Genomic DNA, 252,367 nt, shown 5'->3' on the forward strand with positions numbered 1-252,367 from the left:
ATCTGCTGGATCAGCTCCGGGGCTGAGTGGAGGGCAGGGAAGGCTCCCCAACCCTGGGCCCAGGAGGGGGCAGGAAGACAAGGCTGCAGAAGGTGCTGGGTTGGGGGGGTGGAATGTGGGTGGGGGAGCTGGAAGAAGGTGGCTCACCCCAGCCCCCGGTTGGCGTGAGGTAGGGGACTGGGGGTGGGGAGAGGCCAAAGGGCCTGGCAGGATCTAGAAACAGCACTGGGTCCAGGTCTGGGGTGGGCCGAGCCCGCAGGGTGGGAGGCCTGGCATCCTGCCCCTGGTGTCCCCCGCCCAGCCCCCTCTCCGCACCATGATGTGAGAATCCCCACAGACTGCACTGCTCCAGAAGGAAGCGCTGGCTAAGCAGATGTGGGGAGAGCAGGCAGCCCAGTTACAGGAGGCACTGACAGCCCAAAGGAAATAATCCCTAATGGCAGACTTCAGGCACTAAGGCACGACAAGGAGGGATAAACCAGCTTGTGTTGGGCCAGATGCACCAGCATTTGCAGGTGCAGGAAGGAGCCGGGAGGCGGTGTGGTACACGCGGGTGCACAGGTGGCCAGGAGCGCGCCCTGCCCTCCCCCAACCCCACGGGCCAAGTGCAGCCCACACTGCAAACCCCCGGAGAGGACCAGAGGCTGGCTGGAAACCAACATTTTATTGAGCTCTCCTCACCCCGCAGAAATCTATTCCAGCAGATTCTTTTTGCCAGGGGCATCACGGATACGGGGGTGTGGCCAGCACTACCCCCGCTGCGCACTATTTGACCAACCCCAGAGAGGGAGGCCCCTTCTCAGGACAGGCCACCACAGGGCGGGCCAGGGCCAGGAGAGCAGGTCATTAACCGGTAACGACCCCAGAGGTATAATAAATTCATTTCTCTTACAAAAAACAAGGGAAAAACTAGTATGAACCTCAGTGTCCCAGCACTCAGAGTTTAAATATAAAAAAGGGGCAACAGAAAACAGTTAAAAGCCAGTCAAACCGACAAGGCCACCTCCAGGGTGGTGGCGGAGTGGGCGGGGGGCCAGCCCCACCCGACACGGGCCAGCAGCGGGTCAGTGGAGGCGGCGCCCCCAGCTGAGCGTCACCACCAGCAGCAGGGACAGCGCCAGCTCGGGCCACGGGCTGGGGGACACCTGTGGGATGAAGGTGGGGATGAGTGAGGACCTCCAGCCTGCAACAGGCCTGCTCGCTCCACACCCACTGTGTGGCCGCAGCAGGGACCAGGCAGGCGAGGGCGGGGCAGGGCAGGGGAGCACTCCGCTCAGAACTGGGGGGCTCTGGGGGCGAGGTGACCAGAAAGCTGAGGGGCACAGGAGGGGTAGGAGAGGCCAGTGGCCCTGAGGACACGGCAGGAGCGGAGGCCAGCCCACCAGGGGCTGCCTGTCTGCCGGGAACTGGTGTGGGGGACGTTCTGCTGTGCTGGCGGGGAGGGAAGGGGAGCAGTCAGGAAAGCTGCTCAGGACAAGGAGCCACTGTGAGCAAGCAGTCTGCCGCGTGGAGGCGATTCCTGGCAGAGGGAGAAGCCCGGCACAGGTGTGGAAGCAGGCAAGGATTCGTGCATCTGGTCCACAAACCAGAGTCTCAAACCCAGAGGCCTTTGGGACCAGGCAGCAGTAGAAACGGGGGAAGCAGGCAGGACCGGGTAGTAGGGAGTGGTGGGGACTGTGGCATCCAGAGGGGGTATGCCCCGTGGAGCAGCTGCTCTACAGCTGGCACCACTTGCAGGAATGTAAGTCAAGGTCATGGAATCAAGGCTTACCCTGTCCCTGAGGGTCAGGAAGCTCCAGAGGCTTCTGTTCTCCCTGAGGTTAGTGAAAGCCACCATAAAACTTCTAAGAACGTCCCTCAGTCCTATGTGGCTGTGGGGAAAAACAAGCTGTAAGACAAAGGGGGGCAGGGCCATTACGCAGGAACAGGGGCAGAGATGGCCTTGACTGTAGGTGACAACTGTGGGGAGAAGCGGGCCTGTCCCCTCCCACCCACTGTCACCCTATCCCCCTTCCCTGGATGCCTCCACCAATGAGAGGCCTCTCTCCACGGGCTGTTTGTGGTCCCGTAGTCATCCTGCTAGGGGTCTGGACTTGCGTCCCGGAGCTGGACCCAGGGCAACGCCCCGCTGCCCACCGGCCCAGAGGCAGGTCCAGGGGAGGAGGAGCCATGTTCTGAGAGAGGCCCGGGCTCCACAGAGGAAGGCTGCCTCCCCGGAGACCAAGGGACCGTGTCAGCTTGCATCCCGGTCTTTTGTGGTAGGGTCTCTCCGTCCCCACCTGGGCAATTCTGTGAGGTTCCGGGAACCTGCAAGGAAGCCGGCAATTCCCGGAAGCTGAGTCCTCACGCAAGAGCCCGTCCCATGGAGGAGGCTCCGCCCACACGACTGGGCACGGAGCTCTGTCTCGGCTCACTCAGCAATTCCTGTCATTTTAGGTCAAGGCTCTGCTGGAAAGGGGCTGTCTCGGCTCGATGAGGGGAGGAGAGAAAGGCGCTGGGGTCTGTGGCCCAGGCCAGCTCCAGGAACTGGGGACCCAGCGGGGGGAGGGGGAGATGCGGGCTTCAGGGCTGCCCAGGAGTGGAGCCACCGGGGGCCAGCCCTGGTCTGTGGGGGTCCTGGGCCGGGCAGGGGCTCATCACCTGTACACGGTCATCCGGATGGGCTCGACGAACTGGGGCAGCAGCAGCCTCAGCTCCATCTCGTCGGCAATGGAGGCCAGCTGCATGGCCAAGTAGTGGGGGCCGTCACTGCAGGGAGGCCACAGGGAGCTAGGTGTGTTTGCGCTGGTGACCCACGGCCCCAGACCGACAGGTTCGTCGCGAGGTTCAGGGGCAGGGAACCTTCACACACCCCTCCTCTGGCTCCCACTTTGCTTCAGAAGAAGCCCGTGGGGTCCCCTCCCCTGGAGTGCAAGTCCTAGACCCCGGGGAGAGGGCTGCCCAGGAGAAGCCTGTGCCCGCCCCCCCTTGTGGGAGCGCAGGGAGACACTGCGAGCCTGTGACAGCAGTCAGCTTCCCTTTCCCCTCCCAGGATAACTGAGTGCCCCAGAGAACCCTGGGAGGGACCCTGGCACACGTCCCCTGGACCCCAATCCTGACATTACCTCTGATGGCACCACCCCTTCTCAGAAAGGGGGGGCTACCTGGCCCCTGTCTAGGCGCCCCATTCTCACTGAATGAGTCCCTGATGGAAACGGGGCCGTGCACACGCCCACCGGGCACCTGGGCCAGCTTCAGCTCTGCTCTCAGCGGGCTGCCCACATTCCATCCCGGTGACTTGGCTGGGAATACCCAGGACCCCGAGCCCCTCCCAGCCTAGCCTTGGCCACCTGCCCAGTCTGGGGTAGGGGTTTGCTAGGGAGGGCTGGCCGACAATCAGGTAGTGGGGTGGGTTGAAGTCAGGACAACACTGCCCCGGGCTCCATCTACAGATGCATCGTGGAAGGGAAGGTGGCAGATTTTCAGGTCCCTCCAGCCCTAAAGTCCCGACCAGTCCCAAACCCCAAGTCCAGGACCTAACGGCTAAGAGATTCCTGAGGCCTAAAGCAGGGGGAAGCATCCAGAACCCTGGTGCTGATGCTGGGACAATCTCTTCTTGGCTGCCCTGACAACTGGGATCAGGTCTGCATCTGAAGTGGCCTCCTTCTGATTTTCTAAAACTGAATCCATCTCTTAAGAGGCCTTGAGGTGACTGTGGTCCTGAGGGCCAGGAGGCACCCTGTCTTAAGGCCACAAGCTTGAGTCATTTCGATGGCCAGTGCCCTAGGGCCATCCTGGGACTATGAATATGCTGGGTGCTCTGAGGGGCCCCTCTGTGAGCTTCTGTCAGAGCACAGCTGCCTCGCCCAGGGCCTGCATGACCACGCCCGGGGAATTTCCACTCTGCAGCCCTGTCTGGAGAGCCCAGAAGGCTCTGCTAACCACCCGGCCACAGTCACTGACCAGGAATGGGGGTGGGCGGGGCCCAGAGGCAAGTGGGACCTACCTGTAGGGGGAGACAGGGTGGAACTCCAAGATACTGGTCACGCCGGGTAGCCCCTCCCCTTGGTCATCCAGGAAGCCAGGGCCATGGTTTTGCAGGAAGGTGTACAAAAAGAGGTTCCTAGAGAGGGGTCTTGCTTGATACATTTCTTCTCTGGAGAAAAAAGACGAAGACTGGATGCTCTGCGGGGTCACTCACTAGTCACCTTACCTCTACCCTAGCTCCCCCTGGCGTGAATCCTGCTGTGTATGCTGGCTGTGTGCCTCTGGGCAAGTCACCGTGCCTCTCTGTTCTGTCATACACCCCTCAGGGATTTGGAGAAGACTCATAAGCGCCCTTGCCTTTTTCTCTTTTTTTTTTTTTGTGAAAAGAGAATCAGGGAATTCCCTGGTGGTCCAGTGGTTAGGACTCGGTCGGGGAACTAAGATCCGGAAAGCTGTGGGGCACGGCCAAAAAAAAAAAAAAGAGAGAAAATCAGACTACAAACGTAAGGTTCTAATACTGGCCCCCAAGAGGCCTGTAGCCAAACTAAAAAACCCAAGTGTCTGGTGTCACGGTGGACTAAGGCTGGGCTCCAGCAGGAGAGCCAATTCCTTGGGTTCTGCCAGCTTCCAATTGCTACACCCCTCGAGCAGAAAAAGCAAATACAAGCTACACGAGGAAAAGTCATCCACAATCCCAACTCCCAGAGGGATATTACCAGTTTCTAAACACATGCACAGCACACACATTTTCAAAAATGGGATCATTCCTGGGGCAGGGAGCGGGGGGTGGGGGAACGAATTGGGAGATTGGGATTGACATACATACACTACTGTGTATAAAATAGATAACTAATGAGAACCTAAAAAAAAAATGGGATCACTCCTTACATAGTATTTTATAATAACCTCCTTTCTTCCCTTGACTGTCTCACCTCTCCACTCCCCTGGCACCTTGCTAACAGAACTATTTTCTTTGGGGTGGCCCTGATCTGGGTTCATCTAAGGCAGTCTGACACTCCTGTTCTCACTTGCCCGGCACGCCTCGAAGCTAGTGGTGGGCATTAAACCCAGTTCTAGTCAATGAGGTCTCAGAAGTCTGACATGGGGGCTGAAAGGGAGCAGACACGGCCTGGGCAGTTTACGTGTTCACATCATCGCTTGTGATAGCCAGTGAGGCCTGTGACCGTGTTCACCAGAATTTACCCCACACTGTATCAAACAGCCTTCAGTTCAGAATATAGTGAATGAAGAACCAAAGGGCCTGAGTTCAAATCCCAGCTCTTCCACTCAGCAGCTGTGTGATGTCACAGTTTCCTCATCTGTAAGGTATCAAGAGGCCCCCCCACTGGGCTGTTGGGGAATGAAGGAATCTCAACCTTAAGTACTTGGAGCAGAGCCTGGAACATGGTGGGGAACAGGCACTGTTATGACCCCTGTACTTCAGTCCATTATTCTTATAATAATAATAAATTGTAGGGAATTCCCTGGCAGTCCAGTGGTTAGGACTCCCAGCTTCCACTGCAGGGGGCACGGGTTCGATCCCTGGTCGGGGAACTAAGATCCCACATGCCGCAGGGCACGGCCAAAAAAAAAAATTAATTGTATTAATAACTAGTTGGCTTACACCCAAGCCTCCTGCTCCCCAGGCCAGAGTGAACCAGCGTTCATCCCTGAAGTGGACTGCAGGCAGGATGTGCATGGGCACAGAGACATGGAGCTAAACAAGCATGTGTGCGCTTACCACGTGCTTTCAGCATTAAAGGGTGATGGCTGGAAATGCAAAGAAAGACAGGGCAGGGGCTCGTGGGCACACAGGTAAGGTTCCTGGGTCCTCCAGGTGTCTCGGGGCAAGTCTAGACAAGTTATTCTCAACAATGCATCCAAACTGCATGCAGAGATGGACATGATGTCATCAAGGGCGCAGACAGGTACTTGGGGGTCTGGGGCACTCTGGCCTTTGAGAAAGAAAACCACATAAGGACAGCATTGTTCCAGAGAGAATAAATGCCCAGAATTTGTATCAAAGAGAGATGGCTGTTTCAGTTTCCTAAGAGGGAAACAGTTTTACATCTGTTCCAGATGAAAGCTCAGTGTGAAAGGCAGGTCCGCAGGAGCTGGGGCTGGAGAGATCAGACGTGTAAACACAGCCACAAAGGCCACAAAAGAGCCCTGGCCTGACATATGCCACCCGCACCTGTCAGGACAGCCCCTTCCCCTGTGGGCTGAAAGGAGCTGTCAGGTCAGATCTGGTGGGTGGAGGGAGGGTGGCCCCCGGCAGGGTGGGGGGAAAGGTGCTGCCACCTGCTGAGGGCACCTGCAGGCAAAGTGTTAAAAGCAGGCCTGACCCAGCGACTCCCCCAAACCAGCAGGCCAGCACACACATACAGGGAGGGTCACGGGGACTTTTCTAAGACCCCACACCCAGCAGAGGTACCACTCTGGGTGCCTAAATCTTCACACATCTGTTCTAGAGACTGCTGGGTATCGGTGCAAAGCCATGAGGTGAATCTAGATCCACCTGCCATGCTTGAGGAAAAAGTAGACGACAAAACTAGTATGGTTTGAAGCCACTTCTGTAGCCAGGGTTGACTTTCATCCCTTCCCCTTTTGATTAGGGGCGGCTGAACCAAGGTCACAAATCCTACTCCCAGGCCCCGGACCCCCGCGGGGTTGGGGCGATGCATGGACACCACTTTGGGGCGGGGTGGACTCAATTAAGTTAGGTTTACCTTAAGAAAATTGTAAATGAGTCTTAACAAGCTAGATCAACATACAAAAAACAGCATTCCTACAAGGCAACTAGAAAATATTATAGACAATAAATACATCTACAGAAATATAAGGTTTTTGATCAGGAATGAATTTAAGAAAGGATGCTTAAAATCTTTATGGACAAAAATTTTAAATTCCATTAAAGGGCTTAAAAGACCCAGATGAATGGAGACAGGTTTTAACATTGCATAGGTTGTAAGCCCTGTGAACTTGACCTTGTGTTAGGCTGGCATTTCAGGAATTGTGACCAGGAGCTCTTGCTGCTCCCAGGCCCCAGGCCCCAGGGTGTCTATGCAAATGGCTATTTTCCAGGGAAAGCTGCCCCAGCCGTCATTTGCATCAGTCTCCCTGATCCCTCACGCCTCCACCCCCTCCTCAGCCCCCTGGGCACGGGGCTCTTCTCTTCCCAGGGATGGCTTATGGTCCCGTGGACAAGCCCTTCCCAAGGGGTCACAAGGGGACTTCACTGGGCACATGGCCTGAACCTCACCTTGACCCACCGTCTCAATATCCCTCGTCCCCAGTAGACATGCCTAGAATCCTTGGGCACCAAATGGGATGAGGGGCCCTACCAGGCAGGTGCCTGACCAGGGACAGTGGCTACTGGCAGCTTGGCCAGGCTGGGGGTGAGGCCTGTGCTGTGTCTGACCAGCTCCATGGATGGCTGAGCAACAGAGTGGTGCCTCCCCAACCAGACTGAACTGTTTGGGGGCAGGACCCGCGTCTGCACCTTCATGTGGGTCCCCAGACCCCTCTGGACCTCTCTTGAGCTGGCCTGGGAAGAGAAGAAAGACACCAGACTCTCTTCTCCCCTTGCTCATCATCTGAGCCCTGCACAATGCTCCAAGACAGGTGGGGGAATCTTGGGTTAACGTCCTAACCCACCCACTCACTTGCAGTGAGATCTTGGGCAAGACCCTCAATTTCCTTATCTGTTAAATGGGGATAATGGTCCCAAGATAATAGGGTTCCTCTTCCAGGCAAGAACAAGCACTGTCTTATAATTCTGGCTCATGTTTGGGTATCTACTATTGTCAGGCAGTGATTTAAGCCCTCCCTGTATATGGATTAACTCTAAAATGCTCCCCACTTATCCTGTATCTAAATCAGAGAAGTGAAGATTGAATCCAAGTCCTCAGCCCTCTTGCCCCTAGCCAATGCAAAGATTCTGGCTGGTATTAATGGAGGAGAATCAGCAGCCAGGCCTAGGCTGTCCTTGGGCCTCTAGATCTGAGTGAGAGGACAGTGTGGCCAGAGGGCTGGGGGCAGGGTCCCTATAGCAGCCTGCCAGCTCTGGTCCCTCCCAGCTACCCCATCACCCCAGTGGAGGCCCAGGGCCGGTCCCTCCTGTCTGGCCCTGCTCCTGCTGGGGTCTCCAATCTGATCTCCACTCAGCAGCCTCAGATCTGACCCTGCCACCCCCTCTTAGCTCCCCAGTCCCCTCGGGAGACATGCTACACCATTACCAGGGCCCTCTTCTCCCCCTGGTCACCTTACCCCTGCCACCCCAATCCTGGACCCGGTTCCCACCACACTACAGAGCATGTGCCCAGACGTGCCAAGCCTCTAGTCTTTGCCTGGGCAGTGCCACTGGCCATCCTCAGTCTCCTTTTGACATCGCTGTTGGTCCCTGCTCGGTGTCCTTGGGTAAGTCAACCTCTGTGACAAGCTTACTCACTCCTCAATGAGGACGCTAGCAATAGCCATTTTACGGGGAACAAACAGAAGCTGGGCCTTCCCTGGCGGTCCAGTGGTTAGGACTCCCGAGCTTCCACTGCAGGGGGCCCGGGTTCGATCCCTGGTGGGGGAACTAAGATACCGCAAGCCACATGGTGTGGCCAAAAAAAAAAAAAAAACGTAAAAAGAAGCTGCCCTTACTGTTAATCTCTGCTTCCTGGTACACAACACAGAGCAGATAAATGCTTGTCGAATGACTAAACAAAGCCAAGTACTGAGGTCACTGCAGCTGCAGATCCAGGAGCCTGGACTGGTTTCAAGCATCTATTTTTTTCCCAGCATATTTGCAAATGAGTAGTTTAAAACCCTTCTTTGATGAAAGGAAGGCACACCCACCCAGGCTGCAGCCCACACATACCCTCCTGCACACTCAGTGGAAACCCATCTTCCTCCAGAGCTCGGGATGCAAACTGCTGTCCCCACAGCCATGAGGACGCCTGCAGGGCTTGGAAGGGAGGGCAGGCTCTGGACCAGCCAGCCTGCAGTGCCACTGGCTGTGTCTCTTCCACACACACACACTGAGATGGGAACAGCTGCCCCCTCTTTGGAGGGGGGACCCTCAGTTGCCCTAAGCTCAGCCTTCCCCCTGTCCCTACAGGCCTTGCAGCAAAGCAGGAACAGGTGATGACCCCTCTGGGACCACATCAGAGCCATCTGGTAAATGCAGTCCTGGGTGCCAGGCCAGTGGCTGCTGGGTAGATCCAGCTGGAAAGCCCTGGTCCCCAGTCTTTTCCTTTGGGGCTTCCCACCCCCTCTGTGAGCAGGGCAGTGCCCTGGCTTACAGAGCACCCAGTGCTCAAAGCATCAAGTGGAAAAGCCCTGACCTCAGCAAGGCAGACCCAGCTTCCAGTCCCAGCTCTGCCACGGCTGTGTGACCAGAACCAGAGAGGGCTCTCCAGCACAGAAGCGGCACAGCCTCCAGGACTGTTCAGAGGAATAAAAGATACCACTGTTGCCCATTTTCTGCCACCTAGCAGGGGCTCCACAGCTGGTTAAGAAATCAACAGACCCAGAAGGGAATGGGAAACAGCTAGCCCCTACTTCTCTGGGGGCCAATTTGACAGTCTCTACCCAAGTCACAAATGCACACAAACCCTTTGATTTCTGGAAATGTGTCCTCCGTGAGGCCGGCCTGTACCTGGCAGGATCTTGCTGCGCCAAGATCCTGAAGGCGCATGCACACAGCAGGGAGCACGGCTTAACTGTGCTGCCACAGGGGTAAGAAGAAAAGACAAACAGCTCCACCTGCGTGAGTGCTTCTCCTGAAGGAGAAAGATTAGTAAAGAGGGGAAGGGGACTCTCCAGGACAAAAGTATTAAGGAGACTGAATTTTTACTATAAATGTTTTCCTCTTCCTGAACATGTGCTGGTATCACTGATTCAAAAAATAAAGCAAAAGCAAATAAAGCAAAAGTCTGAGATGCTGATGTTTGTCTTAAAGGTCTGTTTCAGGAATCAGGCATCCAACCCCTCCCAGCCCCACTCCCCGCCCCTGCACCACCCGCTCCCTCCCCACCTGGCAGGAGAGGTCCAGACTTATGAACCTGCAGATGCCCCAAGCAGCTGGTCTGACGTGGGTGGGGCTCACTTCCCTTAAGTGAAGGAGAAATACCTGGGGGACAAGGAGAGAGGAAAGAAAGGAGGGAGAGGGAGAGGAAAGTAAGGAGAGGGAAAGGTATTTCAAGCAAAAGGTTGGAAATTCACCTGTGGGGTGGGCAGGAGTTAGAAAGCCGCAGCTTGGAAGGGACCCCCCTCCTCAAGTCCTACCACCGCAGCGGCACCGGAGCCCTCCCTCCACCTTGAACCCCAGCACAGGTGCTGGCCCGGGACCAGGTGCAAACACTGCCAGCCACTGAGCAAGAGATCCAGGATTGGCTTGGCTTGGCTTCCGGCTGGAGTGGCCTCGGTCAAAGGCTGCCCACTCTGGGCCTGGTGCTTATTGCTCAGTAACCCCACACCCTTTTTATTTGCATCTACTGAGTCCAGCCTCCATCACGACTGAGGGTTGGAACAGGGAAGGGCTTGTCACACACATACGCTGCGGAGGAGCTACATTAAATCTGGCCTCAACCCCAGGACACACCCTTGGCCGCAGTTTAAGGTCACAGTTTGGCTGGAGTTGCTCAGGGCTGACTGGGCTCCAGGTCCCCAGTGCCTGGCCCAATGAGCTCCGGAATGTCAGCAGAAAGAATGATGCAAGACCAGCGCCCCCTTCTCCTCCCCACCTGGGCAGGTTGGCCCCCGCAAAAATGGAAGGAGCTGGGGCCTCTGGGTAGTGTGGAAAGAAGTCACGGTTACTGTGAGTGACAAGAGCAAGCTAAGGACCTGCTGTTTATGCAAATGTTTACATCTCACTGCTTACACAGTAGTTATGAATGGAAACGCTGTACCGAAGAGGCCCTGGGCTGGGCGCACACCTGGGTTCTGCTCCAGCTTGGCTGTGCTACTCTGGACAAATTCCTTAGCCCCTCTGGACCCCTAATTCTTCACTTGTAAAACAAGCACTGGGGACAGATTCTTTTCTGTCCTTTCCTGCTCAAATATCCATTAAAAGAAGAAAACTGTAGAGAAAGTGTAAAAGATTAATAATTCTCTTGACAAGTAATTTTGAAATGGTTTTCAACCAGTTTGCTGAGGTCTGAAAATTTCTGTCCCGCCCCAAATTCCTCAGTTGAAAACCTAATGCCCAGTAATGGGAAAAGGAGGTGGGGCTGGGAGGCAAGTAGATCATGACGGCTCTGCTAGTGGGTTACGTCTCTTCTAAATGAGGCCCAGGAGAGCTCCCTTCCCCATCCTCCACTGAGGATACAGGAAGTCTGGGGCACCCTGACCTTGGACTTCCAGAATCCAGAACTGTGAGAAATAAATGTCTGTGGCTTATGAACTGTCCAGCTTGTGGTACTTTGTAAGAATACACACTTCAATGAATTGAACAGAAAAAGGCAGGGGAAACATGGTGAGGAGACCCTGGAAGGCCAGGTCGGAGGGGATCCCAGTCGACCAAGTCCTGTTGACACCCCTGTGCTTCTCCATCACCATTAGAAAGGAAAGGTGCCAAGATACCGCTTGGGTCTGCAGTTTAAGAAGCATGTATTTCAAACAATAAATGCCAAAGAGGGTGTGGAGAAAAGGGAACCCTCCTACACTGTTTTTGGGAATGTAAACTGATGCAGTCACTATGGAAAACAGTATGGAGTTTCCTTTAAAAACTAAAAATAGAGCTTCCATGGAATCCAGCAATCCCAATCCTAGGCATATATCTACAAAAGGTGAAAACTCAAATTCAAAAAGATACATGCACCCCCAATGTTCATAGCAGTGTTATTCACAATAGCCAAGACATGGAAACAACCCAAGTGCCCATCAACACATGATTGGTTTTAAGACGTGGTGTGTGTGCATGTGTGTATATACACAATGAAATATTACTCAGCCATAAAAAAGAATGAAATATTGCCATTTGCAGCAATATGCAATATGTATGGACCTAGAGATTATCATACTCAAACAGAGAGAAAGACAAATATTACATGATATCACTTATATGTGGAATCTAAAACAGTACAGATGAATTTATTTACAAAACAGACTCAGACACAGAAAACTTATGGTTACAAAAGGGGAAGGGGGGAATAAATTAGGAGTATCAGATCCACACTATCATATACTATTTTATCTCATATACTATCATATACTATCTACTTTTTTTTTTTTTGGCCGCGCCAGGCAGCATGCGGGATATCTTAGTTCCCCGACCAGGGATTGAACACGCTACCCCGCAGAGTCTTCACCACTGGACCACCAGGGAAGTCCCCACACCATCATATATAAAATAAACAAGGATTTACTGTATAGCCCAGGAAACTACATTCAGTGTCTTGTGATAATCTATAATGGAAAAGAATTTTTAAAAATATATATATTTTCTGAATCGCTTTGCTGTACACGTGAAACTAACACAATATTGTAAATCAACTATACTTCAATTAAAGTTCCTAAGAAGAATTTAAGTGAAGGACTACGCCCTGCTTTCTTCAGTTCTGGGTCTCCCTCCAGCGCTGTGGCGTCTCAACCACTCACCAGATCCTGTCACGGACCGCTCCAGTCAGCAGCCTTGGGGGCTCCCATTTCCTCCCTGGGACAGATCTCAGCTCCCCACTCCCACCTTTTCACACCCTCAACCCCACCTTTACACCCTCCCTCTGCCTTCCCCAGGTTGGCATCAGGGACCTGCTTCTTCCTCCAGGCCCAGCCCAGAACCCACCTCCTTCCAGGACAGAATTATCTGTTCCATACCAAGCATCCTGCGTAAACAGACCTGGATTAGGCACTTAGCCCATTACGGTCTCATTAAATGTTTACTTGTCTATCTGCCCCAGCTCAGAGCAGGAACCCAGTGAGCAGGGACAGCCCAGTGGGAACCAGACAGTACAAGGTGGGAACCAGACAGTACAATGTCCAATAGAAAGAGGGAACTGGGCTCACAGGACAGTCAGCTCCTGGCTGGGGCACCCTGGACTGGACAGCCTCACCTTTTGAGAGGAGGCAGAGGCTGCATGCATGGTATACAGTCAGCGCTCACTAATGGGAAGCTCTCGTCTGGTGAGCCTGGAGCTCAGGAGAGGCGCATGCCCACCCTGTGTCAGAGCTGGGATTTCCCGGATGCGTCATTGTCGGCACGTGGGAAATCCGGCCCATCTCCCTGCCGGGTCTCAGAGCCTCCTCTGAGCTCCAAGCCAGACACAAGTGACCCTCCCCAGGTAGCCACGTGGGGCTGCCAGCTCTGGCCCAGAGCTTGCATCTCCTTTCAGACTCTGGGTGACCCCGTGTCTTCTCCCACCTCCAGAAAAACAGGTTTACCAAGCAGTGCCTGACAAGGCCCAGCGGGTGTTTTGCGTTGTCACATCCTAATATTGACACTAGGATAATCAGCTGCCCTCCCCGAGCCCGCCCCAGTGCCCTGACCACCAGGCCTGGCCTCTCCTGCCTGCCTCAGGGCCAACGAGGGACTCGGACCGGGGACTTATTTGCTTACATCCAGGGCCCGGCCCCAACCAACCCGCGGCAGGACAAAGCCACGGCTGCACACGTCCACTCCAGACCCGCTGCAGGCTTCCTGGTGGCCGCCGACAACAAAATCCCGAGCGTGCCGGGAACTTCCTTGAAACCCCTTGGAATTGTTCTGAGCCAAGAAAAAAACAGCCGGACTCTCGTGGGATCCACTATGTCCACGGCAGGGGAAGCGAGAAGCCATTAATTGTCTACAAACTTAATGGGTTCACTAAAAACAGGATGCTTTCCAGGGAGAGGGGAAAACACCTCCGAGGTCAGGGTCAAGACCCACCGATGGATGGAGCCCTTCGCGGTGTACCCCCTTCCATTTACTAGAGGATTGGACATGAAAAAATGGACTAACACTGCTCTCTGCTTTCTTTGCAGCTCAGTTTTTATACCTACTAGACTTGATAGAATTTACAATAAACATACATACAATCCTCTAACCGGCTTCTTCCCAGAGTGCCCAGGCTGTGACGTGCACTGGAGATGCTCTAATGACTGTGACCTTTCTAAATTCCTCTTCTAATGGAACTACAGGCTAGTGTAAATCACACGAAGTGAGCACACATAATTTCCACACTGTCTTCAGTGTCCTGAAGACAGTAAAGTCAAGTCTTAGGCCAGCCCACACTCTGGAGTGTTTCTCCCAAGACTGTTCCTCACTTTCTGAGAGGGACCACATTCTGTCTATGGAATGTGTATCTCTCTAAATAAATCCACTTCTCACCTATCCAAAAAAAAGGCACTAGGCCAGAGGAACCGCTGGGAAGAGTGGGAGGGCTGTGGCTTTAGATCAGGTAGTCAGGGAAGACTTCTCAGAGAAGGAAGCAACTGAGTTGAGATGATGAGTCTGACATGCACAAAGACATCACTCCATTTGTTTTAGGCCTCACACCCTCCCATGCAAGGCCACACAGAATCCCTGATGCTTGGAGAAATATTCCTGCTGACATAGTTCCACCAAAAAAAGAAGAAAGACCACCTGGCAGCCATTTTAGAAGGTAGATTAAAAACGTTCCCCACCCTTGCAGTGGTTAAGAATCCGCCTGCCAATGCAGGGAACACGGGTTCCATCCCTGGTCTGGGAAAATTCCACATGCTGAGGAGCAACTAAGCCCGTGTGTCACAGCTACTGAGCCTGCATTCCACAACTACTGAAGCCCATGCACCTAGAGCCCACGCTCCGCAACAAGAGAAGCCACTGCAATGAGAAGCCTGCGCACCGCAACAAAGGGTAGCCCCCACTCGCCGCAACTAGAGAAAGCCGGCACGCAGCAACGCAACGAAGACCCAACACAGCCAAAAAGAAAAAAAAAAAAAGTTCCCCACCCTAAAGGACATTTTGAGGCACTCCCTGAAAGCCCACACTCTGGAAGCCACCCTCTCCAGACCCCTCAGGCATTTTAAACCAAACCCAAGCAAAAATAAACTTGTACAGTCTAATGTTGGCAAGGCTGGAGAAGCCACAGTGACCTTGAGGTTAAGATGGTGGGAAATCCCCAGATCCTGGAATGAGAAGGGAGGGGAGATTGGGGGGGCGGTGCACAGAAGAGCAGCACCAGCAGCCAGGTGCTAAGACTGGAATCCAGGCCATTTAGGGATCAGGTGCAAATCACCCAAAAAGTGCTGTTCCTAAGGACCCATTCCAAGGGCATGTCCAAAATAAGTAGAAATAAGATTAAAGTGTTAACTCCAGAGAAATCAGTAACAGCCACCAACACTTGGGGGTGGTGTTCCTCCGTCCCTGTTGGGAAACCTCATGGACCCATTTTACAGAATGAGCAAACTGAGGCTCAGAGGTGAGGTAGCCCGTCTAAGACAACACAGCTGGAAAGTGGCTGCGTGGAGAGTCTGGCCTGGCTTCTAGGAAACGGCTCATAATGCCTTCTGAACTATGTCTCAGTTTCTCCATCTGTAAAATGAGGCCTCCCATCCTTGGAGGCTGGCCAGCACAGAGCCCTCCCTAGCGTGGTAAGGATAAAGCCGATAACCCTCCCTTCCTCCCTTCCTGGGCAGCTGGAGCGAAGCCTGCGCAGAAAACCAAGCCACATGGGTGCTTGAAAAATGTTACAACAGCAGCGGCAGCAAGAGCAACAGCAACAACACCCGGCCCCCAGCGTGGCTCCTTCTGGCGAAAATTACAGTAACAATGAACGGTTTACAAAACGACTCACACTCAGGAGGTAACGAGCCCGGGGGGCACCCCACCCCCACCCCCAGGGCTGGTTGGGGCCGCGCGGGGCTGGCGGCCGGACCCCTCGTGGTCACCGGATAGAACGTGCCCGGCGGCCCCTCCAGCGTCGCGGCGCCCGGCGGTCCCCGGTTTACACAAGCGAGCCGGGCGCCTTCCCCGCGGGGCGCACCTGCACTGGGCGTGGGTAGGAGGAGGGCGCCGCGCCCGCTCGGCGCGCAGTTCCTGTTCCGGACTTCCCCGCGTCCCGAGTCCGGGCGGTCTCGAGCCCCTCGAAGGTGCGCGGCTCCGGGGCGCCCAGGGGTCGGCGGGGACCGGTACTCGACGCCATCTTCCGTTTTTTGGTGGCCGCGCGGCTGTACCGTCTCGGCCCTGGGCTGGCAGCCCCGCTCTCTGGCCCGGTCCCCCGAGGACGTGGGAGGCCGCGCAGGAGGGAGGAGCGGGGCGATGCGGCGCCGGGTTCCCGGGTCGCGGCGCAGAGGGACCGCCCCATTGCACAGATGCGGAGACTGAGGCCCGCAGAGGCCCCGGCTGCCACGATCGCCAACCGGGAACTGAAGCCCCCACCAGCGAGGAGGTGTTTCGGAGCCGGGGTCCCCAGACGTCGCCCGCGAGTAACACACCCGGAACAGGGAAACCTGGGTACGGGTCCCCCACCTTCCAGCCGGCGCCCAGGGCAGCCCCCGGGCGCTTACCTACCGGGCTCGGGCTGGGCAGAGGGGCGGACGCCAGCGGAGTTAGGGTCACAGCGTGGGGGGGGGGCAGGGCTCGGACTCACCTCGCGTCGGCGGTGGCAGTGGCGGTGATGGTGGCGGCGGCCGCAGCGCTCGAGCCGGGAGGCGTATTGTCTACGGCTAGGGGCCCGCGCGCGCGACCATATAAAACGCCGGGCCCCGCCCCGGCCCGCCCTCAGGGCCGCCTCCCCGGCCGATAGCACGGACTCCAGGACCCAGTCGGGTCCGAACGGCAACAGAGCTGCTACAAGTGTGATCTGTTTACTTGTTTACTGTCTTTCTGCCTCCTGCGGTCTGCAAGTTTGTTTTGTCGCGTGCGCTGGTTTGCTCCGGGGAATATTTGTGGATGAATCCCCTGGCTGCATTTGGGTGGGTATTCCAGGATCTTTATATCCTCAAATAACTCCTAGGGGATTGATGCTTTTTCCTTGCCCTGGAGGCTCAAAGAGGACTTAATGACCTGCTAAATAACAGCATGAATTCGGCGCTCAAATAGTGGCGCTCTTAGTGCTGGCAGCTTCAGGAGTTAGGTTTTGTTTGGGTTTTTTTTTTTTTTTCAATTTTTTAAACTGTGGTAAAATGCACGTAACAAAATTTGCCATCTTTACTATTTTTAAGTGTACTGTTCACTGGTATTAAATACATTCATAATGTTGTGCAACCATCACCACCACCCATCTCCATAACTTTCCATCTTTCAAAACAAACTGTATACCACTAAACAATAACTCCCCATTCCTCCCTCCCCCAGGTCCTGGCAACCATCAGGCTTTAGGTGTTTTTAAGCCTATTTCACAAATGTGAAAACTAAGACTCAAACTTCTGTAGAAGCAGCATCAGCAGCATCCTACCAAAGCCTGGAGTCTTCCTGCCCCACTCCTTCCCACCCCGCATCCTTCCAACTGCACCATCCATCACACCTCCATTCCCATCGCCATAGTGGGGGCAGCCCGCCCTGCTCTGGCGCTCCTGGGCCTAGGGGGAGATGAGTGGCAGAGAAGGGCCCCCAAAGCCTCGGGGGAGGGAGGAGAAATCAGAAAAGGTCCAGGCAGGGTGGTACCCAGCCCTGGGGTGGGCTAAGGAGGTGTAAGGTCTCAAGTCCTCAACCTGTTATTGCTGGGGTGTGTTGAGGTAGAGGAATGCAGAGCAGGGCACTGGGGTTACAAAGTAGCTGTTGTCCCAGGAACAAAACAAAGCTTGTTTACCTCAGTCCTGCTGCCTCTTGGAACAGAGAAACAGCAGGGTCCGGGGAGCTCCCCTCCCCTTAGTTTTTATTTTTTTATTTTCTTTTTTTGCCGTATGCGGGCCTCTCACTGCTGTGGCCTCTCCTGTTGCGGAGCACAGGCTCCGGATGCGCAGGCTCAGCGGCCATGGCTCACGGGCCCGGCCGCTCCGCGGCATGTGGGATCTTCCCGGACCAGGGCATGAACCGGTGTCCCCCTGCATCGGCAGGCGGACTCTCAACCACTGCGCCACCAGGGAAGCCCCCCTCCCCTTAGTTCTGCCATTTGCTACCTGTTGGAGATCCCCTCACCCCTTCTTCCCACCTCTGGAGTGATGACACTGATACGGATTTTTCCTTCATTGTTCTCATCTGTGAAATGGGATGATGGCATGCCCCCTCCCCCCCCCACCCTATAGGGTTATAGGGAGGATCAGAGGAGATAATCATCAAATGTTTAGTAAACTCCCAGCAGAGTTTAAGCTTCAAGGCCCCTCCCACCCTCTCTTCTGGCCTCTTCTGATTTTGTAATCCTTTCTTTGAGGGCCTCCCAAATCACATTGACTCCAAGCCCTACAAAGCCTGGATTGCCCTGGGCTGCTAATAGCCACAGGGTGCTTTACAGGCAGAGGGAGGAGCCCTCCAAGATAGGGCCCTCTCTCCAAAAGCACTCTTCAGATGACAGAAGAGAGACTCAGAGGGGAAGCAATGGCACTGTCTCATCTATGTGTGTAAGAATGCTTCCAGAGGGGTCCCAAGGCTGAAGCCATGGTGCCAGGTACAGAGTAGGTATTCAGTAAACATTAGCAGAACAGCTGGAGGAAGGAGGACAGTTTAGGGACAGATGGGGGATAGAAGTGCCCAAGGAGGGGGTGGGTGAAAATATTTGCCTTGCAAGGTCCCCAAATAATATGCAGATCAAATGGACAGGAGGAAGCAAAAACCTTTTGAATGGGAATTGGGCCTGTAGAAGGCCTTGCCTTCCTATCAGTCCAAAAAGGATTAGATGGCAAATGATAATAGCAATAACAATAACAATAGTAGCTGCCATGATCTCCTCACATCCCTCAACCCCAGGGCTAAGCACTTTCTATTATCACCTATAATTCTTTTTTTTGTTTTTGTTTTTGTTTTTGTTTTAGATGTTGGGGGTAGGAGTTTATTAATTTATTTATTTATTTTTGCTGTGTTGGGTCTTTGTTTCTGTGCAAGGGCTTCCCCTAGTTGTGGCAAGCGGGGACCACTCTTCATTGCGGTGCGCGGGCCTCTCACTATCGCGGCCTCTCGTGTTGCGGAGCACAGGCTCCAGACACGCAGGCTCAGTAGTTGTGGCTCACGGGCCTAGTTGCTCCGCGGCATGTGGGATCTTCCCAGACCGGGGCTCGAACCCGTGTCCCCTGCATTGGCAGGCAGATTCTCAACCACTGCGCCACCAGGGAAGCCCCTCACCTATAATTCTTAACACTGTCCCATGTTACAGACACCAGTGCACCCACAAAGGGTCCATGTACAGGCAAGAGAGACCTTGTGGACCCATTTTACAGATCAGGAAACCGAGGCTCTGAAAAAGGAGGCCAGCCACTTGCTAGAGACCACCCAGCCCTTAAGCAGCAGAAGCAGATTGAAGCCTGGGTCTCCCTACTCCTGCTGCAATGTCCTTTCCACCCTCCATGGCTGGCCTCCAAACCTCCTGGGCCTCACCTTCCCCTTCCCCATCAGGATTTGCTGGCCTGTCCCAGGGCCATCAGGCTGTGGATACTGCTGTCAGAAAGCACCATGATCCCGTGGGCAGTCCCTTCCTTCCCTGGGAGCCTCCTTCCTGAAGACCTGCCTGCTCTGGAGCCTCTGGATCCTCCCAGCCCCAGGCAAGCCCCTCCTGCTGAGGCCATGACCATGTCTCTCTGCAGTTTAGGGATCCATGACCCAGCAGACCCTCTGCTCCGACTTAGGGTTGAGTTTTGTCCTTACTGTGACTTTCTTTGATCATTCAATTAACAAATATTGATTGACACCTACCATATGCCAGGCAAGGGGGTAGGTGATGGGGATCTAGAGATGACACATTCATGGCATTAATACAGGGCCCACATCCAAGTGGGGGAAACAGTGGAGGAGAAACCAGTGACAGGAGAATAGAGCTCTGGGCAGCTGGGCACACAGCACACACTCAAGGAGGGAGAGTAAAGCCAGGCAGTGTGTGAAGAGTGGGGGCGGGATGGGTCTTTTAACCAGGGTGTCAAGGGAAGCCTCCGTGAGGATGCAACCTTCCTGCAGAGGCTTGAGAGAAGTGAGGACGCCTTGCAGAGAGATGAGAACATTCCTATGCCAAGGCCCAGGAGGGGAGGAGAGGGCAGGTGGGAGCCTCAGGGAGAGGGCTGGCCAAGCATGTTTGCCAAGTGCTGGCCTTGGTTGGCATCCAGGGCCCACCTGTGGAGCCAGACGCCAGAGCAGGTTTTAAATGGCTGTCTTTCCACGTGCCATCCCAGACTATTGTCCCAGCCTTGGGACACCTTACCTGGAAAATCCTCCAGCTTTGACAGGGACTTCGTAATATCAGGAGGGACCCAGCAAAGGGCTTCGAGGTTCTCTCCTGAGCTGGGCCTGAGCTTCTTGCCAGGAGCTAGAGCAACCTCACGGTGACATTCCACCCATGCCCACCTGGTGAACACCTTGTGGGGATACCTTCCCAGGACAAGAGGCTGTTGAGAGCCTGGTGGGCTGGGCGTGTTGCCTGGGTGAGTTCATGTACCCTACGTGGCCTCCTGGAGGGTAGATCTCCTCATTTCACAGATGAAGAAACTGAGCCTCAGAGATGGGTCCTAAGAGGACCATGACCACACAGCCAAGAGATTGCAGGGCTGGGGCTTGAACCCAGGTCTCTCTGACCTGTCTGATTTGGGGGTCTGTAGCTAGGCTTCAGGAAGTCTGTGAACCCCCTAAAGTGAAACAAAATGGCAATTGGGGTAAAAGCGTTTTCTGGGGAGGGAACCTGAAGCCTGGTGGGTGAGGGCTGGGACTTTGGGGCCACACAGCCCTGAGTTAGAATCCTGACTCTGCCACCTAAAACTTGCGTGGCCTCAGGTAAGTGCTTGGGCCTCTCTGAGCCTCAGTCCCATCCTCTGTGAAATTTCCCACCTCCCAGGGCTGCTGTGAGGATGAACACACAGGAAGTCCTCAGCGTGATGCCGGGTACACAGTGGGTGATGGGTAAACCCAGAGGCTGTTATTGCAGACAGGGATTAAAAGCTGCTGAAGAGTTTGAGGGAATTCCCTGTCAGTCCAATGGTTAGGACTCCGTGCTTTCACTTCCGAGGGTGCGGGTTCAGTCCCTGGTCAGGGAACTAAGATCCTGCAAGCCGCACGGTGCAGCCAAATTAAAAAAAAAAAAAAAAAAAAAAAACAGAGAACTGGTGAAGAGTTTGACATATTCACAAAAGAAACTGTATCTTGGAGCTGCGTCATTTATTAAATGAAATACACTTTACAGATCAGTGTGTCCAGTACAATCCCACATTAAAAAAAAAAATCCATATAGAAAAGTCCGGAAGGAAATACAGCCTTGCAAAATGGGAATAGTGATCATCTCCGGGCATAAGGGTGATAGGCGGTTTAGTGTTTGGCCTTGTGTTCTTCTGTATCTTCCCGATTTTCTATACAGAAGTATATTAACTTATGCTAGTATCAGAAATACATCACTTTTTATTCCAAGAAGAGGAAGAAAAGTATGTTTGGTCTCGTCCCAGGCCGGAGCTGAGCCAGAGACAGCAGCAAGTGCCTTTTGCTCCAAGTGAGACAGAACCAGGATAGAGTACACAATGGGTCTTAGGCAGGAAGTACAGGAGCTCAGGAGAGGGAAAACTAATAAGAGCTGGGATCCTAGAGAGGAGGCAAACATATCAGGAAAGGCTTCCTGGAGGAGGAGGTATTTGAGGGCACCCTGGAGAAGGGGCTGGATTCCAACTGGAACAGAAAAGTGGGTTCGGCCTTACTGTCCTGTGGGTACCTGGGAGCTATGGAAGGCCTCTGAGCAGAAGAGGGACTAGACCTTTGGGAATTGGAATCTGGCAGCCATGTGAGGAGGTATTAGAGGGGAAATGATGCCCCGGAGTCTCTGAGAATGCCCAGGGCTCCAGAACGGGGACACCCCAGCCTCCATCCAACTGATAACAGTGCCCAGGTTGCCCCTCCCCCAAAGCTCCACCTCTTTTATTTTGTGTTCCACACCCAGCCATACTCACTGTCCTCCAGTTAGTGAGGCCCTCTGTGGACAGAGTTGTTGTGAAGCCTCTGGGAAACTTATTACATCCCCATTTTACAGGTAAGAAGACTGAGGCTCAGAGAGGCCAGCTGAGCTGCAGGGTAGAGAGGTGTGGATGCTGAGGGATGAGAGATGAGATCTTCCCTTCCCTGGCCTAATGCACCAGAGCTCCACTTTCCCTCACTTTCTGGGGAACAGGGATGGTGACACCCCACTCATACATCATGACTGCTCCGGTCACCCAGTGCTTGGTGGGGCTACTGCTCCCCTTCTTCCCTCGCTTGCTTTATCTTCCTTCACAGCACCTTCTGCTCTTTGCATATGTATTTACCTGTTTACTTGTCTATTGCCTGACTCCCTGCCCCCTACTGAGACTAAGCCAGACTTGGCTTGTTCACAGCTCATGTAGTAGGTGCTCCGTAAATACCTGCCGAGCAAGTAAATGCATGAGGGTGAGCATTCTGGGGCCAACACGCTCGTCTATTTTTGGTCCGTTTCCTCCTTCTGTCCCTCCCTCATTTTTCAGACGTGCAGACAGTTCTCCCCCTTGAACGACATTTTTAAATTACTCACAGCTTCCTTTTCTCCTTTAGCAAGGCGTGTGAGGGGAGGGTGATGCTGCTCCTTGTAGGACCCCATGTAGGGGGTGAGGTTGCACATTTACACGGTTGTCCCTGGAGCTGTGAGGGAAGGTGGGGGGATTCACAAGAAGCCCATGGGGGTTGGTCCCTCTCGGAGTCTGGTGATGGCGGTCCTGGGCGGGGGAGTTGAACCTTGGCACGGCTCAGTTTCCCCGGGGCATTGGGTTCAGAGACCTGGATCAGGCCAGCCCTGCCTAGACTTGCTGCCAGGCAGGTGTAGGCTGACTCTACACAGGGCCAGGCAAGGCTGTGTGACCGGTGTAGCCACGAGGACCCCAGGCTTCAGGGTCCGGAGTCCAGGCTGTGTGACAGCTGAGGGCACTCGGCCTCTCTGAGAACTCGCAGGGACTGCGGGGGTGACCGAGGTCAAGGCCAAGGACTGGCGCCTGGTGTGTGGTGGGTCTCCGGCCAAGGGCCAGTGGAGATGGAGAGGAAGTCAGAGGTGGGGTGGGGTCCCTGGGTGCCACCTGGGGAGGCCCCTGGGGACAAGAGTCAGTGGCAGTAAGATGATTTTGGAAAGTCAAGGCTGGTTCTTGGCAGCTTGAATAACATCTTGGAAACCCAGAGAAGAGAGTTACCCCAGCCACCTTTTGGGGGGGGACTCAATTCCCCCACAAAGCTTTGGCAGGAGCCTCCTCACAGCCATGAATAGGCAGATGGATTTCTGCCCCTCTGGCCCCTTAAAATTTTCTGCTTGTTGCAAACCCCTTGTAATGAGCTGGCCCAAGGCCAGCAGCACAGCCCAAGCTCCAGGCAGCTGAACTCCTGGGCCCCTTCTAAGCCTCGGGCCAGCTCAGAGCGGGGGCACCTGATGCAAGAGAGCCTCCGGCCTTGGAGGGTGGCCACAGCCGGCCAGGAGCAGAGCGCCACCAGGAGGGGGACCAAGGGGCCTGGAAGCAGATGGCTAAGGCCCCCAGGAAAGCCAGTGGAGAACAGAAGTGGGCAACCAGTAGACTTCACAGAAGCTTCTCCATCCCCCCTCCTGATATGTAAGAGGCACTTCAGGCCAATGCAGCCAAATTAAACTCATCTCCCCCAAACTTACATCTCCCACGGTCTCCCCATCTCAGCTGATGGCAGCTCTGTTCTCCTTTAATGTGGGCCAGATCTGGGGACTCTTTTTTTTTTTTTTTTTGGCCATACCACATGGCTTGCAGGATCTTAGTTCCCCAACCAGGGATCGAACCCATGCCCCCTGCAGTGGAAGCGCAGAGTCTTAACTACCGGACCACCAGGGAATTCCCTGGGGACTCGTTTCTAATGAGTATAATGTGGAAGTCTGAGGTAGACCCACATGTACTAACATGAAAGACATCTGTACCTGTGCTGTGTTAAATGAGATAAAAAGGTTGTAGAATAAGTATAATGTGAATTGATATACGTAGAAGAATATTTTTCATTTGCCTTGAAAGCTCTGTAAGGAACACACTAGAAGGTCAAGGTTGGGTAACAGGTGTGGATATCACTCACTGGTCTTTTCTTTCTCTTGTACATTACTTGTAACTTTTACCATAAACATGTATTATGTTTCTGGTCATAAAACAGTAACTTTTTTTTTTTTTAATTTTTGGCCTTGCCGTGTGGCTTACGGTATCTTAGTTCCTCAACTAGGGATCGAACCTGTGCCCTCCGCAGTGAAACTGCCGAGTCCTAACCACTGGACCGCCAGGGAATTCCCAAAATAGTAACTTTTTTTTTTTTTTTTTTTTTGTGGTACGCAGGCCTCTCACTGTTGTGACCTCTCCCGTTGCAGAGCACAGGCTCTGGACGTGCAAGCTCAGCGGCCATGGCTCACGGGCCCAGCCGCTCCATGGCATGTGGGATCCTCCCGGACCAGGGCACGAACCCGTGTCCCCTGCATCGGCAGGCGCACTCTCAACCACTGCACCACCAGGGAAGCCCAAAACAGTAACTTTTTAACAGTGAAAGAAGCCAGACACAAGAGAGAACATACTGTAAGAATCCGTTTATATGAAGTTCAAGAACTGGCGAAACTAATCTACATGATGGAGGTGAGACTAGTGGCCACCTCTCGAGGTGGGATGGGTATTGACTGGAAAGGGGCATGAGGGAACTTTCTGGACTGATATGCATGGTGGTCGCAGGGGTACCTACACATATAAATATGCACTGAGGTGAATGCTTCAGATTTGTGCACTTTTGGGTATGTGAATGAAAACTTGATACTACAGACTAAAGTGTAATAAAACAAAGCACAATGATCAGACCTGAGACAGCCAAGAGCAAGGATTTTAATCAAGACCCAGTTTTACAGCTCTCAGGGGTGCTTGGCAGGCTGAGCCCACAGTGGAGCCAGAGGGGCCAGCTGTGCTGGTGACAAGGGGACTATCACAATTGAAAACAGAACCAGCACGTTTCAGAGCAGATTATGAGGCTTAACCAGCCAGGTCGCTCAGCTCAGAGCCACGACAATTTAATAGACACGCGCTAGGGCCAAAAGACTAAATGGCCCGTGTGACCAAAATAACCTAATCTCATGCAACCTGTCAGGGGGACAGAGAACAGCCTCCACTCGGTCAGACAATTCCAGGAATCCGGGGTCAGGGAGGGGGTGATATCTGCTCCTGAAGCATTGTAGAGGCCCTGGACAGCAGGCTGTGGACATCCTGCAGTGATGGCCACCACTGTCCTCTGCCAGGAGCAGGCTCAAGGCCCCAGGTTATCGCTCAAGTTGGGTCTGGCGGGAGGGACGAGGCCCACGTGGGTGCCGGCAGGAAGGAGCCCCAGTCCTGCAGAATCTCCTTTCACCCAGAAATAACATCCCTTCTGACAGCTGAGTTTATCAGCATGATAGCAGATTTTTTTTCAAAACAATAACAGCAGTCCTAGCAGCTCCCTCAGCCGGCACTCAACAGGGACGGCTGGCCATGGTGTCAGCGGCAGCTGCTGTCCACACCTCTGCTCTGGGGGAGGAAGCCCCTAGGAAGACCTGGTCTGTACCCGAGATGGGAGGCCGTGTACGTTTTCACCCCTCTGCACCCCACATGCTGGGCCCTCAGTAGCCATCTGTTTCACAGATGAGTGAATTTCCCCTTTGCCATCCCGTTTCATCTTCATAACAACCCTCCAGGCTAAGAACTGAAGGTCCCACTTTACAGAGGAGGAAACTGAGGCCAGGTAGGTGAAATGGTGCACCCGACTCAGGAGCCAGCTTCTCATTCCAGGCCCTGGGTTTCCCTGTCTCATGACTGTTAATTACCACTCTCTCAACTCCCCTTCTGCCTGGAAGAGCGAGGAGGACCTGGGAGACAGCATTTGGGGATGGTTTCTCTCACAGGAAATAATTTCTTTCTTTCTTTCTTTCTTTTCTTTTCTTTTCTTTTTTCTTTTTTCTTTTTTTTTTTTGGCCTCACTGTGCAGCTTGTGGGATTTTAGTTCCCCAACCAGGGATGGAACCTGGGTTCTTGGCAGTGAGAGTGTGGAGTCCTAACCACTGGACTGCTAAGGAATTTCCAGGAAACAATTTCCTTTTATTTAAAGTTCTTTAAGGGAATTCCCTGGCAGTCCAGTGATTAAGACTTTGTGCTTTCACTGCTGTGGATGCAGGTTCAATCCCTGGGCGGGGAGCTAAGATCTCGCAAGCCGTAATGTAGGCAAAAAAAAAAAAAAAATCTGAAGCCTTGTCCTTTTTTCTGAGGAAGTGTCTGTATTCCCATGTCCCCACTAATAACAAAGGAAGTGCAAATAAAGCAATAATGATACTGTCCAACATCTAAGCCTTTGATAACACACAGCACTGGCAAAGCTGTGGGGACCCTGTCTTCTTGGGCACTTCTTGGGAATACACTTGGATGCAGCCTCTTAGGAGGGCAGCTTGGTCAGCGTCTCAAAACATGCCAGATGCACGTGTTCTCTGACCCAGATATTTCACATAAGGACATTCTGGGCGGAAGGGATAGCGTGAGCAAAGGTGTGGAGATCGGAAACCTGAAGTGTGGGCGTTTGGCAGAAAAGGCTAGTCTGGCCCTTGGCCTCGGAAGGGAGGGAGCTGCTAGCCCAGCCAGGTGGCAGGACATACTCTTCCCCGCGAGGACTGGGCTGAGCCCTCAGTGAGTCGAATGCGTTTCAGGGGAAGGAGAATTCTGGAGAGGAGGCCCCGGCTTGGAACCTGGTCAAGGCTGGAAACAGATACTTAGCTGCCTGTGTTGGGCTGGTGTGCACAGCCTGTGAAGCCCTTGCAGCATTTATTTCTTTTTTCCATAATCTGGGGAAGCGTGTTTGTTATATGAGCCCAATTCCCAGACGAGCAAGCTGACAGGCTCAGCAACAGGCTGGGTCTACCATAAAACTCCAGTTTGAACTCAGGTGTGACTGACGTCCAGCTTCAAGGTCCCTCATTCGTTCATTCCCAACTGGAATCTTAGCATCTCCCCTGGGCAGCATGACTCTGGGGACAACAGAGGGTGTCCAAAGCCAGGGGACTCAGCGTCTAGAGGAGTGGTTGGAATTGGGGAAAACTATTCAGCCAATGGCGTAGAGGTCTGAGTCCTCTGACACCCAGTGCCTTTGAAGGGTGGGATTGTTGGATCTGAGGGAAGAAATGAAACCTAGTGCAGTTTCAGGACCAAATGTCTGCCTGGGCCAGAATGTCCCTGTGAATTTTCTGTGGGATGTGGCCCAGGTCCGTGTGGGCCCCAGGAGAACTGCGGGGCCTGGGCCAGCCTCCCTGCCTGCACGAGCCTCAGGTTCCGTCTGTGCTGAACAGGGATAACTAACGGTGTCAGCCTCCAAGGCCACAGAGGGACGATGCGGAGACCCTGGTGTGAACTGGGCTTCCGTTCTCATGTTCCCATGGGAGGCTGGGTAGCTTAATTCATTGGCAGGAACGTTTCTGTGACCTCCTTACCAACACCAGCCCTCCCTGTCCGCCACCTCCAGATGTTTTCTTCCCCACACCCTCAGTCTATAAACAGCGGCCAGTGGTACAGTTTCGGGGAGTGGGGGTAAAGCATGTGGTGCGCTGGGCCGGAGGGAGGGACGAGGGCCTATTGCATTCGGGTCCGGGGACTTCCCTGGTGGTCCAGTGGGTAAAGACTCTGCACTCCCAATGCAGGGGGCCCAGGTTCAATCCCTGATCAGGTAACTAGATCCTGCAGGCATGCTGCAACTAAGAAATCCGCATGCCGCAGCAGTGAAGATCCTGGGTGCCGCGACTAAGACCCAGTGCAGAGAGAGAGAGAGAGAGAGAGAAAGAAAGAGGAAAGAAAGGAGAAAGAAAGAAATATTTTTAAAAAAATAAATAAATAAAATAAATTCGAGTCCGTGCACCTTACACAGTTTGTTGAATTCCAGTGGCAGTGCTGCAAGGCCACGTGCACAGACACTACGGGATGTGAAACCGAGGCCCAGAAAGGAACGTGTAGGACCGAGCTCAGATCTGAAGAAAAGGATCAGAATTCAGGCCTTTTCTTCCCAGTCCTTACTGGTCACCTTCCATGGGGCACAGAGTTGAGCAAACACAGGCAGGCAGTGGAGGCAGACAGGGGACTGGTCCTGGTCGGCCCCATAAGATGGGCTCCCTGAGCCTCCCTTACCTGTATCCCCACTTCTCAGCCTCCATAGTTCACAGAACTGTCTGTCCACAGTCCCCCTGCGGCCAGCTACTATGGAAGAAAGAGCCCCAGATGCGGAGGCCCCCAGACCTGGGTTCAAATCCCTCTGGCACCTGCCAGCTCCCTCCATCCTTCAGTGGCCCTCACCTGGGCCATATGGAGGAGGCTGAGGCAAGAATGTCTGCAAGGGCTCGATTCCTGAGCCTGACTGGGCACTGAGCATGCGGGGCGTGCAGGACCCTGAGTCTTGGGAAGATCAGCCCGGTCTCCCTCGGGGGCTTCTGTGTCTGTGATGGGGGCCTTTTGCAGGGGTGGGGAGGGAGGGAAAGGCAGATTCCCCAGGAAGCTGAGATCTGTCTGGTAGAGAAGGTCTAGACTCTAGTCCCTTCCCTTCCAGACCCTCATCCCAACTCTCCAAACCTGGGTCCTGCTGTGGGTGAACACACACACACACACACACACACACACACACACACACACACACACACACACACGGCATGTGATCCTCAGCTGAGGGCTTCTTTTTCATTAATGATGGATAACAATAACAGCAACAGTAATGATAGAAACCGCCCTCTGTGCCTGGACTGTCCTCCGTATCCTCCCCTGCGTTAATCCTCACAGCGCCCATCCCCCTAAGCTGTTTCTGTTATCTACTAGTAACTCCATTTGAAAGAGGAGCGGGGCTTCCCTGGTGGCGCAGTGGTTGAGAGTCCGCCTGCCGCCTGCCGCCTGCCGATGCAGGGGACGCCCGTTCGTTTGTGCCCCGGTCTGGGAAGATACCACATGCCGCAGAGCGGCTGGGCCCGTGAGCCATGGCCGCTGAGCCTGCACGTCCGGAGCCTGTGCTCTGCAACGGGAGAGGCCACAGCAGTGAGAGGCCCGCGTACCGCAAAAAAAAAGAAAAAAAAAAGAAAGAGGAGGGACCCGCACTAGCACCCCAGGTTAGGCGTCCAAAGCCACAGCCTGTGGTGGGGCGGTTTCTTCCTCTATCACTGACTGAACACCTACTCAGCGCTACCTGGCAGAAGGCCTGAACACCTGACCCCGGCTGGGCGACAGTGGGGGGAGCCCAGCATGAAGACCAAGGGAGAGCTCCCGTGGGCACAGAAAGGATTAGAAGGGAGGGCACTGAGAGCTGGGCCCTGCAGAAGCGCCCCCCAGCCCAGGTGGCTGTTCTTTGGGGAGCTGCCCTCACTGGCCCACCGGCTCTGGGCATGGAAAGCTCTTTCCAGAAGCTGTCTGTGCATCCACTCTGTGCAGTGACAGGCATTCTGACCTCTGGACTCCCTCTCAGCCTCAAAGCCCTGGGGATTCTCTCCTCCCTCTGCTGGGTCCGTGAGCTGCCTGGGGCATGTAGCTGGGACACGGGTGAAGCCTGAAGCGGCCATGTGTCCCCTGGCACCTGCTTGCGGATTTACCCCTCTTTCAGCTTCCCTGTGCCAGCCCTGGCTTGGGGGCTGGATGGGGAGCCTGGGCCCTGGCCCCGCAGCCCGGGCTTCTGGACAGGACCACAGGGCATTCAGGGCCAGGCCTGGGACACGGGCACGAGATGGGAAACCAAGGTGCTCGGGGTTGTGTTTTCTGCCTGAGTGGGGAGCGGCGTGGCAGAGGATGAGGGGAAGGACAAGTCTACAAGGCACCTGGCCCAGAGTAGACTCACCACCGATTTTGAAAAAAAGGGAAGCGAGATGGGACTTCCCTGGTGGTCCAGTGGTTAAGACTCTGTGCTTCCACTGCAAGGGGCACGGGTTCGATCCCTGGTTGGGGAACTAAGATCCCGCAAGCCATGCTGGTGAGGCAAAAAAATAAAAGGGAGGAGAGAAAGAAGACAAAGGAGTGAAATGGAGGAAGCCGGAACAGGTTGCGGAGGTCAGAAATCACTGGCCCCATAGGGCCTGTGTGTATTTCTTGTCCACAAATAGTACATAAGTACTTATTCGCTTATGTGCTAATGGTCCCTCTCCCCAAGGGACCTGTGTTTGTCCCACTGAAGCCAAGCTTGGGGTACGGGCCGTAATTATATTTCAAATGATAATGACATGTTTGTTTTCTAATGCTGGTCCTGCCTTCTAAACAGATCTCACAACCCACTCTTGGGCAACCACAGTATCAAGAAAGATGCTGGTCCTGAGGGGTTTTCCCAAGAGGGTCTGCTCTCACCATTTTTTTTTTTTTTTTTTTTGGCCATGCTGTGCAAGTTATGGGATCTTAGTTCCCCGACCAGGCATTGAACCCAGGCCCTCGGCAGTGAGAGCATGGAGTCCTAACCACTGGACCACCAGGGAATTCCCTTTTCACCCATTTCTTTTTTTTTTTTTTTAATTTATTTCTTTTTATTTTTGGCTGTGTTGGGTCTTCGTTGCTGCACACGGGCTTTCTCTAGTTGCGGCGAGCAGGGGCTACTCTTTGTTGTGGTGCGTAGGCTTCTCATGTGGCTTCTCTTATTGCGGGCTCTAGGTGCGGGCTTCAGTAGTTGTGGCACACGGGTTCAGTAGTTGTGGCTCACAGGCTCTAGAGCACAGGCTCAGCAGTTGTGGCGCACAGGCTTAGTTGCTCCACGACATGTGGGATCTTCCCGAACCAGGGCTCAAACCCATGTCCCCTGCACTGGCAGGCAGAGTCTTAACCACTGCGCCACTGGGGAAGCCCCCTTTTCACCCATTTCTGAGCCCACAGGGACTCTACTCCTTTGGCCCCAGGTCAGGCAGCCCCCCTCCCCCCACCCTCACTCTGGAGCCAGAAATGGGTGTGACAAAACCAGAGCTGGGCTCCAGTGTCCAGTCCCTTCCTCAGTCCTTAGCAGTTGCTCGGTCTGGATCTTGGTTCTGGCCTTCTGGCCTCACGCAGCAAGGGCCCGGGGTGAGGGTACTAGGGACCCCAGTAAAGTGGGGGGAGCAGAGGTCTGTGTACCTGCAGGGCAGGGCCAGCCGGCTGGCTTGAGCCTAAGCAGGGTGGTGGGTTGGTGCTGGTTCTGTAGTAATGCTGGGCGCCACTGCAGGTTCGTCATGGCCTCAGGGAACTGGGCTGGGGCTCCATCAAAATCCTTGAATGGTTCTGGCTGGCACCTTGACAATGGCAAGCCGCCCTTGGAGGCTGCATGAGTCAGGCAGGTCATTCAGTGCCAGTCACAGCTGGATTGAAAATAGCAATGGGCGTCATGGCCTTGGGCAAGTTAATTAGTGCCTTCAAGCCTCAGATTCCATTTTTTTTTTCCAGATACCACACTAAAGAGTGGGGATATCACACCCATTAGGCTCCCTGCTATTTAAATAAATAAATAAACAAACCCAACAACAGGAAATAAGTATTGGTGAGGACTTGGAGAGATTGGAACCCTTGTGCCCTGTTGGCGGGGGGTATAAAATGCTGTAACCAGGGTGGTCGAGGCCTCTGGGCTGGGATGAACCTTGCTCCGGGTGGAGCCAGGGGAGCCACAGCCAGTACAGTGGTAGCAGTTGGACTGACCATTGCTGCTGCAGGGTTTGCAGGCTGTCTTACGCTTTGCAAGCCAGGAAACACATGGAGCCTCAAGTAAACAGGTTTTTCAAAGTCTACCAAAATGTGCCTTCTGTGGTGGCTATTACAGAGGTGGGTTTGAACCCAAAATGACAAAATGGGAAGCAGCATTAGCATGGTAATTAGTGTAAACCCTACTGCCAATAAAGGAAAAATAAGAAATGTTTATTAACGAGCTATGCTTTTAAATCACACGATAAGGGGGTATCTCCTTATATAGCAGCCCAAAATCAGTGATGCTAAAGATTTACTAGAAGGTCAAGCTGAAAAATGAAATAAATGTATGATGAATTTTACTTTTTTTTTTTTGGCCGAGCCACGCAGCTTGTGGGATCTTAGTTCCCCGACCAGAGATCGAACCCAGGTTCTCGTCAATGTAAGCATGGAGTCCTAACCACTGGACCACCAGGGAATCCCCGTATGATGAATTTTAAGTTCTTATTCATTTATGTACTTGAGTACCAGCTTTTTTTAAATAAAGTGCCTCAAAACTTAAAATGGTGTAGACACCCCTCAAAAAATGAAACACAGAATTATCATAGGATCCAGCAAGCCCACTTCTGAGAATATCTCCAAAAAAATTGAAAGCAGACTCTTGAACAGATATTTGAACACCCATGTTCAGAGTTATTCACAATGGCCAAAAGGTGGGAACAACTCAAATACATGTCCATTGACTGATGAATGAACGAACAAAATGATAAATACATACAATGGAGTATTATTCAGCCTTAAAGAGGAAAAAGCATTCTGACACATGCTACAACAGGGATGAAACTTGTGGACATTATGCTAAGTGAAATAAGCCAGTCACAAAAAGACAGATTCTGAATGTTTTCGCTTATGTGAGGCACCTGAAGTAGTCAGATTCATAGAGACAGAAAGTAGGTGGTGGTCAACAGGGCTGGGGGGAGGGGAATGGGGAGTTAGTGTTTAGTCGGAAAAGTTTCAGTTTTGAAAGATGATTGAGTTCTAAAAATTGGTTACACAGTGAATATACTTTATCACACTACTGAACTGTACACTTAAAAAATGGTTAATATAATAAGTGTTATATTGTGTGTATTTTACCACATTAAAAAAAAATATGAGATAACACTACTCACCATGCAGGGTCCTTGAGAGGGTGTAACGGGGGGATTTCTGGCTAAGATCTGAGGGTGGTGTCCTGCACGAAGTAGGGGCGGGCTTCATGGGCCTGCAACCTGGGCAGCCATACAGGGCCCCTGAGCTCAGATCAGTCCCTCACTTGGTTAATGCTGCTGTAGTTGTGTTGAAATTCCTAATAATTTTTGAACAAGGGTACCTGCATTTTCATTTTGCATGGCACCCTACAAATTATGTAGCTGGTTCTGCCCCTCAGGCAATGGGAGGCTGGTGGTTCTTAGTGAAAAAGACACCTGGACAGACCTTGCCATCACCCTCGTTCAGAAAGAGCTGGTGAAGGATGTGCTGTGTTGGGGGTGGAGAAGGGTATGGGGGCCACATGACAACAGCACCCCTCCCTGGGGGTTGAGGAGCAGTGGGGCCACCTGCCAAGGGAGGAGGGGGCCACAGACAGCAGAGGCTGGTAAGGGGCTGGGCCAGATCACCCCAAGATGGGGCTCCGACCATCCCCGAGTTGGTATTTCAAGTCTCCCCCGGCAGACGGTGGCCCCAAGGAATCAGCCTCAGAAACCAGCCATCGAAGGAACGTCTCATCCGGGACACAATGTTTATTGAACACCTACTATGAGCCAGCGGTAAACACACCATCTGTGATCCTCCCGTTCTCATTCACATTCTGGGTTTAAGGACTGAGGCCGGGAACCAAGGAGGGACCAGTGTCAGCAGTGGGGTGTGAACCCGGCCAGTCGGGCTCCAGAATAGCGCTGGCTCCACTAGATGGCGCTAAACGTAAATAATGATGGGCGCAAAGAGCTCCACGAGCCAGGGAGGGGTTGTGCGGAGGTTTCTGGAATGCCCTCAAGCAAAGCTCAGAGCATCACCCTGAAAGCGCAGCCGTCTCTCCAGAAGGCGACTGTTTGTTTTTCAGGGAGGCAGTAGTGTGAACGATCAGGTTTCCTAGGTTCAAATCCAGGCTCTGACACTTAAAAGTTCCACACATTTTCACAACTTTTTTTTTTTTTTTTTTTTTTTTCTGCGGTATGTGGGCCTCTCACTGTTGTGGCCTCTCCCGTTGCGGAGCACAGGCTCCGGACGCGCAGGCTCAGCGGCCATGGCTCACGGGCCCAGCCGCTCCGCGGCATATGGGATCCTCCCGGACCGGGGCACGAACCCGTATCCCCTGCATCGGCAGGCGGACTCCCAACCACTGCGCCACCAGGGAGGCCCTTTCACAACTTTTTAATTTTTATTTATTTATTTTTCTTGCTTAATATAAGTTTTGAAATTCTTGCTAGCTTTTCATTGCTTTTTAAAAAAATTCACAACTTTTTAACTGATGAAATAAAAATATAATAACAATTGAGTATAATTTTTTTTGTAATACAGGTCTACTAATGAGAAGAATGGATTTCTTTGGGGGGCAGGAAGGGAGATAATTTCACTTAATTGGGGTCCAAAGTTAGTGTGTTCCCTAACAACAAATCAGCTGCAAACGGTCACAAGTAAAAATCATTCTTAGCTTTCTGGAGCAGGTAGTGGGCTGGTTTTGACCAGTGGTTTGCTGACTCTTGATCTAGTATTTTAACTGTGTTAACTGTTTCCTTGGCATTCAGTTTTCCTTTTGCTGAATTTTGTGCCTTTCTTGAATGTTCTTCGTCTTTAATGTTTTTGGCTGAGTGTCTGAACTCTCTCTTTTATGAACTATTCTCAAGGTTCACGGACTGAACTGAATGTTTATGTCTCTCCTCAACCCCCACCCCCGACACCCACCCTCTCATTCCTGTGCTGAAATCCTAATCCCCAATGTGATGATATTAGGAGGTGGGGCTTAGGGAGGTGATTAGGTCATGAAGGTGGAGCCCTCATGAATGGGATTAGTGCCTGTATGAGCCGCCAGAGAGCTCTCTCACTCCTTCTGCCATGTGGGGACTCAGCAGGATGATTATCCATGAATCAGGAAGCAAGCCCTCACCAGACACCGAATCTTCTGGCGCCAGAACTGCGAGAAATATATGTGTTGTTTAGAAGCACCCAGTCGCTGGTGTTTTTATTCTAGCAGCCCAAACGGACTAAGATGCATGGCTTTATCCTAAATGTCAGAGGACTGTCTGCTCTCTAAGGAGACTGACCAGTGATTACCTTACTTAATTTTCTGGCCAGCTGTCCATGTCACTGCTTCTTATCTCAGGGTAATTTCAGAGTTTTGTTCAGAAAATTAATTTTGGGGGGAACTTCTCTCTTTTGCGTGGTGGGGAGCATTTGTCCTCATTTTTATTGGAGTTGCCCATTTATCTGTTCTTATCTCATCTTCCAGGAATTCCTCACTGTTTTGTCTATTGGGAGTATTTCTCCTAGTCTTCCAACTATGTCATGGATTTCTAGCAGATGATCACTTATGCAGAAAACCAAATCTAGAAAGTGGATTAAGACTATTTCTGTAGTTCAACTACCTTAACACCAAAAGGGAAACATGTCTTTGAAAAGAATTTAACAACCAACATATATTTGCACAATTGCAGTTCAGTACTTTATACAATGGTTATCCTTCAAAACGTATAAACTGGGATCTGCCATAACTTGTGCTGTGATACCCCCAGGTGACATCTCCCCTTGTGCCTGAGTCCTTCTCCCCATGTGAGGAAGATGGGACTGCCCCATATGAGCAATCCCTCTTGCCTGCCTGGTGGCGCTAAGAACACCAGTGATAACGCAGCATGGCAAACAAATCCTCAATAGCCACAAAGGCATGATTTAGGAACAGATGATTTTTTTTTTTTTGGCTGTGCCTCAGGGCCTGTGGGATCTTAGCTCCCCAACCAGGGATGGAAACTCGGCCCCAGCAGTGAAAGCACCGAGTCCTAACCACTGGACCACCAGGGAATTCCCAGAAGCAGATGATCTTAAAACAAAACCTTTTAGAGAAAGTCCTTTATTTGGATGTTTTTGGTATTCAGATTCCTGGATAGTTAATCTTCTATTGTATTTTTCTATTTCTTCTTCTGCCTTTTCAGTGAGATTTTGGGGTGTGAAAAGATGTTCAGTCCGCTGGTTCAAAATGGAAAAAGGTTTGTTTTTTATTTTATTTTTAAAATTTTAAAAAATATTTTATTTTTATTTTTATTATTTATTAATTTATTATTCATTTTTATCTTAGTTGAGGCAGGTGGGCTCTTCATTGAAACACAGGCTTCCCTCTAGTTGTGGTGCATGGGCTCCAGAGCATGTGGGCTCACTAGTTGTGGTGCACAGGCTTAGTTGCCCCTCAGCATGTAGGATCGTAGTTCCCCGACCAGGGATTGAACCTGCATCCCCTGCAGTGGAAGGCAGATTCTTAACCACTGACCACCATGGAAGTCCCAAAAGTTTGTTTTTTAACTTTATTTTATTGAAGATTTAAAAAATTAAAAAATAATACTTTTGTGCTACTAAAAAATTCAGACAGTAAAAAATATAGGGGCTTTCCTGGTGGCGCAGTGGTTGAGAGTCCGCCTGCCGATGCAGGGGACACGGGTTCGTGCCCCGGTCCGGGAAGATCCCACATGCCGCGGAGCGGCTGGGCCCGTGAGCCATGGCCGCTGAGCCTGCGCGTACGGAGCCTGTGCTCCGCAACGGGAGAGGCCACAACAGTGAGAGGCCCGCGTACCACAAAAAACAAATAAATTAATTAATTAATTAAAAAATATATAGGCTATAAGAAGAGAAAGTACTTTCTATTCCAACTCCTGAAGAGAATGACTCTTAACAGTAACTGCATATCTTTTTTCAGGCTTTTTTTTATGCCTCTTAAATTATATTTAATGCATATACATATTAATGATTTTTAAAATCATACTATACAAAGTTGTATAATTTGCACTTTTCATTTAATATATTATGTATATGTTTCCAGGTCAGCACACGTAGATCCACTTTATACCTTTAATAGGTAAATACTATTTCATTAAATTGATGAACTTTAATTTAGCCAATAAGACTTCTGCTAAAAAACATTTATATTTTTTCCAATTTTTAATTATTAGAAATAATACTGCTTTAAATGCTATTGTACACATCTTTGTTTACCTGTGAGAGAATTTCTATAGAATAATCTCCTAAAACGGGAATTTATAGGTTAAAGAGTATATAATTAAACATGTATTAAAAGTCTCATGAATATTGCCAAATTGCCAGCCTTCTAAAAGCTATGCTAATATTCACTTCTATTAGTAGTGGATGTGAGTGCTTTTTTCCCATATCCTTTCTAACATTCGTTGTAACTATATCTTAAATTTTTGCCAATTTTGTCAGTAAAAAATACCTCATTAAACATTTTAATATCCTTAATTTTTAGTGACTTGGGCATATTTTCATATTTTTACTTACCATCTTTCTTTATCCTTCTGCTCTGGAATTTGTGGTTCCATCTCTTCTGCCAATTTTTGTATTTTTTCTTATTGATTTGTGCAAACTCTTTGTATATTGTGGATATTAACTAATGCTTTGTCAGATGATGGACACATTTTCAGTTTATCATTTAACTTAGTTGATTGTATTTTTGGCCTCTTATAAGTTATGTTTTTACGACTTGTGAAGATGGATCTTTCTAGGCCCAACAGGAAACTGAGATACTATACAGGAAAAAGGTTAACAGATTTTAACTACATTAAAACTAATAACATATTAAGGAGTCTGGATGTTACCTTGATGGCAATGGAAAGTCCTTAAAGACTTTTTAACTAGATTTACATGATTAGATTAGCATTGAGATTCTTAGTTTCCTGTCTTTCTCCTGGGACTAGCTAGCTCCCAGTTAATTCTTCACATTGGCTAGAACTTTTCCTACTATTTGCTCTTGTGCTGTTGGTCTCCTCCCACTGCCTGCACCTAAGCCTTCTGGTATTTTGGCTGCTGGTGACGCTGTTTGGAGTGGCATGTACTCTGCACAGGGGCAGGACATGGTAAGACATGTTAAACATCTTCCTAGGTGCTATTCACCTAGGAATTTAAACACTTTTGCACCCTTGAGAGATGGAGATCATTATTCCCATTTCTCCATGAAAAAAATGTAATTAAGAGGCTGGAGGCTTCCCTGGTGGCACAGTGGTTAGGAATCCGCCTGCCAATGCATGGGACGTGGATTCGAGCCCCAGTCCAGAGGATCCCACATGCCGTGGAGTAGCTGGGCCTCTGCGCCACAACTACTGAGCCCATGTGCCACAACTACTGAGGCCCACGCGCCTGGAGCCCGTGCTCCGCAACAACAGGGGAAGCCACCGCAGTGATAAGCCCGTGCACTGCAGTGAAGAGGGCCCCCGCTCGCTGCAACTGGAGAAGGCCCACGCACAGTAACAAAGACCAAATGCAGCCATAAATAAATAAATAAATAAATAAATAAATTTATTTATTAAAAAAAAAAAAAAAGGCTGGGATTTTCCCGTGCCCAGACACCTAGAATGTAACAGAGCAGGGATGTAAATTCTGTTTCTCTTCTTTTATGCTGCCTTCAAGTACACTTTCATGGCTGACAGATGTCTGGGGTACGTGCTCTTTTATTTTGTATTAATTCAACAAGTATTTGAGCAATTAGTATTTGTGCCATTTTTTTTTTAATAATCTTCCCAACAACCCTTCAATATAGGTGCTGTTGTTCCATTTACAGACAAGAAACTGAGGCAAGAGAAGTGACAGTGACCTGCCAAAAGCCACAAAGGTAGTAGATTTTGAAGCGAGGATTCAATCTAGGCCTGGCTTGTTTTTCTGGTTTTTTTGGCCACGCGCGTGCAGCTTGTGGCATCTTAATTCCCCAAGCAGTGACTGAACCCCGCGCCCTCGGCAGTGAAACCGTGGAGTCCTAACCACTGGACCGCCAGGGAATTCCCCTGGCTTCAGTTTTAAATTTCTCACTAGGCTAGGCTGCCTCTTCCTAACAGAAGGCGTTTTAAAAATCTAGTTTGAGGAACTAAACCTGTCCCACGCTCAGGGAACACTTCACCAATGAGGTTACCTTTGAGTAGGCCATTTATTGATTACTAGTTGCTGAGCACAACTTGTTATCCTTACAACAAACCCTACGAGGGAGGTGCTATGAACAGTCCTAGTTTTACAGATACTGAAGCTGAGCAGCAGAGGGGATAAAGAGCCGACTGGACCCAGGGCCCCAGGCATCATACCGCTCTACCTCCCACTATCAGGCTCGATCCCGACCCCTCGCAACCTCATTTCTGGGCCCTGAAGGTTGCAAAGCTCCCGGGGGTGGACGGCTGACTCCTCGTAGGATCTCAGCGCCAGGCGTAGCGGGCCACCGGGATAGGGGTGTAGAGACCGGCAGGGAAAGTCTCACCCCGGAAGCAGTCGTGGCTCTGGCAAGGCCGCGTCTTCGGTTGCCAGGGCGCCGCCCCGGAAGTAGATCCGGTCCGCGCCAGGTAGCGGTCCGCGTCCTCCTCTGAGAGCCGAGTGGGGTTGGAGGCGGGGCAGCCGTGCTCCGCGCTTTTGGGCGCTCCTCCGCGCTGTGCGCCTACAGGTGAGGCCCCGCCGCTGAGGCCGCCGCCTCCGGGGACCGAGGGTGTGGCCGTGCTGAGTGGGCGAGTGCGCATGCGCGAACGATTGTGGGCGCTGGTCTACGGGGCCGCGAAGGTGCGGTTTAGACGCTGCTCGCTGGACTCGCGTTCCCCGGGAAGCCTGCGCTGACCACTGTGCCCCTCTTCCTCCTCCGCGTTCCTATGATTTAACTTGTGCCGCTCGATCCTTGTAATTGCATTCTTCTTCTTCTTGGTTATCGCAGAATTTCATTGTTCCTAGGCTTTTTCATTCATTTGCAATCTGTATTGTTCCTATTGGCATCTTGCAGGGCGCGGTGTACCTGTGGCTAGAGCTCTGGACAGGAGACAGGAAATGTGTTCCCCGCCCTGCTCACCTGTCTGTGGGGGACTGTTTTCCCATCATTAGAGGGGGTGGGGTGGTGGTAGTCCTACACCCCTAGAGTAGCTGTGGCATTACAGGGGATTCATTCTAGACCTAAAAGTATCTGGTCGTTGTAAGCCATTTGGAGGTTTGTTTGCAAAGCGGTTCTTTGTTCAGGAAATATTTAATGAATACATTTGGGTGCTGGGTTGTGGCAGTATAAAAAGATTGGCCCTGCTCTGCACTCAGGGAGTTACAGGCACTGGTAAACAGGTACGTGGAGCATGGGGGTGAGGAGACGGACAGGGCAACACAGCTGCGACCGAATGCTGCACGGCACTGATGTGAAGTCGTCATTTATATTTTTACTTTATTTAAAGATGATTCTTTTTGCCTTTTCAAAAAAGACTTAACTAGCTGGGAAAGAATGCAAGTGTCCTAGGATCCTGGCCTAGCTGGGACTTTATTGAAACTGATAGTGATCAAAGTGTCTGGGGTAGGGGGATGAGGGCAGAGACTGCTCCCATTTTCTGATGGCTGGACCCAGAAGAGTGAAGTGACTCCCATGAGGGTGAGCCCCCTGCCCCCCGCTGTTTCTCCTCAGAGGTTGTTCTGACTTTTGTCTGGGAGTAGTCGTAACTCCAGGAGGTAAAAGGCCTCTTGGCAGAGTTCTGTCCTCCTGGGGTTGTAGGCACAGAGATTTCCCAAGATGTTCCCTCGCTCAACGGAAATCAGCTAAACTCCTGGCCTCCTATTTCTCACCAGGGTAAAGCTGTGGAGGTGTTTATGGGTGATTGTTTCCTGGGTCTCCCCCTTGGGACTTACAGCCCCTGTAGGGCTGGGCTGCGCCTACTTCACTGCTTGGCACAAACAGTGCTTGTTTGATTGTGTGTGTGGAGGGAATTCACGTCTTTATTTTTGTTGATTCATCACATATTGGTTGAGAGCCTGCTATTGCTAGACACTGTTCTGGGTGCTGGGGATTCAGCAGGATATAAAGTGGAGCAGCACTGCTGCTCACAATGTGACATATCTGTGTCAGACAGATAGTCACCAAGGAACCAAATACATGAACTAGACCAGGTCTTTTTTTTTTTTTTTTTTTTAATTTATTTTTGGCTGCGTTGGGTCTTTGTTACTGCGTGCAAGCTTTCTCTAGTTGCGGTGAGTGGGGGCTACTCTTCACTGAGGTGCGCGGGCATCTCATCGCGGTGGCTTCTCTTGTTGCAGAGCACAGGCTCTAGGCATGCAGGCTTCAGTAGCTGTGGTGCATGGGCCCCATAGTTGTGGCTCGTGGGCTCTAGAGCACAGGCTCAGTAGTTGTGGCGCACGGACTTAGTTGCTCCATGGCATGTGGGATCTTCCTGGACGAGGGCTCGAACCCATGTCCCTTGCATTGGCAGGCAGATTCTTAACCACTGCGCCGCCAGGGAAGTCCCTTTTTTAAAAAGTTAAATTAAATTAAATTAAATTATTATTTATTTATTTTTGGCTGCACCAGGTCTTCGTTGCATGCAGCACACAGGATCTTTGTTGCAGCACACGGGATCTTTGTTGCAGCATACGGACTTCTTAGTTGCGGCAGGCATGCGGGATCTAGTTCTCTGACCAGGGATCGAACCCGGGCCCCCTGCATTGGGAGCATGGAGTCGTACCCACTGGACCACCAGGGAAGTCTCACAGACCAGGTCTTTTCAAACTTGCGCTTGCATAAGAATCGCCTGAGAGCTTGTTAAGACACAGATTCCTGGGCCCTGCTCGCAAAGAGTCTGAATGTGTACACTCTTGTGTGTGCATGGGGGGAGCTGGAAGATTTGTATTTCTAATGAGCTCCAGGTTGTGATGCGGATGCTGCTGGTCCGCGGACCATGCTTTGAGTTGGCACCGACTAAACAACTGTGTAGAACGTGAGCACCACGGAGAAGTAAAGTGACAGCTCTGTAAAGGGGGAGGATTGAGATTGGGAAGGCCAGTCTGAGGAGCTGACCTTGGAGAAAGTGCCAGATGTGGGGGAAGAGCAAAGCCTTAAGACTGGATGCCGCTTGGCGGGTGTGGGGACCTGAAAGAGGCTGGGGCCTGGAGAGGGAAGACAGGTGGGAAGGGCGCTGGGAGACAAGGCCCGAGTGGCATGGGGGTCCCGGGTCACGCTGGGCCAGCCTTGCAGGCCATGGGTGGACTGCTAGGTTTATTCTCAGTGCAGTGGGAAGCCGCTGCAGGCTTATGAGAGGAGTGACAAGATTTGCTTTGTGTCTGAAAAGATTGGTCTGCTGCTGGGTGGGGAATGTGTTGCAGCGGGGTGAGAATGGGACCAAGGAAACCAGTTGTGGCCTGGATTGTGGGGATGCTGGGGAGAGACACAGATGGATCTGGAATTTTCTGGGGGTGGAGCGGGCATGATTTGCTGCTGGACTGGACTGATGGTTACTTCCTCCCCAGGACTGAGGTTGGATTTTGTTAGGTTGTTAAAGCACTTTGCCGCCGGGGCTGCCGCTGGTTGAACGCGTCTCTTGCCTTCCCTGGATCAGGACTGTCCAGGAGCACTTGGTCCCCGGTGTCTTTCCATCTCCCATCACCCGCCTGGCACGGAGTGGCTGTCGGTGCCCAGTGAATGGATGAGAAACTACACTATCGGTGGCCCGGACGCCCAGGGATGTCCCGGTGGAAACCTGTTCTCAAGCTTGTGAAGATCCTGCCCACTTGCCCCAGGAGTGGGACCCATGGTGTTCTGGAAATAACCAGCAACTGTCTGGCTTTAGGATGGCTTTCCGAGGCTGACATACCTCAGGTAGTGACAGCCCACTCTGACTTCAAGCTGTGAGCAGCATGAGGACCAGCACATCACTCTCTGCTTTTCCTGATTAGGTTTTTACGATGCTTAGTTTTTTGGTTTTTTTTTTGCGGTACGCGGGCCTCTCACTGTTGTGGCCTCTCCCGTTGCGGAGCACAGGCTCCGGACGCGCAGGCTCAGCGGCCATGGCTCACGGGCCCAGCCGCTCCGCGGCATGTGGGATCCTCCCGGACTGGGGCACGAACCCGCGTCCCCTGCATCGGCAGGCGGACTCTCAACCACTGCGCCACCAGGGAAGCCCCTCGATGCTCAGTTTTGAAAGCAGCTGACCCTGTGGCTTAAAATTCTGAGGCGTCAGTTCATATGAACCAATAGAGAGGTAACGTGTGAAGTTCATCACATAATACCGCTAATTCCAGTTTTTTCTTTTTTCTTTTAGGAGGAAGCCACAGGAAAACAATCTGACATCAGGTATTTATCTATTTACCTGATAAATAGATAAGGCTTAGTATTTCCTAGGGTTGGGAAGACGTCAGCCCTGGCTTCCGTAATGTGGGGATTAGCCAGCTGGTTCCTTAGTCTGTTCTACAGATGATACCTGAGCCCCCTCATTGTGCCTGGCCCTGGCTGGGTGCTGGGGGACCCACCCCCTGCCCTGTGGGGTCGATGACGCCTGACAAGGGGGATGCATGTAATGACAGTTGACACCCCGTGTGGGAGGGAGACTGTGCAGGTTGCCACGGCAGCAGTCTCTGCTCTGCCTCTTGCTCTCCAAGCCCCACATTCCTATCTGTAAGTGGGGAGAGTACCTGCCTGCCAGCCTCAGGTGAGCCGTAACCATGTACCCAGTAGAGAAGGATCTACACACACCGCCCAGCCCGGGGCCTGATGTGTCCTGGTGTTCGGGAAGTGGTAGCTGTTGTTTCAGCGATGATAGAAATATGTACTCACTTACTGTGTGAGGGCGGGGCCCAGCAAGCCCGCCAGGAGGAGGAGCTGGAAAGGGGGCGCGTGTGGAGCCGAATCAGGGGAAGCTTCAGGGTGAAGCTCTTTCTGCCTGATGCACTCGTTTCACACTCAGTTGACTGTTCAGAGAACCTGCTGTGTGCCAGGTCCACGCCCACCTGACCTTTTGGTAATCCCAGCAGCACCGCCCAGGAGCTGTCACTTTCTTTCTTTTTTTTTTTTTTTAACATTTTTATTGGAGTATAATTGCTTTACAATGGTGTGGTAGTTTCTGCTTTGTAACAGAGTGAATTAGTTCTTTCCCATTTATTTCACTGGGGAGGCTGAGGCCTGGAGAGGACATGCCAGGATCCGCAGCGGCTCCATGGCTCAGACGCGTCTCTAAGCAAACTGGATCTCTAAGCCTCGGGTGTGGAGGGAACTGCCGTCCCTCCTTTGGCTCTTCCCAAGGCTGCCTTTTCATCTGCTCTCAGTGGTGGTTTCCACATTGATTTGGTGCATTTCTGAAAAGAGGTTCTTTTAAAGGAGAGGCGGCCTTACTTCATTTTTTCCTTTTTTAACCATAAATGACTCTCTTGTCTTCTTGCTCAGCACTTTACTGTGCTCTGTTCCCCAAATATATATATGTAAACCTCCTTATGGGTGTAAATTTCTTATTCTTCGTTTTTCCCTAGTGTTTAGGATGGTTGTCTCTTGTATTAGTTTCCTAGGTCTGCGGTATCAAAGTGCCCCAAACTGGGTGGCGCAGTGAGGCCAGAAGCCTGAAATCAAGGTGTTGGCAGAGCCGTGCTCTCTCTGAAGATTCTAAGGGAGGGTTCCTTGTGGCTTCCAGTTTCTGGGAGCCCCAGGCATTTCTTGGCTTGTTGCAGCATTACCTCCGATCTCTGCCTCCGTCTGCACATGGCTGCCTTCCCTCTGTCTGTCTGTCCATCCTTGTGTCTTCACAAGGCGTTCCCTGCCTGTGTGTCTGTGTCCAGCTTTCTATCTCATAAGAGTACCTGTCATTGGATTAAGGCTGACCCGAATGACCTCATCTTAACTGCAAAGGCCCTACTTTGACCAAATAAGGTCATGTTTACAGGTACCCGGGTTAGGAGTTCAATGTATCTTTTCAGGGGCACAGTTCAACCCATAACATTCCCAGGGAAGCGATGAGTCAGGTTCCAAGGACCCAGCCTTGGGGACTTGTCCATCAGTCACTCACATAACAAGGAGTCATTGTTTGCATCTCATGTGCTGAAGGGCTGGAGATAATGGGGTCGGGCAGATGGACTGTAGGGTTCGCTGCAAATGCTCCCCTTTAAATCTAGAATCAGTGGGTTGAGAGGGAAACCGGTGACTACGAGAGTCCCTCGCCTCACACGTTTATGGAAGGAACGTACATAAAGAACTGAAATGCAAGTTGGGAAGTTCTGAGTGCTGGCAAGGATGGCAAGAAGGGTCTGCAGGGGGTCCCGAGGAGGGAAACACTAATTCCAGTGAAGGTGATGAGAATGGCCCCCTGGGGGAAGTGGCCTTTGAACTGTGCCCCGCGTGGTTGGTGGAGCTGGATAAAGAGTGGTGGAGAGAGGCGTTCGGATGGAGGGACAGCGTGGGCACAGGTTCGCGGGTGAGCACGGAGCACCACAGGGGGGGTGCGTTCAGCCAGAGCAAGGGCTGTGTGAAGTGAAGGGGTGGCCTGGCAGCTTGGGAAGGTCAGCGGGAGCCAATAAGTAACTAATTCAGAAGTACTTATCACGACAAGAGAGGAACCCAAGGCATCCTCCGTTGGGCACTTAAACAGAAGACGCCATCCACTGAATATTCTGGTTAGTTACCATTTGGCTACATTCATAAACTGTTAGAACACCTCTTGATCTTGTGCTGTGTACATTTCGTCTGTGTATTAATGTTTTTTCTAATTTTTAATTTTTTGGCTGTGCTGCACGGCATGTGGGATCTTAGTTCTCCAACCAGGGGTCAAACCTGTGCCCCCTGCATTGGAAGCATGGAGTCTTAACCACTGGACTGCCAGGGAAGTCCCTAATTTTTTTTTTCTTTTTAATTTATTTTTGGCTGCATTGGGTCTTAGTTGTAGCATGTGGGCTCTTCTTTGCGGCGCATGGGCTCTGTAGTTTGCGGCACACGGCCTCTCTAGTTGAGGCGCACAAGCTCAGTAGTTGCAGCACGCAGGCTTAGTAGTTGCAGCACGCGGGCTTAGTTGCCCCGCGGCATGTGGATCTTAGTTCCCCGACCAGGGATCGAACCTGCATCCCCTGCCTTGGAAGGTGGATTCTTAACCACTGGACCACCAGGGAAGTTCCCCTAATTTTTAAAAAATTTTACTGAAGTATAGTTGATTTACGATGTTGTGTTAAATTCTCCTGTACAGCAGTGTTTCAGTTATACATGCATATATTCTTTTTCATATTTATTTCTAGTATGGTTTATCACAGGATACTGAATATATTTAGTTCCCTGTGCTATACAGTAGGACCTTGTTGTTTATCCATTCTATATATAGTAGTTAGCATCTGCTAATCCCAAACTCCCAATCCTTCCCTACCCTACCCCCTCTCCCTTGGCATCCACAAGTCTGTTCTCTATGTCTGTGAGTCTGTTTCTGTTTCGTAGATATGTTCATTTGTGTCATATTTTAGATTCCACATATAAGTGATATTGTATGATATCTGTCTTTCTCTTTCTGACTTACTTCGCTTAGTATAATAATCTCTAGGTCCATCCATGCTGCTGCAAATGGCATTATTTCATTCTTTTTTTATGGCTGAGTAATATTCCATTGTATATACGTACCACATCTTCCTTATCCATTTATCTGTTGATACATATTTAAGTTGTTTCCATGTCTTGGCTATTGTAAATAGTGCTGCTATGAACATTGGGGTGCATGTGTCTTTTCAAATTATATTAGTTTTCTCCAGATATATGCCCAGGAGTAGGATTGCAGGACCATATGGCAACTCTGTTTTTAGTTTTTTGAGGAACCGCCATACTGTTTTCCATAGTGGCTGCACCAATTTACATTCCCACCAACAGTGTAGGAGGGTTCCCTTTTCTCCACACCCTCTCCAGCATTTGTTATTTGTAGACTTTTTGATGATGGCCATTCTGACTGGTGTGAGGTGTTACCTCATTGTAGTTTTTTTTTTTTTTTTTTTTTTTTTTTTTTGCGGTACGCGGGCCTCTCACTGCTGTGGCCTCCCCCGCTGCAGAGCACAGGCTCCGGACGCGCAGGCCCAACAGCCATGGCTCACGGGCCCAGCAGCTCCGCGGCATGTGGGATCCTCCCAGACCGGGGCACGAACCCGTATCCCCTGCATCGGCAGGCGGACTCCCAACCACTGCGCCACCAGGGAGGCCCTACCTCATTGTAGTTTTGATTTGCATTTCTCTAGTAATTAGCAATGATGAGCATCTTTTCTTGTGCCTGTTGGCCATCTGTATGTCTTCTTTGGGGAAATGTCTATTTAGGTCTTCTGCCCATTTTTTGGTTTGTTTGTTTCTTTGTTTTTTTTGCGGTACGTGGGCCTCTCACTGTTGTGGCCTCTCCCGTTGTAGAGCACAGGCTCCGGACGCGCAGGCCCAGCAGCCATAGCTCATGGGACCAGCTGCTCCGCAGCATGTGGGATCTTCCCGGACCGGGGCACGAACCCGTGTCCGCTGCATCGGCAGGCGGACTCTCAACCACTGTGCCACCAGTGAAGCCCTTCTGCCCATTTTTTGACTGGGTTGGTTTTTTGTTGTTGTTGTTATTGACTTGTATGAGCTCTTTGTATATTTTGGAAATTAAGCATTTGTCAGTTGCATCATATGCAAACATTTTCTCCCAGTCCATAGGTTGTCTTTTCATTTTGTTTATGGTTTCCTCTGCTGTGTAAAAGCTTATGTTTGATTAGGTCCCATTTGTTTATTCTTGCTTTTATTTCTATTGCCTTGGGAGACTGACCTAAGAAAACTGGTACAATTTATGTCATAGAATGTTTTGCCTATGTTCTTTTCTAGGAGTTTTTTGGTGTCATGTCTCATATTTAAGTCTTTAAGCCATTTTGAGTTTATTTTTGTGTATGGTGTGAGGGTGTGTTCTAACTTCAGTGATTTTCATGAGGCTGTCCAGCTTTCTCAACACCACTTGCTGAAGAGACTGTCTTCTCCATTGTATATCCTTGCCTCCTTTGTCAAAGATTAATTGACCATAGGTATGTGGGTTTATTTCTGGGCTCTCTAATCTTTTTATTTTAAATACATTTATTTTTTTATTTTTGGCTGCGTTGGGTCTTCGTTGTCGCGCATGGGCTTTTCTCTAGTTGCGGCGAGCGGGGGCTACTCTTCATTGCAGTGTGCAGGCTTCTCACTGTGGTGGCTTCTCTTGTTGCGGAGCATGGGCTCTAGGCACACGGGCTTCAGTAGTTGTTGCTCGCGGGCTCTAGGGCGCAGGCTCAGTAGTCGTGGCGCACAGGCTTAGTTGCTCTGCGGCATGTGGGCTCTTCCCGGATCAGGGCTCGAACCCGTGTCCCCTGCACTGTCAGGCGGATTCTTAACCACTGCGCCACCAGGGAGGTCCCTGGGCTCTCTATTCTATTCCATTGATCCATATGTCTGTTTTTGTGCCAATCATTTGTGTATTTTATTTTAGGTAAGAATCCGAGTCAAAATTTGGTGAAACTGAAGAGAAATTGGACGTTCCCGTTGGCTCCATAAGTACCTATGGTAGGTCCAGGCTGAGATGTTTTCCTTGGTGACCACTTGTCCACACAGCAGGTGGAGGGTGCAGGGGGCCGAGAGGAAACCTACCCTTCTCGGAGGCTCCATTTCCTGCTCAGTAAAGTGAAGGTGAGAACATTTGCCCCATCGGCCTTATTGGGTTTAGGATTGTACCCTTGGAAGCATTTTCACGCTATTTTATGACTGAAGCGCAGCACACGTATAAAGTACGGCCTTTATCGTTATTCTGTGTTGTTGCTCTTCTGAGTCATCTCCAGAAGTTGTGGAGTTGTGGGAGTTGTGGCAGGAGTGAGATCGCCCAGTGAGACTGGCCTTTGAAGTGCAGGGTGTGGGTTGTGGTGTAGGCGCTGCCTGGCTTGGGGGTGATTCTCACCGAAATCCTGTGTCTGCAGTTGGACTCTAGGGGGCAGAGTACGAGCAGGATTGGTCAGGGATGCAGGGCTGTTCAGACTGAAATCAAGTACAGGCCGACCTCAGAGATAACTGCAGATTCCAGTCCAGACCACCGCAGTGAAGCGAATTATCGCAAGAAGGCAAGTCACATGAGTTTTTTGGTTTCCCACTGGATTTAAAAGTTATCTTTACACTGTACTGCAGACTGTATTGGGCGTTAGCAACTTGTCTAAAAGAGGTACATGCCTTAACTAAATACTTTATTGCTAAAAAATGGTAACCATAAAATAAATTAATTACTTAATTAAAATGGTAACCATCACCTGCACCTTCAGTGAGTTATAGTAGTAACACCAAAGATCACTAGATCACTGTAGCACATATATAATAATGAAAAAGTGTGAAATCTTACAAGAATATTGTGACACAGAGACACGAAGTGAGCAAATACTGTTGGAAAAATGGTGCCAACAGACTTGCTCAATGCAGGGTTGCCACAAACCTTCAATTTGTAACAAACGCAGTATGTGCAAATCACCCGTGGTGAAAAAGTAAACTCCCCTCAGCAGTCGGCCTGGACAGTGCAAGGGGGTGTGAGGCGTGCAGGGTTTGCTCCAGTACAGACATGAGTTACCAGCACAAGGGGACTCGGCTTCTGTGGTGCTTCTGCCATCATCTCCGTGTGGTGGCTGCTGACCTGCATGTGGGTCATGACCGATCAGTTAGCAACCTGATGTGGCTGTCATGTGGCACGTGGAGTTTGCAGAGAGCGGTTCCATTTATTCCTCGCTTTGGCCCTGTGGATGTTGCCATCATCCTGATGAAGGCCACGTTCACAGAGGGAAAGGATGGGCTGTGTGGAAAGAGGTTTAGAGTAGGGTCACCCTAGGTTTGGCTCAAGCCACCCTCAGTCCCTTTGGTCTGTTCTTACCCAGGCTCTTAACGTTTGAGCCTCAGCTTCCTCATCTGAAAACCGGGGATGATGACAATCGTATGAGATGCTCCCTGAGTGCTTCCTTACGTGCCAGGCACCATTCTCGGTGCTTTACATGTGTTCACGCATTTACTTCTCACTCCAACCTATGACATGGGTAGATACTGTTGTTATCCCCATTTTACAGAGGGGGAAACAAGTTCAGAGAGGTTAAGTAACTTGCCCAAAGTCACGCAGCTAGTGAGTGCTGGAGCTGGGCCTCAAACCCAAGCTCCGGGGCCTATGCTTGACCACAGTCCCGCCTCGAGGACACTACCCGCCTTGCTGGGCAGCGTGAGGAGGGGGTGGGCTGACACTGGGTGGAAGCACCCCGAGCTCAGCCTGGTGGATTCTATCCTGAGAGTGTCTTCTCTTTTCCTCTCCCAGACAACACATACCTGGGTCCCCATCTCTACGTCCCATGCCTTTTCTGCCCTGTTACGTTGCCCCAAATGTGAAGCTATTACAAGTCCATGGGGGAGGTGCCTCCTTTCATAAAAGGCCCTCGAGGCTAATCAGGTCCCCTGGCTTTCAAGCCCAGTTTTTCACAGAAGCCCTTCTTCCTGAAAGCCCTTCACCTTCTGTGAAGAGGTACACAGAAGTGTGACAAATGCAGCCTTCTCTGGTCGGAGCTGGGCTGGGAGCCTGGAATCCTGGGCTGCCCCAGCAGTTTGAAAACCAGAATTCAAAGGAGGAAACAAGTCCAGAAACTTTCTCAAAGTCACATGGTGGTACTGACAGGCCTGTGACCAGAGTCACTCATTCTCTCTGAAGTGATCATTTGCTGCATGCCAGGCACGGTGCCAGGCCCTGGGCGCAAAGCAGTGACAAAGAAAGCCAGCTCCTGCCCTCTAGCAAGGACAGAACTGCAGGGTGCCAAGGGGCCGCGTAGCTGGTCTGGAGAGTCAGAGAGGCTTTGTGGAGGAAGTGACATTCACTTATGCTGGCAGACGAGTGGGCGGTAGCTTGGCCAGGCAGAGCAGGGCGGAGTGCTGCAGGCGAGCATGTGCCAAGGCCCTGAGGTAGAAGAGGAGGTGGGCAGAGAAGTCTAGTGTGGCAGGAACAGCGGGTGAGGGAGAAGGTGGCATAAGATGTACCTGGAAAAGCAGGTGAGGGCCAGGGGGCTGCGTATTTTAAGTACAGTGAGAGCCACATTGCTTGTTCACCGGGATTGATGTGGTCAGACAAACACTTAATATCCCCCACAGTTAGGGACTTCCCTGGTGGAAGTCTGGTGGGTAAGACTCCGTGCTCCCAATGCAGGGGGCCCGGGTTCGATCCCTGGTCGGGGAACTAGATCCCGCATACATGCCGCAACTAAAAAGATCCCGCGTGCTGCAGCTGAGACCCGGCGCAGCCAAAATAAATAAACAAATAGATAAATATTAAAAGAAAAAAAAGATCACCCACAGTTAAAGAGAGCGAATTGGTGTAGCGAATCGGGAAGCAGCAGGGAGATAGGCAGAACTTGAGGGGACGGGGGGTGCCCAGACGGGGTGAGTACTCCCACCCACCCGTCAGAAGTCAGCTCCAGGGTCCCCGCTCAGGGCCGCCTTCCCAGCTGCCTCCGCTCTCACAGCGGTGCCTGTCCTCGTGCCTCTCCTTGTGGCTCCAGTCACAGCTGCCATTCAGCGTGTGTTGCCTTTATTTCCCACTTAACTAGGATTCTCAGTCTCAGCACAACTGGCCTTCGGGGCTGGATGCTTTGTTGGCGGGGGCTGGGGTGGGACATCCTGTACGTCGGAGGGTGTTGAGCAGCATCCCTGGCCTCTGCTCACAAGATGCCAGAAGCATCCCTCACCCCCAGTCCTGACAAGCAAATGCCTCCAGGCGTTGCCAGATGTCCCCCAGGGGGTGACCTGCCCTGGCTGAGAGCCACTGTGGGGAGGACTGAGCTGGGGGTGGGGAACGTCTGCTCACCTTGCGTAGAGGACTCCTTTGGGCGGAGGGATGTGAGTTGTTAAGTATCATGGCTCCGATAAGGTGCTCTCTTCCAGGATTATGGCAGGAAAAGTGAAATGGGTCACTGATATCGAGAAGTCGGTGCTGATAAATAACTTTGAAAAGAGAGGATGGGTCCAAGTGACAGAAAACGAGGACTGGAATTTTTACTGGTAAGTGTAAACCGGGGTTTGGTTGTCTTCCAGAGCCCGTTTATCAGCGTGGTTAATCCCATGCCGGCGCACGGACTGTCCTGTGCAGGCGCCTCCGCGCCATCGTGCCGCCTCCCCTTACACTTTTCTCGTCCCGGGCCCTTCGTGCGTGCGGGGAGGAGGCCCTGGGTTAGTATACGTGGTGGAGTGTCCACGCTCCTGGTTATCAGGAAGTCCCGGGATGTCTCAGCACGGCTGAGTGTGGTTACACGGCAGTGGGAATTTGGGTGAGAAACCAGAGCCCCACCCGCCTCCAGTTCATGCTGGTCACAGTGGTGCCCGGTTGCCTGGCACCTCGGGGTGCGCTAGGGAGGTCAGCATCCTGTGGGGTGGGGTGGGGAGGGCTGTGGGGAGGGCTCAGTGCTTCCTTTCACCTCCCTCTCGTTAGGCCAAGAGGGTGCCGGCTGGACTGACTGAGAAACCACAGAAAGGCGAGTTAGGCTAGAAAAGCAGTGTGTGGGCCCTGAGTCCCGGGTGGTACCCACCCAGCCAGGAGCTTGGAGTCTTCCTAGACTCCTCTCCCCGCCTCTCACTTTCTCAGGGTGAGGTCCTGTGTCCTCCTTGGTCCAGGCCTGGTCTGCTCCCTCCCTCGGGGCGGCCTCCACATCCCTGCTGGGTTCCTCAGCCAAATACTTCGCTGACCCTGTGCAGCTCCTGGGTCCAGAGCACTGCAGTGAAACTTTGAGGGGACGGGGGTGAGTGGGGGCACACGTCGGGGTCGGCAGGGGCTTTGTCACCCTGTACATCCCCCCGCCCCAGACTCACTCCCCCTGCCGCCACCTTGAGAGATGTTACTCGGCTTCTCTCAGCCACTTCTCTTCCCCGCTACACCCCTAGTCCCCGCCAGTGCAGCAGGCTGCACGTTTTCCCCTGTTGACCCACTGCTGAAACTGTCTTTCTTTTCCATCTGTGTACGTGCTATGCTTTCTATGCCTCCTCAGCCCCCCATTTGGAGACGCAGTGCATCCAGGGGTTAGATGTCCAGATCCTGGAGCCAGAGCCATGCGTGGCTTCAGCCCTGGCTCCTCCACTGCCGTCTGTGTGTCTGTTAGCAGAGGACTTGGCCTCTCTCTGCAAATACCGTTGTTTGAGGTTTCAAGGAAGCAGTGAAGCACAGAACTCGGGGCAGTGCCTGGCGCATGGTGGGCGCCGCATCAGCACGTGCTGTCACTGTCCTTTGTGCACCAGCACAGCTGCCCTGGAAGCCACCTCTGCCTCTCGCGCCCTCCCAGGCTGCTCTATCAGGTGCCATGGCAGCACATGCTGAGTGCCGTGATTTGTGATTTCCCAGCCTGTCCCCTCTTCCAGTGTCACTGTGAACCCCTGGAGAATGAGGACCTGGCCTGGCTTATCTCAGCATCCCCGGAGCCTGGCTGGGCCTCGGCACAGAGTAGGCAGCACGCAGCCTCCAGCTCCAGCGGTGGATGGAGAGGTGACCCTAGCTTTGCTCCTGGCAGCAGTGAAGTCACCTGCCCTTTAAACTGCAACCTGGGAACTCCCTGGCGGTCCAGTGGTTAGGACTCCGCGCGTTCACTGCCGAGGGCCTGGGCTCAATCCCCGGTTGGGAAACTAAGATCCCACAAGCCAGGCAGCATGGCCAATAAACAAACAAACAAACAAACTGCAACCTAATTTCCCTTCAGGAGTGTGGACTGCAGAGAGGGAGGGTGTTTATGGAGTAGTTCAGTGCCTGTGTATGGTTAAGTGTCAAGTTTACATTCTTTCTTCTCAGAGGTAAAGTGAAATCCTTTATCCAGAGCCCTGTTTCATGGGAGCTCTGAAAAGAAGGCTGAACAGGACAGTATTTTATACTTGCTGTTTGGTGTCCCACTGCCCAGTGCTGTGGGGCCCAGCAGAACTCAGCGCGTTCTTTCGGCTTCTCTGGGCAGCTGGTCACATGCCAGGGATGGGGGCGGGGGGGATTTGAGTGCTTGCTTCTTCATGCCGAGAAGCATTTTGGAGCTCTTTTTAACCAACAAGAGAATGACAGAGAGAAGAAAAGAGCTAAACAGTATGATAAGTTTGGATATTTGAGATATCTTGAGAGCTCGTGCTTTAAGCACTAAGTGTCCTGTCGGGTCTTAAAAATTGGTTAGGGAAGAATATTGGAAACAACTAAACATTAACTGGTTGGGGAAAGGTGAATAGATTAACCAAGTGGATTACGGTACAGCCATTGAAATAATTATGATGATTATAAAGCAGTTTGGGAAACTGAATAACAGTAAGTATGAAGAAAAACATATTACGCAATTGTATTTGTATTCTGATAACAACTATGCAAAAACAGCTTACATGTGGGCAGGAAGTAGAAGGAGTGTGAAACAGGTAAACACTGGCTCTCCTGGAGGGGGTGTATGGGTTATCCATTGCCAAACTGACAGTGAGTAACAAACACCACAAACTTAGGGGCTTGAAACAACCATTTTTTGCTGCACATGAGTTTGTGGGTTTGGCTGAGCGGTTCTTTTGGTCTGGCAGGACTTCACTGTTCCTGCCGGGGCTCACTCACACATCTGCTGTCACCTGGCGGGTCATCTGAGGCTTAGCTGGTCTAGGATGCCCTTGGCTAGGACGACAGGGGCTTCTCTCCACAAATCTCTCACATCCCTCCAACCGGCTTAGCCTGGGCTTGTGGTGGTGTCGGGGGCCCAAGAGGGAGGTGGCAGCTCTCAAGGCCTTTCGGGGCTAGTCTCAGAAACCGCACACCACCACTTCTGCCCTTCTTTTTGGCCAAAGAAAGGCATTAGGTCAGCCCCAGTTCAAGGGGAAATATATTTTACCTCCTGATGGGAGTTGAGGGGGGCACAATTGGGACCCTTTTTACAATTTGGCTACACAGTAGGTGAACATTTATTTATAACGAAGGGTCCTTTGTTCCTTGGAGAAATGCCTGATGCTGGGCCTCAGGAAGAATTGTACAAGGTGAGCTCAGAATAGCTTGTCTTAAGGGAAAGCGAGGACGTCGTCGAGGCCTGCTGGATTCAGGTTAATAAAACTCAGGAGACAGCTTGCAGAGTTCCTTCTGCCCAAAATAGGGACAACTAGAGCTTCCGTAAGAATAATTACAGCAGACTGAAACTCAAGAATCATGTTTGAATCTATGAGTTCATAAAAATGCCCCCCAAAAGAACTGAAACAGAACAAAACCCCACGTAATTTGTGGCACATTAAAATGGCCACAACGTTTTTGACACCACTTCCCTCTGCAGATGGGGTCTTCGTTCCCCTCCTCCTGGCCTTGGGTGGGCTCTGTGACTGCTTTGGCCAGTGGGATGCAGTCAGTGTGATCCAGGCCTTAAGAAACCAGCAGCTTCCTCCTCCTGTGTGGGAACCCCCTGCGGGAGCCCCGAGCTGCCACATGAGAAGCCTGACCGTCCCGGGACTGTCGTGCTGGAGAAGTTGCAGCTGCGCCCACCTTCCAGCCGTGCCTGCCAAGGTGCCGGATGTGGAAGAAGCCTTCTCGGGGCCCCCAGACCAGCCGGCTGAATCCCACCCAGTGACCTCAGTGCTGCGTGGGTCAGAGCACTCAGCGGAGCCCTACCCACATTCTTGACCCACAGAACCTCGAGGTATCATAAAATGGTGGTTGTCTGAAGTAGCTAATGTTGGGTAATTCGTTTGGCAGTGATAGGTTCCCAGAACACAGCTCATCACACCTCTGCAGGTGGTAGGGAACCAGCTCACTATTTTGAAAACTGGTAAAGGGAAAGAATCACACACTTACTCAGTCTTCCCTGGAGGAACCATTCATGGGTTATCTAAATTGTTGACGAAGGGAAGTTTCTCCTTGTAGAAATATTCCTGCCAATAAATGAAGGAGGAATGCAAAAAGAGAATTGCACCGTTTTGCAACCCCTCATGACATAAGGATCGACACCTGTGCAGGACAGAGGCCGCTGACCACAGGACAATAGGACACTTAAGTGTGGCTGGTCCAGACAGAGGTGTATGTGCCAGAGTGTGATGTATGCTCCTGTTTTAGCACGAAGAAGCAAATGTAAAATTCCTCATCACAAATTTTTATGTTGGTAATATGTTGAAATGATAATATTTTGGATATATTAGGTTAAATAAGATACATTAAAATTACTTTCACCTCTAACTTTTTTTTTTTTTTTTGGCTGCGTTGGGTCTTCGTTGCTGCACACGGGCTTTCTCTAATTGTGGCAAGTGGGGGCTACTTTTCGTTGCAGTGCGCAGGCTTCTCATTGTGGTGGCTTCTCTTGTTGCGGAGCACGGGCTCTAGGTGCACAGGCTTCAGTAGTTGTGGCACACGGGCTCGGTAGTTGTGGCGCATGGGCTTAGTTGCTCCGCGGCGTGTGGGATCTTCCTGGACCAGGGCTCGAACCCGTGTCCCCTGCATTGGCAGGCAGATTGCCAAACACTGTGCCACCAGGGAAGTCCCCCTTTAACTTTTGTTTTAATGTGACTACTAGAAAATTCACTATGTGACTCAGCTGCGGGTCACATTCTGTTTCTCTTGGGCGGTGCAGCTGATTAGTCACTGACATCCCGAAGGGAGAGGCTCTCCGGCTGGATGCCACCCCGGGACGCAGCTCTGCCCCCATCAGCCTGCAGCTCATCAGACCTCTAGGTCTGACTCCCAACTTACAGGAAGTACAGGGCCCTGGGGAGCATGATAAATAAGGAAGCTGTGAGAACCCCTACAGAACAGATACCCGGTGTCTTCAACAAATAAATTGCCTAGAAAAAAATTAAGGAGGGGTGGGGGAGAATGTATAGATTTAAAGAGATGTGTGAGAGAGAGAACAACTGATCAGAAGGCCTGGCCCTTATTTGCAAAAATTGTAAAAAAATATTTATCAGACAACTGGGGAGATTTGAACACTGAGTAATATTTGATGATATTTAGGAATTACTGCTCCTGGGATTTCCCTGGCGGTCCAGCGGTTAAGACTGTGCGCTTCCACTGCCTGGGGCGCAGGTTCGATCCCTGGTTTGGGAACTAAGATCCTGAAAGCTGTGTGGTGCAGGCAAAAAAAAAAAAAAAAAAAAAAAAATGGAACTGGCTGCACTCCTTTTTTTTTTTTAGTTGTGATAACAGTATAAAATAGGATATCATATAATATAAAAAGGAGTCCTTAACTGTTAGAGATTCTAACAGGAATATTTTGGATGAAATGATATGGTATCTGGGAAGTGCCTCAAAATAAGCCAGCGCTGTGAGGTACAGGCAAAGCAAGACTGGCCTCGTGGTGACTGTTGAAGCTGGATTACAGGGTTCTGTTACACTTTTCTCTATACTTCTTCGTGTGTTTGAGCTTTCCCATAATAAAAAGTGGGTTTTTTTTTAATCCTTTTGTTCTAGTGATTATGGAATCAAAAGAAACCCTCTGGTTGGTGCTATGAGAAGGGGGCGGGTTGGGGGCAGGGAGTACAGAGAGGACCTTGCCTTGTCTTGTGACTCCAGGACTCCCTTGTGGGTGCCAGCCCTTCCGTCCTTCCTGCTTCTCTGGGGGGGCTAGGGAAGTCAGACAGATGTGGCAGGGAGACTGGCTTTCTTAGAGGATAAGGAATCCATTTCTCTTTCAACTCTCATTTCACTGGGGGCTTTGCAGTTTAGCTGGCCTATCAGGGGTCTCTCCAAGAATATCACATGCCAACTGAGGGTCCTTAAATGACCCCTGTTTTTTTTTTTTTTTTTAATTTTTTGGGTTTGCCACGTGACATGCGGGATCTTAGTTCCTGACCAGGGACGGAACCTGCACCCCTTGCAGTTGAAGCACGGATTCTTAACCACTGGACCACCAGGGAAGTCCCTGGGGTTTTGGTTTTAGGGGGTCCCTGTCCTTTCTGACTTTGGGTGCAGATATCGAGTCAATGAGTTTCCTGACTTCAGAGTCTGACTTTCATTAGTTTGGTATCAAAATCAATGTTATCTTTAACTGATAAACATTTATTGAGCATCTCCTGTGTGCCAGAGAGTACAACCAATCAGGGCAGAGAGTCAAAACAGCCCCCGCCTCAGATAGTTGAGGTACAGTCAGCGGACACACAGCCTGCCGCTGCGGGCCAGGCACCTCCTGGCTCGGTGCCGGGCTGGGGACAGGTAAGCTCTGAGGGAGCGTGCTTCCTGGTCAGGAGTCCCCGGGCTTTAACGACACCGGCCTCCACATGGACACATTCTGAGCTTCTGTCCTGCACATCCCTTCTGTGCTTCTCTTTCAGGATGAGCGTGCAAACCATCCGCAATGTTTTTAGCGTCGAGACTGGCTACCGGCTCTCAGATGATCAAATAGTCAACCATTTCCCGAACCACTATGAACTGACGCGGAAGGACCTGATGGTGAAAAACATCAAGAGATACAGGAAAGAGCTGGAGAAGGAAGGGAGTCCTTTGGCGGAGAAGGACGAAAGTGGGAAATACCTCTACCTGGGTTTGTGTCCTTTCCACCGGCCTCACCTTTTAAATAGATAGTGGAGTATTCTCCAGTGGCACGAGACCGTGAGATGGTGACTGTTGGCTTTGAGGGATGAATGTGTTTGTGGGCACCTCTTTCATCCCAGGCGTCTCCAGAATTGGGGGAGGGGGCTCAACTTGGAATCTGAGTTTGTGTGAGTGCCTTGGGAATGTGCACAGGAGGTGGTGGGCGTGGGGGACACTCCCTGAGTTACAGACTGCCAGCAGGGATCATTACTGAGTCCAGCAATGCCTGGGGAGCGCAGTGCGTCCCTGCCCTGTCTGGTGAGAAAAGCTGGGCTGTTGGGTAATTTCAGAATCCCTTTTCCACACGTGGGGAAAAGTACATAGGTGACCTCTCTGGGCCTCGTTTCCTAATCTGATAAATGAGAATGATAACAGTACCTATCTTACAGTTTGCTGTGGGGATTAACTGATACAGATTTGTAAAGTACTTAGCACACAGCTAAAAGAGAAAACTCATTACAGGCAGACCTCAGAGGTATGGTGGGTTCAGTTCCAGACCACCAAAATAAAGCAAATTACCGCAATGGGACTTCCCTGGTGGTCCAGTGGTTAGGACTCCACGCTTCCACTGCCAGGGGCCCGGGTTTGATCCCTGGTCAGGGAACTAAGATCCTGCAAGCTGCATGGTGTGGCCCCAAATAAATAAATAAACATAAAAAGAATGAAGTTTTAAAATAAAATAAAGCGAATACCGCAATAAAAGCAAGCCACGTGAATTTTTTTGGTTTCCCACTGCATATAAAGGATAAAAAGTTATCCTTACACTAAACTGTAGTCTATCAAGTGTACAATAGCATTATGTCTTAAAAAAAAGTCAGTGTACATTACCTTAATTAATTAATTAATTAATTATGTTTTTGGTGGCGTTGGGTCTTTGTTGCTGCACGTGGGCTTTCTCTAGTTGCGGTGAGCAGGGGCTACTCTTTGTTGTGGTTCTCAGGCCTCTCATTGTGGTGGCTTCTCTTGTTGTGGAGCATGGGCTCTAGGCACACGGGCTTCAGGAGTTGTGGCCCGTGGGCTCAGTAGTTGCGGCTTGTGGGCTCTAGAGCGCAGACTCAGTAGTTGTGGCGCACGAGCTTAGTTGCTCCACGGCATGTGGGATCTTCCCGGACCAGGGATTGAACCCATGTCCCCTGCATTGGCAGGTGGATTCTTAACCACTGAGCCACCAGGGAAGTCCCTACATACCTTAATTTAAAAATACTTTATTGCTTAGAAATGTTAACCATCATCCGAGCCTTCAGTGAGTTGTAATTTTTTTTGCAGTAGTAACATCAGAGATCACTGATTTCAGATCACCATAGCAAACATAATAATAATGAAAAAGTTTGAAATACTGTGAGAATTACCAAAACGTGACACAGAAACACAAAGTGAACAAATGCTGTTGGAAAAATGGTGCCGACAGACTTGCTCCACGCAGGCTTGCCGCAAACCTTCAGTTTGTAAAAAACGCATTATCTGTGAAGCAAAATAAAATGAGGTGTGCCTGTGTTGTACCGGGATTGAACTGCAGAAGCCCTTGCCCTGTTAGATGCTGGGTGGGGGGCGTGAGGTAGTGAAACAGGCCCTGAAGAGGCAGTGGCAGCATCTTTCTGTCTGTGGCCCCCGGCGGGCTGGCTCACCGTTGTCCCCTCTCTGTTACCCTCAGACTTCGTCCCCATCACCTACATGCTGCCCGCCGACTACAACCTGTTCGTGGAAGAGTTCAGGAAAAGCCCCTCTAGCACCTGGATCATGAAACCTTGTGGCAAAGCCCAGGGAAAGGGCATCTTTCTGATCAACAAGCTCTCGCAAATCAAAAAGTGGTCCCGGGACAGCAAAACATCTTCGTAAGTGGGGGAGCCCGTTGCGTGTGCTTCCCAGCCATCTCACGTCGGCCTCAGTCTCTTGGCCATGGCGGGGGGCGCCCTCGCTTGCTTTTCCAGGTGTGCAGCGTTTGTGCAGGTATACACGCAGCAGCAGGGCAAGGCTCTGTGGCCACTGTAGCGTCACCAGTCGTAGAATCTCACCTGGGGATGGTGGGTAAACTGGCGTAAGGTCACAGGAGCAGGGAGCCTCGCTGGCCGCTCTCTGTCCTGAAAGCTGGGGGGGATCCGTCCAGTCCTGGTGCTTCTGAGGTGGCGAAGCGCATGCTTAACACCTGGGTGCCTGGGCTTGAACCCCTGTCTGACACTCACCACCTGAGTAAGTTTTGTTGTATAGACTCTTAGGTTCTTCATCCGGGTAAACTGGGGACACAAATAGCACCAACCTCACGGGGTCGAGGTGGGGATGGACCCGAGCGCCAGGCAGTGTGTGCGGTCAGTGTAAGAGAAGACCTAAGTGACGGTCAGGTCAGGTCTCCTCTCTGGGTTGGGGGCCCCTCAGAAAGGAGGACACCAGGAGATTTAGTCTAAGGCTCACTCTTTGCCTCTTCGAGGTCCTTATTAACTGCCGGGAAGTGCCTGGAGGCCACCATTGGTGCCATCCTTTCCGGGTGGGCCAGTGGCTCCCCTGAATTCCCAGGAGTGGCAGGGATGCCTCCTTGTGTCCTGCATTTAAGTCTGACTGCATGATGCCAGCACCCGGGGGTTCCTCTGTGGATACCCCCCACCCTTGTTTTCTCCCCATGAACTGGCCTCTCACTTAACGAGAGGCAGCAAGCTTGTCACCAGCCGACTAAAGACCTCTGGTCTTTTTTTTTTTTTTAATTTATTTTATTGAAGTACAGTTGATTTACAATGCTGTTTTCATTTCTGCTGTACAGCAAAGTGATTCAGTTATACATATATAGATTCTTTTTCATATTCTTTTCCATTATGGTTTATCGCAGGATATTTGAATATATCTCCCTGTGTTGTACAGGAGGACCTTGTTGTTATCCATCCCATATATAATAGTTTGCAACTACTAACCCCAAACTCCCAGTCCATCCCTCCCTGACCCCCTCCCCCTTGGCAGCCACAAGTCTGTTCTCTATGAGACCTCTGGTCTTTGCATCTAACCTCGATTTTGCCACGCCCAGGTTCATGACTCAGTCTACCAAGGAAGCCTACGTGATCTCTCTGTACATTAACAACCCATTACTTATCGGCGGCAGGAAGTTTGACCTGCGCTTGTATGTTCTGGTGTCTACGTACCGCCCACTGCGCTGCTACATGTAAGAGCCGGAGTTTTGTTTCCATTCTTTAGACTGTGCTTTGGGAATTCTCTGGTGGTCCAGTGGTTAGGACTTGGCTTCCACTGCAGGGGGCCCGGGTTCGATTCCTGGTTGGGGAGCTAAGATTCCTGCACAATGCGCACTGTGGCCAAAAAAAAGAGACCGTGCTTTGACGCGATACTTGCTACTCCTTGGAGACCTTGCAAGGGTTGGTCGAACTCCCTGTACGAGTAGTCCCTGACATGTGATCCACGTTGAGTAAGGCAGTAACTTTGACACGAATGTGAATCTTGAAAACAAAAAACAACTCTTTTACCCTTACAAAGATACTCAGAGAAAGAAGCCAGGCACAGAAGGCCACATGTTGTACAATTCCGTTTATATGACGCACCCAGAAGAGGCAAAACTGTAGAAACAGAAAGTAGATGAGTGTTTGCCCAACACCAGGGTTGGGAAGGGACTACTGATGGTCGCAGGGTTTCTTTCTGGGGTGATGCAGGTGTAAAATTGATTGTGGTGATGGTTGCACAACTCCGAATATACCAAAAACCATTGAGTTGTACACTTTACGTGGATGAGTTATATGGCACATAAATTATATCTTAATAAAACTGTTATATAAAAAGAACCATAAAAAAGAACAAAGCAGCTGTTTAAAAAGTTTAAAACAAAAAGCAGCTCTTTTAAGAGAAAAAAACTGTTATATTTTGTTTACGCCCGTCCTCAGAGTATTGAATTAATCTGAATTCCCACTTAGGTATAAACTTGGATTTTGCCGCTTTTGCACAGTAAAATACACCCCGAGTACCAGTGAGCTGGACAACATGTTTGTTCATCTCACCAACGTTGCCATTCAGAAACATGGGGTAAGTGTTTCTTTTCCCTTGAGCTTAAGGAAATGGACTGATTTTATGGGTTTCTTTGTTTTTCTATTTGCAGGAGGGGTTGGGTGGGTACAGGAATTGAATTTAAGATGCCCTGGCACTGATGAGGATTTTGTGGGTTTCTTCCTTTTTCTATTTGCAGGAGAGGGTGGGTGGGTATAAGAGTTGTATTTAAGATGCTCTGGCACTGATTGGGAGGGGGAGCCCCAAATATCCAGTGTGCTTGTCCCACTGGGGGTGGGGCATTTGGAGAAAGTCCCACATTCAAGTAGTTCTGGGACCTTGGGCAACTTCATTGACTCTCGGAGCCTGGGTCTCTCGCGTTGTAAAAGGAGATAATATCATTACCTTGTGGGGCTTGTGGGAGGATTATATGAGAGGACTTGTGCTTGGTCATTCAGTTAAAGACCAGATACTGAGCACCTGTCTGGGTTGGTCCCATGCTGAGGGCTACAATTATGGGCAAAAACTTCCTTCACCCCTACTCTCATGGAGCTTAGAGCCTGTGGGGGGAAGGCAGTCATCAAATAATCACACTGCAACTCAGATGCGCGTTCTGCAGGTAGAGATGCAGGCCTGGAGGAGCTTGGAATGAAGGAGCCTGTAGTCCAGGTGGTCGGAGGCCGCCACGCACAAGTGGCCTTGAGCAGAGAACTGAAGTCTGAGCAGGGGTTCCCTAGGTGGAGGAGTGGAAAGAGCATTCTAGCAGAGGACACAGCACATGCCAAGCCCCTGTGGCAGGAAGGAGCATTGCAGGAGCTGAAAGGAGTCGGGGCAGCTGGAGCCCCCAGGCGAGGCGGGTGGAGTGAGAGGGCCCTGTAGAGGCCAGCGGAGGCTGGGACACAGGACGTGGTAGGTTCTGTGCAGGCTTTGGGGCTATGATCCAGTCCTGGCGAACAAGGCCTGAGGGTCTCATTTCTATAGGAAAGACTCTTCTATTTGGGTCTTGCTTGAATGGAAGCCTGAATACCCTAGTCTTTTTAGTCTTTTTTTTCATTTGAATAGAAAGAGGGTAAATATTGATAGAAAACAAGTTTTTCTGAGTAACCTACTGAAGAGTTTGGTCAGACCAGCTTGGGCCCAATCCCATGCCCATCACTTAACCTCTGGGTGACTTGGGCAAGTCACCCAGCCTCCCTCTCAAACAGGAGCCCTGGTTTTTACCTTCCTGGTCGTGGCAACTGGCTTCCCTGTGGGGCTGACCCCAGTTCACCTGCCCATTGGGTTTTCCTGAGAGCAAACTGAGAAAGCGTTGTCATTACAGTGTTCACAGTTAGAGGAGAAGGGGTGACTCGGCCAAGGCCTTACTCATAAGAATTTGGGAAAATGGTCTTTCAGGTGACGCAGCACAGAACTTATCAGCCATTTGGGGACGCCACACCCTTCATAACCAAGTAGCACATTTCATGAAGTCTGGGCGGGTGTGGGAAATGACAGTGACCGACCTCGAGTCCACTTGGTGTCCTGAGGACAGTGCATGATGTGTTGGCCTGCTAAGCCGCCTCACCTTGGGGGGGCCAGACTGAAATTGGGAGGGTCCCATTTGATGAGCCTTCTCAGGACATCAAACACGAGGTCACTACTTCCATCAGTAAGGAAAAGAAACCATTCTTTTAAAAAGACAGAAGGAGAGAGCTGAGGCTGTCTTCAGCCTGGCATCTCTACATGCACCGGAAGCAGCAGTGCTTTCCATATTCTTCCTATTTCTTTTTTTTTTTTTTTTTTTTAAAGAAGATGTTGGGGGTAGGAGTTTATTGATTTATTTATTTATTTTTGCTGTGTTGGGTCTTCGTTTCTGTGCGAGGGCTTTCTCTAGTTGTGGCAAGCGGGGGCCACTCTTCATGGCGGTGCGCGGGCCTCTCACCGTCGCGGCCTCTCTTGTTGCGGAGCACAGGCTCCAGATGCGCAGGCTCAGTAGTTGTGGCTCACGGGCCTAGTTGCTCTGCGGCATGTGGGATCTTCCCAGACCAGGGCTCGAACCCGTGTCCCCTGCATTAGCAGGCAGATTCTCAACCACTGCGCCACCAGGGAAGCCCTCTTCCTATTTCTAAATGCTTCATTTTTTAATGTAAGAAAGAGGTTACTCCGAGAAACTTCCATTTCACCCTTGAATGAGAGCTTCACATGGCTCTAATTTAGCATTGCGTAGAGAATAGATGTTATATTGAACACAGAAATGCTGTGGACCAGTGGATCTGCTTGTCCACTGAAGGCCCCTGGGGGCAGGGCACCACCCTGCACTCTGGGGCAGGATGATTAGACACATCCCTGCCCTCAGGAAGCTCAGAGTCCAGCCAGAGGGGCAGATTGCAAAGGACTGAGTGTAAGGAAGGGTCAGGAGACCTCAGTGCTGCCTTGAGAGTGCAGGAGTGGGGTTTGGGGCCTGCCAGGAGGCTGGCTTAACCATGACTGCTGGCGGGTTTCCCAGGATGCAGGGTGGGTCCTGAAATGCGCAGTGTTTGCAAGTTGATAGGAGAAAAATGTTCTGAGATAACTCTGATAAAATAACTTTCCTACGGCCAAAAAGCAGGCGCTTTTTGTATCATTACTTTGTATCTATACTTTTTATATCTATGCATGTGTAAGACAGTGTTTTGCCTAAAGTGTATACTTTATGCCTCTGGAACTTTTTTTTTTAAGTAAACAAATATTTCTTGATAGTAAAGAGAATCTGTATATAGGAAAAGAAAAGGTATTGCTGGACAGTTAGCCTAGTTTTTCCTATAATTTATTTTAGGGATACAGTCCTTTTTTTAGGGATACAAACACCAAGTAATATATTTGAGAGCCTGTTTGAGGTGAACAAGCTTGGGCACCTCATCTTTTGAGGCATTTTAGTAAGAACTGACATGTAAAAGGAATTTGTCTCTGACCTTGAAAAGATGTTTTTAAAAATATGGATAATTCTTTGCTTTTATATGTAAACAGAGTCTGCTTTGAGTTTGTTCCTTATTAGGCTGATTTTGTTTTAGTTCACAGTTACCAACTTTATACTTAGAAAATGAAATCTCCGTCTTATAGCTTTCTAATATACTTCAGTATTTTCTAGCTTTTTGCCACCAAAGAGGCAGTGTGTGGAGAATTTATGTTCAGGGTCAGAGAAGTAGAAAGAGCACTGAACTGGCATCGGAAAACCTGGGCTAAGGTCCTAGCTCTGTCACAGCCAGGATGAAAGCTTGGGCAAGTAACGGGGCCTCTCTGAGCCCGAGTCTCTCAGACAGCTGGGACGCTGTGAGGGAGGTTCACGTGTGGGTCTCTTAAACCATCGTGCCCGGGGCACGGTGTGTCCCAGGTTGGCTTCTCCAGGAAACAGAGGCAGAGATGAGTGTGCAGGAGGTTTACTGGGGCACGATGTCAGGGGCAACACCAGGAGTTGGGGGAAGCCGGATTGGGCAGAGGGGGGTCAAGTGGGGACACATCTGCAGCAGGGGCCCCAGCCAACCTCAGCGTGCTCTGCAGCTGGGTGCCCCTGAAGAGTTGTCCCAGATGGAGACAGGGGCCAATACCCAGGCACCAACCCCTCACTGGCTTGGGCTGCCCGAGGAGGGGTTGGACTAGGCAGGTCCTCTTAACCAAGGGCAGCTCCCTAAAAGGGTATCTGCTGCAAGAAGGAGCGCCTTGGTCTTAAAGGGGTGTCTGGGTGTCACTCCATCCACAGCATGCACTGTACGGGATAAAGCATTGATTATGAGAATACTACAGAGTTGAGTATAGTCGGCCCTCCACATCCCAGGACTCCACATCTGTAGGTTCAACCAGCCGTGGGTTGAAAATGTTCGAAAAGGGACTTCCCTGGCAGTCCAGTGGTTAAGACTCTGCGCTTCCTCCGCAGGGGGCGTGGGTTCCATCCCTGGTTGGGGAACTAAGATCCTGCAAGCTGCCTGAAGCAACCAAACAAAGAAAATTCAGAAAAAAAAAAAATTCCAGAAATTTCCAAAACAGCAAAACTTGAATTTGCTGCTCAATGGCAACTATTTTTGTAGCCTTTATGTTGTGTTTACACCAATTTACATAGCATTTACATCACATTAGGTATTATAAGTAATCTAGAGATGATTTAAAGTACACAGGAGATGGGGAGGATGTGTGTAGGTTATAGGCAAATACAGTGTCATTTTATATAAGGGACTTAGGCGTCCAAGGATTTTTTTTTTTTTTTTTTTGCGGTACGCGGGCCTCTCACTGTTGTGGCCTCTCCCGTTGCGGAGCACAGGCTCCAGACACGCAGGCTCAGCGGCCATGGCTCACGGGCCCAGCCACTCCACAGCATGTGGGATCTTCCCGGACCGGGGCACGAACCTGTGTCCCCTGCATCGGCAGGCGGACTCTCAACCTCTGCGCCACCAGGGAAGCCCCGTCCAAGGATTTTGGAATCCAAGGGGGATCCTGGAACCAATCCCCTGTGGATGCCAAGGGACAACTGTATTTTAAAAAATTGCATGTGTAGGAGGCCCAGATCCCCAAGGGGCAGGGCCCATCTGATTTGTTCCTGGGTGCCTGCCCCCCCGCACACCAGGGGGCACCAGGAAATGCTCAAGGGTGAGAGCAAGTGCTGGGTTCCTCTGGGAGCATTGCCTGGGGCCCCACCCCATTTTCTGTGACCAGGAGGACTACAACCACATCCACGGGGGCAAGTGGACTGTGAACAACCTGAGGCTCTACCTGGAGAGCACCCGAGGCAAGGAGGTGACCAGCAAGCTGTTCGACGAGATCCACTGGATCATCGTGCAGTCCCTGAAGGCCGTGGCGGTGAGTCCCAGGAGCGTTGGGGGGCGGGGCTGGGAGCCCCGGGAGCAGAGAGAGCGAAGGAGACCACGCAAGCCTAGCAAGAGTTTGGGATTTGGGGGTGCAGGTGGTTCTTTTGTTAAAAATAGCTGTTTTTATGGTCTCACCTCCTACACGTCTGCCAGAGGCCAGGGTGGTCTCGGGAAGGGAGAGGGGCTGGCTCCTGGCTGGTGGTGCTGCAGCCATGGCCCCGGAACCTCTACAGAAGGGCAGGGACCTCGTGACGTCATCATCGGCTCTTCTGTGCCCACTGAGTCGAGAATGAGTATTTTGTCATAAGCTGATGCTGTGGAGATGGACTTTTCAGCAGCCTCCCTATTTTTAGGCTTCCTGCTTTGCTATTTCATAGACATTTAGGGCTGGAGAGAGCCTCTTTTTTTTTTTTACTCAAGTCTCATATCTGTTGGCTGGTTTGCAGTTTTTGTGTTTCGTTTCACCATTCTAAAGCTAAAGCAGGTGTGCATCTATTTTCAAAGGAAAAGAAAAGAATAAACCCTGGAGCACCAGCATGCAGGCTGCTATTTCTGGTGCAGATTCCGGTGGGCAGACCGGAGTAGTGCCCACACACTGGAGTTGAGGGGATGTGAAAAGAGCTTCGCTCGCTGGAGTCGGAGACGTGGGGAGATTGCTGTTCTGGAGAAAGTGTGATGTGGGTTTGGCAGCGAGGTGGATGTGTGTGAAAATATTTATGTGAAACCTTCTCAGCGGAAGATTAAGGCCCTCTCTTCCCCCCTTTTTTTCCCCCCTTTGGCCGCGTTGTGCGGCTTGGCAGGATCTTACTTCCCCGACCAGGGATTGAACCTGGGCCATGGCAGCCCTAACCACTGGACCGCTGGGGAATTTGCTCTCCCATTTTTATCTTTGAAAATGCCAACTTATACTAATTCCCCTGTACATGAAAAGCTTTGTTGAAACAACTGTGTAAAGAAAATTATGGACAGGAAAGGTGACCCTTCAGTGGACACCTTGGCTTTCCTGTGTCTTGAATTGAGCTCTTCCTGTTTCACCAAGTGTTGATGAGCCCTGCCTGTGCCTTCAGTCTGCGTCTCGGGCCCACAGGGAGGACTCGACAGGGAAGAACCCAGGGTCTAGTTAGTCTAGTTAGCTGTTGGAGAGAGGCGTCTCAGGGGCCACTTTCCACGTCTCTTACCCCACAGAAGCCATGCCTTGAACCTTGATGCTTGGGTGGGGGTCATGGTAAGGATGTGTGGGGACTCCTGGGCTCAGATTTCAAGCCGAAGCCACCATGTGCCGCCTGGCGACGTGACACAAGTGCCTGCCCTCCGTGGGCCTTGGGGGTGTCCTCTGTGAAATTGGGATCACGACCCTGATGTCTCGGGCTGGTTGTGTAAACACGCTCCACGGAGGCTAACTTACGGACTGGGAAGGTAAATGGCAGCAGCTGTAACACAGGCGATGTGCGAGCCTTAGTGCCTGATTAAACCAGCGCCTCCGCTCCCGTCCTGGCCTGATTGGCAGAACTCTGAGAAACAGTTGGCTGTTTAATCAAGAAAACCTGTGTCCTGGCCCCGGACATGCAGCCTGTCTCGAGGCTGGATCCTCCAGGCACGTCTGAGCATCTTCTCCTGGGCCTCAGCCTCCTGAGCTGAAAAGCTGTTGGATTTCTAAGGCTCTGAGGCTTTGGGGAGCAGGGATTTATTTATTCAGTTTTAATTAATTTAACAAATATTTGGTCACCATGTTTTTACCAGGTTGTTGCCTTCGGGGAATCTAGGGGAGAGGCAGGCAGGGAAACAGGAGGCTGCGGTAACTCGTGAGGAGGGCCTGGTGCAGGGCGTGGACCACGTTGGGGGCCCACGGAGAAGCCGAGAGGAAGAGCTCCGGAGCAGAATGCTCAGAGGGCCAGAGACAACGGGGCTGGGGGATGACAGAGGGTGAGTGACTTTCCTCTGTTCCCTCTGTGCTGCAGAGGCTTTTGGGGACAGTGGTGTGTGCGCTGGCCGGGTTAGGACACCAGGCTTTCAGTGGAAATGCAACAATTCCACTAAATTTCCACATGATGAAACAGCCCCCCAGCTTGGTTTTCCTCTAGTGAGTGGGGCTGCACTGGGCTCTCTCCCCCTTAGACGTTTCCTGTTCTAAATCCAGTGTTTTAGGGAGAGTCCACGCATCTGCGAACGTATGAATAGGCCTCACCATCCTAACGGTCGTGTCTGTGTGCTCCCCTCGCTGTGGGGTGCATGAGAGTCCCCGGGGAGTGCGTAGCACTGCTGCTGGCTGGGCCTCTCCTGGAGGGTTCAATCCAGGCAGCTCAGGCAGCCTGGAAATCTGTGTTGTAAACAAGCCGCTGGTGGGTTTTTTATGCACTTGTAGAACGGTTTTAGAAATGGAATTAAAAACAGAAGAAGGGACTTCCCTGGTGGCGCAGTGGTTAGGAATCCGCCTACCAATGCAGGGGACACGGGTTCGAGCCCTGGTCCGGGAAGATCCCACATGCCACGGAGCAACTAAGCCCGTGAGCCACAACTACTGAGCCTGCGCTCTAGAGCCAGCGAGCCACAACTACTGAGCCCACGTGGTGCAACTACTGAAGCCTGTGCGCCTAGAGCCCACGCTCCGCAGCAAGAGAAGCCACCGCAGTGAGAAGCCCACGCACTGCAACGAAGAGTAGCCCCCAGTCGCCGCAACTAGAGAAAGCCCACGCGCAACAACGAAGTTGTTAATTAAAGCAAAAAAAACTAAGAAAATCCAAAAATTTTAAGTAAATGGATTTGACTTTTGACCTTTGTCACACAGAACAGAGGTTCATACGCTGTATCCCGAGGGGTCTGTGAAGGGACTGACAGCCTGGTGTGTGTGTGTGTGTGTGTGTGTGTGTGTGTGTGTGTGTGTGTGTGTGTGTGTGTGTGTGTGTGTGTGTGTGTGTGTGTGTGTGTGTGTGTGTGTGTGTGTGTGTGTGTGTGTGTGTGTGTGTGTGTGTGTGTGTGTGTGTAAGCCGCACAGGCCTGAACTTTGGGTGCCTGGGCTTGGAGCTGGACTTCTGTCCACTCTGAGGACAGTCTTGTGCCGATGGAGACGTTCATTGCTGGTCGTCAGGCCTCTGATGAATGAGACGTGGAGACGGTGATTGCTTCACGAACCCCCTTTCCATCCCTGACCTTGCGGGAGGAACATGGGGAGGAAGGGGGGAGGGGAGAGGGCGGAGATGGGGAGCCGCTGGTCACAGGAGTGCGCCGCTGGCATCACCACCCTGAGGAGGGTCCTGCTGCTTTAACGTCCCGCATCTCCACGATGTGGGTCTCAGCTGGGCCCCCCAGTTGTGGCTCTGTAACCTGCCGGTCCTTTCCCTGCAGCCCGTGATGAACAACGACAAACACTGCTTTGAGTGCTACGGCTATGACATCATCATCGATGACAAGCTGAAGCCCTGGCTGATCGAGGTACCCACGCGCTGCATGCCCGCGTGCCTGGTCGCCCCACACCCTCCCGGTGCCTCTGCCTCTGCCTCGGGCTCCGCGGCCCCAGCCAGATGTTTCCCAGGCCGCGGTGGGCGTGGTAGGCCGGGGGCAGATGTCCAGGTCTGACGGTTTGCTGATGGTTGGGGAATACACACTCCCGGTCTGTCACCTCCGGCAAGCCCAGCCCACAGAGCCCGAGCCATCCTCCCCCTTCCGAATGGGTGCTTCCGGGTGAGTCCAGGTCCTGGGGCCCGGCCCTGTCGGACACTGTTCCCATTCAGGAAAGGAGCTCACAGACCCGGAAGCCCTTGGGAGGCCGTAGCGTTCTGTCCGGAAATAAGGAATGCTATCCTCTTGGGAGGAAGGCGTAGTTTGGAAGTGGACTCGTGCCCATTTCAAGGCGTAGACAGGATGTAGTGATGGCTGTTCTAGAAAGGGCAAGGTGCATACACCCTTTTCCTGATGACAGTGGCAGCGGGCGCTGGCACACCCGTCTGAGGCCCTGACACGGAGCCCAGCTGGCCGGGTGGTCCTGCTTTGCTCTGCTGCCGGGAAGAGGGGCTCAGGCCTCTGAGGGGTGCAGGGCTGGACAGGCAGAAAGGGTGCTGCAGGCTTCCACTCTGGTGACTCATCTCCCTGCTAGTGCCCTGAGTGCCGTGTCCTCTCACCACACCCATGTGGACGGGACGGCTCAGGCCCTTTAGCTCAGTCCTGTTTCCAGCCGAAGCTGAGTCACAAGAGCAAGTGGCAGTGAGTGGTCCCTTGTAGGGAAGTCAGTGGGGGGCCCTGCAGGGAGCTGCCAGGAGAACCAGGTTACGGGAGGGCGAGCTGTGTGTGTGTGTGTGTGTGTGTATGTGTGTAGATAAATGTGCATATAGATAGACAGATAGGTCAGTCCTTAGATAGAAAATATTTATGCTTTTTTTTCCTTCATCTTAAACAGAGTAAATACTTGAATGGGACTCAAGCTTTCCTTGATGAACTAGGATCTGAATTGTGAACATTACTTCTAAAATAATAACAGGTCTTAACTGTAGCATATTTGTAATAAGAATTACAGTATTATACGATCAACCACAGTGGTAATTTCAGGGGCAACCGAGGTCCACCCTGCTGGCCGCACAAAGACACAGTCTGACTACTGGGCGGGGAAGCCTGAACAACTTGCACATTGGCTGTCTCTTCTCTCTCACGGCCTGAGAAAACAGCCCACCAAAGTCATTACAACTGTGCCTAAAATAAGGGTAAATAGGTACTGACTGAGGGCCCGTGAGACTCTCAGCGGAGTAAATGGCCACGTTTTAACACGTGGATATTGTGACTTGGCTCTGACCCCCTCAGAGGCCTGGATGGGCTCCTTACCTGGTCAGAATGTTGCTTTGTTGGTGAGGTAGCACTTACTCTCTCAGCAGAAGGGGTCCTTTTCCTTTTCCTTCAACCCACGATGCTGCTTGGTCAGGGTCATTGGGTCACGGATTCCAGCAAAGCTCTGGGCAGCTTTTGGTGCTGAGGACAGAGCTCATCACACAGGTAGACGCTGAAATTACATTTGTGATGGACGTTGACCTACGATTTTTGTTTGCGTGGTGACGGATTTGTAGCTTCTGTTCCTAATCCTGTCTTTAAATATCGTTTGTATTTCACCTGACAGCTAATGAAATAGATCACAAAATGCTCCCTGAAGGTGTTAGGTGTGAACAGTGTGAATCACAACCTTATCTGCATTGCGGGGCCCTCGATCCAGGTGAGTAAGTGGTCCAGCCAAAGGATGTGTTCTCTTTCCTCTCGTAGGTGAACGCATCCCCATCCCTCACCTCCAGCACTGCCAATGACCGAATCCTAAAGTATAACCTGATTAATGACACCCTCAACATCGCCGTCCCTAACGGCGAAATTCCAGACTGTAAATGGAACAAGTCACCCCCAAAGGAAGTCCTTGGCAATTATGAAATTCTGTAAGTTTGTGTGTCTGTGCAGCTGGCCCTGTGTGTGTCAGATTGGGGGGTACCAGGGCCCAACTGGGATTTTCTAGGTATATGTGGACTCACCTTATCAGGTAGAGTATTTTGTTTTTTGGTGTTATGAAATAGATCTTGTAGCAGACAATTGTTTGCGTGCTGGACCAGGCCTCTGCCTAGTCTTGTGCCTGAGAAACATTAACGAAGCATTTGCCACGTTTGCTGCTGGGGCAGCAGGAGCTGGTCACCTGCCATGGAGCAGAGGCTGGCCACACCCTGGTCCACCCCGAGAGCTGTGTGACACTGAGGAACTAATCGATCTCTTTGAGTCTCCGTGTGTACATCTTTTTAAATGAGGATAATACGATCTGTCTTACAGTGGTGAGAGGAAAAGAAATGTAGCATTTGAGGGCTTGACACACGTGTTGTCACATTTCATTTCTCCAGCAACTTTGTGAGGTGAGGGTTGTCAATGGCTCCATCTTACACGTGTGGAAACAAAGGCTCAGAGGGGTTACGTGGCACGTTGGTAGTGACATAAAGCGGGGGAAAGTGAGAACCCGTCAGGAGGGCAGTGGCCGAGCGAGTCCAGTTCGTTCTCACCATAGAAGAGTGAGTGGACGTTAAAAGGACTGACCTGGGGCTGTGCCGGGGGCCCGGGAGGAAAGCGAGCTGCAGGAAAGGGTGCCTGATGTGATCCATGTGAAACGGGCTGTGGTCCTGGTGCCCCCTCCCTCGGTGTGATGGGCATTTCCACGTGTGGTGGCTGCTCTGAGAGTGGACGGGCCAGGAAGCATGGAGGGACACGCATTAGGGTGTCAGCATGGACACCACTGCTGCAGGGGTGTGGGCCGGGGAAGGGGAGCCAGGAAGAGAGGGAAATAGCACCCACCCCGAAGGACTGAATATGTTAGGATCACATTACATGATTCTGTAAAAGTAAACATGTACGTTTAACTTAACTTTTTTTTTTTTTTTTTTTTTTTTTTTTTTTTGCGGTACGCGGGCCTCTCACTGTTGTGGCCTCTCCCGTTGCGGAGCACAGGCTCCGGACGCACAGGCTCAGCGGCCATGGCTCACGGGCCTAGCCGCTCGGCGGCATGCGGGATCCTCCCGGACCGGGGCACGAACCCACGTCCCCTGCATCGGCAGGCGGACTCTCAACCACTGCGCCACCAGGGAAGCCCTAACTTAACATTTTTAAACAATGAAGAAGTGGTGAGTCAACTTTACACAGCGCACAGATCCCAGGCTCTTGGCTGTTAGCACTGCTGCCACGTGGACGTAAGCGTGCAGCCCAGGGAGGGTGGTCGGGAACTGAAAGGGCAACCAGTTGGCCGGTCAGTTGTGTCCTCCAGCACGTCTGCTGCACAGGTGAAGTAGAGAGTAGGCAGAGGGTGGAAGTGCCCGGGGTGGGGTGCTTGCCAGGTGCGGGAGAAGGGCAAGGAAGCATGAGGGTGTGAGCAGATGAGGACAGTGCGGGGGTGGGTAGGGGTCATGGGGTCAGGGCTGTAGGACAGTGAACTGGGAAGAGAAGGGGCAGAGGTCAGAGTGAGGCTGGCGGCCGAGGTTTTGCAGGGGCTGCGGTCACCAAACATAGCAAGGTCGGGTGCCCTGGGAACGGGGCTGAGCTGGGGTGGAGGACAAGGTCATCGGAGAGGGCAGTAGGTCAGGGAATCGGGGTCCCATCTGTTTGGTCACTGCGGTCACCAGCAAGAGTGAGCCGAGAGCCTGAATCTTAAGGAATTAAGGGCAGTGACACGGAGGATTAGAGGTGACCAACAAGGCCGGGTGAGGGTGGTGGATTCTGCTGACCTGGGAAGGAGTTTTATGGTGGGAGGGTCTCCTCCAGAGTGGGAGGGAAAGCAGGCCCACTCCAGGGGCTGCAGGGGAAGCCAGGTTGCCGAGCAGGAAGGTGAAGGGGACCCTCCAGGATGAGGTGGAGGATGGGGGGCGCTCTGTCCATTGCTGACGATGGACAGCGCTCTGAGTGCACAGAGGGAGGGAGAGTTTGCTGGTGGGGCCAGGATGGGGCCCGTCCAGAGCCTCGGGGGTTGGCATTGTGGGCGGTGCAGGGTGACACGCGGGTGACGGATGTTAGACTGTGATGGAGGGCCTCGTGAGCCCTGTCCTAAGACAGATGGGGGGCTGTGTGGGGAAGGAGTCTGGCCAGGGTCTGGTGGGTCCACCTTGGTCCAGCTGAGGGTGGCAGGGAGGCGGGCTGTGAGGACCCTGCCCCCATCAACCCATTGCCTCCTTGAGGGAGTGGGCAGACGCTCCGTTTCCAGTTGAAGGCGTAGTGGTCCGAAGCCTCAGTGCTTTTACTTGGAGAGACAAAAAGGTGGGCCCCCCTCAATCCGTTCAGCCACCCTCTCCCTAGATGAGGTGATAAGGAAAGCTCCAGCGCGGGGCCGACAGTTCTGAATCCTTCCATTCAGGACCTGCCCCCGGTGCTTCAGACAACCTGTCAGAGTCCTGGGTGGGCTTACAGCCCTGGGGCTGCGTAGGGAGGGCCCTGACGTCACAGGCACCACCCTATCCTCCTGCTGTGCCAGCCTCTCTGCATTCTGCTGCATGCTCCCAAGAGCCCTTCAGAGCGTCCCAGCCAGGATGCCGGCGCCCCTGGTGTGGCACCCAGAAACAGGCGCTCTTGCCGCTGCCCCAGCTCGCCGTCCTGGCCTTGGGGCCACAGGGCCTGGCACTTTGCAACTGCTCCCTCCGGGGCCCAGTTCGGAAGGTGCCCGTTCTACTTTTATGGCCTTTCAAAAAGAAATGCTCTGGGGCTTCCCTGGTGGTGCAGTGGTTGAGAGTCCGCCTGCCGAAGCAGAGGATGCGGGTTCGTGCCCCGGTGTGGGAAGATCCCACATGCCACGGAGCGGCTGGGCCCGTGAGCCATGGCCGCTGAGCCTGCGCGTCCGGAGCCTGTGCTCCGCAACGGGAGAGGCCACAACAGTGAGAGGCCCGCATACCGCAAAAAAAAAAAAAAAAAAAAAGAAATGCTCTGAACCCTGATAGTGAGTGGATTCTGCCTGTCGAAAGGCCAGGAGAGCAGCCCACCAGCACAGGAGGAGCCTGAGAAGAGCCATCCGGTTTCTGACTCTCCTTCACGCCCGCTCTGTCCGTGGGCACACCATCCCTGGGAGCAGCCCATCCCGGATGCCAGCTGCTTGCCAAACGCTCATTTCAGTTTGTTTTGTTGTTAAGCTGCACAAATACCCAGTGAAACTGGGAGCCCACCTGTGGGTCTCCCCTCTGTTTATTCAGCAGATTCTTATTGCACACCACCCCACGAGTAAGATCTTGGGGAGGACCGTGAAGTAGACGGGGGGGCGGGGAGGGGTCACTCCAGCCCTTTGGTTGGTACTGCAGACGCGCGCAGGCAATAGAGTGATGACATATGAACGGGAGTCCCCGGGGGAGGGGAGGGGCCAGGGTGGCTTCCGGGAGAGCCCCCCACAGGCAGAACCGCCAGTGTCCCTGGGGAGTCCTCTGTCCAGCTTCATCTCTCTGTAGGGAGACGGGGAGGAGAGTGGGGTCCATGTGTTGTGGTCTGACATCTATGTCCGGCAGAGGGAAACCCCGTTGTGCCTGCCGCGTAGATAACACTCAGTGACTGGCCTTCCTCCTCCCTCCCCTCCCCTTTCAGCCCCGTTTGCCACCAGAAGCCCAAGGCAGAAATGTGTTCTTCAACCTCAGAGGCCTCTAACCCACACTCAACCCACAGATTTTGACTCTGGGAATGAGCTTATAACGGAAGCACACGCACTTCCAGAAGTCAGCAAGATGTAGCTAATGCAATATGACTGAGCATCTTAGTACCTTGTGCGTTTGATGTGAACAGTCTTTGCACGTATAACAGAGGCTCCTCAGTCAGGCAGGGTGTGGTCAGCAGTGATACCTACGCACGCACTTCTACAGTGACAGGAACTTCACACTGAGCTACAGGGTAAAAAGTTCCGAATTAGGAATCCGGACTCCTGGGTTTTATTTAATCCTACCTCTGCCACGTACCAGCTGTGTGACTTTAGCACACTGAGTAAACCCCTCTGAGCCCCACGTTCCTCAAACAGGAAGTGGGAATCATAATGCCTCCTGGTCTGAGTCAGGAGGGTGACGTGAAGCCACGGCGGGGTGGGGGGGGGTAGGAGGCCCTGTTCGCTGGAGCCTGTGTGGTGCCAGGGCCCACAACAGGTCCTGCGGGTTTCAATGGGACCCCCAAAAGAGGGGCCCCACCCCAGCAAGAAAGGATCACCCAGATGCCAAAACGGTCAGGGACGCTGAGATTCTAGGCCAGTTCTTTCTGATGCAAAAGCCCAGGCTGTACTTTCTGTCCAGGCCGTGCGCCAGCCTGATGCAGGAACGTTGTGGGGCGGGGGGGGCGTCACAGCTGGTGGAGACGGCACTGGCCTTGCCTGTGAGCGAGCTGCAGGGCCTCTCCCTGTCCTGGCCTCCTCCAGGGCAGGCCACCCACACCCTGTGCCCTGTCTGAAACGGGGTTAGTCATCCTCGCCCCACAGATGCTGAGTGAGATGCTGCGTGTAAAGTATTTCCAGACGTCACTTCTCTCCCTCGCTACCCTGAGGTCTCATTCCTTTCCTTGGGGTCATTGCCAAACTCAGTCTAGTGGCCTGTATAAAATGTCAGCTGCAGGGGTGGGGACCGCCCACAGTAACATTTTGAGGCAGCTGTACTTGTGTTCCATGGCCTGGGGCAGTGGTTGGTGGGCTGGAGGCGTGTGGGGCGGCGCCAGGCTGCTTCTCTGGGTGACAGGCCTTTGCCGCACCGCAGCCACGGCCACACCGCCGCTGAACCCTGGAGATGCTTCTCTGTTTCTAGGTACGACGAAGAGCTGGCACAGGGCGACGGGGCTGACCGAGAGCTGAGAAGTCGGCCGGGCCAGTCGCTGGGGCCCAGAGGGGGCCGATCGAGAGACTCTGGGAGGACCGTCCTCACAACCTGGAAGTGACCACCAGCGAAAGCAAGACTCCAGCCTGCACCCAGCCTTGCTGAAGACCCATTTTGGAAACTTCCTTTTTCTAGAGCTTTTTTCCTTTCCTAAACCCTGTAAATAAATAAAGGCATTTCTTTGGAAGGTTAAGGAGCCTATCATTGGGGAAAGTCCCTGTTTCTCCTTCACACTCACACTCACGACACTGACAACAGATATATGGAGATTTTTCCCACACCAAGCAGTTCTGCTGCGGCGCTGGGTGTCCTCCCGTATAACTCAGTTCTGACGCCGTCTGCCTGGAGTTGGAGTCAGATCCCACAGGGTAAGGCCTCCGTCCCACAAGACTGCCCCCACCGTCTCAACTTCAGCCGCCAACTGCAAGCCTACGTTGTTAACTGTGTTTGACCAACTGGCTGTAAGTTGGAGGTTCCTGCAACCCTATCCTTGGGTTCAATTAATTTGCTAGCGGGGCTCTCAGAATTCAGGAAAACAGTTTGCTTACTAGATTACTGGTTTACATAAAGGATGCAACTCGGGAAAAGCCAGATGGGAGAGATGCACAGGGCGAGGTGTGGTTGAAGGGGCACGGAGCTTCCATGTCCTCTCCGGGGACACCACCCTGGACGCTCTTCAGATTCCACAGTCCGGGGATGTTTATGGAGGCCTCGTGACACAGACATGATTGATTAAATCATCGACCATTGGCGACTGACTCAACCTCCGGGCCCCTCTCCCTTCCTGGGAGGTTGAGGTGTGGGGCTGAAAGTTCCACCCCTCCAATCATGTGGTTGGTTCCCTGGGCAGCCAGCTCACATCTAAGGCCACCCAGGAGCCCCAGCCTCCAGTCAGTAGCGCAAACTCTGGCTTGCTTGAAAGGGACTTGTTAGGAACAGCAAAAGATACCCATTTCACCTTTATGCTCTGTAGCAATTTCAGGAACTGGGAACAAAACTAAATATAACAGAGATGTCCCTGTAGCTCTTAGAAAGGAAATGACAAGGGTTTTAGGAGCTGTGTGCCAGGAAAGGGGATGGAGACCAAATATATATCTCTTATAAATCACAATATCACAGTCTATTTCATAAGGGCTGTAAGAACTGATTCACAAATGTACAAAACGAGCTCTTTCCACAGAAAGTAACAGCTTCAGCATGTGATTTAGTTTATTATAAGGTATTCACGTTTTTAAAATTTGGCACTAAATTAAAAACAAACCCCAAACCTGAATATCTTACAAAATCATGCTGCCGTGAGAAAGCAAAATATTTAATCTGACAGCTGCTTTGGTTTCATTCCTTTTAGCATGACTGCGATTTGGAGGAAAACAGGCGACTAGAAATATTCCTCAGCATTTATCGTTACAAAGTCCTTTGTCTTGATGCTCTCAGACAACTCACCTGGGTTTTGTAGGTGAGTCTGTCAGATGAGCCCAGGCAATTCCCAGCATGTGGCTTATATGACATCAGCATCTGGGTTTGCCACAGACGCAGAGGTAAGCGCTGTTGGCAGCCGGCGGCGGCGGGATAAGCTCTTGATGTGATGTGTTTACCCACAAGCCACCCTGGTCGCCATTGACCTACAGAAAAATATGGGGAGGCAACCCGTGTCCCTCTGTAGAGCGACTGATGCGGCCGAATAACCCATGGGGGTGTTCCTCTTAGTAAGAACCTTTTACTGTCACATGTGACATCTTTCATTGATGCTTCATTCACTGTCCTGAGTTTCTTTTTCAACTCCCCACCTCTTTTTTTTTTTTTTTTTTTTTTTTTGCGGTACGCAGGCCTCTCACTGTTGTGGCCTCTTCCGGCTCTGGACGCGCAGGCTCAGCGGCCATGGCTCACGGGCCCAGCCGCTCCGTGGCATGTGGGATCCTCCCGGACCGGGGCAAGAACCCGCGTTCCCTGCGTCGGCAGGCGGACTCTCAACCACTGCGCCACCAGGGAAGCCCCCCACCTCTATTTGGTTACAACATTAGGAATAGGATTTTGTTGTAACATAATTACGCCAAGGACATAGAAGATAGAGGTCTTTCCTGTACCCATGTGCAAACACCTGTCGCGCTTACATGTCTCGTGTGTATACGTGTGCTCACATATATTTAATGATGTTTCACGGCCATTTAGGGAAAAAGGTCCTTTTAAATGGATCTGGTACAATACAAAGTGAATGAAATGTAATACAAATGGCATTTAGCCAGAATCCAAATAAATTGCAATTTGAAGGGATCTGTCTGCTGTGTTCACGTTAAGCCTAAAACAGTTCCAGCTTATTGATCGACGCATTTTGTGTGTTCCTTAATATTAAGGCCCGCTGTGGATGGCAGGTGTGGCTTCGAGCCTCTGAATCAGACCTGGGCTTGAGGCCTGGCTCTGCCATTTATTAGTTTGTCCCAAGGCTGACAGTGGCTCTTTGGACCTTGCTTCCCAGTGTTTAAGAAGGGGATTACTTATATTTGCCTTAGAAATAACAAGTGCCACTGCCTGCCCCACCTTGCTCTTGTTCCAGCTCTGACGGTGTTTTCTTCCCCAGGAGGAGACAAAATCCACGTGGCTGGCCTCCACCCTCAGCTTCTGCACACAGCTTTTCCACCCACCACTTCTCACAACCCAGGTTCTCTGTTATGTTGCTTTATTTTTGCCTCTCAGATGTGTCTGGGAAAGGGTGAAGTCCCTGGCTGGGAATGTGACCGCAGGCTGAGCTCAGAGGGCAGTTCAATCACAGAGGAAAGAAGTTAGTTTGCCAATGACCAGGTTGCTAGGTGAGAGTGAGTGTCTGCTAAATAGATTTATGTCAAATATTGACTGTGACATTAGTGATGTCATGTTCTGGAGCAGATGTTTCCTCTGGACATTTCTAGAACATGAATGAGTAAGAAGTATGCGATGTGTGAAGAGGCCTTGGGAAATTGTTGGGCTGTAAACAGACTGTCGGGTCACTCGGCTCAGGTCTTGGCAGTGGTGTCCCCATTTGGAATCATCCAGGATGACAATTTTTGTTTTATCAGCTCCCATTACTTTTTTCCATTTGATGGGGTAGGAGCGGGTGGTTCCCGAAGTCTGAGGGTTGTCGCATTTGGTCATTTTCACAGTGATTCTTTTTGTTTGATTTTTCCCAGAGTAAACTCATCATTTGCCTGCTTCCTGAATGGGCGGCTCCCTCAGTATTCTTTGGCAGATGCTCAAGCCCAGAATAAAGGTGACTTCCTACGTGTTCCCCCTCGCACAGCCCGGCAGTTCCCAAACCTGGTGACGGGCTCCTCAGTGGGCCTCCTACCTGGACCACTGGGTCTCGGCCCGCAGCCCCACCCCATGCAATTGGGTTCCACCTTCTGGCCCAGAAGATTTTTCTGACCTGTGGCCATTTCTCCCAGCACACAGTGGTTCTTCAGCACCATCCACAGAGCCTCCTGTGCTTGGGGGGACCTGGAGGCCCTCCATACACGGTGTCCACCAGCCCCAGACTCACCTGATTTTCTAACCCCAGGAGACTGGCAGTTTCCACCTTCCCTCTAGGTCCACTTTCCAGCTCTGCTGTCTCTCCAGCCAGCCCCGGAGGAGCTTCCCTCGTCTCCCCAGCGTCAGGCCATCAGCCTCCTGTGGCCCAGGGAAGCAGGTGAGTGTCTGCTGCAGGGATCCCGGCCAGCCGGCCTCTCGCCCGACACCTGGCACTGCCCAGTGATCAGTGCCCACAAGGTGCTCATTAACAGGATCTGTGCCCAAGTGGGGTGCCCTGGGACAGTTCAGGACACCTGTGAGGCAACAGGAGCACCATCAGATTTTGTTTCCTGTTTCTCATTAAAGCAGACGAGGTATGTTTATGTCTTTTCTGATTTGTCCCAGCCTGAACCATACTGTGTCTCATATGCTCCTCTCCCACGCCCCACGCCACGTGGCTCGCGGGATCTTGGTTCCCCAACCAGGGATCGAACCCAAGCCCTCGGCAGTGAAAGAGCAGAGTCCTAACCACTGGACCGCCAGGGGATTTCCTCATATGCTTTTAAGCTGAAGAGAGCATCCTCGTACTTCTGTGCCTAAAGGGTTCCGAGCGTTCCATCTCGTGCTCATTTCTTCCGTGGCTGCCGTGCTCCCTTAGCAGAAGGGAGCCTGAGGGTCCACAGGGTCCCCTGCAGGGAGCCATGGGCTTCCCCACCCCTTGATTGTCCTTTTTTTTTTCCCTTTCTTTTTCAAGTTTAATTCCCTTGATTTTTCTTATATGATAATGCTGCGTGGTAGCCCCATACTGGAGTCTGGGCTCTCATCCCAGGATCTCGAGTGGGTCTAAGACAGCAAATTCTGAGCAAAGTCTCCTTCCAGGGGTTAGCAGTGAGGATACTGTAGCTTGGACAGGACACGGAAGGTGGCCCGGCAGATTGCCCAGGTGGCCGTGGCCATCAGCAGCAGCTTGGGCGGGGGACCAGGCAAGCTGCAGAGCCGTGGCAGAGGGGCCAGTGGGGCCTTGCTGGCCTTGTTCCCAGTGGTCCTCCACACCGGGAGGTTGGAAGCTTGGCCAGGATGGGCCCTGTGGGTGGCAGCAGCAATTTCCTTGGAGCACTTGACACCCACTGAGTAGCCTCCAGTGCCAGCCAGGTCTTTGAACTCGGCCCCTGGGTCTACTTCTGCAGGGGCATCACCTTCAGAACCTCAACCCTGTGGGACACCAATGACCCCAGACTTCTTTATGGGTTGAACAGTGTCCCTCCAGAGCTTGCATCCACCCAGAACCTCAGAATGTGACCTTGTTTGGAAATAGGTCTTTGCAGATGTAATTAGTTAAGGGTCTCAAGATGAAATCGTCTTGGATTTGGGGTGGGCCCTAAATCTCATGACTGGTGTCCCTATCAGAAGAAGAGAGGACACAGGCACAGAGGACAAGGCCGTGTGAAGACAGAGGCAGATGCCGCCCTGAGCCAAGCAAGCCAGGTGTTGCCGGCTGCCACTTCGAAGAGAGGCGTGAACAGATCCTCCCTTGGAAGGAAGCAACCCTGACACCCTGATGTTAGACTCTGGCCTCCAGAATTGTAAGAGAATAAGTTTCTGTTGTTTAATCCAGCAAGTTTGTGGTCATTTTTTCCAGCAGCTCTAGGACATGAACACAGTGGGTGAGCAGCAGAGACAGCCCCAAGGAACTGGCCCTCGACCGAAGGGCCCACCGATGACAGGTGACCACCTGGTTCTCAGGTTTGCTCCACCGCTCCCAGCTCTCAGTCCTGTTCAGACTCCCTACGAAGGCCCTGCAGGCTCAGCAGCGCTGGGCTGGCCATGTCTGTTCTCGGAGAAGAAGCATCACACCCGTGCCTTCTCTCTCCCCAGATCCCAAGCCTCCGCGACCTCCCCTCCTGAGTTCCCCGGGCCTGGCTGTGATTGTCCCCTGTTCTCTAGTTACTCTCTCACCTGAGTCAGATGCTTCAGAGAAAGCCCAAGTTTTCTGGGTTTTTCAGTAAATGTGATTGCTATGCTGATGTAGGTTGTGGGTGAGCCTCTTGCCTGAAGGACAGCAATGGCTGCGGTGTGGTATCTCTGCTGGTGCAGTGCAAGCCCACATGCCCCTGGGGCTTTCGTGCCTCTGGTGTCTGATTCAGGACCATCCTCCCAGCTCCTCTCCTTCACCTTTTTTTTTTTTTTTTTTTTTTTTGCGGTACGCGGGCCTTACTGTTGTGGCCTCTCCCGTTGCGGAGCACAGGCTCCGGATGCACAGGCTCAGCAGCCATGGCTCACGGGCCCAGCTGCTCCGCGGCATGTGGGATCCTCCCAGACCGGGGCACGAACCCGTGTCCCCCGCATCGGCAGGCGGACTCTCAACCACTGCGCCACCAGGGAAGCCCTCTCCTTCACCTTTTAATTCCAGTCCTGGACTGAGCCTTTTGGGTTTTTGCCTCCTGAATTCAGTCCCCTCTGTCGCACCGCCCCCACCGTGCCCCCCCACCCCGTTCATTCCACCCCTCCCCATCCCGCATTGCCTCCAGCCCCTCCTCACTCCCCTGCCCCGGAGCTGCCTTTGTGGCCCATCAGGCATTGCCCAGGATCCTCCTGGGGAGAGGGTGGGCCACAGAGAAGAGCCTCCGAGGCCTCTCTCCTGCCAGGAGTCTCTCCTGTGGTGGCTGAGGACACCGGGCAGCTCCTACCTTGGGACCAGACTCCCATCCTGGCTGGACATTGAACTGGGCCGGCTCGGAGCTCCAGGTGTGCCTCCTACCTGCCCAGCCGCAGAGCAGAGGCTGTGGCTCCCCATTCACCTTGTGTCCCAGGCCTTATGCCCCACAGCAGATGGTGAGAGGTGAGAAAAAGATGCCTTGAAAAGGGCCCACAGGACTCCCCCGGCGGTCCAGTGGTTAAGACTCCGAGCTTCCAGAGCAGGAGGTGAGGGTTCGATCCCTGGTCGGGGAACTAAGATCCCACATGCCAAGTGATATGGCCAAAAAAAAAAAAAAAAAAAAGGAGAGGGGTTCCACAGAGGCACCTGGGGCTGATCTATCTGGAGAGACCACGAGCACTGAGCTTTTCTTTTTCTCTTTTATAAATTTATTTATTTTTGGTTGCATTGGGTCTTCGTTGCTGCACACGGGCTTTCTCTAGTTGCGGCGAGCGGGGGCTACTCTTGGTTGTGGTGCACGGGCTTCTCCTTGTGGTGGCTCCTCTTGTTTCGGAGCTCGGGCTCTAGGCCCATGGGCTTCAGTAGTTGTGGCACGCATGCCTCAGTAGTTGTGGCTCACAGGCTTAGTTGCTCTGCAGCATGTGGGATCTTCCTGGACCAGGGATTGAACCCATGTCCCCTGCATTGGCAGGCAGTTTCTTTCTTTCTTTTTTTTTTTTTTTGTGGTATGCGGGCCTTTCACTGCCGTGGCCTCTCCTGTTGCGGAGCACAGGCTCCGGACGCGCAGGCTCAGTGGCCATGGCTCATGGGCCCAGCCGCTCCGCGGCATGTGGGATCTTCCCGGACCGGGGCACGAACCCGCATCCCCTGCATCGGCAGGCGGGCTCTCAACCACTGCGCCACCAGGGAAGTCCGGCAGGCAGATTCTTAAACACTGTGCCACCAGGGAAGTCCCACGAGTGCTGAGCTTTGTCTGCTGACATTGTCCCCGAGGAAGAGAAAGCAGCCCTGACAGCCAAGAGCAGGCCTGGTCCCCGCAGCTTGGTGTTCTCCTGTGGAATGTAAACAGCCACACAGACCAGGCCCCTGTGTAACTGATCATCAAGGCAGAATCCTTCCATCATCGTGTCTGAACCTGAATAGCAGCATCAACATTGTCCAAGCCGCAAAATGACCAAGCTTCCCCGACCCTGTCCCAGCCACAGGACTGACTGCACCAATCATTGCTCGTACCAGACCAGGCTCCGCTCCCTGTAGACAAGGTTTACTGAGACACCTGGTTACAGAATCAGCTGTCCTTCCTCAGAGCATCCAATCCAGAGCAAAACCCACCTCCTCAGACCTGTCACCCAGCACACACCCAGTGCCCTAAAGTCCCAGGCGCATTCTCCTTCTAGGTAACAAGCGATTCACCCACGCTGTTGCCCCACAGGGATGCTCCTGTCCTTTGGCTGAAGAACAGAAGACTATGAGAATGTTTAATGATTTAACAAGGGGAATTGCACTAGTTTTGACGTGGCTGAGTTTAAGAAAGACTGAGTCCTTCCCCAAGGTTGGCAGAGGTCCTGTTCAGTCTTAGAAACAGGTAAACACGTTTTTTTCTTCACTTGGTGCTACAGGTGCTGTGAGTGGGGAGGAGATAACGGAGGAGCCCCAGCAGCAGGTTGGAGAAGGAAGCTGGCCTCCGGTGTCCCTGCTCAGGAATTCAGCCACCTCCCTTACTGCAAGGTGGGGGGACGGTGGGGGGAGAACCAGGGAGGCCCAGGCACTGGGTGGGTGGGGGGGCTGCCGTGTAGTTATTTAACTTTTACAAATTACATTTACCACAAAGCCTTAAGGGCCTACTAAGTTAAAAACAAACAAACAACAACAACAAAAACCCAGCACCTAATTTGAGAGACACAGAATGCTGCCCAGCCCTTCATGTGCGGGAGGAGGTGACTCCCCAAGGTCACACAGCTGGTGGAAGACAGAGGCTCACTGGGGCCCGGTGCACGTGATTTCCCACCCAGCTCTTTCCAACACAACGTGTTCTTGTCTGTGGAAAAGGCAGGGAAACACCAGGTCCCTATGGTAACAGGACAGTATCCAGGGGTTGAAACTGGAGATTATAAAATCAACAACTATTGGTTGTCACTTGCCATTCAGAAGGTTTGGGAAGTTGGAAGATGCACAAAGGAGACTGCAGGGGGTAACAGAGCAAGGACAGAATCAGGTATCAGAAGACCCGCGACCTCTCCCTGCTCTGCTGCTTGTTTGCTGTATGACTCTGAGTTCTGCTTTCTCATCTGCCTGGTGGAGATTATAATCTGTGCTCTGCCTACCTCACAAAGCCATCACGAAGAAGGAAAGACAATGATTGCAAAAGTGCCATAGCAGCATTAGTTAACGTTGTTTGCTGTCACTTGAGTTTTAAGACCTGGTATCTGCCCTCAAGGAGTTCACAAACTATCTTTTGTAAGAACAGTGAAAAAGACAGTATAGGCTCAGTGCCAGAGAAGTGGCATGAATAACATATGCTCCAACAGCTGTGCTCTGGGTCGGCTGTGTGATCTGGGGTGGTTTCCTTGAGCTGTGTCTTAAAGAATGAGTGGAACTGGATGGGAGGCAGGGGAGTAGTGGGGGGTAATTTCAGAAAGAGGATTCAGGGCCAAATTATGAAGGATCCTGGATGCCAGGCTAAAGAATTTGGCACTAGGGAGCCATGGAATGTTTCTGAGGAGTAGAGTGACAAGGGAGGTGTTCTTAGAGATGAGACTCTGTGGGTGGTTCAGAGGATGATCGAGGCAGGGAGAAGCTGGAGGGAAGCACAGCAAAGAAGAGCTGAGGCTGTGGACTAAGGAGGACATTGGGGGTGGGAGGGTTGGTGGAGGAAGCGGCTTGTGCACCCCGGGTTGCAGATCTATAGAGCCAGGAGCAATTCTCAGTTGACCAGCAGGGGGCGTGTGTGTAAAAGGGGTTTGAGCCTTTGAAGCAGAATTAGGTAAACTTGGCCAAGTGACCTTAACTAAAGTACTTTCCAGGAGCTGTTCAGTGAGATCCTATTATTCATGGCTATGAAATAATATTGTTTCCATGTAACAACTGTGTAGCAAGAAAGTCACTGGTTTGCTTCAGTTCCTGAATCTTGTACTCAGAATAAGAATGAAAATAAGTCTGCCGGAAAGCTGGACTGACAGGCAAACTCTTCTCACACACGGTCTGTCGCAGGCAGAAACTTCTCCTTAGCATGCGGAATTCCCTGTTTTCCCATTAAATCACCCAATATTGAAGGAGCATTAGCGATTTGATAGCACCGGGTGCTGGGGACACAGCCCTGAGCAAAACAGGCAAGTCCTTGCTCTGCAGAGTTCAGTCTGAAGGGGAGAGAGTTGAGAAAGGAACATTCCCAGAGGTGGGCAAGACCAGAGGGCAGGCTGCTCAAGTGGACCCTCGGAGGGGCCATGAAGGGCCTGGAAAGAGCTGACTGTGACCGGGCAGAGGTTTGGGAGGGGCGGAAGGCAGCGGATAAGAGAGGCTGGCTCTCTGTTGTGTCTGGACAGATGCTCAGGATTAGGGGAGCCATCTGATCTGCTTGGGGGATGGGAGGGCTGGCTGCTGGGCACAGGTGATTCTCCTGGTCTGGAAGGAGCTTGATCCCCCAAGTGGGTCTTGGGGACATATCTGTGCTGCTCGGGTCAGCACAGAAACTGTTGAGGTGGAGGCCCCTTGAAGATGTGTTCCAGAAAGAAGGACCATGAGCTTCAGAGGCTGAGGCTGGGGGCTGTCCGGTCACTTTCTTTCCCTAGTCCTGACCTTTCAGTTCTTCCTTTGATTGCACGGAACACTGCCTGTCTCCTTCCTGTAACTCCACCGCTATTTTCAGTCAGAGTTAGAGAGAGGTGGCTGCAACTGAAAGAATTTTAACCTGTAAAAGGTCACTCAGGTTACAGTGTGGAGAACAGATGGGAGAATGGTCATCCAGACGATAGATGATGGTGTCCTGGAGAAAAAAGTGGTGTTTGGAAGTAGCATCAACAGGACTTGGTGGGGGAGGATGGGTGAAGAAGGGGAGAGAGACCTCAAGAAGGATGCTCAGCTTTCTGGAAGGAGGTACCATTCATGCAGGGCTCAGGGGAAGATGATGCCTTTAGTTTTAGGGATGTTGAGCTTGAGGAATCTTGGGGACACGCCTGTGGGGTGTCCTGTTGGCACTTGAGGATCTGAAGTTGGACTGTGTTATAGAATCGATGGCCACTGGCATGGAGCTGGGAAAGGATGCTCCAGGAGATTGCCTGAGGGCGGAGGCCACAAGGAAAAACGAGAAGAGGCTGAGAAGGAGCAGTCAGAGAGGAGTGAGAAGCTTGGCTCAGCATCTTGTGGAAGTCAGGATGTAGGAGAGCGTGACAAGAGCTGCGTGGGGTCACAGGAGCTCAGCCCTGAAAGGAGCTCTGGGACTTCACTACCGGGGCCATGGTGGGCCTGGTGAGAGCAGGGTTGCAGTGTGGTAGGGAGATCCCAGAGGAAGTCGACCAGCCATGGGGATAAGTCTTTCAGGTAGGGAGGTGAGGGAGAGGAGAAGATAGAGAAGGAGGCTGTGAGGGGCTGTGCACCCAACTGAAGATGATAAGTCTTAATAGGCTTCATTCATTCATTCATTCTACTGGTATTTACTGGGTGCTCACCGTGTGCCATAGCTGTTCGAGGTCCTGGGGACACTTTGCTAAACAAGGTGGGTCAGTCCCTGTCATCGTGGAGCCTAAAATCCAGAGGGTGCTAGAGGAGAAATCTTCGTTTTGAACAGTTTTATTGAGGCCTAATTTACACACCATAAACACACTCATTTTAAGTGCATGATTCAGTGACCTTTAGCAGATTTACAGGGTTGTGCAGTGATCACCAGAATCTGATTTTACAGCATCTCCATTGGCCACACAAGATCTCTCATGCCCATTTGCAGTAACTCCCTATTCCTACTTCTAGCTTCCAGCAACCACTAATCTACTTTCTGTTTCTATAGATTTGTCTTTTTTGGACATTTCATATAAATGGAATCTTACAGTATGTGGAGTTTTTGTTCTTGTTCTTCTTTTTTTTTTTTTTTTTTTTTTTTTGCAGCTAGCTTCTTTCACTTAGCATCATGTTTTTGAGATCCATGCATGTTGTAGTGGGTATCAGCATTTCATTTCTTTTTATTGTCTAATAGTATTCCATCATATGGATAGATATACCACATTCTATGTACCCATTACCAAGTTGATGACATTTGAGTTGTTTTTACTTTTTTAGCCATTGTAAGTAATGCTGCTGTGAGCATTTGTGTATAAGTCTTTAGGCAGACAAATGTTTTCGTTTGTCTTGCGTAGATATCTAAGAGTGCTAGGTCATAGGTAAATTTATGTTTACTTTTTAAGAAACTGCCCAACTATTTTCCAAAGCAACTGTACCATTTTATGCTCTAACCAGCGGTGTGTGAGGGCTCCAATTTCTCCACATCCTTGCTAGCCCTTATTATTTTTCTTTGTAATTATAGCCATCCTTTGGATGTGACATGGTATCTCACATGATTTGCATTTCCCTAATGACTAATGACATTGAGCATCTTTTCACGGGTTTATTGACCATTCCCATGTCTTCTTGGGAGAAACTGTTTTAAAGAGGTGAATTTTCCATTCCTCCTAGGAGATTGTGACTTTTCTCTTATTCTTGGGTAGAAGATTCCATTGACTCTTCCATGAAGACTTTCCTGATGCTCTTGTCTACACTGGTCTCTCCTGTCTCTTAAATTTTAAAGCATAAGTCAGATCATATCTGAGACTTAACGCCCACCAAGAAAACTTCCCCTGTAATTTAGAATAAACTCAAGCTCCAGCCTCATCTCCCCACCGCCCACTCTCCCTTCTGCCCTTGCTCCTTTTGCTGGAGCCACAGAGGCCTTTGAGGTTGCCACGCTCACCACTGCCTCAGGGCCTTTGCACTGGCGGTCCCCTCTATGTGGAATTCTCTTCCCCTTGATCTCTGCGGGGCCGGCTCCATCTCATCATTTGGGGCACCTTCTCAGAGAAGCTTTCCTGATCATCCTTCCAGCCACAGTATCTTATCATCTTCTTTGGCTTTCTTCAAAGCATTGATCACTATCTGAAGTTATCTTAGGTATTTACCTGCTTTTTTACTTTCTCCCACACAAAACCATCAACTCCATGAGGGCACCACAACCTCTGCTTGACCCGATCCAGAGTATGGCACGCACTTGATGGATGACAGTTGAATGACTGACTGAAGGAGTCTAAGGTGCCTGCTCATTTGTGATGGTCCTCGCCCTCACCTGTGTGGCTCCTGCTGCCCCAGGGTCATTGCCACGCACCCCCAGGCTGAGGTAAGGAAGAACCGGGCGGGCTGGCATTTGTCCTGCACGGCTGGGGCCCTCAGTGGTCACTGGGTGAAGCACTTCTGGACAGAGTTAGAGCAGCAGACTCTGGCGGCAGTAACAAGCCAGAGCAAGATCAAACAGTGTGTGAGGAATGGTTTAAAACCGGAAGAAATTTAGTCTCAAGAAGAGAAAATTTAGGGGTGACACAAAATATTGAAGGGCCGAGAGTTCCCTGGTGGTCCAGTGGTTAGGACTCATGCTTTCACTGCAGTGGCCCGGGTTGAATCCCTGGTTAGGGAACTAAGATCCCACAAGCCATGCAGCATGGCTAAAAATAAAAAATAAATAAAAATTTTTTAAAAATTGAGGGGCTGTTAGGTGAAGAGGAATAATATGTAGTCAGCGTGTTTCAGAAGGCAGACCCAGGAGCAGGGGGCAGAAGTGGGGCGGTAGGTGTTGGTTTGGTGTAAGGGGGCCCTTTCTTGGTAGCATTGCCCGGGTGCAGAATGGGTCATCTTATGAGCCTCGCATCTCAGGAAGGGTACCACTCCCAGGGGTGCGGTAGAGGGCATCCATCACGGATAAGACTGGCACAGGTGGCTGGTAGGACCTCTCTGCCTCTGAGCCTCTAGGAGTTCCCTGAGCTGAAGGCATGTGCTGTCCCAATGTTCAGAGGTGACCTAGAATTTTCATCTGGGGCTTAAGGGGAAGAGTCATTTCAGGCACGGGGAGGAAAGAGAGCAGCTTGCCTGTGCCAGCCCAGCACTGCTGGCAGGGAGAGGACGGGACAAGTTCTAGGGCCCTGCGAGCAAATTTTCTGTTCACTTGCTGATTTGTGGAGTATCCCTCTCCCCCTCTGCCCCAGGGGATTTGCCCCACAAGGACAGGGACTTGTCATCTCATTCACCACAGCACTCAGAACAGTGGCCAGTGGATAGTAGGTGCTCAATAAATCTCTGATTTCAAAGCCTGACTCTGGAATCTGAGTCCCGGGAGAACCCTTGTCCACTGACTGTCTGTGTGGGTCCGTTCCATCACGTCTCTGAGTCTGTTTCCTTGTCTCCAAAGTGTGCATGATGACATGAGGGTGATTGCCATCCTTACCTGCCAGCTGGGAAGAGGCAGTGGCCGAGCTTGTGCACCTGGGTCTGGGCTGCCCTGGTTGCCGTTCTGCTATTTTTATTTTTTAAATATATTAACTTTATTTATTTGGCTGCACCATGCAGCATGCGGGATCCTAGTTCCCTGACTAGGGATCGAACCCATGTCCCCTGCATTGGGGAGCGTGGAGTCTTAACCACTGGACCGCCAGGGAAGTCCTGCTGTCCTGCTATTTTTCGCAGCAATGATCACAAAGCTTTGTTGTGGGTCTGCCTTCTCTATTCCTGCTGTCCCCTGGGCAGCAGTCTCCAGGTCCCACCAGCTGGCTTGCGGAGGAGAACAGCCCAGCTGGGGAGTGGGAACGTTCGCAAGTGCCAGGGGAGGGGGAACTGGCAGAGCCCTGGGCTGGGTGAGGGCTGAGTCACAGCCATAAAAACTGGGGTGGGGGCGGTCATCGTTACATTACACTCACTTCCTGCCGGGAGGGTGCTGTGTCCCATGCCTCCAGGCGAGTGAGCCCAAACAGAAAGGCTTTGAGAAAGCAAGGAAACAGGAGGACAAATGGAAAATTTTAGTGAACTGGCCGCCCAGGAATCCCTTCAGCTTGGGAGCGTTCTCAGAGCCTCAGCTCCCATACCTGGAAAGGCCTGTCATTTGGCCTGGAGCAAGTTTCCTACTTACAGGTACGGTGGAACCTCCAGGCATCCCGCTTCCCAGCCATTCGTGCCCCATGCCCACCTCACAGTCCTGCTGTTCCCACAACCTGGCATCCTCCCCTCCCCTCTCCAACCTGCTGAAATCCTGCCCATTCCTGAGGCCCAGTTAACCGACCACGTCCTTGAGTCTTTAAACCATCTCCTGACCCAGCACCTCTGCCTGCCCTTGACTTTTCAGTTCCACACAAGTGAACTCACTCTCACCTCTCACCTCTCTCTCCTCCCACTAAATCATCCTCACTTTCCCCCCCAGCTTGAGTATGGTTCTGGTGGCCTCAAACATTTTCATATAACTCCACCCATATTTATCCAAATTTCTCATAGGTGCTTTTTCTGATCTCACAGTTCTATGACACAAAAGCCTGTAAATACAAAGCTGAAAAAAAGTATCACCATTCCTTGGTATTTACCTAAATGAGAACATATGTCCACACAAAAACCTGCTCAAGAATGTTTATAGCAGTTTTGTGCATAATTGCCCAAACTTGGAAGCCACAAAATGTCCTTCAGTGGCTGAATGGATAAATAAACTGTGGTACATTCTGGCAATGGAATATTATCAGAGATAAAAAGAAATGAGCTATCAAGCCACAGTAAGATGTGGAGGAAACTTATATGCATATTGCTAAATAGAGAAGCCACTCTGAAAATGTAACAGACTGTATGACTCCAGCTCTATGACATTCTGGAAAAGGCAAAACTATGGAGACAGTAAACGGATCAGTGGTTGCCAGGGGTTGGGGTGGGGAGAGGGATGAACTAGTGGAGCACAGGGAGATTTTAGGGCAATGGAACTATTCTGTCTGATATAATAAGGATGGACACATGTCATTATGCATTGGTCAAAATCCAAAGAATGTGCAGCACAAAACATGAAGCCTAATGCAAACTCTGAACTTTAGTTAATGATAGTGTATTAATATTGGTTCCTCAATTATAACAAATACACCACACTAATATGGACATAAATAATAGGGGAAACTATTGTGTGTGTGTGTGGGGGGGGAAGGTGGGAACTCTTTACTTTCTAATAAATTTTTCTGTAAACTGAGGGCACATTAGCAGGTGAGCGGGGGACAGCAGAGCAAGGAAGTGGGAGAGGGCGCAGAGACCACAGAGCAAGTGCCTGGAAACAGTGCCCATCATCGGGCAGGCTCCAAGGCCAGTGCTCAGGGAGGCCCCCAGGCCAGGGGACACTGACGAGTGACATGGCCTCTGCTCTCCCCGTGCCCTCTCTACTGGGAGACTCAGCGTGGTGTGGGGTAGTGCAAAGGGTCTGGCTTTGGAGCCAGACAAGAGCCTATGACCTTGGACAAGTCACTTGACCCCTCCGAGCCTCAGTTTCCCCAAGTGCAAAGAGGACTTGTCGTGAGGAAGCAGGAGTACTCTTGTATAAAGCACCATCCTGGGGCCTGTCGCCATGGAAGGGGGTCATTTGGGTGGCGAATGTGATTGTTATTGGGGCCTGGAAGAAGCCAGGACCAGTTCAGCCCCTTGGGCCCTCCGTGGACACCCAGCAGGTGATCTGTCTCAGTAGGTGCAGGGTGAAGGCTGCCTGCACGAGTGAGTAGGGGCAGTCTCCCAGGCCTGGTCCCCAGGAGGCCCTGGCTTGGGAAGCCCACTGTCTGGGCGCACAACAAGAAAGCTGTGAGCTGTAATGAAGCCAGGCCGGGCTTGACGGGCTGACTTTCCCCAGGGTCCACATGATACTTCCATCAGCCTTAAAGAGTGCATGGGCCGAAATCTGAAACCCAAGCCAGGGGCTAGAACCAGTTGCACAGAGAACAGAGTTGTCACAACAGGAAGGGCGTGTCTGAGCCTGCTGGAGGGACAGCAGGAAGCAGCCTCGGCCCTTCGCCCCCCAGCCCCTCAGGAGCTGCCAGGACCCAGACACCCAGAGGACAGCTCCCGGGAGCGTGCCCTCGGCTGGCCGCACCTGCCCTTGGTCTCAAACCATAAGGAGGGATGTTTGCCTACAACCTTGAGGAATCTGCCTGTGCTCCACCTCGGGCTGACTGACGCCCGCCCCCCCCCCGCCCCACTGCTCCCATTACCTGCCCCTCAGACCCATCCTTCCAAGTCCTGCCCTGTGAATCTCCAGAATCTACTCAAACTCTGCTTTTCTCAGGAGCCCTCCGGGACCCCGTCCCCAGAGCACTGCTTGGGCCCCTCAGCATCACTGCTCATAGCCGCCTCCTCCGGTCCCCACCAGCATTACTTGCTGGAAAGTGGGGAATGCATGGTTTTCATTCATGCCCAGCTCGATACCCGGCATCACACATCTGCTGTGTTGGAGGGAAAGGGGGGATTGCTGTGGGGAAGTAAGGAACACAGGAGAAGCAGCCAGGAGGCCCCAGTTTGCGAGGGTCTCTGGCCCTGGTGGCTGGAAAACCTCTGGTAACTCACCTGACTTCCCTGGACTTCCACTTCCTCACCTTAGAAGCAGGGAAGGACTCCCCTGGTCATCCTCTGGGGTCTCTGGCTTTGATGTTCTGTGGCCCCCAAACGGCCTCCTCTGCCAGTCTCTCCCACACACACCACCCCCTGCCCAATACTGCACTCCAATGTGAAATGTCGCCCCTCTGCCTGTTACCCTGCTGACCCCCCATTCTGGACTACTGTCCACCATTCATGCTCCCAGAGAAGAGAAGGAATAGTCCTTCGTCACACACACTTCTGAGCACCTGCCACGCGGCATACACAGCTCCAGTTCAGATGGTTCAAAGCCATCCATGACCTACCCTGGCAGGCTCTGGTGTGGATCTACCATCTGCTGCCCGGACCCAGAGAAAGTGGGTGACCATGGGCAGTCCACAGGGCACAGGAATTCCTTGAGCTCGATGTGGAGTTGGCCTCCCCAATCCCCTGCCCACAGTGGGGCTGTCTGGATTGGAGGGTGGATTCTGATGGATCTCAGACTTGGTCGGAGGCTCCCACAGAGGGAGAAGGGTGCACAGGGAGACCAGGTGGGGGCAGGAACTGGGCCTGGGAAGAGCAGAGGGCTGCGGGAGTGGAAATAGAGGCAGCAGGGTGGGGCAGCCAGTGATCTGGAGGGATGGTGCCCACATTCCTTCGTGGGTGATGATGCCAGTGAATCTGGCACTCACTTGGTCTGGAAGTCCACCTTCCCCGAGCCATGCCCACTTTGGGGAGTGGCACCCCGTGGCTCTGCTTCTTGTGGGGCAGGGGGTGCAGGAGAGGGAGAGGGTGCTGCCACGTCCCCTGGGCCCTGCCAGGCCCCTCCCCTTTACAGATGAGGAGGTGCTCCACAGTCCGCCTCCGCGCTATGCGGCATGTGGGATTTAGTTCCCCCACCAGGGATCAAACCCCTGCCCCCTTCAGTGGAAGCACAGTGTCTTTCTTTTATTTATTTATTTATTTATTTATTTATTTATTTATTTATTTATTTATTTATTTATTATTTACTTGGTTGCACCGGGTCTTAATTGTGGCGGGTGGGCTCCTTAGTTGCGGCATGCATGTGGGATCTAGTTCCCTGACCAGGGATCGAACCAGGGCCCCCTGCATTGGGGGCGCGGAGTCTTACCCACTGTGCCACCAGGGAAGTCCCAAGGAGGCGCTTGATGGTTTGGGCCAATACCAACATCAGCATCGGTTGGCCGAGCGCCTGCTGTGCGCTGGGCACCATGCAAAGTTCTTTTCATCCATTAGCATGTTTAATTCCTCCACCCTCCTGGGGGGGTGGTGGTGAGCTGCTGTTCCCCTGTCCAGATGAGGACATTGAGGCGGGGAAGCGAGGTGACATGTCCAAAGCTGTAAACCTAAAACTGCTCTACATAAACAAAAACAAAGCAAAAAAAGAACAAGGAACCCCTGAGCCTTGCCTGAGTCCTAGGTTTCCCTAATTGTTGGCAGGGGGGAAAATTCTTTTCCACAAAAGATAAAACTGGGGGCTTGCCTGGTGGCGCAGTGGTTGAGAGTCCGCCTGCCGATGCAGGGGACACAGGTTCGTGCTCCGATCCGGGAAGATCCCACATGCCGCGGAGCGGCTGGGCCCGTGAGCCATGGCCGCTGAGCCTGCGCGTCCGGAGCCTGTGCTCCGCAACGGGAGAGGCCACAACAGTGAGAGGCCCGCGTACCACAAAAAAAAAAAAAAAAAAAAAAAAAAAAGATAAAACTGGGCCTGTGGCCCTCAGGCCTCTCCTTCTTTCCTCTGACACCAGGAAGTGACCAGGACCTAATTAAATATTTAACCAGAGTTGGGGTGGAAGCCTGACCTCCAGCGCTGCTTCTTGTACTACTGCTGTGACAGTAACATCGAGCCACACATAATCCCGAGCCCTGGCTGAGGAGGGGGCCCAAGTCCCACCCACCTGGAAGTGCCCACGCCCAACCCAGGCGAGATGTGGACGCCCCAAGGCAGAGCCCCTGTCCAGTGTTCACAGATGGTGATTCAACAAGTCAGGCATGGACACATGGATGCAGGTCACTCCTGGTCAGCAGAGCCTTTGGTAAGAGCTGGTCTGGGGGCCAAGAGGAGTCCTTGAGGGCTCCCCACTGTCTCCAACTGTGGTTTCAAAACCTCTTTATGTTTTTAATTGTGGGAGTCTTTCCATGACATCCTACATGTAATCAGTAGCAGCATTTTATTGGTGTACATTTATTTTATAATGTAAGTATTGGTGTACAACTTCTTTTAAAAGTTCCAGTTCATAACATTTACATATTTGTTATAAAATAAACCAATAATAAGAGCAATGTTACTTTTTTGATGAATCCACAGTTTGAGACTGCTCCAGTTCTTTTTGTTTTGGTTTGGTTTTTATAGATTTTTTTCATTTATTTATTTTTTGGCTGTGTTGGGTCTCTGTTGCTGTGCGCAGGCCTTCTCTAGTTGCAACGAGCAGGGGCTACTCTTCATTGTGGTGCGCGGGCTTCTCATTGCGGTGGCTTCTCTTGTTGCAGAGCATGGGCTCTAGGTGAGCAGGCTTCAGTAGCTGTGGCACGTGGGCTCAGTAGTTGTGGCGCACGGGCTTAGTTGCTCCATGGCATATGGGATCTTCCTGGACCAGGCCTCGAACCCATGTCCCCTGCATTGGCAGGTGGATTCTTAACCACTGCGCCACCAGGGAGGCCCGACTGTTCCAGTTTTTAAAAACAATTAACTCCAGTATCTAATTTTATTTTGTATCAAGGAAATCTGGATTCATAGGGATAGATGCACATGATAACACTGTAAAACAAAATCTTGCTTTACAATCACAGGATGACCTTCAATTTATCTGATCTGGGAACCTGAAAAAGGGTAAGATGATACTTTGGATTCAGAATGGAATCAATGTGGTGTTCAGGACCTCCTCATCCTCCTGAAATTCAGGGACTCAAGGAAGGAGTTCCTGAGGGAGTTTATATCTTTATCACATGGTGGAAAATACAATGTATCACATAAAGTCTGGGCATTGCCAGGCCTTCATTCAAAGTTTCAAAACACTCAACTTGAACCTATTTGTCTCAATGTTGATACTTGTTCCACTTTGGCACCAATGGCAACACTGTAACCCTGAACTCCCCAAATGAGCTTTTCCACTTAGTAAAAGTTAGGGTATTTGTCAGTGTCAGGAATAGAGCTTCAAACTGTGTGAGGCATAAGAACCAATTGAAGAACTTGTGGAAAATGGGGTGATCCCAATGCAGGGCATCCTGGAGATGCCCACTTTGGGAAACGCGATCCAGATGATGTGACCATATCTTGCTGACTTTGGAAGGGAGCAGGCTCCAGGCCCAGGGGTCTTGCCCAGTGGTGTTGAGTTGAGCATGGTGCAGGTGAGTGGAGCCGTGTACTTGCTGGTACCATTTTATGTGAGCAGACGTGTGCAGGCTAGCGTGGAGCAAAACAAAGCAAAGCAAGAAAGGCTGGGGTAATTGCCTCCTAATCAAGGACCCATTCACAAGGAATTCAGATCTTTACATGACTTGGCAGAGGAGAGCTTCATTCCAAGGTGTATTCAGAAATGTGTTCCTCCGGCCTCAACAGTTAACACTTTGATGTCTCTAGAATATTCACAGTTGGTGCAGAGAGCATGTTCTTGGGCCCGTGTTCTTTTTTTAATCACAAGTTTTTAAAAAGAGCACTTTTACAAAATGCAAATAAGTCCTTGGAAAACACTCAACAACCTCTGGCTGTGCCAGCTATGTCCTAAGAGCATCACAGGTGGGATCTCAAGAATCCTTGCAGTTTCTCTAAGCGTTAGACTCTGTGATTATACCCATTTTACAGCTGAGAAAACTGAGACCTGGAGTGGCAAAGCAGATTGCCAGCATCACACGGCTACTTACTGCTCAGCTGCATGCTCCAGCCAAGCAGAACCCTCCTGTCTCCTTGGACAGCAGGATTTCTTGCCTCTGGGCCTTTGCCCTCACCCTTTCCATCCACTTTGGCTCAGTTAAATATCACTGCCTTCAATATCGTCGCCCTCCAGGGATCACTGCGGTCACTCATTGGGGAGGCCTCTTCTAGACTCTACGTCCTTGCTGAGTCTTCCCTGGAGCACAAACAGGACCCAGGTCCATCCCTCCCTCAATCCACCCCATCCCTTGCCCTGCACATTCTCTAAACATTGGAAGTAATTGTCGATCAAGTGAATATCTGTAACAGATTTTGATTTTTTTTTCTTGGAAGACACACGTATATCACTGTACCAGAACTGTATCTGGACGTTTTAAATTTTTTGGAGAATGTTTTGTTCTCTGCGAAAGTATGTTTTAACATCGGCTATCTGTTTATCCTGGCTGTTTAGTGGAAAATGGCTAATAAAGGACCAGTCAGCCTTTGCCCCATACTCAGGTAATGAGCACATTTTGCAAGAAGAAGGGAGCAGAATGACATTGACAAAGCATGACCATGTTAACCGCTCAGATACTAAGCACTCACGCCTGCATCCAGAGCTGCTTCCCATGCTTTTACCTGATTTGCCCCATTTACTCCTTGACACAGTCCTGTGAGTTGGGCTCTGTCATCACCCCCGTGTTACAGATTGGGACACAGAGATGCAGAGAGCTGCAGCGACTTGCCCAAGGCCCCTCAGTCGGGGAGGAGCAGAGGCAGGATTGGGCTCCAGGCCTGTTTGGATCTGTTGGGAGGAGGCTGGGTGCAACATTGTGAAATGTTTGTGGGGGTCAAAGTTGGGATGCTCACAGCTAGGAAAGGGGAGCTCTCTTTGGAAAAATAGCCTGATAAGCTGCTGGAACAGAGATGAGACTCAAAGAGCTGAGCAAGTGTCAGAGTTCCAGTGAAAGAAATGAGAGGAATTTTGTTTTTGTCTTCAGAAGGAAGGGGAGAGAAGAGAAGGGAGCCAGGGTGCAGAGGCCAGAGTGCTGCCTGGGTCACGTAGCCAGGTAGTGACCTCAGAGCCAAGAGGCCAAAAGGGCTCAGGAGGTGTCTCGTGTTGCCAGGCAGTGCCAGGCTGGATGCCTCCCTGTGGGGTTCAGTCTGCAGAAACCCCTGCTAGCCTCACCAGTGGTCAGTGTGAAGGGGGATTATGTGAGTGTGTGTGCAAATGGAGACGGGGATGATGGCAAGGACCAGCAAACATGTGGGAAAGAGCAGGAGGCTGGAGGCAGAGGTGATGCACTTGTTCAGAAACCATGGGGAGACTCTGGATCTTCAGAGGGCCTGGAAAAGCAGTGCAGCTGGAGTTTCCCCAGATCTCAGAAGTCTGGGAGACCCCAGCTGATGACTGGCTTCTGCACATGTGGTCCAGAAGTGTTTTGGGTAGCAGAGTGGTCCCTGTGGGCTGAGTCCTGGAGAATGGCAGGGAGTTCTTGGCAGTAGCTGGTCCTGGCACAGCATGGTAGTGCTTTTTAAAAATATGTATGTCAATTGTATCTCTTTTATTATTATTATTATTTTTATCGAAGTATAGTTGATTTACAATGTTGTGTTAATCTCTGCTGTACAACAAAGTGATTCAGTTTTACACATATATACATTCTTTTCCATATTCTTTTCTGTTATGATTTATCACAGGATATTGAGTATAGTTCCCTGTGCTATACAGTAGGGCCTTGTTGTTTATCCATCCTATATATAATAGTTTGTATCTGCTAACCCCAAACTCCCAATCCATCCCTCCCCCACCTCCCCTCCCCCTTTCTCTTTAGACTGTATGGATCCTTTTTTTTCTTTTGTCTTGATTTTATTTTTTGTTTTTAACATCTTTATTGGAGTATAATTGCTTTACAATGGTGTGTTAGTTTCTGCTGTATAGCAAAGTGAGTCAGCTATATGTATACATATATCCCCATATCTTCTCTCTCTTGTGTCTCCCTCCAACCCTCCCTACCCCACCCCTCTAGGTGGTCACAAAGCAGGTGGTGCCTTTCTTTTTCCTCTTTCTTAATTATTATTATCACAAGCACATTGCGACAGAACAAATACTTAAAAAGGGAAAAACCACTCTGTTTTTGGTCCTTGTGCAAATGTAGTAGCAGTTTTAGAGTCCTCGCCATTTCATATCTGGGTTTTCCTTTTAACATTTTAGTTTAAGCGTTTTTCCATATTGCTGCACCATCGTCGTGATTATTTTCAAGGTGGTGATGTGGATCCACTTCAGGCCTGGGGTCTGGCTGACCCGGGTTTCTAATCCTGGCTCTGACATTTATTTATTTACTCCGGGCCGCCCACCCACCCTCCCCGACAAGTTACCTGGCATCGGTTCCCCAAACCCTCGCGTGGGCTTTGTGAACACGCGCGAGCGCGCACACACACACACACACACCCTGCTCTCCGTCTTGCTTAAACTAAGCCGGCTCAAGTGAATCTGAGGAAGCCCTGATGACATTGGCTTCTGTGAGTGCCTAAGGGGAGAAAACTTTCAGAGAGACTACTTTCCCTGAATTCCCAGTTAAGTGCGGTGCTACCCTCCCGCGGCCCCCACCTCTGGGCGCCCGCAAAGCCGAAACACTGGCTCCCGGCAGTAAGTCCTGCGAACCCCAGCCTCTGAGCGACTCGAGGAAAGTGACCCCAGCCGCCCTCTCCTCAGTTAAGCAGACTCTCCCCCTTTGATTGACAAAGGTAGTCGCCAATGACGCCCAGGGGAGGTCCCTTTGGCGTGCTAGGGGGCGGGCCGCCTCGTCGCTCCCCTGGCCCAATCAGGAACGCTGAAGGGACTGTGGGGCGGGGCACGGATCCCAGTAGCCAATGGCGCGAGCACAGCGGGCGCGGCGGGGGCGGGGCGCTCGGGGCTGGCGGCAGAAGCGGCCGCGGCGGGGCAGGGTAGGGCCGGACAGAGCGGCCAGAGCGAGGGCGGGAGCCGGGCTGGGGCCGGAGCCGGAGCCGGGGCTGGAGACGCGGTCGCGGCCAGAGAAGAGTGCGCGGCGTGTCGGGAGGCGAGCGGCGGCCAAGGTGAGGGGCACGCCGCGACGGTTGGGGCGCCGCGGGAGGACGCGGGGCGCTGGTCGGCGGCCGGGCCCGCGCCCTGTCAGGCCGCCACGCTGGGGCCGCGGTCCGCGCCCGAGGGCAGCCTCTGGGGCCGCGCCGCCGGCGCACGAACTTCCTGTCGCTGTGGGAGGGGGTGTGTTCTGGGGCCACCGCGGGCGCCGAGGGGCGTCCGGGGGCCGAGGGGGGCGCCAGAGAGGACGTCGAGGGGCCTCCGGAGGGCGGGTGGGCTGGGCTTGAGGAAAGCTGGGGGCCGAGGGGTGCGGGGTTGGTGCGGGGGCGCCACAGAGGAGAGGACGAGTTCTCGGGTTGAGGGCTTGCTGGAGAGAGAAGTTGGGGAGCGGGGCCCGCGGAGGCAAGAGCGCTGCTGCAGAAGCGGGGACGGACGACTTTAGGAGAGACTTGGGGAGGGGACGCGGGGAAGCTGAGGGGTGCAGGGGTTCTCTGGGGGAAGCGCGGGCGGCTCGGGGAGCCGCGCCGGAGGAGAGGGGGCCCGGTAGGCGCCGGTTAGAGGCAAGTGCTGGGCCCGAGGGTGGCCTGGAGGGGAGGGGGCGGCCAGAGCAGGCGGGACACATTTGCGGATGCGCTTATTTGGGGCGCTTTGATGACCGTCCTCCATTTCCTTCCTTCCCACCCTCCCTGTCCCTATTCTGGCTCTGTGGGGCGGGGGGATGGCAAGCCCTTCTTTGTGAGCAGGTCCTAGGGCTGGGGAAACGGGCAGGAGAGGCTGGGGGTGTTTGTCCGGTTGCCCCTCGGAGTTTTCCCAGACTGTCATTTTTAGAAACGTTGAGTTTCCAGCCTGCTGGGGCCTCCGGAGAGGCCTAGGATTGGAGAGGTAGTGATTTCTGCTGCTGCTCAATTTCAGTGGCTTGTTGGGTTTCAGCTCCACCTGGGAAGGCTGGTTTTCTTTTCAGAGGAGTTGGTCAGGGGAGCGAGTTGTGCTGTCGCCGGGAGTCCCACACAGCTGCAGCCTTTGAGGATGCTGCTCTCGGGTTGGGTGCCTGAGGGAAGGTGGCCTTCAGGTGGGGTCTGGGCACCATTCCTGGGTCTTGTCTTCTCTCCTTTACCCCAACTGTCCTGTGTTTCTGTGGTTAAGGAGGGTTGGCTGCTCAGAGACTCCACGGCTACTCATTACACTGTTTACCAAACACACCCTGGCTGTCCTGATGAAAATCAGGAGACCAGCTCAGAGAATTTAAACCTGGGCTACAGGCGGTGAGCTCACACCAATTCCTTCCCTTCTCTGCAGTTCCTTCCTCTCCAGTTATCCCAATATGCTGAAGTTCTGTTTTAACCCAGGGCAAGGGAGCCAACCAGGTGGGCTCGGTTGAATACCAGCCCTCCCCTTCTTGCATGAAAGTTCTTATTCCACTAGATTCACAAGCCTGCCTGCAGCCTCCCCATAGAGGCATTGAATGGGAGCCAGTGCAACTGGGGTTTCTCTTGATTCACATGGGAAACAATAATCTGTGTGCACTTAAACTTAATTCTAGAGTTTCACAGTCTCCTTGGTGAGGTTATGTTAGTTGAGATATGAGACCACTACATCAAAAACTTTTCTGTGGTGTGTTTTTCTTTTGACAATTGTCTTGCAGCTTTAAAGAAACTGGCCATTAGGCTGATGATATTTATTACTTGGGAAAGTAACGTAACACAGAGGAATAGATGAGTGATTAGGTCTGCACTCTTAATTCACTTTTTTGGAGAACAATAAAAATTCATTTGAATGGAAATATCATTCTTAGCTCATGCTGTTGGGGAACTGAAACTTTATTACTTTTAGTCTCAAACGTATAAGATACAGGTCGTAATACTTAAATGATCTAAAAGCAGGCATATATAGAAAGCTGCATCTGTTTTTTTAAAATAAATACTCCATGTCCTTTTTTATAAAGTGTGTTGATTTTTAAAAATGAATGAATGAATGAATTCATTTATTTATTTGTGTCAGGTCTTAGTTGGGCGCGCGGGCTCAGTTGCCCCGCGGCATGTGGGATCTTAGTTCCCCAACCAGAGATCGAACCCAGGTCCCCTGCATTGGAAGGTGGAGTCTTAACCACTGGAGCACCAGGGAAGTCCCAATATCTAGGTTTTGAACATGGCTTGTTGCTGGGAGATAAAGTTGTCTTTCCCCAGTCTTGGATGCCCAGTCCAGATCTCTGATGGCCAGGCAGTTTCTGGGGTGGGAGATGAGGGGCATTTGTCCTTACATTTTTTCATTTCTTATTATTCACTTGAAAGTCTGTGCAGACCAAGTTAAGGGCCTGGTGCTCAGGTTTCCTTCTTCTGACCAGGTCTCGGCTGATTCCAGGATGTTAGGGAATATCAAAAAGGGGGCATAGATTCCTTAGTAATAGTAACGGCACCTTGTGTTTAGAGATCATGATAGCTTTTACCAAGTGCTCTCTGGCTACCCTTACCTGGACCTCCCATCTGACTTGGGCCTGCCTTATCTGCCATCAGATTGTACTGGTGACTTTGTGGAGGCCACCCTGTAGATTATTTGGGTAATGACCACATTCACATGAGCGATAGTGCTGGCTCAGTTTTTTTCCAGTTAAGATTGTTTGGAAGTGCAGCTGCATACCTGAAGGCAGCGCAGCAGTGCCTTAGTTACGAAGTCCGTCAGTGTGCATTCCACAGGTAGAGACCTTACTTTATGGCCCTGGCAGTGATCCTTCGCATACCTGAAAGCATGTCAGTGCCTGAAACCTGGCTCCTGATGGGCCCAGTAGTGGTCCCTGGGATGGCTGTGTAGGAGTTTCTTGAGACTGGTGGTGCTCAGACGTTTATGCTATGCTGACTGGAGGCAGTGTTAAAAGAAGAATTCTCAGAGTATTCTGCACAATGCAACATGCTTGGCATATGTGTGGTTCCAAAGGTAGCTATTCAAGGGGCAGTGGCCATCTAAGAGCACAAGCTTTGGTATTTTGATTAAAAACACAAAATGACAAAAACTCCTTACTTATGTTATATATTAGCTTGTAGTCATTCCCATGATTGTGTGTTTATCTGTTTGCTTAATAAAACAGAGCATCATGTAGTCTAGTTTTCTTGTTTCCTAGAATAAAATCTTTATTTTCAATATTAAAACATCATCTGAGTGGTTCCTGACATTAGGCACTGAAAGAACAACATATGAGGATATAGAATGAATAAAATGCTATCTCAGCAGTCAAAGGCCTCGGCGATCAAAGGCCTCAGCGATCAAAGGCCTCAGAAGCATTAAGAAAAAAAAAAGGATGGAAATTTTGCTATAACTTTAGAAACCACGTGTGTGGTGGGTTTTTTTTGTTTTGTTTTGTTTTTTAAATTTTGGCTGCGTTGGGTCTTCGTTGCTGTGCGCAGCTTTCTCTAGTTGTGGCGAGTGGGGGCTACTCTTCGTTGTGGTGCGCGGGCTTCTCACTGTGGTGGCTTCTCTTTGTTGCGGAGCACGGGCTCTAAAGCGCAGGCTCAGTAGTTGTGGCACAGGGGCTTAGTTGCTCCACGGCATGTGGGATCTTCCTGGACCAGGGCACGAACCCGTGTCCCCTACATTGGCAGGCGGATTCTTAACCACTGTGCCACCAGGGAAGTCCCTTTTGTTTTTTAAATTTATTTATTTAGCTATACAAGCTTTATGTGACTTTTTTCCTCCCTGGAATGTGGGATAGTAGAGGGGGAGGAGCATCGATGGAGACTAGGAACCCTGGGCTCTGTCCAGCCTTTTCCTGACTAACCCTGAGGCCTAGGACAATCACGTATCTTATGGTCTCAGTTTTCATGTTTGTAAAAGGAGAGCCTTGGAGGTTCTTAACCTTTTGAGAATCTGATAACAACTATGGACTTCTTCCCAGAAAGCACACTTGTGGACAGCATCAGAGGCCTGGACCCCAGATTAGGAATTCCTGGCTCATCCCATCTCTAAGCTCCCTCTCACCTCTGATATTCTGTAATCCTATTTTCCTGGTCATCTTTGAGCTAATAATAATGATGACTTGTATTTATGGAAGACACATTCCAAAGCATTTTCACCTCTCATTTCTTGTCCCCCAAATATTTATGAACAGTGTGGGTGGTGATGGATATTCCTTCTTCTGATGGAGAAAGGGGTACCAGACCTGTCCACTACTTCAGTAGCATTACACAGCCAGCGGCCTGTCCTGGGACCAGAGTCAGGGCTCCTGGTTGCCAGCTTGGGGTTTTTCCATTAGGTTTTGCTTCCTTGGTGGTTGGTTATGTTTGGCAGTGTAGATATCCCAGAATGTGTCACTTGCAGAGGAAATACTTGTGCATCTGCTGAAAGGACTGTTTTTTTGTCTGAATTTGGAACACTAAACACCTTTCTGCCTGACTGTCAAAAGGTTACTTATTTTGTTTTTGTTATTTTTTTGTGCCATACTTTTCATAGGGAAACATTTGTGGGACTTGAGCGTTTTGAGCAGAGTTGTTTAATGTTTATTGATTAAAGAGTACATTGAGATGATTACTTTTCAGTTGAGTGGCACTTGAGAAACTTGTGAAATAAATGTTAAGTGAAAATTCCAAACATTTGACTTGTTCTGTTGAATATGTCCTCACAGATGAGACTTGTCCTGCAGCCTGAGAGGCCCCTCCCTGGGCCCAGAGCCACTGGGTGGGTTTGAGAGTTGGGTGTGGATTGTGCCAATGACCATGACTATCCAACAGTGACTTCTTGTGGCCTTCTGGTCAGATTCTGAATATTTTAGGGACTGTTTTTTTTCAGTTTATTAACAGAATACAGTGTATCAGCTATATAAAGGGCTTGTGTAAGCCAAAGAATACTAAACTTTAAAGCCTCACAGATGTTAAATGGTTTATTACTGATGAAAAGAATCATCATAATAAAGATGCTTTGAATAATCAGACATGGAGGTAATAGGATGGTATACAGTAGGTACCACTCAAATGTGGTATATGTGTGTGTCCTCCAGTCTTCCTATTATGTTATGTCTGATAGCTGTAAGGAGACTGGCCGACATCATTCACTCTCCAGGCATGGAAAAGTGTATTCGCTCATTTCACAGTGCATTTCTTTAGAATACTGGAGAGGATGAGGCAGACATGGACAGCCTCACTGACATCGAACATAAAGCCTGATGTCATGTGTCAGCATCCCTAGGTGAGTTGCTCGCCAGAGAGGCATTGGTGAGGAGATGAGGCTGTTAGAGGGCGAGGCCCACGATGAACTGTAAACTCCAGGCTGCTGCCACCGTGCAGGAATGGCATCCAGTTAACTACACAACCTGCCGTGAGGTCTGCTAGTATTCATGGGCCCTTCTCTGACCAGGAAACTTGCATCTGTTGGCTCTTTTCTTCCAGAGGCCTGTCTGTGATTTATATATTGATAGAGCGGCAGAGTTGTCAGTAACGAGCTGGGGAACTCCATTAGGCTGCTATGTCGAAGTACCTGCTTTCTATTTAAAGTTCACTCCCGGACTGAGTGTTTGGAAGGAGTGTACGCCGATGACGAGAACTGGGCAAGGTGGGTCGAAGGGAGCCTTCCTGGCCACTGCGTGTGCAGTGCCCCTGACGCTTGTCTCTCCTCAGTTCTGGGATCCTGGGATTCAGGTGGCTGTTAGTCAGGAGGTGAGCTTAGAAGCGATCCCATCTTTGTGACGGTAGCAGATGGGAGTGTGTACAAAGTAGGGACAGACAGAGGAGGGTGGGTCTGACCGCCCTCAGGACACTGCGCAGAAGCTGGCCTTCAGGGAGGTGACTTCGGAGTGGTTTTGCCACTCTCCAGGCGCTCTCCAGGTGGCAGTGACTGGAAGGAGAGGCCCAGGCAGAGGCACGGAGTTGTAAAGAACTTGACGGTGTGAGGGGGCTGCTGAGGGTGGAGGGGGGAAGGCTGGGTGGGCAGACTTCAGGCTGTGTGACCTGCCTTGCAGGCCAAGCTCGGGTTTGGACCTCCTCCTGGAGGGTGGAGTTCAATGGGGAGCTGTTTTGGGGTAGTAGACACAGCAGGTTGAAGCTCTGCACAGAAGTGAGAGGTCAGGTGGGAAGTCAGAGATGCAGATAGGGGAGGGGTGATTCAAGTGGCTTATTTTAACAAAAGTCACTTATGTCCGTGGAGGCTCAAGGATTAGTGTGGAAGTTCTTAGTAAGCAGTGCTAAACTCTGATGAGAGGGGCTTCCACAGTAGGACTGACGTCAGTCTTAACTCAGTTCCTTTGCCTGAATTTACGTTTTTAGTTGGTAATACAGCAGCTGCCTGGGTTCTGCTTCTCTTTTCATATGGCTTATGCTCACAAATCCATGCAGTTAGTGTGTAACTTTCACCGCCAGTTCCTGCAGAGAAAAGGTAGTATTTGCAGTAAGGTATAGGAAGCAACATGGTTTCAGAGCCACACAGCCCTGGGTTTGAGTGCCAGCTCTACTGCTAGGTAACCGTGGTCTTCCTTGACCAAATACTTCAGCATCTCCCAAACCAGGATACTGACAGCCCCCTCCTCATACGACTTGGGGAGGGCAATGTGAGGGAGCGGACCATAGACCCCGAGAGCCCAGCACCTGTGCCTGGTTCATGGTGCCAGTGCAGTAACTTCGGTGTCGCTCAAAGTGCAGGGTCTACTTGAGTGAATTTGCTAATTAAGAGAAATATACATTTAAAGGGCTCAAACTGATGTTATATTATCCAGTTCTATTGAAAATCCTTCTAAGATGTGTTATTCTTTTCTCAGCCTAAGTGTATTCAGTACACTCGGACCTCTCCTTGGTGACTCAGGGTCACAGGGTTGCTGTTGAGGTTGTCGACGTGGATGAGGCTTCTGACCCTGCATGGAACACCCTCCCATCCCGCCCTTTACAGGGCCTGTCTTGTCTCTTCTTTCCACCTCCAGGCTTCTCTCTGATTCTGTCCCCTTTGTTGGGGTGAAGGCCTGAGGGCGATCTTTTTCTTCCTGGGTTTTGAGGGCAGCCCTGCCACACAGAGGCCTTGCTCCCGTCTGGGTTGGTGAATCTGTGCTTGAGTTGAATGTTACCTACGTTATAGAAAGCCTGACCCTTGGTGTTGTGACTAGCCTTAGTGACTCAGAATTGGAAGGGACCATGTGTGATGGTGACAGTAGCTCATACTTAAGTAATGAAAAATTTAAAGGCTTGAAAAAGCAAATTGTAAAGCAATAGGTATACTCATCACAAATGTAAAATATTAAAACAATATACAGCAACTATAGTTAAGGTTGTAGAATTACGGAAAGTTTCTCCTTGATTTCCAAACTGTTCCATTGGCCTTTTACTTTTAGAATTAATATTTAAGTAATAACTTGACTCTATAATTAAAAATATATATATACATAAATGGCTTGATTGTGTAGGCATTTTCAGTTTACCAGGAATTTTCCCATGGTCCTGATTTTGTTTTCAGAACAGCCTTGTTGGTTTGCTCCCCTCTTCATTTTTCAGAGGAGGATAAGAGGGAGGATTGGAGGGTCATTGGTTTTGCCTGAGGCTGGCCAGCCAGGACCCCAGGTGGGCCTCAGCCCAAGTCTATAGCTCTTAGAGAGCCTGGTTATGGGGGTCTCTGCTGGGGCCTGCAGGATGGTCTTTCACATATAGAGTAAGCTGTGGCTAGTGCTTTGAAGTTTCCTATTGAATAAATGAAATTTTATTATTGTAAAGTGATACCCAAACCATAGTTTGTGAACATTTTCATATTTTAAACTACGTTTGTGTTCCATTGTATCCAATTATGTTGTCTCCAACTGAGCGTGCCAAGTCTGTGAGTTGTGGTCTTCAGAAGAACCACAGAGCAGGCTCTGCACCCCATGTGGACCTCCAGGCCTGCTGTTAGTGGGTTTTGTAGCTGACTGATTGCTGGAGGATGGAGCTGGCCTACCGGGGTACTGTTTAGCTTGGACATGACAATGTTTTAATTAAGGAAGCAATTGTGCCCTCTGCACCAGTGAAGGTAACCATCAGCTGAGGAGCGTGGGCAGCCAATGAGGAGGGTAGATCGGGGGCAGGGCATCACCGTCTGGGACAGGCCTCTGGGGGTTTCTGAGGGACCATACAAGAAGCTTTACGCTCCTGCTCATTTAATTCTTGCAACAAGGTAAAGCTCACTTTACACATGAGTAAACCAAAGCTCTGAGAGATGAAGTGACCTTCACAGGGTCACCGGCAGAGCTGACCCTCAGCCTGGCTCTGAAGCCACACTTATCTGCTGTCTTGAATAAGTGGATTCTGAGTCACTTGCCCTCAAATATGAAAAAAATCTTTAAGTTAATCTTCCTTCCCCACTTCTCAGAAACATAGGAAAGAGGCAAGTTATGTGGTCTTTTGTTTAAGACAGGATCTATGCCTACAACTAACTTGATTAAGATAATCCAAAAGTTTGCAATAATTTATGCAGTGGGGAGATAAGGGCAGAAAGGGAGAGTCCAGAGCTCCTGGTTTTGGTGGGAGTGCTCTTGCCTCGCCTTGGTGTCATATGAGATTGAAAAAGCACTTACTTAGGGGAGGGACTTTCCTGGTGGCGCAGTGGTTAAGAATCCGCCTGCCAATGCAGGAGACAGGGGTTTGAGCCCTTCCGGGGTCCGGGAAGATCCCACATGCCACGGAGCAACTAAGCCTGTGCGCCACAACTACTGAGCCTGTGCTCTAGAGCCCGCAAGCCACAACTACTAAAGCCCGCGCGCCTAGAGCCCGTGACCCACAACAAGAGAAGCCACCGCAATGAAGAGTAGCCCCCCGCTCTCCGCAACTAGAGAAAGCCTGCGTGCAGCAACGAAGACCCAACGCAGCCATAAATAAACAAACAAACAAATAAATAAAAAATAAAAATTAAAAGAAAAAGCACTTATTTAGGGGAGAAGAAATTACATTTCTGTAAAGCATTCATTTGCACTACACTTTGTAAAAGCTTCACATTTTGTTGACATTGTGATATCAAATGAACATCATTTGTACAGGTAAATTAGAGCAGATCTTTGTTTTTATGCTTGTAAATATTTGTCACTTTTGTGTCAAAAGGCTTTTTTTTGTTTTGTGTTTTTGCTTTCTAGTCTTTTAAAAATTGAAGGTACAACATAGAAAATAGAGGTTTTTTTTTTTTTTTTAATAAAGAACTCTATTTTCCTTTGCATATGCATAGGGGTTTTTATGTATCTTAGAAGCAGTAGCTGCCACCTACTGACTACTTTGTTCCATGCTTCAGAAGAGGCAAGAGGCAGTGACTGGAAGACAGACCTCTGTCTGTCCTCACAGCAACACTCAAGACTCTGAGGTTACCAGTTTGAACATGAGGGCCTTGCAGGTAGTGAGATCATGTGCTTAGTCCAAGGTCATCAGTGTTGTAAACAGGGGACAGAATTTGAAACCTACACTGGCTACATGTGGTTGTCCCCTTCTTGTCAATCTGCACTGTCACAATTGTATTCTTCAGATTCCCTTAAATATTTTATCAAATATCATGTTTTTATCATTGTCCTTAAAAAGATTTTTAATGGTTGTGTAATCCTGTTAATGTAATGAGGTTAAAACATTCCCCTAATGATGGACATTTTAGGTTATTTCCACTTTTTTTTTTTTTTTTTTTTTGCTATTGTAGATGAATTTGCAGTTTACAGTTTCATTTTTCTTTTTTCATTTGTGTAATTAGTTCCTGGGTATAAATTCCCAGAAATAGAAATCTTGGATTAAAGGGTATGAACATCTTAGAGTGTTTTGAAAGCCTACTCCGTTGCTTTTGGGTTTATCTTTCTGATATTTATGGATGAAAAAAATTGAGGGATTTTTTTTTCTCTCTTTAAAATGCTTTGGCCTTTAGGACTTCCAAGTATCTGTGAGATAAACTTTTGTGAGGTTTTCTTAAATGAGTCACATTTCCTCTTAAGTTTCTGGATATCATTTTACTTGAATTAGATGTTTTTACTTTCATAAACAAGAAACAGTCTTTGAAAAAATCCTTACTACTTTCTTTATTGATCACCTGAGCCAATGTTCTGCATTCCCTAGGTTGTAGATGTTTGTGGTTGCATTCCTTGATCAATTCAGCTGTCATGATACTCTGAACCACAGTCTCTCTGAACTTGTTCTTCTTTTCTTTTCCTCACTTGAAATACGCATAGGGGGAAAGACCATGCAAGGTTGTTTCTGCTGGTATCATCACACATCAGGACAGCCTGGGGGATCTCGAGATCCTTTGGATTTTGCCTGTGTGGCTTCTAGATGCTGCTCTCACGGACATTCCTACCATTGCTAGAGGCAAACATCTCCGAGAAGTACTAGGAGGTTTGTTTGTTTGGCCGCAGTGCGCAGCGTGTGGAACTTCCCCGACCAGGGATCGAACACGTGCCCCCAGTACTGGAAGCACGGATTCTTAACCACTGGACCATCAGGGAAGTCCGAGAAGTATTGGGAGGTTTATAGTGTTGGTGCTTAGACTTTTTTTTTCCTTTCCTTTTCTTTTTTTTTTTTTTTTTTTTTGTCTTGTTTGTTGTTCTGTTCTGAAGTCACTGTGTCCTTTACCATGTCCCTTCACCATGGGCTGGCTTACTTTTTCACCTTCCACTGTTCCTTAGGTATTCACCTGAAGATTAAGTGGAGTCCTAGTTTCCTGGTGGTTCATTTTCAGGGTCTGCAAAGGAAAAGGTGCTTAGCAGGGACAAGGAGGGCCCCAGGTGGGGAGCAGTGGCCAGACCTCAACTCTCACCCTCGGATTCTCTCTCTTGGATTCCTACTGTGCCTCCATCACACTCCTCCACCCCCAAAAAGGCTTCTACCTCTTTAGTTCTCTGGCCTCATCCTGGGCAAAAACTCCTCTTTTCTTGGTTCCTCTTATCCTAGCTAAGAAAGTCTGGCGTTCACAACACAACAAAACAGAAAACATTAGTATGTACTAAGGTAGAAATAAGAGGAAATAATCACAAACAACACAGAAGCATAACAAGAGTTTTGTTTCTCAGGCACACGTAGGTTTTTGACGCCAGCGCTGTAGGGCTAGTCTGACTGCATTGGCTCAGCTAGGTGCTGCCTAGCTTCCTGCTTCCCCTCCCCACCCGTTTATTTCGTCAATAAAACCAAATTTTAGAGTAATACTTTGCTCTGTGCTTGGTAATCTGTGTTTTTATCAGAAGTATGGAAATTGTACTTTGCCCTGGTTTCCACAGATGCCTAAACATGTCTAAGTTGGCTGTTGCCTGGGCAAGTGGCTGAGCTGTTGGTTGTGTGTGTGGTGAAGGCTCTCGTAGAGGCTGGGTGGAAGCACCAAGGCATCCTTATGGCTTCTCAGCCAAGCTGGATGGTAACTACCAAGCCCCAGAGGCACACGCTTTTGGCTTCCCTTTGTCTTTTCCACGTTTCCTGTTTTATTTCCTGAGAAATCTCTGCCCAATTGCCCCAGCTTGGCAGGGTGTGGCATGTAATGGAATAGGGCTACTTTATTTCAGGACATGGACCTTTGGACCATGAAGCATGATTCCTTAGCAGCCCTTAACCCCAGCTTTATTCTGGGTTGGACAGGTGCACGTTGTTCCATCAAGTTTCTTCTGCTTCTTAGAACTGGGGCCGGTGACTGGAGTCCAGAGGTAGGCCTTGCCTGAGAGTCCCACAAAAAAAGGGCCTTGAAGTGGGGCCTGAGGTGGTAGTCCTGGCCATGCGGAAGTCATGGGAAAAAAATAATTTGATTGGTTAATTGGAGTGCTGCAGTATGCCTCCTTTTATGAAAACCGAGTGAAGTGGTTGGTATAGTACATTCCAGACTTTTTTTTATCTTTTGGATTTCTTTCTTTCCTTCTTGCTCTTGCAGGTGTGGGTCTGAAGTTGCTTGATTGGGGGTGGGCTGGGCTGGGCTGTCTCATTGTCTCCCTTTATTTTTAAAATTTTATTTATTTATTTATTTATTTTTGGCTGTGTTGGGTCTTCGTTGCTGTGCGCAGGCTTTCTCTAGTTGCAGTGAGCGGGGCTACTCTTCGTTGGGGGGTGCGGGCTTCTCACTGCGGTGAGAAGGATCTGCCTTAAGGTTCTCTCTTCAGTGCACTGGTGGTTCCCCACAGGGACCCTGGGTCTCCAGGATGCTAGGGGATGATTACAAAGGGATGGCTCACTCACAACTGTATCCACCAGGCATACTTTGTAGGTGGATTTTTTTTTTTTTTACTGTCCCTGTACACAAGCAAAGACACACAGACACACAAAACATTTATATGTTACTGTATAAAAATGATGGCTGTGCTTACGATGAATAAAATACCAATTCATTTTAAAGCTTGAATTTATTGTAGCCTTTTGTCATCTTGATTTCCTCAATCATTGAATGCAAAAAGTACTATCATCTAGGGATCTAAGGACCTTGTTAGTATTAAAAAAGGGTCCTTTTGGGGGGAGAATTCAGTAGATGTTTATTGTTGCCCTTTTCTTGCCCTGTATTTTTTTTTCAAAAATAATTTTTGAAAATAAATTTATTTATTTTTGGCTGCATTGGGTCTTCGTTGCTGCGCGCGGGCCTTCTCTAGTTGCGGGGAACCGGGGCTACTCTTCGTTGTGGTGCGTGGGCTCTAGGCACGCAGGCTTCAGTAGCCGTGGCACACGGGCTCTAGAGCGCAAGCTCAGCAGTTGTTTTCCCTGTATTTTAGTGTATGTCCTTCTGTATGTCTGGCATCTGCATGCCTCTTCAAGGATCAGGGCATGTTGTGGAGATGGAGTCTCCATTGTGGCTGGGCCGAACTGTGAGCTGGAAGCAAGGTTGGGAGCTCAGAATCCATACCATGTTCAAACAGGAGGACTATCTGAAGTCTCCATGGGAGCAAAGAAGGTACTTACACCTGAGGTATCTTGAATTCTGCTGGATCCCTCGATTCTCTGAGGCATTGACTCTGGTTCACCCTCACTAGTGTCTCCTAGGGTGCCTTCCTGGGGCAGAGTGATACATATGTATTTTTAATTTTAATTTTTTTAAAAATATTATTTTATTTTATTTTATTCTATTTTATTTTATTTTATTTTTGGCTGCATCAGGTCTTAGTTGCAGCTTGTGGGATCTTTCGTTGCAGCACGTGGGATCTTCCGTTGCAGCACGCAGGCTTCTCTCTAGTTGTGGCTCCCTTGCTCAGTAATTGTGGCGTGCGGGCTTAGTTGCCTCACAGCATGTGGGATCTTAGTTCCTTGACCAGGGATCGAACCCGCATCCCCTGCATTGGAAGGCGGATTCTTAACCACTGGACCACCAAGGAAGTCCCTATATTTTTTAATTCAACAAATTCCTGCTCCTCTTTAACGTAAGGCTCTAGTTGCAAAGTACATTCCAAATCCAAACCACAGACTTAAAGGCTGGGGCCTGCCCCTGGCTAAGCTGCCAACTGCATGGTGGCCAGCTCCTGAGAGGCCTTCTCTTTTCTAGGAAAGCTCTCCTCTTTGTTAGATTTTGCTCTGCAGTTTTACTTCCCTACTCACCTAACCTTGGTCATCAGTGTTCTGATATATGTGCTTGAAACTCAGCACTGTGTTTCTTGACCTTTATTTGGGTCTCAGATCTCCTTCAGAATTTCATGAAAACAGATTCCATCTGCTCCCCCCACCACCGGCCTCCCCCCTGCAAAAGGGACACAAACATTTTTGCATTCACTTCTGACAGGTTCATAAATCCCCATTCATTTATTGAACAAATATTTGAATTTCTGTCATGTGCCAGACACAGTTCTAGGCACTGGGGTTACAGCAGGAACACAGTAGACCAAGACCATACATTCTAGTCGGGGGAGACAGAATATGGTTAGACAACTCGTGTCCCTTATGGAGGGAAGGTCAGCCTCTGTGGGCTGGAGCATCCAGGCCTCATCCTGCCTGCTTGGGGCTAGGCTCTTTGCCAACCTCCCAGTTCACTTCCCACTTTCACCTTCCTGAACTGGTTTTTGACGTCACCATCATTATCACATAGATTTTTAACGATTTAATATTTATTGAGGCGTATTTTGTGCCAGGTGCTCTACTTTTCCATGCATGATTACACTTGTTCTTACGACAACTTTGTTTTGCAGGTGGAAAGCTGGCCTTAGAGAGGTTAAGTGACAGGCCTCACGGCTAGGAAGTGTGGTGCTTTTGATCAGTGTGCAGCTTAGGATTGTGGAATTCAGCAAGCCAGGCCTGAGGACATCATGAGAAACGGCAACCAAAATTAAGTGTGACCATTTTGTCCTGGACATGTCCATTCTCTGACTGGTTCCTTTAGCGGTCAGAAATTTTTCACCTGTCACATCAAATTGCCTTGCTCAAGGCTGGAAACACGAGTGGAACATGCTTTCAGGCCTCTACATGGTAGACGTTACAGACACTTGAAGTTACCAAATACACATATTTACTGTTAGCAAGGTTGCATAATTCCATCCTCAGTCCCAAATAACTGCCTCATGAGTGACATTTGAAATGCACATATTTAGTACTTGGCTAAGGAGATTTATATGCACACTGTTTTTTCCACACCAGACAGTTATTTTCTCGTTTTAATTTTTAAGGCACTACCCAATGAACAGAATAACTTCCTGAAAAGTTGCTTTAAAAAACTTTGTATTCTCTGCAGAGGGTGGAATGAAACAGTCTTAGTGATCTTGACTCAGCCCCTGACATAACAGAGTCATTATTCTGACTGGAGGTTTGCAAGCTGCCATCCCCCTGGCATTAACAGCTGTCAGGTCTTTAAATATTTACATTTAATAACTTTATATCTCTGCTTCCTTCTAAGGCTTGCTGCAACTTCACGTCAAACACAAAACTGCACCTTTGAAGTTATTTTGAAACGTGACTAAATGCCAGGGTGAAGTTTCTCTATAGCCATCTCACATCATGGAGGAACAGTTGGACTGTGGGTCTGGCTCAGTGCTAATTAAATGTTGCAGCATCCAGCCGTCCCTCCTGGGCAGCTGGGTCCGGAGGAGCCCCGAGGCGCGGAGGGGGAAGTTGTCCCTTTGTTATGTGACCAAGGGGTGATTGTTGGAAGTTGAGTCGTGAGAGAGTCCGGGAGGCATTCTAAATGGAGTTTCCAGTCTAAAAGGTGAGGCAGGGTTGGAGGAGTCTAGGTTTGAAGCCCAACCTGTATGATTTTTGAGCAGGGGTGGGTTGGAGAAGGCATCTGTTGTGGCTTCTTTCCCTGGCCTCCCCTTCTAGACCATAATTCCCTGTCCCAGTAACCCCTTATCCAATTGCAAGACCTGTTTGGACCTCTTCCCTGGCTGTGTCCCACTGTACCGGGTGGACCATGCCATCGTGTACATATGCTTCAGGTTGAGAGGTGGTCAAATGGTGGCTGTGTGCAGGGCGTGTGTGTGTAGATGGGGCTTGGGTGTGCAGGTTGGGGTGTTCCCACAAGTGCACTGGGGGTCCTTGTGGAACAGGGCACTCACTGCTCTGGATTCATTGTGTATCTGGCTTCTGGAAATAACAAAGTCCATACTTATTTATTGAGTGTGCTTGTCCCATGCCATCTCTGCTGCTCATGGTGCCCTGCGGAGCTTGGAGGTGTCCCTCCCTGCCTGATAGCTGGGGCTTGGGGAGGTGGGTTCAACATCAGGCCTCCCCCGCTCAGCTGTTCTTAGCATTAAATCAGCCACACCAGAGGAGGACCGCTTGCATTGTGCCATTTTACCCAAAGTCTCCTTCTAGGACTTGGCTGATTGAGGTCTTTTGGATTTTGTTAGCATTCTGGCACAGTATCAGAAGGATTCTAGTTTATATATCATGGTCTTTTTTAGAGCTCATATTTTATTTCCATTTTATCCATGGACTTAAGCCTGGAAGATTCCCAGTGAACAGCTTTAACATTGTCATATATAACTTTTCTTTGCCGCAAAGCACAGATACTCTAGCTCAGGGGTAAATAGCTCTTCTAGAAACAAGTCAGTTCACTTCAGCAGCAGCAAAGCAGCACTCCAGGAACCTTTCAGGGCACATTCTTCTTGTGACTTCTTGTCCTCTGGGAGGGGAGGGACACAGTGTCTCGGGTCACTGCCCTAGCTGCAGTGTCCCACAGTACACGTGACCATCCCAGTGGCATTGGAGCTGGAGCTGGAGTGCTGTCCCTCCAGAAGTAGCTCCAGGATGGAGATGGAGACAAGCGTGGGGACTGCCCCCAGCCCAGAGGGTCACAAGAGCTGGTCTGAAACCGTGTTCTCACAGTGTAGTTTTTATGTGTTAAGATTAGCAACTGCCTTTTCTTGGGAAGGATTCTTTTAGTATAAGATGGTGACCTTTTATCTTTCAGTTTTTTGTTTCTTTTTTTTGGCTGTGTTGTGTCTTCGTTGCTGAGCGTGGGCTTTCTCTAGTTGTGTCAAGAGGGGGCTACTCTTCGTTGTGGTGCGCGGGCTTCTCATTGCGGTGGCTTCTCTTGCTGCAGAGCACAGACTTTAGGCGTGCGGGCTTCAGTAGTTGTAGCTCGTGGCCTCTAGAGCGCAGGCTCAGTAGTTGTGGCGCACGGGCTTAGTTGCTCCGCGGCATGTGGGATCTTCCCAGACCAGGGCTCGAACCCGTGTCCCCTACGTTGGCAGGCAGATTCTTAACCACTGCGCCACCAGGGAAGTCCTGTATCTTTTAGTTTTAAAATGTCTTCTTTTGGTGTTGTTGATATGAGCTGGTAGTTTTTTTTGTTTGTTTTTTAAAATATTTATTTATTTATTTTTGGCTGTGTTGGGTCTTCGTTTCTGTGCGAGGGCTTTCTCTAGTTGTGGCAAGCGGGGGCCACTCTTCATCGCGGTGCGCAGGCCTCTCACTATCGCGGCCTCTCTTGTTGCGGAGCACAGGCTCCAGATGCGCAGGCTCAGTAGTTGTGGCTCACGGGCCTAGTTGCTCCGCGGCATGTGGGATCTTCCCAGACCAGGGCTCGAACCCATGTCCCCTGAACCAGTAGGCAGATTCTCAACCACTGCACCACCAGGGAAGCCCGAGCTGGTAGTTTTTTTTTTTTTTTCCGGTATGTGGGCCTCTCACTGTTGTGGCCTCTCCCGCTGTGGAGCACAGGCTCTGGACGTGCAGGCTCAACGGCCATGGCTTACGGGCCCAGCCGCTCCACGGCATGTGGGATCTTCCCGGACCGGGGCACGAACCCATGTACCCTGCATCGGCAGGCGGACTCTCAGCCACTGCGCCACCAGGGAATCCCCACTGAGCTGGTAGTTTTTTAAAGAGTATCCTTACTTAACAAAATAAAAAGTTAGCAGCCTTATGTAATTCTCCAAAATTCTAAACAGTTTTATTGAGTATATCTGACAGTAAGTCGCACATATTTAAAGTATACAATTTGATAAGGTTTGATGTATGAACGCACCTGTTAAGCCATCACCACACTCAAGATAATGAACATATCTATCACCCCGCCAGTTTCCCTGAGCCTCTTTATAGCTCCTCCCACCTGCCCCTCACTACACCCAGGCAACTGTTGGTCTGCTTTCTGTCACTGTAGATTAGTTTGCATTTTCTAGAATTTTATATAAATAGAATCATACAGTGTACACTTTTTTTTTTAGTCTGGCTTCTTTCACTCAGCAAAATTATTTTGGGATTCATCCATGTTGTAGCATATATCAGTGTTTCATTCTTTTTAATCCAGTGTATGGATATGCCACAGTTTGTTTATCCATTCACCTATTGATGGACATTTGGGCTGTTTGTAGTTTAGGGCTATTACTAATAAAGCTGTTATGAACATTTGTGTACCAGTCTTTGTATAGACGTATGTTTTCATAGCTCTTGGGTAGATACTAGAGTCATATGACTTGTTGATATGGTGGTGTTGGTTTAACTTTTTAAGACACTGCCAAATTATTCTCTATTTCTAAAGTGCTGAACCATGTTACATTTCTCACGAGCAGTGAGTGAGAACTCCAGTTCCTCCATATCTTTGCCAGTACTTGGTATGGTCATCTTTTTAATTTTTGCCATTTTAGTAGGTCTGTAGTGGTGTCTCATTGTGGTTTTAATTTGCATGTCCCTAATGACCAGTGATGTTGAGCATCTTTTCAAGCGCTTGTTTGCTGTCTGTATATCTTCCTTTGTGAACTATCTATTCAAATCATTTGCCCATTTAAAAGATTGGGTTGTTTATTTTATTAATTAGCTTTGAGATTTCTTCATATATTCTGGATATAAGTCCTTATATATGATTTGCAAATATTTTATTCCAGTCTGTAGCTTGTCTTCATTCTCTTGATGGTGTGTTTTGAAGAGCAGAAGTTTAAAAAATTTGATTAAGTCAGTTTGTTCTTCTGTGGTTTGTGCATTTTTGGTTGGTGTCATAACTAAAATCTTTGCCTAACCAAGGTGACAAATGTTTCCTTGTAGAGATTCAATAGTTTTACATTTAGGTCTGTGATCCATTTTGAGTTATTTTTTGTGTATGGTGTAAGGTATGGATTGAAATTTAGTTTTTGCCTGTGGATGCCCAATTGTTTCAGTACTATTTGTTTAAAAGTCTTCCAAATTTGAAGGGGGGGGGTTAGTTGGTGAAATCTAAAGGTCTGGGAATTGTGGTCTAGGCACCCTGATTTCTCCCCTTTCATGACAGTTTCACATAGCCTGGCTTTCTCTTTTATTTCATGCATGTCTTGAGCCCCTTGATGGCAGAGGTGCTACCACTGGGCAGCATGTGAGTAAGGGGCTGGGTGATGCCTGCTGGGGTCCCAGGGAGTCTCTTCCTCTACTCCGGACCTTCCAGATGCCTGGGCACAGAGCCTTTAAGGTTTTTCTGGTGGGTGGGTTCCGGGCAATGTCTTATTTTCAGAGGTGACTGTGAAGGCCTGCCAGGTACAGAGAGGTGCAGGGACAATAAGCCTTCTGTGCCTGGAGGGGTGGGGGTGTGCCCAGGCTGGGGACGTGGCTGCAGTTGAGGAAGGTGGGAGGGGCCATTCTCTTCTGTGTGGGCTGGCAGCAGTGTGACCTGTCATCAGACTGAGAGAATGTGGCTCCACTCTGGGCTCCTGGCCCGCCTCAGCCCAGCTTTTTGACTGTGTGTGCAGGGAATGGGTGTTCATTCTTCTTTTCTCTTCAGTCACAAAGGGGTCTGAGAGGCCTCCACCTTTGTACCACTACCCAGCAGCTTCACAGGGGGCAGTAAAATGTTTGTCCGCTTTTTACCCGTGTACAGTTCTCTTGGCTCTTATACTGCTGGTATTACTAGTACTAGCACTACTGGTACCATCACCAGCATCTAACAGCAATGGAGCTTTTCCTCTGCTCTAAGCCCTTTACCTGTGTTACCCATTTAGTCTTCACAGCAATCCTATAGGGTGGCTACAGCCCATTTTACAGATGAGGAAACTGAGACACAGAAGGCCAGGTGTAAGAAGTCTTTGGGCCATGCTTTCCATCATTCAATGTTGGAGGAGGGATTTTATTTAACATTTGTCATTCACTCTTAGGAAACAAAATGGAAATAGTGGTTTATGGGCCGCTCTCTTCTAAGTCTTCATTTCCTTATCAGCAGTGGGGAGCAGTTGAACTGTTTAACCAGATTAAAATTCTTCTTCTATTTTTTTAAAAATATTTATTTATTTATTTATTTATTTACTTGGCTGCATCGGGTCTTAGTTGTGGCATGTGGGATCTTTGTTGTGGCACCTGGGCTTCTCTCTAGTTGTGGCGCACGGGCTCCAGAGTGTGTGGGCTCAGTAGTTGCAGCATGTAGGCTCTCTAGTTGTGATGCGCGGGCTCTAGAGCACGCAGGCTTAGTTGCCCCGCGACACGTGGGATCTTAGTTCCCTGACCAGGGGTCGAACGCGCGTCCCCTGCATTGGAAGGTGGATTCTCAACCACTGGACCACCAGGGGAGTTCCCAGATGAAAATTCTTTAGTGGCTCCCTGTTGCCACCACAGTAAAATCCAAACTTGTGATCTGGCCGTTGCTTACCCTTTCAACCTCATCTCTTGCCACACTGAACTTTTGTGTTTTTCCCTTCTCACATGTGCTTTCCACAGACCCTGTTACATCTGCTGTAAATGCCCTTTCTTCCCATCTTTGCCTGCTGAACTCCTACTCATCCTTCAAAATTCAGCTCTAGTTTCACCCCCTTCTCCTTGGCCTAAGGTATCCTGCCCCTGGGCCTACAGAGTGCAAGGTCCACACCTGTCCCAGTGCTTCTCATGTATGATATGATTGACTGACTACCTGTTGGTCTTCTTCCACTGGGCTAGGTGAAGTGGAGGGCAGGGACTGCCTTTTACCTTGGAATTCAGTTCTTACCTTTGTACTGGCATGTAATAGAAGGCAGACATTTGTGGGATGAACAAATGTGACATGAATAATATGAGAACCCTCAGTTCTCAGACCTGTTGGTTTGTAATATCATCTATGACTGCAGGCGCCCAGGGCAGCCTTCATGGGGAAAGTGATGTTGATGCATTTAAAAAGGATTATTGGGACTTCCCTGGTGACTCAGTGGTTAAGAATCCACTTGCCAATGCAGGGGACATGGGTTTGATCAATCCCTGGTCCAGGAAGATCCCACATGCCGCGGAGCAACTAAGCCCTTGCTCCACAACTACTGAGCCCATGTGCCACAACTACTGAAGCCCGCGCGCCTAGAGCCTGTGCTCTGCAACAAGAGAAGCCACCGCAATGAGAAGCCCGTGCACCGCAACAAAGAGTAGCCCCCGCTCACCGCAATTAGAGAAAGCCCTCGTGCAGCAGTGAAGACCCAATGCAGCTAAAATTGATTAATTAATTTAAAAAAGAAAAAAAGCATTATTCAGTGATTCCCTTACATCCTGAGTGAGACTTACATAGATCTTTTTATTTTCCCTCTATGAGAATGAGTTTTCTATTGTGTTAAAAAAATACTATTTCTTTGACCATCTTTTAGATCATAAATTTAAATTTCTACATTTTTTCCCCAGATGGCTGTGATGCCATTGTAATTTTTATGGTAAGCTCAATAAATAATTTTAGAAAATGTTTCTTTGGAATGTTGGGGCCAGCATGGATTGTTTAGAATGGATCAAGTTTCGTTTGGTGTCTCTTTTTTTTTTTTTTTAAATTTATTTTTGGCTGCATTGGGTCTTTGTTGCTGCACATGGGTTTTCTCTAGTTGTGGTGAGTGGGGACTACTCTTCATTGTGGTGTGCGGGCTTCTCATTGCAGTGGCTTCTCTTGTTGCGGAGCTCTAGACACGCAGGCTTCAGTAGTTGTGGCTCATAGGCTCAGTAGTTGTGGCTCACTGGCTTAGTTGCTCCACGGCATGTGGGATCTTCCTGGACAAGGGCTCAAACCCATGTCCCCTGCATTGACAGGCAGATTCTTACCCACTGCGCCACCAGGGAAGTCCCCGTGTCTCTTTTTTTTTTGCGGTACGCGGGCCTCTCACTGTTGTGGCCTCTCCCGCTGCGGAGCACAGGCTCCGGACACGCAGGCTCAGCGGCCATGGCTCACGGGCCCAGCCGCTCCGCGGCATGCGGGATCCTCCCAGACCAGGGCACGAACCCGTGTCCCCTGCATCGGCAGGTGGACTCTCAACCACTGCGCCACCAGGGAAGCCCCTCCCCGTGTCTCTTTTTGAAGGAGAAAGAAGTTTGGCAAGAAATGCTAACTGAACTGTGTTTAGTACAGAGAGCTATTTAGAAGTGTTTTGCTGCATTTCACTGTAGTCCACATGCCTGTGACTATGTGGTTTTAGTCCTGAGCTGCTGTAGTTCAAGGAATTTTAGACTTTTGGCTAATGGATCCTGAGGCTGGACTCTCCCGGGTTGTTGAGATATGAACCTTTGAATTAAATTTCCAGTTCATTGCATAATGTATTTTTTGCTTTAATTACTAGGAGGCAGGGTTAATCAATCTTACCCATCGACTTTCACATTGGTGTGTGTGGGGGGAGGGGGAGGAGGGAGGTAAGGGAAATAGAAGGTTGAGTTGTATCTTTATGAAAATGGGTTTAAGTTTCACTTGGTAGCTGTCCACTCCTGCTCTTGGCACATGTCTGACTTCTGAACATGGTGCCAGTAGGGGTGTGTGCAGTCTTTCCTCCTGAGCTCAGAGTGGGTGGTCTTGAACCACTGTGGTGGGTGGCCAGTGAGGTCCGTGAGGGGAAGAGCCAGCTGCATTTAGGGGTGTTGCTTAGGGGCTTGAGATAGAATTCTCCTCTGTGGAGAGCTAACCAGCCTGAAAGATAGCAGTAGGGATCCGTGTTCCAGCCCCTGCCACGTGGGAGGTACTTCACATACATTACGTACAGCCCTCACTGTAGGGGTTCAAGGCTAACACTGTTACCTCCTCTTTACCCATAAAGGAAACAGGTTCAGAGAGGGAGCTAAGCTATTTGTTCAGTTTTACCAGCTAGTAGGTGCAGAGCCACGATTTGAAGGCAGGCCGGTCTTGGTCTTTGCCCGTAGCATGGGGCTGGTAGGCGTATGGCACCCTTGGGCTCCTTGACACAGCCTCTTCTCTCAGCGTCCGGCCGCAGAGGGCAGTTAAGACAGCCTGGGATGTGAGCGCGGCCTCCACTCACACACAACTCTGCGTGGGGGTGTCAATGGTGATGTCTGTCCTGTGTTCCTCTGAATGTTGTGATGTGCGTGGCTCCATCCTGGTCTGTGTTGCGGGGCAGAGATGTGGACACACCCCAGCCATGGGAAATGTCTCCTCTCATTAACCAAGTATGGAGGGGGTAGCAGACTCCACAGCTGTCAGAGTGGTGTGAGGGGAGAGAGCTGTGGGTGCAGCCAGGAGATGGTAGTCAGGGGAGGCTTCATGGAGACAGTGGAGATGTCTGTATCTCTGTGTGGTGTGGGTATGCATTATTTCCATACAGTAAAATTCGCTTGAGAAATTCAGGGACTTGGATATTATATAGGCATTGGGAATCAACAAAGGTTTTTAAGCAGAAGAGTAGGATAAGATCGGATCTGGGTTTCAGGAAAGTTTTCTGGAATGGCTAGAAAAGGGTAGAGTTTGTATGTAGAGAGGCAAATGTTTGATGCAGTAGCAACTGCCCCTTCTTAGAGTCTTTGCACATGTGGTTCCTACTTCCTGGACTGTCCTTTGCCTGGATGGCTTCTTCTCATCCTTCTGGTTATAGCACCAAAGCCACCTCCTCAGTGGGCTTCCCCTGACTACTCAGTCTAAATTTGCTCCCTGTCCTGCTGTCTCTGTTGCATGTCTGAAGTCATCGTGCTCCCACACGGATCTCAGTGCGTGTTAAGTTACCTCCATCCCTCTCTATTAGACCATCACACGAGCAGCGGCCTGTCTGTCCCGTACTCTCTTCTCTCAGAACAGTGCGGGCCTTGCAAGGCCCTGATGAACGTGTGGTGTGAATGAGCAGTTGTGGTGTGAGATCTAAGATATGGTGGGTTGGAGCTGGTCTGGTGGTAGCATGGCTGGAAAGGGGAGAGAGGCTCCAAGGTCCTTCTTTTTAATTTCGTTTAACCAGCTTAACGCTGCCCTTGGCTTATACGTGTGGATGTTCCAGTTGGGTGGCCACTGCTCTTTCCTAAACAGCTGGGATGTTTGCCAGACTTGCTGACCACTTCTGTGGGCGAGCTTTGTGGCTTATGACAGCGGCATCATTTTGTTTAGTTTGGATGGCTTTTCCTTTCCCATTGAGCAAGTTTTCTTTTGCTAGCTATCATTGTCCTCTTTTAAGTCTCCAGTGTAGCTCCTGGTCTCTCCTTTCATGTTTCTCCCCTGTCTAATGCTTGTTTTTTCTGTATTAATTCTGAGGAAAGGGAAATCAACTTGGAGTTGCCTGACCAGATAATGTAGAACATTTTGAAATTAAAATTCGAGCTTCCTGATTCTGGACTTTTGCGGTGTGCCAGACCCTGAGACTCAGTCAAGATGACCTTGATGTGTCCTTTGTGCTGGTGGTGTGGATGGGTGGCTGGTGGCTCCATATGAACCCACGATGGACATCAACCCTGCAGTCGGCGAGGGGAGGGCATGGTGGGGTGGAGGTGGGTGGAATGGCTCCAAGTGGAGACAGGGCTGTAGAGTCCGGGGGGAGAAGGTGGGTGTACTCAGTGATTTCTGGGTGGGGATAGGGTGAGGAGCAGTTGTCAGGTTTCAAGGTCTTTTTCAGACTTCACCCCTTCATTCAGCATATGATGTGGTGTAGAGGCAGAGGTTAAAACCACCCGAAGCTGGAAGACAGATGTATGAGTGTGTGGGGTGTGGAGTGCAGGGGTGGGGCTGTTCTTTGTGCTGTTGCCTTTCTGTTAGCAAGTGTTTCAAAACCAGGTAGGCCCTTCTGAGGGGTTGGCTGAGGACTGGTTCATGTGTCAGATGGAGTGCTGTAGTAAAGGGTAACCTTGCTGAGCCCTGGAACTGGGTCTGGGTGTGCAAGGAAGTGAAGCCAGGGGTGTGTAGAGCCTGAGACCACCATGGAGCCTCCTAGCATGCCCATGTGCTGGCCCCAGGGGGCAGAGTGTGGAGCCCATCAGGAGCAGCCCTGGGAGGAGCCAGCCAGTCTCTGGGGGTGAGCACCCCGCCCTGAGAGGTGTGCAGCTGAAGGAGAGGGTCTCTCTCTGGTCGCGCCATCCCCGCACACTTCCTGATTTCATTTTTTATAGGGAGCATCTGGCTTTCCTGACCTTTGATTATCAAACAGAAGAAACAAACCAATATATATCCATCTCTAGGGTTTAGTTTAGAATAAGGAAAATTAAGTATTGGCCTCATTTCTATTTTGCAACCACTGTCCCTGCCCCACCCCACTTCTTTTGGGCAAGCACTTGCCTCTTTTGGTGTAGTCACAATAGCTTGACTTCAGGATCTCATCGTTATTAAATTGGTGGCATTGTTGGTGAGCCAAGGGAAGGAGGAGACCTCTCCCTCCGTAAGGGGGAGGTGTTCAGCACTTCCCCAGGCTAAGTTAATCTTGTAATGGTCAAATAAACCAAAGCTTTGTAATCTTTTGGCACAGGTAAGGTAAGAGAAATTTAATTTCCATTTCCTTCTGGTTTGCTTTGCTCCTTATTCCCAGATGTCCTGAAGCACCGACTAAAGGGAGTGTTTTTTCCACTTGGAGCCATCTCTGCATCAGGTGTAGCTAACCAGCTGTCCTGGGTCAGGCACAAAAGCTCATAGGCATCATGCTTTTGTCCCTGGCAGGTGGGTTTTCACATTATCTCCAGGCTCAATTTGGGGAGGTGGATGAGTGCCACGTGGGAGCAAAGTTTTGTTTTTGTTTTTGTTTATACAGCAGGTCCTTATTAGTTATCCATTTGGGAGCAAAGTTTTATTAGGTTAACATATCAACATCAGAGTACCTGAGGCTTTTTCTTTTCTCCCTTCCTTCCCCCCTTCCCCCCTTCCCTCTCTTCCTGCCTTTTTCTCTTTCTTTCTCTCCCCCTCCCTTCCCCCTCCCCCTCCCCCCTCCCCCCTCCCCCTCCCCCTCCCCCTTCCCCCTTCCCCCTTCCCCCTTCCCCCTCCCCCTCCCCCTCCCCCCTCCCCCTCCCCCTCCCCCTTCCCCCTTCCCCCTCCCCCTCCCCCTTCCCCCTTCCCCCTTCCCCTCCCCCCTCCCCCCTTCCCCCTTCCCCCCTTCCCTCTCTTCCTGCCTTTTTCTCTTTCTTTCTCTCCCCCTCCCTCCCCCCTCCCCCCTCCCCCCTCCCCCCTTCCCCCTCCCCCCTTCCCCCTCCCCCCTTCCCCCTTCCCCCTTCCCCCTCCCCCTCCCCCCTCCCCCCTCCCCCCTTCCCCCTTCCCTCCTTCCCTCCCTCCCTTCCTGCCTTTTTCTCTTTCTTTCTCTTTCTCTCTCTCTCCCCCCTCCCCCCTCCTCCCCTCCTCTCTTTCTTTTGTGCTGGGTCTCACCTGCTCCTTAGTTGCAGGCATGCATGTGGGATCTAGTTCCCTGACCAGGGATCGAACCCGGGCCCCCTGGGTTGGGAGAGTGGAGTCTTAACCACTGCGCCACCAGGGAAGTCCCTTCTTTTATTTATTTTTATTTATTTCATTTCATTTCATTTCCTTTTTTGGCCACGCCACGTGGCTTGTGGGATCCTAGTTCCCAGACCAGGGAACGAACCCGGGCCCACAGCAGTGAAAGTGCCGAGTCCTAACCCCTGGGCGGCCAGGGAATTCCTTGGGGCTTTTTCTTTTAGATTGGAAATTGAGAATTCTGAATTAGATACTTCTTATTAATTTGTCCTGGTCTTTAAGCAAATTATATAGCTGTTCTGTTTTCATTGATTGCAGGGAAGAATGTTTTTAATGCCATGCTAAGTGTGGTGCCTCATAGCCTGTGCACAGCTCCTTCAGCTGAGTCTTATACTAGTTTATTTTACAGGGAGGCAGTGCTGTCCCCAGTACTTGATATGACCCCTGACCAATGGTAGCTTAGCATTTGTCTCATGGGACTGAGACTGGCCAGTAGTCAGCTAACTGAAGAAGTTAGGTAAAGCAAGAATCATTAAAAAAATGCATAGTTTAGGCATTTTATTTCTAACTTTAAAAAAGGATTATATTTCATGTGCCAATCTTTCATTGACCTTTTCTTTTACTTTGAATCTGCTGATCAGACTTGTCAGTTTTCTTGCATAAACTATGCCTATAATTTACTGTTTGATGTTGGTTTTTGCCTGAAGAGGATTGAGAACTTGGATATGTAAAGCAACCTGAGTTGCTAAATCCTAGATTTTACAAATTTTCACCCAGTCCACTTATCTTACCTGTCTTACCCACACCTATGATTTAGTTAGGGTTTTTAAACTTTTTAAAAATCTTAGCAACTGTACACTTATTTCATAGGCTTATATAGTTAAGTGTGTATGTATGTGTATATGTATGTATATATATACAGTCACATATACACATCCATATATATTTATAAGTACATATGCATTTATTTATTTATTTAAGATTTAATTTTATTTATTTTTGGCTGCGTTGGGTCCTTGTTGCTGTGCGTGGGCTTTCTCTTGTTGTGGTGAACGGGGGCTACTCTTCGTTGTGGTGCGTGGGCTTCTCCTTGTGGTGGCTTCTCTTGTGGAGCACGGGCTCTAGGTGCACAGGCTTCAGTAGTTGTGGCTCACAGGCTCTAGAGTGCAGGCTCAGTAGCTGTGGCTCACGGCCTTAGTTGCTCCGTGGCATGTGGGATCTTCCTGGACCAGGGCTCAAACCCATGTCCCCTGCATTGGCAGGCAGATTCTTATCCACTGTGCCACCAGGGAAGTTCCTGCAATTTATATGTACAATTGACATAAACAGGTTTGGGGACAAACACTTATTTAGCACCCTGGGCAACATACGGTTCTGTTTGTCACATGTGGCCACAATACCAAGGGGGTCTTTTAGTAAATTAGACAGGGATTCTGCTCTCAGGAAGCTTCCAGCCTGGTGGGGGCAAGTTCTGTATTTCAGCATCTGTAACACAATTTAAAAAGTGGCAGATGCCTTCAGAGACAGCATGTACTCCCAGCAGGAAGGGATCAGAGAATTCATGGAGAAGCAGGTATTTGACCTGGGCCATTCATTTCTTTCTGTCTTTAGTTGAATATTTTTCTGTTAGTAGAGATATAAACAGATGTAACTGTCACTGGGCCTTAGGCAGTGGTAAGAACGTCTGAAGGCTTTTGAGGTTTCTATGTCTGTCCTTTGTAGAGGCACTTGCTATTTCCCGTAAGTGACAAAGCTTCATAATACGCCTGTTGTTGGGGGTTCCTCAAGAAGGATGGGGTTCCTTTCAGTCAGGAAACAACGTACTGGTCACAGTTCTGTGGTGCTAAGCTAACCTGAGCATAAAAGCACTTCCTTGGGAGATGTTGGGTAAGGTAGCTTCACAGACCCAGAGGGACCCTGCAGAGGAGCTGGGGAGGGGATTGTTTCCAGGGGGTGGGGGATTCCTCAAAGCCCAGTTGGAATGTTGTTGCCAGAAGGAGGAGGAATAGGTGCTGGGCAAAGAGCCAGCCCTGTTGGGAAACGCTTTGTAGAGTGCCCATGAAATGGATAACACATTAACCAAAGGCCAGGATGCATCCTGATAGCAAATGCACTTTTGTATTATCTCCAGTGAGTCCACCTGAGCTTCTAGAGGCAAAAAAACATAGCACATCACCCATAGGAGCTCAAGAAATATGGGATTCTTATGAATTCAAGAAATGTTGCCAGACTGCCTCCTGAAACTTACTGCCTACATGAGCATAGCAGTCTTCCTGAGTTCTGCCCTGTGTGGGTGGGTGAACTCAAGTGAGGAGAAACGGTGTCATCTGGAGTGAAGAGCCCAGCTTTGCGGTCAGTCAGCCGGACAGAGGGTGGACTCTTGGCTCTGCCGCCAACTTGATGTCGACCTTGTGCTCTTCTTTGTTGTGTGCAATGACAGCTGTTTGCAATATTCTTTATTAGATTTCTCAAAGTTACAGGTTATTGCATTTTTTGCTATATGCTCATGCCAAGCGAAACAAAAAAGATGTATGCACAGCAAGATGGTAATAAACCTCCAACACCAACAGTCTGAGATGAACCAACGTTGACCACTTCAGTGTAGCAGAGCCTTCACAACTTCCTCCAGGCTCTCACAAACATCAGTGTGTGTTTTAGTAAAAGGAGTAATACTGTAGGCATCACTCAGCAACTTGCTGTTTTCACTTCCCTTTGGCTTTCACGCTCCTGATTTTAAGCTGAGAACGAAGATTTAACAAAGTGCTCTGCATGTGGTAGGTGTTTGTTGTTGAGTGAATGAATGAATACTATACTCTGGGTATCTCTCCAGGTCAGTAGTTTCTGGAAGTTAGGCCAGATTGAATAGCTTCAGCCTTTTTTGTAGGACATACACCAACAGTGTATGAGGACACCATTTACTGGGTATTTCCACCAGCACTAGATGTTTTTTTCCTAATCTGATGGGTAAAATTCATATCCCATTGTTTTTTCTTGGTTTTTTTTTTTTTTTGACCAGGGATCAAACCCAGCTGGGCAGTGAAAGCGCCAAATCCTAACCACTGGACCACCAGGGAATTCCTTCCCATTGTTATTTTAATTTATATTTTCCTGAGTACTAGTGAAGTTGAGCATCACTTCACATGTTTATTGGCCATTAGTATTTCTTCTTCTCCTGTGAGTTCTATATATATGCTTTTTGTCGCCCCCCCCCCTTTGGATTGTTTTTCTTTTCAGTTTTTAGGAGGTTTTGTGTATTGGGCTATAAATCCTTTGTTGTTAGTATTGCAGATACAACAATCCCCCTGGCTACTGTTTCTATGATTTGTTTTTCCTTCGTTTAGATGTCTTTTTCCATAAAATTTGAAGATTTTTATGTAGTCAAATATGCTTATCTCTTTATAGTGTTTAGGTTTCCTATTTCCTGTTCCATCTATTATCTAGAGAAAGCTATAGACCAATTTCCTATGTGTGTGTGCATATATATGTTTATATATATATATCTGCAACATTTCTAAATATGTTTCTAAGTAAAACAATAACTTGAATACAGTAGTATATTAAAAGATTAATTCTCCATGACCAAGCAAGGTTTATTCCAGAAGTACACGGGTAGCCTCATGTGAGGAATTGTGTCAGCTGGAGAAAGCTGTGGCCCAGAGCTTAGAGTATAGTTTGTATCCCAGTCCTGCCATGTACTAACTCTGACCTTGGCCAAATTGTTTAATCTCCCTGAGCTTCAGTCTCCTCATCTGTAAAATTAGCAGGACAAGAAGAGTGCCATCGTACAGAGTTGGTGTCAGGACTAAATGGGATATAACATGTAAAGTGGTTAGAGCAGGGCTTGGTGCATAGTAAGTGCTCAATTAAATGTCATGCATAACAATTCAGTACACAAAAAGAAAACCTACGTTGACTAAATCAGCAGATGGTTGGAAGGCATATAATAAAATTCTGCAGCTAATCCTAATAAAAATCTAAGAAAAGTGGTCATAGAGCGAGTACAGAAATACTTACCAGAACTCAGCAGTGAGCACGTTAAGTGGCCATTTAATTAAACTCTAGGCATGACAGGGAGGCCTGCATGCAGCACTCTTCCCTCACATCTATGAATCCCCAGATGATCCTGTGGACTTGACAGGCTTGCGGGGAGAGGGGCCAGAGGAGCTGCTGTGGCAGTGTCTGTCCAGCCTGAGCTGGCCCTGTGTTTCTCTTCTGTCTGGAGCATATGACCACCTGTTCCTAAGGCCTGCCCTTCCCATTGCACCGTGGGTGTGGCTTCTGCTCTCACCCTGCAGGAACCAGGAATAAATTCCTGGGGTCAAGGGGGGAAGAGGATTGCAAAAAGTAACAAGCCACCTCTAAACAGCCAGGGGAGCAGTTTTGTTGTAGTAGTAGGAGCACTGGGAACCAAGTATGACATCTAGGGCACCGAGGGTCAGCAACAGGTGGCTTAGCCTGGCAGGTGCACATGGTTCTGTTTTCTCTCTGCAAGGAATTAGCCCAGTCATAATTTCTAACCTTCCCCTTCCGCATGCAAAATACGTGGACCAATGTTCTCAAAATGAGAGAGGGAGGGAAGGCCTGAATGATCCGAACCCTGGAGGGGTACAGGTCAGATTAGACCTTCCAGACTGGCCTGGAAAGCCTTGGTGGGAGGGGCGGGTCTCAGCATTGGTCTGATTTTAGCCTGACATTTATTGAATACCTGTGTTTTTTTCCTTGTGTCTTTCTTTTTTTAAAAAAAATATTATTATATATATATAATGTCTAATAGAATGTCTAATTTTATTTATTTATTTATTTTGGGCTGTGTTGGGTCTTCGTTTCTGTGCGAGGACTTTCTCCAGTTGTGGCAAGCGGGGGCCACTCTTCATCGTGGTGCACGGGGCTCTCACTATCACGGCCTCTCTTGTTGTGGAGCACAGGCTCCAGACGCGCAGGCTCAGTAGTTGTGGCTCATGGGCCCAGTTGCTCCGCGGCATGTGGGATCACTCCCAGACCAGGGCTCGAACCCGTGTCCCCTGCATTAGCAGGCAGACTCCCGACCACTGCGCCACCAGGGAAGCCCCCCTTGTGTCTTTCTTATAGCACTTTTCTTTTTTGCCTCTAGTTTAGAAATGCTTTATTAGCTTAAAATTTATGTAAACAATGGGTGATAGATATGTAAGTTTCGAAGGATAATTATAAAAACCTCAAAACCAGCCTCCCAGCTTGAAACCGTTGTGCACCACAGGGAGGCTGTTGGTTAGGGCTTCCTGCCAGGGGCACAGGTATTCGAGGATATTTGATCATTCTCTTGCTTTTTTAAAAAAGAGAACACTTACACACATATATATGTGTCTATAAATAATATATTCAGTTTTTATGAGCTTTATCAAAAGGGAATCAAGTAATCTGCGAATTCCATTTTTACTACTGAATAATATTCCACTGTGTATATTGTATTAGGGTTCTCCAGAGAAAGAGAAGCAATAGGATCTATGTATGTACAGAAAGAGATTTATTTTGAGGAATTGGCTCACGTGATTATGGAGACTAGCAAGCCCAACTCAGCACAGGCTCCAGCCCAGGAGAGCCGGTAGTGCAGTTCCAGTTCCCTGCAAAGGCTGGCAGCCTAGGGACCCGGGAGAGTTGATGGTGCAAATGAAGACTGAAGGCTGACAGGTGGAGAATTCCCTCTTACTTGGGGAGGGTTGGCTTTTTGGTTCTATCTAGGCCTTCAAGTGATTGGATTGAGGCTTGCCAACATTTTGGAGGGCAATCTATTTTACCAATTAAAATGTTAATGTTAATGTTATCAGAAAACACCCTTGCAGAAACACCCAGAATAATGTTTGATGAAATATCTGGGTATTTCGTGACACGTAAACTTAACCATCACATGCATAGACCACAATTTATCATCCTCCTGTCAGCAGATACTGGTTGGGTTGCTTCCATTTTTTTTGACCAGTAGGAGTACTGTGGTTATGAACCTTCTTTGTACAGGTCTCCTGGCGCACTCATGTCTCTAAGGTTTATATAGGAGTAGACTTGCGGCCTCTGGGGTCGAGTGTGCTCAGCATGCAGAAATACCTCCCCCAGGTGAGGTGCCAGTTTACTCTCCCACCCGGCACGTGTGTGGGTTCCCATTGCTCACATCCTCGCCCAGACGGGCTAATGGTCACGCTTCTTAATCCTACCCACCTAGCGGATGTCAAATGTTATCTCATTCTGGTCTGAACTTACCTGCTTACTGAGGGTGATGAGCCTCTTTCCACATGGGTATTAACAATTCATGGGTTCTCTTGGTGACGTGCCTGACTAAGGCTTTTCCCATTTTTTCTCTTGGGTTGTCTGTATTTTTCTTATTGATTTGTATGGGTTCTTTATACATTCTGTATACCAGTTGATTTATTGGTTGTATGAGGTACAGGAATTGTCTCATAGTTTGTGCATGTCTTTTCACTTTCACTATGTTGTCTTTTGTTAAACATTTTAAATTTCAATGTAGTTGTCTATGTTAATCCTTTCTTTTATGATAGGTATTTTTAAGGACTTTTTAAAGGAAATCCTTTTCTGCTGCGAGATCATAAAGATATTCGGTATTTTCTTTTAACAATTTTAAGTTTTTGCTTTTTATATTAACCCTTAGTCTTTCTGGAGTAATTTGTAACTGATTTTTGAGTTTGGTGTGAGGTAAAAATCTAGTTTTCTTTTCTTCTGAGTGCATGTTTGATTGAGATAGCATCACTACTGAGTGGCCCTCCTGAACCTTGGGACTCTACCTCTGTCACTTAGGAAATCTTGAAATATGTGTGGGTCTGTGTCTTTTTCTAAATTAAAATTGTGTGTGTGTGGTAAAATATACATAACATAAAATTGACCATTTTGACCATTTTTAACTGTACAGTTTTGTGGCATTAAGTATCATGCATTCACACTGTCGTGCAGCCACCATCACCAGCCAGCCATCTCCAGAGCTTTTTCATCGTCCCAAACTGAATCTCTGTCCCCACTAAACGATAAGTCTCCATGCCTCTCCTACCGCAGCCTGTGGGTCTGTTTCCGGTCTGTACCTGGTCAATATAAGAAGAGGCAACCCCTCCTTCCTCTATTCTGCTTTTTAATAGAATTATTTTAGTTTTATCTTCCTGATGAGTAAATCACAAGAATGGGGGCTTTGACTTAAAGGATCTCTGTATCCCTTGAAAGCACTTAACTTTGTGGTGAGCGTATGGTGGGACCTTAATAAATGCTAATAATTGAGCACTGGCATTGGGTTTGAGAGAGTTCATAAGTTAAACTCACTCAGGTTCGGACCTATGAGAGAGTGATACAGGAGAATCAGAATGTGACCAAAACACCACCTTTGTAACAGGTCCAGAGGATACGGTGCGTGCAGCAGATGCCGCGCTAGCCGGGGGACGTGCTGACTTTCCCTGACTGTGTTCCAGGCTTTGGCACAGCCTCCGCAAGGGTCAGCTGCATCTGTAGAGCAGACACCCTTGCTCCACATGGCTGCCTTGTGTTGGTCTGGGATGGAGAGAGAAAGAAAAGGGGTGGGAGGGGCTGATCTTTTTACAGTCGAGGAAACTGAGACTCAGAGTGAAATCACTTTGTGAGGCCACAGCCGGTAGGTTGTGAGCTGGGATTTGTTCTAGGCTTCTAGTTGAGGTGCACTTCTATTCCTGAGGCTTGGCATTCACACCTGAGCTGTACATGCCCAAGGGTGAAGCTGCCATTTCTCTCATGGATTTTTCTTTTTTCCTTTCTTTTGGTATATGCTGTGCCCCTAGGTACTAAGCCCTGTCCTAGGTGCCAAGGAAACGAGGGCAGTGAGACAGGATGGGGAAGGGAGGAGGCGGGGGACAGGCACAGGCCTAAGATTGGATGGAGTACAACAGCCTGCTTCTGCAGCAGCTCAGAGAGGGGAGCACCCACCCCACCGGCTATCGGGGGAAGGGGGCCAACGCCTGGCACTGGTGCGGGGCTTGTCAAACCTGCCGGAGCCACAGGCGTCTGGCCTGAGAGCTTGTCCATGAACTCTGCAAAGCTGACAAATGTGTAAGTCCAAGGTGTATTTGGAAAGTTTCTAGTTTAAGAAAACATTAAAAAAATGAATGGGGAAAGCATATGTAGCCTTTTTCTTAATGTGACGTTAAAGGGTGAAGCCTCGGTGGAGGGCTATATTGAGCAGTGACACTCTTGGCCAGATTCCTAGTTGCATACTTCAGGGCACTGGGGAAGTTTTGACTTGCATTTTGTAAGACGCTCTTCAGTTACTGGATAAGCAGAAATAATGAAGTTGCTCAGGAGGAATTGCCTCATCGATGAGAAACATGGCAGATTGTGTTCATTTTCAAATTGTTATGGAGAACAAATACAACTTTTTTAGATTGTCATCTTATTTTAAGATTATTTTAAAAACATCAGTGCTGGTTTCCTCTCTTTGTCTGTCAGTAATTTTGTTGCAGGGCATTTTGGGCAGGAATATTTCACATAAGTTCTTATTTGGGCTGACATTCAAGTGCAAGACATGTTTGCTTCTGCACGAAGGCAGACGTCCGGCTGCTCTGCCACGGGTGTTTACTTTTGCATTGCTCCCAGCCACAGAAGTCATCTTAAATCTGCTTCAGAATGAATGAAATCCCCACATGCTGTTCATAGTTTGAAAATCCAGATCTAAATTTTCATTTCTAGAATTGTGTCCTGTTTCAAATGTAGGATGGTGCTGTTATAAAGAAACATGTACAAAGCTATTTAAAAGCACAGTGAGCACTCGTAGGCTCTGTTGTTCCAAGCGTGGTCTCCAGGTCAGAAAGACTGAAGGTAGAATGCTGCTGCTGCTGCTGCTGCTGCTTCCAGCCCCTCCCTTGTTCAGTGCTGCAACTTCAGGTTTCCTGGTGTACAGTTCTGATCACAGTTCATCTTTTCTCTAGATAAACTACTATTTTTAAAAAATGAATTATTATGTAGTGGTTTGTAATACCGCCTCCTTTTATTGCTTTTAGCTTAGTGGTAACCTGCAGCCCCTCAGAGATTGCTGAGTGAATGAAGAGAGGTGCTAGTGCTCTGAGGGTGGGCTCGTGGGGAGAGGACTGGGGGGAGGCTGGAGGCAGCTTAGGGTGGTGCAAGGAGACTGGGTGGGCGCCTGACCAGCACTGCTCTGGGTGGAGCGGGAGACCAGGCAGGGGCAGCCTCGAGGTTAGGAGGTCACTTTTGGCTGTCAGCCCAGTTCATTATCACAGTCACAGGTTCCCCAGTGGTGTGCTGCCACCAATCACCTGGTGTGGCCGGGCGCCCTGCCTTCATTTCAAGGTGCTTACTTTCTTTGAGACTTTTTAACAAATTGCTTTGTTTCTTTAGGTTTCATCTTCCCAGGCTGAATTTTGAAATGAAAACTACATTGTCACTGACTCCTTCTTGTGAAGGACATAATAAATACTCATTAGCCAGTTAAATTTTTTATATTATTATTTTTGTAATAAACTTTATTTTGGAAAAATTTTAGATATACAGTAAAGTTGCAAAGATAAAACAGAGATTCTTCATGTACCTTTCACCCAGTTTTCCCTAATGTTAACCTAAACATGACACATTTGTCAGAATTAAGAAATTAACATTGGACAGTGTTATTAAAAAAACTACAGGCTTTACTTGGATTTCACTAGTTTTCCTACTGAGGTTCTCGGTCTGTTCCAGGATCCAGTCCAGGATATCACATTTCGTTTAGTCCTCATGGCTCCTTAGTCTCCTCCATCTGTGACACTTTCTGTCTTTCCTTATTTTTCATGACCTTGACAGTTCTGCAGAGTGCTAGTCAGATATTTTGTGGAGTGGCCCTCACTTTGGGTTTGCCTGGTGTTTTTCACATTGTTAGACTGGTCTGATGAGTTTGGGTGAAGAATATGCAGAAGTGAAGTGCTTTCCTCATTGTATCATATCAGGGAGTACAGTGACGTCAGCATGGCTTATCGCTGCAGAGGTTCACCTTGCAGGCTTAGTATTTTTATTCCTTGATTTTATACATGTTTTATGTGGCTCTGGTTCCCCACTGGGTTGCTAGTCCTCTCAGGCCAACGCCCCTGCTCTTCTTGCTTTGTGCCTCTTCCCAGCATGAGGATGTGTGCTGTGGACCTGCAGGGTCAAGTAAAGATGTATTTGAGTTGCATACTTCTGTGAGCATTTAGCAATTTTCATAATCATAGGTGGAACAAGATTGGCCATGTGTTGATAATTGTTGAAACTAGGGGTCATTGTTCTAGTCTCTTTTTTATATGTTTAACATTTTTGATAAAAAATAAAGAGAAAGGGCTGCCCTGGTGGCGCAGTGGTTAAGAATCCACCTGCCAATGCAGGGGACACGGGTTCGGGCCCTGGTCCGGGAAGACCCCACATGCCACGGAGCAACTAAGCCCGTGCGCCACAACTACTGAGCCTGTGCTCTAGAGCCCACGAGCCACAACTACTGAGCCCACGTGCCACAACTACTGAAGCCTGCGTGCCTAAAGCCCGTGCTTCGCAACAAGAGAAGCCACCGCAATGAGAAGCCTGCGCACCACAGTGAAGAGTAGCCCTGGCTCGCCGCAACTAGGGAAAGCCTGTGCGCAGCAACAAAGACCCCATGTAGCCAAAATAAATTAATTAATAAAAATAAATAAATTTTTAAAAAAGAGAGAAAAACATTTCCAATCTACAGATATAATGAATCCCAGGTTGTTTTTGATAGTGTAGGTGTTATGATGTTGATTGTTGCCAGAGTTGTTCTGGCTGTTACTCATCTTAAATGTATTTGTTTCCTCCTCAAGGCCTGGATATGAAGAAAAACTTGCATCTAAACCAATGTTAAGTGGTACTGCTAATAACTAGGTAATAATATTTCTTAACATCTTTGAAGAAGAAAAATCATTAGTGTGCCATCAGACAATAATTCCAATTAAAATGGGATTACAAATTAGTTGGAATATATTTATGGAATAGAAAGAAAATCTTGACTATTTATTGTCACACTAATTTACTGCAAAGAACATTTGAATCTAATGAATTTGGATGCGGCCTATTTCTTATATGTGCAGCAATTTGACCGTACAAATTGTGAGTCTGGTCTTTCAGTGAATGTAGTAGAGAAATACTGATTCCATTTAAAGATCCTAGCCCCTCCTCCTGAACCCCAAGAGACTTTCTAAGAGGTGGGGGATTGTGAATGGATTGTGAAGGGTATACTGAGGGAACAAGCACAAAGTGACCCAGGATCTGGATAAACTCACTGTCTTTGTGCTCCCTCAGTTAACCTGCAAACACACAGTCACCGAGTTATGAGTTGTAAAAGTGAACATTGTCATGATGTATAATAAGCACACTTGGTGGTGTCACACTTTAAGAAGATCCTGGCTCTGGAAGTTAGTACTAACTTGTGACTGTTTATACAGTTACCCCCAGCCCTACTCCCAGTGTGTAGGTTTGTCTCTTCTTACCTGTTTCAGGCCTTTATGACAGCTTTGTGTGTGTATGTTAATTGAATGTATTTGGTGGTCACCAGTCATGTGAGCTGTCAGAGGCACTGTCCCCTCTTAGGGAAGGGGCGGTCTGGCTGTTGAGAGGCTAAGTCTCGTCCTTGCCTGTGTGTGGATGGCGCTGGGGATGGGGCCTTTCACTTGGTTCTCTTCATCCAGCAGACTAAGACTTGATTATATACCAGATTGTCTCCCTTAGACCTGCCTCTGCATGGAATTAATTCATGTGATGTGGAGGTTTTAAAGAACTTCCACACTGTGGATGAGATTTCTGGCTTGAGGCTGGGGCCAGCACCTGCTGCTTTCTAGTGCAGCTGGAGAGTCTTAACTCTTCCTGGAACTTGTGTTTCTTTACAGAGATGGTTTGTAAAATCTCAGACTTTATGGAATAAATTTTGTGGAGTGCTCAGGAATCCCGTGCCTCCTCTTTCCCCCAAGAAATATTGGCACAATTGGTGAAGCCAGCTGCAGGAGGTGACATGCCCTGCAGGCAGGGGTTTGCCTGTGACCTCCCTGTATCTGTCGGTTTACAGAGGACTTCTGCGAGTTGTGGTCCTGAACCCCCTCTCAGTAGTGGGGATATGGACAGCCCTCTTGAATCCACCCTTGGCATCGTCTGTCTGGTTTTAAAAACTCCTAAAGGAACTCATTTATTTCTTCATTATAAAATCAGTACATGTACTTTGTAAAGTACAAATATAGATTTTGAAAAGAGAAAATCACTGTCAGTACCTAGATGTACACTTCTCCAGATTGTTAAAGTCACACACACAAATGTGATTTTTAAAAACAAACGGGGGTGCTCGTTTCAGCAGCACATATGCTAAAATTGGAATGATACAGAGAAGATTAGCATGGCCCCTGTGCAGGGATGATACGCAGATTCGTGAAGTGTTCCATATTTTTTCAAATCTGTTATTATGTGCTTCATCCCCCTTGCTTATCAAATGCTGGACATTTTCAATAACATCTCTGCCTATAAGATATCAATGAGATTAATCAGTTTTTCTGTTTGATATTTTATCAAATTAGGGCTAACTTTTTGGTATGATTAAAGGATAGCAACTTTAAAAACAAAACGAAGCAAAACAAATGGGGTCATAATAAACTGTTTTGTAACCTGTCCGTCTTTAGCTTAGTTTCACACATGGGAGATACATGTCCCTCATCTTAAGATGGGTCACCTGTCACAAATACAAAGTGACCACTGCCAGGCTGAGTGGCTTGCTTTCTCCCTGTGACTCCTGCCAGGTGCTCAGCCCAGTCAGCCTCTCGGCAGGGTTCCCTCACTTTATCTTCCTTCACGAGACCTTCTGAACCAGCCTGTCCATATCCATACTTCATTCCTTGTGGTCATTGTGAGTTTGTTTCCATTTGGATTGTTATGGCATTGATTCATTGATTTTCTGACATCTACTGATTGCCTACTCTCTGAATTTCCTGGGGGTTAACCTTATGCTGCTGCCGCCTGAGTATGTGCCTCCTATGTTTCAGCCCTACGCTTGGAGAGGCCCCTTTGACCCTTCCCTGACTTTAGGTGTGATCAGCATCCTCTGGAGCGTCCAGTTCTGTCATCAGGAGGTGATCTACATGGCTACCACTGAAAAACACACTATGCGCACCTTATCTCACTCAGTCTTCCCAAGCCCTGAGGTGGTTATCGAGGCTGTCTTCATGTTACAGGCCGAGGCACAGGAAGCTTACAGACTTGCCAAGATCCTGCACCTGCTCACCTCTGCCCCTCTCTTGTCGTCTGGCCCCACTCAGTACTGCTTTTCTCACGCAGAAGTCTGTGGAGGGCCCTGTAGGGGACCTGCCTCCAATGGCCTGTGTCCTCACATGGCAGGATCATGACTCGGGCCAGAGTACGACTGGGAACATTGTGTTAAAAGACTGTTTACTATAGTAGACTTCCATTTTATTTATTTATTTTTTGTGCTACACGGGCTTCTCACTGTTGTGGCCTCTCCCGTTGCGGAGCACAGGCTCCGGCCGTGCAGGCTCAGCGGCCATGGCTCACAGGCCCAGCCGCTCCACAGCATGTGGGATCTTCCCGGACCAGGGCACGAACCCGTGTCCCCTGCATCGGCAGGCAGAATCTCAACCACTGTGCCACCAGGGAAGCCCGGTTTTCTCTTTTCTTAACGTCCTTAGTGGACAAAATAAAGTTGGCAGCCTTATGTTGGGTGATTCTGCCTGTTGACCAAAAAAACATGCACAACCTAAAAGTTGAGAGTTATGTTTTATTTGGTGGACATTCTGAGAACTTCAAGCCTGGGACACAGCTTCTCAGATAACGCTGAGAAACTGTTCCAAAGAGGCATGGTTGGGAGCCAGGATATATAGGAGCTTTTGCAACAAAAGACCAGGTAGTCCGAACATCAAAGGGTTACTGTTAATAAAAGAAAACCAGGTATCTCAAGTTAAGGAATTTAGCACTTTTCTATGTATGGGAAGATGCAAGAGTCTGGGCTCACTGAAATCATTCCTTTGATCTGCACCTCAGCTCCCTGGGGCCAGCATCCTGTGCTTTCTCGTCCTGAGTCTCCTCAGGGTGCACCATCGGGGTTGGCTGAGGCAGTTGTCTCCTAGATGGTGGGCATCTTGTTTCTATCCTGAGTTCCTTCAGGGCTTGCTGTTGGGCCGCTGTAATGTGGTGGCTTGATGGCTGTAACATCCTTTGTTTACTGATACGGCAGGCAATATTTTAGTTCACATGCCCTTAATGAAGGGCGCTTGGTCAGTGAAGTTGGAGCTTTCATATGGTGCCCTGCCCTCTCCCCTGGGGAAGAGGAAGCCATAGCCAGAGGTACAGAGTGACACAACCCCTTCTTACCTGACTCAGCTCAGGGTCCCCTCTCCTGGGGAATCTTCCCACATCTCTTCCCAGCCTCCCACCCCCCCAACCCCCTTCACTCCTGCTTAGGTCTATTATGTAGCACTTGTCACACTGTGTGGTCCGCTGGGGGCTTGTCTGTCTACCCTACTAAACTCTAAGCTGCTTAAGGAAAAGTGTGGTGAATTATTTAGCTTGTGACTTCCAGAGTCTAGCAGAGAGAGCGTACATATAAATAAATGAGGGGGGAAATCACACCAATAAGCCTCTAATAAAACATTAACACAGCATATCTCTAACTCTATTCCTGAAAATACCCCAAAACTCACCACAAACTCTGCTCACCACTCTTTTTTGAATTCAGACCTTCTTCTTTGGGTGTGTTGCCCAAAGAAGGCTCGAGCTGTTCCTGGGACTGGGGGGCAGTGACAGGAGCTGTATGACATCCTAACTACTGAGATGTTGTGTTAGAAGTCCAGGTGTTGCTTCTCATGCTGGCATTTTATAAAATGCATAAGGAAAGAAATTAATGTATTTTTTTCTATCACATTGGTGCTTTGAAGTTTTTCTTAATTGGGCTTTCTGCTTTAACTAGTCTGGCTTCATATTTTCTTTCTCTCTCTCTCTTTTTTTTTTTAAGCTTTGAGCAAGTGTCAGAGAAGCAAAGAAGCTTATATAAAAGGTCTTAACCTTTTTTTTTTTTTTCTTTTAACTTTGCCAAAGATAGAACTGGTACTTAGCTTGTCCTGGCACCTTCTTTGATAGAGAGTGATAGAAATTTGGCTTTGTTTATTCCTTTTTATGTACATTATGTGAGAAGAGTATTAAAGGTAAGATGGCTCTGTTTATGTCTTGGTTCATGAAAAATATGAAAGGCTAACCAGTAGGATTCGAACACAGCCACTATCCTCTCCCCAACCAAAAAACAAAAACAACAAAAAGATCAGAATGTTTTTACATAACCTATTTATGAACATGGTAGGTTTCTAGAATTTAAGATTTACTTATCAATTAAAAAAAAGGAAAAGCTAATACCTATAATTATCGTTATTAGATTTTACTTATTTACTGACTGTCCACCATTGAAACCTGTCTGCCATTTCTAAGTTGCTGACTGGCATTATCAAATTTTACTGCAGTGATGATGGAGAGAACTGAGCTAACCTGGTTAGAAAGTGGACGATTCGGCTCATCAGGATCGTTTGTGTGGGTTAGAGGATCAATTATTCTAAGAATTGAGACCTAATAAAATATACTTAGTGCTAACATTACACAGAACTTATTTTATTTGGCCTTTGAACCAGAGGACCTTGAAGTTCAGTTCCTGGTGAATGTCCATCACTGTTGTACCGCTGATGAGGATGCTGGGAGCAGGAGAAAGTTCTGTTTTTCAAGTTCTGCAGGGAGCTCCTTTCCTCCTCTTCTTCTTTCTTCCTCTCTCCTGTCCTGTCTTCTCCCCTTCCTGCCCCTCCATTTTCTCTTTACTGAGATATTAATTAACATACAACTGAATGCCCTCATTTAGAGGCTTTGACAAATAGATACGCCTGTGTAGCCACTGCCCTAATCAAGACATAGAACATTTCCATCATTTCAAAAATGAAATGATGTGCCTTGTGCCTCTGTGCAGTCAGCCCCCCTGTCCCCAGCCCCAGGCATACATTGATCTGTCACCCTAGGAGAGTTTTGCCTGGTTTAGAATTTCATGTAAATATGAGACACACGATGTGTATCTTTTGCATCTGGCTTCTTTTGCTCACCATGATGTTTCTGTGTTTCCCTCATTGTTACTTCTGTCAGTGGCTCATTCCTTTTAAGCGCCAAGTAGTTTTCCACTGCGTGTCGATGATGCTGCACACAGCTGTTTTTTGATGTCCTGTATGGAGAAGTGTGGCAGAGAAATCAGGGCTCTGAAGGAGTATACACATAGTCTATTTGTAATACCCCCTTCCCCCAACTTTCCTTAGCACTTGAGGAAGGCCGAGAGGAAGAGCAAATAAACCGAGAATTTGGGGGTGTCACCTTTTCATCAGAGCCTTGAGTCTTGTTAGTCCTTAAGTGATTTGGCTTCTCAGAACAACACTATTCTGGTGACCCTTAGCTTGTGGCAGCCGATATGATCTTGGTGTTTGTCTTTCTGGAGATGGGGGGATGGGCATTCCAAATGGTTTAAGGTCTTGTGACTAGAGAGGCTCTTCTAGGGCTTTTGCATGACTTGTGCCATCCCTGCTGGCGCTAGGCCTCTTGGCTCTGCATTTAGGGCTTGCTAAGTTCTGAGACATGTGAACCGTGTAGCACATGTAGCATGGGGCCGCCAGGCACCCCCGCCTCCCACCCCAGCCTCTGCCTCTGAGTCGTCTGGCTCTTGTCCTGCTCTGTCCTGGCTCAGCTGTTAGCTTTAGCCCAGTTGGGAGGAATAAAGCACAGAACTGCAGTTTGCACTGTTTTATTAACAACCCAATTACTGTGTGCCCATAACCTCTTTAAGACTCACCTTGTGAGACTTCCCTGGCGGTCCAGGGGTTGGGACTCCGCACTTCCATTGCAGGGGGCAGGGGTTCGGTCCCTGGTTGGGGAACTAAGATCCCTGTGGTGTGGCCAAAAAACAAACAAAAAAACAAAAAAACACGGAAAGAATCACCTTGTAAGAGGCAGTGGTTGCTTAGGGCTGGGGGAAGGCATGGTGGGGTAGGGAGAGGGGCGATAGCTAAAGAGTACAGGGTTTCTTTTTTTTTTTTTTTTTTTTTTTTTTTTTTTTTTTCTTTTTGCGGTATGCGGGCCTCTCACTGTTGTGGCCTCTCCCGTTGCGGAGCACAGGCTCCGGATGCGCAGGCCCATCGGCCATGGCTCACGGGCCCAGCCGCTCCGCGGCATATGGGATCCTCCCAGACCGGGGCACGAACCCGTATCCCCTGCATCGGCAGGCGGACTCTCAACCACTGCGCCACCAGGGAGGCCCCAGGGTTTCTTTTTGAGATGATGAAAATGTCCTAAAATTGGGGTGATGGTTGCCATATCTGTGAATATACTAAAAACCATTGAATTGTACACTTTAAATGGCTGAATTGTATGGTATGTGAATTATACCTCAATAAAGCTATTTTTTTAAAGGGTGGTATTAAAGCAAGGACAGACCAATAGAGGAATGGGGGAAAATTGACATCATAGAAATTTTACTCTTTCCCCATATGACATGACCTGTTGCTAAATATCCTAGTTTGCTTCACAGCTCTAGTTCCGTGGGGGGCATAAGAGTGTGGTAGAAAGAGGATGGGCTTTGAAGTATCAGGTGAACCTGAGTTTGGATCCCCATTCTGCCATTATTAGCTGGGTGACCTTGGGCAGGTCACTTAACTTCTCTGTGCTGGTTTCCCTTCTGTAAAAGGGGACTAGTAGTACCTATCTTATGGGATCTTTTAAAAGAGCTCGGTAGAGGCAGCCATTTTCACCACGTGATAGTCATATAACAAAGGTATCAGATAGAAGAGGCAGTGTGGTCAGACGCTGTCCTGATGTCTGAGAGTTCTGCTAGGTTAATGGCTGTTCACTCGAATCCCCCTGCTGATGTGCATTGGTAACAATGGCTGAGGTAATGGATGACCCTGGCAGTCTTTAGCTAATTTGCTGGACTCTGCTTCTGAATTTTTTTTCTGCCTTAATCCACATGGTTGGAGTAGGTTGGTGGCAAGCTCTTGGAGAACCCACTTGTGTCCTCTGCTTTGTGAAGCCTTCCCGCCCTGGGTCCCTGCTCCCTTCACACTGTCCCCTCAACCCTTGGGGCACGTTGGTTCTAGCATTTACCAGCTCGCACCATTTTAATTTATTTACACTTCTGCCGTGCCCATAAACTGTGAGCAATGCAGGGAAGGGACCTTGGCTTTCCAATCACGGGGCCCCGAGGCCCTAAGCACTGTGCCTGGCACTAATGTTTGTTGAATGAATGCCCAATGGTTTCAAGCCTGGTGACAAACCAGTTTGGAACTGGAAATACCAGTTTAGGCACCACGTGCTAGAAGTTAGCAGGTGGGTTTCTCTGGAGCAGTGTTTCTGTCCCAGCACCACCTCCAGGAGCTGCACCCCCGCCCCAGGATGGGAGAGCTGCCAGAGGGCCAGGAGAGCTTGCCTCCTGCCAGGCATCCTCTGGTGAGATGTGGCTGAAGTTCTGAGGAGGGAGAAGGAGCCCTGGCCACGCTGGAAAGCCAGTCTCGTTACTTCATGGTCCTACTGCTATCTGCCTTCTTAATTCAGTTCATATACAATTTTTATTAAGCAGCAGCTGTATCCAAGACCCAGTTCTGATTCTTCAGGGAAGCCAAGATGGAGGGGCAGTGTGGTGTAGTGGTTAACAGCTGGGCTTTGGAGGCTGACTGTCTGGGGTTCATTCCTGGCCCTTGCCATGAACCAGCTCCAGGACACAGGGCAAGTAATATAACTTCTCTGTGCCTCAGTTATCTCACCTAGAAAATGGAGGAGGTAACAGTACTTACCCTCATAGGGTTATTTTCATGATTGACCATAAATAAAGTAAGTACTATATAAATGTTTATTGAGCAGCCATTGTTTGTTGGATTTAAAAAAAAAAAAAAGAGCATGAGGCTCTTAAACCTTGCTATGATTGTCCCTCCCATAACCAAGAGCGCTAAGTGGGGCTCTGGGGCAAAGAAGAGTTTTCTGTCATGCTAGCTGATAGCAAGGAGAGGTAGACAATCAGCTTGCTTTGCTAGAACAACTCAGGTGTGTATTCCTTCTTAGTGGGAGAAAACACCCCCAGACAAAGGCTTTGGTGACCATATTTTTATGCTGCTTAAACTTAGTTAAAGCATGTACTCTGAAAGATAACTGCCATGCCATTGGTTTTAGAAAGCCTGTCTTGGTACTCAACAAGCCTTTTGACTTGTTGCTCAACTTTTTCCAGCCTTAGTGTCCACCACTGGACAAAATGACCTTTAGGACCATTAGACCTTCAGTTCCTGATCCTGTCTGTCCCACAGCAAACCCTGAGATGAAGTGGCCAGCCTCCCTGCAGACCAGAGGATGCTACTGTGGCGTGTACACCTCTGTAAGGGTGTAACTGACTTAACTAAGCTGGCGGCAGAGTACGGTGAAGTCTGCGTTGGGTTGACTTCGTGGGGAGGGTGAGGGGAAAGTGGTGTCATAATTTTCGGAGTAGTGTGAATGATTATCACATGTCAAATAATTGAGGCTTTTGTTGATATGGTCTTTGCTTTATTGGTGTTTTTCCATTAAGGAATTTCTAAACCGAGATTTTTTTTTTAAAAGAACCAATTTTATTTATTTATTTATTTTTGATTTCATTGGGTCTTCGTTGCTGCGTGCAGACTTTCTCTAGTTGCGGTGAGCAGGGGCTTATCTTCGTTGCGGTGCGTGGGCTTCTCATTGCGGTGGCTTCTCGTTGCGGAGCACGAGCTCTAGGCACGCAGGCTTCAGTAGTTGGGGCATGTGGGCTCAGTAGTTGTGGCTCGCAGGCTCTAGAGCACAGGCTCAGTAGTTGTGGCACACGGGCTTAGTTGCTCTGCGGCATGTGGGATCTTCTCTGACCAGGGATGGAACCTCTGTCCCCTGCAATGGAAGCATGGAGTCTTAACCACTGGGCCACCAGGAAAGCCCTTTAAAACACTTTTATTCAGGTATAAATATATATACATAAAAGTGCGCATATTATACGTGCGTATACCAATGAATTTTCACAAATACACCATACCCATAACAGCTCAAAAAACAGAACACTGCTCAGAAGCATTCCTGGTGACCCCATCCTGCTCTGTCCCTCTCTGCTCTGCCCTGTCCTGGCCTCGCTTGGCACAGAGTTGTGCCTCCTCTTTATCTAATGGGAATTATACAGTATGTTCTTGTGGGCACGTACATTTGAAAATGAGGAGTTAGGGAGATTTCCCTGGTGGCTCAGTGGTTAAGACTCCGTGCTCCCAATGCAGGGGCCCCAGGTTCGATCCCTGGCCAGGGAACTGGATCTCACATGCATGCTGCAGCTAAGAGTTCGCATGCCACAACTAAGGAGCCCGCGAGCCACAACTAAAAGGAGCCCACCTGCTCCAACCAAGACCTGGCACAAATAAATAAATATTTTAAAAAAAGGAAACCCCTCAACACTTAAAAAATAAATAAGTAAAATGAGGAGATAGGATCTCTTCCTCCTTACCTAAAGTTATATTATTCTTTTTTTCCTTCACTTTCAGTTCTTTGTAAAACTCTAGGAAGTAAGGTGTTTTTGTGTTGATTTTTACTTCTAGGGAATCACACTTGCATATTTGAGTGCCCTAGTTCCTAGGAGGCAGTCACACTGCTGAGACCAGGGTCCCCTGCCTGTGTCCAGCATGAACCTGCGTCAGGCTTCCCCTGCATCTCTCACTGTCAAGCTGCTTTGCCTTGTGTGTGGAGTCACAGAGAGAAGCTGAGTTTTACACGTAGGGGCAATGGAAGATTATCCCATGCAAGTAAACCCCTGTCACATTAACTCCTGGCTCCTCAGAAACAGAGCATGTCTTTTTTTCCTCCTAAATGGGAGGATCCCAAATACAAGAAGAGACTCTAAGACCATCACATACAGTGTAAGTTATTTTATATATAAGTTGATTTTGGGGGGTGATATGACTTTTGTTCTCAGTCCTTTTGCCTCTGATTTTCCATGGAATACTGAGATTTCTGTTTGGCTACTTACTGAAAAGAAAGCTCTTCTGTGATGGTCCCAGCAGGCTTGCAGCGGCGGTCTGAGAACCTGGTGCCTGTAGGGTGAATGCAGCAGTGTAGGGGAATGGCCTTATCTCGGCTGCAAGGAGTCGGCAGCCAACAGGAAATGATGAAATGTGCTGGGAGAATTCAGCTGGGAGCCGAGGTCAGACATACCAGCAGGGACGGAAGGAGGCAGGTACGGAAGCTGATCTGCAAAGTTAAGCAGTTGAAGCCGCCTTTGACAGGAAAACGTGAGTGTGCTGTTTAGAACATGCATTTCCTTTAAGGGAGACCTTCTGAAAGTAAAATTTTCATTGATTTTTTTTTCCCTCCAGAGTGATTGATTTAACAGAACCCTTTTAAGCACACCTAGTTTTATAGCTTCTTGATGGAAATGTTCACCCAGTTCAATATCAACTGAACAGTGTGGAGTGTTTTATCCAAAATGCTTTGAGAAAATGTTAGAGTACATGTTTGATTTTCTTGGTGAATACATCTTGATCTAAACAAATGACTATGCTTTATAATTTCTACTCTGGTTTTGGAACATATGTGCATGCTTCATTTCAAAATAGAGGGAATAAACTAAAAACTTAGGCATGTTTTAGACTAGTTTGCATACCTCTGGCTGTATTTTTTTCTTACTGTGTAGCTAAATGAATTACTTGAGTTAACAGTTAATAGAGGGTTGGTTTCTTTTCCCCCTACTGTCAGGCATTCCATTTATTACATGCTTCAACTTCCTTTCTTAACAGCCACAGCTAATCTACAAACTCACAACTGGGACTTGTGATAGGAAATGAACAAATTAGCTTTTCCAGTTAACTGTAATTGCTGTTTCATGACCGTCTCTTCCAGAATCCCAGAATTAGCATGCGGCTTGCTCCAAGGCCCCCCCTCCGTCTTCCTCCTCAGTCAGTTCTTGTTTTTCTTCTCTGGACCCTGTGCTCTCATCCCCATCTGACTGCTATCACTGGACACTTTATTTTTATTGGATAGCAAAATGTAAAACTTTTATTGTTTCAATAGCTGAGCAGCTTTACATACATATTTGTTTCTTATCTTGAAGTCATGCTCTGGAATTGAAAATTTTTGGCTCCCTCTCCCTTTCCTTTGTCTATGCAGTACTGTAATTCTAATTAGAAGATTTTTTAAAAAAATCCCGATATGTGAGTGATTCATCACTATTTATTGGGTTACCTATCGCTGTGAACATTAGAAAGGCAGTGTCCTCTTTCTGTTCTCCAGAAAGCGCCATGCTGGTACAGTCTGTGCCACATACACAAGCATATTTTCTTGTTAGGTCATTATCTAGTGTGATGTATGTATTTCTAACACTTTTAAGGTTGCATATTTCCTATTTTCTAGACCTTAATCAGGTTTCCTATTTTCAGACGTTAATCAGGTTTCACCCTTGCTCTTATAATTTAGAACAGGGGTCCCCAACCCTGGGGCCGTGGACCGGTACCGGCACCGGTCTGTGGCCTGTTAGGAACCGGGCTGCACAGCAGGAGGTGAGTGGCGAGAGGGAAGCTTCATCTGCTGCTCCCCATCACTCAAGTTACTCCCTGAACCTTCCCCCCCTCCCCTGCCTGTGGAAAAAGTATCTTCCCCAAAACTGGTCCCTGGTGCCAAAAAGGTTGGGGACCACTGATTTAGAATATCTCAACTTCCTTCTTTCTTCATATCTAAGATATCTTACCTAATTCTAGGTGAACTATAATGCTGCATTTATGAAAATAATAAACAGGTATCCTAGCTTTAAACTGAAGCATGTCTTATAGGTCTGAGATTTATGCCAGTAGTAAAATTAAGCCCACCCCACTTTTATACATTGTTAGTATTCTGTTTTGCTCAGCCATATAATTCTGTTATTTAGGAGGTGGCATAATTAAAAAGGTGGGACCATGATCTTCAGAGTTGTAATGGCTCTTGGAGTCGTTATAGTCAGGCCCATTCATTAAAAAATTTTTTTTTTAATTTTTATTTAATTATTTATTTGGCCGCGCGTGCAGCATGTGGGAATCTTAGTTCCCTGACCAGGGTTCGAACCTACGCCCCCTGCAGTGGAAGCCTGGAGTCCTTTTTTTTTTTTTTAAACATCTTTATTGGAGTATAATTCTTTACAATACTGTGTTAGTTTCTGCTGTATAACAAAGTGAATCAGCTATATATATACATATATCCCCATATCTCCTCCCTCTTGCGTCTCGCTCCCACCCTCCCTATCCCACCCCTCTACGTGGTCACAAAGCACCAAGCTGGTCTCCCTGTGCTATGCTACTGCTTCCCGCTAGCTATCTGTTTTTTTTGTTTGGTTTTTTTTTTGCGGTACGCGGGCCTCTCACTGTTGTGGCCTCTCCCGTTGCGGAGCACAGGCTCCGGACGCGCAGGCTCAATGGCCATGGCTCACGGGCCCAGCCGCTCCGTGGCATGTGGGATCTTCCCAGACTGGGGCACGAACCCGTGTCCCCTGCATCGGCAGGCGGACTCTCAACCACTGCGCCACCAGGGAAGCCCTAGCTATCTATTTTACATTTGGTAGTATATATATGTCCATGCCACTCTCTCACTTCATCCCAGCTTACCCTTCCCCGTCCGCGTGTCCTCAAGTCCATTCTCTACGTCTGCGTCTTTATTCCTGTTCTGCCCCTAGGTTCTTCAGAACCATTTTTTTAAGCGTGGAGTCTTAACCACTGGACTGCCAGGGAAGTACCCCTTCATTTTTTTTTTTAAACAGAGGAATTAAGACTGAGAGGTGAAATGCCTTGCTGACTTGTCCAAGGTCACTTGGCTTGTTGGTGGCTGAGTGAGTCTGGAACCCAGTTCCCCTGACTTCTGGGCCATTGGCTTTTCCTTTATCTGCTTTCTCCACATATTATCTCAAGATTAATAGGACTTGGCCAAGACTGGCTTTTTTCTTCTTATGAGTCCATTTTCATTTGTTTCATTTTCAAATACTCGGCTTTTATTGAAGAATTTCCCTAAGTGAGCACCATTTGGCATAGGTGTGCAATGAATTACCTCAAGCACAAATCACCTGTCAAGCACAGTGAGCATTGACATTTCTCCCTTTGTGAGAGATTTTTCTTAAAAACAAAGAGTTGTCTAATTTATAAAGGTTTTCTTGTTTCTCCCCTAAACTAGGTCTTACTCAATTGTTACAGTTATAAGAAAACCTCATTATATGATTATCTGCTAGATGAGAAATCCATACTTAATAAAATCATAACTAATAAAAAAATAGATGAAAGTACTTGATTCTTCTTTGAAAAGAGGATTCTTCAGATTGTGAAAGGAAAACCCTGAACTCTGTGGGAGCATTTTGGCCCCTAGGAAGGAATACTGACAACTCTATCTTGCTAACTCTCAGTCTGGACTGACAGGGTTTTGGAATAGGATAGGCTTTAAAATAATACATTATAATGTAAATAAAAGAGGTAGTGATTTAATTTATAAAAATGAAATTTATCTACAACCTTCCAGAAACATTTAAAAATAGTCTCTCCTAAAAATTGAATTTGAATCCTCTGAAATTCAAGTATGGGAATTAGATGCAAATAGAGGCATGCTGAGAACAGTGAGTGACTGTTCTTAGACCTTGATGTGGCTCCCACTCTGTCCAGAGTCACCTTAAAATGCCTTGGAGAGGTTCATAGAATAGCACTTATTTGTATTTTCTGAAGTACTTAGGGTATATGTTGTGGAGAATTCTGAAACAAATATACTACAGGAAAATAGGCATTTTTATAAATATTTTAATTGTGCTTGAAATTGTGGTCAATAACTTTATACCTATTTTCATTTATAAAACCTGGGAATGAAGTAGGATACATGAGCAATGGTTTTTTGTTTTGTTTTGTTTTGTTTTTAACACTGACTCTGCATGTGCATTCTTGCCTTCTTTGCCTGGAGATGAGCAATGCTTTTATGCACTAGGTTGGGACTGTGTCTTCCCTCCTGGTATTCTGGTACCACTTTTTGTCATTGTCCTTGAAGAAGCTGCTTTCATTTGGTGAGCCAGATGACTACATCGGGGGTTAAAGAAAGGGTGAGGAGCCTGCTTCAGGGACTGGCTTAGTTCACTTCTCCCATAATTTAGTTACCTTTGTTCCCCAATTAGCATTTTATATGTCCTGCTATATTTTCAGTACATATTAACTATAGAATATTTTAACTGGCTTCCTTTTCTTAATACATATTGGGTTGGCCTTAATAAATATATAATTATATATATGTATATATAAACATAATTAATATATAATAGTCCTAGTCAGTAATAAGTAATATTTGACATTCCTCCTTGCCCCTAGCTTCTGTCCACATTAGTATAAATTCTGATTGTGCCTGTGAAATTTAAATATGTGAAGGGGGATGTGGTGCTGGCTTTGCTGCAGGCTGAGGAGGACTTTAAAGGCAGCCCCTGAGGCTGCTCTTGGCCCAGAAGTCTCTGAGAGTGTGTGAGGTTGGGGTTGTCTGGGCCTTCTTCATTTCCGTCTCTGTTCAAGGCATCTCTCCAGGCCAGCTTCTAGCGGTGGCCTTAGAACCTCCGCCAAGGCTTTGAAGAAACTTCTCCTAGTAGCCCAAGTAGATCCCAGGCTCCAGAGGCAGGTAAAGAGGGCTGTGTGTGTGCTGGGGGTCAGGGTGGGGGTGAATAGTAACAATGGAAAACATGGGCCATTAATTTGAATGAGTGAGTGAACGAATGAAAGAGTTGCAATGGTCTCCTTCCCACAGAGATTGAAGGCACTTATAGTTGTGTTTCACTGGGCTGGTCTAAATGCATTTGCATCTCACAGTTCTGCCTTGATGTCAAGTGGCAGACCAGGTGTCTATTTAACATCTCCAGTAGCCCTGGGAATCTGGCCTAAATTTTTTTTCTAATTAGACTGTCATACGTGAATCATAAGACGTGAATCTCTATGTGGACTCACAAAGCACAATGTTCTGTTTTTTGGATAACTTAAAGAATCTAACACAAAGTTTTCTGAATTTGAAATTTGTGATGATGACCATCACAATAGTATGGGATTTAAAATTTCTTTATGTTAATGGGACGCCTGTGCTACGAATTTCATACTCAGTCTTGTTTCTCATTGGAATTTGTTCTGCAGTGGAGTCCTTGAGGGAGATCGGGGAGAATGATTTTGCTGGAGACTGCTACTTGACAAGATGTTATTGATGGAATAACAGGGCTAAAATGTTGAACTTACCAATTTGAATTTTCTTTGATTCTCAAGTTCCTAACATGTATTGGTAGTGCTCGTTTAGCAAAATAAATGAAGCACAGGGCAATATGGAGACAATGAAGTGATCTCTTTATGGTTCTTTTCTGGTATGAGCTGACACATAAAGAAAAAATAGCACAGGGCACAGTGAGCTTATGACCAAGTATCTGTTGACTTGGAAAACAGAAACATTTTGTTAACTTACCACCTCTGAGGGTGTTCAGCTCAGGTTCACTTATTCGTGAGATCCAACCCTTATTGTGCAGGAAGAATGTTACACAACAAGACCACGAGGCCATGCGGAGAAGTGTCAGGACCATTTTTTGAGGAGAAATCGTTGCATATTTAATGTTGACTTTTAAGGCATTAATTTATCTTAAGCGCATCCAGTAGACTTCTGAGATTGAAGAGTTTGAATTTCGGATGGGTAGAGGTTGTCATAATGATGAAAAGTCATAGTGTGAGACTTATGTAAACTGTGCTTGTTCCATCACCTGACTGCTTTCATTAACAGCTGTGCAGGCACCTGAGTGAGCTCTGTGCTTATTTCTGACCATGCATTAGGTCACTACCTGGAGGGACAGTCCACCTAAATGCTGGCTGGCTGGATCACTTGCTTCGTTCACTTGTGCGGGCACACATGCATTCAGCTTACCCGCTTGGTGGAGTTTCTTGTGCACTCAGTTTGTGTCAGGCATGTTGCTAGTAGGCCCTGGGATCCATGATGGTTAAGACTGAGTTCTTGCCCCTGAGAAGCCCACAGTCCAGACGGATAAAGAGACTTCTAAACTCCAGGGTGATAAGTCTTCTTACAGTGCTACAGGGACCTTATCTGCTGTGAAGAATGGGGGAGGTCGGGGAAAACTTCACAGATTGGTGGTGTGTTTTGGAGAGAGGTTTGTCAGGCAGACAGGAGAAGCAGGGGGAAATATATATGCGAAGGCAAGGAGGTCAGAAGGAATATGCTGTGTTTGGGAGTTTGATATGGCTGAACAGTAGTATATATGTAGCTGGGCTTCAGGTACATCAGATTTATCTGGCCCAGGCCAGTATTTGTCATCCTAACCCAGTTCTTTCTTCTGAATTTTCTGTTTCTCTTTGGGGCATCACCACCTACCTACCTTGCCTCCAAAACTAGGAACTTTTAATCCTTATTCCCCCTCCGCCCTTCATTCACAGGTTACTTCGTCCTGCCTGTTCTTCTCTTGAATATGACTCCTCTTTCCTGGTCTCCTAACCCTTTCTCTTTCTCCAGCCTCTAACCTCTAGAGCTGCACTGTCCAATATGGTAGCTGGTAACCATGTGTGGCTGTTTGTATTAAAATGAATTAAAAGTAAATACAAAAAAATCAATTCCCCGGTTGTCCTAGGGGCATTTCAAGCAAGCACGCAGTAGCTAGTGGCTGCTGTATCAGACAGCCCAGGTCTGCAGGCTTGATGGTCTGTTCTCTGCTCTCTGAGGGAACTTTCTTTCACGGGCCTTTGGATCATGTCCCTCCCCATAACTTTCCAAATTCCCAGTGTGACTTTCAAGACCCCCAGCCTGGTGGCACCTATCTTGCCTTGTATTCAGCTACTCCCTTTTTTGCTCTCCCACTGTCATATTCTCATATTCTTGATTCTTTCATACCTTTTAACCTTAGTACATCCTGTTCTGTCTTTCTCCAGAGCACCTGCCATTTGCCGTCCGTGCATTCTCCTGCACGCTTCAGACCTAGCTCCAGGCTCTCTTCGCTGGCTTTCTTCAGGTTAATCTCCCTCTCGTTGTACTCCAGCACTTGTAATCACCCCGTCGTAGGCGCCTGTGAGAGAGCACAGATGGTGCTTATCGTGTGGTGCCATCGTCATTTGTCTATCGCTCTCTGGCAGGCATAGTGGCTAAGCTTTGGAGACAGATAGGCTTAATTTCAAAACTAACCATTTACTTGCCATGTGCCTTTGGGCAAGATATTTAACCTCTGACTCTTGGTTTCTTCTTCTGTACAATGAAGATTATAATGGTCTTTCCCTCATGTTAAATGAAACCAAATGTGTAGAGCCCCCAGCACTGTACTTAACTAGACAGCTCTCAAGTCATAGCTGAGAGCTGTCATTCTAGACAGATATCTTTAGTGTCCTTCAGCCTTGCTAAAACCGTATCATCTACAAATAATGTTTTGATTCTCCTTTTCTAATTCTTATACTTTTTACTTATTTTTCTTATTGCTTTGGCTAGTCCTCCAGTACAGTTTGAATAGAAGTGATACTGAATAGATGCAGCCCTTTCTTGTTCCTGTGCCTTCTCTTTGCTACAGTTCTTCTGTGTGTGTGTGTTTGTTTACGTGTGTGTGCACGCGCACGTGTGCCTTTTTGTTTTGATTGAGTTCCATCGTGCTCCTGCTCCCCCACACCCCCATCATTGCATTTGTTTTTCTCTCTTAGCTTGGAAATTAAATTCTGTCTAGTCCTTTAGTGGTTATCCTAGATACCCATTGTTAACAAAAACATTTAACAAAATCTAAAGTGATGACTTTATGTTTCTCTTGACTAATGGAAGGATTTAAAGCATTTTAACTCCACATCCCCTCCCAACTTGTCCAGTATTTCTTTTCTGAATTTTTTGATTCTATAAATTAGAAACTGTGTTTCATAGTGTCAATGCTGTTTAGATTTATCCGTGTATTTACTAGTATATTTACTTACCATTCTCTCTTGTGCTTCAAGCTTTCCAGCTGAGATAATTTCTTTTTGGCTGAAGTATATCCTTTAAAATTTCCTTTTCTGCAAGGGTTTTTTGGGTGGTATATATTTTGGCTTTCTGAAAATGTCTAGTTCTTAGTTCTTAAAAACTAGTTCTGCTGGTTTTGGAATTCTTGGTTGGCAGTTTTTGTTGCTTAGCATGTTGAATATATCAATTCTCTCTGGCTGCTTTTATGATCTTTTCTGTACCTTTGAGGTTCTACAGTTTTAATTTAATTTGTCTCTTTCTTTTCAAGGTCTTGCTTGAGTTCATTGGGCTTCCTTGATCTATGATTTAATGTCTTTCAGCGTTCTGAAAAATTATCTTTAAATATTGCTTCTTGCCCGCTCTTAATGTTATCTCCTTCTGGAACTTCATGAGTTGTAAGTTAGACTTCACTATTTCTTCGAAGTCTATTAATCTTTCTTTTATATTTTCTCTCTTTGTCACCTCAGAGAGAAAGCTGACTTATCTACTTATATTCTAGGGTTTCTTCTTTAAATTTACCTTTTTGGTATCTTTAGATTCTTTTATTATATTTTATAACATAATAAAGTGATGCAATTATACTTTATTCAGTTTTTTAAATTTTTCAGTGGGAGCGTCATTAAGATTCCTGGTCTGCCTTGCTGCTGAAAACACAAGTCTGTTCTGTTACACTGTGTGTTTGTGCCCGAGCCTAGCACATTCCTTGACTCATTCCTTGCAGACATGTTTATTGTGCACTTGTTATGCATCAGTGGTAGGGATGTAGGAGTGAACAAGACAGAGTCCTTGTTCTTCAGGAGCTTACGTTCTTGTGACTGGAGTCAGTACATAAGTACACAATTTGACATGTGGGGCTGAGTGTTATTAACGAAATAATGCAGAGTTAGGGGCTGACATGTCAGAGGAATGGGGAGGGGTTAGGGAAGGCTTTCTTAAGAAGAAGGTGATGTGTGAGCAGATATCTGATGATGTGAGGCAGCAAAGCCTACAGATCCTGGAGGAAGGGTGTTCCTGGTAGAGGGGAAACAGGTAGGCCCAAGCCTGGCACATTTGGAGACCCAGAGGAAGGTCACTGTGGCTGGCACTGGAAGGAGCCGAGACTGGAGCTGGAAGCTGAGGCCAGATCACATGGGACCTTGCAGCGGGGGAGTGTAGATAAGTGGGACAGGCAGCTGTTGACACGTTTTCCGTTTGGTGGCTTGAACCAAAGAAGCTGAGGCAGAGGTGGTGTGAGGTGGCCATGTTCTGCCTCTGTTCCAGGGTGGAGCTTTCTGTGCCCTCGTGGGTGTGGGCATTGTTTTCAGTCTGTCTCCAGGCTCTCAGAGCAGCTCCTGATTCTCCCCTTGGTTGGAGCACCTCATACTCACTCTCAGTGGGCTGCAGGCAGCCAGCCTCTCCCTCCATCTTCCAGACTGCTCTTCCGCCTGCCCCCTCCTCCCTACCACCTGTCAGCCTAATCAGGTGGGACCTTGTCTTATCTTTCCTGCTAGACTGTGGTTCCTGGAGTGCAGGACCACCTCTTATTATTGACTTATTTCACTCCCTTCCCCAGCTCTTAGCAAGGTTTCTGGCACTCAGAAAGTAAATGTTTTTAGAATCTTGGGGCAAATATACATAATATGATCAAAACATCCTTTTTTTTTTTTTTTGTGGTACGCAGGCCTCCCACTGTTGTGGCCTCTCCCGTTGTGGAGCACAGGCTCCGGACGTGCAGGCTCAGCAGCCATGGCTCACGGGCCCAGCCGCTCCACGGCATGTGGGATCTTCCTGGACCAGGGCACAAACCCATGTCCCCTGCATTGGCAGGCAGACTCTCAACCACTGCACCACCAGGGAAGCCCAACATCCTTGTTTTGACAATACCATTTTACTGAGCTTATCAGAATAAATCACATATTTTATTGAAAATGTTAAAAAATTGGGGGCACAGTCTATTTCTTGAGCCAGCTAAACTGACAAATGTTTTATTAAGGATGGACTCTCTTTGCCTGTGTTTGTGTGTGCACATGCTTGCGCATGTTTGGTATTACAATGGAGGTTAAGGTAGTAACCAAGACATTTTCTCCAGAGCATCTCAGATAATACTTATTATATACAGGCACAGGTTATTTTATTGCAATTCACATATATTGATTTTTCTACAAACTGAAGTTTTGTGGCAACCCTGCATTGAGCAAGTCTATCAGCACGTTTTCCCAACAGCATTTGCTCACTTCATGTCTCTGTGTCGCATTTCGGTTAATTATTGCAAAATTTCACACGTTTTCATTGTTATTATACTTGTTATGGTGATGTGTGATCACTGATCTTTGATGTTACTATTGCAAAATGATTATGACTCGCTGAAAGCTCAGATAATGGTTCATAATTTTTAGCAATAAAGGATTTTAAAATTAAGGTATGTACATTGTTTTTTAGAAATAATGCTATTGTATATTTAATACGCTACAGTATAGGGTAAACATAACTTCTACGTGCACTGGGAAACCAAAAAATTGTGTGACTTGCTTTATTGCAGTATTTGTTTTATTGCAGTAGTCTGGAACCAAACTCGCAAGATCTCTGGGGTATGCCTATATAGTAATTAGGCATTTTATCATAAACAGAAATTCCATTAATTTTCCTCCTTTGTAAACTGGTAACTGGAAGTGTTTATTAGGCAGGTAACATCATTAAAAAAATATGTATATAGGGCTTCCCTGGTGGTGCAGTGGTTAAGAATCCGCCTGCCAATGCAGGGCACACGGGTTCGATCCCTGGTCCAGGAAGATCCCACATGCCACGGAGCAACTAAGCCCGTGCACCACAACTACTGAGCCTGCGCTCTAGAGCCCGCGAGCCACAACCATGGAGCCCAGGTGTCACAACTACTGTAGCCTGCATGCCTAGAATCCATGCTCCGCAACAAGAGAAGTCACTGCAATGAGAAGCCCGCGCACCGCAAAAGTAGCCCCTGCTCATTGCAACTAGAGAAAGCCTGCGCGCAGCAATGAAGACCCAAGGCAGCCAAAAAAATAACTTAATTAATTAATTTTAAAAGTATATATATATATGGCTTAACGCTGCAGATTTTTGTTTTGTGTTCCTGGAGTTTTCAGTGGCACAAGTGAGGGATGAGCGTGTATGTCCTGCTTGCTCAGGTGACATCTGCCCTTGAGGTGGGGCATGGCCAGCGAGACCCAGGGACCAGGAGGAGTTGTACTAGGGACAGGCGGGTAGAGAGGGACATTTGCTGAGTGCCTCGTGTATACAGGCACTCACATATAACGTGTCATTTAAATTTCCCATTACTTCCCCCTGAAGTAGGTCAGCTATCCTCATTTTACAGGTGAGAAGAATGAGGCTTAGAAGTTAAAACTTGCACCTATCATAGCTACCACTGCTAGTTCAAGCCCTGCTCTCTCTTTCCCCATTTAAGGGAAACTTTATTTAGCTCAGTAGCTTTAGATTGTTGCTTGATAAGTGGGTTCCCTGTTCCTTTTTCCAAATTACTGCATAGTCCTTCACGTTATGGGAACTTTTTAAAAAACAAAATCACAGTCAAGTTAGAACTCAGTTGTCAGTTTGTCACTCGAGGTCCACACTGGCACTGTGTCCTTCCTTCCCTGGAACAGAATGCTTTGGCTCCAGCTTGTATGTTTGAATGAAATGGAATAGTGTCTTGAGAAAGTGGCCCCATGCGTAATTACCTACAAAATACTTAAAAACCAAACCATTTTGTGGTTTGTATGACTTATTTTTTTTTAAACTGCAAAGGCACATATTTACAGCACTGCTTGAGAAGTATTTGAGTAGTTTGTTTCCTGACAGAGCTCTGACGGGTGTGAAGTCTAGTCAGTGGTTTCCTAGCCTTCCCGTGGTGGGCTTTTTTCAGGATGTGCTGCTTTTTTTTTTTTTTTTTTTTTTGGTTTATTTGGCTGCGTCGCATCTTAGTTGCAGCACGTGGGCTCTTAGTTGCAGTGCACAGGCTTCTCTCTAGCTGTGGTGTGCAGGCTCCAGAGCGCGTGGCTCAGTAGTTGCGGCACGACGGCTTAGTTACCCCGTGGCATGTGGGATCTTAGTTACCCGACCAGGGATCGAACCTACGTCCCCTGCATTGGAAGGCGGATTCTTAACCACTGGACCACCACGGAAGTCCCCCAGGATGTGCTGCTTTTTATTGCTGTTAGGTGGACAGAGCAGAAGTCACTCTTCTTGTAGCATAATGAGCCACTGAGGCTGGCGACCAGATGGTGTGACCATCGGCACCCTACCCTTTGTAAATTATCTCTCCTCTTTCCTTAAAAGCCACTTCCCAGGGCTTGCCCTCAGGATCTGTGTGACCCTCTACTGCACTGGTTTATCCCACCTTCTCTTTGCCATGCAGGTTCCTCTACTGGAATGCCCTTCCCTACTTCTCCAGCTAATGAATTCCCACTGAACTGTCAGCCCCATGTACCCTTTCAGGACCCTCCTGTTCCCATAGTGTGCTCTTTCCTAGGCCTTGGTGCTGTGTTGGAGGAGGTTGTTCAAATGTCCGTCAAGCCTGTGGGAATGCCTCAGTGATGGCGCCTGGCTTGTTTGAGTGAAGCTGGCCCATAGTCACCATCACTCTGGAGGCCCCCCACAGTGGCACTGGGCCAGGCCCCAGACAGATTCCACTTGATCTGCACTACCTCTAAGGCAGATTGGATTCCATTTTACAAATGAGCAGTGTCCATCACAGACCTCCTGAGTTTTTTGCCTGAGGTGATTAGACCATCAGGGGATCACCCCAGCATGTCTTGTGAAGCATCATAGATGCAGATTTCAGAAGCTAGATATCAGTTCTAGCTGTATGCATCCAGGTGTGCCGTGTCCTTTGGTCTTGTTCTCTCTTGCTGAGTCTAGTTTTCAGGGCAGGTAAGTTTCACCCCTTCAGCCGGGGTACAGCCCCCCTAGAGTGCTCATTGCTCAGTCAGACTTTGAGGGAGGGAAGAGCCTTGGAAAGTGCTGGTGCTCTGCACAGGAAAAGAGGCCGAGGAACTGCCCACAGAGGCCCTTTGTGTGACAGGAAGTCCTGCTTCTAGAAGGGGCCGCCTCAAAGTGGAGGGGTTGAAAGAAGCTGAAGTGGTTGACCTGGGGCCACTCTGACTCATGCGTGTTGTTAATAATGTCCTTTGTCGAATCTTGGAAACCTGCTTTAACAGAGCTTGGAGGGCGGCCCCATAACTGCCTGCTCTCAGTGGTCAGTGTTTCTCTTCCCCTCTTTCCCTATCACATCTGCCCTTGTTGAATACCCTCATTTTCTTGCCTGAACAAAGGACAACCTCCTGACCCATTCTATATTTTTTCCTTCTACTTTTGCCAGAAGAATCTTTCTGTCTTGTCTGACTTTTCTTTTTTAGTGTTGTTTTTTTAAAATTTTATTTATTTATTTATGGCTGTGTTGGGTCCTCGTTTCTGTGTGAGAGCCCTCCCTAGTCACAGCGAGCGGGGGCCACTCCCCATCGTGGTACGGGGGCCTCTCCCATTGCGGAGCACAGGCTCCAGACGCGCAGGCTCAGCAGTTGTGGCTCACGGGCCCAGCTGCTCCGCGGCACGGGGGATCCTCCCAGACCAGGGCTTGAACCCGTGTCCCCTGCATTGGCAGGCAGACTCCCAACCACTGCGCCACCAGGGAAGCCCCTTTTAGTGTTTAAGTGTGTCTCTTGAGTTGGAAAACTTGCAGCTCAAGGAAGAAGTAACCCACTGGGCAAGAGCTTCTCACTGAGAGAAGGAATCTTTGGGAAGTGTTTAAAGCTTAATAACTGTCTCTGGCGGTGCTCCTCAAAGATTGGCACAGGGGAGGTGGAGCCGCACAGAGAATTTCAGGGAAAAAAAGATGAAATGAGGGTGCCCGAATCGACAGCCCAGTTCCCTGCAACTTTCATGCACATCTCTTGTATCTGTGACATCTGTCTCTTGTTAGATGCTGTGTTAGGATGTAAGGACATCCTGAAGTGAATGAGGGGGAGGTAGTGGTGGTGATGAGCCATGTGTCCCCATGTGCTTGCTTCTCGACCCTGACCGCCAGCTGGACATGAGAGAGGAGCAGCGAATTTCCAGGACGGTGTGTGTGTGTATGCGTGATGCCACTTGTGTGAAGGCATTCTAAGATTATGTTAGAATAACACTGCTTCAGCCTTGGCAGGCAGTTTTGCATGCTGTGATGTAACTGGGGCTCTTTGCTGGGTTGACATGGTAGCCAATCAATGAGTACTTGTTCTTTGGAGCTGTAAAATGAGTCTTTGTTGAATGTGACTGGCTGGGCGATCATCATAGAATGCTTACATTTTGGGGACGGAAGAAGCCACATCTGTTGAATGTGTTTAATTGTGGCTGGCAGATACTTCCTTGAGATTCTGATGACTACAGGTCATAACCCTTTTCCATTTGGAATGATAGAAAATCAGAGCTGCAAAGACCCTTATCATTTAGCCCACCCCCACAGTGTGGAGAAGTCAGGAGAGTGAGTGGGACAGATCTGTGAATGACTCCAGCCCCTTCCCCATTCATGTGAAGAAACCTGGGGTGAGTTACTTGGTGGCTCGGCCTTTGTTCGACTACACGTGAAATGGGGCCTATTACAAACTTGCTGTGAGCGTGAGGGGCCTTGTGGAGAATGGCCTGGAGCGTGGTGGGCACACAGCACATTACTGCTGTCACCAAGTCAGAAGCCAGGAGGGACCAGTGACGTGTGCTCAGTCTGGCAGCGGTGTCCCCTGCACTGACAAGTCCTGGGGCTTTGTTATCTTCCTCTGTTCTTCAATTCTAGACTGAGGCAAACTTTGGGCACTCACCCTGGATTATATTAGCTATATTACATTGTACTCACATTCAATTTAAACATTTTTTTACATTGTAAAGCTAATTGAAAGGAGTTTCATAGTTTTGCTTTTGAAACTGTTTGGCAGCGAGAAATTAATCCCTCCTCCTCTCATTCACTCCTGTGTTTGTTCAGCAGGAACAGCATGTGTGAAGGCGCAGAAGCTAGAGGAGCGTGGTGTCTGTGTGGAGCTGACTGCAGGTTGTTAACTGGCGGAGGGAGTACAAGGTGACAGAGGACGTGGTGTGAATGCTGAGCCTGGAGGGGGCGATGCTTAGAGCTGGGAGGCCCTGCTGGCCACAGTAAGAAGTCTTGGAGGGGTTTCAAGTAGAAGCATAACTTGACCTTCCAAAAGACACACCACCAACCACCATGGTAGCATCATGGAGATAGACAGGAAGGGGGACCAGACTGTTGACTGGGGGGTCAGTTAGGCCATTGGCAAACTAGGCAAAAAATGGTGGTGGCCTTATTAAAGGTAGCCATTGTTGTGGGAACTGGCAAAGTAAGAAGATTCAGGAGATACTGAAGAACTCGTGTTGTCAAGTCTTGGAAACTGATTAAATGTAGTGGGGTTGGTAGGGGTTGGGTGTGAGAAGAAAAGGAGTTTCTGGCTTGAGCAGCTGGGTGAATGGTGGGACCATTTCCTGATGGAGGAAACCCAAGAATGGGAGTGGGCTCAGGGAAGGTAGGAAATGGTTTGCAGGGACTGTGTGATGGCTGAGTGGAGGCATCCAGTAGGCAGTCAGATGTGTGGGTCTGGAGTTTGGGGCCAGAGATGCGTATCCAGGGTTATGAGGTTAAAGGTAGTTTGATGTGTGGGAACAGAGGATCTTGCTTAGGTAGAGTGTGCAGCTAGAGAGCAGGGCCTGGGACAGAATCCTGAGGACAGAGGAGGAGAAAAATCAGGAGATGCAGTGTTGTGGACGCCAGGGGTGTGATTGTAGGAGGAGAGAGTGCAGGAGGGGCAGTGAGAAGACCTGAAAGAGCTGGGTGGTTTAACACTAGGGTGGCACCTGACACCAGGAAGGTCTTGGGCTTTCTAGTCTGATCAATTTTATTAGAAAGATGGGAGAGGGGGACTTCCCTGGTGGTCCAGTGGTTAAGAATCCACCTTCCAATGCAGGGGATGCGAGTTCGATCCCTGGTGGGGGAGCTAAGATCCCACATGCTGTGGGGCAACTAAGCCCGCACGGTGCAACTACTGAGCCCGCATGCTCTGGAGCCCCTGCGCCACAACTAGAGAGAAGCCCGTGCGCCGCAACGAAAGATCCCGCGTGCCGCAACGAAGATCCTGCGTGCCGTAGTTAAGACCCGATGCAGCCAAATACATAAATTAATCAATTTTAAAATAAAAGAAAGAAAGATGGGAGAGGAAGCAGTAGGCTGAGAAATGAACGGGTGGGGTGAGAACTGGAGAACTTGAGAGTGGATAGCTCTTGTAAGAAACTTGGCTATGAAGGGAAGAGGGGTGAGCGACCGCTAGAGAGGGTGTGGGAGTCAAGGCTGAAAGACGGAGAAAGGGACTGATGGCTGGAGGGGCTCCTGTGGCAGTGGGAAGAGGCAGATGAGGGGTCAGCCTTAGACGGGAGTGTGTATGGAGAGGCTGGCCTGTGGGTGGCAAGAAACAGAGGAGCTTCTGACTGCCCACTTGCCCATGTTCTGTGAAGGGCAGGGAGGTACCAGAGAGAAAGTCTGCAAGAGCTGTTGCGGAGGGCTTGGGAGAGCTGCTGGGAGACCGAAGGCAGACTGCTTGTAACTGCGCAGGAGGCTGAGGGCCACGTGATAGGTAGAGGGCAGAGTTTTCACCAGGCAGGTGTGAAGGAAGAATTCGACTCAAGGAGTTGACATTGTTAGTTCCAGTGGTGCCCTGAGTGTTGAAGAGGGTTGAAGACAGGTGGCAGCAGCCAGTCCAGGACAAAGGAGAGAGAGGAGGTGTGGTGACAACTCAGTATTACTTCTCTTGAGCTTCTGGTGAATTTTTTCCCTTAATGTGAATATTACTCCAAAGGAAGAAACAGGATATTTATAGTTACAGAAGGAGGTTCTATGATTACAGATAGGAATCAATTGAAAGTAGACACTGGAGAGATCTAAGAAAGTGTCCAGGTGTCTGAATGATGAACCTGTACAGTACGTGTCCACACACTATGAAGTGGTTCGGCACATCGGCATCTACAAAACAAGTAAAACTGTTAAACAAGCCCCTCGGGACCTGACCCTGCTTCTCCCACTGCCCAGCACAGACCACGACCTGCCAGCCTCTCCTTGAACTTCACAGTTACCATTTACTGAGGATTCCTTCCTAGTGTTTCAGAGCTTGGATTTTAGTGAGTTTCTCTTTGTGTAAAGTCATGACCCATCCCCTTGAAACATTAATCCAGCTTTGTTACATGAAGGAAGAATAGTATTTCCCTTTTCCTAATTCAAATATATGCATCTTAAAGTGTACACACTGAAGTCATTTTACAGAAATAAGGGGCACTCAACTCCGTCCCCAGAGTCTCCTCGAGACCTTGTCACCCCCCGACTTGGTTATTTGTTGGTTCAGACATTCAGTCACTTAGCAAATATTTGAGCGTCTACCTCATGCTAAGCACTGGGGTTACAAAGATGAAAATACATAATCCTTGCCTTTAACACTTGTGTGTAATGAAGGTCTATGTGCTATTTTATTCTGTTTTTTTGCTTATGCCAAATTTCAAATATAAAGTGGTTCCCCTACTTGCCTTTTATAATGGCTGCGTAGTGTCCACTCTGTCAATTCACCAATGATTTCTCAGTTTGTGAGCATTTGACTTGTCTCCAGTCTTTGCTGTTATAAATATTACTGGGATGAACATTTTGTTCAAGCTATTTTTTCTTTGAATTTATTTGCTTGGGGCTTATTCCCCAGAGTGGGACAGCAGGGTCAGAGGTTGGTAACTGTTATCTGCCTTGTTCTGTGTTTCCAGATTTTTCCATGAAGTCTATTGGCAATGTTCGAGTTCATTCCTATTTTTCCTGTAGCCCCACTGGCATTGTCATTTTAATTTTTCTCATCTTTACAAGTTATTTCCATTTTTAAAGGAAGCTGTGCTTTTTTCCCCACACAGTTAATTTGTTGTGTTAGATTTGGCTAGGTTAAGCTGCAGTAACAAGCCAACCCCAAATCTCAGAGGCTTACATAACAAAATGTCTCTTTTGCTTGCTCTGCATGTCCCTTGTGGGGCATTGGGGTGCAAGTCCACACAGTCACTCTGGGGCCAGGCTGACTCAGGAGACCTTGCTCTCTTGTAGCTGCAGTGTGATCCTCCTCAGTGGATGACAGGCAGGCAGGAGAAGGCTGGGGACTTTGCACAGGCTTTTCACTAGTTATGTGGCCTGGCTTAACAGAGAGAACTTCTGTGAGCGTTCCTGTCTGTGCCCCAGCTGTCTTCTCTCCTGTATATTCATCTTTGACAACTTCTTTATGCAGTGGAAATGGATCTTCAGTTTCATATCAGTCTTTAGTATATTTTAGGTAGAAAGATTATCAGTTGTGTCAAATCCATTTTTCTTTGCTTTCTGCATTACACTTTATTGTGCAGATGTTTAAATAATATAAGTTTGGGGCACATCCATCTTTTTCTCTGATACCTTTTGTTTCTTTAATATTACAAATTTATCATTTTCTAAAAGCCAGAGAATAAGCTATTTTCTTTGAGTTGCTTAAAGTAGATTTTTATTTGGCTCCATATGACACTTCAAACTCATCCAAGTATATAACATCAAGTGGTTTTAATCTAAATTAACGTTGGTCCTTGGTCATACCTTTTTGTTCTGTAACAGTAAAAAACAAAAAACAAAACAAAACAAAAATAACAAGCAGAACAGTACAACACCCCTTCCTGATAAAAACATTCAGTGAAACAGGAATAGATGGGAACTTCCTCAGCCTGATAAAAGGCATGAATGAAAACTCAGAGGGTTAAAAAAAACAAACAGAAAAAGACTCACAGGGTTGCAAAGTAAAACACTGAAATGACAATGATGTCTACTCTCACCACTTCTATTCACTGCACTGGAGGCTTGCGAAGGCAGTTAGGCCAGAAAAAGAAATAAAAGGCATACAGATTGGGAAAGAAAAAGTAAAACCTTCTCTGTTCACAGATGACATGATCTTATGTGTAGGACATCCTAAGGAATCCACTTAAAACCTATTAGAACTAATATACAGGTTTAGCAAGATTGTAAGATATAAGATCAATGTACAAAAATAATAGTATTTCTATGAACTGACAATGAATAATCCAAAAATGAAATTAAGAAAACAGTTTCATTTATAATAACATCAAAAAGAATAAAATATTTAAGAATAAATTTAACAAAAGAAGTACATAACTTCTGTACTGAAAACTATAAAACATTTTTGAAAGAAATTAAAGGTGACCTAAATAAATAGAAAGATATCCCACATCCATGGATTGAAAACATTGTTAAGATGGCACTACTCCCCAAATTGATCTACAGATTCAGTGCAACCCCTATCAAAATCTCAGCTGCCTTTTTTTTTTTTTTTGGTGGAAATCGACAGGCTGATTCTAAAGTTCACATGGAAATTAAAATGCAAAGTACCCAAAATAGTCAAAACAATTTTGAAATAGTAGAACAAAATTGGAGTACTCACACTTCCCAATTTCAAAAAGTCCTACAAATCTACAGTATTCAGGACAGTGTAGGGGAGTTCCCTGGTGGCCTGATGGTTAGAACTCTGGGCTTTCACTGGGTTCAGTCCCTGGTTGGGGAACTAAGATCCCATAAGCTGTGCGGTGTGGCCAAAAAAAAAAGACACTGTGGTATTGGCATATAGGATAGACATATAGATCAATGGGATAGAATTTAGAGAACAGAACTAAACCCTTAAATTTATGGTCAGTTGATTTTGGACAAGGATGCCAAGCCAATTCAGTGGGGGAAAGAATAGTCTTTTCAACAAATAGTGCTGGGACAACTTGATATTTACATGTAAAAGAATAAATTTGGACCTCTACTTCACATCACATACAAAACTGACACAATAAATCAGAGACCTAAAGGTAAAGAGCTAAATCTATAAAAATCCTAGAAGAAAACAGGCATAAATCTGTCACCTTGGATTAGGCAATAGTTTCTTAGATATGATACCAAAACACAAACAACAAAAGAAAAAAATAGATAAATTGGACTTTATAAAAATTAAAACATTTGTACTTCAAAGCATGCTATCAAGAAAGTGAAGCAGCTTGCAGAATGGGAGAAAGTATTTTCAAATCATATCTCTGACAAAGGACTCATACCTAGAATATATAAAGAATTCAGTTAAAACTCACCAATAAAAAGATAAATAATGCAATTTAAAAATGGATGAAGGATCTGAATAGGCATTTCTCCAAAGATGGTGTACAAATAGTCAATAAGTACATGAAAAGATGCTCAACAGCATTAGTCATTAGGGAAATGAAAATTGAAACCACAATGAGATGTGACTTCACAACCCCTGTGATAGTTATAATAAAAAAGTCAGACAATAACAAGTGTTGGTGAGTATTTGGAGAAATTGGAACCCTCACACACTGCTGGTGGGGATGTAAAACTGCTTGGAAAACAGTCTGGCTGACTGTTGGAAACAACTAACTTTGGAAAACAGCTCCTCAGAAGGTTAAACATAGAGTTACCATGTGACCTGGCAATTCCACACCTAGGTACCTGAAAGAAATGAAAACATATGTCCACACAAAGACTTGTACACAAATTCTCATAACATTATTCGTAATAGCCAAAAAGTAGAAACAACCCAAATGTCCATCAAATTGGTAATGTATAAACAAATTGTGGTTTATCTATACAATGGAATATTACTTAGCAATAAAAGGGAATGAACTACTGATAAGTGCTATAACATGGATGAACCCCAAAAACATCGGGCCAAGTGAAAGAGGCTAGTCGCAAAAGATCACATATGATCACAAAACATCACATCATATGATTCCATTTATATGAAATGTCCAGAATAGGCAGATCCATAGAGACAGAAGTAGATTAGTGGTTGCCGGGCACTGGAGGAGAGGGGAATGGGGGTACAGAGTTCTTTTGGGGGGTGATGAAATGTTCTAGAATTGACTGTGGTCATGATACACAACTCTAAACACACTAAAAATCATTGTGTACATGTCAAATGGCTGAATTGTGTATGAATTATATTTCGATAAAGGTGTTGAAAAAATAGCAAAAGTTTCAGGTACTTAAACCATTACCCCTCCCACAACTTCTCCTGGCAAGAAATATCATTCCTTTGTCTTTTCTTGAGATGTATTCAGGTCTTTTTCACTTGTAGAAACAAAATTTTATTTTTTCTTGAACCTCCTGAACTGTGATTTCCAGGGTTAAACACAAAACCCCACAGTAAGGGAGGAGGAGGAGGAGGGAGGTGTGGGCTGCCAGCTTAAGGGGAGGGACTGGGACTGGCGGGTCTCCATCTCCAGGCCATGTTAGTGCAGGGCTCCATTCTGGTGACACCACTTCCTACTGAACTCATTGACCACGGTGACTCAGCTTCTAAGTCTGTGAAAGGACAAGCAGGTATTAAAGAGAGTGCGAACAGTCCCTGGAGCACCATAGGCTCTCTGCTGTAACCTTCATTCTCGCCATCTGTAGGGGCTTATTCGACAGTAGACACGTAGTGACCCTCTGCCATGTGCAGATTCTGAGATTCAGAGGTGAAGACGACATGGGTTGCCTTGAGCAGATCACAGTCTAATTATTACTTAGCGATGCGTTTCTTTCCTTTTAATGCATAGAATATAAAAATCTATATTTGGAGTAAAATGCTGTCTTAATCGCTGAGTAGTTAAGAAGGAATTTGAGGTTTTACGCCAGCATTATTTCTTTCCGTTTAGTTTTAGTTTTTGTTCTTTAATGGCTATGTAATAATAGTAATAGATAACATTTGTTAGGCTGATCACAGTCATCATCCTGCTCGAGCCTCACCACCCTCTGAGGAACTTCCCTGCAACCGGCTGCACTAATGCAGCGGGCCAGGGGGAAGAAATCCAACTTTAGAAATCTACTAATTGGGTCTGGTGCTAGGTGGAGCATTCTCAAATTCAACAGTTTATCAAAGGCCTGGTATATGCAAATCCCACATTTAAAATGCAAGCTCTTCTTCCAATTCAAGAACATGGATGTAGATGTAGAGAACAGACATGTGGACCCAGGGCGGGAAGGGGAGGGTGGGACGAACTGGGAGATTAGGTTTGACATAAATACACTACCATGTGTAAAATAGATAGCTAGTGGGAACCTGCTGTATAGCACAGGGAGTTCAGCTCCGTGCTCTGTGACCACCTAGATGGGTAGGATGGGGGTGGGTTGAGAGGGAGGTCCAAGAGGGAGGGCATATAGGCATACATATAGCTGATTCACTTCATTGTTCAGAAGAAACTAACACAACATTGTAAAGCAGCTTTACTCCAATTAAAAAAAAAATGCAAGCTCTGTGAAGTCAAAGACTTTATCTTGCTCATGTGATCTCCCCTACCTGAACATAGTGCACAAGATATGTTAATTGGTAAATAAGCGAATGACCAGAGGGACTGGCCTCAGTGCAGTGATACTTTGTGCAGCAATTTCTAACAGTCCTTCCATCGTCTGAGAGCCAGTCAGGGCAGGGAATGTGTCTCTTTTAGTAGGTGAGGAAACAGAGGCTGGCTGGGAAATGGCTTGTGCAGGTAAAAGCCAGAGTGAGCACTGGAGTCCAGGTCTCCTGGCTCTATGGTCTCACTGTACATTCCAGTGCCCACCCCAATCTTAAAAACATGGGTATAGGGCTTCCCTGGTGGTGCAGTGGTTAAGAATCCGCCTGCCAATGCAGGAGACACGGGTTCAAGCTCTGGTCCGGTCCGGGAAGATCCCACATGCCACGGAGCAACTAAGCCCGTGTGCGCCACAACTACTGAGCCTGAGCTCTAGAGCCTGCGAGCCACAGCTACTGAAAACTGTGTGCCTAGAGCCTGTGCTCCACAACGAGAAGCCACGCAATGAGAAGCCCGCACACCGCAACGAAGAGTAGCCCCCGCTCACCGCAACTAGAGGAAGCCGCGCACAGCAACAAAGACCCAACGCAGCCATAAATAAATTAATTAATTAATTTTTTTAAAAATGGGTATATTTCTCACAACAATATTGCCCTGTGGGGATGTGTCCCATTCCCACTGTGGGGTTGGCTCCGCATAGGGGCTGTGGGAAGGGGAGTAGATTTGAAAATGTGTCATTTTTAAAGTAACTTTCTCTATTTTTAAACCTGTGGAGCATCAACTCAGTATTTAGCTTAGGGAAATCCTCAGCCTGAGTCTCCACGTTCCCAGGGTGCTTGCCAACCAGAGGTCTAAAAAAGTACCACTGCAAAGAAGTCCAAGGCTCGGGCCTGTCAGCTGACATGTTTCCATTACATAAGAAAAATGAATTTTGGGGACACATCTAAATTCTGTTTGCTCCAGATCCTCATTAAATCATGTGGGTGAACCAGCAGCTGATAGGCTGGACCGAGGCCAGGTGACTTGGAGTCTCATCCTACCTTTGCTGACGATTCTCTGTAACCTGAGACAGTTATTACCGAGAACACAAAAAGCCATCAGAAAATGACCAGAGAGCTGGCCGTCACTTGTTTTCTTTCAGCTATTAGGATGTAAAAGACACAAGGGGCAAAACATAGTCATTTTAAGGGTGACTACATGACTCCAAATCTAGTTTTTTTTTTTTTTTTTTTTGCAGTACGCGGGCCTCTCACTGTTGTGGCCTCTCCCATTGCGGAGCACAGGCTCCGGACGCGCAGGCTCAGCGGCCATGGCTCACAGGCCCAGCCGCTCTGCGGCATGTGGGATCTTCCTGGACCGGGGCATGAACCCGTGTCCCCTGCATCGGCAGGCGGACTCTCAACCACTGTGCCACCAGGGAAGACCAAATCCAGTATTTCTTAATACTGATTTCTTGCACAGAAAATCTGTCACCTTCTCTAACCTTCAAGATCCAACTCAGCACCTCTTCTCTCCCTTCTCTTCCCTTCACCTTGTGGTCCTGTCTCATTTCTTGAGCACCTGTTTTGGATTATACATAGATAAAGACGGCAGAGTCCTTCCCCTGTGGAATTACAAGTAAAGTAGGAGACAGACCTTTGTGAGCCTGTGCAGATGGCGCGTGGCAGGAGGAAACGGCAGAGCCTAAAGGACACCGGGAAATTGCCAAGTGGCCTGTTTGGGGCCTTGCGTGTTTGTACACCCTCTGCTTGGTGCGGTCCTTGACACACAGTACATACTTGGCGAGTAGAAAGAAAGAACTTCCCTAACTGCTTCTGAAGAAAGAACTTCCCTAACTGCTTCTGAAGCCAGCTGTGTGATAGAACAGTTTTAAGATTTGAGTTCATTTCCTGTAAGATAATCGGAAAGGAAAGGTCATGACGCCTTTTAACACCTCCTTGCAGCATATCCCAAAGGTAGAGGCTTTATTAAGCTTTTTCTGCATCTGGGGCTTTACTTTCTTCTTCAGGCCAATTGTAAAAATAAAATAAACAGATACACCTTTCTCTGGATCTACAGAACCCTCTTAATTTTCATTCTCAGGCCTTAGGAATTCACAGCTGAGTATTCACTATTCATATCTTCTGCTGCTTCACGGGTCCAGAAAACAATTTAGAAACTAAAGTCCTTGTGCAGATCCAGAGTGAGTGATTTCAAAAGATCTTCTCTAAACTTACCTGAGGTGACTGGTGTGCTTCAAAAACATTTTGCATTCTGCTCAGTTTCGATGGCATTGGTTTTTAGGACTGTCAGCTTGAATCTAGCATTCAGCAAGATGATTTTGTTTTACTCTGTGCGTGTGTGGGTAGGGGTAGTGAGGAAACGAGCTTGGGAATAGTCTGCTGCTCAGAACAGGCAAGACTTCTTACCTCCCGGTCTCGTTCTGAAGTTACTGAGTGGAAGACTGAGCCTTCTGGAGATGGGGGTCCAGGACTGCTCGGTGGGGAGGAGAAGCTGCTCTGGTTCATGTCTGTGCAGCAGGCCCCCCATCAGTGTGGGACCCACAGGGGTGCTGGACTTTTCCTGCTTCTTGGAACTACATGGCTTCAGTGGAAAGGGCTCGGGGCCCACATCCCCACTCCTTAGCCGCAGTGGGCCTTGAGAAAGTCTGGGTCAGGGAGAGCTGAGCTCAAGGATACACAGGGCACGATTGCTGCTGGGCACATGTTTGTTGAATGCTTGAGCCCAGAAACCTAGTCAGGGAGTTGGGGTAGACATTGTGGTATGATAGAAGTTGGAAGAATGAGGCCATTTTGTTTCATCCTTGGTATTCTTTCAAAACTCGTGTATCATTGTTTCTACTGCTGTCTGTGTGGTATCAGCCACCATCATCCCTCCCTGGGAAATACTTAGGTAGCTGTTTCGCTATTTCTCAGACATGCCAGACAGGCCTTCCGTGCCATTATATGTGATCTTCCTTTTGCTGGGGGCCTTCTCCCTAGAGGTCCTCACGGCTCCTCCTTCACATTTTGTCTCAGATGTCACCTTTTCAGTGAGACCTGCTCTAGCCACCCTACTTAAAAGTACAGTCTCCTTTCCACATCCATCCTCATCCTTCTTCCTTGCTTTATTTTCTTGCTTTATTTCTCTGCATAGCTGCTACTGTGTGATTTATTTTCTTTGTCAGTCATCTGTGCTAGAGCATAAACTCCATGACAGTGGAGAGATTTTTGTCTGCTCCATACCCTGTTAGATTCCCTAGCACATCATGTGACTACGGGTGTGGAAAGAATGGAAAATAAAAGCAGTAGGGTGGATAGATTACCAATGCATTCCCAATGGATATATGCTAATTTAATTAAAAATAAACCTCCTTTTGGTTGCTGCTTTGATTTATTTAAAAAAATCATCTTTCTTCATTTGTTTTGAAACAAAATGCATAATACACATTTTCACTTAAAACTTTGAGCCAATGCCAGCCCCATCCATCCTTTGCCTGCATTCCCAGGCTCCCCTTAGCATGTTAGAGTCTATGCAGAACTTAAAGATCACCTACTTTATGAACAGGGAAATTGAAGCCCCAAGGAGTCTGGCTCTGAGACCAAGGTCATTCTGTTCCATCTCACTAAATTTGCACCAGAGCCAGGGAAGGGAACCAACATTTATTGTTTGCCACATAAGAGACAGGCACTTCCTTGCATTATCTAAGCTAATCCTCGTTAAGAAGTCTGCAGGGTGTACATGGTCATCCCCCTTTGTTTTATGAGTGGAAAACCAGAGGCACAGAGCAGTAATGTGATTTGCTTGGTGCACACGACTAGTCAGACCTGGATGGTTGGGCCAGTCCTATTCCCAGCCAGTGCTCTCAGAGACACCCCCGAAGCCCCACACGGCATGCACAGGGAGTCTCCTCCTCAGCGGTGGTGGGAAGCGTCGAGATCCTGCTGTCCAGACCTGGTGGTGTTTGATGCTGCTGCTGGTCGGTCACCTGTGTTTTCATTGGCTCAGTGTGTTCCATTTTCTTGCCGTGAGTACGTTCTCAAGTTGACCTTTGTCTCTGTTGGCAACACTTTCCATGGCTCAAAGCCAGTGTGTGTTGGGGCGGTTCTTCTGGGCTTTTGGTAACAAACCAAATTGGAATTGCAGTGATTATGGGACTTAATAAATAATTTATGTTGCAAAAGGTTAAAAAATTAGCCCTAAACAAAGTGAATTTTAAGGGATGCCTAAGTACAGTTTCTTCATTGAAACTGTTTATCAGTTGGCAGCAAAGCTGTTTTGCAAACAAGTTTTTCTGGTGCTCTGACTCCAGACAGAATTGTAGGTGAGTATGTAGTATGTCCAAAACAGGTCTTTGGGCATGTGAAAGAGTGGCATTTTGGTCAGGAGAATAATTATTTTCGTGGGAGATGAAGAGAAGAGATACGGTGAGTAGGGCTGGGGAAGGGGGAAAGGGGAGGAGCCAGGCCCTGACTGATGATGAATATGGCACAGACACGCCGGGACTCTGAGGTTTCCTGAGAGACGCATTCATTCCCTGGCTCCATTTCTTCCTTCAGTGACTGTCACTGAGCTTCAGGTACTGTGATAGGCACCAGGGTACCCCCAGGAGCTAATAGTCTGGTCGTGGAGATAGAGTTATAGCAGCCAAATCATAGCTCCATGGAGGAATTATACCGGGACAGTGCTAGGCAGAGGGTCATTGGCATGGTTGCGAGGCTCCTCAGAGAAGATGACACCCACACTGGCGCTTGCAGGAGGAGTGGTTGAGGAAGGTCAGCCTCAGGCAGCACTGGGCTGCACATGTGGGACCCCAGGCCAGAGACCTGTGGATTTATTCTCTGTGTGGGCCCAAGAGGGTCCTCTGTGAAGCTGCACATTAAAAGGTGTGTATGTGTAGTTAAAGGACGTGCAGTGGAGATGGGGTCCAAGACAGGGAGGTGGGGTGTTCATGCAGGTGAAGAAAGGGAGAAGGTGGTCACACACACACAAAATGCCTTGAAAGGTTGTACATTAATGATAGAAATTGTGCTGCAGTTCTTTACCACATTTACTAGTATTTGAGCACTTCGTATAGCGCACTCTGGGGCCTCGTTTATTTTTGAATTAGTTTAGCTTTTATTAAAAGCCTCAGAAAAGTTCTCTCTTCATGAATGTACATTTCCATACTCCCATCAAACTTTAAAACCTATAAGGTCCTATTCATATCAAGTTGCTCGTAAAATTAGAGAAAAATTTCAAAGCTTCTTTAAACTTTCTTTGTCTCACGTTTCTCCAATGGGGAAAATGCCTGGAAGACTGTCAAAGAACTGGCTGTTCTCATAAGTATTTGAGGAGAACAGTGTGAGTCATTGTAGCTTTTTGCTGGTATTTTAGTATCCGGTTTATTTTTAAACAGTTCTGTGCAACTGGAGTTTCTTCCGTGGTTTCTGTTACCATGGCTTCATAATATTTCCTCAAATCTGCTTGTTCATACTTTCACACACTTTAGTATCAAATTTACAATTCCTTAGAATTAGAATATCTTATTCATGATATCCAAGAATGTTTTTCCAGCTGCAATAGCATTTTTCTCCAAATTGAAAAAGTTAGCTGTTTTTCCCACTACAGATTTTGGGGAGAGAGAAGGTTTGGTTCTGTGAAGGACCGTGCAGTGAGTAGGGTGGGTAGAGATTATTAGGGGGTGCCCATTGGCCATCTGAGCAGGGGACCGGTGGCGTCTCTCTGGAGCCACTTCCCCTTTAGGTCCCATAGTGAGTGTACAGGACAGACAGGCTGCTGCCACCTTTGCTTGGGAAGTGATGGCACTGGATGTTTTGGTCCAGACATCCAACAGACTTGGTTCTTGGTTCTCCTTAAGCACGAGTGTGTGTTTGTTCTCTTGCTCTTATTTGTTTATTCATTTATTTTTGGACTTGATTGAGGCTTCCACTTTGGGAAGGTTTCTTGTTTTAAGATTTTGCAGTCAAAAGAGAAACAGTGCTGGTCCTGGCAGTCACTGGTGAAGTTTGCCTTGCTCTCTCTTCCTGGCATTCAGGACTATTCAAGGAGACACTTTTCTGAATTTCACTGCTTTGAGAAATGTGTATTTCCTTCTTTTTTCTTTCTTTCTTTCTTTTTTTTTTTTTTTTTTGTGGTACGCTGGCCTCTCACTGTTGTGGCCTCTCCCATTGCGGAGCACAGGCTCCAGACGCGCAGGCCCAGCGGCCATGGCTCACGGGCCCAGCCGCTCCGCAGCATGTGGGATCCTCCCAGACCAGGGCACAAACCCGCATCCCCTGCATCGGCAGGTGGACTCTCAACCGCTGCGCCACCAGGGAAGCCCCGAGAAATGTGTATTTCTTAAAGGACTGTTCAGGATTTAGAGAAAGTCCCAGAGCAATATGGAATAGTAGAGGTAGTCTGTTTCCAGTCTCTTAAAGTTTTTGACCTCTTCCACTTTCCAGGGATAACCAGGTTTTCCTAGTATCAGACTAGGTTCTGGGCCTGTATCTAAGGCTTTTTTTTTTTTTTTTTTTTTTTTTTTGCGGTACACGGGCCTCTCACCACCGTGGCCTCTCCCATTGCAGAGCACAGGCTCCAGACGCACAGGCTCAGTGGCCATGGCTCACGGGCCCAGCTGCTCTGCGGCATGTGGGATCTTCCCAGACCGGGGCACGAACCCGCGTCCCCTGCATCGGTAGGCGGACTCTCAACCACTGCGCCACCAATAAAGCCCCCTGAAACATATTATAGGGGACTCGTCTGGCCAAACATTTTCAAATTCTACTATAAATATTAATGCTGACTTAATGATAGAGCACTTCCTAATACTTGAGAATTTAAAGTGTGTTATCACTGACTGGACCTTTGGTTACTAACACAGCTGCTTCCACTGATTCAGAGAGGACCCCTTTTCCAACAACAAAACCAAAATAAGACGTGGTTCTGAGTGCTCTGGAGGCTGCCCAGGAGGCTCCACGTGGGAAGGTCTTCCGACTGAGTGACTATATATACAAGCTGGCCATTATAGAATAATTGACTTTTAAAGAATCACTGAAAAATTAAGTTTTGCTCTCAGCTCAAGAAGCATTTGTGATTAATAATCTGAGTAACTAGTCTTGTTTTTCTTTCTTATGTAATCCAAGAGATGTCACCATATGGCTTCATGAATGAAATTACTAACAACAGTATATTATTGTAAAGATCTTATAGATCTTATAGAGGTGATGGTGGTGGGAGGTAGGGCTGGATGAGAGAGGATGGTCAGGGAAGCTCCTCTCAGGATCTTTGGGCAGAGGCTCCTGTGGTGTCAGGGAGCTGGCCACACACTTACCTCAAGGAAGAGCATTCTAAGGAGAGGGAACAGCATGTACAAAGGCTCTGAGGCAGAGATGAGCTTAGTGTGTTGGAGAAACAGCAGGAAGATAATCGTGGCTGACATAGAACAGGATCAGCCAGTGGGTGAGATCAGCCAAAGTGTCAGGCAAGGGCCAGATCAGGATGGGACCTGTAGCAAAGGTGACGAATTAGGGTTTAGCTCTGAGTGCGACGGGTTTGGAGCAGGGAAGTGACAGGATTTAAGTATTTTTGAAGGTTGTCCTGAGGGGACTAGAAATTGAAAGTGAGGGTAGATTTTCTGTTCTACCTAACATTGGGGTTACTTGGAAAAACATTAAACTTTTGTCCTCATTTTAGCTTTGAAATTTTAGAGTTATTAATACCACCTGTATTCCTAGTGATCTGGGATTCTGTGAAGTTTTCTGGGTTCTTTTTGAGGAGGGGTATTGTGTAAGTAAATGTACTCTGGTTGTTAATAATGATAAAATGATCTCTGCATGATCCTGTCAATTAAAACATGTGATTATTAATACAGTAGTGTGTAAAATAGTTCCCAGCATAGCCAGCAGCTGGACGATTACAAGTTATGAGAAACTCATCAAGTTTAAACCACATGGGGATTTTTGTATAGAAGTGTGACACCAGTTCCTCCTTCCTTCCTCACTGTTCCTGTTTCAGGGTGGGCACCCCACCATGCTGTCTACATCTCTGAAGCCTGGGTGGCCTGTGCCCCCTCTCTACCCCCATCTTCCCCACCCCACCCTTTCCCCAAGGATTCTCCTGTCTGGGACACCCTGCCCCTGCGCCTGTACACCTGCCTGATTCCCACTGGCTCCTCAGGATTCAGCTTGGCGTCCCCAGGCTGGGAAACTGTCTGTGCTGGACATTCCTATTCCAGCCTTCCTCAGCACCGTGGTGGAGAGCAGCTATGTCCACCCTGAACTAAGGTATTTCATCTGCCCAAGAACCCCAAGGAGTAATAGGAAGTGTTAGTTTTATTTTCTATCAGATGAGGAAACTGAGGCTCAGAGAGGTTAAGTATTTGCCCATGGTTATCTAGCTAGTGTGCGGCAGGGATTCATTCACTGTTCATTCATTCTCTCATTATTGCCTTGTCATGCTGGGCGCTGTGCCCACCTCTGAAATACACCTGTGAGTGAGGCAGGTGTGGGCTATGTGTCTGTCTCCCTCCCCAACCACCCTGAGTTGCTTGAGCAGGCACGCTTCCAGAACAGGACTCCTCCACAGGTGCTCGGTGAATGCTGAATGAATGAATGCGTGAATGCTAACATCCTACCCTTATTGGGGCCTTGGTTGGAGCGCCATCCCATCAGGCCCCCAACCTTTAGTTTAGTCGGAGTCATGCTCATGTTCCTCCCTTCTGCCTCTCCTTCAGTCTTCCATCGCCCCTGTCTCACCCAGGAGGAAGTGTAGCCTGGCAGCTACAGGGCAGGCTCTGGGGTGCCTGGCCTGGGTTTGAATCCCAGCTCTGCTGCTTCCTAGCTCTGTGGCCTTGATCAAGTTATTTAAACACGTTTGTGCCTTGTTTCTTCACCTGTAAAATGTGGGTGATAATAGCTGCCTTGTAGGGCTCTTCTGAGAATGAATGGTGCCTAGCACCTAGGAAGTGCTCAATAAATATTGACTTACTGTTATTTCTGCCATCTAGTGAGGACCGGAACTGTGTCCCATACAACTCCGAGGGCAGTTGTGAACCCCTCACCACTCTTACCATCGTGTCTGCAACTGTTCAGGGCTTGTAAACGTTGGATGAGGGAAGAAAAGGTGGGAGACAGTACTGGACTGCACGTGACTGTCCAGGTTAGAGTTCCACCCACGCTGGTGCGCGTCTGATGGCTGTGGGGCACGTGGATGCTGACCCTGTGAGACCCTTGTGAGGGGCAGGACTGCCTGAACGATGGTCAGCTTTTGGCCCCTTATTTTTCCTGCTCTTTTCTCCTACTGCCCTAGGTTTGGCAGGTTTCCTTGTTTTGTCCTACTTGTTTTCTCCTTTCTACCCATCCTGCTCCCTGTCAGTCTTGATGTTTTAGTCCAGTAAATCATTATATCAGCTCATGTGTTGCCAGTACCCCTCTTAGCAACAGTAACTGATAACTGAAATGACCCCTCATCACCTACTTTTGCCCAGATGCTGTTATGCCTTTGCTGTGTCTGCTGCCACCTTAGTAGTGATGTTTCGAAGATTATTACTTTCATTTGCTTAATATTTTCACTCTTTTGGTCAGTGAAGCACATGGAAATACATTTAAGTTACAGAGAATATAATATACCAGGAACTTGAATATCAGTTCAAATCTAAGTGTTCAAGCTCATCTAACATCTCATTAGAAACCATTACACTATACATTTAGCATCTGTCTCTAAGATTAGGAATATCAGCAAGAAATAAAATACAGTTACTTCAAGGTTAGATTTACTTTTGTTTTTTTAATTTTTATTTTATATTGGAGTATAGTTGATTTATAATACTGTGTTAGTTTCAGGTGTACAGCGAAGTGATTCAGTTATATATGCACATATATCTATTCTTTTTCAGTCTTTTCCCATATGGGTTATTAGAGTATTGAGTAGAGTTCCCTGTTCTGTACAGTAGGTCCTTGTTGATTATCTGTTTTATATATAGTAGTGTGTATATGTTAATCCCAACCTCCTAATTTATCCCTCCCCCTACCTTTCCCCTTTGGTAACCATAAGTTTGTTTTCTAAGTCTGTTTCTGTTTTGTAAATAAGTTCATTTGCATCATTTTTAAAGATTCCACATGTAAGTGATATCATATGATATTTGTCTGATTTACTTCACTTAGGATGATAAATTTACTTTTGAACCTGAACTGTCAGAAGCTTTCATTTTGTAATTCTTAAGTTTTCCCATTGACTCAAACCAGGTTGAGAGATTGGATCACCCAAATCATAGAGGTGGTTTTTTTGTTTTTATCAGTATGCTGTTTATTCTTTTTTTTTTAAATAAATTTATTTTTAAAAATTTATTTGTTTTTGGCTGCGTTGGGTCTTTGTTGCTGTGCAGGCTTTCTCTAGTTGTGTCGAGTGGGGGCTCCTCTTCGTTGCGGTGCACGGGCTTCTCATTGCAGTGGCTTCTCTCGTTGCGGAGCACGGGCTCTAGGCACGCGGGCTTCAGTAGTTGTGGCACACGGGCTCAGTAGTTGCTTGCGGGCTCTGGAGTGCAGACTCAGTAGTTGTGGCGCACGGGCTTAGTTGCTCTGCGACATGTGGGATCTTCCCGGACCAGGGCTCGAACCCGTGTCGCCTGCATTGGCAGGCGGATTCTTAACCACTGCGCCACCAGGGAAGCCCAGAGGTTCTTTTAAAACATTTTAAACTCAGGGACATCTAAGAGTTTGCTTAATCCCACACTCTTTAGGTGAGGGTAGTGCGATGCTGAGAAAATGCCCTAGGTCCTGCAGCTGTGTAGTGGCAAATTTGGAGCGACTTTTCCAAATTTTGGCCCTGAGAGCCCTTTGTAAAAGTAAAAAATGACTTCAGAATCATCAAAAATTAAATTATGTTCAGTGCAGCTTTACCAAGTTCATTTGTTTATTTGAGGTATATGAATATCTGTCTGTAATTTTCTTTAAAAATTGGCATTCCCAGCAAGGTGTACCCAGTGATTCCCTAAACCAGACTGATTAACCACCACCATTGCTGCCTCTTGGGGGAATTAATTGTGTTCAGGCATTCACAACATCCCACTAAGATTAAAGGACATTGGTCCACCAGGATATCCATGCGTGGATAACAGGTGTCCAGGTAAGGTTGAATGGAGTGAGTCCTGAACACTCTGCAAATGTATACATCAAAAGAATTTCATATTTATAAGTTTCATAAATGTTTATTTACTTGAAGCTTTTTAAAAACAAACAAAAAACTGCAGCCAATCTGATTTCTGTATTTACCAAGTGAGAAGTTATAAGCTGTGATGAGGCTCATTTGTCGCCACTGCAGCTGAAGTCTCCTTTTCACACGAGCTTATTCTTTTCCCTTTTCTGTCCATTTCTTATTCATGTGTAATATTATTGGTGCTATTTCATCTCCTAAAATATCCTCAGGGACTTCCCTGGTGGCGCAGTGGTTAAGAATCCGCCTGCCGATGCAGGGGTCACGGGTTCAAGCCCAGGTCCGGGAAGATCCCACATGCCACGGAGCAGCTGAGCCCGTGCGCCACAACTACTGAGCCTGTGCTCTAGAGCCCGCGAGCCACAACTACTGAAGCCCGCACGCCTAGAGCCTGTGCTCCACAACAAGAGAAGCCACCACAATGAGAAGCCTGCGCACCGCAACGAAGAGTAGCCCCTGCTCGCTGCAATTAGAGAAAGCCCGCGCACAGCAATGAAGACCCAACGCAGCCAAAGGAAGGAAGGAAGGAGGGAGGGAGGGAGGGAGGGAAGGGAAGGAAGGAAGGAAAGAAGGAAGGAATGAAGGAAGGAAGGAAAGAGAAAGGAAGGAAGGAAGGAAAGAAGGGAAAGAAAGAAAGGAGAAAGAAAAAAGAGAGAGAGAAAGAAAGAAGAAAGAAAGAAATATCCTCAGATTCATTGTGTGAAACAAGTAAGACCCCAAAGGCCAAGGTGTGTTTTGGGGTCATTTTTTTCTCTGTGCCTCTCAGGGTGTCTTTCCATCCTTTCTCATGGATGTGTAATCGCCCCCTTAAATGTAGATTGAGGATGTCAGGTTGAACTCTTGCCTTTTTTTTTTTTTTTTTTTTGGCGGTACGCGGACCTCTCACTGTTGTGGCCTCTCCCATTGTGGTCCGGACGCGCAGGCTCAGAGGCCATGGCTCACGGGCCTAGCCGCTCCGCGGCATGTGGGATCCTCCCGGACCAGGGCACGAACCCATGTCCCCTGCATCGGCAGGCAGACTCTCAACCACTGCGCCACCAGGGGAGCCCTGAACTCTTGCTTTCTAAACTGTATTTGAGAGGTTCACCAAATATCGTTAGAACGTGTGAGCCCAGAGCCCCCAGTGAAGTAACTGGACAGAGTCAGAGTGGGAAGCTGTATGTACCATGACATTCCCCAAGTCTTGGCTCTGACTGGGAAAGACCCAAACCCCCGAGGTGTGACTGTGAGGGCCTGGCGTGGTCGTGCGGAGCCAAGACGCGATGCTGTATAGCCCTTAGGAGTGATGGGGAGACGGCGTGGACAGCAGCGGAGGTGCTCAGGGTGGCTTGTTGGCCGTGACTGCAGCACAGACAGACAGTGGATGACAGAAGAAAGGGCTGAGTAATGAGAATGAAGGCTAGCAGAGCAGAGCCCCGCTACGAGGAGCCCTCATTGGTTTTTGACGGCCCTGTGGTGACCAAAAGAATAGACATTTGGACTTGAAACTGTCACGGGCTTAGCAGTACAGGGCAGGTTGAATGAGCAAAGCTATGGAAGCCGGGTGTTCATACCTGAGGGGGAACACACCTGCTTTGGAACTGATGCTGTCCTGAACCAAAGCAGCGCCACATTTGATATTGTGGAATAGCTTCCCTATTTAGAAAATTTTGTTTTTCTTTAACCTAACCCAACATGATTTTTTTCTGTGGGAGGAAGAGGCCCTGTAGTGTTGACTAAACAAAGTAAGATGTGTTTTTTTCCCCCACTCTTTTTGTCTTTTCTTCTGAGCTGTGACATTCCAGGGTCTGAGCCACGTTTGTTTTTGGCAGAATGGCTCTGTGTCCTAATAGAGTTCTTGAAATTCCCCTTCCTCTCACCAGCTCTTACTTCAGTTTGCAGCAGGTAGTTCTGTGCCATCAAGTGGTTGTGAATCCTTTACTAGTTTCAGGAGGTGGTTTTCACAGCAGCACCAAGCTTTGTCTGTGAGAGATGCTGACTGTTTTTTTCATCTCTGGAAGTACCTTTGAGTGTGTTCAGCCCGCATAACCCGCCCTTGTAGGTGCTTCTGGAGGACCCTCCCCTCCCCGTCTGGGGCCTGGGACTTGCCGAGGTGTGGCATGTGCTTCCCTTGGAGTGGGCAGCCTTTAAAACTGAGCATCTCGCAGTGCACAGGCTTCTTTCCGTTGTTGAAGTCAATGCACTACACAATGTTTCAGAGATATAAGTCACTTTATTTGCTGATCTCTATCTCTTCCTTAGAGGAATGTTCACTTTTCCAGATGAAATCATTGGCAACAAAATAGTCTGTGCTGGACATTTGAGCCATTAAAAAAAAAACGTTCCTGCTTTGCTAATGGTACAAAGGAGTGTATTACCTCAGGCCTTACTCCCTGGACACCGGCCGGGTGGGAGGTGGCTTGAGGGCCAGAGAGAAGCAGGAAAGCCCGTCCTTTCTCAGGAGGGACTGACTGGATGTACAGGAATAGCCTGAGCTGGAGGCAGAGAGGACCCAGGAGCTTGTGGGTGCCCATGGTGGTCAGGCCCCACGGCTGAGCAGGAGAAGGGCTTCCTGTGTGGCTGTTGGTAGACAGCCAGGACTGAGCCACGCATCCCACACGGTGGTTACTAAACCCAACTGTGGTTTAGTTTAACATGTGCAGAGTGTTTATAAGAGAGTTCTAACCACTAGAGTTAAAGCATCTTCACATAAATGCCCCAGGTATTTTCCATCTGTGGATCTTCAGTCTGTATGAATCAAAACTACCCAAACTTTTCAGTTCAACTTTTCTCCTCCTGAATTCATCCAGCAAGTTTTTACTGAGTGACTGTTCTGTGGTGTGACTTGAGTTTTGAAAGCGTCGCTGTGTTGAGAATAGACTGAAGGGCAGTGGGGGAGCCAGGACACTACTGGGAGATGACTGCAGTTATGCAACAGAGAGGTGCCGGGGCGGGGGGCTTTGGACACCTCTGAAGAGGGGGTGGTCAGTCCTCTCTCGAGGCTGTGGTGCAGTCACGTGGCACAGAGGGCCCCCTCCTTTATTCCAGCACAGGCCACTAACAAAACAAAGTAGGGTATTTTTTATTAACTAGTTGCTGTATCCTGAAAGTATTACATGGTGATAGTCAAAATTTTCAAACCGGTTAGAACGAGGTGAAATGTGAAAGTCCAACCCCCCCAAGTCTGAGACCCCACTGGGACTTGCTGTGCGTTGGCACACTTTGGTGGGTACCTAATTGTGTTTTAATACAGTGGGATCAGATTATATCACCGTGCTACAACCCACTGATTCCACTTGATATGAGGGAACACTGGTGTGCCATTCTTTCGTGTCTGTGCACACAGCTCCCCGCCCTCTCCCTCCTCTGGCTGCCTGTGTTCCACTCCAGAGGTGTATTGGCACTTGTGACTCTTGATGGACAGTGAGGTGGTTTTCAGTGTCTTATTTTTCTTGCTGTTGAAAACAGGGCCACAGTGAACATCTACCTTTAATCCTTGGGTGAGTTTATCTGTAGGAAAAGTTTTAGAAGAAATAGTTGGGTCAAAGGCTAGGTGTTTCTCTTTGGTTAAATATATCACATGTTGAGGGGCAGCACAGGTACAGACAGGTATGGAAGACTATGCGTACGTGCTTGGTTTTCAATAGCATATCTTACAAGCACTTGAGGCTTGAATTTTTATCTGCTAGCACAGATATAAGATCTGAGTAACCAGGCAGCTCACCAGTGATGCCGACCATTCCTCCCTGGAGTCCTCAGTGGCACCTCAGGCAAGCCTGTGGGCTCCTGCCCTGCTGGGACTGGAACAGCGACCTCTGTTCCCTGGGGCCTCCCTCTGCTGGAAAGGCCCCTCCCCGTCCTTCACACCCCCACTTGCTCTCCACCTTGGGTCCTCCCGGCCACTCTACCTTCACAAGTCCTTCCCCCCGTTCTTCCCTCCACTCTCTCATAACGCCTTATTTACCTCCGTTCTAGCCCTTTTCACACTCGTGGCTGTTTTTACTTTACTGTGTGTCAGTCTGCCCTATTAGGACGTCAGGCCCAGGCAGGCAGGGACCATGTCTGTCTTGTACACTGCTCCAAACCCTGGACTTAGAAGAGTGCCTGGCACATAGTAAGTACTCAAACATCTGTTTGTAGAATGAATGGGTAAATCCACTCCTTACTTAAGGATTGATCCTCCCCTCACTCCAGGCCAAACAGTGGCTTAGAAGAAATTGTAGTCACTTCTAATGAGTGAAGAATTTCCCACCCTGGATAATGAAGGAGGAACAAACCTTAGATCCAGTGTGTCCTCACAGCGAGGTCTGCAGGACAAAACAGGCCAAGCCAGCGTTTTGTGTGGGCAGCAGTGAGGACGCCTTCCTTCTGTGCTGCCTTCTGCAGTTACAGAGATTAGAGGTGGCTTCTCCAAGGCTGACTTGCAGAGAGATGAGCAACGTGTGCCTTCTCTCGGAATGCTCCTGCTTTATAGTAATAGCCTTTTGGCCTAGTGACCTGTTCTGCTTTTATTTCTTGGAATGAATTAAGGGCATTAAGGGGGAGCTGAATGTCCTTATGTAATTTGTACCTTTCTTTACTTGATATATGTGTTATCAGGCCCAGAGGGGAGGAAAGATGTTATGCCAGCTCGCAGCCTGAACCAAGGGCACCCTTGGCAGCCTCCGTTAACCTCTGATACTCTGTGCACCATTTTGGGAATGGCTCTGACTCACGGTGTTTACTTACATCAATGGCAGAAGTCACTGGAATCCAGAGATCTGGGAACCATTTCCCCTATCTCGGTCATTCCTGGATTCCTGAATGTATTCAGCAAGCATCTTTTGAGGGCCTACTGTGTTCCCAGGACACACATGGGGGACCACGAATGTGTTTTTCAGGACTGGGAGGGGAAGGGTGGGGGGGATGATTTGTACATCTTTACACTTAGGATTTTCTTGTTCTCAAGTCTCAAATTTGTTGCTTGTACACCTTCAGTGGGCAGAAACACACTGCCCCTACCCCTTGTGCAACTAGAATTTTAAAGTCTCCGAGGGGAGCCTGCCTGCTCCACTGATGACCAACAGTCCCCTGAGTGGCCACAGCAGAGCTGCGCTCCTCCCAGAGGCCTCAGAAAAGGAGGGAGAGGTTGGAAATCCCCACCTGCTATTCACTCACTCAGATCTTTGTTGAGCACCTATTGTGTGCAGCACTGGGGGGCACTAGAGCCGAGTGGTAAGTGAGACACATGGCAGAGCCTGCAGTCCAGGGCTTCCCCTGCGCCTCCCCGCCTGCGAGACCTCCAGCCTGGCTCCTCCCTGTCCTCTAACCAGTCTCTTACTCCTCCTGTTTTATGTGACTGGAAGTTCCTGTGATCTTATCATCAGATCACTAGCTTCCTCTTTAATCTTGTCATTCTGTTATACACACCAAACATTAAAATGTTTATTTTGGTAATAAGGTTCTTAAAAATTAAGAAAAAAATTTACTTACTTCCTAATCACTCCTTTTTCATAGCAGTCTGTTCCTGTTTTACAGGTACAATAACCCTTGACTTTCTTGGAGAATTCTTACCAGCATTTATTAGAATTTCTCTCTTGTTCCCTGAAATATCTGTGTTTTCCCCAGAGATCAATTCAAAGTAAAAGTTGTCCTGCTTATCCTGGTCCTACTCTTTCATGGTTTGGGTTTTTATTTCATTATTATTTATTTAATGGTTGAAGATCCTTGGTTATCAGTTCCATGTTCATGAAAGAAGAAGAGGGTTGATTAGGAAGCTGATCCGGGTTTCCCTGTTGGCCTCTGCCTTAAGAGGGAGGATATCTGTGTTTCTGCAGAGGCTGGGCAAGGCCCCAGGTGGGCCTCCCTGAAGGGTGTCTGGGCTTGATGGTCGCAAGTGCAGTTTTCTAAATTTATTTATTTTTGGCTGTGTTGGGTCTTCGTTTCTGTGCGAGGGCTTTCTCTAGTTATGGCAAGCGGGGGCCACTCTTCATCGCGGTGCGTGGTCCTCTCACTGTCGCGGCCTCACTTGTTGCGGAGCACAGGCTCCAGACGCGCAGACTCAGTAGCTGTGGCTCACGGACCTAGTTGCTCCACGGCATGTGGGATCTTCCCAGACCGGGGCTCGAACCCGTGTCCCCTGCATTAGCAGGCACATTCTCAACCACTGCGCCACCAGGGAAGCCCACAAGTGCAGTTTTAAAAGTTACTGTGATGATTGCTCCTAAGTCCCCCCTCCCCCAGCTCTGTGCTCTGTTTGGCACCCCTGCCCTGGGAAGGCTCGTCCCCACCCTGGCCTCTGGGATGGTTTTCTTAGTTTCCTCCCAGCCCAGACCTGTCCGCTTTCCTCTGGCACATCCTCCCTGCTGCTCTGTTGCTGCAATGTTACAGGTTCCTTCTTGTCAACCTAGTGGGCCCTTAGGGGCAGGGAGGGAGAGATGTGCGCACCTCTCTTGAACTGACTGTTTTAGTGTGATTTGGGGGAGAGAAACAGAGTTGAAGGAAATACATGGGGAACATATTTTCTTGTCTGTTTCTCCTGTTGTGATGGGAAGGGATCAAGAATAACTCAGTATACACTCCCTCATCCCAAAAGTTCATTTCAGAGCGGTTGTTTGGGATTCAGATATTTTCCTGTCACCAGGTTAGAGTGTAAAAGCCTGTTTCAGCGTGTTTGGTGTGCAGTGTAGCCCGCAAGATAGAATTAGGACCGGGCCCGTGAGCAGGAAGAGTGTCTGACAGGAGTGCTGTCCCTCACATGCAGCGTGTGTTCCGAGGTAACGGAATTTATTCAGCATTATCGTCGAGGACTGTAGTTCAGTTTCTTTAGGGAGAAATAGTCAGTCAACTGCTGGGTGCTAGACAGTCTGAAATATACTACAGAAGTGCCAGACTCAGTACCTGTCCTTGGGAAGAGCAGTACTAACTCACTTGTCTGTCACTTTGCACTTTCCCAAAGTTCTTCCACATCCGTTACCACCCCTGAGCCTCTTCATACTCGGGAGGGCAGGAGCACCAGTGATGCCCTTGCCTTACAGCGGCGGACAGGGCCGTCTGGAGGGATAGGGGCCTGGGTTCCCAGAGGTGAAGCTAAGACTTGTTTTCCACCCATCCTCACACTGTCTTCTGAGGAACTTCACCTTCCTGTTGAGACGCACCCAATTAATTTTTAAATATACATTTATGTTGTTGGCATTGATAAACGTATCTTAGGAGCATTCAGTACCATTTGGCATTAGCATCCGGCTTGTGCCATAGCATGTCTTTTAAGACCCTGAAAAAATGAAGGAAGCACAACTAAGAAATGTGCCCAACCTGATCTCCCTTTGAAGCAAAGAGTCTGCAGGTTCTCTTGTTGCCCTCAGAAGCCTCAGGTTCCCCAACTTACATGTTTCTTTACCCAGAGTGTACTGAAACCAGGTTCATTTTTATGGTTAAGGATGTTTATGTGTGGAAAAAAAATTCTGAGTAATATTCTCTGACAGGTCAGGGTCTTTGGCCCTTAATAAGACAGCTCTGAGAATCAAGCCCCCTTTCTAGGGAGCAGCCTCCCAGCCAAGCAGGGTTCCCAGAGCTGGGAATGACTCAGGCTGGAGTTGAGGTGTCCTGCTAGGGTTGGGCAGTATGGAGTCATACAGGCTGGGTTGAGTCACAGCCTCGCATTTGCAAGCTGTGGGGCCCTTGGCAAATGGTTTGAATAGTTTGTACCTCAGTTGCCTTCCTGTAAAATGGGCACAGTAATTCACTTTTGCAGAGTTTTTGAGGAACAAAAATAATATGTCTAAAGCTGGTGCTAAGATGTGCCCGGTATGTGGAAGCTGCTTAGATGTTGGTTTATGCCTATCCTGGGCTCCAGGTGGAGCAACAGAACCACACAAAGCAGGCTTGCTTTACTTGACACAGACATGGCTGACTTCAGCCCAGGGAGCCTTCTTTGGGGCCGTCTTTCAGTCATTAGATAGTTACTGACCACCTGAGTGGTGCCATTAGGCAGCTCTTCTAGTTCCTTCCTTGGTGGCCTTGGTTTCACTGTGGGATTGAGCGTGTTCCTGGGGTGCGACCTGGTCTGCAGCTGGTTCCCCCGCAGGAGGGGGGCATACTAAAGTGAACCTGCACACACTAGAACAGAGCACCAGTGTGTGACTGGACATTCGGGGGCTTTGTTCAGAAATCTTATTTTTCTCTTTGTGTGTAGGCTGTGCCCTGTGCCCTCTCCTCTTCCCTTAGGCTTATTTGTCTACAGCTCCAGGCCCCCTATTCACACATGTCCACCCCTATTCCCACCCCACTTCGCACTTTAAGGAGGGAATTAAGTGATGACTGGAAATAAGCTTTGAGGGAAGAGCATGCATTGTGTTGTCTTTGAGTGATGGAACTATGGATAATCTTTCTTCCTGTTCTTCCTTTCTCTCCCAAACTCTCTTCTCTGAGTTCTCTATGGAAAACATGAGTTATTTTTGTTTTCTTAAGTTACAAATACATTAAAAGAAAAAAACGTTGCAAGTTGATTGGTGCATTAAGACCCCACAGCATTGAGTATCACAGTTTTTCTTGTCTTATATAAATTTGTAGAGCAGATATCCTGTGATTTTATTTAGATTGTCATCAAGAATTTACTACCAATTTCACTTTAATTACAGTACTAAAAGGGCAAAGAGTATTCTGTTTGTGTTTGATAAATTTAACATTTGAGTATCTCCTGATTTTCCCATTATTCTAGTCTAGTTTAGTTTTTCATTTTTTTTTTTTTTTTTTTTAAATTTATTTATTTTATTTATTTATTTTTGGCTGCTTGGGTCTTCGCTGCTGCGCGTGGGCTTTCTCTAGTTGCGGCGGGGGGGGGCTACTCTTCGTTGCAGAGCGTGGGTTTCTCATTGCGGTGGCTTCTCTTGTTGCAGAGCACGTGCTCTAGGCACCCGGGCTTCAGGAGTTGTGGCTCTCGGGCTCTGGAGCGCAGGCTCAGTAGTTGTGGCGCATGGGCTTAGCTGCTCTGTGGCATGTGGGATCTTCCTGGACCAGGGCTCGAACCCGTGTCCCCTGCATTGGCAGGCGGATTCTTAACCACTGCGCCACCAGGGAAGCCCTAGTTTTTCATTTTTACTTAAAAGAAATTGAGGTCTAGCCTACAAGCTGTTTGTATTCCTAGCACTAGTTCAGTTCTTGAAATTTAGATCTTTATTGAATGCATGAATGAGGCTCCCCAAGAACAGCTGATGATGACAGGTTTTCCCTTCTTTCCAGTTTTAAGTTGACACAAGACCAGTGTGTCATTAAGACACATGATGCTTTCTGTGCTCTTTTCTTCCAGTCGCCTCCTGACTGTCTCTGAGCTCGGCTATCGCTGGTATGACTCAAGAGGTCATGTGGACCCAGGGATAGTGGTTGATCGTGATGCCAGTCAAATCCTGGCCATAAAAGAATGAATCTAACTGTTCATCATGGAGAACATTTCTTGAGTGAGCCCTGAAGGCTGAGAGCTGATTCTGTTACTTTTATAAAATCACCAATCATGGATTTCCAGGGACAGATGAGATTTTCTTGGCCTCTCTTAACCCATCTTGTCAACCCCTCTTGCCCCTCCCCTCTTCCCCTGCTTACAGATAGGAAGCCCTTCTCCTGTGTACCTAAGCAGAACCTATTTGCCTGTAAGTCCCTTTCTAGCTTTTCCCACATCCTGTGGAGGAAAAGACCTGACTTTGCTTTCTTGATATTTTCATAGCATTTTATTCATAATACCTATAAACTACTAATTATATGTAATGTACTATAATAGGAAGAACTTGAATTTTAGAAGCACGGAACCTGGTTTTGAACCTTGATTTCACAATTTGTCACCATTTATAATTTTGAGCAAGTTACTTGACCTGTAAGTCTCCCAAGGCATTAGAAATAAAAGCAAAAAAAAAAAAAAAAAGATGGAACCCACTTACAAGCTTTTGTACGGCAAAGGAAACCATAAACAAAACAAAAAGACAACCTACAGACTGGGAGAAAATATTTGCAAATGATGCAACCATCAAGGGCTTAATTTCCAAAATATACAAACAGCTCATACAACTCAACAACAAAAAACAAAACAACCCAATAGAAAAATCCGCAGAAGATCTACATAGACATTTCTCCAAAGAAGGCATACAGATGGCCAACAGGCACATGGAAAGATGCTCAGTGTCACTAATTATTAGAGAAATGCAAATCAAAACTACAATGAGGTACCAGTCTGAATGGCCATCATTAAAAAGTCTACAAATAACAAATGCTGGAGAGGGTGTGGAGAAAAGGGAACCCTACTACACTGTTGATGGGAATGTAAGTTAGTGCAGCCACTATGGAAGACTGTATGGAGATTCCTCAAAAACACTAAAAACAGAACTACTATATGATCCAGCAATCCCACTCCTAGACATATATACAGACAAAACTATAATTCAAAAGATACATGCAGGGATTCCCTGGTGGTCCAGTGGGTAAGACTCCATGCTCCCAATACAGGGGGCCTGGGTTCAATCCCTGGTCGGGGAACTAGATCCCATATGCCACAACAAAGGATCCTGCATGCCGCAACTAAGACCTGGTGCAGCCAAAATAAATAAATACTTTTAAAAAACAAAAACAAGGGCTTCCCTAGTGGCACAGTGGTTGAGAGTCCGCCTGCCGATGCAGGGGACACGGGTTTGTGCCCCTGTCCGGGAAGATCCCGCGGAGCGGCTAGGCCTGTAAGCCATGGCCTTTGAGCCTGTGCATCCGAAGCCTGTGCTCTGCAATGGGAGAGGCCACAACAGTGAGAGGCCCACATACCACAAAAAAAAAAAAAAAAAAAAAAAAAAACCCAAGAAAACAAAAGATACATGTACCCCTTAGTTCATAGCAGCACTATTCACAATAGCTAAGACATGGAAACAACCTACATGTCCATTGACAGATGAATGGATAAAGAAGATGTGGTATATATATTAAATGGAATATTACTCAGCCATAAAAAAGAATGAAATAATGCCACTTGCAGCAACATGGATGGACCTAGAGATTGTCATACTAAGTGAAGTAAGTCAGGAAGAGAAAGACAAATACCATATGATATCACTTATATGTGGAATCTAAAATATGACACAAATGGGGGACTTCCTTGGTGGTCCAGTGGTAAAGAATCCTCCTTCCAATGCAGAGGACGCAGGTTCAATCCTCCAATCCCTGATTGGGGAACTAAGATCCCACATGCTGCGGGCAGCTAAGCCCACGTGCCACAACTACTGAGCTTGCGCACCTCAACTAGAGAGCCCGTGTGCCGCAAACTACAGAGCTCACGTGCTCTGGAGCCTGTGCACCATAACTAGAGCCTGCACGTCACAACGAAAGATCCCGCGTGCCACAAATAAGACCCAGTGCACCCCAATAAATAAATAAATAATAAATAAAATATTGTAAAAAATAAATTAAAAAAATAAAATATGACACAAACGAACCTATCTATGAAACAGAAACAGACTCACAGACATAAAGAACAGGCTTGTGGTTGCCAGGGGGAGGAGGGATGGGAGAAGGATGGATTAGGAGTTTGGAATTAGCACATGCAAACTGTTACATATAGAATGGATAAACAACAAGGTCCTACTGTATAGCACAGGGAACTATATTCAATATCCTGTGGTAAACCATAATGGAAAAATATAAAAAATTATGTATATATATGCATAACTGAATTACTTTGCTGTACAGTAGAAATTAGTACAACAAACTGTACTTAAATAAAAAAATATTTTTAAAGTTACTTGACCTTTAGTTTCACATCTGCAAAAAAGAAAATAAAAATGCCTACCTCATGGGACTCTTATGAAAAAATAAAGGAGGTTGTAGAATATAGCTAAAACTGTGCTTAGGGACTTCCCTGGTGGTTCAGTGGGTAAGACTCCGTGCTCCCAATGCAGGGGGCCTGGGTTCGATCCCTGGTTGGGGAACTAGATCCTGCATGCATGCCACAACTAAGACCTGGTGCAGCCTAAATAAAAATATAAATAGTAAAAACAAAGACAAAAAACAAAAAAAAACCCCAAAAAACAAACAAAACAAAAAAACACTGTGCTTAGAAGGAAATTTATAGCTTTAAATGAATACATTAGTAAAGAAAGGCTGAAAATTAATGAATTAAGCTTTAATTTCCAGAAATTAGGAAAAGAACAACTTGAACCCAAAGATGGTAGAAGAAAGGAAATGATAAAGGGAAAAAATCAAGGAAACAGAAGACAAATATTCAACAGACAGCTGAAAGAAAGCTAAAAGTTGATTCTTTGGGGAATTCTCTGGCAGTCAGTGGTTACGACTTGGTCCTCTCACTGACAGGGGCCTGGGTTCAATCCCTGATCAGGGAACTAAGATCCCACCAAGCCACCCGGCATGGCCAGAAAAAAAAAAAAAAAATGGGTTGATTCTTTGAAAAAAAAAGAATAAAAATCAATAAACCTTTGATGAGACTGATGAAGAGAAAAGGCACAAAAACCTAATGTCAAGAATGAAAAGGGGAACATTACTACAGGTCTTTCAGTCTTTAAAATGGTCATAAGAGGATAATATGAACAGCTTTTTGCTAATATATTTGAAAAAATGAACTGGATTCTCTAGAAAACCACAACTTTACAAAATCATCACAAAGAAATAGAAAATATGTGAACAGTCTTCTACTTTTTAACTAGAATCTGTCATTAGGACTGCTTAAAGAAAACTCCAGGCCCAGATTATTTCACTGACAAATTCTGCCAAGCATTAAGGAAAAATAAAGCCAATCTTACACAAACATCCATATGTGATAAAAGCTCTTAGTAGAATTGTAGTAGAAGGAATCTTCCTTAACCTGAAAAGTGATATTTTTTAAAAAATCCTATAGCAAACATTATACTTAATGGTGAAATGTTGAATACTTCATCTTTGAGACCAGAAAGGATCTCTACATTTTATTGGAAGTCCTCTCCAGTGCAAAAAAGTAAGGAAAAGAAGTAAAAGCCCTAAGAATTGCAAAGGAAGAAATAAAACTGTCATTATTTGAATATGATATGAATGTGTGTATGGGTCATCCAAATGAATTTATAGATAATTAGAAATAATAAGTACAAAAAAAGGAAATAAATAGTGCAAAGTTGGTGGATACATGGTAAGTATACAAAAATCAGTTGCTTCATATGTTAGCAATGAACAGTTAAAGTGAAAAAAAAATTTAAATACTATTTATAATATCAATGTCATATTAAATGCTGAGTAGTACACTGACCAAAGGTGTGCGTGAACTCTATAAAAAGAGTACAGATCAATATTGAGAGAAATTAAAGAAGGCCTGAATAAATGAAATACGTTCCACAGATTAGGAGACTCAGTATTGTAAAGATGTCCATTAACTCAGAGTGGTCTGAGGATTCAACGAGATCCTGATCAAAATCCCAGCAGAGTTAGTTGGTTCGTTGGTTGGTTGGAACTGAACAAGGAGATTTTAAGGTGTATATGGCAATGCAGAGGGCCATGGGACTTCCCTGGTGGTCCAGTGGTTAAGACTCCCCAACGCAGGGGGCCTGGGTTCGATCCCTGGTCAGGGAACTAGAGGCCTCATGCCGCAACTACAAGATTCCCCCATGCCGCAACTAAAGATCCTGCATGCTGTAACTAAAAGATCCCCCGTGCGGCAACTAAGACCCAGTGCAGCTAAATAAATACATACATACATACGTCCAAGCATAGCCAAGCCACTCTTGAAGAATAAAGTCGGAGGACTTCTTCTGCTAGATACCAAGAATTCTTGTAAGATTGTGGTAATTAAGACAATGTGGTATTGTCACAAGAGCAGACGGAATACAGAATAGGGAGCCTACATAAAGATCCACACATCTGTGGACAATGGTGGCACTGCAGAATACGGAAGTAAAGAAGCTCTTTTTAACAAATCATGCTGGAAAGTTGGATATCCATATGGAAAAAAATGAAACTTGACTTGTATATCATATCACATACAAAAATAATTTCTGGGTATGAAAAGTAAAAACCAACCAAAACAAAACCATTTAAAAGATAATAAAGGTAAATGAACATCTTTATGACCTCAGCATAATAAAAGACTTCTTAAACAGGACATAAAAAGCACTAACTATAATAGAAAATATTGATGTTGGACTATATTAAAATTAAGAATATTTATGCAACAGATGACACCATTAAGCAATGAAAAGGTAGGACATAGGGCAATGCATACAATTTATACAGGACATTAGTGAGGGAAATCAGATTAAAATCAGTGTTATGACTCACATGCACACGAAGGCTAAGATCAGCAGACTGTCCGTGAGGACTGGACTTCAGTAGTGACTCACAAAGAAACGGCGGCAAGTGTTTTGTTCTTCACATTTTATGTTCTAGAAGATTTGAGCTCAACACTGAGGTAGTTACTGTTAGTGGTTAAGAGTATCGCTGGTGTGTGAACCTGCCTTTATTCAGATCTCAACTCCATTTGGGCAAGCTCCTTACCCTTTCTGTGACTCAGTATCCCTTTAACAAGGAGCATGATGCTAACACTTCCCTCAGAGGGTTCTCATTAGGATTAAATGAAGGCCCCAGGACCTTAGGTCACAGCCCATGGCGGGGCCTCCCTCAGTGGAAGCTCATCCCAGGCCAGCACCCTTGCAGGTTGCCAGCACATGCAAGGCACTTAGTGCAGTGTCTGGCTCATGAGAATGTCTTCCCAGGCATTAGGTGATGACTGGCCTCCCCATTGCTGAGTGAAGGAGGGCTGGTGATAGTATCAGGGTGGTAGGGGAAGCCTCGTACAGGTGCTTATCCCAGTAGCAACAATCATGGGAAAACAAAAAGCAAATCCAGCCCCAGTCACTGGCATTTCTTGCTACCTTTTGGTGGTTTGCTGGGTGGTGATTTTAAGAGCAATGGCTACCACTTCTAGGGTGTCAGATGTATGCCACATGACTTTGATTCCCTGTCTCTAATCTTCCTTTAGTCCTGTGAGGAAAATATTCTCATTCGTATTTTATTGAGGGGCTGACTTTTGGAAGAGGTGCCTCTGCTTCCCACATATTGGTGACATTTGAAGTCATAGGAAGGGATGAAACATTGCTGGGAGGTACAGGAAGAGCCTCAAGAATGGACCATGGGGCGTGCCAGTGATGGGGAGAAGGAGAGGGGGTTATCAGAGAGGGCGGAGAGAGCCAGGAGAGACCGGGATCACTGAGGGTGGTACAGGGTGCTCTGGGAGAGGTGGACGGTTGGGCAGGACCCCTACTGCAGGGCAGGAAGGGGGGACCTTGGGAGATGCTGGTTGAGAATTCCGCTTGTGCGACCGCGGCAGCCTGACCTCAAGCCCCGCAGAAGTTGGTGTTGCTCTGTGAATGTCAGAGATGAGTTTTCAGGTCAACTGGTGCTTTAATACCAGTTGGGTTTTACTCTGTGGTACCGACCCTGGTCCCCCAGGCCCCTCTTTTTTTCCTGTCTGCCTTACGACTGTCATGTGGAGCTGAAGGGAAGAGTGAGGACACTTGGAGCCAAGGGTGTTGGCCCAAGACGAGGCTCCCACTGAGGGAGGCCCTGCCATGGGCTGCAACCTGGGATCCTGGGGCCTTCATGCACCATTTCGTGTAACCCTCGCTCAGACCTGGTAGAACACAGCTCGGGAAGCTGGGGCTCAGAGGACAGAATGGCTTTCCCATGGTCACCTAGCTCATCAGTGGTAGAGCTCGTGAATCTGAGCTCTCCTGATTGCCACCATCCTAGGCTTTCATCTACATTATCTCACTAACTCTTTGGGCAGGAGATCTTCAGTTCTTCCTCTTACTTTCTATGTCTACTTGGGTTTTTTTTTATGCCTTGCCTCGGTTTCCTCTCTAGGACTTTGAATGTCTTTGCTGACTTCTGACCTCTTAGAGGAGACTGAACAGATCTGCTTTGAGGCTTCAGAAGGAAAGTGTCATCAATTCCGAATTATTACACGTCAGAAGTGAAGTGGTGGCATGGAGCTTCCAAGAGTCAGTTATTAATATAAATGGAAGGCCTTGCACAGTTTTACAGAAAGAGATTGGCCTTCCTGATTTTGTTTTACTTAGATTATGGCATTTACTTAATGACATCCATATATAAGCTTGGAGAATGTGTAAGTGGGGAGATGGGGAACAAGAGCTGAGAATCTGTGCGGGGGAGCTGGTTCTGCATTAGAAGCAACTCTAAACAACACACACACAGATAGGTGAGCTGACTGCAGTCATTGCACATTAGGCTGTGGCTACGCGGGGTGCCGGTGGGGTCAGCTTGGCCTTGATCTTGGGAATGTCACAGTCGCTGAGCACCATGCTTTGGTGAGCAACAGGTCCCTGGACTGACAGGGAAAATTACCAAGTTGCCACTGTGTGACTTGGGCAAAGAAAGCTGGACTTTGCTTGTTTCCCCTGGTCAGGTATGCACATGCCTCATCTTCAGTGCCCTCTGCAGGTCTGGTGTCTCTTGGTTTTGTTACTGGGCAGGGCATCCGTACTCGGTGACTCAGTGTCTTGCTCCTAGAAGTCTTGTGTCTTTTCGTGCTGAGCCTGGTGGCGAGCTCTTCTTGGCTCCTGGCACTTAGTAGGCTCTAAATAAATCTTGTGCAGAACTCATCTCCTGTTAGTGTCTAAACCAGGGCTGAACCCAGGCAGAAAATGAGCTTTTCAGGTGTCAAACTGCTTCTCTGCCCAGAGCAGGCGCCCGATTTCCCTGCACCTGTCCCCTGCAGCTACTCCCTGGAGCTGGCCAGGCAGCCCAGCCAGTGGCTTGATTTGGCCACTTTGAGACTAGCCTGAGCCGAAAGCCCAGATATTCCCTGAGGAGCCTGGAGCAGAGACCAGCTGCTCTGGGTAGAAAACTTTCTGCTGCTGCAATCATGGACTGGGGTGCTTCTAGGAGGACCCTGGCTAAAAGCATCGGATTCCACAGGAAGGGAATGCTGTGAAACGTAGCACCAGGGCCCAGGCCAGAGAAGCCTGTCCGGCCTTTGTTATATCCCAGGCATGAAAAGGACACGCTGCCTCTGTGATTATGGAGCAGAGATCCTGCCAGCATGCTGTCTGGAAGAGTGCGTGTGTGGCACCCATGAGACTCTGCCTGGTTACAGAGTGCGTGCATGTGGAGTACTTGGCTTCGAGGTACCATAATTTGCTCTTTACTTCAAATTTATTGTCCGTACAGGGCTGTGTTCAAGTTTGGAAGCTGTGAAATACATCAGATTAAACCTTTTAGTTAGCAGTTAGATCTTAGGTTATAAAATACCTGATTTATTTAAATTTGAGATCAATTTTAGAAAACATCTTGGTATGATAGAGAGAATATCACCTTAACAAACAAGCACAGTTGGTGTCCTGCTGGTCTCCACCATTCGTTGCTTGGGTGACCATGGACAAATTACTTAGCCTCCCTTAGCATCAGTTTTCTCAGCTGTAAAGTAGAGATAAAAGTAATGATAGTGATAATAATTACTATCTAATAATAATTACATTATCACTTACTACATAGCACTTACTGGAGACCACGTACCGTTCACCCCTGTATGTCCTGCCGCATTTGACCCTCACACTAATAACTTGCAGTATTGTCTCTCTTTTACAGATAAGGCCACTGAGGCACAGAGAGCTTAGGTACCTTGCCCACTGTTGCCCAGCTAGTGAGTAATGGGTCTGGGATTAGAGCCCAGGCAGCTGGTATTCCTTACTCTGCTTCTAGACTGTCTCACAGGGAATCGCGAGGATTAAGTAGGATTAAGTAGGATAACATGTGGGAAAGTACCTAGAACAAAGCAAAGTCTTGCACCTTGTAAGTGTAACAATGTAGATCACTCTGCCCTACCTTCTCCCTCCTCTGGCTAAGCTGAGGCTTTGGACTCCTGGCTGCGGCAGTTAGGAAAGTTTCAGATCTCTGGCTGCGTGGTCTGAATGCAGGGGGATATATAAGGGAGGGTGGAATCACTTTTTCACCAAGAAGTCAGGGAATCTCATCTGGTTGTAGACGGGTCATTCCATCAGTGTGATTTGTGCTTGTGAATATAGCAGGGGGTCCTTCAACTTCTTCCCTCTGGCACGGGAAATAATCACCCTGTTACCCTTGCTTGGATTTAGAACTTTACTCTTTCTAACTGACCCTCACACAGACTGTGTCAGAATAAACTGGTCTGAATTGGGTCATCAGTGGCTGAAATGAGCCAGTCATAGAAAGGGGGAGACAGTGCCCAACACAAGCAAAGCCTGGTGGAAACTCTGTGGAGAGTGGAGTCAGGTGTCGAAGGGGGGTTATTTCCACTCACATTTTACCCCAGGTCCTAGTCCTGTCGGATGGGTAGGACAGGCTGGAAAAGAGTGAGCCCCGAGATGAAGGGACTCTGCCTTGGCGTGTTCTCCTCACATGTTCTCTGTCCCCTTCTCCGAGGGATGAGGCCGATTAAGCTTGTCAATCTGTTGATTTAAGCACACGGGACTGTTTGCAGAAAGCTCTTTGAGCTCCTCAATTAAGATGTTGAAAGGTGTACTTGTTACTGTGAAATACACACACACATGCACATAACACACACATGTATGTCAGTGCCAAGTTTAGAGTTTATTGACTTTCTCCCACCAAAAGGAGACATTTTAGACTGCTCTGTACTGAAGGCAGTAATGGAAATGGAAGTTGTGAAATGGAGGTGGCTTGCTTTTTTACCTTGGGAATTTAAAACCACAATGATATGTTTTTCTTTTATAGGTTTGTCTACGGATTTTGAGCATCTGAAGCTGACCTCTGAATTTAAGCATTCCCTGCTGCTCCCTCACCCTTTGAAGAGATGTCTGTCACTTATGATGATTCCATTGGAGTCGAAGTGTCCAGTGACAGCTTCTGGGAGGTAATGCCCATGATTTCTTCTGGATGAATGCAGAGACCAAGCCAATCGTGCCTGACACCCCCTCCCTCTTTTTTGGCTGGGATTTGGGGGATGAGATGAACATACCCCAAATCCAGCCAGGCATTTGTGGTCAGATCTAGGTGGCAGCAGGTATGGCTTAGCTCTCAGTGAAGGTGGTAAACTTACCTTGTTAGGAGAGTTGGATTAATGAGAGAGGTTAGAGGTGTTAATTAAGGTCTTGTCAATTTGTCCATTCTCAGAGCTTCCTTTCCACGTTTAGCCTTGATATGACTTGGTGTGACGTACACTAATTACCGGGCTTGGCCTGAGAAGCGGCATTACTTTTGAGTTTTGTATGGAAAAATGGACGGCAGTGATGTGACATCATGTTGGACAGTACAGGCAAGTGGCCAGAGGGCTGAACACACTACCCTTGAGCTTGCTGGAGCATCTTCTTGTTAGTCTGTGCCCATGAGGAATTCCTTTCCTAATCACATTATTTTGTGTGGGTTTTTTTTGGAGGTTACTCTTCCTGAACCCCACTTACTTCCTGCCTGCTGGTTAAAGCAAAGTCCATGTTTGATAAAATTTTGTTCATATGGCAAAACCCCCAGAACCTTCCCAGCAGCTGTGGGCTTAGTGGAAAGAGCACTGGCTCTGCAGTTGGAAGGATCTGGGTTCTGATCCCAGCTCTGCCATTACTAGCTGGCTGTGTGACCCTGGGCAAGTTGCTTGACTAATCTGAGCTTCAGGGTTTTCATCTCTAAGAGGGAAAATGATACTGGTCTTCGAGGGAGGTTGCCAGGATGAAATAAGAATAGAGACATCGACGCCATGTGGGTGCTTTCCTGATACAAAAGGCTCAAGTGCTGCAAAAGATGAGGGTGAGGCCCTGGGGTTTGCTGGAAACTAAAACACATTAGTCCTATGAACTTAGATTAATTAGGTGTATAATTTTGTCTGACATCAAATACCATCTGATATTATAAATTTATTTATTTTTGGCTGCTTTGGGTCTTCATTGGTGCGTGCTGACGTTCTCTAGTTGCGGTGAGCGGGGGCTACTCTTCGTGGCGGTGTGCAGGCTTCTCATTGCGGTGGCTTCTCTTGTTGCGGAGCATGGGCTCTAGGTGTGCAAGCTTCAGTAGTTGTGGCTCGCAGGCTCTACAGCGCAGGCTCAGTAGCTGTGGCGCATGGGCTTAGTTGCTCTGCGGCATGTGGGATCTTCCCGGACCAGGGCTCGAACCCGTGTCCCCTGCATTGGCAGGTGGATTCTTAACCACTGTGCCACCAGGGAAGCCCCCCATCTGATATTATAGTCTAACAGAGACAAGTGATCACGGGAGCCCAAGTTTTAAAAAGATGGACTCAGAATTCTCTCAACACTTTTCTTCTTTAGGTATTGGGGGAAATGTCATTATGGACTTTTAGCTGAATACTTCATTTTATTAAAATTGTGTGTTTATTGAGCACCTCCTGTGTGCTAGGCCCTGTGAGTTCCAGTGGGAAATGTGACAGCCTGAGTCCCTACCCCTCGGCTGGTAGCAGCCTTCCTGGTGGGTGTCCAGGCTGGAGCTCAAATTTCAGTAGCCAGAGAGGCACATGTGGCTCGGGAAACATTTCACCGAAGGCAGCAAGAGTGACGGGGCAGCAATGGTGTCACGGGCGCATCCCAGCCACTCAGCAGCAGCAGCTCCCTGGCATAGTCAGGTGCATTCTCACAGCATGTGGGAAGGTCGGTGGTAAAACTAGATAAAAATGGATCAGAACAGGCAGTTCCAAGATGCAGTGTGGAGGTGCCTCTGGGACATCACTGGGATTCAGGACTGCCCCTCTGGTCCCATATGCAGTCCTGGGTTCACAGGCAGGCAAGCTCCGCCTGCTGTCCTCTGGGGAGGCTGTGGCCTCGCCAGCATTGCAGAAGCACTTGGGGAGCTGGCGCTGGCTGCAGAGACTTCCTGTGAGCTCCTGTGAAGCTGGCCTTTAGAAATGCAGGTTCCTGTTCTTCTCAACACTGATCTGAAACTACGGACAGAATCCTTTACAGTCGTGGGGAAACTTTCTGTTTGGTAACTGTCGTGACATTGCCATCAGTGCCTGCCTTGAGCAAGGTGGTAGTATGGAGAGGCTAGAGCACACGAACGGCCTTGTGAGGGATAGACCAGGAGAGGCAACAGGACAGGTTCAGACACAGGCTTTGGAGCCAGTGGTCTGGGTTTGACTCCCTGCCTTGTCACTTAACTGTGTGTGTGTGGCTTTAGGCAAGTTACTAATTTTTCTTTTTCTCACTTTCCCAATCTGTAAAATGGGGATACTAACAGTACCCATATCCTAGGATTGTGAGAGTTAAGGGAACAAATGCATGTAAAGTGGTGTCGGGCCTCAAGACAGGTGCTGGCTGGTAGCTCTGTTCTTCTGCTCTGGGGGATGGGGGGCCATCAGCACACACACAACATATAATCTGTTCCTCTGGGGTGTGTTGGTCAGCATTGCCGTAATTACCCAGATGCCAGAAGCTGCTGTGGAAAAATTAGGTAGCTAAATATGGTGCTATTACAGAAGTCTTCAGCTGCTGGTTAATAAAGAAAAAAGTAGGGCTTCCCTGGTGGCGCAGTGGTTGAGAGTCAGCCTGCCGATGCAGGGGACGCGGGTTCGTGCCCCAGTCCGGGAGGATCCCACATGCCGCGGAGTGGCTGGGCTTGTGAGCCATGGCTGCTGAGCCTGCGCGTCCGGAGCCTGTGCTCCGCAGTGGGAGGGGCCACAATGGTGAGAGGCCTGTGTACCGCAAAAAAAAAAAAGAAGAAGAAGAAAAGAAAAAGAAAAAAGTAGGTGAAAGTTGCCAGTGTGTATTGTCAGCATATATTAAGTCAAGTAGCTTGAACAAGTCCTGTCATTGATGTAAACCCTTAGGCACCCTGTTAAGTTCTTAACTGCGATGTCGGTAGACAAGAACATCTCTTGTATGAAGAATCCTAAGGATTCTTCAGGCTCTGCTCATCTTGTGATGCTGTCCCTGAAATTAGTCTTCATCTCATATAAATCAGCAGTGCCGCCCTCCTCCTCTGATGGATGTGCCCTGGATTGCTCAGGCTGAACCGGCCCTGCTTGTCTCTGAGCGACTTAGGCACACGTTGCCAGGTGCACATCTCCAAGCTGCCAGCAAGTTCCCTCTTTCCCATGGAAGGCCACTTCTCACTGGTGTGACCCACAGAGCTGTACAATCTAAAGAAAGCCTTGCGGTCTCGAGGTGGAAAAGTCTTTTGTGCTTAATTTTACTCCTTCCCACCAAAAGGTGCTAACTGAAGTGGGTCATTCCAGAACCATCTTCTACGTGCTGGCTGTGTGCCTGCACAGGAGGGACATGGCCCTGCCCTCCAGGAGCCTTTGGCTGTGACATTTGGAGGTAAGCTCCCTGAGGGAGGAGACAGATCATTGTTTGAGGTGCTGTAGAATTTGCTGGGGTGCAAGGGGGAGGTAGGGCTCCCCCTAGGGTGGGGGGCAGGAAAGGTAGCATGGAAGATAGGCAGGATCGGTACTTACTAAGCACTCAGATGTTTGCTAGATGAATGAGTGAACAAGTAGTGATCTTGGGAGGAGAGATTACCCACAGGGACATAATATCAGCCAGAAGTATTTAGTGGGCATTTGGAGGGGACACTTTCTGTATCCCCAACACCGTAGTAAATGATTCAGAAGAGAAGAGGGGTGGATATCTGATTCCCACAGTGAAGGTATTGGGAGGAGAAAGGATGGTGGCTTCCATGGAGAGTGAGGGCAATGAGGCCAAGCCACAGCTCTGCTTCTCAGTGTCATGGCGTTCAGGGGAGAGGGGTCTGCTGCTGGCATCACCAGAGAAGATACGTGGGGTGGGTGGGGCTGGGCTGTGAGTTGGGAACAGGGGCAGCATTCTAGGCTGGAGCAATGTCTGGAGGTTGGAATGAGCATGGCCTTGCAGAGGGCTGAGGATCTTGACCTCTTTGGAGCCAAGGGTCTGTTTTGGAGGTGAGAAGTCATGTGGGATTAGGTAGGTTGAGGCCTAGTAGAGGTGGTTCCCCAAGAGGATGACTCCTTTAGCCACCAGTTGGCTGAAGTTGGAGGCTGGCACATCCTGCCCACAGGCTCCCCAGTGGGGCGTGGGTGGCTCGGTCGCTTCTGGCAAGCCCTGGCTCGCGCGGGGAGCGTGCAGGTGTCCCCTGCATCCTTCACTTCCAGGCCCTCCTTCTGGGTCTCATCTTTGGCTCTGGGGGCTGGGGTACAGAGAGAGCCTAGGCTGCAGGCCATGGTGCTTTTCAAGTGTTACCAGTGCTTCCTAGGAAGCCTGGCCCCCCTCTGCCCTTCATAGGCTCTGGGAACACAACAGCGGATTTGGCCCCAGCAGGCCTGAGGGCTGCAGCCTGAATCTCTGAGGGCTCCTGGGGCCAGGCTGGGAGGGCAAACTGCTGATTTCAGGAACTGGGCCCTGCATCTGCCTCATCCCTGAGGCAGGAGCTCTGTTCAACTGTCAGCAGTACGTGCAATTAGAGCTCAGATCTCCCCGGCTGAAGCCAGGCTGGGACTGGCCTGTACTGCACTCTGTGGGCACAAGGAGCCTTTGAGGAGAAGGATATTTTGGAGATGAAGAGGACATAAATATCTTGCTGTAAGATGTTCTGGGAATGTTAGCCCTAAAGAGTTGGCACGTGACTAGTATTTGCCGTCTTCTTCAGAGAAGGCCCTCCCTGCAGAGTCCTCTCAGACTGGAGCACTGTGGACACAGCACATCACATGAGAACATCTCCATGTGCATCAGTATTTTGTCTGGAAAGCCATCCCTGTGGAATGGTGTGTACATTTCCCATCCTTTTAGACCAATTTTGTAGATAACATATTTACAAGATGCTGCTGCCCCCTGTGCATGGATTCCATAAAGCCTTATTTGGCACCTGCCATGATCCAGGCCCTGGGCTAAGTCCTGGCATCCCAAAATGAATGCACAGTCTTGGGACCCCAGAGCCAACATTTTTAGTGGCGGGCAGTCATGGGCGGTTGGGTGGGTGCCGTGAGTGGAAGCACGAGGTGTGTGAAAGTAACTGTCACCTTGCCTCTCAGCAGCAGTGGTCCATTCCATGTGTTCTCCAGCCACCTCCCACATACACAGATCTGGATGGACTTCTCTGCATGGCAGCCTTGCTGTGGGTGTGTCAGCCTTATGACTATTCCACAGCACTTGGACATAGCTCCCAGCAGACTGGTGGCTTACCTTTATTTCACTAAAGTTTCTAAATAGAACCATTAATTCATTCTTTCAAGCAAACTAGTATTTGTTGAACCATGACCAAACATTAGGGCACTAGCCTCCCCTGTGCCATGTTCCATCTGTTCTGTACCCTGCAACCAGGGGAGCCCATCCGGAAAAGCAAACCTGTGCAACTCCCTGCCCCGGGTAGGAACCTTCACTTTTCTGCGTCACCTTCAAAGTAAAGCCGCACTCTTTAGCATGCCTAAGACTTGAGCATGTGCTGGCAGCTGCTGGACACCTGGCCCTTCCTAAGGAGCTCTGCCCTGGGCTCCAGCCAAGCAGAGCCCCCCAGGCTCCCATCCACCAAGAACTGTCTCCCTGCCTTGGAGGGTAGGGGCTGCGGGCAGTGGTCTTTTCTCCAGCCTGACCTCCATTTCTTTCCCAGGGAGCCCCTCCTCCGGGCAACCTTCCCTGGTCCTCCCTGGCAGGCCTAGGCAGCCTTCCTGCCTGCCTGCTTAGCATGCTGTACCGATTGCTTCTCCCTCTAGGCTGTGAACTCCCTAGGGGCAAATACGTGATTCTTCCCTGGGAATCTGATACTTAGCACAGTGCTTGACACGCTAAATGATTGTTGATTGAATGTACAAGTGAATCAGAGAAAGGATAAGGTTTGATGCTGGGTAATAAGATATGCCCTGCTCATGAGAAGCTTACAGACAAATATTTGGAATTAAAATATGTATGCAAATAGCCATAATACTGAACAGATATCATTATTTCAGTAAACACCTACAGGTCACCCACTATGTGCCAGATCCTATTCTAGGCCTTGAGGGTGCAGCATGAATAAACAGACAAAAGTGACTTTTACATCTGGCAAATGCTGTGAGGATGTGGAAGAGGGCCCTCCCTCCTGAGCTGGTGGACTGCGCTGTGTCAGCGGTGGCTCCAGGAGAGCAGTGACTCTGGCCGCCCCTTGTACCCCATGCGTGGGTGTGTACGCGCTGCTAAGTCGTGGAGCTGTGTGCCCACAAGCCCTGTGCTGTGGTCTGCCTACTCTCTGTAGGACTGTCAACCCACAACAAGAAGTTTAGCAGTGAAAACCGGTGATAGCGGCTAGCGTTTATTGCACACTTGCTCTGTGCCAGGCACCTGCTCTGCTTTATGTGGGTGCTCTCAGTCCTCTCCACTGCCTCTGCGATTGTGAGCTCCACTTTACAGGTGGGGCAGCTGAGGCTCGGGTGGTGTGATGGTGCTAGCAGTGGGTGGAGCTGGGATTTGGGCCCAAGCACCTGCTCTCTAAACTGCTCTCCTGCCTCTGCTCTCAGCCTCCTGGGAGCTCCTTATAGGAGAGAGGTATTCCTTTGCAGTGACTGCCACGTACTTAAACGCCTCTGCTTCGGCGTGAGGAAGTAGCGTCCTGTCTGGGTTCAAGCCTGGTGCCAGCGTTTCTTAGTGTGTGACCCTAAGGACTCAGGGAAGAGAAGTAACCTGCTCAGTGTCCTAGGCACGAACATAGCATTGCTAATTCCTACTTCCCAGGATGGTTGTGAGAATTATAGATAACACCCGCAGCGCCAGGGTCCGAATGGCTCTGAGCCCGAGTGGTCTCAAAGCGTCACCTCTTCACGTGTGAGCGTTGCACCCGTGGAGACAGGCGAAGACGGGCGAATCAGGTGGCCTTTCACCTGGTCCGTGCAGGCTTGCCCCTCCCCTGCCTAAATGCCGTTGTTCTTGATGCCAGCTAGCGAGCCGCTCAGCTCTGGCCTTGAGAGACTCGAACACTCAAGACGTTTTGCTGTCAAGCTTATTCTCTGAAGATAGAATTTTATTTTCTCTCTTGATTTCAGTGATGTCAAAGTAACTTTTGTAAGCCCTGTAGGAGAAAACGTTTTCCATTTCTACTCAGTAACAAATAGAAATGCATGATTTTAGAACTGGAGAAGTCTTGGGCGCTCAGTTAGCCTGTGGTGGCCTGGCTGCACTGAGACACCTTTATACCAATGTGTGGGTGCGTACGGTGGGCCTGGTGCTGAGGGACCCAGGCACGGAGATGGGGCGAAGGTGCTTGTGTCCTGTGGCGGAGGGTTTTCTTTTTTAACAGGAGTCAGGAAGGGGGGCAGCGACCTGGTTACCAGGCAGCCGTACGCTCAGGCTGCTTCCCAGACGCTTGGCTGAAGCATGAGTGTGTGCACGTACACTCATGCCAGGGAGACTGGGCGCTCCAGGGCAGGGTCTTCTGGGCGGTGGCTCACAGGTGGGGCATGTGCTGTGCTCAGGAACAAGTCCCCAGGCGTCGCTGGGCCTTTATCCTGACATCTGAGCAACATGTGCCGAGAGGGCAGAGCGCGGTGAGCCTGGCTGACCAGTCTTGAGGAGGAGTTCAGGTCTAAAATAACTTTGTTTAAACACATCCTTCCTCTGTACGTTATTATCTGTTCTGCCTTGAGTTAGATCTGAGAACTGGAATTTCTCACTTTCCATTTCATCCATTTCTCAGCTTGTCATTTTGAACATTTAGATTAAAGATTGACAATGCAGTTATTTTTAACATTGTTGAAGTTTGGGATTTGTGCTTTAAAACTCTCAAACAGAAAGGGTGATGAGCTACAGTTTCTTCACCCTCCTACTTGATGAATCCAGGAACAGGGGATAGGGCTGGTAAGTGTTGGGCGTGAGATCTGAAAACCAGGAGTGGGGACTGAGTGAGGCCCGAGGCAGTGACAGGACTAGTTTGGGTCAGCACACAGGTCAGGCTCAAGGTGGCTGGAAACTGAGGCTGTACGTAACAGCAGCAGCAGCAGGCCAGCACGGAGCCTTGATGTCTAACCCTCTTGGGGCCCTGCCAGGTAAACTGCATTACCCTGTTTCGAGAATGGGGAGCCCGGTGAGGTCAGGTTCAGGGGAGCACTGAGGTGAGAAGATCCCAGACCTTCTGTTCCAGTGCAGGACGAATTGGGAGCCCAGATGGTGGGTGAGCTGGAAGGTAGGTTGGAGAACTGGAAGTGGAATCCTGTAGAAATGAGGACTGCCAGAGCAGATTGAGAGCAAGGCACAGAGTTCATGGTTCTCCAAGGATACGCCTTACTCCTTGGTCCTTTCAAGCACATCACAGATTTTACAACCTTAAGATTGATTGTGACCCCTTGTTTGGAAAGGGAGGTTCAGAGTAGGGGTTGGGATGGATTGAAGAAGGGTGCCTGAGACGGGAGGCCCTGCTGGTGTGTATGGATATGGCCTCTCCTGTGCACTCCGCAGGGAATGCGGGTGGGGAAGTAGTGGCACTGAAAGGCCCAGTCCTGGAGTCCTCTTGGCCTGCCTGGACATGGTGGGACGTGGAGATAAACTGACTGGGAACTGCAATTTGACTGAAAGCCGTGCAAGTGCAGTGAAGGAACTGCGAGGCTCTCCTGCTGGTTTGTGCTTGGCAGAAGTGTTAGTTGCTCACTTGTCATCTGTGGAGTTAATATCTGATGATGTGCTGAGAGGTGATCCTTTTTAGCTTTTGTGGGGAGAGCTCAAGGGACTCACTGGATTAAGAACTCAATAAATAAAGGATCGTGACTTACTTCATTGCCTGTGCCTCTAGCTGGGCACTCAGCAACTTCTCAGTCCCCTCCTGTCTACGTGGAACGGAATCTCTGCTCCCAGCATCATTCAGGCATTGAGAAGATATTACAGGGTGCCCTCTGTGTGCCTGGCATGGTGGATGGAGAAGAATAAAGGCACAGTCCTTGCCCTCAAAACCCATATGTTACCACATTTTGCATGTGACAGCAGACATCGTGGCAAAAGTAACAGGGAGGGATGAGCTGCTGGGGAGGGGGTACCTTCACGGAGTGGGTGGCATCGCATATAGCTCATGCTCTGTGGGCCTCAACATGCTGCCTCAAGCCTTCAGAAAGTGGCCTTGCCCCAGAGGTCCCTCGGCTCTTACCTCAAACATCGTTTCCTCCAGGCAGCCCCGATCTCCTGGAGTGTTCCTTCCAGGACTTGCCACCATCTGTAACTGTTACTTGACCGAAGTCCCACAAAGGTAGGGATGATGACAGTTTGTTCACCATTGCATCCCTAGTCCCTTTCATAGTCCTTGGCACACAGTAGGTGTTCACCCCGTATTTGTGAGTGGCAAGAGGGTGTTGCCAGACCCTCAAAAACTGAGAGTTCTGAGTGCTTTGGGAGGTAGCCAGCCAGCTGCCTGGAATTGTGCAGGTCCCTTGGAGGTCACCTAATCCTGTCCCCTCTCTTCATTTTGTGTCTGGAGGGACAAGATGAAGAAATGGCAGGTCTTGGGGCTTCCCTGGTGACGCAGTGGTTGAGAGTCCGCCTGCCGATGTGGGGGACGCGGGTTCGTGCCCAGGTCCGGGAGCATCCCACATGCCGCGGAGTGGCTGGGCCCGTGAGCCATGGCCGCTGGGCCTGCGCGTCCGGAGCCTGTGCTCCGCAACGGGAGAGGCCGCAACAGTGAGAGGCCCGCGTACCGCAAAAAAAAAAAAGAAATGGCAGGTCTTGTCAAGTGATGGCTGCCCCAGGCTAAGAGCACATCTGACTGGGAAGAAACCCACCCTATGCTGTGAACTTACCAGTGCATACATCCTCACAAAATCTGCCGTACAGCTGAAGGGATAGAAGCGTAGGCAGAGAGACCTGGTCATTTCTTTCAGGGCAGGGCCAGCTCTTTGCTGTTCCCCTCATGAGAGGGGGTAGAGGAAAGGTGGCCTCATCAGAGAGGGCCAGGGGCTGATGGCCACCTCTTCAGGCTTGTCTTTCATCCTTATCTTTCAGGCTGATTGAGAAGCTCCTGGAGCCTCTGGGCATACTGTAGCAGCTTTGGACAGAATGTTGGTCTCTGACTCAGTGCACATGCCTGGAGGGGCACCACCAGCGGCTTCTCTTTCTTGTCCGGTCAGCTTGGCACAGCTGGCTCACTCTTGGACCTGTCTTTCCAGGGTGTAGAGGGAGCAGCTCTGGTGCTTGGGACTTCAGAGTCACAGGTTAAAGAGCATGAGCATCCTGAGAGTAAAATCAAGGTCATCTTTGTCAAGCGGTCTTAGTAGTTTACAGGTTTGGGGGTCCCGGCGTGAGCCTCACTGGCACCAAGGGGAATCGGGGATTCAGGAGTGGGGCTCACATACTGCCTCGCAATCTTGAACTCTGTGGCCTTTCTTGGAACCTGCAGGGCTGGTTGGAAACATACACATCACCTGATATGGACCCCTTAAGTCTTCATTCTACATGCTCTCTATTCTCAGCCTGAGAAAGGTTCTAGAAGGTAGGGTCTGCCTCCTTTTGGCTGCATGATTATGGGTGACTTTGCCTCTTCAAACCTGTTTCCTAGTCTGTAAAATCCTCCTGCCTGGGATCATCACAGGATTAAATGAGGCTGCATGTGGAGCTGTGAGCACTCTGCCTGGCAAAGTGTAGGTGTGCTCTACTATGATGCTGCCACTGATGGAAAAACTCTGTGTGTGGCACCTGTTACCAAGAGGTTTGCAGTCCAGCTGGGGCAGGGAGGCTAACATGCACAGTTGTGACCCATGTGAAACAAACTACAACTGTGGGGCACGGGGCCAGTGTTTGGAAGGGCCCTCGTGGCCCCCAGGTGGACCAGCCAGCAGGACCCCATGGTGGGGAATTGGTGTCACCTGTCTGCTAGTGCAGGCGATCCGGGCCCGCCCGCTTGGTGGTCCAGCAGGGATGGCAGGCGGTGTCAGGGTAGCCTCTGTGGGGAAGACCAGCTGAGCCTTAGCAGAGAGCTGAAACTGGGGCAGGTAGGACGGGACTCGTTCAGCACCACCTCCTTCTCCATTTCTTTCCCTGCTCTTGGCACCTAACCCCTCCCCCTTTCTAATATTATGGCTTTTGTGAGCATGTGTTGTTGTAAACTTTGTACCCTTGCTTCATGTACAGCTTTTTTTTTTTTTTTTTTTTTTTTTTTGCGTTACGCGGGCCTCTCACTGTTGTGGCCTCTCCCCCTTGCGACGCACAGGCTCAGCGGCCATGGCTCACGGGCCCAGCCGCTCCACGGCATGTAGGATCTTCCCAGACCAGGGCACGAACTTGTGTCCCCTGCATCGGCAGGCGGACTCTCAACCACTGCGCCACCAGGGAAGCCCCATGTGCAGCTATTTTTAATTTGCCTCAAGACATCCTGTGCCCTGCCGTTCTGTTTCTTTTTCTCCCCTCTGCACTGTGTGTGAGGTCTGTTCCATTGCGGCGTCTACACAGTCCTACACTTCCTTCTTGCTGCCACACTGGGGTGCCCCCCACATTCACCCATGCATTCCCCAAGGAGGAGACCCCTACGTGCCCTGTGACCTGAGCCAACATATCTATGGGGATAAAACTCCGGAGCCATGTGGCTGGGGCATGTGTATGCTTAGTGACTTAATTACTGCCTGGCTGTCACAGGCTTGCCCCAGGCTGGTTTCCGCCATTGTATTCAGAAGGGGTCCTGTGTGCCCAGCTCCGCCCCACACTTGGCATTTCCCGCTCTCTACAGTGTGCCAGTCTGTACAGGTAAAGAGCTACCTTGCTGCTCTCATGGGCAGGCCCACGAGCGTGAGCATCTCGCTCAGGCCTTTAGCCCCATGGACTTCCACTTCTCTCTGAAGTTACCACTTCATACCTTTGCCCGTCTTCCCCGGGGGCCTCTCTTTCATGTTGATATGTAGGATTTCCTGGGATGTTCCAGATTTTAGTCCCTTGTCAATTTGGACAATTTAGACAGATTAGTAGACAGTATTTGAATCTGTTAACTTTGTCCATGTTATTGGTTTCTGAACAGAAATCCATAATTTTTGAAGTAATAAAATTTATTTGGACACGCACACGCACACGCACACACACACACACACACGGATGTGTGTGCGCGTAACCTTATGGCTTTTACTTTTGAAATTTTTTTTTTTTTTTTTGCTGTACGCCGGGCCTCTCACTGCTGTGGCCTCTCCCGTTGCGGAGCACAGGCTCCGGACGCGCAGGCTCAGTGGCCATGGCTCACGGGCCCAGCCGCTCCGTGGCATGTGGGATCTTCCCGGACCGGGGCACGAACCCGTGTCCCCTGCATCAGCAGGCGGACTCTCAACCACTGCGCCACCAGGGAAGCCCTACTTTTGAAATTTTGTTTAAGGAATCCTGCCCTGCCCTAAGTCACAAAGGTATTTGCCTACATTTTCTTCGAGTCGCTTTATGGTTTTACCTTTCACATTTTCATTGAGTGCCTGACAAGACCCAATGAGTGGAAGGCAGTTGAGAAAGAATGGTGAAGAAAGACAAAGGTGCGTACTTTTGCGGCACCATCGGAAGGTGCGTGGGGTTGGTGTCCTGTGTGCTGCGGGCTCTGGTCTGCCCAGGCCCGGGACGGCAGGCAGTGAGGCCGTCTGGGGGTGGCATGGGCAGAGGGGCTGGCTGGGGGAGGGCAGGGTGGTCTGGGCCACAGGCCTAGGAGCACCCTCTGTGTTGTGCATCAAGTCAGCAGTGAGACAGCCAGAAGCTCATCTGGGGTTCCTGGGGACATCCAGAGTCCACAGGGATTCTTTGTGATATTGAGATGAGCCACCGGAGGGAAGAGGTTCATGCCTCAGGGCCAAGGCAGCACGGGGTGGGAGAGCGTGAGCTTTGGGGTGTTCCTGCCCGGTTCCCTTCTCACTTGGGCCACTGGTTTCACCCTGGGACTTTGGTTGTAATCACGCAATTTGTCTGCGAGATGGGCTCGATGGTCACCGACCAAAGAGAAGGGTAAAAGGAATAACATGGAAGATGTACGTGAGGTGACCCTATAGGTCCTCTGACCTGAGCCCGCAGTTCACACAGGTAATGGTAACTGAGCAGGCACTGGGGGCCAACAGGTGGGAGGAGCTGCACGTCCGCATTCGCACTCCCTGTCATCCACCTGGGATCCCAGGGGTCCCACTGACCTGCGGAAACCCTCCAACTTTCCTGTTGCCTTTGGCCACTGTGTTCCACAGAATGGAGTTGGCCAAGGTAAGTAGGCTGTAAAGTCGGAGAAGCAAACATTCTCCAGTGTCCTTGTGAAAGGCAGTTCCAGACTGTTTACACCCAGAGGATAAATGAGGAACTGGTGCGACCTGTTTGAACAGTCCATCCCAGCACCCCTGTAACTATAAACCCGCTGGTTTTTAGGCAGAGCCCACTGTCTCTGCTCTGATTCCTGATTACGAAGTTTCTGCCAGGGGATGTCTGCAACTCCAGCCCCAGACTCGTCTTAGCTGACTAAAACCAAGGCTTATGTGACGCTGGATTCTCAGGGCCTGGGGCAGAGGAAAGCCAGAGGAATGATGAGAGCCAGACTCACAGGCAGCCGGGAGGACTGCGGGCAGAAAGGGGCCTCTGGGCCGAGGTGAAGGGCACTGAGGGTAGAAGGGGGTAGGGCGACCCAGATTCCAGGGAGGACGACAGGACCGGTCAGGCTCCTGGTGAGCCCAAGGCAGGCCTTTTGGTGATTGGGTGGAGGGAGGCGGGAGAGTGGTTTCTGGAGGACTCTGGAAAGGAGTAGGACTCCGCTCTCTCCGCCTGATAGGTCCAGCCTGCAGGAACCCCCCCTCCCTCCCCAACCCTGAGGCGCCTGAGAGTTGGGATACTGCTACCTCTGTGCCGCCCGCACGTGCCACCTGGAGGACAGCGCAGTTCCTTTTTCCTGCTTTCCTGCTCTCCTCTCCACTGCTGTGCCCCAGAGTCAGCAGGCTACTCATACCTCCCCTCCAGGGGCTTCACCTTCCTGAACCCCGCCGTTCCCTGAGCACAGCACCCTTTCGGATGAAGGCCTGACCCTCAAGATTTTTCACCATCTGACTGACCCCACCTCGCACACCACTTGCTGTACCCAGCGCCCAGCTCAGTCTCTTGTCAGCCCCCGCATTCTGTGGTCCACGTTCTGTTCCTCATGGGCTTCTCCCAGAGCCAGGTCTCCATGCTGTCACACCTTCTTCTTTTTGCCAACATTGTCTCTGCCGGGAATCATTTCCCTTACCTCACCTTTAATCCGTCCACTTGTCCTTGAAAATTCAGTCTGGTTGTTGCCTCTAGTATACCTGCCCCACCCCTCACCCTTCCTTCGGCCAGGTGGGCTCCTGAGGGGAGAGTAGGGGTATCCCCCCCTTGCACCCAGGCACTCGCATGTTGAACATCTGTCTTTAGCACCTTGGTATCTGAGGGGGTGAGTCTGAGTTTAGAGGAAGTTAGGAACATAGATGGCTTCAGACCTAGTTTTTAAAATGGGCATTTTATGAACAAATCAATTGATAATAAGGATTGGAAGAAAGCTTGTTTATTTTCAATTCCTACCTAAAGTTATCTGTCATTTGGCCATCTCAAAACAAGCTAGTATTTTGAGAAGCAAGAGAGAAGCTTTTTAATTACAAAACTGATAGAGCAGAAATACCTAACCATGTATGTCCTGACTTTAATGTATTATCAGTTTATCATATATTTGAAATTAATTTTTCTTGCATTTTACAAAAGTCATTGTACCTCCATTTTATTTTATTTTATTTATTTTTATTTATTTATTTTTTTTGCGGTACGCAGGCCTCTCACTGTTGTGGCCTTTCCTGTTGTGGAGCACAGGCTCTGGACGCACAGGCTCAGCGGGCATGGCTCACAGGCCTAGCTGCTCCACGGCATGTGGGATCTTCCCAGACCGGGGCATGAACCCGTGTCCCCTGCTTCGGCAGGCGGACTCTCAACCACTGCGCCACCAGGGAAGCCCTATACCTCCATTTTAAAAAAGAGAACACACTCTACCAAAGAAGACACATGGATGGCAAATAGGAACAAGAAAAGATGCCCAGTATCATTAGACACTAAGAAAATGCAAATTAAAATCACAATGAGATGTTGCTACATACTAAGTGGCTAAAATAATTTTTTTTAAAAACCTGATAATACCAAGTGCTAGTGAGAATGCAGAGTAATTAAAACTCTCACACACGGCTGATGGGAATGCAAAGTGGTACAGCCACTTTGTCTTATAAAGTTAGACATACACTTACCATATAGCAATTCCACTTCTAGGTATTTACCCAAGAGAAATGAAGACATATGTCCACACAAAGACCTATAGGAAATGTTGATATCTTCTTTATTTATAATCGCCCAAAACGAAACACAACCCAAATGTCCTTAAACAGGATGAAAGGGTAAACAAATTGTGGTGTGTCCATACAGTAGAATACAACTTAGCGATGAGATGGAGTGAACTACTGATATAGGCAGCAACGTGGATCAGTCTCGAAAGCACCGTGGTAAGTGACAGAGGCTGTCACAAAAGCCAGGCTGCACACAGTGTGATGCCACTTATCCTGGGCGTCATGAAAACGGGACAAAAATCAATTAGTGGTTGCCAGGGGCTGTGTGGGGAGAAGATTGACTGCAAGAGGGTGCACGGGAACCCTGTGGGGAGGTAGAAGTAGTCTGTACCTTGATACGGTGATGGTTATACACAGTATACATTCATCTGAACTCATCTAAGTTTATACCTGTAAAGGGTGATTTTTATTTTATGTTGACTCTGTCTTATTTTAGAAACAAACAGTGGCTCTGCTCTTAGGATGATGGTCAACACCCTGCTTAGGGAGTGGGAAAGCCACATTGCTCTGCTGCTGTGTGGTTTATGGAGATGGAAACAGTGAAACCTGATGAATGTCCCTGTGTGTGGACTGAAGTGATGGTCTGTCACAAGCCCATATGTAGCCTTTCATTGAGCAAAGCACAGCAGGGCCGGTGCTGCTGGAGCACCGCAGTGCCTGTTGTCATGAGCACTCCCCTTTCCCCTTGGCCCCGCATTAAACCTAAAACGCGTGCTTCCAGGAACAACCTTCCTATTCCTTGCTGCTTTTCAGATTTCAAGATTGTCATTTAAATATGAACAGTATTGAGGGAGGGAGATGAAAGAGGGAAGAGATAAGGGAACATATGTATATGTATAACTGATTCACTTTGTTATAAAGCAGAAACTAACACACCATTGTAAAGCAATTATACTCCAATAAAGATGTAAATAAATAAATAAATAGATAGATATGAACAGTATCTATTTGTCATGAGGTGGATGGGGCTAGAGTCCATCATACAGAGTGAAGTAAGTCAGAAAGAGAAAAATAAATACCGTATGCTAACACATATATATATGGAATCTAAGAAAAAAAATGGTTCTGAAGAACCTAGAGGCAGGGCAGGAATAAAGACACAGACATGGAGAATGGACTTGAGGACACGGGGAGGGGGAAGGGTAAGCTGGGACGAAGTGAGAGAGTGGCATGGACATATGTACGCTACCAAACCTAAAATAGCTAGCTAGTGGGAAGCAGCCGCATAGCACAGGGAGATCAGCTCGGTGCTTTGTGACCACCTAGAGGGGTGGGATAGAGAGGGTGGGAGGGAGGGAGACGCAAGAGGGAAGAGATATGGGAACAGATTCACTTTGTTATAAAGCAGAAACTAACACACCATTGTAAAGCAATTATACTCCAATAAAGATGTTAAATAAATAAATAAAACAAATAATAAATAAATAAGAACAGTATCTATGGTATGTGTTGATGGGCTGTACCAATGTGTACCTTGTTAAAAATATCCTTTTCTTTTCCCTAAATCTTTTTACAAGGGTTTTGAAAATCAGGCGGGCAGGTTTCTGGAGAGCCAACATATTTTAATATTGATTGCCAGTATGAATATTATTGGTAACAGTGGGATGAAAACCAGATCTACATCGTGGTTTCCTGTCGGCTGTCAAGTCTGTATTGAGCTGTGATTATCTTAGCTCTTGCCACCAGCTCAGCAATACTGAGTTGTGTTTTGTTGGTTATTTTTTTCATCCTGCTGTAAATTTCAAAATGACAGCAAGGCCCTATTTTAAGGGAAGTGAACATGTGATGTCACTTCTAATTGGTTGTGAAATACTTGCTTTCTCCTTCCTAAAAAGGGGCTGCTGAAGGTTGGAGTTGAAAACTCAGGTTCACCTTCTGTGTTTTGGTGAGCTGGTGACCTGCTCTCCTTGCTGGGGGTAGCAGCCAGGCCATGCCTGGGCGGGAGGAGCCTGTGGAGGAAACGATAACTGATCGTGGGGCCTAAGATCTGTTTGTGCACTTCAGCAAGACTGCTGGAAATCATACCAGACCTCTGGAGAAGCCCACCCAGACTACCTGCCTTCCAGGGATCCTCGCTGTTCCCCAGGATTCTGGTTCCCATGGGAGTGGGGTCATCTCAACCTGTCCAGAGCTCTGGCCTCAGAGACAGCCCTTCCTGGAGGGACCACAGTCCCCTTTTCTCCCGATGCCCATCTCCATGTGTTCTGTCTCTTTGCAAGGTCTTCCTGCCACTCCACTGTAGCCTCTTCTTCACCTGGCTAACTCAGCACAAGATGGGAGGGACTCAGGCAGTTTGCACTGTTCATAAATCAGGGTTAGACAGGCTACGTGGCAGAGAGGGGACTGTACCCTTTTCTGTAGCAGTGGGAACTAGTCCTCCATGTTCTCCAGGAGCTTTCAGATTGACTCTAAATGGAGATGAAATATGAGAGTGATTAGCCAGGCAGAGACATTTAGAAACGGAAAAACTGACAAAAAGGTGACTACAGTTTTTGAAGACAGTTGGGAGGAAAGGGTTGAAAATACAGTCGATCATTTTTCTGTCATATTTCCTCCAAGTGCTCCAGTATCAGCTACATGGTATCCTTTCTAATCAGCAGGTCAATGAATGGAACATATGGAACACTTTGATTTTTCACTCCAAATTAGCTGCTAATATTTTCTCAATTACTCTTTTATTATATATAATTTAGATAAACTAACTCTCCTCTCATATGTGAGATAAAGTAATCAAGCCTCACCTTGGCTCTTGTCAAAGCAGATAAGAGTGTGAGCTTTGCCATCGAGACTCCTACCTGGAACCATTTGAAAACCTGCTTTCAGCTGCAGCCCAGCCTCTAGGACTGCGACTATGGGATCTTAGAAAACAATGTAACTTCCCTGAGCCTTGGTTTCCTCATCTTAAGATGGGGACAGTTATTCCTACTCATTAGGGCAGTGGCAATTTTGGGGGTGTAAAACACCTACTGTGGTCCCTGGCATGTGCTCAGAAAGTGGGAAATAGTTTTTGTTGCTCTAATTGGGAAGTAATAATAATCTAGCATGTGATGACATATCAACAGTAGGCACCTGAAACCTGCTTATTCCAGTAATGCTCAAAAGGCCTTTAGCCAAGAGTCTATAATGTTAATTATAAAATCATTTTAATCTGAGTTACTAAAAAATTATTTTTCTGTTTTTGTTGTTTTTCATCTTTCTAGTTAGACATTACCCACTCTGGGAAGCTGCGTGAGATGCCCTCTGGGTGCCCTCAGCCCCTCGCTTCCCTCCATCAGAGCCCTTCCCACTCTGGCCTGTCTCCTTCCCTGACCCACGGGTCAGAGCATGGACGCCGGCCGCATGGACATTGAGAAGCTCCGAATCACTGTTTTGCGTGTTTCTGCTAGTGATAAAAACGGGGAGCTGGTCATGTAGCAACGCAGGGTGCCTTTGAAACAGGAGGGGGGCATGAGCACCCAAGAGCCGGGCTGGCGTGGAAGCCGTTTCTGCAGCTGCGGCCCCAGGCCTCACAGCGTGGCTCTGTTTCCTAGGTCGGGAACTACAAGCGGACCGTGAAGCGGATCGAGGATGGCCACCGCCTGTGCAGTGACCTCATGAACTGCCTGCACGAGCGGGCGCGCATCGAGAAGGCGTATGCGCAGCAGCTCACCGAGTGGGCCCGGCGCTGGAGGCAGCTTGTGGACAAGGGTAGGGAAGCCACCACACAGGACGTCTCAGCCCCAGGCGCCCAGGGCAAATCGTGGACGCTTTCTGAGCCAATTTCCTCTCTTGGAAGATCGGGGCAGGAGTTTGTATTAACAGTTTCGGGGGGCTGTGATTCATCACCCAGCAGCATAGCCTGCATGAGCTTTCCTCCCCTTTCCTGGGGACACAGGCCTCCTGTCCTCGAACAGCATCCAGGACTCCTGTGGCAGTCCTTGTCGTCCAGAGGACGTGCTGCGCTTGCCGAGTTAACAAAGAACAGCTCCTTCAGGGCCCAGACTTGAGTAGGCTCCTATCCAGTCAAAGGCCTTGCTGCTCAGCACCATGGTTTCTGACACTCAGGCTGTTTATTTGTAAGCTTGGCCAAGTAGTAAGTCAGATAAGACTAGATGGTGACATCTGGCAGGCTTTCTAATATTGAATTTTAACAGGAATAACTACAGGTGTCGTATGATGCAGGTTTTGCCTCCCCTCCCTCCCCAGCAAAAACTCAGAAGATTTTAGAGCTTAGTGACAATGCTGCTGTGGATATGGATTGTGCTCAGAATGCACTTCCCAGCAGTAGAGGGGGAGCTCGATTGATTATAGGATTTCCTGGGACAGAAGTGGGTTAGCGGGGGTTTCTCAGGGTATGTTTTGGGGCAAACTCTTCTACCGTGACTGACTGTCCTCAGGGGAGCTGACCATCGGAAACCAGGCTAGGGCGAGGGGCCCCCAGGCAACTTCAGTTGGGTCTAGACCAGCTGCCCGTGTTTCACCTGTTGCCAAAACGGGTTTTCTGTGGAGCTTAGCACAGTGCCATGGTACAGAGTGGGTGCCAGGGAGTGGGGTAGCCATGCTTGGGTGAGGAGTGACTGGGGATGAGCCAGCTCCTTCAGGAAACGGTAACTGTTGTTATTTTATTTCCACCTGCCTGAATCCCCTCTCTCAGGATCCAGCTGTCAGCGCCGTCCATTCTGTTTATTCAGAACCTGAGGTTCCTAAAGCACTCCTGCCCGCTCACTTTATGGATCCTGCCACAAGACCTAGGCAGGACAGGGAGTTGCTTGTCGTGTAGACACGAGGGATTAGAGGTTCAGAGGGGCTAATGTTCTATGTTTATTCATGCACACACACGCACGCGCACACACACACACACTTACCCACCCGCACACACTCACCCACACACCATGCGTCTCTGTGTCATTACCCGGCTCCAACAGTCATTGACCCCCGGGGGCACCTTGAGGGCAGGCTCTCGGTCTTCCCATTTCCGTCCTCAGCTTCTGTCATAGCCCGTCTCTCCCTCCATCACCTCACGCCACACCCTCAACAAAATGACGGGCCACATTAGGAGTTTTCTTCCTGAGAACAGTGAGTGGGGTGACCCAGGCAACCCCACACTACTATCTAGAGAATTCTGTCTGGGCCAGAGTAGATTCCTGTCTCCTCCTCTCCTTCCCCAGGACAGGGCTTCCATTCTGCTGAGGAGACAGTCCTTCATTCAACAAACAGTTCCCAGGGTCCTGCTCTGCGTGGAATGAATGGGCCTTGGGAGAACGTGTGGTCCAGTGGAGGGGGAACCAGGGGCCAGCAGGAGCCCGCGTGGGTGGGCTGAGAGTAGCCTGGCAGAGAGGTCAGCTCATTCCAGAAGGCCCTCCTTCTCTAGCCAGCCTTAAGCAAATCAAAACTTCCAAGATGAGGAAACTTGAGTTTTTCAAGAGCTCAGTGACTTTACAGAAAGGAAATGTGTGTAATCCCCCAGTTTCCCTAACAAAAGAACAGATCCAGCTTCAGTTCCTTATTCTTTTCTTCATCCCAGGAACTGAAAAAGGAACGCACTGAGAGAAAAATATCTGAAACAACCAAAAGGAAACCTCCCAGCCGGGCAGCCAGCCTGCCGGCCTAAAACCCCATCCCAACAGCTGAGGGAGTTTAGCAGAGGAAATCCCCATCCCCAGGGCCTGCCTGGGCCCTGCAGTGCCCACTAACCCACCAGCTTCTCTCCTGTGCCAGGACCTCAGTACGGGACGGTGGAGAAGGCCTGGGTGGCCGTCATGTCCGAGGCAGAGAAGGTGAGCGAGCTGCACCTGGAGGTGAAGGCCTCGCTGATGAATGAGGACTTCGAGAAGATCAAGAACTGGCAGAAGGAGGCCTTTCACAAGCAAATGATGGGAGGCTTTAAGGAGACCAAAGAAGCCGAAGATGGCTTTCGGAAAGCACAGAAGCCCTGGGCCAAGAAGCTGAAAGAGGTGCATCCCTCCTGCAGGCCCCTGCCTGGCCCCCCGCAGCCTGCTTCTCACTGGCCAGGCCTCCCACCTGCAGCGCCCCCTCCTGCACTCCCAGGGGTTCCTGCCTCAGCTTTAGGCACAGAACGCTGCAGCTGGTAGACAAAGGCCCACGCTCAGGCCCGAAGCCTGTGGTGCCTAACGTTTACCCATGTTCAAGACGCTGAGTGCTTTATGTGCCTCCTTTACATAATCTGTATCAACCCATTTCCCAGTCTTGGAAACAGGATGAGAACCACACACACGGCGTAGAGCTCAAAACCCAAACTGTCTCTCTCTCTCTCTTTTTTTTTCCCCCCCAATAACTCCATATCATGAACCTTCTGGTCTATCAAGAATATTAAATCGGTGCAAACTATTACATTTAGAATGGATAAACACCAAGGTCCTACTGTATAGCAGAGGGAGCTATATCCAATCTCCTGGGGTAAACCAGAATGGAAAAGAATATTAAAAAAATAACGTGTATCTGTAAAACTGAGTCACTTTGCTGTACAGCAGAGATTGGAGCAACATTGTAAATCAACTATACTTAAAAAAAAAAAGTTAAAAAAAAATTAAATCCACAGTTGCCAAAGGTTATCTGAGGTTAAACTATTGGAGAATAGTGCTTCTTAAATTTAAGCAGCTTGCTAAAACCCAGATTCCCAGGCCCCACCTCCAGATATAATGATTCAGTAGGTCCGAAGTAGGGCCTGTGGGACTTCCCTGATGGTGCAGTGGTTAGGACTCAGTGCTTACATTGACGAGGACCTGGTCGGGGAACTAAGATCCCGCATGCCACGTGGCACCGCCGAAAAAAAAAAAAAGAAGCGGGGCCTATTAATGCTCAGTTCTAATAATCTCCCAAGTGATGCCACGCCCACTGGTCTAAGGACTACATTTTGAATAGCACAGTTTTAGAAGACCTGTTGGTAGCACTCAGGAGCTAGTAATTAATATCCTAGATGGAAAACCCTAGCTCTTAACCACCAACAATTCCTCCCACAACCCTGGGAAATTGTCTATTACAGAGACTTAAAAGTCCATCTGGACTAGTAAAAAGGATAATTTTAAATTGTTCTTTCTCTTGTCTGGGTTTTTCTCTCAAATTTGCAATGATGCTGATATTCATTTTTGTAAAAGTAGCAAATGGAAACCATTGAGTCTCACCCAGCCTTGGCTTGCTGGAGGCTGTCATACCTACCCCCCAGCCTTCAGCACATGAGGACCTGCAGCCTGGTCTGCCCAGGCTCAGGGTGGACCTGCCACTTTCTTCCAACCCTACTCCTGCCACTGGCTTTTCTCAGGAGCTGCACCGCCTTCCTCCTTCTCAGAATCACCCGGAACAGACCTCCGTCTTCAGGTTGTAACAACAGGCTTTCCTTCTCTGCTCTGTGCCTTGGCTTTTGCCACGTCTCCTTTCTCTTCCTTCTCGTCTCTGGTCCCATTTGTAATGACACTATCTCCCTCATGAGGCAGTGGTTACAAACTCATCTTTCTTCTCTAGAATGAAATCTGTGACTTTGGCTCAAGTAAGAAGTGTCTATTAAATTACATATATACACACAAATCCACACACATCCCTATCTATATATACACATGTGTGCGTGTGGAATGTGCCCATAATCCTTCCTCCCAGCATTACACTCTTCTTGCGTTAGGTTTCCAGCTGCCTGCCAGCTCTTGCCTCAGATCCACACCTCCGTCACATTCTTGCTCCATGTCAAGTGCGTGGTTTTCTCTAACCATTCCATGTACCGCTCTACCAGCCCAGACCCACCCAGTGCACCTGCCTCTCCTCCCTGCTTTATTCTCCTCCTTGGCATTTGCCACCTTCTAATTTACTCTGTACTTGCACTGTTTCTTGGGGTTGCCTCTCCCAGCTAGACGGTAAGCTCCATGAGAGCCCAGGTTCTTTGACTGGCACTGTGCCCCTACTGCCTACATGTTTCCTGACAGCAAAGCAGGCGCTCCGTCAATAGTTGATGAATGAACTCCTCTGTTGTACTTGTTGTAATTATACTGAACATACAGCTTTGTACCTGCTCTCTCCTCTCCTCTTGAGAGCGCAAGCACTTCCCACAGTCTGTGTAACCTCTAGCGAGGATTTTGAACTTTAAACGTGGTGTTCAGGAGCTCATTCTCCCTGTAGGTAGAAGCAGCAAAGAAAGCCTACCACGCAGCGTGCAAAGAGGAGAAGCTGGCAATATCACGAGAAACCAACAGCAAAGCGGATCCATCCCTCAACCCTGAACAGCTTAAGAAATTGCAAGACAAAGTAGAAAAATGCAAGCAAGATGTTCTTAAGGTAAACTGTGGACTTCTCTTTACATATTGAGAACGTACGCCTCACCCGTTCACGTATCTGGCACGCAGCGTACCTTTGTCGCTGCTTGGTCGGATGCTCGGACAGAACGGCTGCATCAATGAAACACATTCCTGCCCTCAAGGTCTCGCCTTACCTTGCCACAGCCATTAGTGCCCACCTCAGGACCGGGGCAGACCCAAGTTCTGGGCAGGCAGGGGCAACGGGTGACTCCTGTGCACGGGGGACAGGGCAGTGGGGCAGCGGGAGGGAAGAGCTCGTGCAGGACACGAGTTGTGGATGCCAGCAGCGGGGAGCTGACGGGTGCGCTGGTTCGGAGGGTTATGAGGACCAGACGGCCGGCAGGTGGCCTTGCAACGCAGGCCAAGCAAGGCGCTTGGGGCGTTGCGGCAGGGAGCCACCGGGAGAAGGTTCGAGAGCCTGGGAGGGGAGGGCTGATGTGAGCAAGGCTCTGGGCCTGTGCCCTTGGCTCCCAGCTTGGCCCCCAGCCCCACCCTCCTCCTTTGCTCTGTTCTAAGGGCTGGGCCCCTGTCAAGGGCCTGCCCTGCTACGCAGTGTTCACGGAAGAGAGTCCCAGCCTGGATTTGGAGAAAGAGGTGACGTTAGGAGGTACACTTCAGGAATAGGTCGTGGCCCCGAAAGGGGAAGCAGGAGTCCCGAGCTGATGTGTTACTACCTGCCCACCTTTTCGGGCCTCGGATGAGCATCACTGAGCCCCAGGGAATTAGGCGGTGTCATCTCTGTTTTGTGACGTAGGAAACGGAGGAACCTCGGAGAGGTGCAGTCAGTTGCCACCCAGTGATGTGAGCCTGGGAGAGCCTGTGCCCTCTCCAGTGCTCCTCACTGCTGTGTCCTCGCCCAGCAAGGAGGGTGGGAGACGGGGGTTCATTGCTCAGAGCGCGTGTCAGAATCCCTCGGGGAGAATCCCTCCACCCCCGCGCCTGTCTCTAAGACTGGGCCTGAGCCAGGAACCTGGGGTTGTGGAGCAGCCTGGGGACCTCCTCCATGGGATCAGGTGAGGAACCTGGGACCACCTGCTGAATGTGGGGGGCACCTGGACTCAAGGAACACAGGCTGGGGGGACTCTAGGAGCTGCCTTCATCAGGTACACAGGGAATTGGGTGCCCAGGAAAGTGCCTAGAGGAGAGATGAGGCATCTCCATACCCAGGTGTGTGTGTGTGAAAGAGAGATGCATGCCTTTCGTGTTTTACAACCACCCAGAACAGACTCCACCAAATTGATACACTGGCAAAACAAACCCAGGGCCTGAGGTCAGACGTAAGGCACATGTCAGGATGACCAGGGCACTTTGTAGAGGGTTCCCTCCCTGCCTCTGTGGTCTGGCCAGTGACCTCGGGGCACGATGGTCCTTGTAGGCTGAGAGCTGGCCTGGAGAGGAGGGCAACTCACTACCGCTGCCCTTCTTAGCAGTTTCTAAAAACCAACACTAACTGGCTGCACATGTCCTCCTGTGTTTCTTATTGGCCAGGCAGTGACGGCATCTTGCAGCATCCATCAGAAAGGAACCTCTCACGTTCTGTGCTATGTATTACAGTCCACGTGAGGGTGAGGGTTGCCTCTCATTTCACTCCGTGAATATTTATTGGGAACTTTCTCTGTGCTGGCAGTTCCCCAAATGGCGATGACCGATGACCGTGCTCTCTACGTGGCCTGTGCTGGGACAGGGCTGCTCGTGAGCACAGGCCAGGTGAAGCCCCCCCCGCCGACCAGGGGTCCAGGGAGGTTACCGAATGGTGAAGGATCCCAAGAAGTGGTTGCTCTGTGTCACTCTGATGGCACCACTGGTGTTTGAACCCACAGCTGCTTGTCTCTGGGCCTCTGAGCTCAAGCTGCTGCGAGGGGCCTCGCACATATGGGCATGGGCAGTTGATGATGATGAATAACCAGAGCAGCTATGGAGCCATGCTCCTGCTGGGGATGCCCAAACTCTGGCAGGGATGACCTTTTTCTGGGGTCATAGAGGACCCAAGCCCAGCCAAGGCAGGAGGCTTAGAAGAGAACAAGGAACCAAAGATAGCAGGCGAGGGGTGAGGGGCAGAAGTGGGGACTCCGGGGGTGGGCAGGCCTGCTCTCTGGAGGTTGGGGAAGGCTTCAAGAAGAGGGTCTCTTTGGAGCATAAAGGGGAGTCTTCCAGGGCATGAGTCAGAGAAAGTCGTCTGGGAGAGGAGCAGGGGAGGTGGCGAGTAGACTTGGATCCCAAATGGGGGCAGAGAAGCTGCTCTAGAGGTGGCAGGGGCTGGGCCCTGAGGCCAGGGCTTGGTCTTAAAAGCACGGGGTCCTGCAAAAGCTCAGGGAGGGTTCATTGCTTCCTCAGAAGGTCCCACGCTGTCGTCAGGAACAGAAAAGCAAAGTTCCTAGGTGGCCAGCCCATCCATCTGTGATCAGCCCCCATTTTTCAGGGTCTTGATAGTGGAAAAGGCTTGTGTTAAATGAGCGGCCCCAGCCCTGCCATCCCTAACTTTACCCTCGGAGGCTGCCATCACTTTGATGGTCCCAGCAACTGTCAAAACCATGTCGGGGTGGGGGGACGTCCCTGGTGGTCCAGTGGCTAAGACTCTGCACTCCCAATACAGGGGGCCCGGGTTTAATCCCTGGTCAGCGAACTAGATCCCACAGGCCGCAACTAAAAAGATCCCGCATGCCACAGCTAAGGTCCATGGGCCGCAATTAAGACCCGGTGCGGCCAAATAAATAAATAAATATTAAAAACAAAAAACAAACAAAAAAAAACGTGGGGTGCAGGGAAGACTGCATGGGTTTACTGACCCCGGGCACATCCCTGCGAGGTAAACGTGCTAACTTTAGCCATGGCTCTTAGGCTAAAAACATGACACTCTGTCCCTAGGCACCCTTGAGAATAGGACATACCTATATTCATATTTTCTTTCTGGTAAAACCCCTTCTTGAGGACAGTCTGGGGAGGAACAGCTGTGTTGGGGATGTCTTGGGCTGGAGGAAACGGGACTAGGACTCCTTTGAATGCCTTGGTGCCACTCGGTGTCCTTGTCTGTCACCTCATTTGAGTATCAGGATACTGTGAAGTAGAAGTACTCCGTTTTCTGAGAAGGAAAGCGAGGCTCCCAGAAGACGAGCGGCACAGGCTTTGGCCACGGGTCTGTCTGGCGCTCGGAGCCCTGTGATCTTGCCTTTAAGGTAACTGTCGAGCCACTTCTGCTGTGGGCAAGATCCGAGGCTCAGCCCTTCCCCGTGGGAGAGAGGACACGGGCGAGTGACATGGGGCTCGAGGCCACGCACACTGGGCTCCAAGTGACCGCCTCTTCCCCAGTGGCTACCTGTTTGGGTCTTACTCCAGCTGAGAGCCCTGGCAGATGCCGGGAGTGTGATTTGCATTTCAGAAGTGGAGGGGCTGGGACTTGAACTTGGAACTCTGTCAGACTCTGGAGCTTGTGCTCTTTGGGTTTTGGAATCTGGGGCGGCTGGGGGGACGGAGCAGCTTTCCCCAAGGGCTACATTGGTGGTGGGGAGAGCATCCAAGATGAGCCTGGGGGGCCTGGCGTGTGGAGTGCGGAGGGCTGTTTCACAGCCAGATTGGGTGGGTGCCCCTCAGGAGCAGAGGTGGGGCTTGAGTCCTCTGGGCAGGAGCTTGCGGGGCAAAGGAAATAGATCGGGTGCTTCTTGGATGCAGGGTTGCCTGAGGAGTAGTCTAGATGCTGATGGATTCAGAAGTGGTGGAGGGGGACAAGGGCTGGGTGATGGACAGGGTGGTGCAGAGGCGGGCTCGCTCGCTCTCGGTCAGAGGGAAGAGGGCTGAGTGGAAGTTAGTCTTCAACTCGTGTGCCTGGACTTTCTTGTAGACCAAAGAGAAGTACGAGAAGTCCCTAAAGGAGCTGGGCCAGGGCACGCCGCAGTACATGGAGGGCATGGAGCAGGTGTTTGAGCAGTGCCAGCAGTTTGAGGAGAAGCGCCTGCGCTTCTTCCGGGAAGTTCTGCTGGAGGTTCAGAAGCACCTAGACCTGTCGAACGTGGCCAGGTAAGTGTCCCTTAGCTGAAAAGCACATCCCAGGGAAGTCAGCGGAAAGTTTCTTTGGAATACAGATCAGTTGCTGCTCTCCAGCCTTGGGGTGGCAGTGCTTGTCAGAAGGTCTTAAGTTCCCCTGCCCAGGGAGGGCCCTTTGGCCAAGCCTGCCTGTGGCCATGCAGTGTCCTACTGCCTGGGACAGCTGCTCGCTGGCCTGAGTCGGATGGCCGCCTGCCACTCTCTGCCAGCTCTGGGTGCAGTCCTCTGCGTCTGGGCAGGAAGGGAGGGCCGCGGCTCAGACCCGCCACAGTTGCACGTTTGAAATCAACTCGGGAGCAAGTCGAGCAGTTCCGAGGCTGGCACACCCTGCCCCCGGGATGGCCTTTCTTTGAGGACCTTTACGAGGTCCTTTCAATCCAGAGCAGCTGGCTGCCAGCTTGTTCCTTGACTTCCAGTGGTTATGAGCCTTGGGCAGCACAGACCCTCAGAGACTCAGTTCTGAACGGAGACGTGGAGGCTGTGATATTCCTTCCATACTTTCCTTGTCTTTGGTCCCATGACACCTTCGTCAGGGCAGAGGCCTGTGCTAACCCTGGACCTAGACTTCTGTCATCCACATAGCAGAGCCATTTAGAAATGACTCACAAGTTAAAGCTTGTCGTGAGTAGGAAATTACATTCCTTTTGTCTCCTTCTAATAGCAAAAACACCAAAAGCAACGATTATTGATTGTTCAGCTCCTCTGCCAACAACTAATGGATCCTTATGAGTGTCTATGAAGGAGGGGCATTATTCCCCATCTTGCTGATGAGGGAGCAGGCTGGCGTGGTTAAGGGACTTGCCCAAGGCTGCACCGCCGGCTGGGGCAGGGCTGGGGCTGCCAGGCTCTTCTGCGGGTGGAGTAACTCCCATCGTGCGAGGACTTGTCCTCGGTTGATGTGCCTTGCTTCCCTTAGTCCTCCAAGCCACCCTGGGGAGGAGATGGTGTAGTAGTGTTCTAGGGCTGCCATAATGAAATACCAAAACCTGGGCAGCCTAGAACAACAGAATTTTCTTCTCTTGCGCTTCTGAAATCAAGGTGTCAGCAGGGCCTCACTCCCTCTGACGGCTCTGCTGTAGGGGAGGACTCTTCCTTGCCTCTTCCAGCTTTTGGTGTTTGGGGTCAATCCTTGGCCTTCCTTGACTTGTAGATGAGACGCATCACTCCAGTCACATGGCCGTCTTCTGTGTCTTCACATTGTCTTCCCTCTGTCTCTGTACCCAAATTTCCCCCTTTTTATAAAAAGGTGTTTTTTTAATTTACAGATTACCTCTGTAAAGATCCTATTTCCCAATAAGGGCCCATTCCGTGGTACTGGGGCCTAGGACTCCACCACTATCTTTTTTGGAAGACACAGTTCACCCCATAACAGGTGACATTATGCACACTCAGCGGAGGAAGACACTGAGGCCAGGCCCAGAGAGGGTAACTGACTTGCTAGCCATACAGACGAGAAGTGAAAACACCAGGACCCGCAGCAGTCATACTCCTGTCTGACATGGTCAGCTTCCTAGGGAGGCAAGCTGCTCTGAGCGCTCAAGCAGAAGCAGGAGTCCCCGCAGGTGGCTCATGGGGTCTGCAGCCACCACAGCACTGGCCAGTCTTCGTTTACTGTTTTTGCACAGCTGAGGGTAAACCTTCCTGCTTTTTTGAAGGGATGAGGGGGAGCTTTCTGACACTGAATTCTGGACCTGGTTAAATGGGACCACACAGATTGGTGGCCCGTGTGGCCCAGATGCCAGCACCTTTTGTATTCTCTGACACACAGCAAAGCCAGGTTGTTGCCACCTGGTTTGATTTGTCAGAAGCTGAAGCTGTGGCTTCCACGCCGTGGTTGTTGTTTGTCCCATTCTGTGTGCATCACGGCCAGATGACCGTCCAGCTGAGCCAGGGCAGGGGTCTGATCTGCCCTGTGAAGTCGACTCTCGTGCGGCTGCAGACCATGGCGCCAGCTCTAGGCAGGCCCTGGGCGAGGCTGAGGGCTGGCCTTCCCTTCCTTCAGAAAGAGTCACGCTTCTGTCTCTGATTTAGCTACAAAAACATTTACCGAGACCTGGAGCAGAGCATCAAAGCTGCCGATGCAGTGGAGGACCTGAGGTGGTTCAGAGCCAACCACGGGCCAGGCATGTCCATGAACTGGCCACAGTTTGAGGTAAGAGGAGGCTCTGCCTGTGACCTGTTGGCCTGGGAGGGGCCTAGGCCCACAGGGTCCAGTCATACACCGTTCTTTCTCCATCCAACTCAGAGCTGGCCTGTGCCCTGTTTATGTGGCAGCCTTTACACATGGCAACCCTAGAAACCAAGTGGTTGTTTAATGTTCTGGGGGGCTTCAGGATTACCAAAGGGCCTTCTGAATCCCTGGTGAAGATGCAATTATGTTCTTTGTAATTGAGAACTTTGATGGTCACTTGTTGACCATCTGGCATTCCCTTCGTGGTGAGTCCCAGGAGTTGCAGGAGTTACAGTTCCCTGCTCAACCCTGCGGGATGGCCAGGGAAGGAGTGGCCACAGTGCATTCCAGGCCTGGTGGGCCAAGAGCACCAGCTCAGCAGCCTCTGGTCCAGGACGAGAGGGGAGCATGGTCTCAGTATGTACCTGTTCTTACCCTTCACATGAGGGCTTTTCCTTATCTTCTTATATAAATTCAACCAACTTTGGTGTAGGATTAACTTTCTTCTTTTCCCATTTTCATGGGTCCAAGCTGTCCAGTATCTTTACATGCAAAATTCAAGGGCCTGGGGATCTCAAGATTCTTCCAGCCCTAGAATTGGGTCCCCAGGCCCCACCTGGCCTCCTGCTGATAGCAGCGAAGGCAGTGGCCACAAGTCCCACCACCCTGTTCTCTGAGGGGAAGGACTCTCCCCACCTCGTGGCAAAGCAGGGGCTGGGAAGGGCCCCACAGGGCCATGGCTGCTGCCTCCCCTGGAGAGGATGCTGGAGGCAGCCCCCTCTGCCTTGGACTCCAACCACCTGGCCCCACTGACTCGGTAGTGGCTGGAGCCCAGGCTGCACTCAGGTCCTGCCTCAGCACTTACTAGCTGTGGGATGCTGAGCAAGTCATCTGCCCTTTTTGTGACTCAGTTTTCCCATGCGTAAAACGGGGATGACAACAGCCCCGATCTTCTTGGTGGCTGGAGGTTCAGTGACCTGGTCCATACTGGGTATTGCCCCTGGGCCCACCACACAGAAGCTTGTTTGGCCCCGACCCAGCCTATAGTTTTTTCAGTCCACATCCCTGTGCCTCTGTTTTCTGGAGTTTCTCAAGAAAGCTTCTCCAGATGACAGTGTGGGTCCCTGCAGCTGAGCATTCCCCCTGCACTGCCTTTAGGACACTGGCTCCCAACAGGGGCCAAGAGCAGAGGCCCGGGGCCTTCCCAGGTGGAAGTGGACCTAGAGGAGACAGCACAGCCCGGCTTCTCCTCCCCCTGGTGATGGCACATGGGCAAGAAGCAAGTTGGTGATGGGACTTGTGCACACACCTGGATTCTCCTCTGCAGGGAGTGTTTGCTGCTCTCAGGAGAGGCTCAGGAAACCCTCTGTGACATGTACCCCCTCCAACCCCCAGATCCCTTAGGGTTGGTCATCCCTACCCAGAGAACAGAATGGTCTGGAAAGGAAGACCTGACAGGCAGTCTTGCTGGGGTGGGTGTCCTGGCCAGAGCCCATGGTGGCCCTTCTCTCTGTGGGTCCCACAGGCCGGGAACCCACGCCTGCATGTGGTGCATGCTTGCAGCTCTTACAGGATCATGCTTCCTTCCTCTAATGAAATTATTTGTTTTCATTTTTCATGCCACAAGGATGAAGTAAGTTCCTATTTTATGGCTAACTTATTGAATTCCAAACCTCTTGCAGTGTGTGTTCAGCCCAGGTGGGTCTGTGTGTGGCATTCGCAGCCTGCTTCTGACAGCGTGTGCTGGTTAAAGAACCGTGGCCACAGTGTAGCCCAGGCTGTTTTGTTGTCCAAGTTAATAGCGGACCCTTCCCTTCAGAGTTGGCCTGGTGTTGATCACATCGGCCCTTGGAAGCCACCCCATCAGGACGGATTTATATTTCAAAAGGTCCTGTTTGCAGGGCAGAAATAGAGACACAGACGTAGAGAACAAACATATGGACACCAAGGGGGGAAAGTGGGGTGCGGGTGGGGGGGGTGGGATGAATTGGGAGATTGCGATTGACATATATACACTAATATGTATTAAATGGATGACTAATAAGAACCTGCTGTGTAAAAAATAAATAAAATTCAAAAAAAAATGTTTTAAAAAGGTCACTATGGGGAGTCTGAGTTCCAGCTGAGTTCTCAGTCAGCTTATTTCAGTTAAGAAAATAATTAACAAATAAATAGGTGACCTAAGTTTGGGATTGAGGGCCCAGGTCTGCCACCAACTCTGCGTGGGCAAGTCACTTTTCTTTCTGGGCATTGGTTTCCTCATCTGACAAATTGCCAGGTTAGACTTGAATGTTTCTACTGTGGCTTCTAGCCTTGAAATTCCATAACTACACATGAGCAAAGCTCATGACTCAAAGCAAAGCTCAAAGTCATCCCAAATATTAATTCAGATAAAGTTGTTTGATAATGGGTGGAAATGGGGCAGGGAGAAGAGTTCATTAAATGTGTACACACACATGCTTTTCTCCCAGTGTTTTCAGTGCAGTTGATAAAAGCCTGTTCACATGCTGGAAAAATAGTGAACCTCTGGGGAGATAAACACTGCTTTGCTTTGTTAGCTAGCCCCCAGCACACTGCTCGGATGGGGGAGGACGTTCCTGGGCAGGGAAGGGCACTGCTCCTTGGAGACTTGAGTGGCCGGGTTGCCCCTGCAGTGATGCGGGAGCTCCCCTGGGCCCCTGATTTTGTATGCACCCAGGGCCCATTTCCCACACTGCAGACTTGCTCAGGCCCCCACGCCCAGCTCTCTTGCCCTGCTGACAGTTCAGGGCACGAATGGGAGAGTCTTCAGCACTGAATGCCAAGCCCCTCGCAGGGTGGGCTCTGTCTCCTTTGGAAGCGCAAGGAAACCTGGTGAGGCCTCTGTCTGCTGCTGCAGGCCTGAGGGTCCGGAAGCTGAGTGCCACAAGGACAGGGGTAGGACGGGGAGTCTCCCTGGGACTGGAATGCAGGATCCCTGAGTGTCGGCTCCAGTCTTCTTATCATCCATCCGTCCCTGCAGGCTGGGCCTGGTGCTGACCTCCAGGCCCCCTGAGGAGTCCATACCTTGCACAGTGAGGAAGGGTCAGTGGTGGGTGTCCTGAGCCCAGGGTCTGCTGGGAAACAAGGGAGAGCAGAGGCAGCAAGGCTAGACGCCACTAACCGTGCGGGGCAGGCCACTGGCTCGCTGGCCGGTGTTTTAGACTGATGTGGCCTCAAACAAATGAACTTCCTGATTTCTCTCCCTCGGTGCCCGTTGCTCAGGACTGGTCTGCAGACCTGAATCGAACTCTCAGCCGGAGAGAGAAGAAGAAGACTGCTGATGGTGTGACCCTGACAGGCATCAACCAGACCGGCGACCAGGCTCTGCAGAACAAGCCCAGCAGGTGGGCACTGGGGCAGCCTCAATCCCTGGAAAGGTCCCGTTGGTCCTCTGCACGGGCTGGGACGCCCCCACCTGGGACACCAGGAGACTCCCCGATGGGGCCTCGCAGGGAACCCCAGGGCCATCTTTCCAGACACTCCCTGTCTGCCTGCGCTCTGCCGGGCAGTGGCCCAAGGTCATCTCTGGAGAGAATCATCAGTCCACCTGGTGCCAGAGCTGCAGAAAGATCCAGAGGGGGAGCCTTTGCCACAAACGTGCTTTGGGCCCCAAATGAGGGGAAGAACTGATGTTAGGTGCTGGTCATTATGTGTCCCCAGTGGTGCACACGGGCAGGTGGAGGTCACTGCCGTGGGGTCCTTCAGGAGGGTTCAGGTGTCCTGGCCAGGTTTGTACTTACTTCCCCGTGCCATATGCAGGTGCCTGATTTGGGGGTGGGGCGTTGTCAAGTGCCCCCTTTTTCAAATTACCTCTTTGCTGAGAGCACTGGTTATTTCTGACCTCATTGTTTGCTAAAACTGAGTCTGGATCCAAGAGGTGGCACTGAGGTTCTTAGAACCTCCTGGAAAGCGTGTGCCAGATGAGGCCACGGAGTTCCCAGCAGATAAATGTTGCTGTCCTCTGCAGAGCTGAGGCTGCCCTGCAGGCCCCGGGCCCAGAGGCCTCCACGGCATGCTGGGTGATAACACACCTCAGGCTCGTGGCTCCCTAGGAAGGGTCAGCGCAGGTTCCACAGGCCTTTCTGTAGCCCTGGGCACTGAAGCCCCCGCCCAGGCTCCCTGGGCTCACATGGCCACTTGTCATTCAGCTGCTGTGCCACCGTCTGGGCTGGTGGGCCTAATTAAGTGACTATAGCAGTGAGCACCGTGCCAGGGGTCAGGCCAGCACCTGTGTGACTAGGGATGGGGTGGGGCGGCCTAGGCTGGCCAGGGCTGCTGCACAAATTCAGCTGCCCAGCACCAACTCCCTCTCAGGTCAGCTGGAGAAAGGTGCCGAGGAGGGAGGAGGGCCTGGTGGTCTCAGACATGTGGCCCGGATGTAGGCAGCAGGCAGGCATAGGCCCAGTGCCTCTTGCCTGGCCTGAAACCAGTGAGGCAGTTGCCGGCCACTTGGGGTCACTCTGGTGGCATTTGAAGCTTTTCCTTGCCTACCCTCCCCTGCTCTGACTGAGCCATCCCCCCAGCACTTTGTGGGCCCGCCCCGTGCCGCCCTGGCTTGGGAGGTGGTGCTGGCCTGGGGAGCCCTGCCCTGCAGCTCAGTGGTGCGGTCCCTCAGCTCAGAGTTCTACAGTGGGGTACCTGGGCTCTTGGGGGCCTGTCTTATCTCTACCGTCTTGTTCTACACTTAGTACCTGTAGTCACTGCATTTCATCACCTGGCTGTCAGCACTCAGGCCAGGCTAGGGTCAAATTTCTCTCTGGTCCCCTCTGGGCCTGGCACACAGTAGGCAGTTGATACAGTTATGCAGATGGATTTTCCCTCTCTGGAGCACAAAAGGGGTCCTTTCTTCCCAGAAAGGGCTATTCAGTGGGCTTTGGTTCCGATTTTGGAAGTTGCAGACCCAGAAGAACCAAGGCGGAGGCTGTCGGGCCCTTTTGTAGTCAGAAGGAGAGGGTACGCTGCGCTGTGGGGTCTGGAGAGCTCCGGAGCCTCCTTCCTGCTCTCGGCAGGGCTCTGAGCCTCCCCAGGCTGAGCCCCACAGGCTGTCGGCTGCCAGCTCTCAGCAGAGAGCCAGGTGGGGCAGACTATGGAGAGAACCCCTGAGCCCAGAAGCACTTTGCTCCACCGACAGCCTGTGCCCACCTCAGGGCTCCTGTTCAGGATGGACTGTGTTCAGACACAAGGAGGGCAAAGGGAGACCTTGTTCTCTCTTAGACACTTAAGGCGCAATTAACAGCCAAAGCGTTGCCAAGTGTTTTGCTAAAACAGGCTTTCTGCACAAACAACATATTCCTCCTATTTGACGGGGAGCTGATTTGTCCCTTCAAACCCTGGCCCTGTGATCCTGCAGCTGGGAGCACCGGGGACCGTGGGGGCCGCCGAGTTGGGGTCCCCTGAAAGCTCTCTCTCTCCCCGTAGCGACCTTAGTGTCCCGAGCAACCCCGCACGGTCAGCGCAGTCACTGTCCAGCTACAACCCCTTCGAGGACGAGGACGACACGGGGAGCACCGTCAGTGAGAAGGAGGACATTAAGGCCAAAAAGTTGGTGAACAACCGTTTCCCTCTGGTTTCCACCTTGCTCCCTTTGTCTCTCCTCTCTGTCCAGGGTCTCACCCCCTCGGCACTCAAAGCAATGCATGAGGCCTGCAGGAGGTGGCCCGGCTGCCAGCTGGTGGATGGTCTCTGGCTTCTCGATCCCTTAGGGAGGGAGGCACCAGTTAACGAGCTGTGGTTGCTTTTTCTCTGCCCTCTGTTAACCCATGTCAAGGTCCCGGCACACCAGCACAGGAAGATGGGCATGCTGGGCGGCCCCGCAGGGAGCCTGCCCACGCAGGGCTGCTGAGGGGGCTGTGATCCTGCAGAAGGGGTCCCAGCCCAGCCCCAGGGCTCCCTCGGCCACCCGGGCGGGGACCAAGGCTCCAGGCAGGGCCTCAGGCCTCTGCCAACCCCGTGCTCAGGGCCCCTGGTCAACCCTTTCTTGCAGTGTGAGCAGCTACGAGAAGACCCAGAGCTACCCCACGGACTGGTCAGACGATGAGTCTAACAACCCGTTCTCCTCCACGGACGCCAACGGGGACTCAAATCCATTTGACGAGGACACACCCTCGGGGACGGAAGTGCGGGTCCGGGCCCTTTACGACTACGAAGGGCAGGAGCACGATGAGCTGAGCTTCAAGGCTGGTAGGTGGCCGTCCCGGCTGGCATCTGGGGCGAGTGCTTCCAGCCTGCTGGGGGAGGTTGTTGTCTTTTAAGTCTGCTAAAATTCCTGCTAGTTTCATTTGTGTGTTCTCCAATCCACCCCCCATTTTAAAAGTAGCAGATGGGGCTTCCCTGGTGGCTCAGTGGTTAAGAATCCGCCTGCCAACGCAGGGGACAAGGGTTCAAGCCCTGGTCCGGGAAGATCCCACATGTTATGGAGCAACTAAGCCCGTGTGCCACAACTACGGAAGCCCGCTTGCCTAGAGCCCATGCTCTGCAACAAGAGGAGCCACCTCAATGAGAAGCCCACACACTGCAATGAAGAGTAGCCCCCGCTCTCCGCAACTAGAGAAAGCACACACGCAGCAAGGAAGACCCAACGCAGCCAAAAATAAATAATTAAAATAGATAAATTAAAAAAAAAAAAAAGTAGCAGATGCTCAACACCAAAGCTTAGAAGACAGCGAGGTGCCCATGTGCCTTTGCCCAACATGCTGCCCCAGTAGGGCTAAGGCCTGTGCACAGGAGATGCTGATTGCCAGGCCCCCTGGAAGCAGCTGCCCTACGGGTCCCCAAGGGAAGCCTTTCTCCAGAGGCCCACAGCTGGCAGAGGAGCCCAGACTCCAGAATAGCAGGCAGCATGCCCGTGGGCCCGCAGAGCCTCATCTTGGGGCAGTGCTTTTCACACTCTTCCTGCAGCCATGCTGTGTGCACACCTACCACCAACACAACTTTGCTGCCAGTAGCTGAAACCCCGGTTTTAATAGAACAGTCTGGATCCTGATTGTATGAGCTCTGTGTGTGAAGATTTTCTATCCTGTCTTTTTTTTTTTAATGCTGGTTGTAGTTCACCAAATGGGTTGCAACCCTCCATTTGAAGAGCACTGTCTTAGAGCCTGTCCAGAGACGCTTGATCGGCCTGGTGCCAAGTGGGCCCAAAGGGAGCCAAGTTCCTTCCTTCTGCCTTGCCCCTCCTCAAAGCCGGCCCAGATTCAGCATCCATCCCTCCAGGGCAGGGGCTGTGCTGGGCCCTGACTCAACCAGCACAGGCTGAAGTGTGCCCTCCATGCTCCATCTCTGGGACAGACCCTCACTTCTGACCCCACCCCACCCCAGCTGGGGCTGTGTCCGGAAGCCCTCCTCTCCGCACTCAGCAGGCCAGCCAGCCCTCCCCAGACACTCGACCCCAGGGTTGGTCATTGGGTGCCTCCGGCTGGTTGTAGAAAGTTCTTTTCTTTTTTAAAAAATTTATTTATTTAATTAATTTATTTTTGGCTGCGCTGGGTCTTCATTGCTGTGCGCAGGCTTTCTCTAGTTTTGCGAGCAGGGGCTACTCTTCATTGTGGTGCACAGGTTTCTCATTGCGGTGGCTTCTCTTGTTGCGGAGCACGGGTTCTAGGCACATGGGCTTCAGTAGTTGTGGCACGCGGGCTCAGTAGTTGTGGCTTGCGGGCTTAGTTGCTCCACGGCATGTGGGATCTTCCCAGACCAGGGCTCGAATCCATGTCCCCTGCATTGGCAGGCGGATTCTTAACCACTGCACCACCAGGGAAGCCCTGGATGTAGAAAGTTCTTACGTGTCTTTTTTTTTTTTTCCGGTACGCGGGCCTCTCACTGTTGTGGCCTCTCCCGTTGCGGAGCACAGGCTCTGGACGCACAGGCTCAGCGGCCATGGCTCACGGGCCTAGCCGCTCCGCAGCATGTGGGATCTTCCCAGACCGGGGCACGAACCTGTGTCCCCTGCATCAGCAGGCAGACTCTCAACCACGGCGCCACCAAGGAAGCCCCTCTTACCTGTCTTTAAACACCTTTGTTGAGTTTTCTTTTCTTTTTTTTTTGGTGGCGGCGTGGGGGCGTGCCTTGAAGCTTGCGGGATCTTAGTTCCCTGATCAGGGATCGAACCGGCACCCCCTGTAGTGGAAGGGTAGAGTCCCAACCCCTTGACTGCCAGGGAATTACGTCGAGTTTTCTGACATCTTTGGTTGGGGTTGTTTCCCCCCTGCTTTGTTTGTTGATTGATTGATTTTTAATTTCTCATTCTTTCTAAATCTTTTTTTTTTCTCATTTGGCCCCGCTGTACAGCTTGCGGGATCTTAGTTCCCTGACCAGGGATTGAACCTGGTCCCCGGCAGTGAAAGCACCAAATCCTAACCACTGGACTGCCAGGGAATTCCCTCTAAATTTTACCTAATGGATTAGTCAGCAGTTTTATAGATTTAAAATGTTTCCTTCTGTTCCCGGTGAATTACCAAAAGCAAACTGAAATGAATGTTTCTAGTCACCGGTTTACATTTTCACAACTTGGAAGGTTCCTATTAGTTTCGTCTGTTTTCTGTGTTATTTTTCTTTTCCCCGACATGACGTTAGTTCCCGGCCCATACTGCCTCCTCTGTCTTCAGCACGCTCTGGCCGCTCTCCCCTTCTCTGGGCCTTGGGCGCCTGTGGAGTCTTCCCTTGGGGCACTTTTCACCACGTGACAGCATCATAGAGCTGGTGCCCCGTTGGCTCCGGGCAGCCTCGCTCATCAGGGCCTGATGGGAGAAGCACCAGTCGTCAGTGTCGGCCCTGCCAGGGGCCCACGGGGGCACCTGGGGGTGGGCGAAGATGAGGTTTACCGCTCAGCACGCCACACCTCGGCCCCCTGCATTCGCTCCTGATGTTGCCAAGCCAGACGTGCACGAGCACGGGTGCTGACAGCAGCAGGTCGGGTGCACAGCGGGCAGAAGAACCATCGCTCGTGGGAGTAACGGCAGCCCCCGTTTACCGAGTGCTCGCTACGTGGACCCAGGGCCCTTTTGTGTTTTAACACTTAGTCCTCACAGCGCCCCCCACCCACCCCTTCCCCCGGTCCACAGGTGAGGAAACTAGGCCCCAGGGGCGGGGCCTTGGCCAGGTCTCCCAGCAGCCCAGGTATTGGACCCCCAGGCATCTGGATCAGTGTGGCTGCTACACAAAATAAGGAGTCAGGGAAATGTTGCTAAACAAGGCTTAATTGCCTGAGGGAAAAAAATGCAACTGAGCCTGAAAAATGGACCAAAATGCCAACAAGAAATACAAAGCTGCAAACTGAACAATAAGGACAGGCCTCAGCTGGCCTGTCTGCTGCCAGTTCCCACAGCCATCTCTGCAGGGTGGTCACCAGCCAGAGCTCCTTCCTGTCCCCTGGTCTGGACTGCTCTGTCTGTCCTGAATAGGAAAATGCCAGGCCTGGACCTCCCTCCACCTCAGCCCTGACCACACCTTTGGTCCTTGTCACTTGGCCTGTCTCCTTGAGGGACCAGGGCTCCATCTGTCCCTCTCTCGTGTCTGTATCTCCTTCACCACCCAGGGCCTTGGTGTGATGTAGAGGTTCCTTCATGCTTGAACAAACAAAAGATAAATCAAACTGCACTAACACAGAGCCATGGGGAGATTCCAGAACCGTGCCAACACTCTCAGTGTGGGGAGGGGTTGATTTCCTTAAGTCAGAGGACAAATGTTCTGAGCTAGGTGCTGGGGATAGAATAATGGGTCCCCAACCCTCCCACAGCCTGCAGTCTAGACACATTAAATGAAGGCACCAAGACCATGACAACAAGTGCTGGAGGAGATACAAGAAGATCAGGCGGGCCAGGGCCCAGGGGAAGGAAGGATGGCAGTACAGGGCTGTGAGGGGGGGGGGCACGGACCCTGTGAAAGGATTCCTCTGACCTGGCCTGGGACAGTCAGGGAGGCAGAAGTCCTGCGGCATTTAATTCTGCAGTCTCTGTGGGAGCCCCACTAGCAACTGAGAACGGCTTGCTTTAGGATCACTGTGTGAAAGACCGGGACCTTTAGATCTCTCAGAGGCCCCCATAGCTAAACACGAAACCTCAGATGCAACTTGATAGAGAAAGAGCCAGGCCCTCGGGCCACGTTGCCCCCAGGAGAATGCCTGCCCTTCCCACCCAAGTGAGGGACCCTCTCTGGGCCCAGGGTGGGGGCTAAAACATGAGGGTGATTCTCTGACCCTGTGGTCAGCAAGACTGCTTCCTTTTTGTCTTGCAGGGGATGAGCTGACCAAGATAGAGGATGAGGATGAGCAGGGCTGGTGCAAGGGACGCTTGGACAACGGACAGGTTGGCCTGTACCCAGCGAATTACGTCGAGGCGATCCAGTGATGGGCTGGTGGGCTGGCTGGCGGAGGGGTGGAGGTGGAGGTCCCAGGAGCTCTGTTAGCCATTGGCCCCGGCCTCTGGTGCCTCCAGCCAGCTGTGTGGGCATCCACTCCTTTTCCTGCAAAAGATGATGGTTCCATTGCTCTTGGCTTCATGGTGTCTCTTGAAGGCAGACAAGCTGGTCATTTTACCTGGGACTCGGCACCCTTTCCACAGTGCAAATGGAGAGATCTGAGCACAGGAAGATGCAGTACAACAGAAATCGCCGGGACCCTCCCCTGCCCCCGCTCTCCCACTCGCCGTGTGTTGGCTTATCATGGATCTGTATATTCTTGACCTTGTCTTTCCTCCTCTCCTCCAAGTCCATGGTCATGGTGGGTTCCACTGATTCCGGTTCCACTGATTACTTTCTCTGATGAGTCCCATCACCTGCAACTTAGATGAACAAACTTACATGCCATTTTCTGAGGGAGGACTTTGAGGTTTTTAATTTAAAGGCTGTGTACAGTTACTTTTTTATATACATGTTCTTCCATTCATTTATACTTAAATTATGGCATAGATGGATGTACACCAGTCTTAAGGAAATATCTCTATTTCCATGTCGTACTGTTAATCAACCATGCCACCGCCTGGGGCAAGCTGCGAGAGCCCGTAGCTCATTTGGACAGACAATGTTTGAGACAAGAGATTGCAGTAGAAAGATGGGAACACATGGTTGGATTCCTGTCGTGAACGCTGTCCACATTTGGGGCATCCAAATGTGAGTTTCGCAAATAACCTTATGTAGTACCCTCTAAGTCACCATATTTAAAAGCTATTTTCACTCTGTGCTTAAAACTTCACTCATGCAAATTAACAATTTTATCAGTGATTTGAAAGGTTGAAAAATAAGACTAACTTTGCAAGTGAATGCATCTATAGTTAAGATGCTTTATATTAGACTGTCATGTCTTGGTGTATATCTGTATATATTATTTGATATTCAGAGAATCTAAAGAGCTCGTCTACTGTGTTAATGAGATTTAACAGCTTTTGACAGTGGGTTTAATTTGTAAACTGCTTTTAGACCGTGGCATTTGGGCACAGGCCTGGCTGGTCAGCTGAGACCCTCCGGGCTCGGGCCCTGGGCCTCTCTGAAGTGGAGCCTGCTGTAGGGAAGTCTGTCCTCACTGGCTAGCTGTGGGTCCAACTTCTAACTAGCCTTAGTCCTTTCTGTAGCAGAACACTGTACAAACCTCCCGTGTCTTTCCAGCAGTTGCAGATTTCACTGTCATCTGTATTCCTCCTGAGCAAACAAAAGCTGGCTCTCACCCTGCTAGCAGGAGGGTCTCTTCTCAGCATCCTTAGTCATCAGGGAGCAGGCGTGCTGGGGCAGGAAGCTACACTGTAATCATGGGGCAGGGGAGGGAGGGATAACCTTTATTTTGTGTAACTCAGACATTGGAGAAATGGCTGCTGCCATCACAAGCTATGCATTTTATTCAGTGTTTCCAGTGAGCTTGATGTCTTGCTTGGAAAATGGATGTGTGTCTGTCTGTCATGAACACTTACCAGCAGAAATCCTCATTCCTTTGCTACAGATGTACCAAAAATTGTCACGTCTTTTCAGTTTAGGTGTTTCTTTAAACGCATAGTATTTTAGAAAAAAAATCAATAAACAGTTGCTCTCCTGAGTATGACAGTCTCTGTGCTGTGTGTGTGCCTCACGCTCTCATCAGCTGGTGGACATGTCTTCACTGGCATTTATGCACCAGCTCTGGAGCCAGGCAAGATCCCAGGTACAAGACCACTGCCCAGGGGGCCGTGTCCCTGTCCCACTGCCCCTGCCAAGCGAGAGGTTGGGGAGTTGAGGCACCGGAGCCCCTTGCAGTTCTTCTCTCCCCCAAACCTGCCGCTGTGTGGCCTAGGCTCCCCCAGTGTGGGCAGCAGGCTGGCGCCTCCCTACCCACTCCCCAAGGCCCAAATAGCAGGACCAGACCAGAGACCACTCATCACCCAAGCTTCCTTGAATGTATTTCCTGAGCACCCGCTGTGCACTGAGCCCTCTCTACTTATCTGCAAAGAACATACCCATCTCCAAACACGCTGTGAGTGAGATGAGTCTCCCCGTTTCCATTTTACAGGGAAAGAAGCAGAGGCTCCAAGAGCCAGACTCACCCAAGGAGTCCCCGCTGGTCTGTGGCACCAAGTAAAATCCCTGAAGAGCCCTCCACCCTCACCCTCGGGGTTGACCTGAGTCGAAAGGAGGCCAGGGCAAAGCGGGAAAGGAGAGATGTGAGGGCTGCCGGACTCACTAACATCGGTCAGGCTGCCAGAGAAGCGCCCCATCTGGGCACCAGGCCCTCACGGGTGCAGGAGCGAGGGGGTAGCCGCCACGCCAGTGTTAAACTTTGCCAACTCATTAAGGGGCAAGGATGAATCTGTCATCTGCCACCTGGTCTGATGGTGATGGGGCCCCTGCTCTCCACTTCTGAGGAGGAGCTGGAGCCCATCGCAGCTGCCTGCTGCCTAGGGCAGTGACCAGCTTCTGCCTCGCCAGCCCCAGGCTCCTCCGAGAGACAAGCTGGGCCAGAGCAGAAGGGAGGGGTCAGAGCAGGCACCCAGTCCCATCTCCTGAGCTGGGCCTGCTGGGCCAGCCAGTCCTGGGCTTTTGGTGAGCTCATGTACTGTGATGCCAGCGCATGGGGGAGGCTGGAGTCACCCCGCTTTGCAGAAGACACAGAAGGCCTGGAAACTCAAGTCCAGTGACTTGCCCAAGGTCCTGTGACAGAACCGTGATTCAAACCCACATCTGCAGGATTCTCGAGGGCAAGCCCGTCCTCGCTTCCTCCACTGGCGGATAAAGAACAAGGTGGGTGAGCAGGAGGAACCCTCAAAAGTCAGGCCGAAACAACCGCTGCTCGGCGAGGCCCTTTTCTCAGCTTCCTGTATCCTCAGAGCTCCTGCAAGGAAGCCTGAAAGGCCCACACTGCCCACCTGCCCTCTCCTGTCCTGGCCCTCAGGGTGAGCCTGGAAACCTTAACTCGCTCCTGGGCCTCATCTTCTCAGGCGAGAGTGAGACCTGCCTCCCCGGGTGGGGGTTAGCATAAAGGGGTGAAAGGCCACAGGTGCTCAGGAGATAACTTTTGCCATGATAATGCGTGACACCTCATCCTCGTCCCGGTCAGGACCCTCTGGCATCCTTGGCTGCCCCTCCCACGCCCTCCGTGCTGGGCCACTGAGCCCTCTTTGCCTCTCTGTCCTTCCCCACCCCCATAGCCACTGCCTGGGCCAAGCTGCCCCTTCTCTCCCTGGATCACTGCTGCACTCACACCACCCTCAGGGGTCCCCAGGGCCCTCAGCAGCCCACCCCACTTCCGTCAGCAGGGCGGGGGGGGGAGTATTTCCTCTCTAAGTCCCCCAGTAATGCCCAGAGGGCAAGTGACCTCTGGCCTAGTGACCTGGGCAGGGATCTGATGCTGCCACAGTACGAGCTAAAACACTGGGTCTTCTGAAGTCCCTGCAGATGGAGGACAGGGCTGGCCTCAGTGTCCCAGGCTTCCCTGCAGGGCCCTTATCCACCTGAACACAGGCAGGCCGGTCCCCTTGCCTGGACTGGCCTTCTCTGGGAGGTCTGTGGATCTGGGCTGTGCCAATGCCTCAAGTCCTAGGGGGCAGGCTTGGGGGGCCGCTTGCCACCCATGGGACAGGGGTGTGGGAAGCTGAGGCACCCCTCCTTGTTCCTGGGGCAACTGAGGCCAAGTGAGGGTCAGGAGTGACACGCCTGTGGCCACAGAGCAAGTGGCTGGAGGAGCTGAGCCAGGTCTGACCCCGAGTAGCCCCTCCTGGCAGGCAGTTTGCTCCCTCCCTCCCTATTTTCTGTTCTTGGGCTGTATTCATTCATTCATTCAAGCATTTCTTGAGCACCTACTGTGTGCAAGACTCGGTGGTGCCAGGACAGACATGAGGAAGGGCCCACGTTTGCCTTCAGGGGACTCCAGAGATCAGGGACAGACGGAGTCACTGTGATACTGGCCGCAGTGGCCAGAGAGGAGGGGGCAGGATGGTCTCCTGAGTGTGCATGGTGGATTCTGGAGGTCAGCCTACAGGTCTCAGGAAATGTGGACAAACAGGGCCTCCCGACCCAGCTCCAAGACCCTAAGGGGTGGAGCACTATGGGGTCCTTGAGCTGTTTCCCCCACTTCCAGCGGGAAGTGTCCCCGCCTGGGTGGAGGTCAGGCTGGGCTGTGGGCAGACTGGGGGGACCTCCACCCCTGTGGGCCCTGAAGCCCGAGCAGGTGCCTGAGCCTCTCTGAGCTGGGTGTCCAGAAGCGGGAGAACTTGCCAGGTCGGGGCCCTGATCTCAAGGTGTCCTGGAAACTACCTCTCGTCCCCCCACCCCTTCTCACAGCCCCAGCTCTCTCCAGGGTGGCAGCTGCCCTCTCTGCGCCTCTCTGCGCCCCTGCCCAGACACCGGCAGGAGGTGTGTGCCCCTTTCCGGGCCTTAGTTTTCCCTTAGACGGGCCCACAGTGACCTCCGGGCTGGATATCTGTGGGCTCTGGAGGGAGCAAGTAGAAGGGCCGGGCCACAGCGCCTCAATGGACACACCTGGGGCCCCCTGGTGGAGAGGCCTGCGCCCGGGATAGAAGCAGCTCTGCTGCCCGGGGAAGGACAGACCCAGGTTGAGGTATGAGGCTCATGCCCCACCAGGCAGGGCCACTGCCAAGCACAGGGTCAGAGGACCCAGGCTGACCCCAGCACTCTTGGGGGACAGGCAGCTTCTCAGCCTGCTGTTTCCAACCAGCCTTGGGCTAAACATGTATCAGCTACATGCCAGGCCCTGTGCTGAGCACATTTCCCTGCAAAGGATCATAGAAATCTCACGATGTATGGGCACCATTTTATAGATGAGGAAACAAACGAGAGAGCTTGAGTGACTTACATCGGGCCACACAGCAAGTCAGGGTAGAGGTGGGGTTTGAACTCCGCTGCCCAACTCTAAACAGCAGATGCTGTTGTCTAAACTGCTGGTTCTCAAACATCTTGAGGGCTTGTTACAACCCAGCTTGCTGGGCCACATTCCAGAGTTTCTGAGTCACCAGGTTGGGGGTGAGGCCCAGGGCTTGCATATCTAAGGAGTCCCCAGCTGACGCTGACCCAGGACCACCCTCTGAGTAAGTCAGAGCTGCCCAAAGTACCAGCAATTCCGTGTCCTCCTTGATTTGTTCATACAACCAGCAGATGCTCCTAACCCAGCTCTGGGGACCCAGAGACTGATCAACCACAGTCTGGGCCAAGGAGGTGGGCACAGTATGGGCAAAGAGAGCCCAGGGAGCAAGGGACACAGGCCAGTGTGACCTCCCATCCCTGGCAAGGGGCAGGGAGGGTTAGGAGGCAGCCACGTAGTAGAGGGAGAGGTGCCTCATGAGGGTCGGATGGGCACCTTGTGTCCCTGACCCTCAGTTTCCTCATCTGGAAAATGGGGAAATGGTTCCTATCTTTTCTTTTCATCATCATTTGGGGTCAAGAATGTGAAAGTGCTTGTTAAAACACACAAATATGAGGCACCTTGTTGTGAAAGTGATCTCATCCCCAAACACCATCCTAACTCAAGCCGATAATAACCAAAGTGTGCAGACCCCAGATGGAGACTCCGGATCCTCCCCAGCCAGAGGCTGGGCGTGAATGCTTCCTCCAAGCCATATATTCATCCATCTCTGAAACTGTACAGAAGACGTCTGGGTTTTCCACACCAAAATCTGACAAAATATTTTTTTCTTCTCTGAAAATTAATGAGTCTTACAAAGGTGTAAAAACGAAGCCAGTGGTTAAGAGCATGGACTGTGAGGTCATAGTCTCTGCACTCAGACTTGGCTCCAATTGTGGGACCTTACTTAGCTATGTTACCTTGAGCAAAATACTTAATTTCTCCGAGGCTTGGTTTGCTCATCTATAAAATGGCAATAAGAGTAAACATTTGTATTTCACTCTGTGCCAGACCCTGTTCTCAACTCTTTAACATTTATTAATATTTAACAAAGCAGCCCTATGAACTAGGTAAATATTATTATTCCTATTTCTATAGGTAAGGAACCTGAGGCACAGAGAGGTTAGGTAACTTGCCCAAGGTACCATACAGCCAAGCTAGCTAGGTTCAGAAGTGGGTGGTGCAGTGCAGTCCCTGCCCACTAGGCTGTGCTGTTGGACAACGAGGTCGCCTGCCTCAGAGGGCGAGGATGTGCCTGTCCCCAGTGGCGCTCATTAACATACCTACCAGAATGGGAGTTACACCATTTCGGAGACACCGGACCTGAAAGGCCCTCCTCCGTGCTCTGGAGCGCCTCAGTGCCATTACTGGCACGTCTTCTTGCTTAAACAGCAAGCTCCTTGGTGCAGACACTGGGCCTTAATCTTCTCTCTAGCCCCAGTGCTTTGGAGCGAAATTGAAAAGAAAAAATGAAATCAGTTTTGGACCACCCAATAAAAGTCAGATTGGACTGTTTTAGACCTCTTCAAATCCTCTGTGGAAAAGGCTAGGAAATGAAGGAAGGAAGGAACAGATGAACAAATGAACTGCATAAATAACATCACTCTCTGAGGAAAGGATAACCAACACCGGCCATCAGTGGGCTAAAGCCCTGACATGCAGCATGGCAACCGAAGGCCACAGAAACCCGAGTGCCTGGCCAAGAGGCCTGAGAACAAACAGCCCCAAGCCGGATGGCATTTGATCAACAAGGTGAAACTGACTGCAAGCGAACTGTGTGCAGCTCTTTGGCCACTTCCTGGTCAAGATTAGCCAGGCTGCTCCTGCCCCTCTATAATAGTTTTCAAATAACAATGTTAATGACCACTCTGTAGTTGTAAAGGAACAAAGGTTCAGATGAAAACTTGGAAACTAAGCAAAAGTATTCAGAAAAACATTAAAGTCCCAACATCCAGAGGTAATACTGCTGACATTCTGGTGCAATTTTTCTAGTCTTTTTTCTATACATACACACGTGCCCATGTTTCACTGTCCTTATCATTAATGTGTGTGTTTTTTACAAAATTGGGATCATACTCTAAACGTAGTTTGGTACCCTGCTTCATTCTCTTAATATTTGATCATGAGCATTTTCTCATGTCCCTAAATATGCTTCCACTAAAAATGTTTAATGGCTGCATGACATTCCATGTGTTAGAAGTCTCATATTGCTGAGCACGTCTTTGTTTCCCATCTTTTTTTATTTTTTTAAGGTATAATTTACATATAGTAAAACGCACCCTGCTTAGTGTATAATTTGACAAATGCACATACGTCATGTAACCACCACCACAAACAAGACATAGAGCTGTCCCCTCACTCTCCAGATTTCTGCCTGGTCCTCTGTAATCAACCCCTCCTTGTATTTCCAGCCCCTGGAAACCACTGATCTGTCTTATTTCCATAGTTTTGCCTTTTCCAGAATGTCATATGAATGGAATCATACAGTATGTAGCTTTTTGTAATTGTCTTATCTTTCACTTCACATAATTCATCTGAGATCCATCCACGTGGTTTCCTGGATCAGTTTGTTACTACTTATTGTGGGTAGTTTACATTGAATGAATTTACCATGGTTTGTTAGTCCAAGTGAAGGATATTTGGGTTGTTTCTAGTTTTTGATTACAAATAAATGTGTTATAAACATTCAAGTACAGGTTTTGTGTAAACATAATTTTTCATTTCACTATACAATTATTTTTTATAATATTGTAATGTTGCAAATGTCACAGTAATGAGGATTCTAAATCTTTTATCCCATTAAAGGCAGAAATGGCATCAGCTTAAATTTCTTTTTTTAAAAAAAATTAATTTATTTATTTTATTTTTGGCTGAGTTGGGTCTTCACTGCTGTGCGCAGGCTCTCTCTAGTTGTGGCGAGTGGGGGCTACTCTTCGTTGTAGCAGTGCACGGGCTTCTTGTCACGATGGCTTCTCTTGTTCTGGAGCACGGGCTCTAGGCGTGTGGGCTTCAGTAGTTGTGGCTCGCGGGCTCTAGAGCACAGGCTCAGTAGTTGTGGCGCACGGGCTTAGTTGCTCCACGGCACGTGGGATCTTCCCGGACCAGGGCTCGAACCCGTGTCCCCTGCATTGGCAGGCGGATTCTTAACCACTGTGCCACCAGGGAGGTCCTAAATCTCTATTTTTAAAAAATCAATCAAGGGGCTTCCCTGGTGGCGCAGTGGTTAAGAATCTGCCTGCCAATGCAGGGGACACGGGTTCGAGTCCTGGTCCGGGAAGATCCCACGTGCCGTGGAGCAACTAAGCCCGTGCGCCACAACTACTGAGCCTACGCTCTAGAGCCTGTGAGCCACAACTATGAGCCCATGTGCCACAACTACTGAAGCCCACACACCTAAAGTCCGTGCTCTGCAGCAAGAGAAGCCACCGCAATAAGAAGCCTGCGCACCACAATGAAGAGTAGCCCTCACTTGCCGCAACTAGAGAAAGCCTGCGTGCAGCAATGAAGACCCAACCCAGCCAAAAATAAATAAATAAATTTATTTTTAAAAAATCAATCAAGGTGAATTCCCTGGAGGTCCAGGAGCTAGGACTCCACTCTTCCACGCAGGGCGCACAGGTTTGATCCCTGGTCAGGGAACTAAGATCCCGCAAGCCACATAGCGCAGCCAAAAAAATGGGGGCGGAGAGGGCATTTGTGAATTTCCAGAAGTGTGAAACCAAGCAGGACTCCGCAGGGCCCTCCTGGGTACAAAAGCCCCTCTGTGTCCCCTGTCTCTTGTTTGTGAAAAACGGCTTTAGTTTCCCAGAACTTCCCTGAGTTCCAAAGACCAGACTCAAGCAGCTACTAATCAAGGAAGTGAGGAAATGCAGAAACAAAGGAAAAGCAGTCTAGAAATTAGTTCATCAATAGAGCAGAGTCCTAGTTCCTCCTCATAACAATTGTCATAACAACCTGATGCATCTTTGAGTTGTTCTGCAGAAACTAAGACCCCACGCAGGTGGAGGTTGTTGACTACACACTCACCCCAAGCACATTGACCCCAGACTGGTTGGAACCAGAAGGTTCCTGAAATATCACCCTGTTAACTCACCACCAACCAATCAGAAGAAAGCCCATGAGCTGAAACCCTCACCCCAATGTTGCCTTTAAAACCCATTTCCTGAAAACCATCGAGGAGTTTGGGTCTTGGAGCATGAGCTGCCCATTCTCCTTGCTTGGTGCCTGCAATAAACACGGTGCTTTCCTTCACCACAACCCAGTGTCAGTAAACTGGCTTTGTTGTGCAGCGGGCAAGCTGACCCAAGTTCAGTTTGGTAACAAGTGCACTGCCTGAGCATATACGGATTAGTGGAAATCAGAGAAGACTGGGAATTCCCTGGTGGCCCAGTGGGTAAGACTCCACGCTCCCAATGCAGATCCCTGGTTGGGGAACTAGATCCCGCATGTATGGCACAACTAAGAAGCCCGCATGCTGCAACTAAAAGATCCTGCAGGCCGCAACTAAAGATCCCACATGCTGCAACTAAGACCCGGCACAGCCTAAATTAATTAATTAATTAATTAATTAAAAAGGAAAAAAAAAGCAGATAAGGTTGCTCATGATTCCATGAGCTCATTTTCAAAAGTATCTGACCTGTACAGAAATGGCATGTCTGAGATAGTGTTCACTTTGTAAGTTGCCTGCCATTCCAGTTCTACAAGGATCAAGCCAATAGCCACTGCAGTCACCCACTGACAGTGTACCTGAGGGGAATTCAGGATGGTGAAAAACAGGAATCATTCTGTCCTTTGGATACTGGCCCTGAGATAGTTAAGATACACAACTAAGGAAAAATTTCAGTAACCCCAGATTCTTGTATCTCCCCATACAGAGAAAAGCACTAAAATCATTTACTTGAGATGTCTGTTTTTGTGATTCCCAGTAATCTTTTGACATTCAATTACATGTTTTTTTTCCAGCCCCCCGCCCCAAATTCATATATATCCTGGCTCCTCCCTCACCTCTTTGGAACAGTACATCAAGGCCATCTGAAAGGCTGTCTCCTGGGTTAGAGTCCTCAGGAAGACACTGAATAAATTCAACTCACAGCTCTTACATTGTGTGTGCATGTTGTTGTTTTTTTTAAGTCAGCAATTTGTTTTCTTTTCAGCACTAACTAAAGTCCACCAGGGCAAGGATGAGATCTGTGCTTATTCTCACTTTGTGATTCATCATATGACTATGTAAGCATGTCTGGTTTTTCCTAGAGTGGCACTTGGCTTTCAGCAAGCTCCTGTCTGACTGGATGGACTAAATAAACTAAATGTTGTCTCACTTGGCCAGAGCCACACCAGGATATCCCCATAAGACACAGATGGCAAGAACAGTACCCAGAGGGCAACGTGGGCCTGCCTGTTGGCTGGGCCCTTCTTTCGAAGCTCTTCTGTGTTCTATTATGCTCAGATCTGAAGCAATGAATTTCTGCCTACCCTCCTTTGAGAGCAAGAGGATTTCCTACCCTCTTCAGGATTTGGTATTACTAGATTTTGCTTCTACTCCTGGCAGCAATAGATCTTTGCTTGTAGCCTGAGGGAGAGTGAATTTGCTGCTTTTGCTTTCTAAAAGAGGAGGGAAGCGGGTGGGGTTTTGTGCCCGTCCCCCAAAAGTTGGATGCCTGCCCTACCAAGGGGTTTCTCTCTGGTGTCAGAGATCTCTGTCTCCATCTTTCTCATGAAGAAAGATTTCTAATGGAGGTTTATGGAAGAGAGCTTGTGAATGAATGTAAACTCTTCTTGTTTCTGAGGCTCCTAGCTATTCCAAATTGACATGCTAGCCCATGCTTGGCATCTAAGAATTCATTAAAATTTTAACTGATTTCCTCTTGCCCACTTGTATGGCAGCCACCTCTTTCCCCTGTGCTTTGCCAAAGGTGAAAGAGCTCTTTGTTCCAAGTGTGTTTGGAGAGGCTAGGCTCTCTTTGGAATTCAGTTTACTTGGTTGCTTTGCAACCTCAGCTCTCTGATGGGCTCAAGAGAAGTTATGATTTTAAAGGTTATCCAGCCTTTTCTCATTATTATGTTAGGAGTGACGTTCTTTGCAGCTTTCTACATTCTAAGTCCATTCCACGCATCCTTATTGAATGCATACTATGTGCCAGGCTTTGTTCTAGGTGCTGGGGATAGAGAGGTAGATGCAATACATCTGATCTCAAAAAATGTATATTCAGTTGAGGGGAGTATTACACATTATGACATTAGGTGATAATAAGTTCTATGAAGAACGCTTAAGCAGATGATAGAAAAGAGAAAGATGGGTGTACAAATGGTATTTTTTTGGGTGTGTGTGTCCCCTTATGCCCCAACTAGTGTAGATACTGTCTACACTTCATTGCACTTTTTTTCTTCTTCTCAGGGATCTCTATACTGGAGACTGGAGTAGACAATATCCTGAATCTGATATATAACTTGGTAAGAAGATTTCAACTCCATTCCCATCCCATTCCCATCAGAAAGCACCGGACTCATAAACATGCCAGGTATTCTGTGTAGGGTCAAACCCGTACCTAGGGACACAAAGTACAGGGGTATGTATATACTTTTTTTTTTTTTGCGGTACGCGGGCCTCTCACTGTTGCGGCCTCTCCCGTTGCGGAGCACAGGCTCCGGACGCGCAGGCTCAGCGGCCATGGCTCACGGGCCCAGCTGCTCCGCGGCATGTGGGATCTTCCCGGACCGGGGCACGAACCCGTGTCCCCTGCATCGGCAGGCGGACTCTCAACCACTGCACCACCAGGGAAGCCCGGTATGTATATACTTTGACTCAATACAAGGCAGAACTTTCAGTCACAGCTGAAGCTTACTGTAAAAGTAACTTACTGTTCTGGAAGGTAATACATTTCCCTTCCTTGGAATAGTTCCAACCCTGCAAGCTTCCAACTTCCCTGAGGGCATCTAACCAGACAGGTTGAAAGACCACTGCCAAAGCCTTTGCCAGGGCTTCACTGGGAAGCTGCTCTCCTGCCCTGCTCAGCACTGATTCCCCATCTCTCACTCCACTGTACAGAGGAGCAAACCCAGCTTTAGAGACGTGATCTGACCAAGGTCACAGAGCTGGGAAGGAGCTGGCTGGACTGAGCTTGGAGCCAAGGTTTGCATTTGACTCCAAAACCTGTCATCCTTCTCCTGACCCATGACACTTACCTAGTGGCTCCACACCCACTAACGCAAAA

At 49.2% G+C, this 252,367-nt stretch overlaps 3 protein-coding genes and 1 pseudogene across 14 annotated transcripts; 3 read left to right on the plus strand and 1 right to left on the minus strand.

The window, feature by feature from the left end:
- Positions 1 to 654: 654 nt before the first annotated feature.
- Positions 655 to 22,598, minus strand: BIK (BCL2 interacting killer; the record flags this gene model as incomplete). Its single annotated transcript, XM_081250239.1, has 7 exons — positions 655 to 1,145; positions 1,772 to 1,871; positions 2,641 to 2,748; positions 3,986 to 4,135; positions 16,503 to 16,578; positions 17,379 to 17,433; positions 22,512 to 22,598. 7 exons carry the CDS (start codon positions 22,596 to 22,598, stop codon positions 1,065 to 1,067), a joined length of 657 nt encoding a protein of 218 aa, XP_081106365.1. The 3' UTR covers positions 655 to 1,064.
- An 8,957-nt stretch (positions 22,599 to 31,555) lies between these two features.
- On the plus strand, positions 31,556 to 31,945 carry LOC308625751 (mitochondrial import inner membrane translocase subunit TIM14-like; annotated as a pseudogene). Its single transcript has one exon. The product of its transcript is annotated as a mitochondrial import inner membrane translocase subunit TIM14-like (transcript).
- A 7,261-nt stretch (positions 31,946 to 39,206) lies between these two features.
- Positions 39,207 to 77,389, plus strand: TTLL1 (TTL family tubulin polyglutamylase complex subunit L1). Of its 9 annotated transcripts, none has more exons than XM_081248669.1 (12): positions 39,207 to 39,277; positions 42,885 to 42,916; positions 48,045 to 48,241; positions 51,497 to 51,613; positions 57,845 to 58,053; positions 59,755 to 59,935; positions 61,111 to 61,245; positions 62,003 to 62,111; positions 66,735 to 66,878; positions 70,229 to 70,315; positions 72,125 to 72,288; positions 77,128 to 77,389. In XM_081248669.1, exons 4-12 carry the CDS (start codon positions 51,501 to 51,503, stop codon positions 77,255 to 77,257), a joined length of 1,272 nt encoding a protein of 423 aa, XP_081104795.1. In that variant the 5' UTR covers positions 39,207 to 39,277; positions 42,885 to 42,916; positions 48,045 to 48,241; positions 51,497 to 51,500; the 3' UTR covers positions 77,258 to 77,389. The 9 variants fall into 9 exon arrangements, with proteins under 9 accessions (XP_081104795.1, XP_081104796.1, XP_081104800.1 ...); XM_081248670.1 differs by having other exon boundaries at positions 48,045 to 48,118; XM_081248674.1 differs by having other exon boundaries at positions 48,167 to 48,241.
- Positions 77,390 to 100,717: 23,328 nt separating this feature from the next.
- Positions 100,718 to 241,862, plus strand: PACSIN2 (protein kinase C and casein kinase substrate in neurons 2). Of its 3 annotated transcripts, none has more exons than XM_081250323.1 (11): positions 100,718 to 100,862; positions 199,879 to 200,017; positions 218,875 to 219,031; positions 221,042 to 221,277; positions 223,448 to 223,603; positions 227,459 to 227,634; positions 229,693 to 229,813; positions 233,075 to 233,196; positions 235,271 to 235,393; positions 235,836 to 236,032; positions 240,077 to 241,862. In XM_081250323.1, exons 2-11 carry the CDS (start codon positions 199,958 to 199,960, stop codon positions 240,187 to 240,189), a joined length of 1,461 nt encoding a protein of 486 aa, XP_081106449.1. In that variant the 5' UTR covers positions 100,718 to 100,862; positions 199,879 to 199,957; the 3' UTR covers positions 240,190 to 241,862. The 3 variants fall into 3 exon arrangements, with proteins under 3 accessions (XP_081106449.1, XP_081106451.1, XP_081106450.1); XM_081250324.1 differs by lacking the exon at positions 100,718 to 100,862 and adding an exon at positions 147,883 to 147,971; XM_081250325.1 differs by lacking the exon at positions 235,271 to 235,393.
- The last annotated feature ends 10,505 nt before the right edge of the window (positions 241,863 to 252,367 follow it).

This window comes from Mesoplodon bidens, assembly GCF_964165515.1.
Source record: "Mesoplodon bidens genome assembly, chromosome: 11".
NCBI classification, from domain to species: Eukaryota; Metazoa; Chordata; class Mammalia; order Artiodactyla; family Ziphiidae; genus Mesoplodon; species Mesoplodon bidens.

Coding starts and splice junctions, on each gene's coding strand:
- TTLL1 (XM_081248668.1), top strand. CDS start 41,301: ATGGAGTCGTACCCACTGGACCACCAGGGAAGTCTCACAGACCAG. Junction 42,917..51,496: donor GGAAAACAATCTGACATCAG/GTATTTATCTAT, acceptor GCTCTCTTCCAG/GATTATGGCAGGAAAAGTGA. Junction 66,879..70,228: donor AGTCCCTGAAGGCCGTGGCG/GTGAGTCCCAGG, acceptor CTTTCCCTGCAG/CCCGTGATGAACAACGACAA.
- PACSIN2 (XM_081250323.1), top strand. CDS start 199,958: ATGTCTGTCACTTATGATGATTCCATTGGAGTCGAAGTGTCCAGTGAC. Junction 219,032..221,041: donor GAGGCAGCTTGTGGACAAGG/GTAGGGAAGCCA, acceptor CTCCTGTGCCAG/GACCTCAGTACGGGACGGTG. Junction 227,635..229,692: donor GACCTGTCGAACGTGGCCAG/GTAAGTGTCCCT, acceptor TCTCTGATTTAG/CTACAAAAACATTTACCGAG.